We start from the raw sequence: 288,358 nt of genomic DNA on the forward strand, positions 1-288,358 counted from the left end.
AAAGACAGATAATCACAAGTGTTGGTGAGGACATACAGAAATTGGAAACTTCATATATTCTGATGGTAGAATAACCAATGACCCAGCAATTCTACTCCTAGAAAAATACCCAAGAGAAATGAAAACATATCCACACAAAAACGTATACATGAGTGTTTATAACAGCATTATTTAGAATGGCCAGAAGTGGAAACAACTCAAATGTCTATCAACTGATGAATGTATTAAACAAAATGTGGATATCCATACAGTGGAATATTATTTGGCAATAGAAAGGAATGAAGTACTGATAAATATATGCTACATGTATGAACCTTGCATGCAACATGGATGAACCTTGAAAACATTATTCTAAGTGAAAGAAACCAGACTCAAAAGACCACATGTGATATGATTTCATTTGTATCAATTCCTTTCATTTGTATCATTCATTGTATCAATGTCCAGACAGTCAAATTTATGGAGATAGCAGTAGATTATGATTGTAGGGAGGAGGAGTTGGGGGAAAATGGAGAGTGACTGTTAATGGATATGGTGGGTATAGGGTTTCTTTTTTTTTTTTTTTTTTTGAGATGCAGTCTTGCTCTGTCATCTAGGTTGGAGTGCAGTTGTGTCATCTTGGCTCATTACAACCTCTGCCTCCTGGGCTCAAGTGATCCTCCCACCTCAGCCTCCAAGTATCTGGGACTACAGGCACATGCCACCACACCCAGCTAATTTTTTAATTTTTTTTGTAGAGATGGGGTTTCTCTGTGTTGCCCAGGCTTGTCTTGAAATCCTGGTCTCAAGTGATCCACCCGCCTTGGCCTCCCAAAGTGCTGGGACTACAGGCGTGTGCCACTGCACCCTGCCAGTGTGGGGTTTCTTTTGGTGATGATGAAAATGTTCTAAAATTGCAATAACAGCTGCACAATTCTGTAAATATACTGAGTCATCAAATCATGTAATTTAAGTGGGTGAATTTTATGGCATGTAAATTATATCTCAACAAAGTTGTTACAAAATAGATGACAGCATAAGTTGCAATATTAGTGTCTGATAAAAGAGATTTCAGGGTAAAAAGTGTAAGTGCTAAAAGGTGCAAGCCAACAAAAAATATGTAACAGTCCTGAAATGTATGTATCTAACAACAGAGCTTTTAAATTACTGACAGAGTGAAGAATAAATGAATAAAAATAAAATTCTTGCTTTAATTAAAATTCCTTAAACGGTGAACAGTAAAATAAAATTATTGCTTTAATTAAAATTCCTTAGATAGTAAAAAAAGTTCATAAAATTCTTGCTTTAATAAACTACAGATAGTTCCCACCTTAGGATGATTTGACTTATGTTGTTTCAACTTTATGATGCTATGAAACCATTCTGTTTTTCACTTTCAGTATAGTATTCAATAAACTTCATGAGATAGCCAACACTTTATTATAAAATGGGTTTGTGTTAGATGATTTTGTCCAACTCATGTGAGTGTTCTGGGATGTTTAAGGTAGGCTACACTAAGCTATAATGTTTAGTAGGCTAAAGGTATCGAATGCATTTTCAACTTAGGGATATTTTCAACTTACAATGGGTGTACCAGGACATAATCCCATCATAAGTCAAGAAACATAGTATATTTAAGGCAAAAACTGAAATAAAAGGAAAAGCAAACAACTCTGCTCTCACCGTGAGAGGTATTTTAATTTTTCTTGGAATTAACTTATCAAGTAGACAAAGATAATTATCCAGAGAATTCACAAACTTGATATCTTTTAGCTCTGTAGTCCCAGCTACTCCAGAGACTGAGGGGGGAGGATCCCATGAGCCCAGGAGTTTCAGGCTGGAGTGAGCTATGATCACACTTCAGCCTGGGCAACCAAGCAGGATCCTGTCTCCAAAAAAAAACGAAAAGATAAGAAGTGCATACCCAACAAACAAAAAATATGCATTTTGCACAAAAGTTTTTGGAATGATCACAAAAGTTAAGCAAGTTTTAAGCCAAAACATAACAAATTTCAAAAAGCAAAATCCATACAGGCCACATTCCTTAATCGAAATTCAATAAATTAGAAATTTGTAACAAAATCCTATCTACTTAAAAACTTTAAAACTTCCTTTTAAATAAATAACTTTTTTTGTTAAAAATAGGGTGAATATACTTTCCAGTTCACCTAGGACAGCCTCAGTTAGCACTTATTTTCCTGACATAACACATATACTGTCATGCACTGCAAAATGATATTTTAGCCAATGAAGACCTGTATATACAACAGTGGTCCCATAAGATTACAATACTGCATTTTTACTGTGTCTTTTCTGTGTTTAGATACACAAATACCATTATATTATAATTGCCTACAGTATTCTGTACAGTAATATGCTGTATAGGTTTGTAACCTAGGAGCAATAGGCTATACCATATACCTACCCTAGGTGTGTAGTACGCACCACCTAGGTTTGTGTAAGTACACTCTGTGATGGTCACACGTGATGAAATCTCCTAATGGCAAATTTCTCAGAACAACACATTTCCTGTAGTTAAGTGATACATAACTGTATTTTGCTCTCCAAAGTGTCCCAATTTGGATGATAAGTTACACGGTGACCCCAATAAAGAATTATCCAGAACTGAAGTTGGAATCTACTTAGAAAGTAATGCCAAAAACTAATGACCAAAAAAATCGTGTGGGAGTACAGTCCAAGAGGTTCTCAGAGGAAATTTTGTAGCCTTTAATGCATAAATTAGAAAACAAGATTAAAAATAAACTGAACATATAACTCAAGAATGTGAACAAATGAAAAAGAAAGCAGAAGTAAGGAAGGAATGAAAGCAGAAGTTAATGAAATAGAAAACAAATCAAACAGTAGATTTTACCAACAAAATTAAAAGTTGATTCTTAGGAAAAAACAAAACAAAAAACATGGCCAGGTGCAGTGGCTCATGCCTGTAATCCCAACACTTTGGGAGGTTGAGGAGGGAGGATTGCTTGAGCCCAGGAGTTTGAGGCCAGTCTGGGCAACATAGTGAGACCCTGTCTCTACCAAAAATTAAAAAAAAAAAATAGCCAAGTGTGGCGGCACACACCTGTAGTCCCAGCTACTGGGGAGGCTGAGGTGGGAGGATCACTTGAGCCCCGAAGTTCAAGGCTGCAGGAACTACAATCGAGCCACTGCACTCCAGTCTGGGCAATAGCAAGATCAAAAAAGAAAGAAAGAGGGAAAGGGGGAGGAAGGGAGGGAGGGAGGAGGAGGAGGGGAAAGAAAGAGAGAGAGACAGAAAGGGAAGAAAGGAAAGAAGGAAGGAAGGAAGGGAGGGAGGGAGGGATGGAGGAAGAAAGGAAGGAAGGAGGGAGGGAGGGAAGGAAGGAAGGAGGGAAAAGAGGGAGGGAAGGAAAGAGAGAAAGAAAAAGAAAGGAAGAAAGAAGGAAGGAAGGAAAGAAAGAAAGAAAAGGAAAGGAAAGGAAGAAAGATTGACTTATTTCTCATCTATCAGTCAAGAGATACAAGAAATAACTCACAAGAAAAAGATAACTAAGGTATGGATGACCTTTTAAAAAGGTAGATAAGATAGAAGATTTTCCAAAAAAAAAATTAATTACCAGGCTGACTTAAGGAGGGGGAGAACATCTAATTTGTAGAAGAAATTGAAAAGGTAGTCAGATAGTTTCCTGTAAAAAAGACACCTACCCAGGTGATTTTATGAGCCAGTTCCATGTAATGCAAAGAATTCCAGAACATGGGAAGAGAAGGTTTTACCATTTGTTCTTGGAAGCTAGGATACTATGACATCAAAGCCAGACCATGCTGCTTGCACTCAACGGGAAACTGTAGGTCAGTCCCACTTCTGAGCATAGATTTTAAAATCTCAGTAAAGTACTAGAAAATAAAAACCAGTAGTGCATTAAAAATAATATTATAGTTCAGTGGATAGTGGTGATAGTTGTGTAACATTGTGAATGTACTCAATGCCACAGAATAGTCACTTAAAAATTGTTAAAATGGTAAATTTCATGTATATTTTACCAAAATAAAAAATTTAATATTTTGGGTGGAAATTTTCTTTACTAATCCTCTTGTTTCTGCATATCTTTTGAGCAAAGGCTCTGGCAGTTTTTCCTAGACTGTCTTTTCCAGGATATTTGTACAGCAAACAGTTTTAGGAAAAAGATAATGTCATCCCCAAGCAGGGAGAAGGTTTGTTTGCTGTCTCCTCCCAGGGTAAAGTTGGGGCAGGTTTGCCTGCAGCCCCTTGTAGAAAGAAGGCTGAGTTTTCCTAAGTTCCAGTTCTTTAGCTTGTGATGTAAACTCGCTACATAGGCAGCATTCATCTAGGCTGACTTGCATTGTCCCTGTGGGATTTGGGGACATGAGGAACTGGTGCAAAACTCATGCTACCTGCTGTGCAGTAGCAAGGAACTTTGTCTCTGACCCAGAAATCTTGTGTCTTCTGCTAGCATTCAGGAAACTGTGCATTCAGTAAACTACCTTGCTAGCTGAATGCTAGCATTCAGGAAACTACCTTGCTAGTTTGCAAGCAGGGTAGAATCTCAGATAGTTCTTTATCATTTGGGCAAGAAGGATAGGCTGCTGACAGAGCACTTGCTACTGAGAAGAGAAAGGATAAGGTCAGGGGATGTGGGAAGATTGTGCAGGATCTGGTAGTGAGTGCTATTGCCCAAGCGTTGGGTGAGGGGGAAGAAATAGGAATCCCCGACTGTCCTACCTGTTAATGAATATTTAGAGGCTGAGCAATGAGAGGAAGGATTGAAACAAGCTGCCTCATGGTGCTGTCCTCCTCAGACAGGGTAAGGAGGGGACGTTATCATTACAATGGGCGGCAAGCCCTGTGGCTCCAGTCAAAAGACAATATGGCTGTGTCAAGGGGTTTCCAAAGTGGAAATAAATGGTGACAACAGTAAGGATATGAAATTTGGGGTTTGTTTGGTTGAGTCTGGACCATTAACCATTGCCAGCCACTTGAAATTAAAAGTAAACACAGGCTGGACATGGTGGCTCGCACCTGTAATCCAAACACTTTGAGAGGCCGAGGTGAGTGGATCCCTTGAGCCCTGGAATTCGAGACCATCCTGGGCAACATGGCAAAACCCCATCTCTTCAAATAATAATAATAATAATGCACACATTAGCTGGGTGTGGTAGCATGCACCTGTAGCCCCAACTACTTGGGAGCCCGAGATGGGAGGATCGCTTAAGCCTGGGAGGTTGGGGTTGCAGTGAGCCAAGATCGCACCACTCACTGCATTCCAGCCTGGGGGACAGAGTGAGACCTTGTCTCAAAAAAAAAGTAAACACAAAGCTTTGCTTACCAGGGAGGAGCTACCTTCTCCCACTGCGCCAGAAAATCTCTCCCTCCTTCTCATTCCTGAGTTTAGGAAAGTCCTGCTACTTTAAGGAACCAAATGATTGGGTCTATGTCTCCCTGTCCCCAAGGAGGGCATACACACTGTATGAATATACTGAGGTACTTCAAGGAGGGGAGAGACTCACATTTCTCTGGCTGTTTTGGATTCAGGCAACCAAGTTGCCATCCTACCGTGTCCAGTGGTACTCAGATTTAACTCATGAGATGTGGGTAGGGTTTGAGGTGGGGTAAGGGAGCTAATGTGACCTTATGGGGAGGACCTTTTGGATTAATTCATTGTATTGTTGTTGCTTGTACATCTGAACATATAGTAGGAATTGATGTGTTATATACTTATATTTCACATCCCATAAGTGCCAGAGAGGGTTTCCCAAGCAGGGAAGAGATAAAGCAGAGATGTGCTAGTGAGACAAACTCCCTGCCATTTGTCACCAGCATGTGATCATGAGTGCCTCTACCCTCTGATTTAAATTTTTTTCCATATAGATGATGTCTTGTTGGTTGGCAAGTCAGAAGCCTCAGTCTCAGGCCAGGCGCAGCTCACACCTGTAATCCCAGCACTTTGGGAGCCTGAGGTGGGAGAATCACTTGAGGCCAGGAGTTTGAGACCAGCCTGGGCAACATAACGAGACCTCATCTCAATAAAAAAATGTAAAAAATTAGCCAGGCATGGTGGTATGAGCCTGTAGTCTTAGCTACTCAGGAGGCTGAAGCGGGAGGATTGCTTAAGCTCAGGAGTTCGAGGCTGCACTGAGCTATGATTGGGCTCTAACGTGTGCAACAGAGTGAGACCCTCTTTTTTTGAGACAGAGTCTTGCTTTGTTGCACACAGTGGAGTGCAATGGCAGAGTCTTGGCTCACTGCAACCTCCACTCCTAGGTTCAAGCAATTCTTATGCTTCAGTCTCCCGAGCAGCTGGGACCACAGGCGCACACCACCATGCCTGGCTAATTTTTGTATTTTTTAGTAGAGACAGGGTTTCACCATTTTGGTCAGGCTGGTCTCGAACCCTTGATCTCAAGTGATCTGCCCTCCCTGGCCTTTCAAAGTGCTGGGATTACAGGAGTGAGCCACTGCACCCGGCTAAGACCCTGTCTCTTAAAAAAATAAAATAAAATAAGCCTGTCTCAGTGCCCCTGGCTGGGTTGTTGCCATACCTACACCAGCAGAGGTGGCTGGTAAACCCCAACAATATTCAGAGGGTTGCTTGCCTAGTTAAGTTTCTTGGGATAATGTAGCAGAATCATGATGCCTCTGACACCCAGGAAACAGTATTGGGGAGACCTTTATCTCTGGGCCCCCAACACCAAAAAGGAGGCTGAGCTCCCTATTGGACTTTGTTGGAGACAGTATGTGTCTCACTTGGGCATTCTATTTGGTCCTTTATATCAGCTAACCCACAAATCAGCATTTTTTGAGCAGGGCCCAAACCAGTAGCAACGAATGCTCTCTTTGTCCCCTAGAGCCTGCATTGCAGTCTGGCGACAAATCATATGGTCTGCCTGAGGCAAGAAACTGCAGTGGCTGGCAATCTGACCTGCTGCCGTATCTGTCATCCCTGTCCACGTGCTATGAAAACAAACTCATGTGGGGGCGGCTGCTCTTGAACCATTTTGCTGTACCTATTGCTGTCAATGGCAGCCCCCAAACATGGACTCCACCTTGTCCATGCACAGACACACAGACTAGCACAGCGTTTTTTCAATCTGATGGATACAAATTCATATGCATCTCCTCCTCTCTGCTGAGCAGCTTTGGGTGGTGCCATGTGTGACTATCAAGGCTGCAACTACTCAGTGACATAGTCCATGTGTCTTTGTCTTTTTTTTTTTTTTGAGATGGAGTTTCACTCTTGTCACCCAGGCTGGAATGCAGTGACGCGACCTTGGCTCACTGCAACCTCTGCCTCCTGGTTCAAGCGATTCTCCTGCCTCAGCCTCCTGAGTAGGTGGAATGAGAAGTGTGTACCACCATGCCTGGCTAATTTTTGTATATTTAGTAGAGATGGGGTTTCACCATATTGGTCAGGTTGGTCTCAAACCCCTGATCTCAGGTGATCCAACTGCCTTGGCCTCCCAAAGTGCTGGGATTACAGGTGTGAGCCACCACACCTGGATAGTCCATGTCTTAACCAGCCCATGATCCACAAAACCCAAACTGGAGTGACTGGGGACCTTTTGGGTTATATATTTGTATGTGGGGGAGACGGAGCCATGGACTCTCTCCACTGTGAATGAGTGCTGCTTTCTGGCTCATCTATTGTCTGCCTGTCAATGGCATCCAAGATTCTCAGATCAGTCTGAACTGCATGCGTCATGATGGGTAACAGATTGGCTTTAGGCTACGTTCTGGATGAATAAAATAACACCCTCTGCTCTTACCATGGTAGGTATTCACAGTTGGCTATATCTAGACTCCTGGGAGGCATGAATGAGGCTAATACTGCTAGCTGGCCTCTTCCTGCTGCTTGGAATCCTATTGATATTCACCTTAATTAAATATTATATGAGACAAATTGAACAGGTTTGGTCCTAGCCTGTTGTTTGGATTAAATAGGTGTTGAAGTCTTATCCTTGATGCTGGAGGTGTAGCCAGGTGGGAGGTGATTGGCTCATGGGGGCAAAGTTGTCATGAATGGTTTAGCACCATTTACCCTTTGGTTCTGTATAGTGAGTGAATTCTCATGAGATGTGGCTGTTTAAAAGTGTGTAGCACCTCTCTGCTCTCTCTGTCCTGCTCCTGCCATGTAAGGGGCCTGTTCCCGCTTTGCCTTCCACCATGAGTAAAAGCTTCCTGAAGCTTCCTCAGAAGCAGATGCCAGTGCCATGCTTCCTGTACAGCCAGCAGAACTGTGGCCAATCAAACCTCTTTTCTTCACAAATTACCCCCTCAGGGATTTCTTTATAGCAGTGCGAGAACAGACTAATACAATGGTGGTACGATTTACTTAGCTGTTTACTGTGACTTTGGGTTAAGTGGAGATATTGAACAGGTACTGATATGGTTTTGCTGTGTCCCCCACTCAAATCTTCTTTCGAATTGTAATCCCCATGTATGGAGGGAGGGACCTGGTGGAGGTGATTGGATCATGAGGGCAGATTTCCCCCTTGCTGTTCTCATAATGGTGAGTTCTCACAAGCTGATGCTTTGAGTGTGTGGTACTGCCCTCTTTGTGCTCGTGCTCTCTCTCTCTCTCTCTGCTGCCACCATGTGAGATGTGCCTTGCTTCCCCTTCACCTTCCGCCATGATTGTAAGTTTCCTGAGGCCTCCCCAGCCATGTGGAACTGCAAGTCAATTAAACCTCCTTTCTTTATAAACTACCCAGTCTTAGGTAGTATCTTTATAGCAATGTGAGAAACAACTAATGCAGGTACTTAGATATATGTGCCTAGAATTCAGAAAAAAAAGGCAGAAACTGAAGAGATAAATTCTGAAGTTAACAAGAGAGTAAGTAGAGATGAACTAAGACCCTAGGATACTCCTACATTTAAAAGTTGAGAAGATATTTCACAATCATGTGAGTAAGCCTAACACTATTGCACTGTACAATTAAAAATGGGTAAAATGATAATTTGTATGGTATGTTTACCACAAAAAAAAACCTCATCAAATGAAAAAAAAAAAAGTCAGGAAATGTTGGTAAATACAATAAAAGAAACTGAAAAACCAGTAAGAAGAACCAGGATGGTTTGGTACTGGGGAGGCAAAATGAAGAATATGGTATTTTTTGTTTTTGTTTTTGTTTTGAGACAGAGTCTTGCTCTGTCTTGCCCAGGCTGGAGTGCAGTGGCACCATCTCAGCTCACTTGTGGCCTCTGTCTCCTGGATTCAAGCAATTCTCCTGTCTCAGCCTCCCGAATAGCTGGGACTGCAAGCGTGTGCCACCGCACCCAGCTAATTTTGTATTTTTAGTAGAGATGGGGTTTTACCATGTTGGCCAGGCTGGTCTCGAACTCCTGACCTCAGGTGATCCACCTGCCTCGGATTCCCAATGTGCTGAGATTACAGGTGTGAGCCACCACACCCGGCCATTTTTTGTTTGTTAGTTTTTGTTTTTTTGAGACAGGGTTTTGCTTTTGGCACCCAGGCTGGAGTGCAATGGTGCGACCTCAGCTCACTGCAACCTCCACCTCCCAGGTTCAAGCAATTCTCCTGCCTCAGCCTCCCGAGTAGCTGGGATTACAGGCGCCTGCCACCACACCTGGCTACTTTTTGTGTTCTTAGTAGAGACGGGGTTTCACAATGTTGGCTAGGCTGGTCTAGAACGCCTGACCTCAGGTGATCCGCCTGCTTTGGCCTCCCAAAGTGTTGGTATTACAGGTGTAAGCCACCACGCCTGGCTAAAGAAAATCTTTTTTAAAGAATGGAAAAATCAGTATGTCAAATGCTGCTGAGAAATGGAGTAAACAGAAGACTGATGGTGATCCATCAGATTTGACAACATGAGGACTGTTTCACTGGACTAATGGGAATTTAAGCATGACTGGAGTAGTTCAAGAAAGGTGGGTGTTAAGGGGGAGATGACATGAGTTAGATAACTCTTTTCTGGGAATTTTTGCTATAAAGGGTAAAAAAATGGAATGGTAGGGCCTGGGAAGGTTTTAAAATGGGAGATTAAAAATGGGAGGTATATATGCAAGTGAGAACAAGCCAACAGAGCAAAAATGACTCAGGAATGTGGGTTTTTTTTTTTTTAATTTGAGACAGGGTATCTCACTCTGTGTTCAGGCTAGAGTGCAGTAGCACAATCACAGCTCACTGCAGCCTCAACTTCCTGGGCTCAAGTGGTGCTCCCACGTCAGCCTCCCAAATAGCTGGGGCTACAGGTGAACGCCATCATGCCCAGCTAATTTTTTTTAAATTTTCTGGATGAGGTCTCCCTATGTTGCCGAGGCTGGTCTCGAACTCCTGGGCTCAAGTGATCCTCCTGCCTCAGCCTCCCAAAGTGCTGGAATTATAGGCTGAGCCACCATACCTGACAGAAGTCTTCCCAGTAGAAGAGATGGCTACTGATCACAACTAGACAGAATGGCTAAAGGGTAGAGATCGTTCATGTCCTAATAGGAAGAAAGAAAATTAGTTGGATAGAGAACACGTTGATAGATTTGGAGAGTGAGAAATTTCTTTTCTATTGTTTCCCTTGTCTCATAGAAAAAAAAGAAACAAAGTGAGAGAAGGATAGAAGGTCTGAATAAGGAGGAGAATACCTGTTGGGGAGAGGTTAAGTGTGAATTGACCAGAACAGTGTATAAGGATTGCCACACAGTGCTGCCGGCCTTTGATTTTCAGGGCCATAAATTTAAAGTAAAAAGAGTCAGTAGGTATAGATGCAAGCAGCTGGATGTTTTTCAGATCAGAAGGACAAGAATTTAGGGGATGTGAAAGGACAATGATGTCTATGCTAAAGAAAGTGAGGGTGATGGGCTGGGAGTGGTGGCTCACACCTGTAATCCCAGCACTTTGGGAGGCCGACACGGGTGGATCATGAGGTCAAGAGATTGAGACCATCCTGGCCAACATGGTGAAACCCCATCTCTACTAAAAATACAAAAATTAGCTGGGTGTGGTGGTGCCCATCTGTAGTTCCCAGCTACTCGGGAGGCTGAGGCAGAAGAATCGCTTGAACCCAGGAGATGTGAGGCTGCAGTGAGCCGAGATCATGCCACTGCACTCCAGCCTGGCAACAGAGTGACACCCCGTCTCTAAATAAATAAATAAACAAACATTAAAAAAAAGAAAGTGAGGGTGATGAAATTATAGAAAAGTGATAGATGATAGAATCAATTGTCTAAAGAACCTAGTGGAGTCAAAGAATTGTTGGTATATTCATAATCAAAACAGTAACCTAGAAAGAGGGGTGAGTAGGATGCTAGAAATTGGGACTGTGGAGGTGACGACAAGATCTAAAGCAGTGTTCTTCAAAACTATATGTTAAGTCCCATTAGTGGGTCATGAAATCAATTTGATGGATCAGTCTCTTATATTAACATTATTAACCCTGCTGAACATAACAGTCTTCTAGGGGACCTTAAAAACACACAAACAAACAAAACCACCATCACGTCATTCTCAGTCACATGGAAGGAACTGGAGGACATTGTTAATTAAGTGAAATAAGTGAGAAACAGAAAGTTAAACACTGCATGTTCTCACTCGTATGTATAAGCTAAAAAAAAGATCTCACAGAAGTAAAAAGTAGAATAGAGGATACTAGAGGCTGGGAAGGATAGGGGGAAGGGAGCAATAGGGAGACATTTGCTAAAGGATACAAAATTATAGCTAGATAGGAAGAAGTTCCTAGTATTCTCTACCACTGCAGGGTGACTATAGTTAATATATGGCTTCAAATGTCTAGGAAGAGGATACTGAATGTTCTCAACACAAAATGATAAATGAGATGATGGATATGCTAATTACAATGATTAAATCACAATACATTACATGTATTGAAACATCACTACATACCTCATAAATATGTACATTATATGTCAATTTTTTTAAGTTTAAAAATTTTTAAAAGACCATACTTCAATTGCAGAATTTCTGATATATTTGGTCTGGTGTAGGGGTTCAGACATCAGTTTTTCATTAAAATTCTCCAGATAACTACAATGTGCAGGTATAGTCAATAACCATTGGCCCAAGAAGATACTGATATAAAAAGGCTGATAATAGAACTAATGGTAGAAAGGTAGTAAGCCACTTGCTAAAGTCTCCTAGGAATTAGGGAGAGAAGTATGAGATCACTTGTATGATGAATTACAATAAGGTACGGCAACAGGTGTCATAGTCTAATGGGAGTCAATGTGCTCAACAAAGAGCATTTGCAAGTGAGAAGAGCGTATATTCATATGCACACACGTTTAACCATTTTGTGGATGGATAACAAAAATAAACTTTGGCTTCATTTCTTATTATTTTGAACTAAATGGAAATAAAAGTCAGTTATGAAAGGTGCCTGGCACCTATGTTCAGGGATTTGTCCATATCCCATCATGATAAAGTTTGATTTGAATAAACTTTACTTAAGTTTAGAATTAAGAGTATCCCTAATATAAAATTATAAAAACCTTATTTGTAAGAAAGAGAAAATAAATAGGCTAGAAAGTTTATTGGCAAATCTAGGTCAAGCTCCATAATTTAAAATTATTTAAAACAAAATCAAAAACATCTATAAAAGGTCAGAACATTCAGTATTTTAAGATAAAACTGTTTTTCAAAACAATATCATGGTTATGAAAACGTTTGGCAGGCTATACATTTTTAAATTATAGAAAACATTAAAAATAAAATATCTAACAAAATATGTCTTGCTGTCGCTTTTGGGGAAAAGGTGGGGACAAATATTTTTTATTTTATTTACATATATTTATTAAAAGATTTCCATATGGTATTGCAAACAGTCCCATGTCTCTTGTATTTTGCTATAATATATGAATTCACACAAAGGAGATGGGATACATAAAATTACAAAGGTGGTAGAAAAGCAAACCAGCCCACATCCTAATACACACTAAAAAGGGCACAATTCAGATATATAAGCCATATTAGTTTTAGAAAAAGAGCACTGCCCACCCCCAGGTATACACACACACACACACACACACACACACACACTTCACTTTATTAAACCACAAGAGGAAACAAAATATATCATAAGTAACTGATCATTCACTTTCCTATGTTAGTTTTTATGTTTTTCAATCATAATGAAATATATTAAGAACAGATTTTCTTCACGATTGATTTTTGTATCTGATATTCTTTTTTGTACTTCTGTTGTTTCATTAACATAGGTATACACCCAAATTCTTTAAAATTACAACTTTGAAAAGTAATTGTAAAAAGCTGTTTTCCGTGTATATTACACAGTTCGGCGTTAAAAATGGCATTTTGGGGAACTGGTAAATTATAACACACAGGCTTAGAAGAAAAAGAGTGGTATCACTGAATGTATATTGGAATTTAACAAAACGTTTTACTGTATTTACCCCATATACTTTTCTTTTTTTTTTTTCTGAGACAGAGTGTTACTCTGTCACCCAGGCTGGAGTGCAATGGCATGATCTTGGCTCACCGCAGCCTCCACCTCCCGGGTTCAAGCAATTCTCCTGCCTCAGCCTCCCAAGTAGCTGGGATTACAGGTGCCCACCACCAAGCCCAGATAATTTTTGTATTTTTAGTAGAGATGGGGTTTCACCACATTGCTCAGGGTGGTCTCAAACTCCTGACCTTAGGAAATCCACTCGCCTCGGCCTCCCAAAGTGCTGGGATTACAGGCGTGAGCCACTGCACCCGGCCTACCCCATATACTTTTATACACCGAGGAATTTTATTTCCTAGAAAAATGTCCCAAATTTCTGTTCTATTGTTTTATACAAAACTCTGCATATAGCTTTTAGTTTGCTTTTGATAGAATTTGTGTTACATAGAGTCCATATGATGATAGTTAACATTTTACATAATATATAAATGTATCTTTCTCATCATAGTTCTTCTAGATGGCAATAACACATTATATATGGTAGTTATTTTACCAAGACCTCTGCTATTATAAGAAGACTAGACCTGAATATATTCCCCTTGACAACAGACAGTAGATCTATGAATAATTTTAAGAAGAAAAAGTTAAGCATGACAGCATAGCATCAAAGTTGATAATTCTTTGTGAATACATTAAGATATGGTCTAAACATAGGCATGACAACTAAAAACAAGTACTGTAAGAATATTTACATACATATATCATGGCTTATTAATAAACAGATTATTAAAAAATAATGTGAATACATTATATTAATTCACAGTATAAACATACTTTTAGTAATTTAATTCATGAATAATAAAAATATAGATACATTAGGCACTATTAATACATATTCTTGTTCTGTCATATATATGAAAATATACATATAGATATAGTTCTTTTAAACCAAACTTTTTAACATATTCACTGATTTAAATAAAAGTTGACAGAGGTAGAATTTGTGTCCATGTTCATGATTTTCAGCAACAAGTACTTCAAATATTTCATTACTGTTCTGTTCTTTTAAAAATCCACATAGGAACTCATTGAAAGCCATTATTCTGAAAGGGAGGAAATTGAAAGGGGGGTTAAGAGAAAAATGATAAAGTTATTAACATATTCATAAAAAAACTGAAATTCAATAATGTTATAAATGAAATTATAGAATCTAATAAAACTCTGTGCCCCAAATCCTGTTATATTTAAGAAGTACTGTTCTACTTCTTAAAGTTCAAGTACTGTTTTATTCATTGTACTTTATTTATTTATTTATTTAATTTTTTTTTATTTATTTAGAGATAGGGTCTTGCCGTGTTGCCCAGGCTGGAGTGCAGTGGCGTGATCATAGCTCACTGCAGTCTTGATCTCCCGTACTCAAGTGATCCTTCTGCCTCAGCCTCCAGGCAGGTGCACATCACCATGCCTGGCTCATTTTTTTGGTATTTAGTATAGATGAGGTCTTATGATGTTGTTTAGGCTAGTCTCAGACTCCTGAGCTCAAGTGATCCTCTCACTTTGGCCTCCCAAAATGCTGGGATTACAGGTGTGAGCTACCCTGCCTGGCTTATACTTTCGTTTAAAAAAGTGATTTTTGTTTCATTATCTATATATCTCTGTATTTTATGTTTCCTCAGTGAGTCTGTGTGATACTGCATTATAACAAGAAACACAGGCTGGGTGCAGTGGCTCATGCCTGTAATCCCGGCACTTTGGAAGGCTGAGGCAGGAGGATCGCTTGAACCCAGGAGTTCAGGACCAGTCTGGACAACATAGTGAGACCCAGTATCTATAAAAAAATACAAAAATTAGCTGGGTATGGTGGCACACACCTGTAGTCCCAGCTACTCAGGAGGCCAAGGTGGGAGACTGCTTGAGCCCAGGAGTTCAAGGCTACAGTGAACTCTGATGGCACACTGCACCTCTCCAGTCTGGGCAACAGAGCGAGACCATGAGACCTTGTCTCTAAAACAAAACAAAACAAAACACACACACAGAAATATGGTCATATGTTCCATAATGATATTTTGGTCAATGACAGACTGCATAAAAGACTGTGGTCCCATATGATTATAACAGAACTGAAAATTTCCTATTGCTTAGTATTTACTATGCTATGCTTTTAATCATTATTTTAAAGTGTACTCTTACTCATTAAAAAATAAATATTGACTATAAAGCAGCCTCAGGCAGGTCCTTCAGGAAGTATTCCGGAAGAAGGCACTGTTATCACAGGAGATGGCAGCTCCGTAAATGTTATTGTCCCTGAATACCTTTCAGTGGGGCACCATGTAGAGGCAGGAGACAGTGATATTGATGATCCTGACTCTATGTGGGCCTAGGATAATGTGTGTGTTTGTGTCATTGCTTTTAGAAAAACACTTTAAAAAGTAAAACAAAAGTTTATAAAGGAAAAAAGTTACAGTAAGCTAAGGTTAATTTATTATTGGAGAAAATTAAAACAATAAATTTATTGTAGCTAAGTATACAGTGTTTATAAAGTCTATAGCAGTGAACAGGAATGTCCTAGGCCTTCACGTTCACTCACCACTCACTCACTGACTCACCCAACTTCCAGTCCTGCAAGCTCCATTTGTGGTAAGTCTCCTATATAGGTGTACCATTTGTTATCTTTTAAACTGTATTTTTACTGTATGTTTTCTCTGTTTAGATGCACAAATACCATTGTGTTACAACTGCCTACAGTATTCAGTACAGTAACATGCTGTACAGATTTATCGCCTAGGAGCAAGAGGCTATACCATATAGCCTGGGTATGCAGTAGGCTATATACCATCTAGGTTTGTGTAAGTACATTCATTCTATGACATTTGCACAATATCACGTAAAACAAATTTCTCAGAACATATCCCCTGTTGTTAAGCAATGCATGACTGTATATATTGGGTCTCTGCCCCTGGTTCTTGGCCCACAGCTCCTTGTAATCTCCAGAGTGATAATTTTGTCTTTTGCAAGGTAATGAGATGACTGGTGGCTAGAGGCCACTAAATAGCTTCAGGATGGGAGCTGATCACCACAAAGACCAATGCATGATTAGAGAATTGGGCCACTGGCCCCAGACCTCAACCTCCAAAAAGAGGAGAGGGGCTGAAGGTTGAATTGATCATGAATGGCTAATGATTTAACCGATCATACCTACTTAGTGATACCTGCATAAAACCTCCAAAAACTGGGTTCAGGAACCTTTCAGATAGCTGAACACTTGGCGATGCTTACAGGGTGGCGCGCCTTGAGAGGGCACAGAAGCTTTGAGCTACTTTCCTGATAATTTGCCCTATGCATCCCTTCCACTTGCCTGTTAATCTGTATCCTTTATAATAGCCTTTTCAATAAGCAGGTAAATGTAGAATGTTTCCCTGAGTTCTGTGAGCTGCTCTAGCAAATTAATAGAATGTGATGAGGGGGCTGTGGAAACCTCTTCAGTCAGAAGCACAGATCACAACCTGGGACTTGCTATTGGCATCTGAAGTCGACGGGAAGGGATTTGTGGGACTGGGCTCTTGATCTGTGGGATCTGACACTATCTCCAGGCAGATAATGTCAGAATTGAGTTAAATGTTAAAATTGAGATCAATTGGTGTCTGCTGGAGAATACGGTGTCTGAAGTGGTATGCTGAGTGGTGTATGAGAATCGGAAAAACACTTTTGTAGGCTTTTCCTATCTCAAATAGCATGCATTAGATATGATAGTCAAAAAACAAATAATAAAAGTTGGATTGTCTATTTTAACTATCAGAGAGACACTAATCTGAGATGCCATTTTATAGTTGAGCAATTCATTTTTTTTTTTTTTGAGCAATTCATTTCTGAGTGCTTGGGGAAATCCCTTAAAATTAGTTTTGGTGACAATATTTAGAAAATACGAGGGGAAATGGATTAGTAAATAACAATCTCATTAATATACCTCAAAAATTAATTGTAAATTATTACAAAGTTATAAATTATGAGTTTGTTGATGATTATAAAAGCTTTCTAATCTGCATGTACTAGAATTATTGTAATTAAAAAATGGAAAATAACAAGTGTTGGTGACGATGTGGAGAACAGGAACCCTCGTGCATTGCTGGTGGAAATATAAAATGGTGCAGCACGTGGAAAACAGTTTGGCAGTCCCTCAAAAAGTTTAACAGAATTACCATATGACCCACCAATTCTAGTCTCAGGTATATACTAAAAGATTTGAAAACAAGGACTAAAACAGATACTTGTACACCAATGCTCAGAGCAGCATTACTCACAATAACCATATGATAGAAACAACCCAGGTGTCTTCAACTGACAAAAGGATTTTTTAAATGTGGTATATCCTACAATATGGATGAACCTGGAAAATATTATTCTAAGTGAAATAAGCCAGATACAAAAGAATACATGTATGATTTCACTTATATGAAAATGTAAAATAGGCAAATTCATAGAGACCAGAAAAGTAGATCTGAAGTTACTAGGAGCTGGGAAGGTTAAGGTCTGGGGATTGGAGAGTGATTGTTTAATGCGTACAGAATTTCTGTTTGGGGAGATAAAAAAAATCTTAGAATTAGATAGTGGTGATGGGTGTGGTGGCGTGCCTGTAGTCCCAGCTACTCAGGAGGCTGAGGTGGGAGGATTGCTTGAGCTCAGGAGAGTTTGAGGTTTCAGTGAGCTATGACCATGCCACATCCTTCCAGCCTGGGTGACAGAGTGAGACCCTGGCTCTAAAAACAAAACAAAACAAAAACGCAGTGTCTAATTCATCACAGTTTCAGGGACTGCAGGAATCTATGTTCCATATCAGTGGTTCTTAAAGTGCAGTCTGGGGATCCCTGAGAATCCCCAATACTTTCAGAGACTCTACAAGGTCAAGCCTATTTTCATAAAACCAAGGAATTATTTGCCTTTCACTCTTATTTTCTTACAGGTCTACAGTTGAGTTTTCCAGAGCTACATGATGTCAAGAGACAGGCAGTAAATATTTTAGATTTGTGGGACATGGGGTCTGTCAAAACTACTCAACTCTGCCACTGTAGTAAAGCAGTCTTAGACAATCTGTTAACAAATGGGTGTGGCTGTGCTCCAATAAAGCTTAATTTACACAAATAGGCAGTGGTATGGATTTGGCTTGCAGATCCTAGTTTACCAACCAACCCCTGATCTAAACTTCAGCTGTGAATCAAACATGAGAAAATGTCTGTGTCACACTCTCACAAGCCTTTGTAACAAGAAGGTGAACCACCATCTGATCACATGAAAATAACACAGCAATTCAAGAAGGACACAGTGACTACAGTGAACACTGAGAAGTGGTCCTCAAAGTGAAAGAGAAAAATAAATGCCTTAATCAAACACAAAAGCAGAAGCAGAGCAATCAGGAATCATTTAAACCAAGGCCCTACAAACTTGAGGGCATCAGTATGTCAAAGAATAGCACATAACTAATGTTCACAATGAGGATTCTGAGTCAGAGGAAATGTTTAATTATCTTCTATATATTTCTATCAAAAGAGGCAAAGAAATGTATCAATTTAAACAAGACTGGCATAACTATTTCTGTCAATGAGTATGCATTTTCCACAGTCACTACCTGTCAAAGCCTGGGTCTGACTCATGTTTCTTTCCCATTCATTCCCATCTCCAGTGAATCAGCACATCCCTTTGATCCTTCCTCAGTCAAATGCATCCTGGCACTTTACAACTACTTTGGAAAACAGTTTACCATATCTCCTAGAGCTTGAACATACACATATCCAGTGATCCATCAATTTCACTTCTAAGTATAACCATAGCACTATTTGTAATAGCCCAAACTGGAAACTGCCAAGTGCTTATGAACAGAAGGAGGAGTAATTGGATTGTAGTAAGTTTCCATAATGGCATTCCATACACAGCAACAAGAGTGAACAATCTACAAGTACACACAACAATATGGATGGATCTCACAAATGTACTGTTGAGAAAAAGAAGACAGGAACATGATTTCATTTATAAAATGTCTAAAAGCAAAAAGAAATCTACACTTTTAACAGTCAGGACAGTTACTTTTAGACCAGGGCTTATGACTGACGCCAAAGAGAGGTTAGTTTTGTTATGTTTTGTTTTGTTTTTTTGAGATGGGGTTTTGCTTTGTTGTCCAGACTGGATTTGAACTGGGCTCAAGCAGTCCTGCAACCTCAGTCTCCTGTGCCAGGCTTTATATTTTATTTTTTTGGATGGAGTCTCACTCTGTCACCCAAGCTGGAGTGCAGTGGCGCGATCTGGGCTCACTGCCACTTCTGCCTCCTGGGTTCAAGCAATTCTCCGGCCTCCGCATCCCAAGTAGCTAGGACTACAGGTGCGTGTCACCATGCCCAGCTAATTTTTCTGTTTTTAGTAGAGACGGGGTTTCACCATGTTGGCCAGGCTGGTCTTGAACTCCTGACCTCAAGTGATCCACCCGCCTCGGCCTCCCAAAGTGCTGGGATTACAGAGGTGTGAGCCACCGTGCCTGGCCTATTTTGTTTTTTTGATTTTCATGCAGGTTACCTGGATGTGTTCAATTTGTTCATTGAAAAAATTCATTGAACTATGTATCTATGATATGGTACCTTTCTGTATATATATCATAGTTTACTTTAAAAATTATGTCCTAGCTTTCAATGTTATTATACTAATCCTGAACTATTATACTGCTCATTTCATACCACTTACTGGTCTCTCTACCTCTAGTTCCTATCCTTTCCAATATGGTTCAAACACAGTTGTGAAATTAATCTACCAGAAACAGTTCTTTCATCTTGACCCTTCCCTTGTACCCATCCTATACACAGGAGGACTGACCTTCACATTCCCTTTGACTTACAGAATAAAGTCTACAATCTCTAATTTAGCTTCACATTCAATATAACACTCCATATATCCCACTCTACCTTCCAAACCTCTCTCCCTCATTATTCCCCCACAGCCTGCCCTTCCTGCCAGGTTACTACTGTGCCATGTGTACTACTGTTTCTATGCTTTGTCTACATTTTTACTACCTATTATTTGTAGCCTGAATTTAGCCCTTCATCAAATAATATCCTGTGATAGCTCACATTGTCATTTAACGTTATGCTGTAGATGTCTTCTCTTTTTAAATTCAGGTATAATTTATATACGATAAAATGCATGGACCAGCCTGTAGTCCCAGCTACTCAAGAGGCTGAGGTGGGAGGACTGCTTGAGCCCAGGAGTTTGAGGCCAGCCCAGGCAAGATAGTGAGAACCCTTTTTTTTTTTTTGGAGATAGCTGCTTGCTTTGTCATGCAGACTGGACTGTAATAGTGCAATCACAGTTCACTGCAGCCTCAACCTTCCGGGCTCAAGCCATCCCCCTGCCTCAGTATCCTCCCCTACCTCCCCAGCAGCTGGTACCTGGGACTACAGGTGTGTGCCACCATGCCTGGCTAATTTTTGTATTTTTTGTAGAGGTGGAGGTCTCACTGTGTTGCCCAGGCTTGTCTCAAACTCCTAGCCTTAGGTGATCCTCCAGCCTCAGCCTCCCCAAAGTGCTGGAATAACAGGTGTGGGCCACTGTGTCTGGCCGAGACCCCATCTCTTAAAAAAAAAAAGCATACACTGTAAATGGTCAGTTTTATGAATTTTTACAATTGTATATACCCACATAACTACTATCACCAAGATATAGAACTTTTCCATTATTCCAGGAAGTTCTCCTGAACGCCTTACCAGGCAATCTCCCCTTTTCTGATGCAGAAAACTACTTTCTGAATTTTTACAACCACAGATTAGTTTTGCCTGTCCTTGGTGTTACATACATACCTTTCTGATAATTACACATTTATATGTTCAGGAGAATGTGAAGGAGACCTCAGAGTGGAACTAAGGGGTGGTGTAGCAAGACCATGTCGACGCATCTCTTGGATTGCTCGTTCTCTGTTAGTAAAGATCAAACAAGAGAGATATATTCAAGCACCAGGAAAAATCAAAAAGTGGCAAACAAATATAAGAGTTATTAGCTAATTTGTAATAAATTACTTAGTATTACTATTAAATTTAAATCCTATGTCTTTGTACAATTTTTAAGTAGTGGATAAAATATTTCAATTAAAAAATTAAATATATATATATAGTGAGGAGCATTTTGCTTCTAAGGTATTATTTTAATGACCTAATTGCTTTGAACAATCTCTTATAGTGCATATTCTTTGAATGGAAATCTTTTATCCGCTACTTAAAAATCATACAAAGACATAGGATTTAAATTTAATAGTAATACTGATATACTAATTATACTAATTATATATATACTAATATACTATATACTATACCATATAACTAATACTAATATACTAATTATATAATATATAATATATGTAACATATATATTATAAAATATACAATATATAACATACAATATGTAAAACATATATTATAAATATATAACATACAATATATTATATAATATTTATAATTGCTTTGAACTATCTTATAGTACATTTTAATTAAAATCTTTTATCCACTACTTATAATGTATATTATATATTATATTACATTATATATCATATATTATATAATATAAATACTATATATTATATATGTCTATATATGTATTATATAATGCATTATATATTATGTAATATATAAATATACTATATATAATACAATATACTATATATAATACAATATACTATATATAATATAGTATATACTATATATTATATACTATATATGATATACTATATATTATATATAATATATAGTATATAATATATTATGTGATATATATTATATTAGTATATTATATATACTATATTTATTATATATTATATATTACTATATTATGTTATATTAATTATAATACATATTATATATAGTGAAAATAAATAGGATACCAACTGAACACACAGATAGACACACACAAAAACTAGATGACGAGATGTTAAACTCAAAAAGGCTAATGGTGACTATGGAGGGTAGAACTTACAGATAAATTTAATTTTCTTCTTTATACTTAAAAAAATTATAACAAACCTGTTTAATGTGTTCTTAAAAATTAAATGCCCACATGCTAGACCCTTCTGTGGGATTTGGTTCTAGTAACCACCCTTAGCTTGCATGACACTACATCTTCTGGTTCTCTTTCTACCTAGATGATCTCTCCTTAGCTCTGTTACTGGATCCTTTTCTCCTGCCTATACTTTGATGTTCCCCATTAGGTTTACTAATTCTCTCTTTTTTTTTTTTGTGACAGGGACTTGCTCTATCGCCCAGACTCAAGTGCAGTGGTACAATCATAGCTCAAACTCCTGGGCTCAAGCGATCCTCCCACCTCATCCTCCTGAGGAGCTGGGACTACAGGTGCACACTTTCATGGCCAGCTAATTTTTAAAATGTTTTTAGAGATAGGGGTCATACTATGTTGCCCAGGCTGGTCTTGAACTCCTGGCCTCAAGCGATCCTCCTGCCTCAGCCTCCTGAGGAGCTGGGACTACAGCTGTGCATCTTCATGCCCAGCTAATTTTTAGAATGTTTTTAGAGATAGGGGTCACACTATATTGCCCAGGCTGGTCTTAAATTCCTGGCCTCAAGTGATCCTCCTGCCTCAGCCTCCCAAAGTGCTGGGATTACAGGCATGAACCACCATGCCAGGCCTACCATATCGTCTTGCACATATATCTAGCCCTCTTCCGTCTTCCTGTCTCAAAACTCCCAAAAGTCAGATTGGAAAGAATCCTATTTTCTCTATCATGCTTCCTTCCCTGTGTCTGGGTATGTCCCCACCAAGAATGGGGATTATGTTGCCATCTCCTTTGTGGGCTATTCATAGTCTCTGGCCTAGACTCTTAAAGAACTTGAGTTCTTCAGTACCTGAGATTTCTAATTAGTTCAGTGCTTCTCAAGATTTCTTCAGTACTATTCTCCCAAAGGAACTTTTCTAGACTTTTTCCTCCCCAGATTATCCCTCCATCCCATGAAATTTTAATACACTGCTTATGTCCTGTGGCCCTTTGGAGGGACATAAACCATTCTACTAACTTATACAACCTAAAATTTTTTTGCTACCTCTATCCCCTACCCCCAAGAAACAATTTTTTCCCTTGGAGGATGGTGGGTAATACTGCACCGATGAGAATGTATGATGTAGGTGGATAGTAAAGAGCAAGAAAGACATGGTCATGAGGCTCAAGGTTTCGTTGAGGCAAGGAACAAGGGGAGGAACTGTGGGGAAGTCTATAAGCCTGGGCAATAGAGAGCTTGATTTAGGACTTTTGATTTGCAGAGAATTTAAGTTATCCTTAAGAAATGGAAATCATTATATATGTACAGTTTAGTACATTCAGAAACTAGATCTTCTAAATTACAAGAAATTATCAATCCTGCTTTCATGTCACTGCTGCTACCTACGGCTTACTTTTTTGTTGGTTTGTTTGTTTTTTGAGACAGGGTTTCACTGTTACTCAGGCTGGAGGGCAGTGGCACAATCACAGCTCATTGCAGCCTCAACCTCCTGAGCTCAATCAATCCTCCCACTTCGGCTTCCTGAGTAGCTGGGACTACAGGCACCCATCACCATGCCCCAGCTAATTTTCAAAAAATTTTTTGTAGAGATGGTGTTTTGCCATGTTGCTCACGCTGATTTCAAACTCGTGGGCTCAAGTAAATCCACCTGCCTTGGCCTCCCAAAGTGCTGGGATTGCAGGCATGAGCCACCAACCCAGGCCTTTATGAAATCGTAAATATTGATTTCATAGCAAATTGTCGCTATACTTCAAATAGCACATCACTACAAAGTTTTGACGTAAATAGGTAAGAATAACTCAAAAACTGATCTAACAAGCAATTTGGCCACTAATTGAGAATGAAATCTCAGGAATGCAGATGTCTATGGTATTAATATAGTAGGAAAGAGTAATGGAAGACAAGTAACTTGGCAACTGATTTTCAAGTTAGACTTCCATTTAAAGCAGGTCTCATTCCGGGTTTGTAACACCTGGGGATTAAATTTTTCAACGTAAAGCAAATGAACCAAAATATGAGTGAATATGAAAATTACCAAGCTGTAGGGAATACATTGAAGAGGTTAAGGGTACAGGTTTTAGAATTAAAATCTGTTTGGTTTCCTACCACTTACTATTTATGTGATCTCAGTTTCCTATAATGTAGGCATAATAATAGATTGTTGGTGGGATTCATCAGACACTTATATAGTGTCTGGTCCACATTTGTTAACTGCTGTTACTATCTTCAAATCATTACCTTTATGATGATTTGTATGTGGAACATCCTACTTGAACCATACATTTTGGAGCTCTTATAGGGACTGTTGTTGCTACTCTTTGAAATACTTTTGGGCTCTAATTTTGTCCTGCGGAATGCTATAGGAAATATTTATCCAATACTTCCTATTTTACGTTATTTTTCAGATTATTAAACAATTTTATTCAATAAATATTTATATAGCATCCGCTATGTAATACTTGCTATTTTAGTTACTGTAGAGCTATTATCTTCCCCCATACTTGTTGCCTTTTTTAAAAGGAAGAATTACCAAAGAAATGTACTTTATGTATTAGCTTTTTAAAAAGCTTGTTATTTGTAAGCCATATTAAATACTTTCTGAAGTACAATAGAGAACACATAAAAACATTGTCAAATGTAAAAAAAAATTGTCTCACCGTTCGTATCTTTCAGTTGAGATCTGCCTTTTCAGAGCATCATAATCTGTTTGTAACTGTGCCACTTTAGCTCGAAGCATGGTGTTTTCCCGGCTTTGACTAGTTCTTAAAAACAAATTAAAAAATCAAGAAATAAACGTTCTGTTTTGTAGAGTCAGGTGCTGTGGGTTTTTTAAATTAATAAAGAGAAGATCAAGCAAGACCTTTCAACAAGAATTCTCTAAACTTCTAGAGCTTTTATCACATTTTCTTTTTCATTCATTTAGTTTATTTATGAAACATTTACTGAACATCTATTATGTGCTAAGCACTAAAGCAATGCTAGGGATACAAATTTGAACGAGACATAAATGGTAACACCAAGATGTAAAGTGTCTTCATTGGCTCTTTCTTGACTCTTGCCTTGGAAAGAGAAATATTAATATTTTTAATACCTTTCAAAAGCTCATTCTTCCATGTGTACTCTACTCTGGGTTTCCTTCCCTCTTCCTACAAATATGTCTAAATCCTTCTATTCTAAAAATATGACATAATCAGTCTCTCCCAAAGTAATCAATACACGTATGTGGGTCAAATCTCATAGCCTTTTTAGAGTCCTTTTTCCTAATCTACAGCATAAGACACAGCCACCTCTTCTTCTCCTGAGAACACTTTCTCCTTCACTGACTCCTCTGTCCATTCCTCAACTGTAGGTGCTTTCCTAATGTTTTCTCTTCACATTACTCCCACGGTACAACCTCTGTAGTGAAGATATACAGGTCTGCACCTCCCAACACGATGTTTCTCCCGAGTCAGTCCCCTAAATTTCCAAAAGCAGCAGATGTATAAGCCAAATATTTTGGTTTTGTACTATCCTTCATATGCTTTTTGTTTGTTTGTTTGGGACAGCGTCTCGCTCTGTCACCCAGGATGGAGTGCAGTGGTGCAATCTCGGCTCACTGCAACCTCCACCTCCTGGGTTCAAGTGATTCTCACGCTTCAGCCTCCTGAGTAGCTGGGACTATAGGTGTGTGCCACCACGCCTGGCTTTTTTTTTTGTATTTTTAGTATAGACAGGGTTTCACCATCTTGCCCAGGCTAGTCTCAAACTCCTGAGCTCAGGCAATCTACCCGCCTTGGCCTCCCAACGTGCTGGGATTACAGGTGTGAGCTACTGCACCTGGCCTATCTTTCATACTCTTAACCTTTCCTCCACTTCAAAAAAATCAAAAAACTATCCTTCACAAGCAATTGTCTTTGCATAAGTTGACTTAAGACACTTACAATTTGCTTTCAGAAAGGGTTAACTTCTCCTTAAGTAGCTGGATTTCTGTATCCTTCTCATGGGAGGTTAAGTGAGAATGAAATTCTTTATCTCTGTTTGTAGCCAACAATGATTCGAGGTTTTTAACTGTATGCCTCTCATTTGACAGTTGTTTTTTCAGTAGGTCTGACTCTGACTTTACATTTTCTAATTCCACCACAACCTACGTGAAAAACAAAGTAAGATTACTTCAGTACAATTTTAAACTTACTCTGAAAAAATTATTTATCTGACAATATAGCTCTGTGGAACTATTCACCTATCACTTGTTTCATTTTGGGTATGGGTTAAAGATTATGAACTGTTTCTTTAAGTATAAGAAAGACACTTTACTTTCAAAATAATCTTTGCTATTTTTTACTATGGGCTTATTTGGCTATAGGATCTACTCAAATCCTCAAATAATTTTTAGTCATGGTACCTTATCAAGAGACGGTCATTAAGATAAAACCACAAGGGCAACGAGACCCTTCTGGTTGAATATGCTTACTCTGACTACATAATCAAGCCAGTATTATAGCTTCTCAGTACTTGAAAATAAAGATACTACTAGATGAGTGAAAACTGAAAACATCCATGTTTGAAAACAAACACTAGGTTATTTAAAGTAATGCCTCCATTTGGGAAAGGTAAATTCTAGCTAAATAGACTTGTCTAATTAAGATTTAAACACCTTGAGATTTTTATCAGGAAAAATATTCTACTTCGGAAGCACTGAACTGTTCAATCCTTCATTCAAGTCTTACTTTTTTTTTTTGAGACAAGGTCTCACTCTGTTGCCCAAGCTGGAGTGCAGTGGCACAATCTCTGCTTACTGCGGCCTCGATATCCTGGGCTCAAGTGAACCTTCCCCGCCTCAGCCTCCCGAGTAGCTGGGACTATAGGCACATGCCACATGCCTGACTAATTCTTTGTATTTTTTGTAGAGACGGGGTTTTGCCATGCTATCCAGGCTGGTTTCAAACTCCTGAGCTCAAGCAATCTGCCTGACTCGACTTCCCAAAGTGTTGGGATTACAGGTGTAAGCTATCGTACCTGGCCTCAAGTCTTACTTTTAAACAGAGAAAGAATGTATTAGGATATGATGATTTATAATCAGAAAATTCATAATCTCCTAGATAGCCATCTATTCCAAAACACCACCCACTTTCATCACTACGTTTGCCTGAGAAATCTTGCACAGAATCAAGCAGTCAAATCTGGTTGTCAAAATCCTGTAGTCAAAAGTAACTACTGTAGGCTGGGCGCAGTAGCTTATGCCTGTAATCCCAGAACTTTGGGAGGCCAAGGCAGGCAGATCACGTGAGGTTGGGAGTTTGAGACCAGCCTGGCCAACATGGTGAAACCCCATCTCTACTAAAAATACAAAAATTCGCCAGGTGTGTTAGCAGATGCCTGCAATCCCAGTTACTCAGGATGCTGAGGCATCCTGAGATGCCTGAGGGAGAACTGGTTGAACCCAGGAGGCGGAAGTTGTGGTGAGTTGAGATCGCACCACTGAACTCCACCAGCCTAAGTGACAGAGCAAAACTCCATCTCAAAAAAAAAAGTAACTACTCTAAAAGGAAACAAGTGTATGTATGGTGTGGTGAATACTAAAGTAAAATAATTAGAGTAGGGCTCAATAAAACAATGTGCCAAGACAATTTCTCTTTCTTACCCTCTCAAACTCAAGGTTTTTCGAATTCAATTGCTGGGTCATAATATCTTTGCCTGAATCAAGTTTAATGCAAAGTTCTCTAAGAGATGACAAGTCATTTAATATTGTTGCTTTCTCATCTTCTTGATGTCTCAGCTCTTCTTCTAATCGAGACATGGCTTTTGCCATTGATGAGATCTGAGATTCATAAGCATGATGGGCATTTATGTGCTGAAAAAAGAAAAACAAACAAGTAAAAAGTTAAAACAACCCAATAATTTTAAGAACTTGAATTTGTACAGCCAACAATCTCACTTTAGAAAAATATAACAGCCAATTTTTGCTTATTTTAAAATACTCTCAGGAAGCTGCCTACTATTTAAAGATGACCTATTTAATGCTTAACAAAAGGAATTGTGTATAATTATTAATCATGGTAACTGAGTACCTCATGTATATATTTATATATTTGGAAATGTAAAAAAGAAAGTTATTGTATCAGAGTGTTGTGAATATGAGGGATTTTTGAGGTTGCATTAAATTTTTCCTTTAAAAATTATCTTTGTTATAATAATGCCATTTCAAGAAAAAGTAATATATATACATATCACTCCTCAACTGTCTTCAGTTAAATTCTAAATTCCAAAAATGGGGTTTACTTCAAAACTATATGCCTGGATAATTTAAATTTAACTTAAATAAATAGTAAACAACTTTAATATTTTAATAACTGAAATAATGAAAAAAATTTCAAATAATGATAAATTTTTTTTCTAGAAGAATCCACAGTTGAAATTTCTCACAATTTGAATTATGAGTAATAAATACAAACTGATATAAACTCTACTTCTAGGTTTTGGGGAGAATTCTGCATTGAAAAATAAAATTATTGCAAGAGGCTATTAAAACGGCTGGGTGGCTCACGTCTGCAACCCCAACACTCTGGGAGGCTGAAGTGGGAGGATCACTTGAGCCCAGGAGTCTGAGACCAGTCCGGGAAACATAGTGAGAACCTGTCTCTACAAAAAAATACAAAAATTAGCTGTGTGGTGGCACATGCCTATAGTCCTTGCTACTTGGGAGGCTGAGGCGGGAGATCACCTGAGCCCACGAGTTCAAGGCTGCAGTGAACTGTGGTCAAGCCATTCCACTCCAGCCTGGCCGATGGTGCAAGACCCTGACTCTTAAAAAAAAACTCCACAAATCCACACTGAAAATCTAATATTGTGCTGTGAAGATTTAATCAATTTCAAAAATTGCAGAAAAGTATTTAGATTTTTTAGTGCATTAATAAAAGCTCCCCTAAACAAATATAATACTTTAGTATTGTATTGTGAAATTGGCTTATACTTTAGTAAAAGCCAATTTCATATACCACATAAGAACATGAACAATAATAAAGAACAAAATAATTGAACATTAGTTGAGAACAGTTGCTGAAAAACTCTTTTGCAGGTTGAAAGGCACTCCTTTAATTAGTTATTATACTCTTCTTAACAGAAAAACTTTTAGAGATAGTGTATTAGTTCCCTAGGGCTGCCATAACCAACTACCACAAATTAGGTGTTTTAAAAAAACAAAAGTTCATCCTTTCACAGTTCTGGAGGCTGGAAGTCCAAAATGTGGGTGTTAGCAGGGCTGGTTCTTCCAGAGCTTCTATGGGAGAATCTGTCCCATGCCTCTCTCCTAGCTTCTGGTGGATGCTGCCAGTGCTTGGTGTTCACTGACTTGCAGACATATCACTCCAATCTCTGCCTCCACCTTCACACAGCCTTCTCTGTACGTACTGTATCTAAATTTCCCTCATCTTTGAAGGACACCCATCATTCACTGGGTTAGGGCCTGCCTTAATCCAGCACAACCTCATCTTAACTTGTTCACATTTGCAAAAACCCTGTTTCCAAATAAGGTCATGTTGACAGATACTGGGGATTAGGATTTCAACGTATCTTTCTGGTGGACACAATTCTCCTACCCTCTGATCCCCCAAAATTCATGTCCTTCCCATATACAAAACACATTCACTCCATCCTAACATTCTAGCATCAACTCTAAACCCAAAATCTCATCTAAGCATCATCTGAATCACATATGGGTGAGACTCTGAATATGGACCACACTGGGACAAAATTCTCCTCCATCTACAGACCTATGACACTGGAAAACAAGTAAACTGCTTCCAAAATAAAATGGTGGGATAGGCATACCATAGAAGTCCCACTGTAAAAGGGAGAAAATAAAAGGAATAAAGGAGTTACTAGTCCAAAGTAAGTCTGCAACCAAGCAGGCTGAATCCATTAGATTTCAAAACCCAAAAATAATCATTTGCGCCTTCATTCTCTGGTGCTCTGTTCTCTGAGCCAGCCAGGGGGGCCCCACCCTGTGTCCCACAGGGGCAGTGGCCTTGCCCTCTGAAACCAAGCAGACAGACAGTAGCTCCATCATCTGGACCTGTGATGTCTGGGCTTGTGGTGGTAGCCACAGCCCCACCAGCCTCTGAGTTGCCCTTGGTGGCCTTGCTAGTCTCTGAGCTACCCTTAAGAGTCATTCTGTCCTTTTCTTGAAGGTGAACTTGCAGCCAACTAGCTCTGTTGGTCTGTCTTCTGCTAGTAGGAACCCAGAAGTCCAACAACCTTCCTTCTTTTCATCCCATTTCTGTTCCTTTCAGTCAAAGCTGGAAATGATTCTGCTGAGATGATTGATTGGATTCATGAGTCACATATCTAATCTCTTCACCAAGAGGTTTTCTAGCCATACTCTAGAGCATACTATCTGGATAGGCTAAGAATTTTCCAAAATCATCAAGTCCTGGTTTCTTTTTTTTCCTTTTTTTTTGAGACAAGGTCTTACTTTGTCACCCAGGCTGGAGTGCAGTGGCATGATCTCGGCTCACTGCAGCCTTGACCTCCTGGGCTCAGCCCCCCAAGTAGCTGGGACTACAGCCACATGCCACCATGTTTGGCTAATTATTTGTATTTTTTGTAGAGATGGGGTTTTGCCATGTTGTCCAGGCTGGTCTCGAACTCCTGAGCGTAGTTTTTTGGTGGACACAGGTGGATTGCTTGAGCGATCTGCCTGCCCTGACCTTCCAAAGTACTAGGATTACACGTGTCAGCTACCACACCTGGCTTCATGTCTTGCTTTTTTTTTTGCTTTTCAGTTCCTTGCTCCATTTCTCTCTTTCCTCTCATATTTTACTGTAAGTAACAAGGAGAAACCAGGATGTCTCTTCCACACTTTGCTTGGAAATCTCCTCAGCTAAATATCCGAGTTCATCCCTTACAAATTCTACTTTTCTCCCAACAGTAGACTGTAACTTAGCCAAGTTCTGTCACTTTATAACAAGTAACATCTTTTCTCAACTCTGTCTGAGACATCACCAGAGGAAACATTCATATTTCTGGCAAAATCCATCCATGACAACATATGTATTCTGTAAATAATAGAAGTTTTCTTTACAGCTCTCACCTCTTCTGAGTCTTCATCACAATTGCCTTTCATGTCCGTATTTCTACCAATGATCTCTTCAAGGCAATCTGGGCTTTTTCTGTCAAGCACTTCAAAACTCTTTCAGTCTCTACTCATTATCCAACTCCAAAGTCACTTTCATATTTTCAGGTGTTTGTTGTAGCAGCAACCCACTTTCTGGTGCTATAATCTGTATTAGTTTCCTAGGGCAGCTGTAACAAATTGCCACAAATTGTGTGGCCTAAAAAAATAGAAACTATTCTCTCACAATTCGGTAAGCTGGAAGTCCAAAATTCAGGTGTTGGCAGGTTTGGTTCCTTCTGGAGATTCTGAAGCAGAATCTGTTCTTTGCCTCTCTCCTAGTTTCTGATGGCTACTGGCAGTCCTTGACACTCCTTGACTTCTACACATATCACTCTAATCTTTGCCTCCATCTTTACGTGGTGTTCTCTCCTGTGTCTTGTGTGTCCAAATATCCATTGTCCTATAAAGACATCAGTCCATTGGTCTTAGGGTCTAACCCTAATCCTCTATGACCTCATTTTAACTTGATTCCATCTGCAAAGACACTTTTTCCAAATAAGAGACTGGGGCTCAATATATCTTTTTGGAGGTTATAATTCTATCTGCTACAGATAGTCAATACTTTCTCCTGAAAGATAAAAATTATAAAACTATACAAACAAAACAAAACAAAAATGACAATAATGGCCAACTATTGTATATCAATCTAACCCAGGGTCCCTATATTTTAACTGAACTCAAATTTTTTATTATGAGATTTTTATCAGACTGTCTTTATGACAAAATCTTATTTAAATCCACATGCAAAAAAATGATGCTGGGCTTTTATCTTATATCATTTGTAAAAATTAACTCAAAATGAAACAAAGACCTGAATATATGAGCTAAAACTATAAAACTCTTATTAGAAAACATAGGAGAAAAGCTTTATGACATTGCAGTTAACAATAATTTCTTGGATATGACACCACAAGTATAGGCATCAAAGGAAAAAAAAATTGGACTTCATTTAAATTGAAAACTTCTGTACATCAAAAACTGTTGAAAAGGCAACCCACACAATGGGAGAAAATATTTGCAAATCACATATACACTAAGGTATTAATCTCCAGAATATGTAAAGAACTTCTACAACAATTTAAAACAATCTGATTAAAAAATGAACAAAGGATTTGAATAAGCATGTCTCCAAAGAAGATACACAAATCGTCAATAAACAAATGAAAAGATGCTCAACATCACTAACCATTAAGGAAATGCAAATCAGAACCACGAGATACCGCTCTATTCCCATTATGACGGCTCTTATAAAATAAAAAGTAAAAAAATTACAAGTGTTGGCAAGGATATGGAGCAACTGGAACCCTCGTGCATTGCTGGTAGAAATGTAAAATGGTGTAGCACCTATGGAAAAACCACATGGCTATTCCTCAAAAAATTAAACATAGAATTATCATATGATCCAGTAATTCCACTTCTGGGTATATACCCAAAAGAATTGAAAGCAAGCACCTGAACAGATATATTTGTATACTCATGTTCATAGCAGCATTATTCACAACAGCCAAAAGGTAGAAACAAATCAAATGTCCATTGACAGAGGAATGGCTAAACAAAAATGTGGTACATACATACAATGACATGTTATTCAGCCTTAAAAAAGGATGAAATTCTGACACATGCTACACAATATGGATGAACCTTGAGGTAAAGTAAACCTTAAGGCTAAGTGAAATCAGTCACAAAAGGACAAACATTGTGTGATTCCACTATATAAGGTATCTAGAGTAATCAAATTCATAGAGACAGAAAGCAGAATGACAAATAATGGTGATAGTTACACAACATTGTGAATGTACTAATGCCACAGAACTGTCTACTTAAAAATAGTTAAAATGGGAAATTTGATGTATGTATCTTTTACTACAAAAAAAAGTAATGGGCTTCTATGCAAATTATGAGAATGACAGAAATTTACCACTGAACTTGATTTTATCAATGTTTACGACCTCAGGTCAATAAAGTATCTTTGAGGCCGGGTGCGGTGGCTCATGCCTGTAATCCCAGCATTTTGGGAGGCTGAGGTGGGTGGATCACTCAAGGTCAGGAGTTCGAGAGCAGCCTGGCCAACATGGTGAAACCCCATCTCTACTAAAACTACAAAAAATTGGCCAGGTGTGGTGGCACACGCCTATAATCCCAGCTACTCAGGAGGCTGAGACAGAAGAATCGCTTGAACCCAGGAGGTGGGTGCAGTGAGCAAAGATCGTGCCATTGCACTCCAGCCTGGGCAACAGAGTGGGACTTCATCTCAAAAAAAATTAAGTATCTTTGAATGTTTTCTGTTTCACTAAATAACATCTTTACAAAACAAATAAATATATTACCTCTTGAATTTCTTTTTCTAATAGCTCCACTCTTTCTCGAAGATGTCTCCTCTCAGTGTCAATAGAAAGAAGTTCCAGTCGAACTGAGCTGCTTTCTCCCTCAGCTTGATGGGCTTTGACCTCCCAGTCTTCAGCACGGTTATGAAGCATCTGAAATCTGTCTAACAAATCTTGATTTTCTTTTTCCTGGTTTAATCATAATAAAATTGTTTCTAAATTAGTAATTGTCACTTACTGCAACACCTATGTCATAAACACATACACATACGCAGCATTCTGTTCTAATTTAGGAAGCATTAGATATCTGTGCAGGTACCACACTAAAATCTATGGGAAAAATAGAAAAAGGCAGTAGACAAGATCTCTACTTCAAAATGTTTAATATCTAATTGTAGAGGCACATGAAAAAGTTAAAAAAAAAAAAACCTCAGTCTTAAATCCAACCTAACTAATATTTTTCACCTTGGCAGCCATTAAGCTCTCCCATCGTGACACCTCTGTTATGTATTTATGAACTCTGCTCTTCATTTCTTCTTTTTCTTGCACTGCTGCTTCCAATTCCAATGAGATTTCCTACAAATCAGAAAATTAAAGACAATCTAAAATGAACACAACACCAAATAAATTTTATTTATATTCAAATAATTCCTTTGGAATTGGAGAATAAGATAGAGTAGGGCAAAAGGAAAACTGTTCCTAAGTGTTATTTTCACATATTTTTCCTGGCTGATCTTGTCTTTTTAAAATTTTTCAGACAGAGTCTCATTCTGTAGCCCAGACTGGAGTGCAATGGCGTGATCACAGCTCACTGCAGCCTCGACCTTCTGGGCTCAAGCAATCCTTCCACTTCAGCCCTCCGAGTAGCTGAGACCACACGCACATGTCACCATACCAGCTAATTTATTTTTTAATTTTCTGAGATGAGGTCTCACTATGATGTCCAGCCTGGTCTCAAACTCCTGGGCTCAAGCAATCCTCCCACTTTGGTCTCCGAAAGTGCTAGGATTATAGGCGTGAGCTACCATGCCTGGTCTGATACTGACTTTTTAACCAAACTTTATCACACATTTCCCATAATAGTCCTGATCATGTATCTGGCATTTACACTAAAGGCTAGCTATGGTCAGGGGTTGACATTAAAAAACATTCATATTTCATCAATATGCTTTATGCTGAATAATACGGAAAATAATTTTTTAAAAACATAAGATATTTAAAACAGTAAAATCACTGGTTTTCTCAGTACAATCTTTTAAGAAACCAGCACGAACAGAACTAACACCTTTCAGTACTTGCCATTCTAAAACATTCATTTATCTACAGGTGTATTTTGGAGCCGACAGAAGCTTGCACAAATAATGAAAACCTATCCTGAGTCTTTAAAACACAGAAACTTTGCTGTGGGAGTGATGCTGATGTCCTCACCCAGTAGGGTGACAATGATTTCTGACATACAGAATTTCATGCTCCCACCTTTAGGTTTCCTTGCAACAAAGACCAAAATGGTGAGAAGACCAGTTGCACCTATTAGACACCCTGTGATATATAGCAGCATTCTAAGCTATGTTTTGTTTTGTTTTTTGACAGAGTCTCACGCTGTTGCCCATTTTTTTTTTTTTTTAGATGGAGTCTCACTCTGTTGCCCAGGCTGGAGTGCAGTGGCACGATCTCGGCTCACTGCAACCTCCGCCTCCAGGTTCAGGTGATTCTCCTGCCTCAGCCTTCCGAGCAGCTGGGATTACAGGCATGTGCCACCAGGCCTGACTAATTTTTGTATTTTTAGTAGAGATGGGGGTTTCACAATGTTGGCCAGGCTGGTCTCGAACTCCTGACCTCAAGTGATCCACCCACCTCAGCCTCTGAAAGTGCTAAGATTACAGGTGTGAGCCACTGCGCCCGGCCTAAGCTACATTTTTTAATACCCTGATAAACACTATTGTCCTTAATGAATTATTTATGTCGCTTATTTTTATATCATTAGATTTTAGAAAAAATATTTAGAGCTTTAATATTTAGCAAACAATGGAAAGTATAAAACTATCAAAATTTATGCCTTGTGTTCATACTTGGTTTTCTCTTGCCATTGTAGCCAGGTCATCTTGCAGTCTTCTGTTTTCCTTAAAAGCGATTTCTCTAGATCTTCCTACTTCATCGAGTTCTTTGTGAGCTGCATCAAGCTGGCGCCGGAGGCTGTTTATCTCACGATCTTGATTAACCAATGTTTCTTTCAGCTGGCTGTTAAATGAGTGATGTGAAACTAATAAAGAAAACTTTTAAAAACTGTAGTTCATTTAAAAGAAAACTTATAGTCTAAGTATACTTAGAATACAAATATACTGTGATTATAAGAAATTATAACTGCTGCATTAAGAGACCTATTAATTAGGTAGAACAGGTATTTTAGAGCTCTACCAATAATTACATGCAAATGAAGTAAAAAAAAAGTTATTCCAACAGTCAAGTAAACACAGAAAACTTTCAAGTGTTAAAAGTTGAATAGCTTGGGGGCTGGGTGCAGTGGCTCACGCCTGTAATCCCAGAACTTTGGGAGGCCGAGGCGGGCAGATCATGAGGTCAGGAGATAGAGACCATCCTGGCTAACACGGTGAAACCCCGTCTCTACTAAAAATACAAAAAAAAAAAAAAATAGCCGGGTGTGGTGGCGGGCGCCTGTAGTCCAGCTACTCGGGAGGCTGAGGCAGGAAAATGGCGTGAACCCGGGAGGCAGAGCTTGCAATGAGCCGAGATCGCCCCACTGCACTCCAGCCTGGGCAACAGAGCGAGACTCCGTCTCAACAACAACAAAAAAAGTTGAATAGCTTGAGCCCAGGAGTTCGAGACCAGCCTGGGCAATATAGGGAGACGTCGTTTCTACAAAAAAATTTTTTAAAATTAGCTGAGCGTGGTGGCACACGCCTGCAGTCTCAGCTACTCAGAAGGCTGAGGTGGGAGGATCACCTGAGCCTGGGGAGGGTGAGGTTGCCGTGAGCAGAGATCTCGCCACCGCACTCCAGCCTGTGCGACAGAGTGAGACCTTGTCTCAAAAACAAACAAACAAAAAGTAAAGCATAGATTCAATTGGCAAATATTTATTAAATGTTTATAATCCCCACTATTATATAAAATGTTAAGGGTATGTAAAATAAATATAATAAGTGACTTTTTTCTTGAAGTGGCTTACAATCTGCCTAGAGAGACTATACATAAAATGTAAAATTTTGTGACAGTGCTCAAGATAGGTTTAGATGGAGAATAAATTCGAGATTGGCTACTAAAGTAATTTTAGGTTTTAATGATTAGGCTCCAAGTGGCATAATTATAGTAAAAATAAGGAACAAATAGGTATATAGGAGAATAGTTAATAAGATATAAGTGTTTAGATGTGGATGACAGAAAAGGAGAGGTTAAAGAAGATAACATTTTCAAGCTGGAGACTGAGAAAATGATGCTACCATTGACAAAAATGGGGAAATTGAAAGGGAAATTCTTCTATTGCTGCAATGCTACTGAATAGATAAAGCTGTATTCACTGAAAATCTCCTAAAAAGCTGGATGTAATTTCACTAATGACTTACTTCACAGATGATTCACACTCTGAGATCATTATCTTCATTTGAGCAACAGCTTTTTCCTATAGAAATTACAAAAACGTGTAAGATTTTAAACCAAAATGTCTTTAGCTAAATTTATGTAACTTGTGATATTCATATAGTTCAAATACGCAGCTCAATTATATAAAGTATGCCTAAAACAAAGCTCCAAGTAAACATATCTCCATGTCCCAATCATACTTCACATACTGGCATGTTTTGACCAACCCTTGAATAGTTTTCTTGAGTTTGCTTTAATGAGATCTGATAAAATCACATTCTAGAAATAGATAAAATCACATTTTGAAGATTAACATTATTTGAAAAAAATGACATTTAAACATTAGAAAATATGGCCCTAGGTCTTAGAAACTTCTACATGGCCAATAATAACTGCATATTTGGGAAACTTCTGGGTCTAAAATGGTGGTGTAGTCACAAGCTGACTTCAATCCTCACAAAGAAAACCAAAAATAAATATACAATGCTAACATTATCATCAGCACTATCCCAGGACTCAAATACGAGGACGAGTCAGTTCCTGGGCCACAGAGACATAAAAAACCTCTGAGCAGATGGTGACAGAATCGAATTTTTACACCTGTGATGCCCCTTCTCTCAATCTGCCTGGCACCAAGTACCTGGAAAATCTCCCCTAACTCATGGTTTCTACACCGGAAAAAGTGAGATTGAGGTGGACAATCAGCTTTTCTACTATCTTGGGTAATTTGGCAGGAGACCTGTTCCATGCCTCAACACACAGGAAACATCATGGATACCTGAAGGGAGACCTGTCCCTGAGGATACCCAGAGACAAAGTGGGGAGGTAGGACTACCTCCTCATCCCTGGAAACTCTTCTCTATTACTCAGCCAAAGACACCCAATCAGAGTGGTAGTTCAGTAACACCATGCTGTAGGAGGTACATTCCACAGGTCTCCTGGGCACAAACCCTTAGCTAGCCCTTCCACACTGCTGGGACATCCCCTTTGGGACCTCCCCCATCCCAGATGGGCAGAGGTCTGAGCATTCACTAAAGCCAAGGCAAACTTGGGCTTTAGCCACCATCTAGTGACAAAAAGGAGGCAGTGACCTAGGAAAAAAAGTATAATGAAATTCAATAAAGTTTGAAGAATCTCTAAGCAAATGTAACCAATGAAAACCAAAACAAGCCAGGCTGGGTGTGGTGGTTCAGGCCCGTAATCCCAGCACTTTGGGAGGCTGAGGCAGGTGGATCACCTGAGATCAGGAGTTCGAGACCAGCCTGGCCAACATGGTGAAATGCCATCTCTACTAAAAATACAAAAATTAGCCAGGTGTGGTGTTGCGTGCCTGTAATTCCAGCTACTCGGGAGGCTGAGGCAGGAGAATAGCTTGAACTCAGGAGACGGAGGTTGCAGTGAGTTGAGATGATGCCACTGCACTCCAGTCTAGGTGACAGAGCAAGACTCTGTCTCAAAAAACAAAAACAAAAACAACAACAAAAAACAAGCCAGACAGAGAAGACTGGAGTAAACAACTAATCCTTCAAAGACACAGACATACATCCGCAAGAAACAACAGCAAACAGGGGACCATGAACTCTCCAAATGGACAAAGCAAGGAACCAGTGATTGATCCTGACAAGACAGTGACACCTGAGCTCTCTGGCCAAGAATTCAAAATTGAGGTATCAAGGAAATTCAGTGATCTCCAAGATAACACAGAAAATTCAGAAATTTATCAGAAAAAAATTTTTAATATATTTTTTTGAGACAGGGTCTCATTCTGTCACCCAGGCTGGAGTGCAGTGGTGTAATCACGGCTCACTGCAGACTCAACCACCTAGGACTCAACGGACCCTCCTGCCTCAGCCTCCTATGTAGTTGGAACCACAGGTGCACATCACCACACTTGGCTCATATCAGAGAAATTTAACAAAGAGGTTGAAATAATAAAAAATGTCAAACAAATCTTAGAATTGAGAAATACATTTCCTGAGCTGAAAAATTCATTGGAGGATCTCAACAGGAGAATGGATCAAGCAAAGGCAAGAATCAGTGAGCTTGAAGACAAGCTACTTGAAATTACGCAGTCAAAAGAGAACAACAACAACAACAAAAGAATAAAAAGGAACAAAAATTGCCTACAAGATATAGAAAAATACAAAACCTAAGGATTACTGGTGTTCAAGAGGGAGTTGAGCAAGATGAAGGGGTAGAAAGCTTACTCAAAGAAATAATAACAGAACACTTTCCAAAACTTGAGAAAGATAAATTTCCTGGTGTACGAAGGTCAGAGAACAACAAAGAGATACAACCCCAAAAAGACTGCCCCAAGGCATATAATAAACTCTCCAAGGTCAAGGACAAAGATAGGATCCTAAAAGCAAGAAGAGAAAAGCAAATAACATATAAAGGAACTGCAATTCATCTAGAAACAGTCTTCTCAAAAGAAACCATACAGGCCAAGAGGAAGTAGACTATCATTTTCAAAGTACTAAAAGAAAAAAACTGCCATACAAGAATATGTTATCCAGCAAAAGTGCCCTTCAAATAAGAAGAAGATATAAAGTCCTTCCCAGATAAACAAAAGCTAAGAGAATTCACCACGAACAGGCATATCTTAAAAGAAATGCTAAGGGAGTTTTTCAATTTGAAAGAAAAAAACTAATGTGCAAAAAGAAAACATTTGAAGGTATAAAACCCACTGGTAAAATTAAATACAGAGACAAACCCAGAATACTCTGATACTGTAGTTGTGGTATACAATCCACTTATAGTTCTACTATGAAACCTAAAAATCTAATCTATCAAAAACAATAATAGCTACAGCAACCTGTTAAGAGATAGGCAATATACAAATCTGTAAATTAAGACAACCACAAGTCAAAATGCGAGGGAGATAAAGTGTAGAATTTTTTTTTAGTTATGTCTTTGTAGGTTTTTTGTTTTGTTTGTTTGTTGTTTGTTTTTTAGAGACTGGGTCTTGTTCTGTCACCCAGACTTGAAGTGTAATGGTATGATCATAGCTCATTACAGCCTTAAACTCCTGGGCTCAAGTGATCCTCCTGCCTCAGGCTCCTGAATATCTGGGACTACAGGTACCACCATGCTGAGCTAATTTTTTTATTTTTGTAGAGATGGGGTCTCACTATATTAAACTTGTGGCCTCAAGCAATCCTCTCATCTTTGTCTCCCAAAGTGTTGGGATTACAGGTGTGAGCCAACATGCCTGGTCTTCTTTGTTTTTATTGTGTGTGTGTAATCTAAGGTAAGTTGTCAGTTCTTTAAAATAACTTAGAAAGATATGTTTTGTAAGCTTCATGGTAACCACAGTGTAAAAAGCTATAAAAAGCAATTAATTAAAACATACTACCAGAGAAAATCACTTAACCATGAAGGATGACAATAAAAAGGGAAGAAAGAGAAGAGTTATAAAACAACTAGAAAAGAAGCAAAAAAAAAAAAAAGGTAGCATTAAGTCCTTACATATCAATTACAACACTGAACTAACTCCATTCTCCAATTAAAAGACTGAGTGTCTGAATGGTTAAAAATAAGACCCAACTATATACTGCCTACAGGAAATCCACTTCACCTATAAAGACACAAATAAGACTGAAAGTGAATGGATGGAAAAAGATATTCCATGCAAGCAAAAAACAGAAAGAGTAGCTTTACTTATATCAGATAAAGTAGCCTACAAGTCAAAGACTATAAAGAGACAAGAAAGGTCACTATATAGAATTATAAAGGGGTCAATACAGAAAGAGAGTATAATAATTATACATATTTATGCACCCAACACCAGGTTCCCAGGTATATAAAGCAAACATTAATAGATCTAAAAAGAGAGACAGACTGCAATACGATAATGGTAGGGGACTTCACCACCCCACTATCAGTAATGGACAGATCATGTTGACATAAAATCAACAAAGAAACATTGGAGTTAATCTATACACTAGACAAATATGCCCAACTGACATTTACAGAACATTTCACCCAACTGCTGCAGAATAAATTCCTTTTATCAGCACATGGAACGTTCTACAGAATAGACCATAGTTCATGCCACAAAACAAGTTTCAACACATTCAAGAAAGTAGAAAGCATATCAAGTATCTTTTCTGAATAAAACAGAATAAAACTAGAAATCAATAAGAGAAACGCTGGAAACTACACAAACACATGGAAATTAAACAACAGTTGCTCTCGAATGACCAATGGGTCAATGAAGAAATTAAAAAGGCAATTTAAAAAATTCTTGAAACAAATGAAAAGGGAAATATAATGTACCAAAATCTGTGAAATACAGCAAAAACAGTGCTAAGAGGGAAGTTTATAGCAATAAATGTCTGTATCAAAAAAGTTGAGGCTGAGCATGGTGGCTCATGCCTGTAATCCCAGCACTTGGGGAGGCTGAGCCAGAGGACTGCCTGAGACTAGGAGTTGGAGACCAGCCTGGGAAACATGGTAAGACACCGTCTCTACAAAAAAATTAAAAATTAGCTAGGCATTGGTAGTACACGTCTGTAGTGCCAGCTAATTGGGAGGCTGAGGTAGGAGGATTGCTTGTGCCTGAAAGGTCAAGGCTGCAATGAGCCATGATCTTGCTACTGCACTTCAGCCTGGGCAATAGAGTGAGACTCTGTCTCAAAAACAAAAAAAACAAAACAAAAAAAGATTTCAAATAAACAACCTAGTGATGACATACCTCAACTAGAAAGACTTAGAATAAACAAACTAGTGATGATGTACCTCAACCAGAAACTAGAAAGGAACTAGAAAAGCAAGAACAAACCAAACCCCAAGTTAGTAGAAGGCCAGAAAGAATAAAGATCAGAGCAAAAATAAATGGAATTGAGATGAAAATATAAAAGATCAGCCAGGCACAGTGGCTCACACCTCTAATCCCAGCACTTTGGAAGGCCGAGGCGGGCGGATCACTAGGTCAGGAGATCGAGACCATCCTGGCTAACATGGTGAAACCCCGTCTCTACTAAAAATACAAAAAGAAATTAGCCAGGTGTGGTGGTGGGCGCCTACAGTCCCAGCTACTCGGGAGGCTGAGGCAGGAGAATGGCGTGAACCTGGGAGGCGGCGTGAACCCGGGAGGCAGAGCTTGCAGTGAGCCAAGATCGTGCCACTGCACTCCACCCTGGGCGACAAAGCGAGACTCCGTCTCAAAAAAAAAGAAAATACAAAGGATCAATGAAATGAAAAGTTGGTTTTTAAAAAAGATAAACAAAAATCAACAAACCTTTAAGGTTGACTAATAAAAAAGGAGAGAAGACCCAATAAATAAAATCAGAAACAAAAAAGGGGACATAACTGTGACCACAGAAAATACAAGGAATCATGAAAGACAATTACAATCACAGGTCAACAAATTGGAAAACCTAGAAGAAATGGAGAAATTCCTGGACACTTACAAGCTACCAAGTTTGAACCATGAAGAAACAGAAAACTTCAACAAACCAATAGCATGTAATAAGATAGAAGCTGTAATAAAAAGTCTTCCACAAAAGAAAAGTCCAGGACCTAATGGCTTCACTGCTGAACTCTACTGAACATCTAAAGAACTAATACCAATTCCTGCTCAAACTCTTCAAGGAAATTGAAAAGGGTGGAATACTTTCAAATTCATTCTACAAGGCCTGCATTATCTTGATACCAAAACCAGACAAAAACACAACAAAAAAAGAAAACTACAGGCCAATATCATTGATGCAAATATATGCAAAAATCCTCAACAAAATACTAGCAAACTAAATTCAACAATATTTTTTAAATAAATTACAAAGATCATTCACCATGATCAAGTGGGATTCATCCCAAGGATGCAAGGATGGTTCAACATGCACAATCAATAAACATGATACATTAACAGAAGCAAGAAGAGAAACCATATAAATCATTTCAATAGATGCTGAAAAAGCATTCAATAAGTTGCAACATCCTGTTTTTGTAAAAACCCTCAACAAAGGGTACAGAAAGAAAATACCTCAAAATAACAAAGGCCTAACCCTAGGGCCAACATAATATTGAACGGGGAAAACTTGAAAGCCTCTCCTCTAAGATCTGGAACAAGCCAAGGATGCCCACTTTCACACTTTTATTTAACATAATCCTGGAAGTCCTGGCCAGAACAATTAGTCAAGAGAAAGAAAAAAAGAGCATCCAAATTGAAAAGAAGAAGTCAAATTAGCCTTATATGCAGACCACATGATCTTGTATTTAGAAAAACCTTAAGACTCCACTAAAAAACTGTTGGAACTGATAAGCAAATTCAGTAAGTTGCACAATACAAAATCAAGATTACAAAAATCAACAGCATTTTTATACTCCACCAGCAATCTGAAAAATAAATCAACAAAACAATTCCATTTACAATAGCTGCAAAGAATAGAAAATACCCAGGGATCAATTTAACCAAATATATGAAAGATCTACACAAGGAAAACTACAAAACACTGATGAAAGAAATAGAAGAGGCCATAAAAAAATGGAAGGATATTCCATACTCATGGATTGAAGGAATTAATGTTGTTAAAATGATAATAATACCCAAAGCAATTTACAGATTCAATGTAATCCCTATTAGAACACGATCAACATTTCTCACAGATATAGAAAAAAAAAAAATCCTCAAATAAATTGGAATCACTAAAGACCCCAAATAGCCAAAGCAATCCTGAGCAAAAAAACAAATCTGGAGATCGCACTAACTGACTTCAAAATATACCATACAGCTATCCAATCAGCATGGTATTGGTGTAAAAACAAGACACACAGACCAACAGAACATAATAGGGGACCCAGATATAAATCCACACATTTAAAGCCAACTCATTTTCAACAAGATGCCAAGAACATACAATGGGGACAGGGCAGTCTTTTCAATAAATGGTGCTGGGAAAACTGGATAACCACATACAGAATAATGAAACTGGCCCTCTGTCTCTTACCATATACAAAACTGAAATCAAAGTGGATTAAAGACTCAAATCTATGACCTGAAACTATGGAACTACTAGAAGAAAATGTTGGGGAAATGCTCTAGGACATTGGTGTGGACAAATATTGTTTGTGTAAGACTTTAAAAGCACAGGCAACAAAAGTAGAAAGAGACAAATGGGATTACATTAAGCCAAAAAGCTTCTGCACAGCAATGGAAACTATTAACAAAGTGAAGAGACAACCTACAGAATGGGAGAAAATATCTGCAAACTATCCATCTGACAAGGGATTAATAACCAGAACATACAAAGAGCCCAAACAACTCAATAGCAAAAAAACTCCAAATAATCCAATTTTAAAATGGGCAAAGATTTTCATAGACAGTTCTCAAAAGAAAATATACAGATGGCCAAAAAGCATGTGAAAAAATGCTCAACATGACTAATTATCAGAGAAATGCAAAGTAAAACCACAATGAGATATCGTCTCACCCCAGTTAGAATGCTTTTTATCAAAAAGATGGGGAATAACAGATGCTGGCAAGGATATGGAGAAACAGGAACTCTTGTACACTGTTGGTGGGAATGTAAATTAGTACAGCCACTATGGAAAACAGTGTATGAAGGTTCCTCAAAAAACTAAAACTATAACTACCATATGATCCCGCAATTCCACTATTGAGTAAATATCTGAAAGAGAGGAAATCAATATATCAAAGAAATATCTGCCCCCGGTATATATACACAGGAAATATTATTCAGCCATGAAAATGAATGAAATGCTGTCATTTGCAGCAACATGGATGGACCTGGAGGTCATGATGTTAAGTGAAACATGTCAAGCACAGACAGACAAATATCATTTGTTCTCACCCATACGTGGGTGCTAAAAAGTGGATCTCATGAAGACAGAGAGTAGACTGGTAGTTACCAGAGACCAGTAAAAGGATGAGGGAGGAGGCGTGAAGAGAGGTTGATTAATGGGCACAAATATACACTTAGAAGAAATAAGACCTGGTGTTCGAGAGATATCAATAGGGTGACTCCAGTTAACACTAATCCAGCGCACATTTCAAAACAGCTAAAAGAGAGTAATTTACACATTCCTAGCATAAAGAAAAAAATAAAGTGATAAATATCCCAATTACCCTGACTTGATTATATGAATGTCTCAAATTACCATGTGTAACCCAAAAATATGTACATCTCATATGTACCAATAAAAGTACATAAACTTTTTATTTATTTATTTATTTAGAGGCAGGGTGTTGCTCTGTCACCCAGGCTGAAGTGCAGTGGCATGATCTCAGCTCAGTGCAATCTCTGCCCCTGGGCTCAAGTGATCCTCCCACCTCAGCTTCCTGAGCAACTGGGACCACAGGTGCACACCACCACACCTAGCTAATTTTTTGTATTTTTGGTAGAGCTGGAGTCTCACCACGTGGCCCAGGCTTGTCTTGAACTCCTGAGCTCAAGCAATCCTCCCACCTCAGCCTCCCAAAGTGCTGGGATTGCAGGTGTGAGCCACCACATCCTGCCAAAAGTAAATAAACCTTTTAAAAAAGAAATGAATAAGTGAAAATACAATAATCTTTTCTGGCTAGGAGTAGTGGCTCATGCCTGTAATTCCAATTGCTGAGGTGGGGGGATTCCTTGAGCCCAAGAGATAGGGGTTGCAGTGAGCTGTGATCATGCCACTGCACTCCAGCCTGAGTGACAGAGTGAGACCCCATCTCAAAAACAAAAACAAAAAAAACTGTTCTGTTTGGATGCTGGAAAATTACAGTAAACGATCACATACTTTATTAGCTAGGTTTTCTTGCAAATTTGCAATCTTTTCTGTCTTCTCATCTACAGTCTCCTGGAGAAAGTCTTTTTCTTTATCAATAACACCAATGGTCTTTTTCATTACATGAGCCTCCTCATCCTGTGAAGTCATCTTAAGGTTTAGTTCATCTACAAATGAAAAGAAATGTTTGTTAGACAAAGTACATTAGGATTAGCAGAAACAAAATTTTAAAACATTTACCTATCTTTTCCTCCAGTATTTTAATTTGTGCTTGGGCTGATTCAAGTTCACCTCTTTTTATGGAAAGTCGGTGCTGATGGTCATCAATTGACCGCTGTAGCTGCTCATTTACTATCCTGAAGAATCAATGGACAAAAACAAATGGTATTCTTTATCTCTCATAGAAATACGTTTAAAAAATGAGATTTCTTAAAAATATTTTGATGTCTTATTTTTAAAGTTTGCTATTTTTTATTTTAAAGCTCCTCCAGTATAATCTATGGCATTATATATTATTATTTCTTGCTGTCCACTATTCTTCTCCAAAATGGTTCCATCTTCCTAAAAATAATATAGTATAAAAATCAAATTAATTGTGTGCTCTTTTCTAGAAGCTTCTTGGTAGTTTTAAAGCTCTTCTTAGTTTCCTAATGTTAACCCCCTCTCCTTTAAATCTTTTTCCAATAGTGGAGGCAAAGGAAAAATCCTGTTCTTACAGTATGACCTGGCATTTCAAAGCACTATCCATAAATCCTAACCATCTCAACCAGTGAGCTCTTTTTTTTTGTTTGTTTGAGGCAAGGTCTCCCTCTGACACACAGGCTGGAGTGCAGTGGTGAGATCTCAGCTCACTGCAACCTCCGCCTCCTGGGCTCAGGTGATCCTCCCACCTCAGCATCCCTAGAGGCTGGGACTACAGACATGGACCACCATATCTGTCTAATTTTTCTATTTTTAGTACAGACGGGGTTTTACCATGTTGCCCAGGCTGGTCTCAAACTCCTGAGCTCAAGCAATCCATCTGCCTCGGTCTCCCAAAGTGCTGGGATTACAGGTGTGAGCCACCATTCCGAGCCCTGACCTGTGAACTTTTAATATTGCTTCTTATTCTGACTTTTTGGCCGGGTAGTCAAATGGAGTGACAGAAAGCAGGGAAAGTAGGCATTTCCTGCAGATTGAAGACTTGGTTTAGGGAGCAAAAGAAAGGATGTACAGCGGCCTACATGGTTAACGACAAAGATGATTTCAGAGAAATCTGTTACTGATCAGTAGGATTATTTGTCAGAAATAACGTTCCTGGAAGGTTTAACAGTAAAAATTTGCTTTCATGTCATGCAGAGTCTTCAGAACACTTTTAGCCCTGACCTGAGACTTCACAATCCTGCCTTGCTGAAAAGACATGGCTCTCACCTCAGAGTATTTATTAGGAATTTCCATGGATTCCTTTTAGGTTTCCTTTTGAGGAATAAGACATGGAAAAAGATGCTGAGGGTAGCTTAGCTTAGAATCGCCTAAAGGGAAGGAGGTTTGAATTCCAAAACCACGAATAAGAAGGGACATCTTTATAGGAATGAAGAAGTTTTACTGGCAGTATTGAGGTATTCTGAAAGACAAAATACATGACCCTGACTGTTCTAATAGCAAGTGAATGATGATCAAGAGGTAGGGAGGAGAGTCAAGTTGGGACTGATTTATTTAGACTCGCAAAACTAAACAAAACCAAGTTAGAAAGACATTAGGTTCAAGCAATGTTACTTCCTAAAATTATGTGTGAGGTTCAGGTTCAGGTGACTGCACCGTATTCACACTATTCCTAAAAGCTAGAACTGCTGTTCCATGAGATATAACAACAGAGAGTGATACTTTGTACATATTAGCTCATTTATTCCTAGAACAGTACCATAATTAGGACGGTTCCATAATTAGAACTGTTATCCCAACTGAACACAAACAACAAAAATAACTTGTCCAAGGTCACAAAGAAAGTAAGGGCAAAGAAAATATGCAAATTAAGGCTAGTCTAACATTATAACAATGTTCTTCTACTACATCATAATGCCTTCTTTGCAGAATATAGGAAGGCCAACCTCCTCTACGTGAAAGAGAAAATGCCTGCCAGGAAGCTATACGGAGTCCTTTCAAAAACAGAATGGCCCGCAGAAACCCTAATGAAGGACACTGAGCAGCTGGCAGTGCTTGAAATTCCAGGTAGAAATGTAAAGACTGCTTTATATCTAACTTCATAAAGCAGGGTGACGTCCTAATGAAAGTGGGGTTGACAAAGGCAGGATCACATCTTTATTGATATATATACATATAAAGGAAGCCCTTAGGTGGGCCCTAAAAGTAGCTTTGTCTTTTTATATTCTAGGGTAGAAAGAGAAGAAAACAGAGACTAAATACCAGACCTTCAACGTAACTTTTCTGACCAAAGTTTTGCTAAGATAAAGGTCCTCTCAACGAAACAGTTGAGGTGTAAAAGTCATAGGAAAGAATAGTTGAGTGACTGCCATTATTAGTTGTTCATAATGGTGTTTGGAAAGGAAATTTTGAGAATCAAGTTAGGAAAAATGAACCAGTTTCTTAGCTTCGAAAATGCTATAAACGTAGCAAAGGGAAGTAACAACTTCTCATCAGAGAGTGAAGCAATAAAAATGAACTTAAGTTCTGGCTCTCCACTTAGCAGATGTGACTGGGTAGAGGTCCATCTCTTTGAGATTCAAATTCCTCAGTTATATTGTATTACATGGAGCTACACATGATCTCATTTACGGGACAAAGGTAATTATTTCCATCATGATGCAGTAAATTTTAAACAAAGACAGCATCTTAAAGGATCCTCTGTTCATAAGAAGTGTTCAAGTTCTAAAATGGAGCTAAAGCACCATCTAAGAAAGGAAAGATGGGTTTGGAATTTTAATGGCCTATTAGAAAAAAAAAAAAAAAAAAAGACAGAGACTGATGTGGTATCCCTGTTTTTATTTTAGATTTCTCCCAGGAGTCTATGGTTATAGCCTACCACTAAGAAAGATGAATAAGTATCATCTCTTGATCAGCCAGAGAGGGAAAAGAAATTAGGACTGGATTTTCTTTTAGATTTCTGGATGGGGATGATGGTTGTAACTGGTGGCCCTAGATCCCTTGACCCTTTCAATTCTAGATCCACAAACTCAGCCATCCTCACTCAGGGCTCTGGTTCCTCTTCCTGTCCTGGTAGAAAAAAAAATGTTAGGAATGCCCAGAAGACAGTTCTTAAGCATCCAGATAACTTATGAGTCTTCTTTCGCTTATCTAAAATGGTCCTCTCTTGAGCCCAGGAGCTCAAGAACAGCCTGGGCAACATTGTGAGACCCTGTCTCCACAAAAATTTTTAAAAATTAGCTGAGTGTAGTGGTGCATGCCTATAGTCCCAGCTACTCAGGAGGCTGAGGTGGGAGGACTGCTTGAGCCAGGAGGTCAAGGTTTCAATGAACCATGATTGTGCCACTGCACTCCAGCCTGACAGAGTGAGACCCTGTCTAAAAAATAAGTAAAATAAAATAAAATAGTTATCAATTACCTTAACAAATAAATACTTCTCATGGGAGACTAGTTACATTTGGTTTTCTGAATACACCTAAAGAAATCCTAGTAAAACAACTAATATATATGGGATAGACTTTATGGGTCATTTCCAGGAAAATCTGCTACAGCATCTATTTGATCCTAGATAAGAGTATACCCTCTGGTTTTGAACATACACAGATAAAGACTAAGGTGAACTGAGGACAGTCTGACAGTATTTTCAGCTGCAGGATTCTCATTGTTTAGAGCCTCATAGCTGGCAGTTGTGAGGCTTAAGGATGTTTACTAGGTGGTTGACTGAGAAAACTGAGTTGTCTAACTGGGCTAGAAACAATTTTTCCTTGAGCAGGGGTTGACAAACTACAGCCGGATGCCAATTTCTGTAAGGTCTGAGAGGTGTAAATCGTTTTTACATGTTTAAACGGTTTTTATATGTTTAAATGACTAAAAAAAAATTTCAACAGAAAAATTATTAGTGACATATGAAAATTATATGAAATCAAAATTTCAGTGTCCATACCACACTACTTCATTTTATATATTGCCTAGGGCTACTTTCAAGCTACAAGGGCAGTGTTAAGCAGGTGTGACATAAACTATATAGCCGGCACAGTCTAACAGGGTGTCCAAGCGAGATAATACAGTCACAGGTTCTTAGGTTCTGTTTCTGGTTGGGCCAGTAAAGTCTCTTCCTCATCCCTCTGTTTCACTTATTACTAGAGACAGACTAAAAACCACGGCTTCAGGCTGCTGAAAGCCTAAAACAAAACAAAACAGACAACAACAAAATACGGTGGGTTGGATAAGCTTAGTCTAAAATATTGACTCTTGTCTATTTACAAAAAAAAACAAAGACTGTTGACCTCAGCTCTAAAGACTGGCTAGCATGCTCCGGGGGACTAACCTTCCTGGGTAGACAAAAGTTCCTTTACAGCATTCTGTAGCTTTGATCTGGGGTATAAAATGCCAGATCTCATTAAATGCTGTAATTAAAGGGAGATGACAGTAATTTAACTTTTAAAACATGGTTAAAAGTGAGATTTTATATTATGTGCTCTGACAATAGACAAAGAAACTAGACAAAAGATTCTCTATTTGGACAATTAAACTATGCTTAGGTCAGGCGTGTGGCTCACACCTGTAATCCCAGCACTTTGGGAGGCCCAGGCAGATGGATCACATGAGGTCAGGTGTTTGAGACCAGCCTGGCCAACATGGTGAAACCCCTTCTCTACTAAAAATACAAAAGTTATCCGGGCATGGTGGCAGGCGCCTGTAATCCCAGCTACTCGGGAGGCTGAGGCAGGAGAATTGCTTGAACCTGGGAGGTAGAGGTTGCAGTGAGCCAAGATCGTGCCACTGAGCTCCAGCCTGGGCAACAGAGCAAGACTCCGTCTCAAAAAAAAAAAAAAAAAGATTATGCTTGATATAGAAAAGCCTGTTTGTTGGTAATAAAATGTGGTGGAAAAAGCCTGAAGCAGGAAGGGAAAAAGAAGATGGGTACCTCAGGGGGATGGAAAGGAACATATGCCTTATCTATCTGAGACAGTCTCACTCTGTCACCCAGGCTGGAGTACAGTGGCATGAGCACAGCTCACTGTAGCCTTGAACTCCTAGGCTCAAGCAATCCTCCTGCCTCAGCCTCTCGGGTAGCTAGGGATATAGGCACATGCTCCCATGCCTGGCTGACTTTTGTATTTTTTGCAGAGATAAGGTTTCACCACATTGCCCAGGCTGCTCTTGAATTCCTGGGCTCAAGTAATCCTCTCACCTTGGCCTCCCAAAGTGTTGAAATTATAGGCATAAGCCACCATGCCTGGCCCTGACTCTCAGCTTCTTAAATGTCTTCATGTCAAGGAAAAGAGAACATGATGTGATCAAAGGGGTAGCAAGAGCTCTATTAATCATACTGAAAGTGGCAAAAAGTTTAGATAATGTAGTTTTACTTCCCAAGAGTGCTGGGTATCATGGTTTGTATTTGGTTTTGCTTTAGACTTGGATTCAATGGTTTCAACTCATGGTTCTACCAATACTTACTGATATGGAGCATATGATTGATACACTTTCCTAAGAGACAAGATAAGTCATATTTTTCTGTTAGAGCAAAACAAAGTTATGAAATAATGCCATATCCCCAGGTTATACAAGGTAACCTGGTAGAAAGGTAGACAAAAATTCTCACAATGGCCCAGTGACTGAATTACTCCTAGGTGAGGGAAGAGGCTGATTGAGCTCATAAGAGAAAAGGATATTAGTAGTAGTACAAGAAATAAAACTCCAAAGGAGCTATAGGCTAGGTCATCCAAGAAACAGCACTGAGAGCTCTGCTTTCTAAGACTGGAAAAAGCCTCCTGTGAGGAAAAGAGGTGTTTCAGCCATAATCTCAAGGAAAAACAAAATGGATTACATGCTAGATCCAGTCAGCTGGACACGAAAGTGACAAGTGAAATTCTGGATGACAAGAATATGTCATGTTATCTGTACTTTAGAGCTGAATCCAGACATGAGCCAGAGGAGATACCAGTCCATTCAGCTCTCCTCTTACAGAAAAAAGCAAAGAAAAAAGCAGTATCTACTTTAGTTCTTCCTGAGGTCTAACCTATCAAAACTATCGTCAGAGAAGCAAAAGAACAAAACTGGAGATGCTCTTTATGAGTCGCTAATATAGTATTCCTTAATTAACTAGACACACCCAGTTCTTGGTCTTATTTCATTAAGTCATTAGACAATCAGAGAACCCTTATGAACTACAGTCTCAGACTTTTCTTTTCCTAATTCCTTTGATTCTCGTATTTGCTCTGTTTACTATATACTTTTGTGATTCCTAGTTTTTTGTATATTGGAACTATGTCTTTTTTCTCATCATTTACTTTTGTTCTTTGGAGTTCTGGGTGACTTTCATCAGTTTGTTTTTTCTATTTCACCAACTCAGTTTTCTGCAATATCCAATGCCATTCACTAACTTTTCAGTTTTAATTTGTTAAATCTTTTTTTTAAAGTGTCATTACTATAATCCTTTCTGATCTCAAGTTGTCACTGTTTCATGACTAAATGTTTCACAGATGTAATGTCTTGCTGACATTTGAAAATCTTTTCCTGATTCTGACTGCAAATGTAATTTAGAGAGAGGTGTTTCCTCAGATTCTTCAGAGTGGTCCCCTTATTCCGACCTTCAGTATCTTGTTACTTATTGCAGCTACTCTGACCAGAAAAAAAGCTTTGTTTGCCTTTTGTTTCCTTGAGTCTTCTGTATTCTAAATTAATTAATGACTAACCAACAACCCAATATGCTAAGGTAAATGTTCTACTTATCGTATTTCTCAGCCCCATATTAGTCATCTAAACCTTTTGATTTTATGTAAAAAGTGTTTCTTAAATTTGGTCTCTGTTCTCTAAGTTTATTACCACTGCTTCAGTCCAGATCCTCGGTCTCCTTTTTTTGCCATCAATCTCTAAGACTTGAAATCCATGTTCCATATTTCCACCAAAGTTAGCTTCCTAAAAGGAACACTATTCATATGTCTTACCTCCCTACTTAAAAACTTCTGTTTCTAAGTGAGAAAGGGTTAAAAATTGGACATAAATTCTTTGACTTTACGTTTCACTGAAAGAGGCAAGAAAGAGAAAGAAAATGGCATAGGTAGTAAACAATTCTGTAATTTTCAGTATCTTACACTATGAAATACAAATGATCTGAAGTATTTAAGAGGATTTCAAAAGGAAGAAGGTTGAAAAACTTTGCCTGCAATCATATTAATCTGTGAAATTTCTTTTAAAAAACACAGATACCCAAAACCTATCCCAGTAGATTCTCAGTGAATTAGAACCTCCCAAAATCAGCCCCTTAAATTCATACTTTTCAAAAGCTCCCAGGTGAGTCTGCTGCAAAGCCAACTTCTAAAACTACTGCACAAAGGCCCAGTCCAAAATGCCATGGTTATAAACTTTACATAACCACAAACACATTCCCAGAAACGAAATTAGAAAATTTTGAATAAACTTACCTAAGTGAGTTCACCTCTGTTTTCTGATGAGATGAGTCACCAGCCACATGGCTAAATTTTTGAGCTTGGACTTTTAATTTGTTCTCTAACGACTCTATTGTTTCTTTCATTATTAACACTTTAGACTTTAATTCATATTTTTCGCTTTCAAGCTATAATTTAAATTAAAAAACAGTAGGTATATATCTTAATACGTTAATGATATTTTTCTTAGGCACTCTTTAATAATATTTCCAGAAGAAAACTAAGAAAATACATTTATTTTTAAAAAAACTTTAGAAGTCATGTGTACAGTTTAGGTTCTAGGAGTCAGAATGGGTGTTAAATTTCTTTCTCCTCACTACCATTAAAGATACAAACAAAATATAAAAAGCACGAAGAGAAAAGAATATATCTATAACAGCAATGAAACAGGAAGGAAACCACTGGCAGAGTGAAAATTTTGGGGAATTTCTAAAACACAATAAGTAAATAGGACTGAATTGAGGGGAAAACAACACAGCACAAAACACTGTAACCCAAACACAAAGTGGGCAAGATCTATGTGAAGAAACAGTATAATTTTCCTGAAGAGCACAGAACATAACCTGACGTAATGTAAAGGCACACAATGTTTCTTGATGGGAGCACAATATTGTAAATACACTAAAATTTCCTCAAATAATAGTAAATTCAATGGGATTCCAATACAATTCTAACACAAGCTTTTTAAAAATGGGGATGGCTTAGATTTGATTCTAAATTCATTTACAAAAAAAAAAAGAGAAAAAACAGGAAAAATTTTTGGAAAAAATACAAGTATACTTGCTTTATGAGATATCAAAACAAACTATAAAGTTATTATATGGGAGGCCGCGGTGGGCATATCATGAAGTCAAGAGATGGAGACTATCCTGGCTAGCACGGTGAAACCCCATCTCTACGAAAAAATACAAAAAATTAGCTAGGCATGGTGGCACATGCCTGTAGTCCTAGCTACTTGGGAGGCCGAGGCAGGAGAATCGCTTGAACCCTGGTGACAGAGGTTGCAGTGAGCCGAGATCACGCCACTGTACTCCTGCCTGGGCAACAGAGTGAGACTCTGTCTCAAAAAAAAAAAAAAGTTATTATAATTAGAACAGTGAAGATTTCACATACAAATGCGCAAGCAAATTTATGAAAGTGAAAACAGTGAAAAATATCATGCAGAGATGTAAATTTAGAAAAGATAGCATTTTTGGGAAGTAGGAAAAGGATAAACTTAAAAAATAAGAGTAGGGGGCTGGGCGTGGTGGCTCACACCTTTAATCCTAGTACTTTGAAGGCCAATGCAAGAGGACCACTTGAGGCCAAGAGGATTGCTTGAGGCCAGGAGCTCGAGACCAGCCTGGGAAACATAGTGAGACCCTGTCTCTACAATAAAATTTTTTTTTTTAAATTAGCCGGGCATGATGGTATACCTGTAATCCTAGCTCCTAGGGAGGCTGAAGAGGTGGGAGGATTGCTTGAGCCCAGGAGTTGGAGGAGGCAGTGAGCTATGATCATACAACAGCACTCCGGCCTGGGCAATAGAGCAAGACTCTGTCTCTTTAAAATAAATAAATAAGTGTAGGGACAGTCACTGGAAAAACAACTTAGCTGGATTTCTTCTTTATTTTACATACAAAAATAAATTCTAGATGGGAAAATGACCTACATTTAAATTTTAAAACCAATAAATATTAGTAATAAATGTAAGTCTTCCAGTTAAAACTATGGACTGACCACACATATTTTATCTCCCCTCCCTCTGAAAGCATTGCTAAAATGACAGTAAAGGAATAAGAATACACAGCTCTAGAAGCGAGGTTTTTAGAAGAAAAAACTGAAACTGGTGTTTGTATATTCAAAACATATTTAAAGGCATAAGTCAGAGATATTGGAACTCTTGACAAAAATTTGCAATAGGTTCAATGAAAACCAGCTAACAAAAAGCAAAGCAAACCAAAACGAAGTCAATTACTAACAAAAGGAAAAAAATTTACAAGAAAAAAGAAGATGAATCAGTCACCACTACTCCATCACAGCACAAAAGCAGCCACAGACAATATGTAAATAAATGAGCAAAACCATGCTGCAAAAACAGACTGGAGGCTGCATTTGCCCTGGGGATCATATTTTGCTGAGCTCCATCATATCTGGTACATATCTAGAAAGGGAATTGTTGGCTCATAGGGTATGCCTTTGCTAGATAACACCAATTTTTTTGGAACAGATATGAAGTTTGCACTCCTAGGAGCTACACATATTTGCTAATATATGTTACAACTTGATAATTTCTAATGCCTTGATGTAAAATGATTTTACTGTTTTAATTTACATTTCCCCCATTATTGAGGTACAATATCTTTTATGTTTATTAGCCAATTGTAATTTCTTCCTCCATAAAGAGTTTATTCACATCTTCTGTTGAGGCTTTTTCAGGGGAGGGGGATTAAATGTGTACCAAATTGTTCTATCAGTGGCTTATCTTTTCAATTTACAGTTAAGTAGATAAACAAAGATTTTTTTTTGTCAATGTGGTCCTATTTATCAGCGTTTTCCTTTAAGGAATAAACTTATTTGTGTTTGTGTCTTGTTTAGGGGCACACATTCTGGCACCAGACACCTGCTAGCTGTGTGATCTTAGGCAAGTTTCCCCTCTGCCTCAGTTTCCTTATTTGTGAAATGAGGACAATATTAGCATTTACTTTATATGACTGTTATGAAAATTAAAATAATTGGGTATAAAATGTTGAGAAAAGTATCTGAAACATAGTGAATGCTATATAAATGACTGATATTATTATTTCTCCAAGGTCAAAAAGATCTTCTCCTGCACTTCTTTTAAAAATGTAGTAATATCTTGAACATTCAAGGCTGTAAGTAACCTTTAACTGATTTTTGGGTGTGGCATATTTGAGTTAGGATCCAATTTTTTCCTTTTAAAATATGAATAGCCAATAGTCTGAGAAACAATTAGTGAATAATCATTCCTTTTCCCACTGATCTGAGTTACCTCACAGATCAAATTCTTACATTTGTGGGTTTGCTCTCTACTGGGTTTGATCAGTCTCTCCCAATCCCTGTTGTTTTATTATGTCTTCTTCTTCTTCTTCTTTTTTTTTTTTTTTGAGACGAGTCTTGCTCTGTCACCCAGGCTGAAGTGCAGTGGCATGATCTCAGTTCACTGCAACCTCTACCTCCTGGGTTCAAGTGATTCTCCTGCCTCTGCCTCCCAAGTAGCTGGGACTACAGGCGCGTGCCACCTCACCTGGCAAATTTTCGTATTTTTAGTAGAGATGGAGTTTGACCATGTTGGCCAGGCTGGTCTTGAACTGCTAACCTCAAGTGATCCTCCTGCCTCCGGCTCCCAAAGAGCTAGGATTACAAGCGTAAGCCATCATGCCCAGCCTATTACGTATTACTATGACTCTAAAGGCTTCACATCTGGGAGGACAAGTCTAGCACCATGTTCTTCTTTAAAACTTCTATGTGATTCCTGGCTTTTTGCTTTCAAGTAAATTTTAAGATCTATTGTCAATTCTTCCCCCTCACCCGCCCCCCGACACTCTTATTGGGATTTCAGCTACAGCTACCTCAACTCTATAGATCAAGTTGGGGAAAATTTATGTTATTTTTATAACCTTTTTTATAAACCTGATATAATCCTCCACTTATTTAGGCTTTCTTTAATGACTTTCAATATGGTTGCATAATGTTTCCTATAAAGATTCTGTAAATTTATCCATAGGTAAATTGTATTATTCATGACTACTAAAATTGTATGCATTTTCTTTTTATTTATCTTGCTTGGGATTTGTCATGCTTTTGGAATTCATTTTGAATCGGGGGGTTCCTGTGTTTTCATATCTAGAAAATCATCAATCATTATCTCTTCAAATACTCTCTCTCCCACATTCTATTATGTCCTCCTTGAGTCCTAACTAAATATTAGTCTGAATATTAGATCTTCTCAGGCTATTCTCCAACATTTTAACTTTTAAAATATTTTCTTATTTCTTTGTTTCTTTCCAATGACTTCTAGTATTTTCTTCAGATACATTTTCCAGTAATTAATATTACTGCTTTTAGCTTCTGGTCAAGCTGGAGTGATAGAGACCAGATTTACTCTTCTGCCTGAAATAACTAAAAAGTTGGATTAGATATGTGAAACAATGGTTTTCAGGACAATAGGCATCAGGCAACGATGACCGGTGACCCCTGAGAGACAGGAAACAAATGTGATGAGCTTTACATTTGCTCCAACTTATTGCCTGGAGAATTTCCAAACTGTGACACAGGGAAAGGAACCGATATGGAACCCAGTGGTCTGCCCCAAGTTCAGAAGACAGGCATGACAGTCAAAGAAGGCCAAGGCAGCTAAAGTTTGCAGGACAGGTATTAGAGGAGAGGTGCAAAGAGTGAGAGCTCCACAGATCTATAAACGGTACCCTTTAAGTTTTCGGCTGAGTAGAGCTCAGCACAGAGTAAACTACCCAAGGCCAGGGAAAGAACCACGAACAAATTAGAGGGAACAATACTCAGAGCTCATGCAGGGCCAGGAAAAGTTCCTGTGCCCATCAGTCATTTGAAAACCTCATAATTCATAGGACAACAGGTAGCGTACTCAAAAGGGTTTTATCTCAGTAGTGAAAAAAAATTAGTCCAAGACTAAAGGCTACTTTGATCCCACCTAACAAAGCTTAACGGCAAGACTGAAAAGGATCAGGCTACTTCCATATAATTTAACTGCATCCCAGAACAAACCTCAATAGTATTTCATAGTAATACAAACTATCTAGCAACCAAGAAGGTAAGATTCACAATGTCTGGCATCCAATCTAAAATTAAATTACCAGGCACACAAAGATACAGGAAAATATAATCCATGATGAGGTGACACTTCAACCAACTCAGATGACAGAATTAGAAGGCAAATATATTAAAACAGTGAAGACATAGTAACAGAAGCCAGCCAAAACAAAACACATCAAAGGTTGACAAACTATTGGGTACTATGCTCACTACCTGGGTGATGGGATCAACTGTACCCCAAATCTCAGCATCACACAGTATACCCATATAACAAACTGTACATGTACCTCTGAATCTAAAATAAAAGTTGAAATTATAAAAACAGAAACATACCAAATTGTTAAAAATCCTATCTCCAGAGAGAGTAATAAAGAATGGAAGTGAATTTCTCTTTTTACTCTACGTCTGTATAATTTTTTTTTTCTTTTTTTGGAGACAGGGTCTTGCTCTGTCACCCAGACTGGAGTGCAGTGGTGTGATCACAGCTCACTGCAGCCTTGAACTCCCAGGTTCCAGTGATCCTCTTACTTCAGCCTCCCAAGTAGCTGGCACCACAGGTGCATGCCACCATGCCTGGCCAATTTGTAAATTTTTTGTAGAGATGGAGTATCACTATCTTACCCAGGCTGGTCTCAAAATCTTGGGCTCAACTGATCCACCTGCCTCACCTTGGCCTCCCAAAGTGCTGGGATTATAGGCATGAGCCACTATGCCTGGCCTATATGATTTTTTTATAACAGCAAAACAACAATAATCATAGCTAATACCTACTAAGAGCTTACAATATGCCGGGCACGCTTCTAAGTTCTTTATATGTATTAACTCATTTAATTTTCACAAAAACCCTAAGGAGTAAGTACTAGCACTATTCTTATTTACGAATAAAGAAATCAGGGAACAGAAAGGTCAAGCAACTTGCCTGCAGGTAATAGGAGGCAAAGATGGATCTGAACCCAAGTAATCAGCCTTCAGAGTACACACTCCTAACTGCTGTTATACAGCTTTTCTAGTATACTATTTTGTGATTTTTTTTTAGGAGTTGTAGTCTTGCTCTGTTGCCCAGGCTGGAGTGCAGTGGCATCATCATGGCTCACTGCAGCCTCTAATTCTTGGGGTCCAGTGATCCTCCCACCTCAGACTCCCAAGCAGCTGGGACTACAGGTGTGCACCACCATGCCCAGCTATTGTAATTGTAATTGTATAAAACAGTGTATTAGGCCAGGCGTGGTGGCTCATGCTGTAATCCCAGCACTTTGGGAGGCCGAGGTGGGCAGATCACGATGTCAGGTCAGGAGTTTGAGACCAGCCTGGCCAACACGGTGAAACCCCGTCTCTACTAAAAATACAAAAAAAATTAGCCGGGCATGGTGGCATGCAACTATAGTTACAGCTACTCAGGAGGCTGAGGCAGGAGAATCGCTTGAAGCTGGAGGTGGAGGTTGCAGTGAGCTGAGATTGTGCCACTGCACTCCAACCGGGGCAACGGAGCGAGACTCCATCTCAAAAAATAAATAAAAATAAAAATAAAATTAAAATTAAAAAATAGTGTATTAAAACGGTAATTGACATAGTTATTCATATAACACAAGATACCCCAAATCCAGTTTGATACATTACCTGATGATTAACACATGTCAAATGTTCAATAGTTTTCTCTAATTCTGATTTTCCAAAAAGACTCACTTCTTCAATATGCTGAAAAAGAATGTTAAAGAAAATGTTCATCTGTATCAGATAACAAAACAAAATCACCACAGTAAGCAATGTAAGTCTACAGTTCTATTATATTGTATTTGTCCCTTCATAAAACACAGAAATGTTTTAGAAAGAAAATCATTAGACATTTTACAAAAATGATGTTTTTGGTTTAAAAAAGGCACAATAGGTTCTCATCTTTTACACTCTCTACCTCCATGTGTGATTGTAGTAGAAGACATAGATTAGCAAGGATTCATTTATAAAGATTTATACAGATTAATCCATAATAGCACAACTATAAAAGGACAAAACCAGCAGGTTAAATAAAAAGCTCAGGAGTATGCCCTCACAAGAGGAGATGTAAGAGAAACAAAATGCAAAGGAAGACAAGATCAGAAAGACACAGGAAACACAATACTACAAGGCCATGCAAGAGATGCGAGTTTCAATAAGGGGCTGGTCAACAGTATAAACACAGGGACTATTTTTCTGGTTACATTACTTTATCCAACTTACTGCTGCTAAGTCTAGGATAAGCACTATAACTTGGTGTTCACTGAGAGTTTTTCTAGCATGGATTCATTTCCATCCTTGTTATTCATTAAAAAAGAAACAGACACATCTGATGTTCAGATTATACATTTGGTTGAAAGGGTCACTGTATTGTATGTATTTATTTAATCGCTCAACTAGTATTGAGTACATACTCTATACCAAGCACCAAGCAAGGTATCAAGAATATAGTAGTGAGTAAAGCGGATGAAGTCTCTGACAGCATAGCTACTGTAGCTTAGTAGAAAAGACAAAACCTAAATAAGAGCTCAAAATAAAATCCATGAATATTTTGCTAGGAAAAGGAACTTTATGCCAAAATATCAAAAGGGAATCTAGATTCTAGGGTTCATTTCCCATCAAAAGACATGATGTTTGGCCTGGACTTAAAGGATAAATAGGAATCAGCTAGACAAGAAGAGTGGAAGATGTGAAGGAATCTTTCAATAGTCTGTAGAAGGCTGGTGGCAAGAAAACGTCCATTAAGCCTGAAGTCTTGTGAACAGGGGAGATGAGTTTAGAGGAAAGAGGCTAGACCTTGAGGTAGGCAAAGGCCAATCACTGAAGTCCTCGAAAACAGTTAATGGATTTTAAATAGGAAGTGACATGATCAGATTTATATCTCTGAAAGATAACTCTGACTTCAGTGTGAAATATTGATTTAAGAGTGGTAAGGCTAGTACAGGGGTCAATAATACAATAATGCAGGTGAGGGAGAACAACGACCAGAACAGGATGGTAGCAGGGGAACAGAAAGAAGTAAACAAATTCAAGACAAAGTAATGTGAGCTCAGAAGCCAGATTCCTTGTAACTCATAGCTGGATGACCTTGGGCAAGTTATTTAAACTCACTGTAACTCGGAGACCTCATCTGTAAGCAGTACCTATTAAAAAAGGCTATTATAGGTCGGGCATGGTGGCTCATGCCTATAATTCTAGCACTTTGGGAGGCCAAGGTGGACCCTACCTGAGGTCAGGGGTTTGAGACCAGCTGGCCAATATGATGAAACCCTGTCTCTACTAAATCGCTTGAACTTGAGAGGCAGAGGTTGCAGTGAGCAGGACTGCCCCTCAAAAAAAAAAAAAAAAGAGGCTATTGTGAAGATTTGAAGATTCACTGAGACAACCCATGTAAAAAGCACTTAATAGAACAGAGCCTCTCACATGGGAAGGGCTTAATACATGTTAAATATTTTTCAAGAGATAGCACTGATAGGACCTGGTGATTGAGACTCAGATATGAGCTTTCAGGGAGATCTTAGTGATGGATGATGCCTGGATTTGACAACTGGTTAGATAGTGGAATAATGGGAAACTCTGGAAAAGGTTTAAGGATTGAGATTAGTTACACTTTTAAGTAAAAGATCTGTTGTAAACTCACAAAATCCTGCCTCCTACAACCCAGAAGGATTCTGATAACACAAATGTTGCTTTTTCCAAGTTTTCAGTACTACTGCATTTAAAAAATCCTATTTTTACATTCTTTGGTCATTTCAAAAGATATGGAAAAGGATAAGTCAGTAGCTTGTGCTAAAAGCTGCCATACTGCACAGAAGTTTCCCATTTGGCAATTTTAACACTTATTTTTATAAGAAAACACTTTCTGGAAAGCAGTATTCCAAAAGATTCCAATTAAAAGTATTCTTAAACTGTTATATTTAGGGTGAAACTTCAACTGAACATTGTGACATAAAGACTATGCTTATAATGTTTAAATGTTTTTATTTCTAATTTTAGCTGCTACTTTCAAAGCATTAATTCAATAATACTGATTGCAAATAAACTATGGACTCCATAATATTAGGATTTAGTACTTACAATGTGCTAATCATTGTTAAGTGCTTTATATGTATTAATATGCTTATATTTTTGGAGATTATAAAAGAAACTATAAAGTACTGACCCTAGATATGGCACCAAATGTACAAGCAACAAAAGAAAAAAATAGCTAAATTGGACTTTATCCAAATTAAAAAATTTTGTTTTTCAAAGACATCACTGAGAAAGTGAAAAAATGACCCACAGAATGGGGGAAAGTATTTGCAAATCACATATCTAATAAGGGGCTGTATGTAGAATATATAAAGAACTCTTACAACTTAATAATGAGACAACCCAATTTAAAAATCGGCAAAGAATCTGAATAAACGTTTCTCTAAAAATGGATATAAAAATGGCCAATAAGAATATGAAAAGATGCTCAACCTCATTAGCCTCAAGGCAATGCAAATCAAAGCCACAATGGAGACATTTCACACCCACCAGAATGACTATAATACAAAAGGCAGATAGTACCAAGTAATGGTGAGAGTGTGGAGAAATTAGAACTTTTATTCACTACTGGTGGGAATAAAAACAGCTTGGCTTCAATGGTTAAACACAGACTTACCATATGACCAGGAATATACCCAAGAGAAATGAAAATATATATCCAGACAAAAAGTTGTATACAAGTTCCTAGCAACATTATGGATGAATCTTGAAAACATTATGCTAATGAGAGAAGTCAGACATTTAAAAATCACATATCGAGTGATTCAATTTATATGAAATATCCAGAGCAGGAAGATCTATAGAGACACAGGTGGCTGCCTGTGGCTAAGAGGGGATGGGAGAAATGGGGAGTGACGCTAATGTGCTTCAGAGTTTCTTTTTGTGGTGATGAAAATGCTCTAAAATTGACTGTGTGATGGTTACACAAGTCTATGAATATACAGATAGTCCCTGGTTTACATTTTTGACTTTGTTATGGGTTTATCAGGAGGTAACCCCAGTATAAGTTGAGGAGCCTGTGGACTTAACAATGGCTTAAGATTTTTCAATATAAGACTTTACAATGGGTTTACTGGGGTATTAAATGCATTTTTTCCGACTTACATTTTTTACTTATGATGGGTTTATTGGAATGTAATCCAATTGTAAGTCAAAGAGCATCTATGCTAAAACCAATGAAATGGCATACTTTAAGTGGGTGAATTGTATGGTATGTGAATATCTCTGTAAAGCTGTTACAAAAACAAACAAACAAACAAAGATACTGTCTTCCCATATGAGAAACTTCCGATTAAGTTCAGGGATTGGCAAACTTTTTCTGTAAAAAAACAGTAAATATTTTAGGTTTCGTAGGTCATACTACAAAAGAAGCTAAAGATAATACATAAACAAATAAGCAAGGTAATCCAATAACATTTTATCAACAATGAAATATTCTTCTTAATCCATTCTTAGCTCACAGGCCATACATAAACAAAGTGGTCTGGATTTGGCCAATAGTAACTTCACAGGAAAATGTATATACAAAGACCTCTTTTTCTCAACAAATTACCTTTCAAAAACATGTCAATCTTCTTACCTCTAATTTTTCTCTTAAAGCTTCCTTTTCTGCCATAATTCTTCTTAAGTCAGATAACGCAAGTTCTTTTTCCTTTTCCATAAGACTAACAATATTATGGGGTGCTGTGGTTTGGGTGGATTCCTTTCTTAGGGCAGATAATTCTTCCTGAGCCTTAAAGAATGAAAAGATATAAATTAAAAAGGCACTTTAGTAAAATATATAAATAAAAAAATACTTTGGATATGTTTCCAGTTAAAAAAGGCATACTGAACACATGCTACCGTCACTCTCTTCGCAAATCCCAACAAAATGAGAGAAGGATTAAAATAGTAAGAATAATAAAACAAAAAATACAAGGGGATTGAGGGAGGCACCAGCCACAAAATGTTGGAAACTAGACAGCAGACAGACAAGCAGGAAGTAACTAGGCAGATCCAAGAAAGCTGAAATCTAAGCTAGCAATGGGGAAAGCCCAGAAGTGGATCAATTTACACTGCAGAATTCCCCCCAAAAAACTCATTAAGTGACTCTTTCAACGTGACCTTTAACTTGCATGCCTCCTCCCCTTCTCAGAATAGCAGTAGGATTTCATGGGAGATGGGTATGTGAACAAATTTAGGTGACAGACACCATGCTTTGCTCAGACTTACCTTGCCCTCTAACAACTGAGGCTTTGTTAATGGGGCCAAGCTGAATACCAATTCCCTTCTTCCTAGAGTACAGTATTTAGAGACTAAGTCCTAAATAGCCAATATATCCAAATAGTGGGTGCTACCCACTGTTTTGATAGACATTTCCCCACGTCTGAATTCCAAGCATAAATCTGGCTCAGAGTCAGGCTGAGACCTGCTTCGGGTAGTTTTAGAAAAAGAAAGACTATCTCTAACAGATCTGACACATAGATAGGCTAGAAAAGGGAAAGAATAAATATCAAAAAATAAGAGAAATTTGTGCTTTAGAAACAGAATGATAGTAGAAACTACTACTGATAATTTTAATTATGAAGAAATATCACAGGTCCATATATTATAGTAATGTGAAAGATATATACAGGCTCCATTTTAGTTAACTGGTTCTATACAATCTGTTGGCTTAATTATAATACATTTCTTACTTCATTATATAAGACACTTAGTTTATCTCTTTCTGCTGTCAATAATTTAACATTGGACTGTATATCTTCCATATATTTTTCAAATCTTTCTAGCATACGCTGAAGTTCATCTCTTTCTCTTGTGATCTGATGAATTTCTGAATTGTAATCACCCTGAAACATAATTAAAAAACAAAATATAATCATCACCACATGGCTGTCACAAGGATACTGATGATGAGATTGACTGAAAGATGCTACCAGACAAAAAGAACACAAGTGCCTTTAACGTAATTAAGGAACACAGTTTTAAAAATCTATGATGAGAGCAGATGAGAGCACTGGCAGTACCAGGGCAAATTTCCTGGCCTTCAAGTTCCCAGAAGAGACTTAGCTGCCAATGATGTGACTTGATCAGATCCCATGAGATGTTTCAACTTTTATTCTCCCAAAGTTGTTCATACTAGTGGTACTTGAAGTATAATCCCCAGACCAGAAGCATTAGCAGTATCTAAAAGCTTGTCAGACATGCAAATTTTGGAGTTTGAAGCCCAACCCAGACCTACTCAGTCAAGAAACTTCGGGGTAGGGCCAAGTAACTGTATTTTATCAAGCCCTCTAAGTGATTCTGATGCCTGGTAATTTTTTAGAGCCACTAGTTAGTTTATCTTCTCCAGAGAAGGGGCCAGCAGGGTACTTGTGTGCCTGCTCGCCCAGTACAGGTAACTGTAACAGCCTAGCACATTCCTCAGTGTTTTCTGTGATTGAATCTAAGATCAATACGCCAGGCATACCAACCCCCAACTGTCTCAGCTTCAGACCTACAGGAGGTCTTTTTATACAGTCAAATGAATGCAAATATTTCTACCAGGCAGTATATATTAAGAATATTCACTGAATAAGCAACTACTTCCAACATTTCTACAATTTAGTGCAATTTAAAAGATGCCTACAATTTAGTACAATTCAAAAGATTCACTGTCTTCATCACTATGGTAGAAAATAAAGATGAGAGCACTCTGATTCTCCCCATGCACATGTAAATAAATTTGTATGCCTTTTTCCTATTAAAAAAAAAGAAAAATAACAAATGTAGACTTGGGATCTATGGTATCTTAATGTTACAAGCACTAAATGCAGAAGTGCCAAGAAGGGATAATTTGATAATATGATACACTGAAAAGAGTCCTGGCCTATACTATGTAACATCTGTTATGCCAATACCACATACAATGTAGATTTGGTAAATGATAGATATCTGTGAGGTACCTCTCACCTGCACTTGGAAATAATTAATCTCTTGGTTAAATAAGCAAAACCGAGGCATGATGGATGGGATTAGTTATCCGAACTCTTTAAAGGACAAGATGTTTTATAGTACAAAAGGAGATTAGTGTTTTGGGACTTAACCAATGTAACTATAAACGAAGCTATGTAATCTAACCATATCTAAATTTAAAAAGTCTGGGCCAGGTGTGGTGGTTCACGTTTGTAATCCTAGCACTCTGGGAGGCCAAGGCAGGAGGACTGCTTGAGGCCAGGAATTCATGACCAGCCCGGGCAAAAGAGCAAGACCTGCCTCTGCAAAAAATTAAAAAATTAGCCAGGCATAGTGGTGCACACTTGTAGTCCTAGCTACTTGGGAGGCTGAGGGAAGAGGATTACTTCAGCCCAGGAGTTCAAGGTTACAGTGAGCTATGATTGCACTACTGCACTCCAGCCTGAGGGACAGAGTGAGACTTTCTCCCAAAGAAAAACAAAATAATCTTCCAGAAAGAGGCAGTCTGTACAGATTCTAGAAAAGGAGAGCTCAATAAATAAAGATTTGACAATCTATTTTTATTACTGTTTAGGTGTCAGCTTAAATGTCACTTTCTCGAAGGAATTCTTTCAGATTCTTCAATCTAATTTAGATCTCCTTCTATATACTCTTATAGTATTTTGAATATTTTCTGTACTTTCTTCATAAACACATTATAAATGAGGTTATAAGGTTATGTACATGATTGTGCATTTAATGTGTATCTGTACTACTAAAATTTAAGCTCCATGAGGGCCACAGTAGGAACCTGGTCTTTTTCATTACATCTTCAGTGTCTAGTATGGTACCCAGTAAAACATGAGTTTACCCAGTAAAACATGAGTTCCCTGAACATTTACTGACTGACTTCCCTAGGCAGAAACTCTACTCTTCTTTAAATATATCTGTTGTACATATTTGTTAGTGTTAATGTATAATTGTGAATAACGCCCTTTCACTACTCCACTGTCCCCTAAACACACACATGCACATGCACACACACGCGCAATGCTGAAGGCTGTAAGGGCAGGAACTGTCTTCATCTCTGTATTCTATGCCCCATTCAGAGCAGGCACTCAGTATTTATCTTCTGAACTGACCCTAGCTTTCTACCAGAACTGATGTGCTTTGAACCAGCAAATAATAAGGAAACAAACCATTCACCGGTAACTAGATGTTACACTGGGTCCTTACACAAATTATTTCATGATCAAAGGGCATAGTTTCAGTTAGACTGGAGGAATGTTTTAATGAGCTATTGTGTCGCATGGTTACCAGTTAATAATAACTATTGTATACTTCAAAATTGCTAAAAGAATAGATTTTTAACATTCTCACCACAAAAAAATAAGTTGGTGAGGAAACAGGCATGTTAATTGGTTTGACTGAATCTTTCTATAATGTATACATAGATCAAAACATCCAACTATACTCTATAAATATACATATTATTTGTCAATTAAAAATAAAACCAACAAATTAGCTCATTTAATCTTCACAAGAAGTTGTAGTCACTTTCCCCACTCTGCAAATGAGGAAAACAGGGTTCCATGAAGTTAGGTAACTTCTCCAACATCATAAAGCCAGTTTGTGGAGTTGGAACTTGTGTTAGGCTCCAATTGCAAAGCACTTCTGCCTACACCATACTCAAAACTCACAGTGGGAACCAGGGTGAATACAAGGTGAGGAGGATAGTACCCACCCTACACAGGGAATAGAGAATTGATATTAAAAAATGTCAATTTTTTTCTGAGTTATTACCATCCCAACACTGTGCCTAACAGTCTGCCATAAAGCAGGGGTTGAAAACACAGCTAGTACCAAATCCAGCTGTAGAATGATCTTTGTGGTTTACCAACAAGTGTTCCTGAACATGTTTAAAACAGCTAATTCTAGGGCGGCCACCATGGCTCACGTCTGTAATCCCAGCACTTTGGGAGGCCAAGGCAGGCAGATCACTTGAGATCAGGTGTTTGAAACCAGCCTGGGCAACATGGCAAAACCCTATCTCCACAAAAAATACAAAAAACAAAAAACAAAAAGCCAGGCATGGTAGCACGTGCCTATAGTCCCAGCTACTCAGGTACGCTAAGGTGTGAAAATGGCTTGAGCCCAGTAGGCAGATGTTGCTGTGAGACAAGATCATGCCACTGCACTCCAGCCTGGGTGACAGAGCCATATCCTGTCTCAATAAATAAAGTAAAATAAAATAGCTAATTTTAGGTGGGGAATGCACTTCCTAGTTTCCAGCACTCACAACTGTCTTATACCCCACCCATTTCATTCAGGTACTTACCTACTATCCTCTATCATGCCTGCACTTTATTATTGGGACTCTAAAATGCTCTGAACATCCTGGCTTTCTGAACTCTAGAAAATAAATTCTTTGTCTATGCCAGGTACCATTATAACTTCAAGAATGTAAATAAGTTGAAGGGGAGAAAAGTTTCATTTAATTTTACTAGTGCCTTACCAATATGTCTCACACACTTGTCTTTCAATTGTGAATCCCGCACAGAGCAAATGGATCAAATATTTTGGTTAAAAGCTCTGAGATATTTATCTCCTTAGTATTTGAAACTTAATTAAACTGATCAATCATTTTCTGGGAGATTCCTCTATAGAATAAAAATGATCAATTCAGTCACTTATTTTTCCTGAGTCCTAAGTATATACGGAACTTAAAAAAAACTCAGCAACATAAATTATTAATAACCTGTACTGCATTTTCCCACCAATTCATTCTTTTTTTTTCTTTCTATTTTTTTTTTTTTTTTTTTGTCACCCAGGCTGGAATGCAGTGACGAGATCATGGCTCACTGCAGCCTCGAACTCCTGGGCTCAAGCAATCCCCTTGCCTCAGCCTTCCTAGTAGGTGGTACAAGAGGTGCATGCCACTATGCTCAGCTAATTTTTTAATTTTTCTTTTGTAGAGATGGCATCTCACTGTGTTGACCAGACTGGTCTCGAACTCCTGGCCTCAAGTGATCCTCCTGCCTTGGCCTCCCAAAGTGCTGGAATTACAGGAGCCACCCCACCTGGCCTTATTCTTATAATAGATAACATAGCATAGTGCTTACACTGACAACTGTAAATCAAAATTCAGCCATTAGCCTATGAGGTTAAAAAATGAAGTCTAATCAGAAGACAAAACTGTTTGACAATGGACACAAGATCTTCAGGAAAAACATGACAAAATTAGTAAATTCGGCCAAGTCTGAAATCAAATGTTTTGAGTTTTAATGAGTACTCTCCACTCCCAGATTTCCCCTAATTTTACCTAGTGTGTAGATAAAGTAATGTCACATAAGCCTTCAAGACTCCTGAACTCCAAAGCTTAAAAGAAGAAAAATCTGAAGAACTCAAATGATACTCATAAAACACTAAAAATAATTAAGACCTAAAATAGAGACACATGATTTTAATCTCTCATGAATCATGGTCAACTTTAAATAATACACACATTGGGAGATGCAATTAGAAAATAACATAGAGAGAACATCTTTGGATCATCAACTTACAAATACGGTTGTAGTGGACAAACAAAACAATCTCCCCAGCACTCACTTGCCATTTCTATCTCTCTCCCATAGTACGGTTAATAGAGAAGATGCTTGGTCAGTAGAATGTGACACACCTTCCTAACTGGTCCAAGGCTGGAAATGACATGAAACCATGTTGCCTGCCATGCATACAAAGCCACTCTGCTATGAGAGAGAAAATGCAGCTGATACAGAAAGTAAATTCTAAAAAGAGAGGGAATGTCCAACAATATGAGTACTGGAAGGCCAGGTGCCACTGCACTTCTACAACTCAGCTATTCAACCTTTCCTTTAATTTCCAGTCATCTATATGTTACAGTTTGTTCTTAAGTAATTTTCCTAATTAATGTAGTGTTCCTATAGTGCAGGCCATAAAAGAAAACAAGAATCAAAATCAAGATTTTTCAAAGCAAGTACGAATAAAGTTACATTTAATATAATAATAAACCAGAAAAATTTATTCATAAAGATACTTTCTGGCCTACTCTTATAAAGGGACATTACCTTTTCTGGTGTTCTAAATATTGAACTTTTTTCACGTGCGCTATAACTTGTAGAGCAAGATCTTCGCTGTATTATATGTTGGAGTCTCTCTAGCTCTTTCTTATAATAATCTCGTTCTTCTTCTATACCTTTCAGAAATGTATCTAAACGAGAAGGTGACCTGTCTCGACGTTTTATTCCATGTTCTAGTCTCATCCTCTCAACCTCCAGAGTAAGTTGTCGTTCTGCAAATTAAAGTGGTTAACTCTTAAAATAATGTTGTATACATAATGTTGATTAGTCAAGTAAATTATATTAATAACTTTTAGAATGAAAGCTACTAGAAATCATGAACTGTTCTACATAACACCTGTAGGTACCAAATCTATTGAAGAGGTAAATATTGAGAGGAAAGAAGGGAAAAAAAAGCACAAATTAAAAGTTTAAATAAAGTCTAATAGGTCCAAGTCCCCCTGCTTTTGTCTTATCATAAGATGGGTACTATGCAGTACTACAAAATGAAGCAATAAATTACCACATAGTACTTTCCCGGGACCTGAAAATGCACTAAAAGAAAATGTATCTATAAACAATCATAACATGCACAAACTTAAAATTAAGCTTGAATTTAATACAGTATACACATATACAAAGAGAGCAAAATAACTCAAATAAACATAATTATTAGCTTTTACCATAGAAATTGCCTCTTCATGAGTCAAAAGTAATCAAATACTGGCAATTTCATATAGTTGAACCTAATTTAATTTATGTTCATTACAACTCTGAGGCATGGAATGATTTTCCTGATGTATTCTGATTTACTCTCATCTCTTCTTTCATTCATTCAACAGATATGTATTAAGCATTTACTACATGCCCAGCACCAGCTAAGGATACAGTATAAAAAGCATAGCCAAGGCTGCACAACTATTCTAATTGTAGTAGGATAAAAGCTACAAAAGGACAGTGTGCAATGCAAACTAGAGGATGAACTGGCAAATTTGCCCCAAGAAGGATTGACCAGAGAGGTAAGAACAAAGTAGGAGAGTGAGAAAGAATGGGCAACTGGATTAAATGCAGTCAAATAAGCAAATGAATGAAAAGCAGCCACTGCATTTAGCATAACAGAGGTGAATGACTTTAACAAGAGCAGTTTTGTTGAACAGATGGCAACAGAAGCCAACTGGAGTGGACTGAGGAGCTAAGGGGTAGTGGGTGATCAAGCAGAACAGCAAGTATGGCTGACCTTTCAAGACGCTGATGCTATGAAGAGAAGAAACAAGTGGCTGCATAGGAATGGGTCAAAGTTTTTGTATTGGAATGGGTGAGAGTAAGCATGTTTGAACGCCAATGGGAAAAAACAGTACAAAGATTAAAACTATGGAGAGGAGATCATTAATTTGTAAGGTTTTTAAAATTAGAGAAGTTAGGGCCCAGAGAATAGATGGAGCCACCGGCCCTTCATAAGAGGGGCATTCGTGCATTGAACAGCAAGGAACAAGATGCACACGTTTTTAATCTGAGGCCAGAAGACTGAGTGAATCCCTGCCATAGCTTCCCTTCTTTTAGGAAAACTGGAGGTAGGATAATCCACTCAGAATGAAGGTGGGAAATGGGACTCACGGGTTTATTGACAGTGCAAAACATTTTAAATATCCCCCGTGGAGAATGGAAGATCAAACGCTAAGAGAACAGTGTAAGATTTCCATACAAAGCTGAGCAGTCTGCTGAGGTTCAGGACCATCTAATTTACAGTGCTCTCAATGTGCCTGGTGCACACTCAAACAGCTGACCATGTGTAAAAGTGTAGAAGGTAAACTGTTTGGCTCATCCATGGCTGGGTATCTGGCAGGGGGATGCACCCAAAACACATGGAAACAAGAGAGTTTGAGACAGTTGAAAGATTACACTGAAATGATAGGCCACACATAGCTATCAAAAAGAAAAATAAACTTTTTTTTTTTTTTTTCAGACAGAGTTTCACTATTTTTGCCCAGGCTGGAGTACAATGGTGCGATCTCGGCTCGCTGCAACCTCCGCCTCCGGGTTCAAGCGATTCTCCTGCCTCAGCCTCCTGAGTAGCTGGGATTACAGGCACCCACCACCACGCCCAGCTAGTTTTTGTTTTCTTAGTAGAGATGGGGTTTCTCCATGTGGGTCAGGCTGGTCTTGAACTCCCGACCTCAGGTGATCCGCCTGCCTCAGCCTCCCAAAGTGCTGGGATTACAGGCGTGAGCCACCGCACCCAGCTTGTTTTAAACTTTTATACATGGTTCTAAGCACTTCAACATATTAACTCATTTAATTATCACAACAACTTTTCAGGGTAGGTGTCATCATTAGCCCCATAGATAGGGAACTGAGGCACAGAGAGCTTAAGTAACATGCTCAAGTTACACGCTAACAAGTAGAGAGGAGTTCAAACAGATTATCCACATGGGCCTAGGATAGAGACTCTTCTTAATACAGTAACTGGCTTTCTTTCACTTCCTAAGACACACAGAGTTTGATGGTACCAAGCTTCTGCACGTGCCATTTCCTCTGCATAGAAAACTAGACCCCAGATCTTCATATTGCTGGTATATTGTCATTGAGCACTTCATTCAATCTCTAGCACATCCTCCCATTCTAATTTAATACCTCTTATCAACTAAAATTAACTTCTTAATTTATGTGCCATTAGTTTGTTTCCCTAGCAAGAAAAAAGGCTCTGCAAGAGCAGGGCCCTTATGTATTTTGTTTGCCACTATACACCCCAGCACTCAAAAACAGGGCCTGGCACACACCCACACAGGAGATGATTCATAAACATCAGTCAAATTAATGAATGAATAAATTCTTTTTTTTTTTTGGAGATGGAATCTCATTCTGTCACCCAGGCTGGAGTGCAGTGGCACGATTCAGGCTCACTGCAACCTCCACCTCCCAAGTTAAAACGATTCTCTTGCCTCAGCCTCCTGAGTAGCTGGGATTACAGTCACGTGCCACCACGCCCAGTTAATTTTGTATTTTTAGTGGAGACGGGGTTTCACCATGTTAGCCAGGCTGATCTTGAACTCCCAACCTCAGATGATCCGCCTGTTTCAGCCTCCCAAAGTGCTAGGATTACATGTGTGAGCCACTGTGCCCAGCCGAATGAATTCTTATATGTTCCTGATGCCAAGTCATTTAGAACTGGTACCTGTAGAAAGTTAGCCTATTTCAATTTGTGTGTGTGTTTATGTGTGTGTATTTTAAGATAATATAACTCCATTTCCTTGAAAAGATTCTGTACTTCAATTTTCCACTATCAAAATAGCCTTCCCTTTAGTCTTACTTAATTCTATTATTAGTCTATCTCAAAGAAGGACACATTTCTATTGCAAAATATTCAAGCAGGGCTCCCTGTATAAACTAGCCAAAACATAAAAATTCTAAGGTCCTTGAGGGAGAGATTTCTACTGTATCTACAGTAACTACTATGGTTTCTGACTAATGGTAAGCACTCAACAAATATTTATTGAATGAATGAATGAATGAATGAATATCTACTAAGAAAAACAATACATCAAGAGGAAATCACAATCATTTTTTAAGCTATCAAAATTTGACATCTTACCTGTAACTGCAAAACTTTCAACTTTTTTGCTAAGTCTTTGCTTTTCTTGTTCAAGCTGATGAACAACAGTTTCTAGGTCTGATTTTACAAGGAGTTCATCACTCAGTCTCTCCTTTTCTTTCTGGCATAAGTTCAATTCCTGCAAATTTTAATACTATAATTAAGATTTCTAACAATTTTATAAAATATTATCGCACTTAAGATAGATTTTTATAAGCACATTTATATAACAGCAATTTACATATACGTGTGTGTACATATACCTAATTAGTCAAATATAAGGTTTCAATTAAACTTTATCATTTGTGGCTGAAAACACAAACATCAACAATGCTTCTTTGAGGGTGGGAGAATTATTTTCTTCTAGTTAGTTTAGCATATTGTCTTATTTTTTTCTAAATGAATATATACTTATATGATTAAAAAATTTAAAGCTTTTTCATGTTTAAGAGAGCAGTAGTAAGATAAAGTCTTCTAAGATCACCACACACAGTGTATCTATAACTATACTGGTTATTCTCTCAGCCTCATATGCACAACAAGGATAATAAGACCAGGACACTAAGGATTCACTGGCGAGGATGAATCTATGGTTATGAAGTACTTTCCATGGTATCCAACATGTCCACCACGGTAAGTACTTAAAAAATGTTAGCTATCAATATTATCATTCTTATCTTAAAAATACATAGAATCTTGCATTACTAGAAAAAATAAGAAAGGTAATAAAGTAACTACAGCAACATCTTACTGTAAGCCAACACTACTAAAACTTGGTCATAGTTCTGAGACAAGTATTATGAATCACATCCAACATTTAGTGCACATACAACTAGCAGTGAACAAACAGCAAAAATCCCTTGCTCTCATGCTTCCTTTTTAATTGACTTATGCCACCAGGACACTGCAGCTAGACTGTATAAAAAGTATACATAATGAAAGAACTTGGAAATTAGTATTTACCTTTATTTCCAATCTTACAGAAAACTCTTCCAATTCAACAGGTTATTTTTTTAAAATCCTCAATCATTTGGGTGACTACCCGGTTTCTACCTTATAAGCAAGACACTCTTTCTGCTAGTTGCAGACTATAGGACTATATGCTTTTTCTGTATGCTACATTTAGGCTTCTGTTGGGATGATTACTTCCTTTGTTATTTGAAGGCTACCAGAACAAGAAATGTGACCAGGAAAATGGTTTGTATTACCAAACAAAGCTATTAAAAGAGGACTGGGCTGGGCACAGTGGCTCATGCCTGTAGTCCTAGCACTTTAGGAGGCCGGGGCGGGAGAATCACTTGAGTCCAGGAGTTTGAGACCATCCTGGGCAACACAGTAAGACCTCATTTCTACTAAAAAAAAAAAAAAAGCTAGGCATGGTGGCACATGCCTGCAGTCTTAACCACACAGAAGGCTGAGGTGGGAGGATCACTTGAGCACCAGGGGTTCAATGCTACACGGAGCTATGATCATGCCATTACACTCCAGCCTAGGTGACAAGGCAAGCCCCTGTCTCCAAAAAATAAATAAATAAATAAATAAATAAATAAATAAATAAATAAATAAATAAAAGAGGATGGAGTGCCTTTTGTAATAATCAACAAATATTTCAAGTTAATCAACAAATATTTCAAGTAATTAACTCCTGGTTTTAATATTAGTCAACTAACAAATCATAAAGTAGTTAAAAGAATGTAAAATTTCTAGCAGCTACCTACTATACATAAAATTAAGGAATTATAAAAATATAAACTTGCATGTCCATGCAGTGGAATATTACTCAGCCATAAGAACGAATGAAGTACTCATAAATGCTACCACACGCATGAACCTTGTAAATATTATGCTTAGTAAAAGAATCCAGACACAAAATATATGATTCCCTTTATATGGAATGGCCAGAATAGATAAATCTACAGAAACAGAAAGTAGATTAGTGGTTGTCAGGAGCTGAGCAATAAAACAAAGCATACAAATTTTCTTTTCTTTTTTTTTTTTTTTAAAGATGGAGTTTCGCTCTTGTTGCCCAGGCTGGAGTGCAATGGCGTGATCTCGGCTCACTGCAACCTCTGCCTCCCAGGTTCAAGCAATTCTCCTGCCTCAGCCTCCCAAGTAGCTGGGATTACAGGCATGCACCACCACTCCCAGCTAATTTTTGTATTTTTAGTAGAGACGGGGTTTCACCATGTTGATTAGGCTGGATGGTCTCGAACTCCTGACCTCAGGTGATCCACCCACCTCAGCCTCCCATAAAAATTTTCTTACTGAAAATGCTGGCAATTCAATATGACATCAACTTACCAGCTGAAGTTTTGCCATTGTTTCTTCAAGATCCCGCATTTCAGAGAGCTTTCTTTTAATCTCTTTCTAGGAATAAAAAGCCTATTAGGTATATACTTAAAAGTCTAAGAATACTTAAGTCATATGCAAATAGATCAAGTAATTTTGCAATTACTTCACATTCCCTCTTACCAGTGAGATCTGAGGCTTTATCCCTATCAATTTCAACGAAGAGGCAAAATTGAGGCTTCTCTTTAATCTTTTGGTATCCCGAATGTTTACAGGAGCCTACTTGTAACATCTGAAGAAGGCCACTTGAGCACCTTGTAGGATCTTCCTTGGGCCTTAAATTTTGGGGTAATTCTATGGCACTGTCATTTCCTGATTTTCCTATCCTATTTGCTTTCTCCATACCTGCTTTTACCAACCTGGATCCTCTCTATACTGCAACTGAGAGAACAGAATGCCAAGATCAAAATATTATGACCCAATAGGAACATTTTGTTGAGCCAACTTGTCATTTCTGAGCATTTGCAATGGGACATGGGAAGCTGTGTTTAGCATGCTGTGTGCACAAGGATAGAAGATGCAAAAGGTGGTGGAAAAAGAGAGGGATGAGATATAGGAGTGTTGTAATGAAACTAAAACCACAAAAACAGAATTAAAACTGTACTCATTATATCCTTTTTCAAGATTGTGTTGGTGGTCTGGGGTCCTTGGAGATTCCATATGCATTTTAGAAGTTTCTTCTATTTTTGCGAAAAAAAAAAAACAAAAAAAACGCCACTGGAATTTTGATAGGGAATGCGCTGAATTTGAGTTGTATGGACACTTTAACAATATTGGGTCTTCCAATCCACGGACACGGAATGTCTTTCCATTTATTTGTGTCTTCTTTAACTTCTTTAGCAATGCTGTATAGTTTTTCAACTGTACGGGTTTTTCATCTCATTGGTTAAGTTTATTTCTAAGTATTTTATTCCTTTTGATGCTATTGCAGATGGGATTACTTTCTTAATTTCCTTCTTGGATAGTTTATTCTTAGTGTATAGAAAAACATCTGATTTTTGTGTGCTGATTTTGTATCCTGCAATTTTGCTGAATTAGTTTATTAGTTCTGGTTTCTGTGGAATGTTGAAGGCTTTCTACATATAAAATTATGCCATCTGTAAACAGAGATAATTTTATTCTTTCTTTGCAATTTGTATGCCTTTTCTTGCCTAACTGCTCTGGCTAGGACTTCCAGTACTATGTTGAGTAGCAGTGACAAGAGTGGGAATCCTTCCTTGTTCTTCATCTTAGAGGAAAAACTTCCAGTTTTTCACCACTGAGTATGATTGTTTGTTGTGGGCCTTTCACACATGGTTTTTAAAGTACTGAGGTAATTTCCTTCTATTCCACTAATTAGTAGAGGTGGCACTATATAAAATCAATTCGGTGATGCACAGCAGTGGTCTTCAAACTGGATTATACTTACTCCTGGGATAAATTGAACACTTTCCAAGTATTACATAAAACTATGGTATGCACACAGTTCTAAGGAATCAGCATCTGAATCCTTAATCTGCATATTCAGTGCTTCTTAAAAATGATCTACCTAATAACTTGTTTGTGGCCTGGCTATCATGTGAGTTCTGCATTCCTACCCTCCCTTTTATAGCTGCCTTTCTCTCAATGTTCAAAGAAGGGCATCTATCTCATTCATACCCCAATAGTGCACTGTCTCAAGATACAAAAAACTTTTAGAGTACCAGATCAAAAGATAATCTGAAATGTTGGGGCTGGCCAAAGGCTTTAAATAAGACACTATTTTCTCCCATTACAATTCATTAAGAGATGTATTTCCAATAAAATTTTACTTTTTTATTTCATAAATATCAACATTTGTGGTATATTTGTCACTTTAACCCACTGATAATTAATAATTGTAATGATGACACTATTCAGATAAAAATGTTAACACCTTGAACCTTACAGTTACAGGAAATTTTTAAAAATAAAAAATTTCTTTTTTTTCCCATCAGGCTGTCAGAATTTTTTTTAAATAAAAAAAAATTCATTCTTTTTAAATTTATTCTTTTTATTGTACAGATGTATGATAGTGTGATCATGAAAAGATTTTCAAGCATAAAACTAGTTGAAACAAGATAAAATTCTATGGAAATTTCAAGGAGAAAGGATCATTTAGATTTTACTGGCTATAATTAAAAGAACAATGAAATAGTTTTATTTTAAGATATTATATTTAAAATAGACTGGAAATATCACCCTTTCTATTTAAACTTAAAAGATGAAAAATGTTATTATAATTACCAACTTAAAAATGTGCAAGGACATACACAGTTTTAAAAACACTTTTAAAGAATTCTTGGTGGCCAGGCATGGCTGCTCATGCCTGTAATCTGAGCACTTAGGGAGGCTGAGGCAGGAGGATTGCTTAACCCAGGAGTTTGAGACCAGCCTGGGCAACATAGTGATATCCCATCTCTGCAAAAAATTAAAAAATTAGCTGGGCCTTGTGGCATGCACCTGTAGTCCCAGCTACTCAGGAGGCTGAGATGGAAGGATTGCTTGAGCCTGAGGAGGTTGAGGCTGCAGTGAGCTATGATTGTCCCACCACACTCCAGCCTGGGCAACAGAGCAAGACCATGTCTCAGAAAACACAAGCCGAGCGTGGTGGCTCACGCCTGTAATCCCAGCATTTTGGGAGGCTGAGGTGGATGGATCACCTGAGGTCAGGAGTTCGAGACCAGGCTGGCCCACATGGTGAAACCCCGTCTCTACTAAAAGTACAAAAATTAGCTGGGCATGGTGGCGGGCACCTGTAATTCCAGCTACTTGGAGGCTGAGGCAGGAGAATCACTTGAACCCAGGAGACGGGGGTTGCAGTGAGCCGAGATCACACCATTGCACTCCAGCCTGGGAGACAGAGAATTCTGTCTCAAAAAAAAAGGATTCTTGAGCAAAAATGACATAGAGGGGAAACTTCAAAAGCTCTCTCACAATGCATAGATAAAGGGGCAGAGATAAAAATCGTGAAGGAAAACAGACTAGAGTTTGGAGATCCATCCTAAGAATAGGTGTGCTTCAGAGAGACACTCAAACAACTAAAACAAATACAATCATTTACAGGGTGTAAACAACACTTCAGAAAACCCTGAATTACCAAAGCAAAAAAACAAAAACAGACACACAAAATAAACCAAAAACCTGAATGCAGATATCAAAAGGGATCAAGCTTACTGTGTGCTAGGAGAATTAATGAACACTCTCACAATCTACACATATCATTCATTACCTTTGCTTCCCCAAGCTCTTTATCAGCAGTCTCAAGCACTTCTTCTTTATGTCTTTCCAACTGCTGTGCTAACTGATCTATTTCAGTTAATTCTTGGCAGAGTTTTTCATTTTTGTTACTTAAATTAACGACTTCAGATGTCACTGTTTCCTTGGTTTCCATAAGCTCTTGTATACGCTTCTCCAGGTCTTTATTAGCTTGCTGAAGAAAGTCAACCTAAATTGGAGTTGTAATTTATGAGGTATATGAATTGGAAAATTATCCTAAACACTGACTTTCCAAATAATACTTCAAAAAACTATATTTTAAAAATTATTGAAGATTAAAACTACAGCTATTTTATATTTGCAAATTTATATTGTTATTTACAAAACTGACCATGTGCAGTGTAATCAAAGTACATATCCATTGGCTTTGATTTTCAAGCATAGAAAGGACAAGAAATTTGTGTGAACTTTTTCCCAATACAGAGTTCTATACAACAAGAATATCAAGATGATAATAGACTGTGTTGTTCAATATAGTAGCCTCTAGCAACCACATGTGGCTACTGAGCATCCGAAATGTGGCTAGTGTAAATTGAGATGTGCTATAACTGTAAAATATACACAGGATTTCAAAGATAATACAAACAAAAAAAAGGGATGTAAAAACATTACTGGTTGAAATTATAATATTTTGGACATACTGGGGTAAATATATTATTACAATTAATTTCACCTCTTTTTATTTTTTTAAATCAAGCTGCGACTAGAAAAATCTAAATTACATATATGGCTCATATCATATTTCTATGGGACAGCACTCCTCTAGAGCTACTGTTGATATTTTTTACTTACTATATTCTATTTGTAGCCCAGGCAACTCTGTCATACCAAAATTTCTAAAGTTCATGTGTCATACTGCATGGAACTCTCCTGCTCTTTCAGCCTTAGGTCAAATGCATGGCAAAGGAATCCACTAGGTAAGTAGATAAAAGCTAGGTATTTAATTTTTATATATATTTTTAAATTTTTACATTATAAAATAAATATATACTCATAAAAATTTAAAAAAAGAAAAAGAGAAAACCGTAAAGGAGAATATCCCACCACAGAAAGATAAGCTTTGTTAGTATACTTTGGTATATTCTCTTTGTTTTCTCTTTCCAAGTCCATATACACATTTTCTTAAAAGCAAATTGGCAATCATGTGCCCAGAGTTTATTCTCTTCCTTTAAATTGTTAATGTTATGGTGCATGTTAATTACTGCTTCATTAGTCTTTGAAAACATGATTTTTCAATAACTGCACCCTATTTCTGGATACTATGGTTCTATCAAATTTTTCCCATTGCAAATAATACCTCAGTGAACAACTCCTGCCACTTTTACAAACCCATAGACCATTATAAACACATAGTGTTTATTATAAACACCATTATATACACGCAGTGAAATAATTATAAAAGCCATTACCTGAATATTTAAATGAGCAATAAGCTTTTCATTGGTTTTATTTCTAGACTCCAGAGAAAGGACATCAGGGGACCGACCACCATCCAAAGCAACTGACAGTCGTTCTATCTCTCGTTCTCTTAGCTCAATCTGAAGATATAGTCATGCTGTCATTTTAAAAAATCTGGTTTTCAACCAAATGATTAACTCTGAACAAACATTTATTTGGATATATTTTCTTATGTCCCAATGTATACAAGAGATTAACATTCATATTTGTGTCCATATATTATATGCATAAATGCAGAACAAAAATAAATTACATAGAAAATGTCAACAGACACGCTGTCACTATATCTTTCATATGTATTTTTACTACATAGATTCTTCCTAACTTAATTTTTGTATTTTTTTCCCTCCTTTAAGATTTAACAATGGTTATATAAAAAGAAACTTGCTAGCAGATTACACACATGCTCAAGTACTAGAACTGAATCTCAACTACTTCAGTTCCTGGTAGAATAAATGAATGAGTGTAACACACTAAGAAAAGTAAGTTGCTACTGAACCTCAATATAAAAAAGGAAACTGGGGTGAATTTAATTATCTGTTATTTATGTAAGAATTTCGAAAGGCTCACACTTTCAAGCTTTGGCTTTTTCTTTTTCTTTCTGAGACAGAGTTTCACTCTGTCACCCAGTCTGGAGGGCAGTGGCATGATCTCGGGTCACTGCAACCTCTGCCTCCTGGGTTTGAGCAATTCTCCTGCCTCAGCCTCCTGCGTAGCTGGGACTACAGGCATGTGCCACCACGCCTGGCTAATTTTTGTATTTTTAGTAGAGATGAGGTTTTACCATGTTGGCCAGGCTGGTCTTGAACTCCTGACCTCAGGTGATCCGCCCGCCTCGGCCTCCCAAAGTGCTGGGATTATAGGCGTGAGCCACCACTCCTGGCCCAAGCTTTGGTTTTCTTAAATAAATAACCAAACATTCCAAACATACCAAAAAGCAACAAAAACATGGAATGTTTGAGACAGCAGAAATAGCTTGGTATGACTGGATGTAATGTGCATGGGATCTAGTAGATGGAGATGTCTGAAGAATTAGGACAAAACTAATTACGATTATGCTGGACTAAAGGATGAAATTGACAGGAATAAAAACAGAGGCAGGGGCAGGGAGACCTAATGCAGAAATGCATAAGAAACAATTAATAACTAAAATAAAACAGTGGTAGAGGATAGAACAGAAGAAATAAGTTTAAGAAGCACTTAGCCAGGAGAAATGACAGAACTTGGTGAGTGGTATGTGAAGGCAAGAGAAAGAGATCTAGAAAGAATACAGAATGTGTACCTGGGCAAACATTGATGCTACCAACCAAAGTAGAGAATAAAGGAGTCGAAACCAGAAGAGAAAAAGTTCAGTACAAGGCATATGAGTACAAAAAGACTACACCCAAGTGGAAATGCCCAATGTAAAGGTGGGTATATGGGTCTGGAGTTCAGCAGAGAAGTTTGAGCCAGAGAGAGATGAAGGAGTCATCAATATACAGGCAGTATTTTAAACCAAGAGAGCAGATGAGGACACTTGAAAAAGATACATAAGAGGAGAAGGGGTCAAAGACAGAATCCAAGAAAACAGTAATATTTCAGGGAGTGGACAGTTGAAAAAAAGCAAAAAAAAAAAAAAAAAGAGGCTTAAAAAAAAGAAAACTGGAAAAAAATGAAGTCATGGAAGAGTTTCAAAGAGCAATTATCAATAATATCAAATACCACAGAGTAGGTCAAGAAAACAAAGACTGTAAGTATCCTTTTGGATCTAGCAATTAATGTTACTAATGTAATTAACTAGACCTGTTCACATAGTGAGTGCAGAAGACAGACTACAATAGGTTAAGGAGTGAGCAGGAGGTGGAGAAGCAGAGACAGAAATGGAGATATCAAGTAAGACAGTCTTTGGAGAAGTCTGCATAGAGAGGGAGAAGGAATCCTCAAGAGGGGGAGGTAGTTAAAAGAGCTTTTTGGCTGGGCATAGTGGCTCACGCCTGTAATTCCAACACTTTGGGAGGCCAAGGTGAGAGGATCACAAGGTCAGGAGATCGATACCATCCTGGCTAACACAGTTAAACCCTGTCTCTACTAAAAAATACAAACAATTAGCTGGGCTGGTGGTGGGTGCCTGTAGTCCCAGCTACTCAGGAGGCCAAGGCAGGAGAATGGCATGAACCCAGGAGGGGGAGCTTGCAGTGAGCCGAGATCACGCCACTGCACTTCAGCATGGGCGACAGAGCGAGACTCTGTCTCAAAAAAAAAAAATAAGAGTTTTTTTAAAAAGGGTGTTAGCTATGACAATAGAAGTACGTCTTCACAGGATTGTTATGAAGATTAAATTAATCATTGTAAAGTGGTTATATAAGTACTTGTTAAAGAAAAAAAGAATAATTGATTAAAGTAAGGTCCTAAGGAAAAAAGAGGAAATGGGGTCAAGAGCACAGGCAACTCAGCCTTAAACAAGAAGAACAATACCCTGCCTACCAACTCTTAAGATAGCCTGAGTACAAATATGGCTAATTTTAAAGGTAGAGATAGAAAGTTGAGACAAGGTGACATTCTCAGAAGATGGATTTTTTTTTTTTTTTTTTAGACAGAGTTTTCACTCTTGTTGCCCAGGCTGGAGTGCAATGGTGTGATCTTGGCTCACCGCAACCTCCGCCTCCCGGGTTCAAGCAATTCTCCTGCCTCAGCCTCCCAAGTAGCTGGGATTACAGGAATGCGCCACCACGCCCGGCTAATTTTGTATTTTTAGTAGAGATAGGGTTTCTCCATGTTGGTCAGGCTGGTCGCCAACTCCAGACCTCAGGTGATCCGCTCGCCTCAGCCTTCCCAAGTGCTGGGATTACAGGCGTGAGCCACCGTGCCCGGCCGAAGATGGGTATTATATAAGTTGGGAAAACAGCAAAATCTGGAATATGTGCTGAGAAAGAATAAACTCAAGCAAAAAAAGACAAATAACTGATAGGCAGCAGAGTAAGCTCAACTAAGATTGCAAACCACAATAAATTGGTGGCTTTAATCAGAATAGTCGAGCTGTTTTCTCCAAACACCTCAGCCACCTCACAGAGATGGTAAGAAGTTTATGTTCATAAAGTACCTGAAAAAAATGAAAGTGTAATTATAAAATGAAAAAATGCCAATAATATTAAACTCATGTGCATATTGGATATTTTCAACATCTCTTCATGAAGTAAGTTTTTTCGTTGACATTATGATTTCCCTTTTTTTTTTTGAGACAGAGCCTCTGTCACCCAGGCTGGAGTGCAGTGGTGCAATCTCGGGTCACTGCAACCTCTGCCTCCCAGGTTCAAGAGATTCTCCTGCCTTTGCCTGCTGAGTAGCTGGGATTACAGGCACACACCACAACCTCAGCTAATTTTTGTATTTCTAGTAGAGATGGGGTTTCACCATGTTGGCCAGGATGGTCTCAAACTTCTGATCTCAAGTGATCCACCCGCCTCGGCCTCCCAAAGTGCTGCGATTACAGGCATGAGCCACCACGCCTGGTCAATTTTCTTTAACTCCATTTTTATCCAACTAATCTTCAAAACACTTTAAAGATTTAGTTATACCAACACCTAAGTTACATCTATATTTGTGTGTGCAGATCACTCAAAAAAAATGCAGTCAATGCAGAAAATGAAAAACATGTTACCCAATTTAACCTTCAGGAAGTATATTAAGAAAACAAGCCTAAAATTACCCAAATCAGAATTTAGCCAAGACATCAATAGAAATTATGAAAAGACAAAGCTTGCTATGGTTATAATATAACTCTGCATCTACTAATTCTCCTGATTCTTCAGAAAACTGTTGTATGAGGACTTGTGCTTATAGAGAAAACAAACAAAAAAAATTAGCAACACAAAAGAGTAACTTTCTAAAAGACTGGAGTTCAATATGACAAAATATATAATAAGAGTAGAAAAATCACAAAAATACAATTATAAAACATAGCACACTTAATAAAATGTCTCCTGAGATGAAAATGGTAATACGGTTATAAAATTATATTTGGGGAGATAGATGATTCAGCTAAAAGAAAAACCAAACAAAAAACTACTATTCACCTCAATGAATAGTGAAGAGAATCGAGTAAATAAGTGCTCTTCAATCCATTAATCCTCCCACCTCAGCCTCCCAAGTACCTGGGACCACAGGCACATGCCACCACACTTGGCTAATTTTTAAATTTTTTGAAGAGACAGGCTAAGTAAGTAAAGCCACCTAAGCCATTCCAGCTATTAACTCTATTAACAAACCTGATGAAAAAGAGGAAAGCTGTATAAACACTCAGTATCAGTAATTTCAAATATAACCCAATTCTATTTACAATCACAGCATACCTATCTCAATCCCTACTATGCAAGTAAATAAAAATCCTACCTGCTTGCTATAGTCTCTCACCCCACTTTCCATCATTGCTAACTTTTCTTGTAGCTGGTGGACTTCCTGTTGAAGTTCTTGAATCCTGAAAAGCACTTTAAATTAATGCCAACATACTTTTGTTAAGAAATACAAAATAAGAAACGAAGCTAGATGTGTTATTTCATAAATTCTATACTTTCAGCTTCTCAAACAGGTAGGACGTACTGTGCCAAACGGTCCCCAGATCAATATAAAATATAGTACATCATCATGGAGAGTTGGTTTGTAACAACAGATTTAAAACTGAGTAGTAAATAATTTGAAACTCAGATACACCGTGCAAGAAACACCTCACTATTGCATTTTGATCCCCAGGAAAATTCTTTGAGGTACTGCTGCCAATTCTTAGGTTTAGAAAACTGAGGTTTACTCCACAATTCACAGACTTAGTAAGTGAAATAAGAAACTAAAATGTGTTTTCTGACCCTAACCCTGTATTGTCTACTACTACTTTGAAACCCTGGAAAAAAGATCATATGTAACTACAGCAAAAAACCTATTCCTTCTGGAACTTGTTAATTCTAACAGAATCAAGATTTTGTCCAAATTACCTGAATTGTTCAGGTACATTATGACATAATTAATCCATTTTCATATTGGAAAGACAAAGCCTGAAGCCAGGTCTGCTTTTTTTTCTTTTTTGAGACAGGGCCTTCCTATGTTACCTGGGCTAGAATCCTGTGGCCCAATCACAGCTCACTGCTGCCTCAACCTCCACAGCTCCATCAATCCTCTCACCTCAGCCTCCCAAGTACCTGGGACCACAGGCACATGCCACCACACTTGGGTAATTTTTAAATTTTTTGTAGAGAGAGAGTTTTTCCACATTGCCGAAGCTGCTCTTAACTCCTGGGCTTTAAGCAATCCTCCTGCCTTGGCCTACCAAAGTGCTGGGATTACAGGCATGAACCACAGTGCTTCCAGCCCCAGGTCTGTTTTTAAAAGAGATTTTCCGTGGGGTGGAGTAAATGAGGCTGGATACGGCTTGTACCTGATGTTAACTGGAACCAACATTTTCTACTAATCTAGGTTTAGGAGAAGAGTATGTATGCAACTGCACTCATATAAATGCATGAATGACTCTGAATACAAACAAAATGTGCATATATAAATTAAACAGGACAATTAAAAAAGACTAATGTCACTTATGCAGCCCAAATAATTCCCTAAATAATACAAACACATTGTCTGAAAAGTCCTAGATTATAAGAACAAAACACTTCCCAGTTAAGGTCAAATAACTATATAAAAATATTATGTGACAACTGAGTGAAGAGATCCTAATCAGTAGCTCAAAGGGTCTTGCTCTGTGTCCCAGGCTGAAGTGCAGTGGTTCAATCTCAGCTAATTGCAACCTCTGCCTCCCAGGTTCAAGCGATCTGCCTACCTCAGCCTCCTAAGTAGTTGGGACTACAGATGCATGCCACCATGCTCAGCTAATTTTTAAATTTTTTACAGAGAAAAGGTCTCACTATATTGCCCAGGCTGGTCTTGAATTCATGGGTTCAAGCGATCCTCCTGCCTTGGCCTCCCAAAGTGCTGGGATTAACAGGCGTGATCCACTGCACCTGGTCCCAGTGCTCTTTTTTAGATTTATCTATTGAGATTAATAAAACCCCCCACATTCTCTGTATAATCTACAAAATAAAAAGCTATCTGCATGAACTATTTCCATTAGTGTATTCTACAGTTTGAAATGCTTCTCCAGCTATCACCATGGAGACTAGTGCTCATCCATTCCTTTGAGCCTCTTATAATTTTCTTAATGGTGTTTTGTGAATTTCTCATCTCATCTCTAGTACTAGACTACAAGCTTCTCAAAAACAGAAACACCATCTTCTTCATCTTTATATCCTCAGAACACTTACACAGTGCCTTGCCCAGGAGGTTTAATAACATTTCAATCAAATGGAATTTATATATGATTCAAATGTAAGGAAATATAAACACAGAGCTAGAGAAACCATTAAAAAAGGAATTTCAAATCCAGTTACAAATCTCTTCATATTTAACTGACATTTGACACAAATCTGAAGCAATAGATTCCTGCAAAAGATACCTCTTACTTGGAGATGACACAAAATGTCAAAGCAGCTCTACTTAAATAGGTTCTTGATGGCAATAATTTTTAAGCCAGTATGAACAGAAACCTTAGATATATGATCCATTTGATCAAAGTTTCAAAACAAGTAAAAACATTTTATATCAATCTGAAAGTATTTACTGAGTGCTGGTGCAAAGTTCTGTGCTAGACACTGGAGAGACAACAGTTAACAAGAAAAAAAGCCCTCCTATCAAGAAACTTACAGCTAATTGAGTGCTCAATTAACTCAAGCCAAGAAAGAATTATTTAATGCACCTGTTATCAGCCACTTGAAGGAGGTCTGCAATGTAAGGGTCATCTGGTTGAGGAACTGGATATGAACTGACTTCAGAGGGAGGAACCGGTTCATCAATTTGCATACGCTGGCGCCTGAAAGCAATACTTCTTTTCTTGCCACCTAAAAAGAATGAGTGTCTTAAAAAACTAAGAAGAAACAAAACCATGCCTTAGAATTAAATATTCCACGTTAGCCTTTCAGTTATAAAGTGTGTCTGCAGTTCATAATACATATTGACAAAATATTTTCTCCATCAATATATAAATATCCACCCTGATCTTTAACTAAACAATGCATTCCTAAAAACCTCAACAAGACATGGTTATCAAACAAGTTTTACATGCCTGCAAGCTTGGCATATACGCCCAGGCTTACTATGTTTGCCCACTAGATGGGGATAAGACTTTGGCAAGTTTAAAAGCTGAATGTGGCCAGGTATGGCGGCTCACACCTGTAATCCCAGCACTTTGGAAGGCCGAGGCGGGTGGATCACCTGAGGTTGGGAGTTCGAGACCAAGCCTGGCCAACATGGTGAAACCCCGTCTCTACTAAAAATACAAAAAAATTAGCTGGGCGTGGTAACGGGCACCTGTAATCCCAGCTACTTGGGAGGCTGAGGCAGGAGAATCTCTTGAACCTGGGAGGCGGAGGTTGTGGTGAGCCAAGATTGCACCACTGCACTCTAACCTGGGCAACAAGAGTGAAACTCCATCTCAAAAAAAAAAAAAAAAGCTGAATGTGCCTGTGGTGTTCACTACCATGAGCTCAAGAAATTATCACTAGCACAGAACTGGCAGTGAGAACTAAAATATGCGTGGTTATTAGGTAATATCAACATAAAAGATAACTGAAATTCTAAGTAGCAAAGTTAGAATGAATGGAATGTCATCTGTAATATAAAGTCATGCTATAACCTGAATTAGGAGGGAATGTTTTCTTAATCTCTACAAGTAGTAGGACTAAATTTTCTTATGGCTAGATATATCTTGTCTTGGTCAAAAATACATGGACAATTTATCTCTTTAAGGATTTTGCCAAGATTAGAAGTGTATTTGAAAAACCAGCAGATCCTTGTGAAGAACAAACATAATCCACAATTTTGTCTCATTAGAATTCTAACAAATTTTGTATACTCCTACAGAGGTAGGAGTATACAAAAGGAGTTTTAAGGATAAGAAAACTGGGCCAAAAGTATTTAAATGACCTGTTTGTTCACACACCTGAACAAAGCTAACCATTCCTTCTTTCTTTACCCCCTGGTTTTCCTCCTTGGTGGCTCCTCAGTTTCTTTCAGAAACTGTCTTCTTCCACCTGTCCCTTAAATACCAATTTCCCTCACATCTGACTCTGGGTCTCCTCTCTTCCCAGTCTACATAATCTCACTAGATAATTCTTACTACACCCATAGCTTCAATTACCATGAGACTCCAATGACTCTTAAATTTGCATCTCCACCAGGGCCCACACTTTTGAGAACACATCTACGTATCCCACTGTTTGCCAAAAATGTAGACATGAATGTCTTGTGGGTATAGCATACTCCACACATCCAAAAGTGGACTCCTGCTCTGCTTCCCACATTCTCTAACTTAAGAAATAGTATCATCCTCCACCTAACTCATTCACTCGAAAGAGAAGTCTGAGAATTCCTCTGCTTCCCAAATCTACATTTACTCACTATATTGATTATACATCTTGAATCTCTCCGGAGTCTATCCCATTCTTTCCTCAGGAAACCTGATTATCCTCTTTTTTGCCTTAATCTTCTAGTTACTTTCAAGGTTGACTCCCACTTTTCTCCGTCTCTTCTGCCTTTTGCTCACAGTCCCCGTGTCCATCTGTCTCATTTACTAAACTATCTCACGCTCCACTGAGTCTTCCCCTACCTGGCTTCACAGTTCTAATCTGTCCACTCTCAGGAGTCTCCTCTCCCCTCAACTTCAGGCACACAATAAGATGACTACACTTCGGCCTTTGTCATCACTCAGAACTCTGCTGGCTTCTAGTTCTTCAACTCCAAAATTCCATTCTGACTGCAATCTTCATAGCAAACAAATTACTTTTGGTACTCACCATGCTCTTTAATCTGTCTTGACCTAGCCTCATAATCCAGCAGCCCCCTGTTACTCACTTAATTTCATAATCTTGATCCCATGGTTCAGCTATCTTAATGATTTTGTCACTAATATTGTAGATTCTACCACCAACCCATACCTGCTGAACAATCACCAACTCTGGATGTGGCCCATCATTTCTTTTTTTTTTTGAGACAGGGTCTCACTCTATCACCCAAGCTGGAGTGCAGTGGTGCAATCTCAGCTCACTGCAACCTCCGCCTCCCAGGCTCAAGAGCAATCCTCCCACCTCAGCCTCCCAAGTAGCTGGAACTATAGGCTTGTGCCACCATGCCCAGCTAATTTTTGTATTTTTGGTAGAGGTGGGGTTTCACCACGTTCCCACACTGGTCTTGAAGCAGCCTCAAATGATCTGCCCACTTCAGCCTCCCAAAGTGCTGGGATTACAGGTGTGAGCCACTGCACCTGGACCCATCATTTCCTTTTCTTGCTCTATAACTACTAAGCACAATGCTAAAAATAGTAAAATAAACTAAGAAAGTACATAATTTCCAAATTCTTTAACGAGTATGGATTACTTTTACAACTAAAATAATAATGATAATAATAATAGAAAAAAGAATTTAAAATATTGATTAGAGAAAGCTCTGGGCATTAAAGTTAGACTAGTATCTAAGTAACTAATACTACATACATTTCTAAGCACACGTATAAATTACTACCCGGATCATTAGAAATAAATCAAGAAGTTTATGGTCTATTCAATATATATTTTCAAACACTAAAGTCTAAGCATGAAAATCCAATCCAAAGTCCTATTTTAGTCAATGGTGTTAATATCGTTAAAAGATTAGATGTGTATAATTTGTCTCGAGAAGGAATCGATTTACCTGGAGTTTGTACTACAGCATGCAAATTCTTTTCTTGAAGTTGTTGAATTCTTTCATTCTTAGCTTTGCTCTCTTTCTCCAACAGTTTGAGTTTATGAGCATATTGGTTATTCAGAAATTTCAGATCAGCTGTTTCACGTGCACATTTCTTCAATGAAGTTTTCAACTCTTAAAATGAAAAAGATTCAAAGACCATTTTAAAGATCAAGAAATCCAATGAAGTTTTTCCATTTCACAAAATACAAAAAGTCATATCAATTTAAAAGTCTCCACCTGCTTCTTATGCATGCTTTAGTTGACACTTATTCCTTCTTCTACTATTATTAACAAAACTGCAAATAACTCACTAAACACAAAAGAGAATCTTCATTTTTCAGCTACTGTATTAGCCTAACGTACATCATAGCTTTTGATCCAGTAAATTGGGTCTGAAGCTAAAGGATTATGAATTCATACCATGGATTAGATAAAGTTTCCTACTGAATATAAGAATAATTCATACAAAGATAACCATATAATTATCTTTTCCCTAGTACCTCTGAAATCATCCTATTCTACTTGACAGCTCAAAGACTGACTATAAAACAGTCAGCATGATACATGGTTTTCACCTTATTTACTACTTTTATTTTCAGTAAGGGAAAAACAAAAGTTGTTTCAAGAACATTTCTTCAAATCCAGCATTTAATATTCCCTATGGCAATTTTAATTCTAAAATTTTAATTAAATTTTTAATTCTAAAAATTTTAATATTTAATTCTAAAAATTTAATCCACATATAGTGATTATCATAGCTATATAATGCACATTTATTTTCCTTCTCAGGAACTCTTCAACATACCCTACAGTATTTCAGGGGCTATTAGCAGAAGGACTACCATATTTTCTTTTCTTTTCTTTTTTTGAAACAAGTTCTCACTATGTTGCCTAGGCTGGTCTCAAACTCCTGGGCTCAAGCAATCCTCCCACCTTAAACTCCCGAGTAGCTGGGACTATAGGCACACACCATCCAGCTGTAGGACTACTATATTTTCTAATCAATAGTTTTAAAATTAGATGTTAGCTTTTCCTTCTAAAACAAAAAGGACAAAGAAATTGCATTTTAAAAATTATCAAATTTTCACTTACCTTTAACATGTTGGTCTGAATGTTCTCTCAGTTTCATTAACTCTAGGTATAATTCATTATTTTCTCTACTCAATCTTGCATTTTCAAGTTTATAGGGTTCCAAAACAAAATCAAAATTGGCACTTTCTTTTTCAGCTTTCACAGCAGATAATTTTGATTGCCGAAGGCTCTCAGTTGTATGAACTAAGTCGCTAAAAGAACAGAAAATTTAAATACCAGGAAACATTTCATTAACTTTCTAATAACTAAAAACATATTTCTAAAGAGGCTTAAAATACAGTCATGCACCACATGATGACATTTTGGTCAACGACAGACCACATATAGGAAGGAGGGTAGTCCTGTAAGATTTATAATGGGGGCAGGTGAAAAATTCCTATTGCCTCATGAGATCCTGGCCATTGTAACACTGTAGCACAACACAATAACCTTTTCTATGTTTAGATATGTTCAGATATACAAATAGGCACCACTGTGTTAACAATTACCTACAGTATTCAGTATAGTAACATGCTATACAGGTTTGTAGCCTAGGAGCCATAGGATACAGACCACATAGCCTCGGTTTGTGGTAGGCTACACCATCTAGGTTTGTGTAAGCACACCCTATGATGCCGGTACAACGACAAAATCACCTAATGATGACATGTTTCTCAGAACGTATCCCTGTCATGAAACTATCCATGACTGTATTTGAAGACCAGTGAAGCAGACATAGAACTTAAGAGGGGGAAAAAAAAGAACTTAAGGGAAAAGTGTCTCTCCATTATATCAGAAACTCAAAAAACTGTAATTCCATTCACAGAGAAAACCCCCAGAAATGTTGACTTTGAACAGTACAGCGTGAGTGGTGGCCTTTAGAGTTCTGCCGTGTGGAAGGCCTGGATTGAGGACAGGGAAAAAACAGATAAGCTTCATGATTGAAAGACTTTCCGAAAAGCTACCCTTTTCTTTACCAAAGCATGAAGTTCAATCAGAAATGAGGTAAGTGGATTAGGGATCATACAGGTTGAAAACTGTATTTTTGTCTTTACCTGAAAAGTTTTTCTACCAAAGGTAAACACTCCACTGTCAGAGTCTGGCGGTATCCCAGCTGATCCAGTCTTTTCCTAATATTAATATACTTTCTTTCTACAGCTGTAGTCATCTTGTCTTCTAAAACAAGTTTTATTCACTTCCTAAAATTAAAGTCCTGAGACAAAAGAATGAAACATCATTATCTTATTATAGCTATGATTGTTGTTTCACAATAAGAAGAAAAAATTATTTTAATATGAAGCAATTATTTTTTGTTTTTCTTCAGGTAGGTAGCCTTCTGGAAAATTCAGATTTAAAGCCAATGCTTATGATATTCCTGTTACTGCATTAAAATAAATACTTCCTCATACAACTAAATGTAAAAGTTAAAATACTAAAGCTTCTAGGAGAAAACAAAGATTTTTCCTAAGCCTGAAGTAGGCAGAGACTTCTCAGAGAGGCCTCTTTTAAAAGCACTAAACATAAAAGATAAATTTGATAAACTGGACTTCATCAAAATTTAAAATGTCTGCTCATCAAAATACTCAATTAAAATAGAGAAGGCAAACCAAAGAATGGGAGAAAATATTCACGATATCTGACAAAGGATTTGTATAGGGAATATAAAAGGAATTCTTACAACTCAATAATAAGACAAACATCCCAATAAGAACATTAATTTGGGCTAAACTGTAATTTAGTTGTGCTAAAGACTCAAACAGACACCTCGCATAGGTGTCTGAATGGGAATGATGATATGAAATGGTGCTCAACAGTAGTCAACATGGAAATACAAATTAAAACAACAAGGTACGTTTTCTCCCAAACTAGAATGACTAAAATTACAAGGACCAACAATAGCAAATGTCGACAAAGATCTGGAGCAACTGGAATCTTCACACATTGCTGACAGGAGTGTAAAATCACTTTGGAAAAAGTCTGGCAGTTTTTTTTATAAAGTTAAACATACTTCTAGACTATAACCCTGTGATTTTATTCCCAGGTATTTATAGAAATAAGAAATATTCACAAAAAGACTCTACAAGAATGTTCACAGCTTTACTCATAGTAGCCCCAAACTGGAAACAACCTAAACCCCCATCAACAGCAGAAGGGATAAAGTATGATATATTTATACAGTGCAATACTAAGGGATAAAAGGAACTACTGATACACATCAACAGCATGGATGAATCTCAAAAACAATATTTGAGCAAAAGAAACCAGACAAATACTGTATGACTCCATTTACATGAAGTTGATGAACAAGTAAAATTAAACTATGGGGCCAGAAATTAAAACAAGAGTTGTCTGGGGAGGTGAGGCGGGCTGCAGATTGCCCGTTAAGAGTTAAGACACAACTTTTTAGGGTAATGAAAATATTACATTGATTGGGGTAGTGGTTACACAAGTGTACACATTTAGAGAATTTACTTTTCAAATAGTACACTTAAGCTCTATGCATTTCATCATGTAAATTTCATTTCAATGAAAAAAAAGACACACATAAGTACCTCTGTTCAAGTTTTTATCTTTGTCTTTTTAAATATTTATGAATATATTCCTATCAATCTGCCCTAAAATGGAGTTATCCAAAGAGCATTTCTTTTTTTTTTTAATTTTAATTGTTACCTTTTTTAGAGACAGGGTCTTGCTATGTGGCCCAGGCTGGTCTCCAACTCCTGAGCTCAAGGTATTCTCCCACCTCTACCTCCCAAAGTGCTAGGTTTACAGGTGTGAGCCAATACGCTCAGCCCAAAGATCATTTCTTTAGAAACTCTGCTCTTTTCTGACCTTTGCTAACTAACTGTAGTCATGGTACTCATATTTCTAAGCCAAATAAAAATTTTGTTTTACATCTGTTGTTCTTCACAATATATAAAAAATGCATTACATGCATGAGCATACATGTAAAAGTCGATCCTCACAGCTACCCTGTGAGGGAGAAAGACCAATGATATTATCCCTACTTAAACATGAGGACAGGCTGCCTCAAGAAAGTAACTCTTCCAAAACCACGGGGCCGCAAAGTAGGTGGGCAGTCATCAGAGACCAGGTCTCCTGAGTCTCTCCTTGGTCACTCCTTTCTGTATATCTTTCTCTTTGCTCTTGTTAACTTTTTTTGAATGGCTTCCTCATAGATTTCCTAGGTTCTTTCCACAAGAGACACCTAAGTGATGCAGGGTTTTTAGGGAAATTCCTGCAGACATCAGAAATACACCTGACAAATCCAGGTGTACTACTAGCAGGGTGTAAACTTACAGGGGGTGCACCACTTAAAACATTTCCCCTCTTTGCTACCAACTCCAGTTACCCAGAGATAATACCTCCTCACATCCTGCTTTGGAAGGGAGAGAATGAGAATGAATATGAATCAATAAATCATGGCCAGGGCCTCAATACACAGGACAGATTAAAATCCTCCCAGATAGAAACATGTTAGGCCGTCCCCACCCATGAACTGTTGTCTTTCCCCATAACCCCCATCCAAATATGGTGGCTATACTCTAAGTTTCTAGCAAAGCAACATAAAAGGTTAGGTTTGGGGGTCCCCCATACATACATGTGTAGAAGTATCCATCTACTTAACTCTGGGGGTTGGCGTCTGAAAACCAGTACATTTAATGCTGTATGTATGTGTGCACAGGGCTTAAGAAAATAAACAAGAAACCCCAAACGACAACAAAGAAACCCGTTAGCTGTGGTTATCTCACAATCCTTTCTTACTGAACTCAAAGTAGTAAAGGCTGGAAAGCAGTGGAGAGGCTTCAAAGGAGCTGGGCAAAGGTTAATTAAAGGCTGTCGTCCTACGCTTTGCGACATTTTTGTTACAAAGAGCATGGATGACTGTTACACTGAGAAGGCATTTTAATGTTTAAATCTATCCATTGGTCAACAGCAAGCCTGTCTGCACGGCCCACACAGACGCTCCTTGACAAGCCGGCCCAAGCTCTCCTCCACCCAATCTCCGGTTTGCAACTTTACCGTCGGGTGTTGACGGGAAGGGGGTGTGGGAGAGGGGTGGGTGGGAAGAGTCCCCGCGCCCCTCCCCGCCCGGTCCGACCCGGCCGGGCCTCACTTCCTCCCGCGGCCGCGCGGCCTCCCGGCAGTGCCCGAGCCCGGTCCGCGGGTACCGCCCAGAAGGCGAAGGCGCCACCACAGCCGCAGCTGGCCCCCTGGCTCCCACGTCCGGACTCACCGGCAGCTCCAGCCGCCGTTGCCTCCGCCTCCAGCCGCATTGCCCTCAGGCCTCGAGTCCCCCACTAGCTCCTTCCGTCCAGGCACGGGCTCCGGCGCTAGAGCAGTTTGAAAATGGCGCGGAGGGACGATCGGGGCCGACACGGAGGAGGCGCCGCGGTTGCCCCGGTAACGGGAGCGGCGGACGATTAGCGGCTCGCGGCGGGGACGCGCTTGGCGACGATGGCGGAGCCCCAGTGCCCGGAAATGCAACGGCACGGACAGCGCGAGGCCACGGCGCCCCCTGGAGGTCGGCGCCCGCGGCCAGCAAATGCCAAACCTCAGCTGGTGCCTGAGCTGGCATCCTCTTCCTCCTGTCGGCGGGAGGTGTGGATCACCTGCTGCGTGCGGGGAACAAACGCCGACCCAGTACCGGTCCCTGCAGCGGAGTAGCCTTCGCCTGCAAGGTGAACGCCTGCTCACCACGTAATCCCTAAACGCAGATATCACGTTGTCTCTGCAACTTTCCCTGACAACCACCCAATGCAATTAATTATCCCACAATAGTATCTCCCGCAGGCTCTCTGTAGAACCATAGAATTCATCCATCAAAATACAATCATTTGTTGATCCGTCTCTCTCTGCCGCCCCCAAATGTGAATTCCTTGAGTCAGAGACTATTCTACTCAGCAAAACATTTGTGAGTGGAATTAAATTGAAATAAACCGTTATAGTCTACTCACAGATGGAAAACACATAGTAAAATCCTAGAATTCCATTTCTCCCCTGAAAATTTCCCAGACAATCAGAGGGAGTTTCATACTTTCCTGTTTACTTTTCTCCCAAATAGGCCTTCTGAGGCAGCAGAATAGGGAAGGAAGTCAGAAGACTGACCAGCTCATACATACGGAATGCCTATCATACATACACTTAAAATTATGGCAAGCTCACGCAGGCGCACTAAGAGAGAAAAAACAAGAAAACAGATATGACAATTATAGGAAATCCCCTCCCTAGAGTTAAAGAAGTGTAGGAAGTGGGTATAAAAGAACAAAGGCTATATTAATCCAGGGCTGACACCACTTGAAGATAAGCCCGTTCCTCTCTCTGGAACATTCTTTGCTTAATAAATTTTGTGGGGTGGTTATTTGGGTGTCTCATCCAATTCTTTGTTCATAACACCAAGAACCTGGAACTCCCAACTTCCAATCTGGTAACATATTTTGGTGAGCCAGCCAGGAGGTAAGCCCAGAAGAACTGGGACTTTTTATTTTCTTTCTTTTTTGCTTCAGCTCTTTCACTTTGGTTTAAAGCTGCCTTCTGCTGGCACGGATTGGGCAGTTAAGAACGAAAAAGGCACTGGCCGCTTGAAGACTCCCATTGTTGCGGGAAAGCAGAGGACCAGAAAGACCAATGGGTGGAGCAGGAGGATTTTATTAAGGTGTGCACTGGCTCCGTGGATTTGCATCCAAAAAGCTGAGCCCCGAACAAAGACAGAGCTTGGCTTATATAGGCTAAATTACAGAAGCAGAACCAAGGCAGTAAATCACACAGTGACAGGTTTCGTAATCTATAGCATAACTGCTGAAATCTGCATAACTTGTGGCTTTGCTTAGCTGGTGGCCTTGCAGCTGTGTCAAAAGAAAAACAGGAACCTACAAATCTTTCTAAACATAGGCAAAAATAATCATAATTAATGGTCTAAGGAAAGAGAAACAGTAAAGGAATTTGTTTTTCTTAACCATTGCTCAGTGGTGTTTGGAGCTCATTCCTGGCTTCTTAGACTAGGTCACCATGACCTTCCTATAGCCTTGCTTGTTATTATCCTTAGAGTGAGTAAATGCAGTACAAAACTTTCTTTAAATTCCTGCCTCAACGTGACAGGATAACCTGATTGGGGAATGGAACAGATGGGTCCCACAGGGTACAAGATCAATCCCTGCAACAGTGAGGTGCATGTTTGTGTGGCTATAATTATTACATTGTTTGCTGCTTGTTTTTTTGTTTTTGTTTTTGTTTTTGTTTTGAGATGGAGTCTTGCTCTGTCACCCAGGCTGGAGTGCAGTGGCACGATCTCGGCTCACTGCAACCTTCACCTCCCGGGATCAAGCAATTCTCCTGCCTCAGCCTCCTGAGTAGCTGGGATTACAGGCACCCACCACCATGCCCGGCTAATTTTTGTATTTTTAGTAGAGACAGAGTTTCACCATGTTGGCCAGGCTGGTCTCGAACTCCTGACCTCAGGTGATCCTCCCACCTCGGCCTCCCGAAGTGCTGGTATTACAGGCATGAGCTACCATGCCCAGCCAGCCACCGTGCCCAGCCTTGCTGCTTGTTTTATTTTTTTTTCTTTTCTTCATTTGTGTTGGGATATCATGTTTAGACCAATTAGAGATCTCCCCCCAACCCAAAGGGCCAGGGCAATAGGTAACTGACTGTGGGGAGCCCAAGGATTAGCATCAGCCTGAAGATTAGGGCCAACCACCTGAATAATGAGAGTACCTTGCTTCTTCTGTGAGGGATCAGATCTAGATTGTTTTAGTTTAGTACATCTGGTGCTAAAAGAAAACTCCTGGTGGAGACTCTCGGATCATTGCATAAATTGCACAGTGGATCCATGGGGAAATTGCTGTGCCTGGTTTATCTCATATAGTCAGAGGGCACTCTACTATCTTATTGAGAGGCCAGTCTCTAATAACAAATTTAAATTAGGCAGTCTGCAATTCCTTGCCCTTCAAACTAGAGTTACTACAATAATTAAGGAAACCATTTGGGAAGAAACTCTTTTGGCCAGCTACAGGGATACTAGAAGCCAAAGGTTACACCCAGGAACTAAAGGGAAACTTATCATAGGTCACCAATTATGGCAGGATCCTTCTTCAAATGGCACTGGTGCCCACCTATGGCTAGAGACGTCTGGCACTCAGAGGACAGGTCCATTTGGGGGATGCCCAAATGGATCAAAATTACAGTCCAGATCCTTCAATAGGGGACACCCTTAAGGGAGACTCTAGATGTAAACTCATGAACCTATGAGACTCCTTTCATGCGCGTCCATGTGAAGAGACCACCAAACAGGCTTTGTGTGAGCAACAAGGCTGTTTATTTCACCTGGGTGCAGGCAGGCTGAGTCTGAAAAGAGAGTCATCGAAAGGAGATAGGGGTGGGGCAGTTTTATAGGATTTGGGTAGGTAAAGGAAAATTACAGTCAAAGGGGTTGTTCTCTGGTGGGCAGGAGTGGGGGTCGCAAGGTGCTCAGTGGGGGAGCTTTTTGAGCCAGGATGAGCCAGGAAAAGGACTTTCACAAGGTAATGTCATCACTTAAGACAAGGACTGGCCATTTTCACTTCTTTTGTGGTGGAATGTCATCAGTTAAGGTGGGGCAGGGTATTTTCACTTCTTTTGTGATTCTTCAGTTACTTTGGGCCATCTGGGCATATACGTGCAAGTCACAGGGGATGCGATGGCTTGGCTTGGGCTCAGAGGCCTGACAACTCCCTTCTTCTTTTCCACAGATTAGTCTTGGGAAACATTCCTTCAGTCCTATCTGACTCCCCTCTTGGCTGCATCTTCAATCATTGGAATCAATTTGACCCTGAAAACCTGTGAAAGAAATGCCTAATATTTTATTGTAACACCTTTTGGCCTCAATTTCAGCTAGGGAGTCAAGAGCAATGGCCAGTCAATGGAAGTCTCAATTATGACACCATCCTCCAATTAGAACTATTTTGTAAGAGACAAGGCAAATGGTCAGAAATACCATATATGCAAGCCTTCATGGCCCTATACCAAAAGCCTACCATTTTCAAAGCTCCCAGCACTTCTCCACAGAAAGAAACTCCTAAAACTGAGCCGAATACTGTAGATAACCCCCTCTTGCAAGGGGTACATATGTGTCAGGGTGAACAACAGCCACCTTCCTATAATCCAGGTCCAAGTGCACTTGAAGCTTCAAAAGAAGGACAAGAGTCACGGGTCCTGGCGATCCCTCCCCATACTAGCTTAGCACCATATTCAATGACACCACCTGTCCTGCTACCTCTCAGAGAGGTGGCAGGAACTGAGGGTCCCATCAGGGTACAGGTCTCCTTCTTAATAACTGATATCCAACAATGTAAGGAAAAACTGGGCAGTTACTCAGAAATTTGCTGATGGGTTCCAGACTTTGACTTTGGCTTTCAACCTTTCTTGGAGAGACATGCAATTCATTTTGGCCACCTGTTGCACACCTCTGGAAAAGGAACGAATATTTGAGGCTGCTCACCAGGACACTGATGAACATTTTGCATGTAGCCTGCAGGGCAACAGATCGGGAGCAGATACAGTCCCTACTACTGAACCCATTTGGAAATATAATACCCCCGTGAGAATGAATAATCAAACTAAATTTCTTGAGGCACCCCTGAGGGGAATGAAAAAAGGTGTAACAAAGGGAGTAAACTATGATAAGTTTAGGGAGATTACTCAGGGAAAAGAAGAGAATCCTACCATGTTTTATAGTAGACTAGAAGAAGCCTTTAAAATATATACAAACTTAGATCCTGCTTCTCCTGAAGGCAAGATATTAATGGCACAACATTTCATTAGTCACTCTACCCCAGATATTAGACATAAGCTCCAGAAGCTGCAAATGGGGCCACAGACAAAACCAGTTCCTTGACACCATCTTTATGGTGTACAACAATCATGAACTGGAGGAAGGAAAAGGGGAACAGAGTAAAAAAAAAACCCAGCAAGCCAGAATTATGGCAGCCATCATTAGTGATGCCTTGAATGCCCAAAGAGCATCCAAGGGAAACACAAAGGGCTACAAAGATAACGCTAGCAAAGACTCTTGCTTCAAGTGCAAAAAAAGATGGGCATTGGGCAAAGGACCATACTAAGCCTGCACTGGGCCCTTGCCATCAATGTGAAGGCACCAGTCATGACCGTTAGCACTGGCCAGTTGACTGCCCCTGCTCCCACCGAGGGGCTTGGTCAGTCAAAACTCTGGCAGTGTAAAAGGAGGAGTTAGATGAAGACTGAAGTGGCCTGGGGTCTTCCTCACTGTCCCTGTCCAGGAAAATCATCATTACTATTGAGGAGCCCCGGGTAGCTCTGGACATCATGGGCACCCAAATTTAGTTTATTTTTGATACAGAGGCAAATTACTCTGTCTTTATTGCTTGTGCAGGAAAACTTTCCTCCCAGTCCATGAATGTTATGGGAATGGAGGGGAAGCCAAAAATGAGATCCTTTGATCCTCCTTTAACTTGTCAATTTGAGAAGCAAATTTTCCAATAGGAGTTTCTAGTAATACCAAGCTGCCCAGTCCGCTTGTTGGGGGCAGATGTCATGGTTAAAATAGGGGAATTACTACAATATAAACACTGCCCAGCAGGATTGATGACAGTTGGGGAAATAAACAGTGTCCCAGACCCCATTAACAAACAGGTTAACCTACTAGCTTGGTATACCGGGAAACCAGGGAAAGCCAAAATGGCAAAGCCAGTCAAAATACAGCTTTAAAAGACTCCAGCTGTTTTCCAAACTGAAAGTCATATCCAATCAAGCTGGAGGCCCATAATTCAGGAATTGCTAACTCATGAACTTTTAAAGCCTTGCAATTCACCTTGCAATACTCCCATTTTATCCATCTTAAAAACTTCAGGGGATATCAGCTAGTACATGATCTCAGAATAATCAATGAAGCTGTTATCCCCATCCATCCATTGGTGGCAGATCCATACACTGTCTTGGCTCAGGTGCCACAGGATGCAAAATGGTTCTTGGTCCTAAAACTGAAAGATGCCTTCTTTTCCATTCCTCTGGCCCCAGAGTCTCAACACCATTTTGCCTTTGAATGGCAAAATCCAGATACCAAAGAAAAGCAATACACTTGGACAGTGCTTCCTCAGGGCTTTTGGGATAGCACCCATTTCTTTGCTCAAACCCTATAAAGGGATTTTTATAGGGTTTTCCATTATTATTGGAAAATGGAAGCATACTTCAATATGTAGATGACCTTCTTGTGTGTAGCCCAACCCAGGAAGCATCTGACTAAAATACTGTAAAAGTTTTGAATTTCCTGGAAGACAGGGGATATAAAACGTCAAAGAAAAATTTCAAATCGCCCTCCAATAAGTCCAATATATGGGCTATATTCTAAACCCTTGGGCCCAGCAGATATCCCCTGGTATCCCAGAGGTATAAGATATCCCAGAGGTATAAGTCATATGCAGTCTGGACCCCCTTATACCAAACAATAGCTCTGTTCCTTTTCAGGAATGGCGGGGTTCTGCAGGATATGGATACCAAATTTTGGGCTCATAGCAAAGCCCCTTTATGAAGCAACAAGGGGGCCATAAAGTGAGTTAGTAGAATGGACTCCAGAAGTGAGGAAAGCCTTTGTCAAGTTAAAACAGGCATTTGGCCAAGCCCCTATTCTTGGCATCCCAGACCTCACTAAGCCCATTTCCTTGCATGTAGCAGAAAAGAAGGGCACAGCTGCGGGGGTGCTAACCCAAAAATTGGGATCAGAACCCAGACCAACTGCTTATTTTTCCAAGAAATTGGATGTGTGAACTTGGGGTGGCCAGGCTGCCTGTAAGCAATAACAGCTACTGCTATTTTAGTGGAATAAGACACTAAAATCACCCTAGGTCAACCACTGGAAATTTTAACACCACATCAGGTGAAATCAGTCTTGGAAATAAAAGGGTATATTTGGATGATGAGGAAAAGATTAACCAAGTACCAGGCTATACTTCTAGACAATCCAGAGGTAATTCTTAAAACACCCTGAATTACCTCTATTGCTGCCCACAGGCCCAATAATTGGTCATTCATGTGAGCAGGTCATCACACATACATATGTAAGCTGACCTGATTTAAAAGATTGGCCACTCCCAGACTCAGAGAATGACTGGTTCACAGATGGCAGCAGCTTTGCATCAAATGGGAAATGCCAGGCTGGATATACAATAGTAAATGACAACACTATCACTGAAGTCCAACTGCTATCCCCAGGGCATGTCAGCACAAAAAGCTGAAATAATTGCTCTTATCTGAGTCCTGATATTGGGGAAAGGAAAAAAGCTTAATATCTGTACAGACTCCAAATATGTATTTCTTGTGGTTAAGGCTAATGCTGCAATTTGGAAAGAAAGAGGACTACTAACTAGGAACCACTCGCCCGTAGAGCATGGGCCTGAAATTCTCTAGTTGTTGGAGGCAATACATTTGCCAAAAGCCATTGCTATAATCCATTGTAGAGGGTATCAAAAGGCCTTAGCTCCTATAGCACAAGGGAACAAAAAGACAGACAGGTAAGCAAAAGCAGTGGACTTCAAGGCGCAATCTCAAAAAATCTTAGCACTGCTTCCCTTCTATGATTCCCCAGTAGAACCTGAATACACATCACAGGAGGAACGGATTATAAGGGAGCAAGGGGGACAGAAACAAGGATCTGGGTAGTATATGGGATCAAAAGTATATATCCCTCAAGCAGCCCAATGGAAGGTTATTAGAAACCCTGCACAACTGTTTCCAGATGGGGAGAGATGCCACTCTGGCCATAGCAAACAGGGTCTTTATTGGGTCTAACTTAGCCTCAGTAGTTAAGCAGGTCTGTCAAGGCTGCTTGCTGTGTGCATTTAACAATCCAGGAAACAAGATCCCTCCACTAATGGAACCAGTCCAAAGAAGGGGAACTTACCCTGGGGAAGACTGGCATTTGGACTTTACCCATGAGCCAGCTTGCAGATGATACAAGTTTTTTGCTAATACTGATAGATACCTTTACAGGCTAAGTTGAAGCTTACCCTACTAGAGCAGAAAAGGCTAACGAAGTTGTAAAAGTCCTCTTAAAATAAATAATTCCACAGTTTGAGTTATCCCAAAGCCTCCAGAGTGATAACGGCCCATCCTTTGTCTCCCAGATAACTCAAGGGGTGGCTAAGGTGCTCAGAATTAAATACTATTTACGTTCAGCATGGAGACCTTAATCCTCCAGGAAAGTAGAAAGAGCTAATCAAACTCTAAAATGGGCACTAGCTAAACTATGCCAGGAAACATCAGAAACTTTGGTCAGTTTACCACCCATACCCCTTTTGAGATTCTGTAACTCCTCAAGGGCAAAAGTAAATATGAGCCCATAGGAAATGCTGTGCAGGAGACCCTTCTTAACTAATGATCGAATAACTAATCCAGAAACAGCTGAGCTAATAAAATACCTAATTAATCTGAGAAAATTTCAACAAGCATTACAAAGGTTCAGGTACGAAAGGCTTCCCATACCAGGAACTAACCAGCAACCCAAGATTAGGTCAGGAGATAGAGTACTTGTTAAAACATGGAAAGAGGGGTCACCTGCTCAGCAGCTACAACCGAATGGAAGGGACCTTTTTCAGTTATAATAACCACCCTCTGCAGTTAACGTGTTAGGATTAAATAGTTGGATACATCTTTCCAGGGTCAAGCCTGCAATACCTAAAGCTCCAGACCTGGAACCCAAAGCTCCCATCAGTCGCTACCCTGTGAACCTGTGGAGGATCTGAAGTACCTGTTTAAAAGGCATCCAAAAGATAGGTAAATCCCTACTGACTTTGCTGGTGTGTTTGTTGCATAGTTACCGTGGAGTAAGTAATCCTAGTTATTTATATATATTTATCATTTAACTGCTTGCTTCCCCCACAATGGAACCACTTTTTATGTCCATAATCCTATTTTCACCAATATTGGGGGTCCAGCCTCAATACCAAGTGTTTAAACAGATTCAACAGTTAGCCACGCTAACTAACTTAACTTCTTGTTACATTTGTACCTCAGGATCACTATCAGCTGAAGTTTTACCATTACCGTTAGAAGATATAGTCAAGGTCAATGCCAGAGTCACTGTTGCCACCCCAGTCAGAAGTTACATATCCCAGTCCAGCTGTGGAAAGCTTATTCCTAACAGTCTTATCTCAGATCATAAGAAACAACCCAAATTTAAATTTTACAAATGCCCCAAATCCTGTAAGGGTTTTTCACAACCTAACCTCAGAAAGCCAATTCCCAATTTGTTTCACTTCCCACCAAACGAATGGGACCTTTCTGGGATCCCTAAACAATTGTTTATATGAGGTTGTCCTCAGTTGGACAAATCAAGAGAAACATTATAATTCCTCAGAAACAAAAATCAATTCATATTGGAAACTAGGAAAACAAAACCAATTCCTCCTCCTAAAGTATCCTGATCCAAGGCAACCTCAATATACAAGTAATACCAATTCTTCCAATATTTCCACTGGTTGGACCACAGTGTTAATCAACAATTCATCTTTGCCTCTAGCTCAAGCTTTGGCTTGGGGGGTCCAAAGATCATTCTTAAAATTCCACCTCGGCTTATCTTTCCACTCTAGGCTTAATGCATAACTTGCTGTGGCTGGAACACTTTTATGGGAACAACTCACTGGAACTTCCTCTAGTGACTCAGACGCACCTTTGGAACTAGCATCATGGGGATATGAAGTATCTTTGGACCCTGGGCAAGAGTTGTATTTCATATGTGGAAATTCAGGGTACATGAGTCTTCTGGGCCAATGGAAAGGGACTTACGGCATCACTGCTTTACTTCCAAGACTGTCTTATGCAAATGCTAGTACAAAATTCCCATTCCATATAAGACACAGCCATGCATTTGTAAAAAGGGCAGTTCCAGCAGTATTACATCCTTTAGCAACTGCAATAACAGGACTTTTAGGAACCACACTTGGGTCCATTTCTCTTCACTTGTCTTCACAACAAACACAGGCTTTGGCAGAAATTACAGCAGCTATCCAAGAACAATGACATATAGATTCCCAGGCAGGCATTGTCTTACAAAACAGGAGGGGGCTAGGTCTCCTCGAAGCTAAACGGAGGGGATTATGCATTTTTCGAAAAGAAGAATGTTGTTTCTATATTAACTCCTCAGGCAAGGTACTGGGACATCTGACTGAGGTAACTAATATAACCAATTTATGAACTGCACAAAACACCCTAAATTCTGTTTAAACAACTGCAAAAAGTTGGATAGCCCGTTTTACAGGACCCTTAACTGTAATTCTTCTGTTGTTCATTTTTGGCCCTTACACTGTAAATTTGCTAACCAGATTTATTTCTTCATGTTTAGAATCTATCAAGCTACAAATGGCTATATTGCCTGAAGCCCCAGACATCATCCTACAAGAAATAAGCCCAGACTTCTCAATTTCCCCCTGGATAGAGCAGGGTAAGAGTTCTGTGGTCCCCTGTTAGGTGGGGCCAACAGTCCCACTCAGCTGGAAGCAACTATAGAAGAAAGAACTTCAACCCTCAGCAACCTATTATGATTTATGGGGATCACATCTCTCAGAGGGAATTGAGGCAGGAGAATAGGGAAGGAAGTCAGAAAATCAACCCGCAGCCTGTTCTCACCAAAACAAGCATAAGGCACCATCTGATAAGGAAGCTGAAGGAATGAACCAATGCTTTCTGCAGTAAACAAATCTGGTATAACCTTTTATTATAATAAGTTACTTAAAGCCCATACATATGGAATGCATATCATACATACACTTAAAATTATGGAATGGCAAGCACATGCAGGTGCACTGAGAGAGAAAACCAACAAGAAAACTGATATGTCAATTATAGGCAACCTCCTCCCTAAAAGTTAAGTAAGAGTAGTAAGGGGGTATAAAAGAACAAAGGCTATGTTAACCCAGGGCTGATACCACTCGCGGATCAGCCCATTCTTCTCTCTGGAACATTCTTTGCTTAATACATCTTGTGGGGTCATTATTTGTGTGTCTCCTCCAATTCTTTGTTTGCAACACCAAGAACCTGGAACTCCAACTTCCAATCTGGTAACACTTCTACTCTAAAAATGTGCTTACTCTTTGTATAGCATGTAACTGCTCTATTGGTTGTACCCATTCATATATTAACGTTTCCACTTTTTATGCCTCCTCTGTTTTTCTCATGCCTTAATGAGCTGTTTTATGGAATTTCTAGGAGGCAATGAGTTGAGTTCTATAGATGACTTTTGTACATCTTGCACATGTACAATTTAACACTTTTTTGTGAACAACAGATATCTTTTTTGAAAAGAGGTAGTCATAGATTAATATCATAGCAAAATGGCTGTGCAACGGCCATCCAGTCAAGATTATTCTTTAGCTTCCCTTTGCCCCAAACACATACCAATTAGAAAATGTAAAAATAAAACCCAAAAAAGAAATGCAAAAAGGTGAGTAGGATGAAAGCCATTAGTGAGCTTTGTTCCAAGTGACATGGAAGACCAGAGTCAAGGTCACTGCTGAACTTCAAGGCCTGAGGTCAGGGTCCCTGGATGTTTTAGGCAGTTCTCACATTGCTATAAAGAAATACCTGAGACTGGGTAATTTATAAAGAAAAGAGGTTCAATTGACTTACTAGCAAACCAAATTCAACAACACATTTAAAAGATCATTACGACCAAATGGGATTTACCCCAGGGATGCAAGGATGGTTCAACATATGCAAATCAATGTGATACATCACATTAACAGAATGAAGGACAAAAACTATATGATTATTTCAGTTGATGCTGAAAAAGCATTTGATAAAATTCAATATCCCTTCATGATAAACCTCAAAGGGCCAGGCACAGTGGCTCACACCTGTAATCCCAGCACTTTGGTAGGCTGAGGTGGGCAGATTGCTTGAGCCCAAGAGTTGGAGACCAGCCTGCACAACAAGGTAAAATCCCATCTCTACAAGAAAATACAAAAGTTAGCCAGGTGTGATGGTACACACCTGTAGTCCCAGCTACTTGGGAAGCCGAGGTGGGAGGATTGCTTCAGGTCGGGAGGTCAAGGCTTCAGTGAAGAGATAGATCACGCCACTGCATTCCAGCCTGGGCAACAAAGTGAGACCCTTTCTCAAAAAAGAATCTCAAAAAACTGGGTATAGAAGGAACTACCTCTACATAATAAAAGCCACAGCTTGTATCATACTAAAAGAGAGAAAAAACCTTTCCTGTAAGATCTAGAACATGACAAGGATGCCCTCTTTCACCACTGTTGTTCAACATAGTGCTGGAAGTCTTAGCTAGAGAATTTCAGAGAAGAGAACAAAATAAAGAGCATTCAAATTGGAAATGAAGAGGTCAAATTATCCTTGTTTGCAGATGATATGATCTTATATTTGGAAAAACATAAAGACTCCACCAAAAAAGTATTAGAACTGATAAATTCAGTAAAGTTGTGCGATACAAAATCAACTTACAAAAATCAGTAGCATTTCCACATGCCAACAGTGAACAATCTAAAAAAGAATTTTAAAAGTTATCCCACTTACAATAGCTACAAATAAAATTAGATACCTAGGAATTACCTTAATTAAAGAAGTGAAAGATTGCTACAATTCAAAACTATAAAACATGTGATGAAAGAAATTGAAGAGGACACACAAAAATGGAAGGATATTCCATGTTCATGAATTGGAAGAATAAATATTGTTAAAATGTCCATAATACTTAAAGTAATCTAAAATTCAGCCCCTGATATTCAACGTGGGTCCTTTTCTATTTTCCCTAAGTGATGGCCGGTCTGAGAAATAAAGGGAAAGAGTACAAAAGAGAGAAATTTTAAAGCTGGGTGTCCAGGGGAGACATCACATGTCGGCAGTTTCCATGATGCCCCCCCCCCCCCCAGCTGCAAAACCAGCAAGTTTTTATTAGTGATTTTCAAAAGGGGAGGGAGTGTACAAGTAGGGTGTGGGTCATAGAGATCTCATGCTTCACAAGGTAATAAAATATTACAAGGCGAATGGAGGCAGGGTGAGATCACAGGACTGGGGTGAAATTAAAATTGCTAATGAAGTTTCAGGCATGCATTGTCATTGATAACATCTTATCAGGAGACAGGGTTTGAGAGCAGACAACCAGTCTGATCAAAATGTATTAGGTGGGAATTTCCTCATCCTAATAAGCCTGGGAGCGCTACGCGAGACCGGGGCTTATTTCATCCCTTATCTACAACTGTAAAAGACAGACATTCCCAGAGCAGCCATTTCAGAGACCTCCTCCTAGGAACGCATTCTCTTTCTCAGGGCTGTTCCTTGCTGAGAAAATGAATTCAGTGATATTTCTCCTATTTGCTTTTGAAAAAAGAGAAATATGGCTTTGTTCTGCCCAGCTTTCAGGCAGCCAGACCTAATGGTTGTCTCCCTTGTTCCCTGAACATTGCTGTTATCCTGTTCTTTTCTCAAGGTGCCCAGATTTCATATTATTTAAACAATTTGTGCAGTTAACGCAATCATCACAGGGTCCTGAGGCAACATACATCCTCAGCTTATGAAGATGACAGGATTAAGAGATTAAAGTAAAGACAGGCATAAGAAATCACAAGAGTATTGATTGGGGAGTGATAAATGTCCATGAAATCTTCACAATTTATGTTCAGAGATTGCAGTAAAGACAGGCATAAGAAATTATAAAAGTATTAATTTAGGGAACTAATAAATAAATGCCCATGAAATCTTCACAATTTATGTTCTTCTACCGTGGCTTCAGCCAGTCCCTCTGTTCGGGGTCCCTGAATTCCCACAACACAGATTCAATGCAATCTCTGTCAAAATATCAATAACATTCTGCACAGAAATTTTAAAAAATCCTAAAATTGATATGGAACCACAAAAGACCCAGAGTAGCCAAAGCTACCCTGAGCAAAAAGAACAAAACTGGAGGAATCACATTACTTGATTTCAGATAATACTACAGAGGTACAGTAACCAAAATGGCATAGTACTGGCATAAAAATAGACCAATGGAACAGAGCAGAGAATGCAGAAACAAATCCATACATCCAGAGTGAACTCATTTTTGACAAAGGTGCCAATAACATGAATTGGGGAAAGGACAGTCTCTTCAGTAAATGGTGCTGGGAAAACTGGATATCCATATGCAGAATGAAACTAGACCACTCTCATATACAAATCAAATCAAAATGGATTAAAGACATATCTAACTCCTCGAACTATGAAACTACTACAAGAAAACATTGGGGAAACTCTCCAGGACATTGGACTAGGCAAAGATTTCTTGAGTAATACTCCAAAAACACAGGCAACCAAAGCAAAAATATAAAATAGGTTCACATCAAGTTAAAAAGCTTCTGCACAGCAAAAGAAACCGTCAACAAAGAGGCAACCTGCAGAATGGGAGAAAATATTTGCAAACTATCATCTGACAAGGGATTAATAACAGAAACTATAAGGAGCTCAAACAACTCTAAAGGAAAAATATAATAATCCAATTTAAAAAATGAGCAAAAGATCTGAATAGACACTTCTCAAAAGATGACATACAAATGGCAGACAGGTATATGAAATTGATCATCAGAGAAATGCAAATCAAAGCTACAATGAGATATCATCTCACTCCAGTTAAAATGGTTTCTATCCAAAAGTGAGACAATAATAAATGCTGGAGAGGATATGGAGAAAAGGGACCCTCGTACACTATTGTTGGGAATGTAAATCAGTACAACCACTGTGGAGAAAAGTTTGGAGATGCCTCCAAAAACTAAAAATAGAGCTACCATATGATCTAGCAACCCCACTGCCAGGTATATTCCTAAAAGAAAGGAAATCAGTATATCAAAGAGATATCTGCACTCCTATGCTTATTGCAGCACTATTCATAGTAGCCAAGATTTGAAAGTAACCTAAATGTTCATCAGCAGATGAATGGATAAAGAAAATGTGGTACATATACACAATGGAATACTATTCAGCCATAAAAAAGAATGAGATTCTGTCATTTGCAACAACATGGATGGAACTGGAGGCCACTGTGTTAAGATAAGCCAGGCAGAGAAAGACAAACTTTGTATGTTCTCACTTATTTGTGGGAGCTAAAACTTAAAACCATTGAACTCATGGAGATAGAGAGTAGAAAGATGGTTCACTTCAAAACAAAACAAAACAAACAAAAGCAGTGAAGTATAAGAAGGACTTGATGAAAAAAAAAGGACATAACAAGCTGGCTTACTGGCTCAAAAATGGAAGGGGCAGTTTGAGGGGAATGCAAACATCCTAGAGGGGCTGAGAGAGAGCCTGTTTACAGCCAGCAACTGTTAACTGAACCTTAGCCCTACAGCTGTAGGAAATGAATTCCTTACACCAATCTGAATGAGCAGGCCCTACCCCAGATTCTCTTATCTCTAGATAAGAGCCCAGGCACTTTGATTTAGGGAGCAGAGCCCACCTAGAGAGTTCTGACCTGCAGAACTATGAGATAATACCTAAGGTTTGGGTGATTTGTTTTTGTAGCAACAGAAAAACAAATATAGCTGAGAAGTCAGGCTTGAAGAGATAACAGCTAAGAATTTTCCAGAAGTGAATCAAGGCACAAATCTTCAGATGAAAAGTTTGCACCATCTAACTAAGGAGAGCAGGTTAAACATACACAGTTATTTCAGCTCTCTCCCTCCTTCACTCCCCTAAAACTACAATAAAGGGCTTATTTATTTATTTGACAGAGTCTTGCTCTGTTGCTCAGGCTGCAGTGCAGTGGCACAATCTCTGCAACCTGCCTGCTCCTGGGCTCAAGTGATTCTTCCGCCTCAGCCTCCCGAGTAGCTGGGACCACAGGAGTGCGCCACCATGACTGGCTAACTTTTGTATTTTTTGTAGAGATGGGGTTTCACCATGTTGCCCAAGCTAGTCTCCAACTCCTGGGCTCCAGTGATTCGCCTGCCTCAGCCTCCCAAAGTGCTGGGATTACAGGCATGAGACACCACACCCGGCCAATAAAGGAATTTTTAAGGTGCTTTTTAAAAACCATCAGGACAAAGAGATTGTAGAGAAGACAATATCAATACAATTTGAGGATTGCACAGCAGAAGGACAGCTGGAAACTGACTTAGCTCTGAAAATTTTGAATCTCATCCAGCAGTGGGAAAAGCTCAGGAGCAACCTAACTACTCTGTAGAAACCTCAAAAGGCACAGGTGGCACCAGGTAGCTCTGGAAGTGGAAATGAAGTGGGGCTAAAAGCAGCAGGATTGTCTCCGGCGGAGTGTTTCCCACCGTCTTCTGCTGTAGAGAATCGTGAGCTGGTTCCATACGGTTTCACCTTAGGCATGGGTGGATGCTTTCCTTCCCCATCTTCATGACTTCTGCAGGTGCCCCCAGCAGGAAGGATCCATGGCAGGCTGAGCAAACTCTGTGGGCACAGACAGGCATTATTCATGCCGGACATCAACAAGCTCTTTTCTGGCTGCTATTAATGTGGTCTTCTCTAGGGAACAATAAGAAAGATAGATGATGACGCTCCTGGACACTGTGATAGAAATGCGTAGGCTAACTTGTCTCCCCAGACTAACCTGTCTTCCAGCAGCTCCTTGGCATTTGCTTGCTCAGGGTGTGGGGTGTGAAAGGCAGGAATTTCCTGGGCCAGAGCTGATTCCATCAGTGCATGGCCCAGCTGATTCCAACCTGACTTATGCTGATTCCATCAGTGTATCTGGTCCCTTCCCTACTTTTCCTCCTTGTATTAGTTTCCTCAAGCTGCTGCTAACAATGATCACAAATGGGCTGGGTGCAGTGGTTCATGCCTGAAATCCCAGCAGTTTGGGAGGCTGAGGTGGGAGGACTGCTTAAGCCCAAGAGTTCGAGACCAGCCTGGGCAATAAAGTAGGAACCTGTCTCTACAAAATAAAAAAGAATTAGCCAGGTGTGGTGGCACATGCCTGTAGTCCCAGCTACTCAAGAGGCTTGGGCAGGAGGACAGCTTGAGCCCAGGAGGTTGAGGCTGCAGTGAACTGTGATCAGGCCACTGCACCCCACCCTGGGACTTTAAAGTTTATCTCTAAATACCTCAGAATATCACCTCATTTGGAAATAAGGTCATTGCAGCTTTAATTTGTTAAGATGAGGTCATACTGGAGTAGAGTGGGCCCCTAATCCAATATGACTGGTGTCCTTATAAAAAGAACACCACCATGTAAAGAGATAGAGGGAAGATCATGCAAACACAGGGAGAATGTCATCTACTAGGAATGCCAAAATTGCCAGCAAACCACCAGAAGCCAGGAGAAAGGCATGGAACAGATTCTCCCTCACAGCCCTCAGAAAGAATCAACCCTGATAACACATTGATCTCAGAATGCAAGCCTCCAGAAATGTATTGTTTCACAATACATTTCTGTTGGTTAAGCCGCCCTGGCAATCTGATACATATATGCTTAAATACCCGTTAAGGCCACAGAATAAATATTTTAGGAATTCAGAAAAGAAAAAAACGCTCTGAAGACCTTCAGAGGAAGGTCTGATATGAAGACCTCAGCCTAAAACTGAGCTACTTCTCAGTTTTATGGAGTAGATAAGACTTGGAGTTGGACCTTGAAATGACTAGAACTTGGATGCATAAAGAAGAGGAAGCAAGAGATGTGGGGATGGAAGAAAGGGAGGAGAGGAGATAACAGGATGGGAAAAAATGATAGGGAAGAATGTTTTTCTCAATAATAAATACAGCCATCTGATGGGGCCAGGGACAAGCAGAATGGCATAGATAATGACAAGACTGAAAATAAAAAGTGAAGTCAGATGACTAAAGGACCCACCAAATATTAGATTTCAGAGCTTGAATTTTATCCAATATGTAATGGAGAATTATTGACCTTTTAAAGCTGGAAAATGACATGATGAAATTAGTTTGGGGGAAATATATCTGGGTAGTTGAAGGATGGAATGGTGAATAGTGACTGGTGCAGAAAACAATGTTATCTAGGACAAGAGTCAGAAGATTTTTTTAATGACATGATAAAGGTCTGAAGGAAATGTGCAAAATATTACAAAGGAAGAATGGGCAGGGCTTAGTGAGGCAAGGGCCTCTGTGAGTGGAGGGGAAGGAATCCAGATAAACATCAAGGTTTAGAGTTTCAGAGACTGAAGACCCTGAGATGGCATAATCAGGAAGCTATCTTGTTGGTGTGGCAGAGGGGCTGGAAAGGGACAGGGGACCAATAGTAAGTTTCGTTTGTGATATAAGGCACTGAAGGTGATATAACAGCAATGTCTGGGATATAGTTGGGTGTGTGCACATAATATGTAACAGAAATTAACAGAGAGAAATCAAGTTCCTTTTTCTTAGGTTTCTTCTCTGTATTTTTAAGACAGTCTGTGTATTTGGATGTTGTTTACTGTAGTCACTGATGATCCTGTTTCTCCCATTAGACTGTGAGCTCTTTAAGGGACAAAACAGCTTCTTTGTACCCATAACCCAAGCAGACTATCTGGCCTTAATAGAAGATCAGGAAATGTGAATTGAATTGAATCGCACTGCACTGAAGTAAATGAATCAAGCCTTCTGACACAAAGTCCAGTATTCTCTCCAGTATAACACAGTTGCTTCCCTGTAGTGACTAGGCCAGAGATGAATCTAAAACGTCAGTGTTACTGCCAGCTAATTCAGGGCCTTTTATTTAAGCAGCAGGGACTCAATTTCCCTATTCCATAGGTGTACGGTTTGACTGGCAACCTGATTACTTGGCAGGTAAAGAAAATGGTTACAATAGTTCCAGCCTGTCTGGAGCCTTGTAGTGGAGCCTCTGTAGTACCTTGGCTACAAAAGACACTCAAGCTGTGTAAATGATCAGATGTTATGAGAAGCTATTCTTTAGTAGCAGAGACACTGGAAAATTATATCAAGAAAGGGTCCCTTTTAAAAGCACAGCGCTGAAGCATCTTGATGATGTAGCAGTTTGTGTGTCTACAACAACAGCAGACATTTTCATTTCATAATGATAGCGCAAGGAGTTATACCTTTTAATCACTTTTTGGTGTCAGTAAGAAATAGAGGTAGAGGTTCACGACCTCTGTATGAATGAAAGACTTGATGAACACTACTATATTAAAAACAACAGGCTGGGCACGGTGCCTTAGGCATTTTGGGAAGCAAAGACAGGTAGACTGCTTGAGCCCAGGAGATCGAGACAAGCCTGGGCAACATAGAGAGATTCCTTCCCTACATAAAATAAAAAAATTATTAGGCTAGTGCAAAAGTAATTGCGGTTTTGCTATTTTAATGGCAAAAATCGCAGTTACTTTTGCACCAACCTAAAAGCTGTGTGCAGCTGCTTGGGAGGCTGAGGTGGGAGGATCACCTGAGCCTGGGGAGGTTGAGGCTACAGTGAGCCAGGATTGTGCCACTGCACTTCAGCCTGGGCAATAGAGAGCGACCCTATGTAAAAAAATAAAATCAGTAAAAATATTAGAACAACAAGCCTGCTTCACGTCAAAAGTTCTATGATCAAAAGACAAAGAATAAGCCAGGAAAATATTTGCAACTAATATTGTAAACCTAATATAGAAAGAGATCCTATAAATTGACAGTAAAATGACTAACAAATAGTAGAATAAATTAGAAAAATAATTTAACAGTAGGCACAAGTATGAAAATATAATTTGCCAAATGGCTCTTTACCATAAGAAGAGACTCAAACTCACTGGAAATAAGAGGCATATAAATGAAAACTAAGTGAGATGTGAAGGGTGAGTAGGTAGCCAAGTGAAAGAAGGATGGAGACAGACAAGAAGCTAAGAGACTAATAAACTAATCATAGCCATTGTGTATTACTGGGTTCTAGTGAGTGCTGCTTTACACAATTCATGTTTTACAAGTACCATTTCATTTAATCTCCATAATAGGCCTAAAAGTAGGAAGTATTGGTTTCACAATGTTACAGGCGGGATTAAGTAATTTACCAGAAATCATGAAGTAAATCATAGAGCCTTGACTTGAACTCAGGAAGTTAACACAATTCTGGGAATATAGCAGGCTGCCAAGAAAGGGAGCTCCACAGGACAATGACCAAATATGGAAATATTCAGACAAAGATCAATTAAACTTTGTGGAGACATAGAGTTATCAGAGTCCTAAAAGTTCAATTAGACCAACCTCCAACATAGAACACAGACTTCCTCTGCAACCTCTCCAACAGATGGCCATCCCAGCTGCCACCTAAACAAGTCCAATGACAAAAGAGAGTGCTCTACTTGTTAAAGCAGCTCATTGCATTGCTGAACGTCTTTGTTGGAAAAAGTCTTCTTTATATGAAGCTAAAATCTGTTTCTCCGTAAGTATGAGCAATTTGTTCCAAGCAATCAAAAGAAATGAATTTTTTGTCTCATGCATGTGATAACTCTTCAGAATAAATAACCCAGGTCCTTCCATTTTTGCTCACTTGACATGGTCTCCAAGCCTATCCCTTATCTGGCTAACTCCTCTGGAGTAGAAACAGTCTAGTTTCTCAGTTTTTTTATTAAAATGTATTCCCAGAAATGATTGTGTTAGATTATAGCTGAGTATTGAGATATGCTTATTTCTCTTACTATACCTGCACAGCACACTCAATGTATATCAAACAGTCTATTACTGTAATCACCCAATGGGTTCATCCTTGCTTCTTCCACTGCACAGGCAAAACCAATTCACAGAGACCAGGGCATTGCAGTAAAGAAAGAGTTTATGTAATGCAAGGCAGCTGAGTGAAGGACTAGAGTTATCACTCAAATCAGTCTCCCAGAGAACTCAGACGCTAGGATTTTTATGGAAAATTTCATGGGCAGGGGCCTAGGGAATTGGTGCTGCTGATGGGTTGGGGATAAAGTCATAGGGGTGTGGAAACAGTCCTCATGTGCTGATTCTGCCTCTGAGTGGGGGCCACAAGACCAGCTGAGTAATAATTCATGGGTCTGGGTGGGGTCAATTGGTTTCCGGAATGCTAAAGTCTGAAAAACATCTCAAAAGACCAATCTTAGGTTCTATAATAGTGATGTTATCTACAGGAGCAAACGGGGAAGTGACAAATCTTCTGACCTCTGGCTACATGACTCTTGAACAGTAAGGGATTATAGAAACTATGTCTATATTTTAGGAGAATGTAGGCCCTTCCCAAAATCCTAATCTTGTGGCCTTTCATTAGTCTTATAAAGGCAGTTTCAGCCCCTCAACAAGGAGGGAATCCGTCTTAGAGAAGGACTATTATCATCCTTGCTTCAGAGTTAAACTGTAAACTAAATTCATCGCATGGTTAGCCTGGCCTGTGCCCAGGAGTGAGTGAGTACAGCCAGCCCATGAGTCTACAAGCAAGATAGAGTCAGCCATGCTAAATTTCTCTTGCTGTCATAATCTTTGTAAGGGCAGTTTCAGCATTACATTAGCCTTTTTAGCATATGAATCACATATGCTCCAGTGAAGAACTATTACTGGAAAGGGGTCCCGATCCAAACCCCAAGAAAGGGTTCTTGGATCTCATGCAAGAAAGAATTTAGGGTGAGTCCATAGATTAAAGTGAGGCCAAGTTTATTAAGAAAGTAAAGGAATAAAAGAATGGCTACTCCGTAGGCAGAGCAGGCCCAAGGGCTGCTGGTTGCCCATTTTTCTGGTTATTTCTTGATTATATGCTAAACAAAAGGTGGATTATTCATGCCTCCCCTTTTTAAATAATACAGGGTAACTTCTTGATGTTGCTGTGGCATTTGTAAACTGTCATGACACTTGTGGGAGTGCAGCAGTGAGGACGACCAGAGGTCACTCTCGTGGTCATCTTGGTTTTGGTGGGTTTTGGCTGGCTTCTTTACTGCAACCTGTTTTATCAGCAAGGTCTTTATGACCTGTTTCTTCGCTGACCTCCTATCTCATCCTGTGACATAGATGCCTTAACCATCTGGGAATGCAGCCCAGTAGGTTTCAGCCTCATTTTACCCAGTTCCTATTTAAGATGGAGTTGCTCTTGTTCACAAACCTCTGACAGAACCATGCACAGTCTTCTTTCAATGGCTGATAGGTTTTTAATACCTGTATTTATTTATGTTATTCTGAATGCAAATATAAAGTTTCTGGAGCAGAGAACAAAGTTATTATAATTCATGTCAATAACTATCAGTTCCCTTGCCCCAACCCCCTAGAGTGATATGATGAAAGCCAGATGTCCTCTTATATGTACTAGGTTCTGTACTGCAGGAGAGAAAGCCCCCCTCAAAATTATGCATCTGAGAGCTTATATATGAGAGGGTCAGCTTTCTCTTTTCCCCTTCTGAGAAAGGGAGAGAAACCTCTGCTTTCTAGTGTACACCAATTTTGCTGGGGAAGTAAAGGGAAAGCTCTGGGCTGCTTATCTTTTGGAATGCAAATAAGTGTCTGGGGGAAGATAAGAGAAGCTTCTCCTCATTTACAGCTCTTGGGATGTTTTCTTGGTTGCAGGTTTTACCCCCTCCCACCCTGCTCCTCTGAAGTGTAAACACAGACCTCTGGGGAGACAAATCTCTCTACAGTTGTCTCATTACCTATTCAGTCATAGTCATAATTTAACTTCTAAAGCTTGTTCTTTCATCTGGACTCCAGAAAAACTTGCTCAGAAAGTCCTAACTGTGCAGAAACATGAAAATACTCACTTGTTGACTTGGGCTTGATACAGGTCTATTTCCTAGGTCCAGGCTGGCTTGCCCACTTGTTTCTTGTTTCTCTCTCTCTCAAGGGAGGAGGATCCCCAAAGAACCCACAGCAAAACAGACAGGTTTAAACACCTGGTAGGGCCAGAGGGCAGAGGCTGGGTCATAGCAGTATTGGTCAAGTGAGAGCTCTCCTGCTCTCCATCAGCAATTCAGGGAGGGGAAGAATGGAAGTGGGCATGATTAGAGTAAAGAACGTGACCGTGACCACCTCCCTTTTCTTCTCTGCTGGCAGCAGGCCCAAGCTGGAGAAGGATGAGAATATTGATCATAAGCTGTGTTTAAAGATTTGGTTATAAAATGGAACTAGATATTTTAATTACTGATTAAGGGCTTGTTTTACAACAGAGAAACCAGAAAAGTCATGGATTTTGCCTGAGTTATTATCCAGGAGCAAGGGGAAGAATTGGATGTGAGGATATAAATTTTTTTTTTTTTTTTTTTGAGACGGAGTCTTGCTCTGTTGCCCAGCTGTAGTGCAGTGGCGCAATCTCGGCTCACTGCAAGCTCCACCTCCCGGGTTCACGCCATTCTCCTGCCTCAGCCTCCCGACTAGCTGGGACTACAGGCGCCCGCCACCATGCCTGGCTAATTTTTGTATTTTTAGCAGAGATGGGGTTTCACCTTGTTAGCCAGGATGGTCTCGATCTCCTGACCTCGTGATCCGCCTGCCTCAGCCTCCCAAAGTGCTGGGTTACAGGCGTGAGCCACCGCGCCCGGCCGAGGATATAAAATTCATGTTTTGAGCCATTCTGAGTGAAACAATACTTGTGAGAGGCGTTCGAAGCAGAGCAACCCCATCTTGAACAGGGATTGAGTAAAATAAGGCTGAGACCTACTGGGCTGCATTCACAGGAGGCTGGGTATTCTAAGTCACATGGTGAGATGGGAGGTTGGCACAAGATACAGGTCACAAAGATCCTGTTGATAACAGCAGTTAGCAGTAAAGAAGCCAGCTGAATCCCACCAAAACCAAGATTGCAAGGAGAATGACCTCTGATTACCTTTACTGCTCATCATACGCTAATTAGAATGCATTAGCATGCTAAAAGACATTCTCACCAGCACCATGACAGTTTACAAATGCCATGGCAATGTTAGGAAGTCATCCCATATGGTCTAAAAAGGGGAGGAACCCTTGGTTCCAGGAATTATCCACCCCTTTCCTGGAAAACTAATGAATAATCTACCCCTTGTTTACCATATAATCAAGAAGGAACTAACAATAAGTACAAGCAGCTGAGCAGCCCATGGCGCTGCTCTGCTATGGAGTAGCCATTCTTTATTCCTTTACTTTCTTAATAAACTTGCTTTTGCTTTACTCTATGGATTTGCCTCAAATTCTTTTTTGCACGAAATCCAAGAACCCTCTCTTGGGTCTGGATTGGGACCCCTTTCCGGTAACATACTATCTAAACCTTGCACATAAATAGAGTATATTTATTTTTCTTCTTAAGGGAAAAATGCATTGGAAGAGGAATATTCTGATACACAGACAGGGCCTGTTTCACCTCTCTAACACTCCAAAATTGGATGCTAACAAACAGAACTTTCAGAAATATTCTCTACAGATACCTGAAACCTCCAAGAGGTAGTACAGATGTATTAAAATATTCAAGAAGAGTTGGATAAATCAATGGATGCTAAAGAGAGAATGGGAATGCTCTTAATTTTCCACTTGACAAAATGGGATCAACCGTGCTCCCTTGCTGCAATCCTCAGCAAATGTGCAGAGGTTTCACTGGGAAGACCAGATCCCAGGCTGGGTGCTCCATGGGTCTGATGCCATACAGCAATTACTTTTGCTGCCTAGAAGTCCCATAGTACCCTATGCTTCTTTTCATAGCATTTAATAGTCTGTATTGTCATTGATTTTTAAATTTATTTAGCAGGATTGTGAATTTAACTCACATCGCATCTCAGAAGTATGGAGACACTATATAGTCCCTTTGTTAATGAGTCCAGCCTTCTTCCTTGAATCCCACCTGCTGGTGAGGAGTAAAAACAATTAACTTTTAAATCCTTCCTGGTTTAAACTTAATCTGATCTACTCACTTAGCAATCCCTTAAGAGAGGTTAGTCTGTGTAGGAAAAGAAAAGCTCAACTGTCAGATTTCTCACCCTTTCAGCCCCAAGATGTTGACTAGGTGTTTTGTATCCAGGGAGGAATGGGGTTGCCTGACACTGAGGTCTTGGGAACAGTGTCCTCCACCTTGTTGACTTTTATGCCCCTGGTAGCTGTCAGCATGGCTGGCAATGCAGCTGATGTCTGGGGCTGGAACGGTTCCTTATCAGCTCTCTCTGACTCCCTAGGTTTCCCCTGGGTCCTCCCTGCAGGACACCTCTGACTTCTGGCTGTGACTCCAGTTTAGTCCTGGCCTACCTGGTAGTCCTTCACCCGCCTCACCTGCACTATGGATCCCCGCCAGATTCTCATAGACTTCTGGGTCATAGGGCCCCCTGTGGAAACTTTAGAAGACTCTCAAGTTAAACCTCATAACCTCCCTCTACCTGGCCATGCTGGCCCCACTAGGGTTGAGATGAGGTAGCCTGCGGTAAAGTCTCTTCTCAGAGTCTCAGATGGGGAGTTGGGGAGAACGATGCCCTTTTGTCCTTGGTGTTTCCCCCAGTCACCTCATGCACAGTCAGGACACACATCTGACTGCGTTGCTTCTTCGTCTCTGTCCCTGGCTCTGTCTGTCTCTCCTTTTCCTTCCCCCAATTCTGGGACAGAAGAGGAATGACTTCCCTCCTCCTCTTCCTCTGTAACCCATCGCCCTTCTACTTAGAGGAGTTAAACCCATGGCCCTGCTCCTCTCCTTATAACAGGAGGGTGTCTTCTCTGCAGTATGAGAGAATGCTCTGAGTTAAGTCTCCAGGCTCAGTGTGATGGTTAATTTTATGTGTTGACTTGACTGGGCTGAGGATGCCTGGATCCTGGTGAAACATTATTTCCGGGTGTGTCTGTGAGGGTGTTTCTGGAAGAGAGTAACATTTGAATAAGTAGACAAGATCCACCCTCACTAATGTGAGTGGCATCACCCAATCCGTTGAGGGCCTGAATAGAGTGAAAAGGTGGAGGAAGGGCAAATCCTCTCTCTCCTTGAGCTGGGACATTCATCTTCTTCTGCCCTTCACATTGAAGTGCCCAGTTCTGGGGCCTTCAGACTCAGACTGAATCACACCACCAGCTTTCCTGGTTCTCTAGCTTGCATATGGCAGATGGTGGGACTTCTGGGCCTCCATAATTACATGAGCCAATTCTCATATATATCTATAGTATGTAGAATATATGTGAGAAATATATTAATGTAAGTATACATATGTGAGATGTGTGTGTGTGTGTGTGTGTGTGTGTGTGTGTGTGTGTCTGTGTGTGTATCCTATTGGTTCCATTCCTCTGGAGAAACTTGATTAATACACTTGGTTTCTAATAGATAGGTGATGAAGGTTAATAAAATAATCTGAAAAGTCCTCTTCTAATACAATAGCTTGAGGCCAGGTGCGGTGGCTCATGCCTGTAATTCCAGCACTTTGGGAGGTCAAGGTGGAGGGATCACTTGAGCCCAGAAGTTCAAGACAAACCTGGGCAACTTAGTGAGACCTCATATCTACCCCTCCTCAAAAAAATTAGCTGGGCATGGTGGCACATGCCTGTAGTTCCCACTACTCAGGAGGCTGAGGATCCATTGAGCCCAGGAGGTTGAGGCTTCAGTGAGCTACTATTCTGTCACTTCACTCCAGCCTGGGTGACAGAGTGAGACCCTGTCTAAAAAAAAGAAAAAAGAAAAAAAATTATAATAGCCTGGTTTTTAAGGCTATTGTTTGGTTGCACAATTTTATTTTAAAGGTCAGAAATTGAGTGTTAATTCTGTCTCTTTGCATTACATGTAAATTACTTAGAAGAGTGACTGGGACACAGTAAGTGACAAATGTTGTTATTGTATAACAAATTACTTAATCTCCTTCTGAGGCTGGTTAGTATCTTGGGCCCACTAAGAAAAATATGTTCCAGCAAAAGCAAAAGAGAAAAATCATATTAATAATTTCTAAGATATAAACCTCATTAACATTTACATTTTACCATATTTCAAAATTATCAACTCATATATGCTTGGAGAGAAATTCAAACAATATACAAGTGTCACGATTACAAGTAAAAGCCCTTGCTTAACTTTGTGTTTTTTTTTTTTTTTTTTTTTTGAGACAGAGTCTCGCTCTGTTGCCCAGGCTGAAGTGCAGTGGTGGGATCTTGGCTCACTGCAACCTCTGCCTCCTAGGCTTAAGCGATTCTCATGCCTCAGCCTTCCGAGTAGCTGGGATTACAGGCATGCACCACCATGCCCCACTAATTTTTGTATTATTAGTAGAGATGGGGTTTCACCATGTTGACCAGGCTGGTCTTGAACTCCTGACCTAAAGTGATCAGCCTGCCTCGGCCTCCCAAAGTGCTAGGATTACAGGTGTCAGCCACCATGCTCGGCCCCTCACTTAACTTTGAACATTTTCCCTGTTCTGGCCCCCATTTTACTCTTTTCCTTAAAGATGAAGACTAAATAGTTTGGTTGAATTTTTTCACTCATCTGTCTCCTCCATTACACTATGAGTTTTTGAAGTAAGTAACCTACAGAGGTAGTTCCATAAGCCATCAATAAATGTTTGATAAATGAATAAATTATTGAATAGTTACTGGACACAATTATCAAGTAATACAGAGTAAATTAAGTATCTTTTAAAAAATATTTTATATAAACTTGCTGGGATGCCTAGTTTTTTTTTTTAGCTTTCTTGATAGGATTATATCTGATTATAATAGTTTAAATAGAACAGAGATTAAATTGTCAGGGTTTATTTTTAATTTTATTTATTTATTTTTGGGGATAGGGTCTTGCTCTGTCACCCAGGCTGGAGTGCAGTGGCACAATCGCAGCTCACTGCAGCCTTGACTTCTCCAGCTCAAGTGTTTCTCCCACCTCAGCTTCTTGAGTAGCTGGGACCACAGGCGCCTGCCGCCAAGCCCGGCTAATTAAATAATTTTTTTTTTTGGTAGAAATGAGGCCTTATTGTGCTGCCCAGGCTGGTCTTGAAATCCTGGGCTCAAGCAATCCTCCCACCTTGGCCTCCTAAAGTGCTGGGATTATAGGTGTGAGCCACTGTGCCCAGCCTATGAGGTTTTATTTACAGGTTTCTTTTAATTGCTTCCTATAAAAGTGCTTCATATATAAGTGACCTTACACTGAGTAATAGAGTGAAGATATTAGATGATGACAAGGCATTTTATCACGGCTTTCCTGTTTTCATGTGACTGATACCACAGCAGTAATGTTCAAAGCTTTCATGTCTTATTTTATTTTTGATGTGTCATAAAGCACAGCCAATACAGCCTCTGCTCTCTAATGTGATAGAGTAACATGGAATGCAGGTGGTGATTGATCAATTGGATTTGTCAATGTCTTAAAAAGTAGTAATATGATTCTTTTTTAAATTAAAGAAGACATAACTTTGACAGGCTGATTAAAATGGGGATGAGAAATGCCAATCCAGTGAATCAATTGTTGGCATAGACATAAGAAACAGGACCCAGTTTATGTCTAGTTTCCAGGACTGGTGAGCAGGGCTCTTTCCAAGGTCATTTTGGAGTATTCTAAACCAATTTCTTGGAAGGTCGGTTGAAAATAAAAGCCCGTCTTCTCTGCTTTGTCCCAAGTGGGCAGGTAGCAAATGTCTTTGCTTGGTGACCGTGCCAGGGAAGCACAGCTGAAGTCAGACAAGCCAGGGTTGGAATTGTGGCTGCAACACTTCTTAGCCATGTGACTTGGAAAACTGCTTACATGGGCAGCTGACTTCCCTTAGTGCGCTTGTTGTGAAAATTAAACCAGAGAGTACATTCTGACTGCAGTGCTTGGTACACGGTGCTCTGGGATAATCACATACGACTAACCATTTGGAAACAGGGCTCTGTTTCGAACCAGTATATGTTTGGGTTGCTACATATGGGAAGGAGCACGTCTTCACTTCCTGCTTCCACATCCAAGGTCATCTAAACCAGCTCAAAAAATCTAAACCAGCTGTCGTCCTTTTCCCCTTTGCTATCTCAGAGGTGGAGCAGGGAGGCTATGGTGTGGCAGCTACAGTGGTAGCAGTGGTGGAAGCCGTAGATTTCAGCAGTAGTGATGTCATCTTGAAGCCAAAAGTTCAGTGATGGCCCTTTGACTTCTGGCCCTCCAGCACTTCCACTGGTTTTGTAAGCACATAATTTCATGAATTATTATTATTATTATTATTATTATTATTATTATTATTGAGACAGGGTCTTTCTCTGTCAGCCAGGTTGGAGTGGAGCAGCATGATCACAGCTCACTGCAACCCTGACCTCCTGGGCTCAAGCAATCCTCCCATTTCAGCCTCCTGAGTAGCTGGTATTACAGACGGGCACCACTATGCCAGTAATTTTTTTTTTTTTTGTATTTTTAGTAGAGATGGAGTTTTGCCATGTTGCCCAGGCTGGTCTCAAACTCCTGTGCTTAAGCAATCTGCCTGCCTCGGCCTCCCAAAGTGCTGGGATTACAGGTGTGAGCCACCTTGCCTGGCCTAAATTCTTCAAATACCTAGAATGCTTTTGATTTTCTTCACTGAACTCTGACAGATACAAGTGCTCGAGGTCATTTAAATAAAATCCTGGCTTTGACCCTGGGTATCAATCTGGGTTACTACTGTTCTTTTCCTTCTTTGTTTTTTTTTTTTCTTTTTGAGATGGAGTCTCACTATGTCACCAGGCTGGAGAGCAGTGATGTGATCTCGGCTCACTGCAACCTCTGACTCCCTGGTTCAAGCGATTCTCCTGCCTCAGCCTCCTGAGTAGCTGGGATTACAGGCACATGCCACTATGCCCAGCTAATTTTTGTATTTTTAGTAGCGACGGGGTTCACCATGTTGGCCAGGATGGTCTCTGTCTCCTGACCTCATGAGCCGCCCGCCTTGGCCTCCCAAAGTGCTGTGAATACTGTTCTTTTCTTCATGATTGAGCTTCTGGGAAGATGGTTCCTTAATAACTAAAGCTTCCTATGCACCTTTGCACTTAATTCTACCACAATCAGGCTTTCTCTCTGCTACTGAAGCACTGATATGCCTTGACCAAGGTCAGCAATGACCAACCAAATGCCAATTTTAGTGGACTCTTTCCATCCTTGTCTTATTTAACCACTATTGGACACTGTGGATCACACTTTTCTTTCTGGAACGTGTTCTTCTCTTGGTCCCTGTAACACAATCTCTCCCAACTACCTCTTATATCTTTGGTCACTCTTGGCCAACCTCCATTGTGAGCTCCTTATCCTCTCTAAATTTTGGCACTCCCCAGAGTTCCAGCTTCAGAGCTCTTCTCTTCTTAGTATAATACACTGAGCAATCGAATAGACTTCTGTGATTTCTGCTACTGTACCTATGGTAACAACTCTCAAATCTCTACCCCTCTGCTGTATACAAATCCTTCATGCTCTGGGCACTGTAGACTCCCTCCTCTCTACCCTTCTGCCTCCAAATACGTTGAATTCTGAAAACGTCTTGCCAGGTGCTTTCATTCTCCCATGCCTTAACTTACATGGCTCTTTCCCCCTTCTTATTTCTCCCCCATATCCAAATTTTCCTTAACTATAAAAACACTTGCTTGTTAGACAATGTTTTCTTAGACACAATACCAAGAGCATACGTTGACAAAAGAAAAAAATAGATGAATTGGGCTCCATCAAAACTAAAATATTTTATGCTACAAACAATAACATCAAAAAAGTGAAAACCTTTTCTGCAGAATAGGAAAAATTTTCTGCAAATTATATATCTGAAGAGGGACTTAAATTCAGGATATGCTGAAGAATGATGACAACTTGATAATAAAGAGATAATCCTATTTTAAAATGGGCAAACGATTTAAATACACATTTCTCTAAAGAAGATATATAAATGGCCAAAAAGCACATCAAAAGATGCTCATCATCATTATTCTTCAGAAATGGATAAATCATCCATATGGATAAATCATAATGAAAAATGACTTCACACCTACTAAAATGGCTATAATCCAAAAGACAGGTAATAACAAGTGTTGGCAAGGATGTGGAGAAATCAAAACTCTCACACATGGCTGCTGGGAATGTAAAATAGTATAGCCACTTTGGAAAACAGTTTGGCGGTTCCACAAAAAGTTAAACATAGACTTACCATATGACCCACCAATTCTTCTCCCAGATATATACTCAGGATAAATAAAAGAGTGCTTCCACACAAAAATGTACTCAAATGTTTAGAGCAGCATAATTCACAGTAGCTAAAAGGCAAAAACAATCCAAATTTCTATCAACTGATGAATAGATGAATAAAATATATGTCCATAAAATGAAATATTATTTGGCAATAAAAGGGAGTGAAGCTCTTGATACATGCCACAACATGGATGAACCTTGAAAATATAATGTTAAGTGAAAGAAGTCAATCAGAAAAAGACTACCTATTGTATGAGTCCAGTCGTTCATACAAAATATCTAAAATAGGTGAATCTATAAAGAAAGTAGGTTTGTGGTTGCTAGGGGTTGGAGGGAAATGGACGGTGAATGCTAGTGGGTATGGGGTTTCTTTCTGGGGTAATAAAATATGTTTTGGAATTAGTGGTGATGGTTGTATAACTCTGCAAATACACTAAAAGCCATTGATTGTAAAGGTTACATTTTGCATTTAAGTTGTAATATATGTGAATTATATAGCTCAGCAAAGTTGTTTTTAAAAAATCTCAGCTGGGCACAGTGGCTCATGCCTGTAATCTCAGTACTTTGGGAAGCTGAAGTGGGAAGATCACTTGAACCCAGAAGTTTGAGACCAGCCCATCTCTAGAAAAAAAAAAAAAAAGCCAGGCATGGTGGTGTGCATCTGTAGTCCCAGCTACCCAGGAGGCTAAGGTAGGAGGATCACTTAAGCCCAGGAGGTTGAAGCTGCAGTAAGCCAAGATCATGCCACTGTACTCAGCTTTGGCAACAGAGGGAGACCCTGTCAAAATAAAAACAAAAAACAAACAAACAACAACAAAAAAACAAAAAAAAAAAACTCAGTAGCTTGCCTTTTAAGGCTCAGAATAAACACCATCCCTTCTTATTCACTCAGTTCATCCCTCAACAAATATGTGCTGCACACCTACTCTGAGCCAGGCGTCATTGTTCTAGGAAACTATTGAAAGGTGTGGCAGATGGAATTTTCCAAAGATAGCTGCCGCAGTATATATCCCATCCACATGCTCTTTTTACAAAGTGACTGACACTCTCCATTGAGAGGTAGAGTCTATGTTCCCTCAATTTGAGGTATGCAAGGGGCATATCACTTCTCTGACCAATCAAATATGGCAGAAGTGAGGTGATGTGACTTTTGCAGGTAGGTCATAATCTCTTTCTGTGTGTGTGCGTATGAGTGTGTGTGTGTGTTTCTCTCTCCTCTAACACCTTCCCTTGGAACCTAGCCACCATGCTGTAAGAAAGCCCAAAGTCTTCATAGAGAAACCATCTGGAGGGGCCTCAAGCTCCCAGCCAACAGCCAGTCCTGCAAGAGGAGTGTTCAGATGAGTTCAGTACCAACCTGAGTTGCATCAACTGAGCTTTCAGACATCATGGAGCAAAGACAAAGCCATCTCTGCTGGGCCTGAATCCTAGGCCACATAATACACAAGCAAAACAAAATGGCTGTTTTCCCCCCATTGCAGTTTGGGGTAATTTGTTACATAGCTATAATAACTGGAACAAAAGGATATAAACAAGGAAATCTGTATGATCTGTTCATATTTTAAAATGCCATTTTGGCTCCTATGAGAAGAATAGATTATATGGAGTAGCAGAAAAAAAAGTATCAAGGCTCCCTAAACTCTCCCAGCTAGAATCCATTCCTCCAACTTATTATGCATACTGCTAGAATATCACCTTTAAATTGATTATACTTATGGGCCTACATCTCTCTCAAGAATCTTAAACTTTAGAGGATAATTTTTTCTCTCTAGGAAAGCTAAAGTAGATCTTGTTTGAAAAATCCTGAAAGGCTTCCTTATGAAAAGAAATTGGCTGGGCGCGGTGGCTCATGCATGTAATCCCAGCACTTTGGGAGGCTGAGGCGGAGGGGGGGATCACTTGAGGTCAGAAGTTCGAGACCAGATGACCAACATGGTGAAACCCCGTCTCTACTAAAAATACAAAAAATTAGCCGGGCTTGGTGGTGGGCGACTGTAATCCCAGCTACTCTGGAGGCTGAGACAGGAGAATTGCTTGAACCCGGAAGGTGGTGGTTGCAGTGAACCAAGGTCACGCCATTGCAGTCCAGCCTGGGCAATAAGAGCAAAACTCCGTCTCCAAAACAAAAACAAAAACAAAAACAAAAACAAAATTGTTAAAATAGTTGCCTTCTTAGCCATGTTTGGCCAAATATAAAAGGAACAGAGGCTTTAAGATTTAAGAAAGGCAGCAAACTGATAAAAATCCATTTCTTAATCTTCAGGTGATACTGTGGCCTGGGTGAAGACATCGTATCCTCTGTGTGTAACAGTGATAAGAAGGCTTACCTCGCAGGGTTATTACAAGGCAAATGAAATAACTTTGGCACACTATTAAAGGCTTCGTGGATAATTATAGCTTCACAAAAACCTTGATGAGATTCCCTCTATCCTCAGAAAATGTATGTGTGTGTGACGGTGTAGGGGTGGGGTGGGGGTTGGATAGGAGGCAGCAAGAGAGATGGATTCCTTTCTCGTCCTTTTCTCGGACCAAGGATATTGTACAATTTCATCCATTCACCCTGGGTATTTGAGTTTGAGTTCCCAATCATTGCCAAGAAACACACCATTGATTCATTTATTTTCATTTTTAAAATTTAAATTATTTACTTATTTATTTTTGAGACAGGGTCTTGTGTTGCTCAGGCTGGAGTGCAGTGGTACAGACATGGCTTACTGCAGCTTCAACCTCCTGGACTCAAGTGATCCTCCCACCTCAGCCTCCCAAGTAGCTGGGGCTACCGGCATGCACCACAATGCCCAGGTAATTTTTAAAATGTTTTGTAGAGACAGGGGTCTCGCTACGTTGCCTAGGCTGGTCCCAAACTCCTGGGCTCAAGTAATCCTCCTGCTTTGGCTTCCCAAAGTGCTATAATTACAGGCATGAGCCACAGTGCCCGGCTCATTTCTTTTTAAAATTGAGTACATATTAGTACTGTGCTAAGCATTTTACAAGCATTATCTGATTTAATGCTTACAGTGAACCTATCATATGAGTATTAATCCTTACGTTTTACAAATAAAGAAACAGGAGCAAAGACGTTAATGGTTAACTTACCTGAATAAAATTATATAGCCAGACAGAGCCAGGATTTAAGCCCAAGTTCTCTCTGACTTAGAGCCTGAGCTATTAACTCGATGCTGTACTGCTATTGATCTTTCATAGATGCTGCCCAATGGATGGGCAACAGTAACTCAAAGATATATAACCCATTTCCTTTATAAAATCTTCCTTGATTTTATCAGACCATAGATATATCTAGCTCCTCTGAGCTATTGCAACCCCTGCTATCTGTGTCATTTGTTTGGCATCTATGATGTACTGTATTGTCTTACATAGTTTATTTATTTTGTTTATATACATGTTTTATGCTTGTATCAATTGGAGATCTTTGATTGCAAGCTACAGAAATTGGCTTCAGCTAACTTAAGTGCTTTCTACCACTCCTGCACCCTAGCATGGAAGAACATTGGGTAATTCACAGAATAAAGGAAAACAGAACCACCTGACCTTGAGGTGGGATAGAAACCAGGACAACTCTTGGGGGTCTTTATAGAATAAACTTATGGGCAGTCTCTTTTGGTATGACCACAGGAAGGATTTAACTCCAACTACCTTCATTCCACCCAGCATCATTCTGCTCAAGATTCCGATTCCTAGCAGAGAAGTAGAGTGTCCGCCTGGTCCAGTTAGTTTAGTCATATGCCCAGTCCTTGTTGAGAGTGGGACGGTGGTGGATATTCCCACCAGGATCCAGCATGATTCTACTGTGATATAGAATGAGAGACAGTTTGGTTTATTTACAGAGTAATTTGAGAGATTTTGTACTTTCTGTTGAAAAGCAATATAATTTTTCAGACAGAAAGATAAACTATGTGTATATGTCCAAAGACAAGACTAGACAGCAAGAAATTATTTAAAAGACAAGGGATTCTGAGAAGAAGCAGAAAAATCAGAATGCTTAGAATAGTGCCCTAGGGAGAGGCACATCATTCAGGCTTCATCGATAAAAGTCAGAGCCTCCTCCTCTCTTCTACTTGGAGTCCTATTCACTGTGATACATTTCATGGTTTGATCAATCTTACAGCAGATTACTCCTCCTGAATAAATAAATATGGACATGAATTTTTATGAGCCCAGAGTAGACGCACTACATTTATAGCTATCATTAATTTAAAGAAAACTTGGCTTATAAATTTCAAGGAAAGTTATCATAAGTAAATTTTAATACTACTTTAAGATTATTTTCATTCATATTAAATTTAAGGCTTCCAAGCTTTCTTAGGAAAGCATGTGGTATTTTGGATTAAATGTATTCTTCCAGCACTTTAAAATCCTTTTAGAAAGTTCTCCTGGACTAAGGGCTATAATATTGACTGGTCAATGCTGACCTTGAAGTTGTTGAAGAGCAATAGATATTGGTTTGGTTGCCACTTGGCAAAGCCTGGGGGATAAACTAAAAAGAACTGTTGGCCCACACAAACTATCCAAAGGCTAAATATCTCTCTTAAAATATGGCAAATGCCAGATATGTTAAATTCGAATGAAACAACATACAATTTCTCCCAAATAACCCTCACATTTTTCTGCACATATAATGATGTGTCACGTACAAGACACGAAAGTACCATGGCTGTGCTTCTCAAGACCCAAAAATGTTAAATAACTTGCCTAATGTTACCCAGTAAATGAGTGTAAAAGTTTGGGCAAGAATGTATTTATCCTATATAATCCATTACTCAATGAAACTTATATAGGACCCCCTAATGCTTAAAAGCAACGTCTACATAACCCTTAAAGAAATTTTAGCCCACTGTTCTAAAATTTTAAATGACTGTGCCCACACTCTACTATTTATATACACATTATTTTTACATATTTGCTGTGAATGCACACATATCATTCAGTGGTCTACATTTTTCTTTGATCCCTCAGTAGAAAACCTCCTACCTTTCCCCTCATATTGGACACAAGAAACCAAACTAATACCTCTCATTTCAAAATGCTCACCAGAGCATTTGTACATTCATCCAGTAAGGTTTTTAGTTCATCTTTTCTTCCCAAACAAGGACACAGCTTCTGTTCTCTATTAGCCCTAAAGCATGAATGGCACATCACTTTAAAACTAATGTACTGGTTCATTCAACACAGAAACAACTCATTACTACTCTTGAGTAGTAAAATCAGGCTTATAAAACCATTAATGAAACAAAATACTGTTCTAATCTACAATAGTGTGTGATGCCACATTTCACCTTCTCATTTTAATTGCAAATGGCTAGAGCCAGGCTACTGTTGAATATTCTTTTGCTTTTCCTAGAATGCTTCTAGGAAAAAAAAAACAAAAAGACAAATCACTATGCAGTTATAGGTCTCATACTTTGAGTTGTATGTGGAGATTCTAAAGTGTAATTTTTGAATAACAAGATTTTAAAGTATGATTACTATGTTTAGGAAAATCCTGAGGTAGTATGTATGTATGTATGTATGTATGAATGTATTGATTGATTGAGACAGGGTCTCACTCTGTCACCCAGGCTGGAATGCAGTGGCGTGATCACAGCTCACTGCGGCCTCCACGTCCTGGGCTCAAGCAATCCTCCACCTCAGCCTCTTGAGTAGCTGGGATTATAGGTGTGCACCACCACATCCAGCTAATTCTTTTTTATTTTTCGTAGAGACAAGTTTCCAGTATGTTGCCTAGGCTGGTCTTGAACTCTTGGGCTCAAATGATCTTCCCGCCTTAGCTTCCTAAAGTGTTGGGATTACAGGGCGAGCCACTGCTGTCAGTCAGATTCTTATTTGGCTGAAGTGGGTTGCAGATATCAGTATTTTTTAACATTTCCCCAGTGATTTTAATATGCAGCAGATTGGCACAAAATGGGCTTTATGCCAATTTTGATTCTTTACCTTAGTCTGGGCATGTTCCTGCCTTATAAAAAGCAGAGTTCTCCAGAAGGCAGAGGTTGCAGTGAGCCGAGATAGCGCCACTGCACTCCAGCCTGGGTGACAGAACGAGACTTAAAAAAAAGCAGTGTTCTATTAGCAAGGCAGAGTAGGCAGTCCCCACAGCCCACAGTGTCTAGCAGAGGGCCTTATAGAAGTAGATCTAGAAAATCCTCTTCCCAAAGACAGCATGTCTAAATTCTACAGGCAATAACGTTCGCTTAGTTCCCTTCATGAACTTAATTCAATCCACAGGCATAGGTTGAATTGATACTACTGTGTGTGCAAGATCCTGTATTGACTGCTGTGTGAAGTAAGAATTAGAGGCAGAGCACAATTTTCTTTACTTTGTGGGCCAACTTCCTGATAACAACTCCTTCACTCAGACCCTAGCATGAATATGTCTTCAACATCTAGTTACTAAGCTCTTGAAGCAAGGCAGCATATTAGGCACTGGGCTCAAGCAGGGAACAAAGTGAGCAGAGCCTCCACCCAACTGGAACTGATGATGGAGCGTATGGCTGTGCTTTAGACACTGAAGGCAGTATAAAGAAATAGGAGTTGCCATTTCATCTTTCCATGAATTAACAATGACCTGTTCACTTTTTGTCTTTTTTTTTTTTTTTCTGAGACAGGGTCCTGCTCTGTTACCCAGGCTGGAGTGCAGTGGTGCCATTTCGGCTCACTGCAACCTCCGCCTCCCGGGCTCAAGTGATCCTCTCACCTTAGCCTCCTGAGTAGTTGTGACTACAGGCGTGAGACATAATTTCTGTATTTTTTGTAGATATGGGGTTTTGCCATGTTGCCCGAGTTGGTCTTAAACTCCTGAGCTCAAAGCGATCCACCCGCCTCAGCCTCCCAAAGCGTTGGGCTTACAGGTGTGAGCCACGGCACCCAGCTCACTTTTTGTCTTTTTAAACTTAATATTTAGGCTAGGTGCTATAGCTTATGCCTGTCAGTAGGCTGGGTGCTGTGGCTTATGCCTGTCATCCCAGCACTTTGGGAGGCTGAGGTGGGAGGATCTCCTGTGGCCAGGAGTTCAAGACTAGCCTGGGCAACATGGTGAGACCTCATCTCTACAAAACATTGTTAAAAATTGCCATGTGTGGTGGGGGTGCATCTGTAGTCCCAGCTACTCAGGAGGCTAAGGTGGGAGGATCGCTTGAGACCAGGAGGTTGAGGCTGCAGTGAGCCATGGTTGTGCTACTGCACTCCAGCCTGGGAAACACAGCGAGAACTTGCCTCAAAACAAAATCCCCCAAGCCCCCAAAATGTAATATTTATTAAGTACTTACATGTGCTAGATAGATACTAGTAAACAGAACAGTCTTGATCCAAATTATATACCTTGCAATCTAAGTGTGGGAGGCAAGATACTGAGGAAATAAAGAGACAAATAAATATATTTCAAATTCAGGTAAATGCCACGAAGGAAAAGAATAGGCTCTTAGGTGGGAATTATGGGGCAACATAATTTAAATTAAAGGATGACAGGAAAAGCTGTTTAAAATTAAATGGAGACAAGTATAAAATTCAGATCAGAACATATGCCTTCAATTTAACTTCTTCACTATCCTCTCTTCTAGTCAATTAGGCAAAATATGTAACTTCTAGAAAGACCCATCATCTTGTATGAGATCCAGATACGCATGTGAAGTTGACTGAGATGCTGAATGCAGAAAAGCCGTTCTCACAAGACCATTGGGCAAGCAATATGCTCATAGGCTGCTGCTGCTTTGTCTTGCTTATTGTACTCTCCATTGCCTCCTAGAACTCCCTTTTGAAACTGCCCTGTAAACTTTATAAAATTAACCAGGGAAGGAGAGAGGGGAGAAAGGAAAATAAATCAAGTTTGCAGCATATTCAGCATTAACCATGAGGTCAGCTTGCTCTCTGGCCTGCTTCTTCATAGTTGTTTTGTGCCTAGTGTCCTAGAATCACGTAGACCCTGGATTACCATTTTCCTTAACTACTCTATAGATAACAACTTTCACACTGTGAAATGTTAGTCTTCCCTTGGAAATAGTCCTTCAGGTCCTGCACACTGATCACACTACTGACTCAGCTGGTCTGAAGGCTCCCCATGAGGAGTTGACTCACCAAAGAATGCAGTTTTCACATCCTGATGGATCCATCCCCCTTGTCTGACCCCAATTTTCCAACCCCTCACTCTCCATGATCCCCTTAAAAATTCCAGCCTGGAACTTCTCTGGGAGATGGATTTGAGGGTCTCCTCACATCTTCTTGCTCAGCACCTGCAATAATTAATTAATTTAAAAAAATAGAGACAGGATATTTCTTGCTCTGTCACCCAGGCTGGAATGCAGTGGTGCAATCACAGTTCACTGCAGCCTCAAACTCCTGGGCTCAAGTGATCCTTCTGCGTCAGCCTCCCTAGTAGCCAGGACTATAGGTGCCTACCACTATGCCCAGCTAATTTAAAAGAAAACTTTGTAGAGACGGAGTCTCACCATGTTGTCCAAGCTGGTCTCAAACTCCTGGGCTCAAGCAATCCTCCCACCTTGGCCTCCCAAAATGTGGAAATTACAGGCGTGAGCCACGTGCCCAGACACCTACAGTCATTAAACTGTGTGTGGCATCTCCGCTATCTCTGTGTAATTGGTCTGTTACTGCAGCAGGCACATGAGCCTGTTGGTCCTATAACACTTTCTCCATCTATGTTAATATATTCTTCTTCCCTGTTTCATCTATCCCACTGCCTTTTGACTTTCTTCCCCCATCCTCTCTTTTTAAAACATTTTCCATAAGTTATTGGGGTAGAGGTGGTGTCTGATTACATGAGTAAGTTCTTTACTGGTGATTTGTGAGATTTTGGTGCGCCCATCACCCGAGCAGTATACACTGCACCATGTTTTTAGTCTTTTATCCCTCACAACCCCCTCTTGCCCCCAAGTCCCCAAAGTCCATTGTATCATTCTTATGCCTTTGCATCCTCATAGCTTAACTCCCACATATCAGTGAGAACATACAATGTTTTGTTTTCCATTCCTGAGTTACTTCACTCAGAATAATAGTCTCCAATCTCATCCAGGTCACTGCAAATGCTGTTAATTCATTCCTTTTTATGGCTGACTAGTATTCCTTCATATACATATATCATATATATGAAGGATATATATCATATATATGAAGGATATATATCATATACATTCATATATATAATGTATGAAGGATATATATCATATATATTCATATATATACCATATATATGAAGGATATATATCATATATATTCATATATATATACCATATATATGAAGGATATATATATATCATATATATACCATATATATGAAGGATATATATATCATATATACATATATATGAAGGATATATATATCATATATATTCATATATATACCATATATATGAAGGATATATATATCATATATATTCATATATATACCATATATATGAAGGATATATATATCATATATATTCATATATATACCATATATATGAAGGATATATATATCATATATATTCATATATATACCATATATATGAAGGATATATATATCCTTGGTGCCTAGTGTCATTCAGAGGCACAAATGATGTAACTTTACACTTCAAAGCTTTGCAACTCCAACTGCAGGGGCTATGGAACAGCAGCATTGATGCTACTTGGGAGCTTGTAAGAAATGCAGAATCTTGGGCCACACAAAACCTATTGAATCAGAATATGCATTTCAACAAGATTCCCAGTTGTTTAATAAATACAATGAGAAACATTGAAGTAGAGGATCCCAAAGCAGATAGCCATGAGAACTAATAATCTTTGACACCATTGATATTACACATTTAACTTTCCTGGAAAAGCTATTTTTACTTTCTTAGTACTTTCTCATTTACAAATATTCTCTAAGTTATTATTTTCAACAGTTTGTTTAAAAGTTCTGTGTTCCTGTCTTGTTATCACTTCTAGCAAATAATAGTATAGATCTTTAAGGTTTATAAAACTGTAACTGATGGGAGTTTTCCACCACCTTTTAAGTAAGAGCCATATCACCTCATTACAATTAACCATTGCCTGCTAATGAAGATACCAGACAGTGTTTTGTCCTTAGAGGTGCTATATGTTTATATCTGTGTCATCCCTGATATCAATAGAGAAAAGGAAGTGTTTGGCACTTTGAGAGGGAATTTGGTGTTGTGTGGAATATCAGCTCTGTTAATACCTGGCTTGGACCTTGATCAAGCCACTAAAATCTCCTTTGGTCCTAGATCTTATCTATAAATGTCTAGGTTTCATTATCTATCAGTAAAGATATATGCATATCCACATATATGAATTTGATTTTAAATATTTAAATCAAGTGTTGAATTGATATAAAATAAGATTTATGACTGGGCATGATGGCTCACGCCTGTAACACCAGCACTTTGGGAGGCTGAGGTGGGCAGATCGCTTGAGGCCAGGAGTCTGAGACCAGCTTGGGCAACATAGCAAAACCCCTTCTTTAAAAAAAAAGAAAAAAAAAAATTCGCAGGGCATGGTGGCATGCACCTGTAGTCACAGCTACTTGGGAGGCTGAGGTGGGAGGATTGCTTGGGCCCAGGAGGTTGAGGCTGCAGCAAGTTGTGATCGTGCCACTGTACTCCAGCTTGGGTGACAGAGCGAGACCCTGTCTCAAAAAAAAAAATTATAAACTATATATAGGATATGAAGTATCAGGATACAAAAAATCTGTGTATGCACTGTCCAGTTTAAGAATATTCTAATATCCCTTTAAAATCCTGTATGTCCCTGCCAGACACCATCCCCTTCCTTTCCTGCTCCTCCAGTCACTCCAGAATTTTATCATTCTCTTCTTTAGTTTTACATTTGTAATCCCAAACCACATATTATTTAATCTTAAAGGTTTTTGAACTTTTATATTAATAGGATCATACTGCGTGTATTTTGTGATTTACTTTTTTCATCTGACATTATTTTCCTGTCATTAATGTACATTGTTTGTATAGCAGAAATTTACTTTCATTTTCACTACTGTATTGGTATTCTATTGAATGAATATATACCTCAATCTATCCATTTTACCATTATGGACATATGGGTTATTTGCAGTTTTTTTGCAGTTATTGGCAGTTTTTTGTTATTACAAACAAAAGTAGTGATGGGAACTTTCATTAGACTTCGTATTAGTTTGGTGCAAAAGTAATTGCAGTTTTTGCCATTACTTTTAATGGCAATGACTTTTGCACCAACCTAATATTAATTCATAATACATGAGTTTCTTTGTGGCAGTGGTTCTCAATCCTTAGAGTACCAGAATTAGTGGGAAGCTTTTAAAAATCATAGATGCTTGGGCCCCACTCTGGACCAATTGAAATGTAATGTCTAGGGCCCAACCACATGTATTTATAAGCACATAGGTTATTCTAATGTGTAAAGCAGGAAAGGAAGGGGAGGGTATCTGGCAGAGACATACAGGATTTTAAGATCTATTCCTTCGGGGCACACACCTAAGACTGGAATTACTGAGTCATAGGTGACACACATCTTTACTAGATAAAGTCAGATGGTTTAAGTGATTGTAGAAGCATTTGTGTTTTGATGGCTTCACATCCTTTTGAATTCACATTTCCTTGATAACAAATAAAGGTGAACACTTCATATGTTTATTAGCCATTCTGTTTCCTTCGTTTGTGAAATGCCTTTGTAAGTTTTTTGGGTTTTTTTGTTCTACGGTTTTTTTTTTTTAGACTGATTTTGGGGAGCTTAAAAATAGGCTTTGGATGCTGATTGTTTTGTGACGTGTTGCAGTTATATTCTCTTAATTTGTGGATTGTTATTTCACTTTCATCAAAAGACCATTAAGTTCTTATTTTTAATACAGTCAAATCTATTAATTTTTTCCAATTTGCAATTTTGTGTCTTTTTAAACAAAATCCTTCTCTGTCCTGAGGCAAAAAAGATATTTTCTTACACTGTCTTTGAAAAGTTCTATATAGTTTTTACCTTTCACATTTAGGTATTCAGTCCACGTGGAATTCACTTTGTGTGTGGTGTGAGACAGGTGTTCCATTTTCACCTTTTCTCTTATGGACTACCAAATGTCTCAGTACCATTTATTCCAAGTCTATCGTTTCCCCACTGACTTGCCATGCCACACGGGTAATAAAGAGTCCATTTTTTATGGTTCTGTTTCTGGGCTCTCAGTTTCATTCCACTGATCTATTTGTTTATCTTCGTACCAATAAAATGCTGCTTTAATTATAATTCTTGATAAGGAAACTCCTTCCAGCTTCCAAGGGGAGTATTGGCTATTAGTTTTTTGATCTTTCATATAAATTTTAGAATCAGCTTGTCAAGTACTACAGAAACAAAACCAAACAAAGACAGTTGTGATTTTGACTGGAACTGTGCTGAATCTTTAAACTTGAAAATAACTGCCAGCTGGTGCAGTGCCTCACACCTGTAATCCTAGTGCTTTGGGAGGCTGAGGCAGAAGGCTCACTTGAACCCAGGAGTTTGAGATCAGCCTGAGAAACATAGTGAGACCCCATTCCTACAAAAAATAAAAATTAGCCAGATGTGGTGGTGCACATCTGTAGTCTCAGCTGCTTGGGAGGCTGAGGTGGGAGGATCACTCAAGCCCAGGAGATACAGGCTGCCGTGAGCTATCATCACACCACTGCACTCCAGCCTGGGTAACAGAGCTGAGAGATCCTGTCTCTCTCAAAAAAACAAAACAAAACAAAACAAAAAGGACTGCCATTTCTACTTTAGTATATGTGTTCTTATCTGGAAACATTAAATACTTCTTCACTTATTTTGGTCTTCTTTAATATCTTTCAGTAGTTATAATTTCTCCATAAATGTCTTATACATTTTGTATTAGCTTGGGCTGCCAAACTATTTTCTCAGTTTTGGAGGCTGGAAGTCTGAGATCACGGTGCCAGCACGGTCAGGTTCTGGTGAGGGCTCTCTTCCTGGTTTGCAGACAGCTGCCTTCTCATTATGCCCTCCCATGGCAGAGGGAGAGTGAGCTCTGCTGTCTCTTCCTCTTCTTACAAGGGCATTGAGTCTATTGGATCAGGGTTCCTACTCTTCTGACCTCATTTAACCTTAATCGTCTCCTTAAAGACCCTATCTCCAAAACAGCCACATGGGGGGTTAGGGCATCAACATAAAATGTTAGTAGGGCCACAATTCAGGATATAGCACATCTTTTGTTAGAGTTAGTCCTAAATACTAAACATCTTCAATATTATTATTTTTCTTCTTCTTTTTTTTTTTTTAAGTGACAATATCTTGCTATGTTGCCCAGGATGGAGTACAGTGGCACAATCACAACTCACTCAAACTCTTGGGCTGGGGCAATCCTCCTGCCTCAGCTTCTCAAGTGGCTTAGATTATAGGCATGTGCCACCACAAAAAACTGTTTTTCTATGGAGACAGGGTCTCACTGTGTTGCCCAGACTAGTCTCAAATTCCTGGCCTCAATCAGTCCTCCCTCCTTGGCCTCCTAGAGTGCTGGAATTACAGGCATGAGCCACTGCACCCGGCTTCCTTTACTTATTATTAAACTTTTAAGTGTTTTGTGGTATAAAACTTGCAATTAATTTTTGTATATGGATTTTGTAAGAACTTGCTTTAATACAGAAGACAGCATATAATAGACCTAAAAATATTATCAAATGTCAACTTTCTTGAAAATTTATTCCACATTTATTACTAGTCACATAATCCTCAAAAATCTAAGTTCACAAATGATCATCACATGAGCCGTCTTCTCCATATACACATTTGTTAGTGTGAAAAAACAATTTTGTACAGTATTTTAGTAGTTACATGACTAGCAAGCAACAGAGAAGTAGTGAAAGCTGAAGAACTCCAAATGCATTGCTCACAGGACAACCACTCAAACACAAGCAGCTAGGCAATAAAGGAAAATTTCCCATCCAGTCATTGAGAAATGCTAAAGGCATTTTATGATGACATGAATGCTTAAGTTAGTATGCAACCTATAGGGCAAATAAAACTGCTATATAGGTTGGTAATTTTGCATTTAAATATTTGTAGTATGGTACTACCCATTTATCTAACATTTAATAATACGTAAAATTTTAAGTCTGGGTTCTCAAAACAGTTGCTTGGTATTTTGGTATAGTGTCTGGTATACTCAAATACTTCATTCAGTTATCTTTTCTTCTTTCACAAGGTTTAGTGGGACTGTGCAATGCTGGAACAATAATCCAGAATGTCCTGAATAGTGAATTCCATTGTAACCCCAGATCCAGGATAACAGCGAGCTATCAAACCTTCAAAGTGCTTATACTGGCGTATAAATTCATCTTGCATGGAGTGCCACACCACCTATTATTAAAAAAAAAAAGTCATTAGGCTATGAATGGAAATAATATGTAATCTAGTATGCAGAAATAATGCCAAGGCATATTCTAAGAATTTGGGTAGTATAGTAGCTAAGAACATGCATTCTGAAACCAGAATCCTAGTCACTTTTACCTACAAGATTTGTGACCTTCAGTACATGACATCACTGCTCTATGCCTCAAGTTCCTCATCTATAAACCAAGAAAATAAGACCTTCCTCATAATGCTGTGAGAATTAAATAAGAAATGTACATAAAGTGCTTAGAACTGCGTTTGACACAAGTAAGCACTCATGACATTTTAGCTATTATCTTATATACTCCAATATGCAACACAGATGTGGATATGCACAATTATGTATAGAACTAAGACTAGTGATTACATAAAATATAATGCTTTAATTTCATTTCGTATAACATTTAAAATTTTCTTTATCTAAAATTGTTGATGCAAAACATTGCTTGATGCCTTGGAGGAGAGCAAAATGACTCAGACCCATTATCTGCAATCATGTGATTTACAATCTAACAGTGGAGGCTAATATGTAGACAACTACCAAGACACCATGTGATACACACATTGACATAATGGCTTAAATAGATTACATTAATTGAAGTTTACTCTTTATCAGCACAGTACAAAGCACTTTATGAATATATTATAGTATTAAGTCTCATGATGACCTGGTGAGGGTGGGTATTATGATCATCTTCCCTATTTGACAGCTGAGGGAATGTATTCTTCCAAGATTTTTTCTTGTAAATCCTAAATCTCATAAATCCTAAATTCCTGCCAACTTAAGACCAATCGCTATTCCCTAAGCAGTGTTATGCTTTTTACTTTTCATCGTTTAGCTCATATTATTTCTTTCTAGAATGCTACTCCCTCCAACCCCACTTTGCCTGTTCAAGTACATCTGACTTTCAGAGGTTAAAACAAACAATGCAATATCCCTCAGGAAGTCTTCCATGATGTTGAAATCAGAATTACTCTCACTCATATCTGGGCCTTTCAGTATGGTTTATAAAGAATAATGGCCTAATTTGGGCTTTAAATCTGGCGCCACTACCCATTAGTTAAGAGAGCTTGGTCCTATTACTCCACCTCTCTAAGCTGATTTTCTTTCTTTCTTTCTTTTTTTTTTTTTTAATTGAGACACGGCCTCACTCTGTTGCCTTGGCTGGAGTGCAGTGGTAGGATCATAGTTCACTGGAGCCTCAATCTCCTGGGCTCAAGTGATCCTCCTGCCTCAGCTTCCCGAGTAGCTGGGACTACAGGCACGTGCCACCATGCCCAGCTAATTTTTTTTAATTTTTAGTAGAGACAAGGTCTTGCTATGTTGCCCAATACAGTGGCTACTGTACAAGAGAGGTATTGTTTCCACTTATCAAATAAGGAAACTAAGGCTCAGAGAGGTTAAGTAACTTCCCAAAGTCACACAGCTTAATCTGGAGCCAGATTATGAACCCATTTCTAATTCCAACCACTCAACCAACCAACCAACCAACCAACCAACCAACCAAAGAAAAACAAACTTAATGCCTCACCATAATAAAGCAGAAATATGAAATAAGCAGAAATAGCCATATATGCTTATATAAACAGTATTCCTTTCTTCCTCACAATTCATTAATCTGGTCTGTAGTCTAATGGAACTCTCCTCCTGCTCTAGATCTGTAGCATTTCTAGAAAATTATTTAAAGAAAAGCAATATATATAAGGATCTTTAAGTCAGATGGTCAAAAGAACTAAGCATACCTGAAGTAAGTTCTCTTCTTCACATAAATGTTTATCAACTTTCTTGTAGAGGTTATCTAGACCTTTTTTTACTTCCTTTCCAGGGTACTCCTTAATGACTTTACGAAGTTCTTGTTTGTTAAATGCAAGTTGGTAACTTACTTCCTCCTCCCTTATGCCCTGTGCCACGCGAGCTTCAACACCTTCAAAGAAATGCTTCAAGGAAATGAAAAGAAACAATGGCTAAGACCTGCTTTTATTATTATTTACATTAAAAAAAATCTGATTACAAAGTAGTGTATAATCACCATGCAAAAATCAGTGTGTGAAAGTATAAACAATAAAATAACAATCACTTATTAACATACTTCTGAGATGAGCATTGTTAATACTGTAGAGTTCCTTGTAATCTTTTGATGTGTGAATACATATGTGAGATTAAAATTTCATGTCCCACTTTACATTTAATATTGTTTTTTCCTAAATATAAATTTTAATGGCTGCATAATATTTCATACAATGACTGAACCACAATTATTATTCATTCCTCTAGTACTAGATATTTAACATCCCACTCCCCCTTCTTTTTTTGGACTTGGCAAATTTAGTGAGACTTTAGAAAATCTACTATAAATATATTTGTCATAATTTTTTTTTGTATATAAGTATTTACCCACCTTACTGATTAAATTTCCAGGACTATAATTACTCTGTTGAAGAGCATAACTTTAAGTATTTGAAAGATTCTTCAGTATATATACAAACTGCTTCCTAGGAAAGCCCAACCAATTTATATTTCTGTCAACAGTGTATGAGGTTGCTACTTCACTATACCATCATAAGCATTATGACAATTTAAAACAATAGTTGCCAGAGTAAAAAAAGTTTGTCATTTTATTTTATAATTTTTTGGCTATAAATAAGGTTAACCTGCTTTCGTATGTTTAGTAGTGATTCAGCCCCTTGCCCTATTTATAAATTGGGGTCTTAGTGCTTTTCTTATTGATTTTAGTAAGATCTTTTATATTAAATATACTGACTCTGTTATATTATTATAACTATTATTCCCAGGTCTTCTTTTATATATATACTTTTATTGACGGGCATAACTGTATTTGAGCACGATACAAAGAATTAATGCTGACAAACCCCATTCCCTCTCATTACTTTTTTCTAAAATTTTCTTAGTGATTATTTATTCATTAAATTATCATTCTTTGAGAAGTTATTCTTAGTGCTTTAAAAATTTTGTTTTTACATAAGCTCTTAATTGGTAGACAGGAAATACATTGTTTTTCAGTATATTTGCTTTAAATTTTGTCACTTGACCAACACCAGTAATTTCAACATATCATATACAGGTGGTGATAATCTTGTCTCTGTTTTCCATATCTCTTATTTATGTTTCAGGTCTTGTTGAACTGGCTAGCGCTTCAACAACAATGCTAAATAATAAAGGATCTAACAATATTTCTGCTTTAAATTGATTTCAGAGGGAATGTCTCTAACATTGCAGTTAAGTATCATGTAAGCTTTAGGCCTGAGACAGATCTTTTATCCAGTTAAAGGAATATTTGTCTGTTCTTCAGTTTTATAAGGAATTAGTTCTGCATTTGATTAAATGTCTTTCAAGTATTTCTTTGAATTGCTGACAGCAGATACATGTTCTTTTTGTTTTGTTTTGTTTTGAGACTGAGTCTTGCTCTGTCGCCCAGGCTGGAGTGCAGTGGTGTGATCTCCACTCATTGCAACAACCGCCTCCTGGGTTCAAGTGATTCTCCTGCCTCAGCCTCCCGAGTAGCTAGGACTACAGGCACGTGCCACCACGCCCAGTTAATTTTTTTTATATTTTTAGTAAAGACGGGGTTTCACCTTGTTAGCTAGGATGGTCTCGATCTTCTGACCTCGTGATCCGCCTGCCTTGGCCTCCCAAAGTGCTGGGATTACAGGTGTGAGTCACCGCGCTATTTTACTCTAATTTCAAGTTAAGAGCTTATAAAAGATAACTATATTGTAGACAAAGTTAGTTTAAAAGGTTCATTTAAGCTTTCACTATGTTGTAAAGTTCCCTAAAATCATCATTTCTTAACTTTAATTAACAGACTTACTCTGGGAAATGACTCAAGTAAGGAAAGAAAAAGAAGGGAAAGAAAAGTAAAAGGCAATGTAGAAAGTAATTTTTGGTTTTTCTTTTATCTTAATAATATTTTTGAAATTTCCACCTAGACATTGTAAACTTGGTCATTTATAAAGTAAGAAATGGGAAAGAGTAACGGCAAAGCCTAATCTAGGTTCATTCCCCAGCTTTGTAATTTATAAGCTATTATGATGTCAGGCAAGTTTTTTTACTTTCAGTTTCTTCATTTGTGAAATGGAGATAATATTATCTTAGCTTACACATCATTGTTTATAAGAATTAAAAGAAATAATGCATAATAGAATAATATTAGTAAAATTATCATTAAAATATAGTAGATAAATAATGTATAAAAATAATGTACAGAAAGAAGAAATAAAACATATAGCATCTAGCAGTGTCTGGCGCACTGGCAGCTTCAATAACTGAGTCCCCTGTGCACCAACACATGAGAAAATTTAAGATAAATGTCTGCAGGTTATTCATATGCAAACTTATGTGTATAGGTTCAAAAGTAGGAAAAATACTGAATGAAAATATATTTACATTTAGTTTTTCAAGAGGTTGTCCTAAAGAGTAAATGACATAAGACTGAAGGTGATCTGTGTATTTTTGTTTGGCTTCTTTTTTTTCTGCTTCTAGACATGAGATTTTCAATCGAGAAAGAGTTGCAAAAATATGGTGAAAGTTTTCCATCATAACCACATCCCTGGGGGTCTTCTGGCTTTCATTTGCTACTTTCTCCACTAAAACCAAAACAGAAAAAATAAAATAACATCTCTGAGTATGACCATATTTAGCTATAAACATTTATATTATTAATTTTTTTTCATTTGTAAGTTTAAGAATTAAGCACATTTCTGGACTTAATACAATATATTGTAATGGGAGTCTTCAGATCTACCTAATCATAATAAAAAGTCATCCTAAAACAGTCCCATGTGTATATGGAAATTCAGTATATAATAAAAGTAGCTTTTCAAATCAATGGAGAAATGATGAATTATTCAAAATGTGTTAGGACAACCGGCTGGACCATTTTAATATATGAAATTTAAGTTCCTACTTTACATCTTGCAGTCAAATTCTAAATTGCTAAATTATTTAAAATGTAAAAAGCAAACAAATAAATTAATACAATCATAAGTACTAAAGAAAATATAACTAATAGAAAAATAATAATTTTGCAATAGTGTGACCTTGCTAACAATGGCCCAAAATTTAGAAGACTGTTAAGGAGAAAGATGAATAAATTGGACATAAAATTTGAAAATTCATGTAAAGACAAGACACCATACACAAAATCAATGAAATGCAAAATAAAATAGTGAGATAATTTATAGCCTATCAGGTTGACAAAGAATAAAAAGATTGGTAATACCTAGTAATACCCAGCATTGGTACGGCTGTAATGCAACTGCTCATAGCACTAAACTGACATAAGCTTTCTGTATCACAATTTGGGAAAAGACTTGAGATACATAAATCTTTTGACCCAGTAATTCCATTTCTAGTAATTTACCCTAAAGAAATTATTTGACAAGTATACAAAGATAAATAAACTAAAAAAATCCTAAATGTTTATTAATAGAAGATTTGGTAAATGGATAATGACATATGGATGACTATGCAATTGTTAAAAATGATTATGTTTATCTATATTAACTAACTAAGAAAGATACTAAGATTATATAGAGTCCAGCAGCTTCAAAAATAGTGTGTCAGGTATGACAACACTTTTATATTAAAGAAAGCACACACACAATATGCCCATATATAGAAGAGAGGGACAGGGAATTTAAAAGTTTGGAAGAATAAAAATTTAACATTATCTCTGTACAATAAGATTAAAAATGATCTTTACTTTCTTCTTGATTTGAAAATTCTATTCACTGATTTTTGGGGATAAATAGTTATTTATGTTTCAGGTCTTGTACTGGCTAGCACTTCAATAACAATGCTAAATAATAAAGGATCTAACAATATTTCTGCTTTAAATTCATTTCAGAGGGAATATCTCTACTGTTGCAGTTAAGTATCATGTAAGCTTTAGGCCTGAGATAGATTTTTTATCCAATTAAAGGAATATCTGTCTGTTCTTAAGTTTTATAAGTTTTAGTTTATAAAGATTTATAAAGAACGAATAATGAATTCATTCATTCATTTATTATTTATTTTTAAGACAGGGTCTGGCTTTGTCATCCAGGCTAGAGTGCAGTAGCATGAACAAGGCTCACTGCAGCCTTGACCTCCTGAGCTCAAATGATTCTCCTGCCTCAGCCTCCAGTGTAGCTGAAACTCAGGGGGACACCACCATGTCTGGCTAATTTTTTAAATTTTTTTTGTACAGACAAGGCCTCACTATGATGCCCAGGCTGGTCTTGAACTCCTAGGCTCAAGCGATCCCCCAACTGGTCCTTCCAAAGTGCTGCGATTACAGGTGTGGGCCACTGTGCCTAGCCACATTACTTTAGAATCAGATAAAGCAAAGCTACTTTGAATTTTAAAAGAAAAAATCAAGGCTGGACACGGTGGCTCATGCCTGTAATCCCAGCACTTTGGGAGGCCAAGGCAGGCAGATCACTTGAGGTCAAGAGTTTGAGACAAGTCTGGCCAACATGGTGAAACCCCGTATCTATTAAAAATACAAAAATTAGCCAGGCGTGATGACGCCTGCCTATAATCCCAGCTACTTAGGAGGCTGAGGCAGCAGAATTGCTTGAACTCGGGAGGTGAAGGTTGCAGTGAGCCGAGATTATGCCACTGCACTCCAACCTGGGCAACAATTGGTGAAATGATTCCATTTTCTATCAATTTTTTAGCTTTTACAATTCCTGAATATATGCAATCAGATCATTTATTTCAGATGAAATGACATGTCCAGACTTTTCTGTAACTTAATTGTGGGATCTGACACAGGAAGAAAGTGAATTACAGTATTTCAGCACTAATTTCTCTTGTATTTTAGTACTAATTTCCTTGTACAATAGAAATGAAAAACTGAGGCCTAAATAAGTGAATTGATTTGCTTAAGGTTACACACACATCACAGCCCATCATCTCTAGAAGACCACGTGCAAATGTAATCTGGAAGTCATGTTTTTGTGTTTAAAAAACGATTTTCTACAAAAAATTAGCAGGGCATGGTAGGGTGCACCTGTAGTCCCAGCTACTTGGGAGGGTCGTTTGAGCCTGGGAGGTGGAGGTTGCAGTGAGCCAAGATCATGCCACCGCACTCCAGCCTGGGCAACAGAGTGAGGCCCATCTTAAAAAAAAAAAAAGATTTTCAATTTTGCATAGTCATAAGCCCACATAAACCCTAAAATGTAAGTGGTTCATAATGAATACAAATAGGTTTTATTTTTCAAATTCAAGAAATCTTTAATGTTAGAAAACCTAAAAAAGACTGTAAGATATACAAAATAATGAACCTATCTGCTCCCGATTTCTTAGTTACCAGAAATAAAAACAATAGCTATAACAATTCCTTAGAACATAACAAAAGCTTACCATTAACAAATACTCCTCTGATAAGTTTGGTGTATGCTTTATCCAGGTCTCCACGACGCTCAGCATTTTTGAAGATTGATTCTGCAAGTCCAGCAAATTCTTCAAATTCAGCAACAAATGGAAGAATTCCGACTTTACTCTTCTTTGAGATCTTTACTTCTTCCATTTGCCTTATTTGGTTACTCTAAAGTTAGGCAGAGAGCAAGCAAGATAAATAACCAAGCAACTTTAAAACTACATATAATCATAACAAAATATATAGATGGAGATATAGATATATACATAGATATCATAGAGGCAGGATATTATGTGGTACCTAGAACACTTTGGATGCTTACTAATTGAAGATGAATCACAACAAGGATAACTAAGAAAAACTAATTCTATAGATAATAAAACCATTTTACAATAAGTTTAAGAAAATCAAAATAATACAGATTATTTAAAACCAACTATAAGCTGGGGACGGTGGCTCATGCCTGTAATCCCAGCACTTTGGGAGGCCAAGGTGGGTGGATCGCTTGAGGCCAAGAGTTCAAGACCAGCCTGGCCATTTTCGTCTCTACAAAAAATACAAAAAAAAATTAGCTGGGTGGGGTCGTGCATGCCTGTAATCCCAGCTACTTGGGAGGCTGAGGAATGAGAATTGCTTGAACCTGGGAGGCAGAGGTTGCAGTGAGCCAAGATTGCGCCACTGCACTCCAGCCTGGGTGACAGAGCAAGACTGTCTCAAAAAATAAAATGAAACAAAACAAAATACAATCAAGGCCGTGAACTTCAAGTCTCTGTACAAAGTAAAAACAGTCAACACACATTTCTACCATTTATGAAAGATGAGTACAAGGCAATTACTGATTTTAGGTTACAGGAGAGAAGATTCCAGAGCACCTATAGGATCCCTCCGGGTAACTTCTGGTTGGTGGCCACGTGGTCAAGTTTGAGAACCACAGTCATTTCCAATTTTCATCAGTCTAAAATTTCTGTCTGGATAGACAAACTCTCTATTTTCAGAGCACAGAAACAAAGAGGGAGGATAGGCATTTCCATATGGATTTGCATTATTTAATTTTCCATATATTTATTAGTCACTTAGCCTTAGTTCCACAAACTGCTTGTGCATGATATGACAAAACGCAAAAGAAATGTTACATGCAGACAGAATCCTAGGCTCAAAACGATCCACGGATTCAATTATGGTTCTATGATTCTGAAGGGATCTAAATCTACTCAGTAGGAATGATTACACTGCCAAATACTTTTGTATTATTTCAGCTTCTACCTAACATTTCATTGTGTTGAGATTTGGGGAGTGTAACTCGAAAACCATATGACACATGGATTAGAAAAATAATTATCTCTAGGCTTCTGACATTAGTATAAGAAAACCCTAAGAGTATAGTCAGTTATTTCATATTATCTGTACTAATGTTCTACTTCATCAGTATTGGTAACTGTGAGGTGAAAAACAGATGCAGTAGAAAAGGTAGTGGTAAGATTGCAGGTACTAGAACCAGACTTTCTGGGTTTGAATACAAGATCCATAGTTTTTAACTGTGGACCTGGGGAAAGTAACTTCACCTCTCAAACAATCTACCTTATTGACGGGCTGGGTTTAAGATTAGATGACATAATGTGTGCAAAGTGCCCAGACTTGTGCCTGGTACACAGTAAGCACTCATTTATAAATGCTGTCTATTGATCTTATTGACCAGTGTTCATAAATGAGAGATAAGATCTTATCAAAAATAAGACATTATTAAAATAAGATATACAGAAGGATGACAGGCAGAAGAAACCACCCTCTTCTTTAGTGGCAAACCTATGTCCTTTATATATATATATATGCAACTTATGAGAAAATGTGAATTTATATCTTTGTCTAGATTACCTTCTCTAGTGCCATGCCTTGAGAAGTGTTCATGAAGCACTTTTTAACCTGGCCTAGCCCAATTCATACATACAAGTATAAAAAATGTAATGGATAGATGGCCGGTGTCTCTTGCCTGTAATCCCAGCACTTTGGGAGGCTGAGGCAGGCAGATCACCTGAGGTTGGGAGTTTGAGACCAGCCTGACCAACATGGAAAAACCCCATCTCTACTAAAAATACAAAACTAGCAGGGCGTGGTGGCGCATGCCTGCAATCCCAGCTACTCGGGAGGCTGAGGCAGGAGAATCACTTGAACCCAGGAGGCAGAGGTTGCGGTGAGCCGAGATTGCACTGTTGCACTCCAGCCTGGGCAACAAGAACGAGACTCCATCTCAAAAAAAAAAAAAAAAAAGTAACAGATAGTAAGAAAGTTGTCAAATTTTTTTCTATTAGGAGGAAAATGATAATTGCTCAGTTATAACAATTTATTCCTAAAATAAAATACAATTATTAAAGCTACTAAACTATTAAAATAAATTAAATAATTAAAATAATCAAATTAGTTTTCTTACTAGAATGTATTAAAAGAAGAACAATAACAATAAACCCAAATGATAGTTTCAATTGTTTCATTAAATCAATGCTGATTGACTAATAAACTGAGATGTCAGTGATTTGGTGGATTTTTTTTTTTTTTTTTGACACAGTCTTCACTCTTGTCACCCAGGCTGAAGAGCACTGGTGCAATCTTGGCTCACTGCAACCTCCACCTCACAGGTTCAAGCAATTTTCCTGCCTCAGCCTCCCGAGTAGTTGGGATTATAGGCATGTGCTACCACGCCCGGCTAATTTTTGTATTTTTAGTAGAGATGGGGTTTCGCCATGTTCTCCAGGCTGGTCTCAAACTCCTGACCTCAGGTGATCTGCCCACCTCGGCCTTCCAAAGTGCCGGCATTACAGGTGTGAGTCACTGCGTCTGGCCTCCAGTGGATCTCTTAAGCAACTGGTGCCACTATGCCACTTCCTCCAGAACTTGCCAAGATTCACAGTGTGGAATGGAAACTAGCTGGCATAGTGCCACCCAACTAACTCTGTTCATGTAGATTGTTGCCATGCCCTGCTTTGAGGGACATAAACAACAGATTCCCCAACAGAAAGCTGGAAATCCCTCGATTTAAATACATTTACCTATATTTTGCAATGACTAGGATGCTAAGGTATTTTTTTAAAAAAGAAAACTTACGATGCATTTGTCAAAGTTCCTTTTGACAGTCACCAAAACATTTCCCAATGTAGTACTTAGGAAAGAAGCAGGGTCCACATTTTGTGCAGTCCACACATGATGACTCATTTTGACTAACATATAAAGAGAGTTAAAGCTATCAATTTTGTCTCCTAATGCAATTAGGTTGTTCAGCTCTGGCTCAATGCAGCGAAATATTTTAATCATCATTTGGCGGATCATATCTTTCCTGTTCATAAAACAGACAAGAAGTATAAAATTATAACAAGCTTCAGGTGAATTCACCTTTAACTTTAATCTACTGGGTATATACAAAAGGACAAAAATACCATAATTAAATTTCAATTAAAAATGTCTAAATAGCCAGGCGTGGTGGCTCACGCCTGTAATCCCAGCACTTTGAGAGGCCAAGGTGCGCAGGTCACCTGAGGTCAGGAGTTCAAGACCAGCTTGGCCAACATGGTAAAACCCTGTCTCTACCAAAAGTACAAAAATTAGCCAGACGTGGTGGTGCATGTCTGTAATCCCAGCTACTTGGGAGGCTGAGTCAGGAGAATCGCTTGAACCCGGGAGGTGAAGTGCAGTTGCAGTGAGCTGAGATGGCGCCATTGCATTCCAGCCTGGGCAGCAGAGGGAGACTCCGTCTCAGAAAATAACAACAACAAAAAACAAATAAAAATGTCTAAATATGATTATAGTAGTTTTTGATATAAAAATATTTTACTGACGGGTTTTATCATTTGAATTAGTTTTAATTTGTAAAGCTGGGTCATGAAATGTGCTTTGTGATTTCTAAGAAATACACTACAATTCAAAGGCTTCCCCCTACCAGCAAACAACAGACTGACTTCATCTTCTGTAAGTCCTGGAGCAAGGAAGAGTTGAAGAGCCATAAAATAGGACCTATTTTAAATCAGTAAAACGTTTGATAAGACAATGGACACACATGCTGGTACTGTGAGTGCTGTCAGGCTACTGAGAAACATCTAGACCCCTCAATGAGCAGCACTCCACATTTTAAAGTTTATTTTTTCCAAAATAAACAATGATAGTAACAAAGACATACTCAGATGAAACAGGCAGTGGTGTGCCACAATTATGTTGCCGTGATAATGTTCCTCCATCCAGGTCCTCTGCTTCAGCCTGCAAAAATTATTCAGGCACTTTACATAATAAAAGACCAACAATTTGACTAGTATTTATATAGCAAAAGCCTGCTCAGTCTTAAAATTCCTAGGAAAGAATACATTATGAAAAATAATGATTTTTAAAGGTAGCATTATGATAAAGCTAGCTATATAATTTAGTATGCTGTTTAAGAATGTTCATGAGATACTCTTCTTAGGTTTTATCCAAGAACTTTTGTGGGGTGAGAAGTTGTATTTGTGTGTGCACCTGAGGGGAAGTAGGGAGGTACAGGAAGCTGAACGCAAGGTGTGGGAATGGGGGCAGCTTGACAACAACCACAAAAGTAGAAAACGTCCAAACACAACTTTCAAAAGAGAATTTAAAAAATTAAGGAAATCTCATCAATTATTCTAATAAAACTTCAGCATTAAAAAAATGCCATACAAAATTCTTACAGAAGCCAACAAATAAACAAATTTGTCACCATTACTACCATAACAATGAACACTCTAAACCATTTATCATAATCCATTTCTCATTTATGACTGCTTTTATAAGTTGGTTGTCTGTGGCATACAATTTTGAGATGATAATTTAAAAAACACTTTATTTGCACTGTTTTTAAGTTCTTCAAAATACTCAAGAAACTCTCTCATCTTATTCTCTTATATGTATGCTACCAGAAAGGCATGCTGAATAGGCACTATGATATCTACTTTACAGAAGAGGAAAGCTGGGGATCGAATAACTGGCTTAAGATCTCATGGCTAGTTAGTAACAAAGCCACAAGGAAGGCAAATCTGAGGCCTCATTTTCTTTTATTTATCATTATTGTTATTTGGTATACCAAAGTGTGTACACTCAAACATCATTTTAAAACATTATATTTGTCTTGATGACTACTAAAATGTTAAACTAGCCTTTTAAATAATGTTCTTTGCAAAGTAAACTCAGACATTCCTCCCCCCACTAATTTAGAGAATATTTAGGCTTGTAATATTCTGAAATATTAAATTAGATGCCCAAACTTCATCTGTCACTGTTTTTATCATCTTGTGGTATTACAAAAATTCCTTACATCCTAAATCCTTACATCATAAAAAAATCCTTACATGATAAATTCTTTCCTTTTCTCTTCCGATAATAAAATTGTGACCACATATTAATTAAGCTAATTATATTACAGATCATAAATACTATCCAAAATACACTGTGAGCCATACCATAGTTCCAGGCATACTTTGATGTTGCTGTAGTTTGAAAAATTTACTTATGAAGTCCTGTTCTGCGAGACATAGGGGCTCCAGTTCACTTAGTACCTGTTCAAAGATCTGAAGAAAACCAAAGTGATCCTATAATGAAAGAACTGCACCAAATGCTTAAAATAACACTCCACATTTAATTTTCTTTTCTGCATAGACCATGGATCCATAATCTCACTAATCTATGAATTTATAATCTCAATGGAATCCCAAAAACAAACTCTTCCAAGATCTACAGGACAATGGTATTAGCAAGGTATAACAAGGCCACAAAATAAACCTAAAATAAAACTCACAGTTATACACTTCACATCTGGAAAGAGGAGCACAAAGATCAACTTTTAAAACTTATTTATGGCCAGGCATGATGTCTCATGCCTGTAATCCCAGCACTTTGGGAGGCCAAAGCGGGCAGATTACTTGAGCTCAGGAGTTCGAAACCAGCCTGGCCAGCATGGTGAAACCCCATCTCCACTAAAAATACAAAAATTAGCTGGGTGTGGTGGCAGGCACCTGTAATCCCAGCTACTTGGGAGGGAGGCAGAAGAACTGCTTGAACCCAGAAGGTGGAGGTTGCAGTGAGCTGAGACTGTGCCACTGCATTCCAGCCTGGGTGACAGAGCAAGACTCCATTTCAAAAGCAAACAAACAAAAAAACTTATTTAATTTAGTACAGAGAAAGGCCAGCATCACAAAAGCTTTTATTTCCTCTTACTTTTTAGGTGCCCAAACAACTTAGATTTGAGATACAAGCATTTTATGATTTATAACAAATTTTAATAAAACTTTTATGCCATTTCATTGATAATTCACATTTTACTTGTCCTTTGACTAGTTTTTTTTTTTTTTCCCAGATTCGATTCAGTTGGAAAGTAAGACATGGTTAATGCTTAAGAGAGCCAGAAGAACCCAAATCCTTGAACACACTTAGAGCAATCACAAACTGCTGTTAGAAAAGAAAACTAATGTTAATGTTTAAGAAGTACTTGTTATTTTAGTTTACCTTATCAAATTTGGTCCTGTCGGCAACATCGAGATCAGAGGCAGACATGTTTCCCATATCCAACAGGGAAGATGACTGAGATCTGCGATTCCCTGAACTCTGAACACTGAGCTTATTTAGACTAGATGTAGATCCAGTTAATTTCCCCGAACTTCCATGAAGACCTAAGAAATAATAAAACTTTGAAAGTTGTGATCTTCACAAATAAATGATCCAAAGTATAAAGCAGGGATAGATCTTCTATCTTCTACTGGCTTGATCTTCCAGGGCTCATATTAGTTAGTGCACAAATCTTCTATAAGGGATAGGTGGTATAGTTTCCTTATCTTCCATTAACATTGGTGTCCTAATCCTGAGCATATTGAAAAAAGAAGCGAAACTACACAGATCCATAGAACGGGACTGAAAGGGACCTTAAAGAGCATATTGTCTATAATCTGCCCATTTCATAAAGTCGCCTGGTGATATCGCTAGACTAAAGTAGATGAGGGTTTCTTTTCCATTCAAAAGGACAGGAATATGGATGAAGGTCAGTGAGGACCACGTTAGCATATTAGCCAGCATGACTTTGTTATACTTCAGAAGAAAACTGCTGCATCTCAATGTTACCTCCACAATAAATCAATATATTAGGTTGAACCACATGAAACTGCCCATACTTGATCATTTTGCCTTACCAAAAAAAGTCAATTACATATGATTCAACTTAGTATGTTCCAAACTCTGAAAATGCTTTTCCAGTAAGTGAACTGATTATAGTCCTTTAAAAACTAAATAAAATGAACACAAAAAACACCCTGAAAACTCGTTATATTTAAAATACAACTGAAATGTAATACATACATCACTAATCATATTAATATGGGACATCTGTGTTTAGGTAAAATTTTGGTATCCGTCATAGCCATGAGGAAAAATGAGAACATATAGCTGGCAATAGCTCACATACACCAAGGAATTAAAGGATTTGATTTTTAGAAGAAAATGTGATATTTTTATTCAGAATTAAACATAAACGATAACTAATATATTTTAAAAACATCCTTCCTGAATATCTCTCAGTTAACTTGTACTATTTGCTAATGGTCAGAAAAAACAAATGAAGACAGAATAGGTACATTAAAGATAAACTTTGGCTTCATTATGTAAAATCCGACCATATCTATATAAGATTTTTTATAGCTTCTAAACAGCCTGAAAATAGAAGTATAATGGTTAAGTCTTTTCACAAATTTCTGACACAATGTTCTACTACTCGTCAAGTAATTTTAACTATATCATATATTTCTTGGATACAGCCATATCACTACCATCATGTTGGCTTTCTTTCACCAATACCTGGCAATTCAGAGCAATCAAAATTTTTGGTGTTACCTTTTTTCAAGACAACTAATTTCTAGACATTAAACAAACATGCATTGAGAATACCTACTAATACACTAAGCATACTCACTCTCTGTTTCCTGTTTGACAGCACTTTCTTTTCGAGGCAGTGTAGCTGTGATGGATTAGGTTGCAAGCATCAAAGACAAAGACAAGTTAATAAACTGCAATTTGCACAAACCATGCACAAGAGGAAGTTAAAGCTCTAGTTTAAAAGACACATGCAAAGAACCATGAGCATCAAGTAACAAGAAGTGCAAACACATGTTTAGTTGGTCACCTGTTTGAGAAATTATATGAGAGAAAAAAAACTTTATTTTTAATGTATTGTTTTTACTCAAATATTCAGGTAGAAATATCTACGTGTAACCCCCCTACACTTTAAATTTTTTTTTTTTTTAAGTTTATGAAGCTGGTACACTTAAATTTAAAAGACTAAATTTGCAAGTTTTGGTTTCCTGAGAAAATATAATTCAAGTAAATAAAGTGGCAATTTATTAGAATGCAGCTGCAGATTTAGATGTCAACAATCTTGTATTCCCTGAAAACTGCTGAAAGGATTCTCCACTGACTAAATAATTTTATACTATATCTAACAAAAAATTATATGAGTGGGGCTTTAAAACCACTGAAAAGTTAAAACTAATTATCAAGCTGAATTACTTAATCACTGGCTTTGTGAGTGCTCAGAATGAAAGGTATACATCATAACACTAACAATCAGATGAATGAATAAAAGGGTAAAGTTTAGGGAACAGATGTAATATAAGAATTTGAACTCTTTTTAGGTCATTAGGCATTTCTTTTATCTAAAACTTCTCTCTCTATAATATCTATTAGATCAATATGAGAGCTAATTTTGCAAAACAGTCTATACTCAAATTAGAAGTTGATGTGAAAGGTGAAGAAAGATCATAGGATGAAACAGAATGTTAAAGAATAAAACTAAAACCTAAAAATATCTTTAAAACAGCAAAAAGATGTGTCAACTGACATTATCCCTGCCAAGCTTCAAGGCAAAAATCTTGTCACATCAGTGACTGGTATATCTTCATCAGTGACAGGTATATCTTTCTAGCCTTGGCTACCTGAAGCTCAAGGGAATATGAAAAAACAAGGCTGGACATTAAAGCGGCAAACAGGGATCATGCTGGAGCTACTAGCTAGCCAATCTGAACAGTACTTTCTGGTGCCTTAAGGTGTCACTATGCTATGTTCAGCAGTGCCAGAGCAAAATCTAATTCTTTATATGGTTTCTTTTTTTTTTTTTTTTTTGAGACAGGATCTCATTAGGTTGACAAGGCTGGACCTGAACTCCTGGGCTCAAGTGATCCTCCTACCTCAGCCTGCCATATAGCTGAGATTATAGATGTGGATCATCATGCCTGACTAGTTTTCTTTCTTTAGCAGTCAATAAGGAATACAGACTTAGTAGTAGTGCCTATTAATTATAATTTGAGGTTCATAAAACAGCCTATATCACTTATCAGCAAGTGATAATACTCAGGTAAAATGTTAAATATCTTTAAATAATCCCCACTAGAATGTAAACTTCATAAAGATAGGGTCTTTGTTTACTGCTGCATTCCCAGCACTTATAACAGTGAGTTATTAGATAATAAGTAATTTATAAATATTTATTGAGTTAATCTTCCAGCCATCCCTGAATTCAGCATTGTATTCACGACTCTTTGGAATCAACAAGGTTTCTTAGTTTAGCGGAGAAACAATAATAGAATAATTTTGGCTATTTTAAAGATTTGGAATATTAAATTGGAAGGAGGGCAATGATTATGTAAATGTATGTATTAAGGGACTAAAATCTCATGCAAATGAGAAGTGATATATATATCTCAACTGTAGAAAGTAAAAATGGTGACTAAAAAAATAATTACTAAATTTCCTTTCCCTGTCATTTCATTAAATTTGTAGAATACAAAGGAAAAAAATACACTGAAATATCAATCCTGTGGGAAAAAATTCCATGCCTTTGAAAATATCAAAATAAATCTATTTAAAAAGGCAGTAACCTACACAAAGGTCTTATCACAAAGAAAAGCTACTTCCCTGGTACTTTAGCATAATTTTGAATTATTTCAGCTAAGTAGATGTTAAAGACTTGACTCAAGAGTGGCTGAAAAAGAAAGGATTCTCTATTCCCCTGATTCTCTATCACTATATTGACTATATAGTTTCTTTTTGTAAGATGCATTCATTCTGACTATTCTCACCAGCATTTATTCTTACTAGCATTTGTGACCCAGAATTTTCAGAGCAAGCAAGCAAGCAAAAAGCAAAATTAATTTAAATTTCATTTGTAATTACTTAATTTTCATTCACTGAAAAGTCATCATTCTAAAATGAGATTTCTACTTTAATTATAATTACAGATGCTCCTTGACTTACGATGGGGTTACATTTCTTGTTTTTTTTTTTTTTTTTTTTTTTGAGACAGGGTCTTGCTCTGTTGTCCAGGCTGGAGTGTAGTGGCACAATCATGGCTCACTGCAGCCTTGACCTCTCAGGCTCAAGTGATCCATGCCCCTCAGCCTCCTGAGTAGAGGGGACCACAGGTATATGTCACCATGCCTGGCTAATTTTTGATTTTTTTGTATATATGGGGTTTTGCCATGTTACCAAGGCTTGTCTCGAACTCCAGGGCTCAAGTCATCCTCCTGGCTCAGCCTCCCAAAGTGCTGGGTTTATAGGTGTGAGCCACTGCGCCAGGCTGGAGTTACATTTTGATAAACCCATTACACGTTGAAAATATTATAAACAGAAAATGCATTGAACACACTCAACTTACTGAACACCAGAGGCCTAGCCTACCTTAAACATGGTGAAAACACATTAGCCTAGAGTTGGGCAAAATCATTTAACACAAAGCCTGTTTTATAATAAAGTATTGAATATTTCATGTAATTTACTGAATACCATACTGAAAGTAAAAAACAGAATGGCTATGGGTACTTGAAGTATGGTTCGTACTGACTGCAGACTGCTTTCAAACTACTGTAAAATAAAAAAATCCTAAGTCGAACAATTATAAGCCAGGACAGTCTATAGTATGAAAAATTCACTTAAACACAATTTGAATCACTGAAAAGATATCTTTGAAAAAAATGTACACTATATCTTATTTAGAACTTCTCAAGTCATTTGCATTTAACTTGAAATTAATTTTTAAAATACTGGCTAAAAGTTGGATTTTCAAACATGAACCAATTTTTATTCTCCAAATTGTTTATTTAGTTTTTCTTCTCCTGTAGCTGATATCAAAATAATTGATACTGTAATTTTCATTTGTTTTATAGAACATTTCACAAATTAGTGTGTCATCCTTGCACAGGGACAATGCTCATCTTCTCTGTATTGTTCCAATTTTAGTATATGTGCTGCTAAAGTGAGCACAATTTTCTATGCACTCAATTGTCACAAATAACTCTCCTGTTCCTTGCTATTTAATAGACACATTTAATAGAAGATATGTGATCTTAACACTTATAAAACTACAAAAGTACCTTTTAACCTGTATTATGTTAGTTAAAAATGTTTTTAACAAGATAATTTAAGAATTTCTCAAGGAGGAAAAAATTTAGGTTTCAGGTTAATGCAATGATAACATTAAGATACTATTGTACTGAAGTTATATTCTTATTATTTCATTTATCTTAATGTGAATCTTAGACTCGATAAACTATTATGATATTGGGATTAATGACCTACTCAGGAGATAATTTTAGAAATATTTCTCTCTTACCTCCAGTTTTCATATACTGAAGGAGTTCTCTCAAAATAAAATGGTTCACTAACAAGTGGTGACAAATATACTTAATGAAAACATTAAACATGTAACTGCATTAATAATATGCTGTTTACTCAAAAAAAAAAGCATAACATATCCACAGTGAAACATTAACAGGGATATAAACACACTGCTGTTTAAGAACAATTAACCTTTAGGATGAGTTAGCATTTCTGTTTCCGAAAGCCTACTGTCCCAAGATTCTTATCAGTATCTGTAAAGTGTAGCATATTTACAGACAAATTCAAACCATTTCAAATGTCTGGACTAGTATAATCAATATATTAGTGTTGCATTTTTTTAAAAAGTGAGTTACAGAATAATTACCCATTAATGACAGTCTTCTCTGTCCTACAGAAAAGAATGGAAACATGTACTATCAGTTTTCAATCTTGTTTCTTGATTACTGAAGTTGCTTAGGGCATAGGCTCCTTTCAACAGGCAAATGCTAAACTCATTATTCTAAAGGGGAGCTATGCAGACACACTGAGGAGTACACAATGTGGCCATTTAAGGCCAGGTTTTGACTTGAATAGGCACAAAACTCCATCCAAAAGGAACTCCAGAGATGGATACATGCAAGAGCAGAATGTGGCCTCGGCAAATCACCTTCCTCATAACTTGATACTGTCACTGGCTATTCTTTCAAATAATGTTTTTGTCCATTTAAAATACTTATAAACAACAAAAATTAACATGCATCAAAGCATCTCTTTAGAAAAATAAGGTAAAATAACATGAGAATGTTTGGTGACAGTTTTATAGCCCTTTGGCAGGGGAGAAAATATTTAAACTTTCTTTTTGATTCAAAATAGCCAGTGAGAAGTAAGAAGCCAGGAACCAGTTTCATTTCTATGTGGAGAGCAATGACTTAAGAGATTAGTGACTTGCCCCCAACTGTTATAAAAAGTCTTTTAGGGAATCAGTTAAACTGAACTCCCAACATCTGTCTCTCAGTCTAGTACTTTCTCTACTTGACTGCACTTCATTTTCTCACCAACTGCTGTTCTTATGAATATATATATTTGATTACAGCATGAATACACAATCGCTGTCACAGTCACATACTGCAGAATTTTAATTAAAGAAAATTTACAGATATACATATTTGTTCTATGAAACAGTTATAAATCAAGCCAATGTTTTAGACCTCTTTTTTCATAAATTCTGCTGGATCTACCTCCACATTGCTTAAGAAGTCTTAGAATTATTTGTTATAAATAAAGCCATTTTTAATAGGAAGATAATGAACTGACATGCCTAAGCTTACCAAACTTCTTGCTTTCTTTAGTTGTGCCAGTCATCTTGATCTTTGCAACTTCAAAGAAATCTTTGATTTCTCTTTCATATAGTCGGGATAAATAATCCATGTAATTCTTAAAATAAAAGTAACATGTACTTCTTATTAATAAAACACATATAACAATTTCAGTTTTTCAATTCCCCAAGTCCTTCATGCTTGTTTTAAACTTTATAGTCCAAAACTTTGATGTATTTCACAGGATATAAAAATAGGTTACTTTCTGTCTTAAAAAACAATTGAATAGGCATCATAACATTAACAATTTACAAAAATGTGAAGTCAAACATAACCATATTTATATTTTCATTTTTCTATATTACCTTTTGCATATTTTAAATATCACTGTAATCATACTATACAGAATATCTAAATCAGAACAAACACATTTCTCCAGTCTCACATTTTAATTACAGCACAGTATTCAGTTTTGTTGGTGTAGCACCATTAAGTAAACCAATCCCCTAACACAGGACAATGAAGTGGTTTCCATGTTTTGCTATGATAGACAATGTTACAATAAGCTTTTCATCTCTAATGAACTATTTCTTTGAAATAATTTCTTAAGGATGGAATTACAGGTCAAAGTGTATGGGAATCTTAATTGCTCTTCCTCTATATTGTCATGTTGCTATAAAAACAGACCAATAATAAATAGTGTCAATGGCACTTAAGAATATTTAGTTTCACTGAGCCTCTGCCAGCTTGGGGTATTACTCCAAAATAGGTTATTTTCCATAAGAACTTCATCAGTATATCTTACAGTTTTCAAAATCAAGTAATTAATTTTCTTAAAACAGATTTGATTAATTCTCGCTTAAATAAAAACATCTATCCTTTGGCATAAAAAAATCATTTCTTCATCATCTCTACTTATTATCACACAAAAATATACTCTCCAGAAGAGTTCCTCAATAGTGGGAGACTGTATATTTTTCCAAATATGAAGTTAAATGCCACAAACAGAATTTGACTAAATTTAAATAAAGCAGAAAATAAAATTTAAATAAAGCAGAAAAGTTGTACCTAGCTATTCTTTTATCATAAAATCTAAGCTTCAACTTCCTATATTATTTCAAATTAATATGTCCATTTTTAGAACATGTTTACCTGCTTTAAAGATCAGGTATACCTTCCAAAAGGTACATGTTGTGTAAATATTTGTATATTGATTCACAGTTTACCATTGATTGTCTTAAAATATTTTATAGCTGTATTCTTATAAAATAGCATTTGGACCAAACATAATATATATAGATCCTGTCCTTTTTCAATTTGTATGCCATATACATTTTTCACATATCTCTGTAAGAACACTTAGTCAAATGGGCAATTATTTCCCATGATCTTTGTATAACTTTAAAAGCAAATATAAATTAAAATTCCTATTTCATTGGGATGTATTACTTTTTCAGTGGGACTCAAATGACTTAGATACCTTTTTTCCTGGCACTCAACAGAACTCACTGATAGGAAAGACCACAGGAAGGTTTTACTGTATCAGTGTCTCTCCAAAACTCTGTGATGCCAGCCTGGGCAACATGGCGAAACCCTGTATCTACAGAAAATGCAAAATTAGCCGGGAGTGGTGGCACATGCCTGTAGTCCCAGCTACTCAGGAGGCTGAGGCAGAAGGACTGCTTGAGCCCAGGAAGTTGAGGCTGCAGTGAGCTGTGATCACATCACTGCATTCCAGCCTGGGTGTCAGAGTGAGACCCCATCTAAAAAAACAAAAACGAAAACAAAAACAAAACAAAACACAATACAACAACAACAACAACAACAAAAACCCTATGGTAAGTTTTAAATTTTAAGATGGTACTTTTAGAATGCTAGTTCACCATCTTCTCTACTGGCTCTCTGATTTTTTTTTCCTTCCACTCACCTCAGCTTCTCTGGCTGATTAAATCTGCCTTTCCTCACAGCAACCCTTGCCTCTAGTGTTTGGCTTTCGAGTAGCAAGCAGTGGAACCTGGGCCCGCTGTAGGGTCTCCATGGTTTACTTTTTCTTTATACAATGTGAAAGGAAAATAAATCTTGGGGCCCCAAAATCACTAAGTTATAGGGAAAAGTCAAGCTGGGAACTGCTTGGGCAAATCTGCCTCCCTTTCTATTCAAAGTCATTCTTCTGCTCACTGAGATAAATGCATATCTGATTGGCTCCTTTGGAAAGGCTAATCAGAAACTCAAAGGAATGCAACCATTTGTTGCTTGTCTACCTATGATCTGGAAGCCCCCTCCCCACTTTGTTGTCCCACCTTTGCTTCGAGTTGTTTGGCCTTTCCAGACCAAACCAGTGTTCACCTTACATATACCGACTGACGTCCCATGTCTCCCTAAAATGTATAAAACAAAGCTGTGCTCGGACCACCTTGGGCACATGTCGTAAGGACCTCCTGAGGCTGTATCATGGGTGCGCATCCTTAACTTTGGCAAAATAAACTTCCTAAATTGACTGAGATCTTGTCTCAGACATTTGGGGTTCACAACAATAAGACAAATTCTACAAATGTAAAACTGAGGTGGAGAGAAGACATGTGAGTCATCTTCAAGTCAGACTGCCAATCTCAGAAGGCTATTAGGAGAGGAAAACTCCTTTCCTACCCAAGCATGGATGGACCATCTCTACTAACTGCCCTACATGTATGACCCAGAGTCGCAGACAAGGGTAGCAGTCCCGGGAGGAGAGAATCTGGGCAGTCCAAGCTACAACTATTTTCTGTATACCAAAAAATGGGGCTTTGCTTAGATTCAGGCTCAGTACAGCTAGAGGCAGTGGCTAGTGATTCTTATTCCCAAAGAATTTTGAACAAGTTTTTCCTGTTCCTGCCAAAAAGTGTGAGCTGTGTAAACCTAACCAAGTGCAAATAGCTTTCTGAATTATGATTTCTTACTAAAGAAACACTGATTTGTCTGTTTCCTTCTTTTTTCTTTCATTCCTTTCTTCTTCCTGTTTTTGACAACTCTTCAGCAACCAAATTAGATGATGAGGTAAAAATACATAATCTGTGAAAAGCTCAAATCACAGGATGACGCAACATTCCTGGGAAAAAGTCAATTTCATTTAAAAAGCTCATTAATATTGTCAATCAAAAATATACTCTGAGCAGAGAATGATTCCATAAATCATTACTGGGTTGGCTCTAATCTTGTTTCTTCACTTTAAATTACATTCATGAATACTGCATTATATATAAAGATAGGGCAATAATACTGGGAACACAATTAGGCAAAAAGCTTATTGATTACTTATTTGAATATTCACTAGGAGACAAAGCACTTGTTGGCACAAAACTCTTAAGGAAATATAATTTATGTTTAATTATTCAGAATATTAATCCTCCTAAAACTTCAAAAGGCAAAGAATTCCAGTAATGTAAATTTTTTCCTTAAGATATCTCCAAATCAGAATTCTGTTGAATGAAAACAAGACAAAACAAAATATAACACAACAGTGGAGGTGTATAATGCTTAATATACTAATTCTGAGGAACTAAAATAATCTCACCTAAAATAGCTAGCCAGACAAGAAGTATATAAGCACCTCAGGAGATTTTTTTTTTTGAAAAGCATTTTTAAAATTATAATTTAAAAATATTATTTATTTTACTAAGGTTTATATCCCTTTTCTTATTATCTCAGTTTAGAAGTGCAAGAGCCAGATTTTACTTTAAATGGGCAAAGGCACTTCAAAGAGAAAATACATGAAAACTGATACATAAAAATGTCCTACTGTCAAATATGTAAACACAAATGCATGGATAGGAATACATAATTTGCCTCCTTCTTACTATCACACTTTTCATACATCTCTACCTAACCCTTCTGCTTTCTTCTGAAGCATGACTCTAAGATACCAGATAGAAGTTGCTTTTATATTAGCAATTCCAATATTCTCATTCCACAGAGACAAAACATATCATTATTTCCAATTCTAGAACATCTTTTAGGGCCATATTGTCCATATAATTATTATTAATTATTAACACAGCTTATGCATTAGATTTCTTATTTTTAAACTTCAAATTCACAAAAACTTACAGATAAAAGATTTCAGATGTTTCTCAGAGTATTTCAGAATTTTAATAAAATGGATCTTCAGCCAGGACTATCTAGAATACTATTAGCTATTTACGTATTTGACTAGATAGGTGGGAATTCGTTAGCTCTATTTTTTAAAAAAGGGATATGATGTCCAATTCCTAAACTAAAGATCAACAGCATAAATGCCAGAAAAGGACTGTCCCTATGGCTTCCTGCTACAATGGCTATTAAATCTAAGTCAGGCCATGTCATTCCATGGCTCAAAGTCTACCATCTCCCCTCCCTACCCTGCAATGTCATGCACAGTAAAAGACAAATCTTTGCATGGTCCACAATCCCTTCCAGATCCACCCTGCCCTCACCAGGGTCTGCCCCTGGCTCACAGTGCTCCTACCACACTGGCCTCCCTGCTCTGCAAGCACAATAGGAACGCTCTGCCTTAGGGCACTTGCACTGTGCCTGGAAAGCTCTCCTCTGGAAATCCTTATCCCACGCCCTTCTCCCAGTCCTGGCATTCCCTGCTTTGTTTTCTCTAGAACACTCAGCAGCACCTTTTAACATACTATATAATTAACTTTTTTGTCTGTCTGTCTCCTCTAGAATACGTACTCTGAGAAGGCAAGTATTTGCCTGTTTCCTTCAATGCTGTATCTCTAAGTGCTTACAAGTGTTAGCACGTAATAGGTGCTCAATTCATTTACTGATTGAATATATGAATGACTTTGCTCTTCCCCAAGTGCAGAATTTTAGTCAGCAGTATATACTACTGTTCTAAACTCCAAGCCCAGCAAGTTTGGCATCAACCTGTTCCTTCTGCTGTTGGAGTCTTTATTTTGGTTTATATTCTCTGTCTATTCCCAACACCATCTTCCTGGCTCAACACTTCATTTCGTCTGAATTATTACTTTAGGTTCTTAATTAAATTTCCCTCATTTAATCTTTTCCCATGCTTGAGGAATGCTAGTAGGTCCCATAGCTCATCTTTTTCAACATAATTTCTCACTGCCCTAGAATAGGAAATTTCTGCTTTGGTCACCCTTAACCTCATTGTTCTAGGACGAGTGTATATTTTTCCCACCTTTGTCTGCACATCTCTCTCCCCATCCCTGGAATGCCCTTTCTCTTATTTCTGGTTTATTTAATTGCACTCATTATTTAAAATCAACTGAAGTCCGATATTGTCCATGAAGTTTCCCCCATGGTCTCGAGACAGAGATTTTCCTTGTCTATACTGCCACACGCTTAAAATTCATTTCCAGTTTAGTGTTTAATTTTTTGCTGATTGTTTTATGTATGATTCTTCCCAGTCAGATTTAAAGCGCATTAGAGCAGATGCTTATTAGGTAGGCCCCAGGTGCCTGGAATAGTGGAATGCTTGCTTAATAAAGAGGCACTTTGTATTTCCTTAACATAACAGATTATAAATCCACAGAGGGCAAATACCTCACTTGCAATGCTCATACTTCCTTGTTTCTATACTGTACATAAAGAAACTCAGGAAATAAGCATAGCATTTAACTAAATTGATGCTTTAGGCTACAGTATGGCTTAATATTTTTCCATACTGAAGTTTAAAATTTAGCTCTCCTTTATCCAAGTAAATAAAATGAATGTTATCACTGGTAAAGAGCACTGACTCATTTTCTGCTTTGCTAAGAATGTACTACAGTATTTTAAACTTGGGGAACTGAACACATGACCTCTTGATTCTGAAAGATAATGCTCTATTCTCAGTGAGTAAATGACGTCAAATCCATACCTTTGTCAGTCCTTCATATTTTCCATAATCTGTACTCTTTAGCCACTCCATCAGCTTGGCATATCGGAGCAAATCTCTATGAAATGGATGATGATTGGGTAAAGTCAGTTCAACAGAGTGTTGGGCAAGAGTCGAACTCTGATCATGACCCTAAAGTGAGTAAATAAGTAAATAAATGTAATCAACAGAATGTTGGGCAAGAGTCGAACTCTGATCATGACCCTAAAGTGAGTAAATAAGTAAATAAATGTAATCAACAGTACAAAGAAATGTTACAATAAAGTCTAAACAATGACCAAAATGTGGCCAAGCCAAACCAATAAGACATAGAAAAATAATTAAGAATAGAACACGGAAAAATAAAAACCAAATACTTACACAACTTTTATATCCTGTGTATATCAAATGAACATTACCACCATCAGATAATCATAAATACCCAAGAATGGCACTCTGATAAATCAACTACCCATTCCGTCTTCTAAAGGAATGAAGATGGAACGTTTTAATGAAGCTTGTCTCTCTCATACCATATTTCACAATTTACCAAGCAAATGACCTTCTTGATATAGCTTGGATTAAGAAACACAAATAGAGAAATCATTCAAAACAGTCTACATTTATGGTATTCCCATTAGAGTTTGTAATATTTAAAACAACAGATAAAAAAAGTAGAATATAAAGTCTTAGAGCTTGGAATTGGAACCTTGGTCATCTGAGTCTTACTACTGTCTTGGAGCAGATTCAAATTGAAAATACAATTTCCCAACAACAAGCAAAAGGCAAACCAAGACAGATTTATTTGATGTAATTTTCACTCAATCTAATTTGCCTAGATAGCCAGAAGTTATTTGTCAGCATTTTGTGAAAACTGTATTAAAATTACACAGACTGCTAGAGTTTTGGAGCTAGTTAACTCATTTCCTGGTAAGGTTACCTAAAGCTAATTATGAATGTGTATCATACTAGTTGGTATACATTAGCTTAATAAGCATCCTGAATTTAAAGAATTTAAATTCTTTTAAGTTAAAAGGGATTTCTTTCACCTAATTTATATACTGTACTATATACACAAAATAACCTAGTGGTTATGAATTTTAAAAAATTTTCTTTTAAATACAGACTATGCAGAAGGAAACATTTCTGGCCTAGAGGAAATGAGGAGTTCCTTGGTAACTGAGAAAGAAAGATGGGAGTATAAGACATGCCAAGTACAAAAACCCACATCATTATCCATGTCCCTTCTTCATAAATGTTTTCAAATCAGTCTGTTGGAAAGTTTTCTTCATGTGAGAATACATCCCAATTTAAAATGGAAATTAAAAAGAAAAAAGGACCCATTATACAGAAATTACATATAAAATGGCAGAAAACAACCAATATACTTCTCAGATTCATCTTACTGATATCTACTTAGGTTAACTTGGGAAACTGAACTAGAGATGGCAGAAAAATATCACAAAATGAAACTGACCAGTTCAAAATAACAAGAACTAGAACACAGGGGCAACAGAAGTTCACAGCTACCACAGATGTTATACACAAGGTATATTAATAGGTCCATAATCCCTTTCTGTAATTCTGACATCCAAAAAGCTCTGAAAACTCAGACTAAGCTTGGCACCAAAACAATTTTGATGGTAAAACGTGACCTGAACTGACATGGGCCTATTTATAGTGCTTAGAGTGACTATTCATATTTTTTGTTGCAAAAACATGTGCTTGGAGTGATTATATAATATACATTACATATACTGTATTGCTTTTCTAAAATCTGAAACATTCTAAAAACACTCCTGACCCCCAGAATTCTGGATAACGGAGCGTGGACCTATGTGGATGTTCTTTTCTGGGTGGCTACCTGAATATAAAACAATCACATCTTCCAAAAGAATCAATGAGGACTAAGAGCTAAAGTGTTGAAGAATGGAACAATTCTGTATTTTTAGAATGCCTGGGCTACCACATCTTTTCTGTAAGGGCTAACAATAAAGATGAACAAAATCAATAATATTAAGTAAAATACACAGGCATTACCATTGGACTATAATCTATTTCTATGTTGCCAAAGGTCAATATAAACATTCTATTACAGAAATGTTTTTTAACCAAGATGCCAGAAGGATAATCAGGATTCTACAGCATCACATGTATTAGATACTAGCCAGATATAGATATTATAGTTTTAGGTCTACAAATGTCTCCAAATTGTGTTTTATTTTTTAAAAATTTATTTTTGGCCGGGCGCGGTGGCTCACGCCTGTAATCCCAGCACTTTGGGAGGCCGAGGCGGGCGGATCACGAGGTCAGGAGATCGAGACCATCCTGGCTAACACAGTGAAACCCCGTCTCTACTAAAAAATACAAAAAATTAGCCGGGCGTGGTGGCGGGCGCCTGTAGTCCCAGCTACGCGGGAGGCTGAGGCAGGAGAATGGCGTGAACCCGGGAGGCGGAGCTTGCAGTGAGCCGAGATTGCGCCACTGCACTCCAGCCTGGGCGACAGAGCGAGACTCCGTCTCAAAAAAAAAAAAAAAAAAAAAAATTTATTTTTATTTTTATTAATAGAGATGGAGTCTTACTATGCTGCCCAGGTTGCCCCCAAACTCCTGGGCTCAAGTTATTGGCCCACCTCAGCCTCCCAAAGTGCTGGAATTACAGGTGTGAGCCACTGGGCCTGGCCTAAACTATGTGCCTTAATTGGTCATGTTGATTAAAGGGGAAGAATATTTGACAGACTTATATCATACAAATGTTTACCAAATAGTTTTTATTAGTAACAATGTATCATTATCCAAAACAATCTTCCTCATTAATTTTTCTCAATGATTCAAGACTCAAAATTATTGTCTATGTTCTTCTACTACTGTTTACTGAGGCGCAAATGTCAATTAACTTGTTCAAGGTAACCCAGCTAGGAGGTAGGAGAGTCAGGATTTCGAACCCAGGAAGTTTGGCTCTAGTGTCTGCACGCTTAAGCACTTTGCTATAGTGACTTTTTAAAAGAAATGATACATTGGGGTCAAAATTTTAATAAATTTTCAAGATTTGGAACTCTTTCTTTCCGTTATGGCATACTTACTTATTCTTTTCTTAAAAAAAAAATCTGAGCAAAGTTCCAACAAACCTCACAAAAACAGATCTTAATCACAAGTCTTTCTAAGCTTTTAACCAGAAATCATCAATCCGTGTTTACAAAAATGTGACATATGCTTAAGGAAACAATTTTTGTAAAAGAAATTGAATGTTGGTGGTCTGCAATACAGGTTTTATTTTATTATAGCTTGTTTCTGTATATGTATGTTGAGAGAAAAATTTCTAAACTTAAGCATATGGTAAAAAGTTCCACAACTTCAGTTTTTTCCTGGTTGTACTTTTAGTTCAGTGCATTTCAGTTTATTTTCATTTTCTCTAAGTTATGTACATAATCAGTCTCATCATGTTGCTAAAGGCAAAAGTAGATAGAATCATGAGGTCTCTGTAGAACCAAAGGGGGAAACAAAAGGCAGAGAGTAGTTATCAAAATAAATCTTTCAAAAAACAACCAAAACAATTTTTTAAAGGACATATTCTTTATGCAAATATTTCCTCAATTTCATTAGCCTTAATTTGACTGTTTTCAATATCATAATCCTAATTAGTGTAAACTGACCAGATTCTCATTCTTGATCTTTCTAGACACAGAAATCCCTAGTAAATGTAAAAATTATGGGCAAGAGCCTATAATTTCAGGGGAAGTTGAGTGTGTACGATCTGAAAGATCTAAAAGAAGCTAACTACTCTTTATGTAACATTACTCTCATATTATATTACAGTGATTATTATATTAAAATACACTTCAAGTTTCACTTAAGTATAGATAACACAGAAGTATTAATAGGAAAGTTGCATTACAGATAGCATGCTCTGGATCAGTCATTCCCAAATGCAAGATGTTTTTCCTGGCCTATAGCAATAAGAAGAAGTACAATGAAAGAAGTGAGTCCTTCATAAGGGTAAATGTATTAATTTTTAAAATCTGAAAGGAAATTCTTATTCTTTTAGTGCCAAAATGTCATTTTTAAAATGAAAAGATAATGAAAGTGGATAATAGTATTTCTTTTTAAAGGTCTTTATTTGGTAAAATAAAAAAATTGGTGATTTGGTCAGTCTCCGAATTTTATTTCTTTTAATTTTACTAATTTGTGAACTTTAAAAAGACTGAGAATCAATGCTTTGAAATTACTGTTATATTGTGAATTGATTATTTTCACTGGATTCTTCAGTACAATATTTGTAAATGTTGTAACTATACATTTGCTATAAACTGTATTGCATGGACTCGTTCAAGTCCTACCTTATCTGCAATTCCTTCCATATCTGACTCCTTAAATTCTCAATAAACTCACTTTTGATTAAACCTTTTTAGCACTTACAGTCTACAGTTCTACAATTAGCAATTTATTACATACATTGCTAATGCACATTAGTCTTAACTCCTTACAAAGAGTAAGTACATTAGTTTTAATTCCTTCTTACAAGTATCTTGAGGGTAGGAACTATTGCTTATTCTTATATATGGTAGACAGTGAGTACATAATAAGCATACAGTGAAAATTCTGTGATTGCCAAAGAGGTGTACCATATTATTTTAATCAATTTTCCCAGCTTGTCTCCCTACCAGGAATAGAAATACCCATGTTTCTCAACAATTTTGCTAGGTGACCTGATGCACTGAATGCAACACTAAGAAAATCTTTCTTATGTGTGGGATATCTTCTTCCACCTTTTTTGGCACACCCCAGGTTGTCGCAGCATTCTGGTTTTTAACATGCATCACTCACATGTAATAACACATATTAGCTTTTCAGAAATGGGAAGCATTCATCTTAAACGAAGCCATTAGTTTACAAGGCAAGAAGCAAAATCATAAATAACTGCATGTTACAACAAACAGTTAAGGGTACAGAAAAGACTATTGTTTATTGGCTGGTATTTTCAATACTATCTAACAAATGTGGATAACATAATTGTCAACAGTGTCATTTTTAAAAACTAAGGAATTGTATAGAAATAGATGTTATTGAAGTAAGTACCTAAGAAAAACATGAATTAGTATTTCCTATGTGACATCTAAGCTTACTTTTTTCTCGACACTTTTCAGTCAAGTGGAATGTTAAGGGAATCTCTCTGATTCCCCCCTACCGTGCTTTTAGTTAGGTGGTCTTCCTTTACGCTCCCACAGTCTCGCTGTCATAACATTTATCCCTCTTGAGTATATTATTTGTTTGTCTCGCTTCCCTAGACTGTGAACTACTAGAGGACAGGATTGGTCTCTCATTTATCCCAAGTCAATGTCTGGTATGTACCTCAATCACCTGGCAATACTAAATAAATGAAGGATTAATATTACTACTATTATTAAATGAAGGAGTAATATTACTATTTTTTACTAAATGAAGTGAGTGAAAAAATGACAGAAAGAAAAGCAAGCAGAATGAGATTAAATGCTTTTTTGGCCAAAATAGTCTCTACTATGGGACATTTAAAAACTGCTACGAATGTGGTTAACAGGTAGCTTAAATCAGTAAGTTATAATCTGTAAAGATTCGGCTGCTGTTAAGTTTAGCAAACTTTATAGAAAAAAAAAACAGAATCAGAGAAGCTTGAGCCAAATTTGATGTACTCACAGGAACCGAAAGAAAGTAGGACCTGTTATAGAGTTGAAGGAGGGCCTGAGTAAACTAATTGGAAATAAAATATAGTAAATACAATTGTTTTAGAATATTGCAAAGTGAAAATAAAGTAAAAATCCATTGTTTTCAGGCAGTATTTCTAGATGAACAAGATATCCCCCCAATTTTTTTTCATTCAATAACTCTAATAAAAGGGACTTTTAAAAGAGATGAAAAAATAAGAAACCTAATTTATTGTATTAGATATTAAAATGGCTTTTATTCAAATCCCTCAAAGGTACTCTTAATATTATTAATAACAATATTATTACCACACTCTTAATTATAACATCCTTTTCCATATAAAAATATAGGCAAAGCATTTATATGAAGATTAGATCAACTGAAATTTGCAGTTGAGCTACAGTCATTTTCTTAACAATTATACTATGTACTAAGTACACAGAACTTACAAAACATTTAAAACACTGAATCAAGTCCTGAGTCTCACCTCAAAATACTGAAAAATAAAACAGGTCCAATAGTAAACATCTAACAAGTTTGGACTTACTTTTATAAATAAAAATATCTAAGTAGTATATGTAATTCATATGCATAGTTATTTGATTTCTAAAATCAGAGAGCATCAGCTGAAAGGAACTAGACTGTCTACCAAAAGAGGCAGCTGAGGCCCAAAGCACATCTATGAGCAAAGAGGCTCCTATTTCAAAATCTTAAAATCAAATATGTGAAGGAATTGACTGCAACCCCAATTAAACATATTAACATTTTTGTGGAAATGTAAGGTTAAGATAATACATAAATAAGCTATAGGAACATGCTCGTTTTAATAATAAAATAAAATTACCTGTTGAACAAAAACATTGTTGAGGTGACTGGCCAGTCTCCGGGCAAAAAGCTCTCGCAAATCACTGAATCGCTGCTGTTGCTGTTTGACTGCCAGAAGCAAGTCATGGCCTGACACAGAACGACATTTTGTGACCAGTTTAATGGGTAAAAAGATTTCCTTGATGTTTAATGGAACATTAAACGTATCTAACGTTTTGAAGAACCCAAAAGTTTTATGGGTGTATTCATTTACTTGATAAAAGTTAAGCAGGAGAAAAATGGGATTTCACAGTAGTTCTCAAAGTGTGGTCTTGCCTCACCATCGCCTGGGCACTGTTAGAAATGTGGATTCTAAAATCTCAGCCCAGATCTGCTGAATCTGGGACTGGGGCCAGGCAATCTATGTTTTTAACAAGACCTCTAGGGATTCTGACAGACACTCAAGTTTTGAAATAATTGCTCTGGTCTAACCAAAGCACCTACTTTCTGCTGGGTTCTGTGGATAGTACTAAATAAAGATCATGGTGTTGACTGTAGTCATTGAGGACAATTAGAAGGAGGAACTGAAGTAAAAAAGTTCCTAGTATCAGTAGAAATAAGTTGGGAAATCAGTGAAACTTGAATAGCTAATAATGTAACCCTAAACCACTTGTCTCATGTATTTCTTGTCAAAACCTTTATAACAAGTTACAGGCTTAGTCTCAGATTCTTGGTCACATTTTTGTCATTTCTAATGAACATACCTGGTCGAAGAGCTACATTCATGCACTGCAGAAGGGCATCAGCAGCATTGGTGCAGGCCTCAATGCCTCTGGAAGAAGCAAGATCTCCTTCCTGAAGGGCCTTTATATGACCTTTGGCCAAGTCCATGTGGTTCTAGAATATATGCAAACACACCATTTGCATGTGTAATTTTGGGAAATTTACAGGCAAGATGCTATCAGTCCTATCATTAGGTCTTTGGAATTATTTTAAATCCTGTTCTCACAAGGAAATTAAAAAATGTTTACAAATGGGTTTTATATATCATCACTAGTTTTTTTTTGTTGGTAATTTATGATCATACTTACCACAAGGAACTCTATCTCAGATAGGAGTTTAACATTATTAGTGTTACTAAGATGAATTAGGTGGTTGCTTTCAGAGATCTGATCCATTTGTTCTTTTACACTTTGGAGCATTTCCTCATAACTGCTCAGTTTCAGTTCAATCTGATCTACCTCCTTTAGAGCCTCATCTAGCAATTTCATCAGGATGTTGACTTGTTTTTCAGATGCCATGATTGACTGGATGTTAGCCTACAAAGTTAAAGAGCAAAACAAACAAACAAACAAATACTTCATGTTATTTAAATGTGTAAAAGAATAAAGGTGAAATGTTGCTAAATTTCTTTGAAAGTAGCATAACAAAAATTGATATATACCTACACATCTACTTCAGTTTATCACTTTATGTTCTTCCATGTTTTACACAGTATTTCATGCAGGTACACCTGCCTCTAAATCAATGTTAGGGACCATGCCTTAGGATTTTATATTTCCACAGACTGCACAAGTAAGGTTCCAGAATGCACAAGTAAGGTGCCAGAAAGTATCATTAGTAATGGCACATTCTCATTTCTATACATTTAGGAGGCATTAGGCCATGTTATCTCTAACATTTCCTCCAATTCTACCAGCTAGAAATTTTCTTAACACCTATGTGAAACCCTAAATAAAAGCATAATCACCTATGTGATATCTTAGTTGAGAAAGCAGCAGTGGTATACCAGACTCTGAAGGATATATGAAACTAATTTATAACTGTAGTATGATGGGAACTAGTAACAGGATGTAGAAGAGCATATGGCCGATAGACAGCTCCTTCTATCATCTTTTTTCTTTTCTCTTTCAACTGTTTTTTTTTTCTTCCCCAGGCAAAGCAGTAACAAACCACCATCCCCTTATCACTATTTTCTAAATGATTCTGACTATTGATTCTGAATTCCCTGAAATAAGGAAACTGCCAAATCCAAAATTAAACTGCAAAGCAATATGCTGACTTGGAACATATACACAATATTAATTAGAACAAAAAATATAAATCACTAAGCCATATTAAGAAGGCAAGTAACATGGTACAATGAAAAACCTGGACCAGAAGTTTAAAGAATATCATTGTACAGCTGACGCTGTGGTTTCACACGTTATTTATATACTATCCACAGTAAATAAAATATAAGTGCAATACGACTTTAAGAGTCAGCAGGGTTCAGAAGCCACTGACATCTCTTAAGTAACAGAGCTGGGGTTTGAATCTGCCCAGGATTTCTTCCTTAACATCTTAAAATCATTTCTAGGCTTTGCTTTCAGTGAGCTCTGTAAACTTGCAAGCTTGGACTATTCATATAATCTCTCTGGGCCTGAGTCAGACCCCATAACTTCTGTACCTTTCATGTATACAACACTAAAATTTAAGTCTTTAAAATGTTCCTTATCCTCTGAGGGATTTCTTAAATGCTTACCTTTTCTTAAAACCAGAACAAACCCAAATGATTTTAGATTAGCATAAGAGATGCTGCGCGTTTGATTTTTTTTGTTTTGTTCTGTTTTGTTTTGAGACAGAGTGTCACTCTGTCACCCAAGCTGGAGTGCAGTGGCACGATCTCAGTTCACGGCAACCTCTGTCTTCCAGGTTCAAGTGATTCTTGTGCCTCAGCCTCCCAAGTAACTGGGACCACAGGAGCATGCCACCATGTCTGGCTAATTTTTTTTTTTTTAGTAGAGATGTGGTTTTGCCATGTTGGCCAGGCTCGTCTCGAATTCCTGACCTCAGGTGATCTGCTCGCCTCAGTCTCCAAAAGTGTTGAGATTACAGGTGTAAGCCACTGCCCCAGCAGGTGCTGTGCATTTGAGTTACACTCAAAAACTGCACACAAAACAAAAAGGTCTATTCTAAAACATTTTAGCAGAGAAGTCACAGATCTTTCTCTCTGGCTCTCCTGTTTTCACCACACTCACTCCACTCTTCCTTGGTAAATGATTCACATATTTCAGCCACATTTCTCTCTTTATACTTCATCCCTATTTTTATTTTTTTCAAACCACACACATACACACAAATGCTATTCTTTGGCACTGAACTATTCAGACATATTTCAGAGGCTGAGCGAATCAACTCCCAAGATGTTCTCTGGCCTAGTTTTTACTCCCGTCACTTCATATCAAGAACCTCCCCAAATCCAGAATCTCAGCCAACTGTCTTCATTGGCTTAACAGGAATAGTTCATCTTTTGAACAAGAACAGTAAAAGACTGATGGCAGCTGGTAATGTGCTTATAGATGAAGATGGCAATAACACACTATATAAAGGCTTAAGTGCTGAGGTAGTATAATATGAACATCATTAGCCTTCTCAATCCACTATACATCACTTATTCATAGAATTCAAGAAAGTCTTACCCCATCTAGCACCTGCAGCTCTCTGGACAATTTTTCTGCAAAGGCTTCCGCATTCGAGATTGCATATTCACAGCCTTCCATCATTATTTCGATATCCTGTTCTTCTCTTGCATTTAACTCTTGGTATTCATCTACTACTTCTTCATCACCTCCTGTCACACTCTGATTTTCTCCACTTGGAACAGATTCTTAAAGAGGTAAAAATTCAAAGTAATAGTCAAAAAAGTAGAAAAGACTATAACATAATACATATAGCTAGGTATAGTTATAAGCACAGGTCACATTTAGCAGCTGAAAAAGAGGATAGAATGATTCAAACGATATGAAAAAATCAAACTTTATTTTTATAAATAATTTCATATGTTAATGAAATAAAGTTCTAAAAAATAAATAAAAAGCATGCAGTCTAATGCACTAACTTACAAGTGTTAAAACAGGCTTTCACCACAATTTCCCAAAATACAATTAAGCTAAAATGTAAAAACAAAATACAAAAACAGGTGGAAACAAACCTAAACATTTTTTCGTACCTGATGTGGCTGTTGCTCTAACAAAACAATGACTATGAATTCAGTACACACAAAAACAATTTGCTTTCCTTTTTTTCCCAGGTGAAATTTTTCTTTTGTTACTTTTGTTACTTTCATCTTCAGTATGTATATTTTTGCCAAATACTTTTTAATTAAAATGAAAAATGCATCTATAATCCATAATTTATTTTGGTCACTAGAATATTAACTGAATTATCCATTTCTTTGCTTAAAAAAATTTCACATGCATTGATAACATTTCTAAAGATAAGTTACAGCTTTCTCAATAACTCTAAGTAAGAGCAACAACAACATGGCTGTTTGAAATTATAAAAAGTTAAACAAGCTTCATGCTTTATAACAAAAGACCAAGAGGTCAAATCTGAAATGCTTTCTAGATGTTTCAGTTCATGTTTTTTTTTTTTTTGAGGAAATACACTAGCATGTGAGCACTGTATATAAAGCTTGAGGTTAGGAGGTAAAATGAAAGAAATCATTTTTAACTCCTAAGATGTTGTTTTATCACTCTAAATAAAGTTAGCAATTTCACAGACTTAATGGGGCATGATTTAAACCACAAACTCTGGATGCTTTTAGTATTCATTATTTTATAGGAAAATGAATATTTACATTCAGCATGACCTGAAATATGTTCATTTGTCCCAGAACAAAAAGAAGACTAAAACTTTTGGTACAGGCAATTACAGGTTTTAGTATATAAGTTCTTTAGAGAGATATTACCGATCTCCTTGTCCTTTCAATGAGTCCATTTAATTCACTGTGAAAAAGTTCAACTGTCATGTGTGACAGCTTATTAGCCACTAGGGGGCAGGGACTGCCCAAATCATTCTGTACAGGTCCTTACACAAGTAGACTTAAACAAATATTTTACATGATTATAATTAACTGCTTCAGAAGTATTTTCTAATGATATGTCCTTTGAAAGCCAATAATAAATACTATCATTAATTTTATTACTATGTAGATTTTTAAAATAAATTTGTCCCAGTACATCATTTCATAAAACATACAACCAACGGTATATAACAAAGGCAACTAATAAAAACATACGGAATAGAAGAAGAAAAGGTGTTACGCACCTTCTGTAACTTTAGGCAGTTCTGGAGAGTAAAAAGTATGAAAAAAGCAGAGGAAAGTAAGCAAAGAATATTAGCTGGGTAGAAAAGTAAACAGGCTTAACTTTTTAAAATACTACCCATATCTCATTTGAACTTCACGTTAAAGTTCAAAAGACAGCCAAATCAACTACCAAGTGGAAAGATCCACAAGAAGCTAAATTTGCCGTGTTCATTTTTCTTATTCACTTTCTGATAGTGACTACAAATATATTTATCTTTCTAATTTCCCTTAGTCTTTTAAGAAACAGTACTAACTAACCCTTAGAGGAGAAACCTGGCAAACTAATCATTTCCTGGGGATTATATTTAGGTCAGTTGTAACTCATGCATGTAGCCTAGTTATGTTACACAAGGCCCAAAAGCTTTACCCAGACACTCCCTCACAGAGGATTAGTCACAAAACATGGTTAGAAAGGACAAGATTGAGGCAAGTAAAAAATCACACAAAATAACAGTTCAAGCCAGCATTTAAGGATTCAAGTCAAAGATTCTTTTTTAAAAAGCTGGTTGCAAGTAAAAGAATGAAAAAAAAGGCCAAATAAAAACTTCAATCTACTTCAACTGCTGAAAAGTCCTCTTTTACAAACCTTATTCTGCTGAGGAGCCCCATTATTTAACTTACACATTCAATTGTCAACAACAAAAACTACCAAGTTGCCACTGCTACCATTTATAATCAAAATAGTCTTACTTAATTATTGAGCTCTTAAACTGGGGTGGTAACAATTTTTTATTTGTTTTCTAACATCACTCAAAACTTAGAGACATTTATTTTTTTAATGGGAATTAAAGGCTGTGATTTCAAGGCCCATAAAACAAGTTTGTAGACATTAATGAAGCTATTCCCTGAACTCCACTAAACCAAAGCAAGAGTTACTGACGTATAGCAAGTGATTTTCAAAATGAGATCCTTAAGGATCTTCTCAGTATTCTTAAAATCGATCTCAGTTAGGGTTAATGTTTATACACATGAACATGTCTATACTCTTGTTTTATGCCCTGAAAAATTGAATGCCTTTTTTTTTTTTTAAGTTAGACAATTCATTTTCAAAAACAGTAATACTCTTCTCACTGATTTTGGTAGTATTTCTTAATAAGGCAGATCCAGGTAGGGTATGTATTTTTCTATATGACTGTCCTGAAATATACTGGTTTAAAATCATCTTACACAATAAATAACATCTGGAAATGAATAATATTTGAAGACAGAACAGCAAGCTTGTGAATCACTGAATCACTGACTCATCAGAATGTTCAACCCTGAAATGGTAAAAAAAATAAAAGCCATTCGAAGCAAATTAAACCACGATTCAAGGCATGAAAAGTTACCATAAATTTCTTGAAGGTCATTCCCTCAACACACTCAATTACCAAGATGTTGGGGACTAGTGTTGGTGAGATGGCAACCCTGGGGATTCCTACATAAGACCAGCACTACTGATGGCTGACATATGTGACTTGTTTCTGCCAGTGCCAAGCATCAAGCCTAAAATCAGCAGCAGGCTCACTAATTACTAAGTGCTATCTTACAATGTTTATATCTTTAGGAAAGAAATTTTAAAAGTAGAGAAAATCTCATGTTTTCACTAATTAATGGTAGAGTTTTTGTCTTGTAACACAAAATGATGCATAGTAACATTCCTGAAGATATACTGATCAAAAATATTCTAATAATCTTCATGTCTAAGGATTTTATACTGGTAACATAATAATAGCTAATATTTACTGAGCACTTACTATGTACCTGGCACTGTTCTTACTATGTTCATATATTAAGTAATTTAATCCTCATAACAACCCTATGAGGTAGATACTATTATTATCTCTAGTTCTGAGATAAGGGAAACTGAAACAGAGAGAGTAAGTATCAATGCAAAGTCATATAGCTAGTTAGTGGCAAAGCCAGGATTTGAACCCAAGAAGTCTGACTTCAGAGCTATGTTCTTAACCACTACATCTACCCTCTGTACAAAAATACTGCTACAAGGATATTTATCCCAGAGCTGTTTAAAAGAAGCAAAGATTGGAAAACTAAAAAATAAATGATTAGTTAAATAAACATGGTATATCCATATAATGGAATACTATGGTGCTACTGAAAATAATGTTGGGGTAAGTATTCAATAACATGAAAAATGTTCATGATACATTATATGAAAAAGTATGTTAGAAAACATGGTGTAAATTTCTTTATCTTAAAAAGGTGTTTATGCATAGCAAAAAGACTAGACGAATATCTAACAAAGTGCTAACAGTAGTTATTGCTGAAGAATAAGTGGTTTTTATTTATTTATCATAATGTATTAATATTCTACAATAAACAAGCATAATTTCTGCAATAAGAAAAATTATTTTAAAGTTCTTTTACGATAAGATAATTCAGTATTCTAATTAATTTGAATGATGTCAAATTATATATTCACTTAAAGATATAATTGATTTTACATATACATTTTTATTTAACTTTACCTTCCAAAAGCTGTGAGCTAACATTGACAAAATCAATTTTCTTCCGGAGATATCGCTGATTCAATTTCCAAATGCATGAAATAAATGCATTCTTTTCAGCAGTGCTGCTGGCAACCCATTTATATATTTTTTCAAAGTGTAAATCAAATTCAGGATTTTCCTAAAATAAAAATATACAAAAGATATTATTTTTGATCACATCCTTTTACATTGTTAATGTAAAATCTGCATAGGAATTTATGCTGTTTTTGGAAAATGAAGGGTATTAAAAATCAGCTAAGCAACTGGAAAGGAAGAGTTTGGAGAATTCAATTTATAGCAAAAAGTTTACCACCCCAAAGAAGCTGGATGAAAAAACAACATACTGTTGTGGTCATTTTCTTCCTATGCCCTTTAGGTCTATGAGTAGAAGTATAGGATGCATTAATGGCTTTGTGGCTTAGCTTCCTCATCAGTAAGATGACAATGGTCTCTAGCTTTGACATGGACCTAATTTTTCTTTTTAAATTGCCTATGGAGTTTTAGTTATACATTTTCTTTAATAATGTACTATTATTTGAAACTGTAATTGGACACTAACTCCCTAATAAGGACTATATCTTCTAAGTATAAAACTTGAGAAAAATGCAATGTATATCCTGGTGTACTTTCTAAGAACAAGTGAGGTGAAAAGCAGAGATTGCGCCTAATTATTTTCTATTTTGAAAATAAGGAATGATTAAAGATATCTTGAAAGCTAAAAGTGCTGCTAGGTCTCAAAGTTCTTTATTTTTTTGAGACAGGGTCTCACTTTGTTGCCAAGGCTACAATGCAGTGGTGCAATCATGGTTCACTGCAGCCTCCACCTCCTGGGCTCAGGCAATCCTCCCAACCTCAGCCTCCTGAGTAGCTGGGGACACGGACACATACCAGCATGCCTAATTTTTAAAATGTTCTTGTAGAGACAAGATCTCCCCATGTTATCCAGTTGATCCTCCTGCTTCGGCCTCCCAAAGTGCTGGAATTACAGGCGTGAGCCCTGTTCCTGGCCTAACGTTCTTTCATGTGATAAAGAAGCTCAACTAATCTGAGAGAATTACACTATACTTTCTACAAGTCTCTTAAGCCACATTACAGCAATAATCCACATCAGGCTAATATTTCTCCCTTGAATGAATAGAACTACTTGACTATTATATAAAAAAACAGGCTGGGCTTGGTAGCTCACGCCTGTAATCCTAGCACTTTGGGAGGCCGAGGTGGGTAGATTGCTTGAACCCAGGAATTTGAGACCGGCCTGGGCAACATGGCAAAACACTTCTCTACAAAAAACACAAAAATTACCCGGGTGTAGTGGCATGTACGTGTAGTCCCAGCTACTCGGGAGGCTAAGGTGGGAGGACGGCTTGAGCCTGGAAGGTGGAGGCTGCAGTGAGCCAAGATTGTGAAACCGCACTCCAGCCTGGGTGACAGAGTGAGACCCTATCTCAAAACAAACAAGCAAACAAACAAACAAACTTATGGATGTATACTTCACATCCAAGGAATTAAAAAATAGGCTCAAATATTCTTAATGTTCTACAGGGTAAAAGAATAATAATATATTTGATTCATTTAAAGTGTTATTTGGGGGAAATGTAAATACATTAAAGTAAGGGAAGTTATATCAGACTTTCACTGTGAAGAACTGGAGTATCTCAGGAATCAGGACTTGACCTTTGGTACAACAATCATATTACAGCAGCATGGAACTACTAATTAGTTCAATTTATAGCTTAATAAACAGAATTGAAGCGTCAAAAATTTAAAACCTGCATTTACAATGAAAAGGTAATTGCATTATTACTTACAAAAAAATACAACAAGAGTATTGGCAACTAATATGAAACTTGATGGGAAATAATCTCTTCCCTGGGAATATTTCCCATAATACCATAAAAGAAGCTGAGTGCTCCAGTGGCAACACTCACAAATCAATGTGTGATACTAAATGGCTAATGTTAAGTTATGTATAAAAATTTTATGTTTTATATCCATATATAGCGTACACACACCAAGGTGCCTACATAAAATGCAAAAAAAAAAAAAAATCCATTAAGCAAGTCGGCAAGAGGCATCAGCTGTGAGAATGCATTCAAATAAGCATTCGGCAATGTTACTGAATTATGCAAGTCAACAGGGTTACGAAGTGCAAAACTACTGAAGGGAAAAATGTTTTTTAATAAAGGTGCAGTTTTAAAAACCCTTAAAGTGTTTTGTCTTAACAGAAAACAACCAGAAAAGTTTCCACTCTTGATCCCTCCCCATGGTAATAAAAATTACTTATAAAAGTTTTTTTGTGTGTGTGTGTGGAGACAGAGTCTCACTCTGTTGCCCAGGCTGGAGTGCAGTGGCGCAATCTCGGCTCACTGCAACCTCTGCCTCTCAGGTTGAAGCAATTCTCTTGCCTCAGCCTCCCAAGTAGCTGGGACTACAGGCGCGTGCCGCCACGCCCGGCTAATTTTTTGTATTTTAGTAGAGACAGGGTTTCACCGTGTTACCCAGGCTGGTCTTGAACTCCTGAGCTCAGGCAATCCACCAGCCTCGGCCTCCCAAAGTGTTAGGATTACAGGTGTGAGCCACCACGCCTGGCCTAAATTATTTTTAAACATCCCATTATAATTTTCTTTCCAATCTCCATCTTTCTAAATTTCTGTCAAATCCTGTTTCTACATTTCATATTTTTCTAAGCATTGGGTGCTCCTTATGGATAAAACAAAGGGCCAGTAAGCCTAGAATACTTAAAGAAAAGGCATGATTTACATTTGGAAGAAATCTGAATTATACAGATATAGAGGGCTCTCCTCAAATTGTTCTTACTTCATTTTTTTTTTTGCACCCAACTCAACTACCTGTCATTTTGTCCAGATTTTTGATCCTTGGAGGTTTGTACCAAAGTAAGGGTAAAATCAGAATTTTATTTTATCAGATTGCTTTACACAGGCAGTTTTTTTGTTTTTTGTTGTTTTTACTTTGTGCCTTTTTAGTAAATGTATGAGATTTGCAGAGTCAAAGAGCACCTGTAGTTTCACTAGTATAAGCCTTGCTATTATGTTTGTCCCATCGACATACAAGTAGTTGTGGTACAAAGTATTCCCTTGTGCTATGGAGGTGTGTTAGGGCTGCAGAGAAAGATGAAGGGCAGAGTGAGAGAGGGCCAGGGGGAGGAAGCACCTAATTTAATCAAAGGAGGCCAACTTGACTGCTTTGAAAAAAGGGTATTGCTGTGAAAAGCTTTGAACTGTCAGGAACATAGGTGGTCCTTTAATGTGATTATCACATTAATCACCTTTCTTGGAGTTTGAGTGTGGTTTATCTATAACGTGTAAGTTTATATCTTCATAGATCTTATTATTTACATTCCTTAAAATAAGGTTATGTAACCCGCTATCATTTCTTTTTTTTTTTTTTTGATCCACAAACATCAAAGCCATGGTGGCCTCAAAAGGCCAGTCTGGCTGCCCCAGCTGGTGATTCTATGTTTACTCATGAAGACTAAGGAAGGATCACTTTGGTTATATGATTTTGATTAAACAAACAAACAAACAAGCAAAAAAAACTCATGACACACCACTTTAAAATCCATACTATGTATAGATTTTATACAAATTATACTTAATCTAAACACAGAAATGTATACAGTCAAGGTAATTTTGCTCTAGTTTATGTAGCTTGTGCACAAACATAATTATAGCTTAAAAAAAGCAAAAAAATAAGAAAACAAACATATATATTAATTTGTTTTTAGATCATTTTAGAATACGTAATACCATGTTATAAAATGAAAGATGCTTTCTGAACACAGGTCAAAGAACTGAGAAAAACCTACTTTGATAGCATCTTTGGCATCTACCACAGCAAGATCTCGAAGGGCCCATGCAATCTGCCTTTTGTAGAAATCTCCCTTATCGGATTTCTTGACTTTGACCACCTTAACCTGCACAGGGCGTTCAGTTGTCACTGTTGAGTAAAACGCACACTTTTATTAGAAATATTACCCCTTTCACTCATTCTTCATTCACTCATTGCAAGTATAGCTTTCAGGTGCCTAGTAGCTGATACTAAAAGAGGTGTAATACTTTGCAACAAGTGCTATGACTGAGGAAAGCACAGAATCCTAATAGAAGCATCTAAGTCAGACTAGAAGATCAGAGGAGATTCCTTGAAAAATAAAGGAATGATATATTAACAATAAATTAATTCAGACCAGTTTTAAAGAAAAGTATGAGGTAAAAATCTAAAGAATGATTGACATAAGTAAAGTCTGCGAGGCTTGAAAGAGCAAAATACCACTTCAAAGAGCAACAATATATTTATATATAAAGTTCCTACTATGTTGCCCAGGCTGGTCTTAATTAAACTCCTGGGCTCCAGCGATCTGCCCACCTCAGCTTCCCCAAGTGCTGGAATTACAGGCATGAGCCACTGCTCCTGGCCTAAGAATTTCTTTATAGCAATGCAAGAATGGCCTAATACAAATACATTACGATTGAGTGAGGTCATTCTAAAAAGTCAATTTATCATTTGGAAAACCAAGTACAATTATATACTACACTAACAAGGAAGAAAATTTTATGATAATATCAATGATATGAAAAAGCAGTTGATAAAATTCAACTCCCATTCATGATTTTTTTAAAAAGTGTAAGAAACCAGGAATAGAAGGGAACTTACTTAACACTGTAAAGTATAGCTATAAAAATCCTACACCAAATACCATGCTTAAAAATGAAGTCATTCTCCTTGAGATGGGGACTGTATTGATAGTCCTAACTAGGAAACTAAACCAACAAAAATAAAAGATATAAAAACTATAAAGGAAGGAAGAAAAATATCACTACTTTCAAAAAGTCTACAAATAATTAGAATTAATAAGAAAGTTTGGCAAGATTGATAGACATCCATATAAAACACCAACAATTCATTGTAGAATTCTAACAATATATGATTTTAAAATGTATTAATGTTAATAAGCGCTTTCATGACTATCAAATAAAATCTAAGAATAAACCAATACCCAGGAGCAAATCCAAGAATATACATGCCAAACCTTTAGAGAAAATGATGAAACTTATAAAGTTAAAAAACACCTAGATAAATAGAGAACTGTACCATGTTCATGGACACAAAGATTCAATACAATAAAAATGCAAGTTCTCTCCAAATTGAACTATAGGTTCAAAACAATTCCAATCAAAATCCCAACAAAGTCTGAAACTCAACAAGTTGTTTCTAAAATTTAGGTGGAATAAAGAACAAAAACAAAATAAAAATAACATATAAGATGACAACCAGAATGCTCACACACACCATGACAGATGTCAACACAGGTGAACTAAGACTAAACTGTAAAAGGCAAAATTATAAAACTTTTAGAATTTAGGAAAATATTTTTATGACTGCACAAAAGATACAGGGAAGGATCTTTTAAGACACCAAAAGGGAAAGCCATAAAGGATTAATTAATTTTATTTAGTTTAAATTATAAATTTCATTAAAAGGCATCATAAAAAGTGAAAAGACAAGCCACTAACTGGGATGCATACAACCAACAAAAGGTTGATACCCAGATTATAGAAAGAACTTGTACAAATCAGTAAAAGGACAAGCAACACAACAGAAAAATGAGTAAAAGGCTTAAACGGTAAATTTCATACACAACAGAATGAAATGACTAAGAAATTCATGAGAAGATGCTCAATCTCATCATTATAGGGAAATATAATTTAAAACCACAATGAGATACTATTTCACTGCCACCAGATTGGCAACAATTAACAGCCTGTCAAAGCCAAGTGTTAACTAGGAATGTGTTGACCCAACAATTTTTCCAATTACAGAGACAATGAGGATATTCAAAACAAAGAGGAAATATCTTCTAAATAATAAAAGGATACAAAACAAGTACTCTTTCTTACTAAATACCCACCTGTGGCACATAAAAAACAGTTCTTTTTCTTTTTTCCTGCTTTGCAGACATTCACAATGCTCAGCAGGCGTTCATCATTTGGTGTAAAAATGTCTCTTTGTAATGCATGCTTGATTGCTGTCATCTTTCCTCAGCTGAAAAATGTGGAGTATAGATATTAAGCTCACCCTCAACATCATTCCATCTTATACTTCTGAATTTATGATTTGAAAATAATTTTTGGTTAACAAGCCTAGGAAAAATGATTTAATATATGAATACACCTATATCACAAAAATACAAAGCTGTAAGTTTGGAAATAAAATTAGAGAACCAGTGTTATCAAACTCTAAAATGTTTGGAAATGCTCACCAAGTATACACACACACACAAGATTTAAGAAAAAAATCTTCGACCCACTGCTCAATCTTTTAATATAGTTTTCTACATAAAGAACCCTTACAACAATAAAAAGACAAATAACCCCATTAAAAATTGAATAAAAGACCTGAACAGACATTTTTCCAAAGATATACAAATGGCCAATAAGCATATGAAAACATGCTTAACATCACTGGCCACTAGGGAAATGCAAATCAAAACCACAATGAGGTATCAACCACTTTACACCCATGAGGGTGGTTAAAATAAAAACGATAGAAAATAACAAGTGTTGGTGAAGATGAGAGGAAACAGAACTCTCATACATTGCTGGTGGGATTGTAAAATGGTGCAGCCACTTTGGAAAACAGCTTGGTGACTCCTCATAAAGTGAAACATGGGCTACCTTATAATCCAACAATTCCACTCCCAGGAGAACTGAAAACATATGTCCACACAAAAATTTGTACATGAATGTTCATGGTAGCACTATTTGCAATAGCCAAAAAATGGAAATAACAGAAATGTCCATCAAATGATATATAAACAAAATGTGGTATATCCATACAATGGATTATTATCCGGCTGCAAAAAAAACAAAGGGCCGGGCGCGGGCGGTGGCTCACGCTTGTAATCCCAGCACTTTGGGAGGCCGAGGCGGGCGGATCAAGAGGTCAGGAGATCGAGACCACGGTGAAACCCCGTCTCTACTAAAAATACAAAAAAATTAGCCGGGCATGGTGGTGGGTGCCTGTAGTACCAGCTACTGGGAGAGGCTGAGGCAGGAGAATGGCATGAACTCGGGAGGCGGAGCTTGCAGTGAGCCGAGACTGCGCCACTGCACTACAGCCTGGGAGACAGAGCCAGACTCTGTCGCAAAAAAAAAAAAAAAAAAAAAAAAAGGAAATGAAGTAATGAAACATGCTAAAATATTGATGAATCTTGAAAAGATTATGCTAAGTGAAAGGAGTCAGCCACAAAAGACCATGTATTGTATGATTCCATTTATATAAAATATCCAGAGTAGGAAAATCCATAGATACAGAAATATAAGTGGTTTTCGGGAGCTGGAAGGGAAGGTGGAAAGGAGGATTGACTGTTAATGGGTATGGAGTTTCTTTTTTGGGATGATGACAATGTCTTTCAACTAGGTAGTAATGATGGTTATACAACCTTGTGAATATGCCAAAAACCACTCAATTATACAATTGAAAAGGGTAAATTTTATGATACATAATCTCAATAAAACTGTTATAAAAATAGGTTTCCACTTATCTCCTTTTTCTTATCTAACTCAGCATCTTTTCAAACATCAACTTAAAATAACTTTAAATCTCTATTTTATTTTTCATATACATATTTGTGTGGATATGTATTATAATTTTTCAATGCAAATGTGTAGTATTTCATACATGTGAGCTTGCCTAGGACACTAACTTCTAAAACACTATTTCTTTCTATGGGAAAATGAAGAAATCACGATTTTTAAATAAATGATTTACAACGTATTTTTATAGCACAATGACTATTTTGTAAACCAAGTCTTTCCAATATTTTACTCAATCTGTAAAACTTCTATCTCTGCTCCAATTCCAAAAATTGCTTTTCTCATAAAATTCACATCTTCCCACTTCCACTTCATCTCAGCCTCTAGTCTTCTGACATTGCCCTTCTTTCTGTTCTCTTAATCTGGCCTCTCCAAGTTTACTTCTTTTCCAACCTAGCCTGGAGACAGTGCTCATTTCCCTATACCTAAACTATCCCCTACAATTATTTCACCCTGTTTGTAGACCAGCTGATCTTGTTTTTATCAATCTCCATAAACTGTATTATTTTCTTCACTTCTCTTGGACTACCAGATGCCACTTTCAAAAGCCACATATCCACGCTCATTGCGTGCATTACAAATATCTACATCCAGTGAAAGTTAGACTTTCAATGCTGCTCGGCAATTAATCCCTCATTTGATGATTCCTTTTTCCATTCCCCATGACTATTGTTGTAAATCCTTATTACTCTCCTTCAGTTTCCAGGTCTAGCGGTTAGCCTCCTCCCTCTCTGCAAATGACTTAACAATCTACCTTGCAGAGGATATAAAAGCCATGAAATACAGTTTTCCCCAATTGCTTGCTTCTCCGTCTCTCCACACCTTCACCCAACCTATCCTCCTTTTGGCCTATTATAGAGTGTCCATGCTGCTAATCCCTTAATATGTTGTAGGGCCCAGACACTATGTTATATTTCTTCCTAAGCCCAAGCCACAATGGCACTGGCCAGTTTACTTTTCTATCTCTGGGCTTTTGTTCATGCAATCTTCTTTTCGCAGAATTCTCTTCTCCCTAGGAAATTACAATTCATCCCTCAAGATTGTGCTAAAATGTCATCTTTTCTGTAAAGTAGCCCCCTCCCTGCCGCCGCCCCACGCAAGGAGTAATTTCTACCTCTCTAACGCTTCCCCTCTACTTCATAAATACGGCATTTATGAATTGTATTTTCTAGCTAGCTGTATTTTATCCCCTATTAAAAGTAGGACCATGTCTTAATCATCTTTGTATTCCTAGAACTTGGCAAACTAGGCATTTAACAAATGCTTAAATTCACTAACATGACAGCTATAGCTCCTCCAAGATTCCCCTTTCCTAACTTTCACATCTATAAGCAAATGTCCAGGTTCAAAACCTACCATATTTGCTTCCCTATTCCCTTATCAACATGAAATCTGCTACCACATTCTGCGATTTCCCCCCATCTACACGTAATTTATTCCTCTCTTTTCGCACTGCAAATATACTGACCCAGGTTCATATCAACTTTACTTAACCCTACAAAATCTGGTTATCTCTTGCAAAGTCCCACAACCCTGAACAACAAGATAATTTTAAAAGACAGTTTGTATCACATCACGCTTTTACTCAACGTTTTCCTAATGTTCTCAAAAACATTCCACTCCAAACACTCTGTTCATTTTGGACATCAAATCTTCACTTTGGTACTTTCCATGTAAGGAATATCATCTCCGCCCCATCCAAACCCTAATTACACTTCATGGTTTACATGAAGTTGATTCAATGAACTTCTTAATCCAAAGTGATCTCTCCTCTAAATTTCTACAGCACTTACTGCATTTGCCGTCTAATGGGCTCATTAAATCATAAGCTTCTCTATCTCAAGAATTCTCTTAAAGAAGGGAGGGATGTTCATCATAGTTTTGTGTTTAGTGGATACTTAAATATCTATTAAGGTAATTAGAACTGAATAGTAAAAACTGCTCAAATGAATAATAGGGACCAACGTTTACCACATACTCCTTCTCTGGCTAAAAGCAACTGAGTGTACAGTTAAGTGGCAAAACAAGACAGGATTGGGCATACCTCATAAAGGAGTTAGCCATAATGAAAAGCAGTATGTGACTCTTCATTCATTCAGCAAATACTCATGCTTATTAGGTGGCAGACACTATTCTAGGTTACACTGGTCAACATGACAGATATGTTTATGAAGACCTGAAGCCGGGTGTTTCTATGGCATTTACATCCTAAGAGTCGAGTGATTAACTCTTCAGTCTTTACGGTACTTTTCTGAAAGTCAGTAAATAAATCCCTAGAGGTCCTCTAAAATTATTCTCCAGGTCTGAGAACCCATGTCTGACCACGTTCCAAAGGCAGCCAGCCACTGCTTACTCTGTACTGGTTGTTTCCTTCAGCTCAGTTGGACCACCACACTGTGTGACAAATAGCCGGTCAGTGTGAGTGCCCGTGTGCATTGGGCCCTGTATGCTGCTGAGATATATTAGTGCATGAAGCATTGTCATCTAGAAGATAAAACTGTGCAAGGAAATAGAGAAATACACTTAAGAGATTTGGCGGGGGGTGGGGGGGGAGTTGGGGTTGGGGGGCCGGGATGTGAATTTGGACAAAGAGGAAGGCACAGTCACGCTCTCCTCTCCTGGTCCACGCCAAAGAGCTTACGATCAGGGTCATTTTGCACAAACAAAATCTGGTTCCGATGGGCGGAACCGTAATGGGGCGCGTGAGGACTGCCCTCCCAGCTCCGCATTCTCCTAGACCCGAGGACAAGGGGCTGGAGAATGCTCTGACCAAACTTCGTCTTACCGGGACAAACGGGGAAAGGAAGGTCAGAAGGAGCGGTGCCCGACCCCAGGCGTGGAGACAGCAGCCGGACTGAGGAGCCGCCTTAGACCCTGGTGCCTGTCAGCTCGTCTGTCCGCCGCCGCCGGGACTACCGGGCAGCCGCGGCCGAAGGCTTACCGCAAGGCCGGACTGAGCCTGGCTGTGCCGAGGCGGGTCTTCCAAAACGGAGACCGGATGGGGGCCACTAGGATACGCCCCTCAATAAAGCGTTGAACGGGAAGCGGCCGTTCCCCCAACACTTCCTACATCCGGGCACGTGACAAACTCCGCGCCGGAAGTTGACCGCGTAGAGAAGGAAGAAGAAGCGATAGGAGAAAAAGGGAGCGGCCAATAGATTCGGAGGGGCGGGGCGCCAACCGACGGGCGTGGCCAGGCGGAACAAGGCCTCATTGGAGGGGCGTGTCAGGGAAGGGCAGGGGCGGGGCCTTTGTGGCACAGAAACTGACTTGGGAGTTGGGGATTAAGAGTTACTTATTCAGATATTTGCAGCAATTCATTTAAGAAGAAATTCGATTAAATGTTTTCTTTTTTCATACGTAAAGCTCTATTAACTCTAGATCTTTGCTACTTAAACTTTGGAGAGCTTAAATGAGTTAAATCAGAATCTCTGCGGGTGGGACCCAGACATCAGTACTTTTAATATCTTCCCAGATGATTCTCATATGCAGCTAAGGTCAAGAACCATTGTCCTCATGACCTTGATACTCAAAGTGCGGTCCGTGAATCAGCTGCTTGGGGATCATCTGGGGGCTTTTTAGGAAATGCAGCCTCTCTGGATCACTTCAGATCTACTGAATTAGAATCTGCATCTTAGCAAGATGATGCTTATGCATATTTAAGTTTAGGATGCATAAATGATGCCAATGTTGCTGGTTGCGAGGTAGGTGTTTTATTTATTCAATATTCCTGGCACCTTTTTTTTAATGCTAGGCACTTTGATTCCAGGTACAGAGGTGATTCAGGCATGAATCTTAACCTAAAGGAGTTCACAGTGTGGTAGGACTAGACAAGGTGTAGGTACAAATATATATAAAATAGGACACAAAATAAGTGACCAAAGAGAGGTACAGATCAGATAAATGTGCTAGAAATTTAAATGAGCAAACAGTAGTTAGAATACTTTTCACTTTCATCAAATGACTTCCCTTTTAAGAGCGGGATCTGGTTATATCTTTACAAAGACCCTTTCCTGCTTGGCGCCGGAATGCTTACTGTGGACACTCTATGGCAACTGCATGTGTTTTTTGGTCTTATTATCTTTCTTTTATTTACCTGTATGTTTATAGTCCTCCTCAAAGTTGGGAAATGAATTGCATTTTAGAAGCCTAGATCTCTTTTTTGAACCTCAAGATTTGTGTATATACTGCCCATCGCCTGACATTTCCACTTGGATGTCTTATAGACACCTCAAACTTGTGTGTCCAAAAATTAAATTATCCTCTCTCCTCTTGGATTCCCTGCAAAGTGACACTTATATGCAATAGTTTATTTGGAAATTTGATCCCAGGGAGCAAAATGAGGGAAGAGGAAGAAGACAAAACAAAAAGGGAGATGCAGTATAAGAATGTGTTACTGAATTGGTCATCACCATATTTGAATGTTTTCTCAGTCCCTTAGGACCTTCTAAGAAGCTTTATGAAATGAGTCTTAGAACTGTCCATTAAAGGAAAGAACGGAGGAAGCATTTGTATGTCGGCTCCTGTCCTCTTTGATCGAAGGTTAATGCCCTTGGGCATTAACTACTTCACACTTACAAATCGCACAGTTATGAATGCCAAGCTGACTCCCACATCAGAGACATGCTGGGGCAGGAAGTGAGAGGAGAGGTGCTGGTATTTCGCACTTGTTCAAAGGTCATCAAACCTGCTCCGAGCAGGTTGCTGCAGCAGTGGTTAGAATAATAGGCTGAAGGGATTTGAAGTCATGGCCTAAGTTGCACAGAAGGACATAGAAGGTGTCCATACCTTGCAGCACTCTGATCTGCCTGTGCTCTCTGTTATGTTCAGTCCTTCACAGAGGTCTCTTCAAGGTGATGGCCAGCCACAATCTCAGCAAAGCCTTAATATAAGAGAGTTAATAGAATAAGCTTCAGTTTTTACTGCTGCACCAATGTCAGGACCATACTTGTATTAACTCCCTCTTCCACTACCCATTCTAATTTTCCCTCACCATTGACCAGCACATCAGCTGGTCTAGGTTGTTTCTCTGGTGAAATGACCCCCACCTTCAGCCTTTGTTTTCCTTTCTCTGGTTAAGCCATGATTGCTGTAATTACCTGTTCAAATTATCCCTGGGTACAGAAACACCTAGTAAGCCCCAGCGAATTACTTGGATTCCAAATTCCTCCATAGTGCTATTGTGGAGCAACAATCCTAGATCCTTTTGCTAATCACAGTTGATTACTCCCACAAGCATAGTAACTCCTTTCTTTGCCAGCTTGTCCACTTCCGTAAGAAACACAAGGTAACTAAGTAAAAGTTTGAAGTGCAATGAATTCCATAGTGTTTATCCTGGTGGCAGCATTCCCCACTCAACCCCTGAAGAACCAATTATTGCAATCTAGCAAATACTAATTTTTTTTTTTTTTTGAGACAGAGTCTCGCTCTGTCACCCAGGCTGGAGTACACTTACATGATCTCAGCTCACTGCAACCTCCTACCTCCTGGGTTCAAGCAATTCTCATGCCTCAGTCTGCATGGCTTACTACCATGTTGCTTCCAAGTCTTTGCTCAAATGTTACCTCACTGAGGCCTTCCAAGAGAACCCTATGTAAAATAGTTCCCCAACCACCCTCCTCCCAGTATTTTTTATCTTCCTTTTTTACTTTTGTTCTTCATGGTTCTTGCTACATTTTGACATATTGTATATGTTGTTTGTTCATTTGCTGTTTCTCTAGAATGAAGTTTTATGAAAGCAAAGATTTTTATCTGTTTTTTTCACTGATGTATCTCTGATTCCTGGAACTCAGAATAATATCTAACAATTACATAGCACTTATTATGTGCTATGTACTATTCTAAGCATTTTACATGTATTAATTAACTTAATCATCACAACTACCCTGTGAGGAAGGAATCTTTATTATCCTCATTTTAAAACCAGAAAACTGAGGAACAAATTGTCTAGTCCTAGGACACATGGTATACCATGGTAGTCTCTCAATGAATATCTTTATGTCATCACAGCCCACTGCATAAAGTAGACTTAAGAAGCAACATGAAATAATGAAAAGTATATCGTTACTGGAATTGACACGGGAGTGGGGCAGGGAAGTGCTGGGAAGGGAAGGATGTGGGCCCTGGCTAGGGCTCCACCACTGGGCCTGTGCCCATGGACCTAGGTGAGGACGGGCACTCCTGCCTTCCTGCCCAAATGTTGCATTTTCCAAGACCACCCTGGCCTGCCACACCCCTGCCTTGTGCCTGTAAAAACCCTGAGACCCTAGCAGGCAGAGACACAAGCAGCTGGATGTTGAGAAGAACATATTGGCGGAAGAACACACAAGCAGCTGGACGTGCATAGAAGCATGCCAGGGGAAGAGCACACAACAGATGCAGGCAGGCCATCAACAGGCAGGCCATCCACCGGCAGAATGATGCAGATTTTGGCCCCAGGTGGTCAGGGGAGATCTGGGCTGCCGAGCAGCCGGACTCCAGGGAAAAACCACCTTCCCACTCCATCTCCCTTCTGGCTTCTCCATCTGCTGAGAGCTACTTCCACTCAATAAAATCTTGCACTCATTCTCCAAGCCCTCACGTGGGATCCGATTCTTCCGGTTACACCAAGGCAAGAAACCTCAGGACACAGAAAGCCCTCTCCTTGCAATTAGGCAGGTGGTCTAATTGAGCTAGCTAACACAAGCCATCCGGATGACTAAACTAAAACAGCACCCTGTAACAAACGCTGAGCAGGGCTTCAGGAGCTGTAAACGTTCACCCCTATACGCTGCCGTGGAGTCCGAGCCCCACAACCTGCCCTTCTGCATGCTCCCCCTAGAGGTTTGAGCAGTGGGGCACTGAAGAAGTGAGTGACACCCCCATCGCATGCCCTGCAATGGGGATAAGGGAATTTTCCTGTTTCGGAATCACACAGACCAGGGGTTCAAATCTGGTCTTTACCCTTTACTGAGTCAGTGACCACAGGGCAAGTTACTTAACTCTTCAGAGCCTCAATTTTCTCATCTGTAAATAAAAAATAGTAATCCCATCTTGGGCATGTTTGCTAAGACGTTTCTTGTAAAGCACTTGTCTCATTGCTTGGCACACAGTATAAGCATTCAATAAATGATAGCTGTTATTACATGCAGATTGGTTTAGTAGATTAAATTGGGCAGATTTACCTACTTGAAAAACATGTAATAGTCACCCAAGGAGGTTCTGCCCAAGGAGGTTCTGAGGTCCCGCTTCCTTTACATAGAAAGAAGGCTGTATATATTAACATGTATCACATATGAGGGAATCTCTTACTTACATAGCATGAAATAACGTTTCCATTGTTAGTAAGCTCCAAGGGAAAAGTCTCTTCTAAATGGTGAAGAGTAGTAAATATTGATGATTTATAGAAGTTAATTGTTTCCTCAGAGAAATCGCTCTTGTTACTGTGCACCAGTAAAGCAGAGGCCTGAAGATTGTAAAGACTTCATGTTCTTCTCAAGACCTGAATCCATTCTGCACCTTTTGAAGGGGGAGGGAGACCATCCTTTTCCTCAGCTTGAACCCCTGAAGGAGGAAGGGCAAAAGTGCCCCACTCCCTCTAGGGCTGTCTCTGATGACGCACCCATCGGTGGTAGCTCCACTGGCTTTGAGGACATTGTTTAGTGAGAAAACTCATAGATTTCATGGAAGTGGACTTTCATATTTCATATTTGGATGCCTCTTTTACTGGCATCCAAACTGTCTTTTGATATCAGTCTGATTAATTTTAATTTGGGTATAAGGCTAAGGGATCTTCAAATGTTTAAAATGTTCAAATGTTTAAAATCATGTAGATTTATATAATTTCAATTTGAAATGTGACATTTTAAACATTTGACATTTATTATGACACTTACTTTGATTTTTCTCTTCTCTGTTTCTTAGCATTGTTTTCTTATAATTTAATGATGCATGTTCCTGTCTAAGAAAGGAAGAACTTTTTCTCAGAGATGTAGGACTATTAGTATCAACACAAAGAACACCAAGTAAATCTTTGTGGGGGTGGGGGGTGGACAATGAGAGTTATAGTGCTGCACTTCCCAGATTCTTTATTTTCTTTTTCGTTCTGTTTTTTCTGGAGACAGTCTTGCTCTGTCACCCAGGCTGGAGTGCAATGGCGTTAGCTCACTGCAATCTCTGCCTCCCAGGTTCAAGCGATTCTTCTGCCTCAGCCTCCTAAGTAGCTGGGACTACAAGCACGTGCCACCATGCCTGGCTGATCTTTTGTATTTTTAGTAGAGATGGGGTTTAGTAGAGATGGGGTTTTGCCATGTTGCCCAGGCTGGTCTCGAACTCCAGGGCTCAAGTGATCTGCCCACCTCGGCCCAGATTCTTTATTCTCTAAATATCTTTAACAACTGCAGCAAGGAAGAAATGTCTCTACTGTTAAATACATAAAGCAATTGGTATTTGTTTTAGGTTTTGTTAGAAATAGATGTAAATATCCCCACGTGATACTTTCCATTTCTTTGTAGCTTTATGGGAGGAAGTCAGGGAGTCACTAAATGAGGATGGTAATTACCTGTATCAATATTAATTAAGTAAATATTATAAATAAATATTAGATAGTAGATGCACATTTGACATCATTATTGGAAAGTAATATAATGTGACATACAAATAAATATAAGGAAGGCAAAGATTGGCTTGCAGAATCACATTGCGTCTCAATGCTTTTCTTATGCAGCTGCCTTATTTAATATACATATTGTAGAGTGATATTACAATAAAGGGCAGTCATTACGAATGCACAGTGCTGAACTCCGTATACACATTCTAGGAGATTCTCTCAGAAGTGCAGAGATCATCTCTTTTTTTAAATTTTTTCATTTATTATTATTATTATACTTTAAGTTTTAGGGTACATGTGCACAATGTGCAGGTTAGTTACATATGTATACATGTGCCATGCTGGTGTGCTGCACCCACTAACTCGTCATTTAACACTAGGTATATCTCCTAATGCTATCCCTCCCCCCTCCCCCCACCCCACAACAGTCCACAGAGTGTGATGTTCCCCTTCCTGTGTCCATGTCTTCTCATTGTTCAATTCCCATCTATGAGTGAGAACATGCAGTGTTTGGTTTTTTGTCCTTGCGATAGTTTACTGAGAATGATGATTTCCAATTTCATCCGTGTCCCTACAAAGGACATGAACTCAACATTTTGTATGGCTGCATAGTATTCCATGGTGTATATATGCCACATTTTCTTAATCCAGTCTATCACTGTTGGACATTTGGGTTGGTTCCAAGTCTTTGCTATTGGGAATAGTGCCGCAATAAACATACGTGTGCATGTGTCTTTATAGCAGCATGATTTATAGTCCTTTGGGTATATACCCAGTAATGGGATGGCTGGATCAAATGGTATTTCTAGTTCTAGATCCTTGAGGAATCACCACACTGACTTCCACAATGGTTGAACTAGTTTACAGTCCCACCAACAGTGTAAAAGTGTTCCTATTTCTCCACATCCTCTCCAGCACCTGTTGTTTCCTGACTTTTTAATGATCGCCATTCTAACTGCTGTGAGATGGTATCTCATTGTGGTTTTGATTTGCATTTCTCTGATGGCCAGTGATGATGAGCATTTTTTCATGTGTTTTTTGGCTGCATCAATGTCTTCTTTTGAGAAGTGTCTGTTCATGTCCTTCACCCACTTTTTGATGGGGTTGTTTGTTTTTTTCTTGTAAATTTGTTTGAGTTCATTGTAGATTCTGGATATTAGCCCTTTGTCAGATGAATAGGTTGTGAAAATTTTCTCCCATTTTGTAGGTTGCCTGTTCACTCTGATGGTAGTTTCTTTTGCTATGCAGAAGCTCTTTAGTTTAATTAGATCCCATTTGTCAATTTTGGCTTTTGTTGCCATTGCTTTTGGTGTTTTAGACATGAAGTCCTTGCCCATGCCTATGTCCTGAATGGTAATGCCTAGGTTTTCTTCTAGGGTTTTTATGGTTTTAGGTCTAACGTTTAAGTCTTTAATCCATCATGAATTAATTTTTGTATATGGTGTAAGGAAGGGATCCAGTTTCAGCTTTCTACATATGGCTAGCCAGTTTTCCCAGCACCATTTATTAAATAGGGAATCTTTCCCCATTGCTTATTTTTCTCAGGTTTGTCAAAGATCAGATAGTTGTAGATATGTGGCGTTATTTATGAGGGCTCTGTTCTGTTCCACTGATCTATATCTCTGTTTTGGTACCAGTACCATGCTGTTTTGATTACTGTAGCCTTGTAGTACAGTTTGAAGTCAGGTAGTGTGATGCCTCCAGCTTTGTTCTTTTGGCTTAGGATTGACTTGGTGATGCGGGCTCTTTTTTGGTTCCATATGATCTTTAAAGTAGTTTTTTCCAATTTTGTGAAGAAAGTCATTGGTAGCTTGATGGGGATGGCATTGAATCTATAAATTACCTTGGGCAGTATGGCAATTTTCACGATATTGATTCTTCCTACCCATGAGCATGGAATGTTCTTCCATTTGTTTGTATCCTCTTTTATTTCATTGAGCAGTGGTTTGTAGTTCTCCTTGAAGAGGTCCTTCACCTCCCTTGTAAGTTGGATTCCTAGGTATTTTTTTCTCTTTGAAGCAATTGTGAATGGGAGTTCACTCATGATTTGGCTCTCTGTTTGTCTGTTATTGGTGTATAAGAATGCTTGTGATTTTTGTACATTGATTTTGTATCCTGAGACTTTGCTGAAGTTGCTTATCAGCTTAAGGAGATTTTGGGCTGAGGCAATGGGGTTTTCTAGATATACAATCATGTCATCTGCAAACAGGGACAATTTGACTTCCTCTTTTCCTAATGGAATACCCTTTATTTCCTTCTCCTGCCTCATTGCCCTGGCCAGAATTTCCAACACTATGTTAAATAGGAGTGGTGAGAGAGGGCATCCCTGTCTTGTGCCAGTTTTCAAAGGGAATGCTTCCAGTTTTTGCCCATTCACTATGATATTGGCTGTGGATTTGTCATAAATAGCTCTTATTATTTTGAGACACGTCCCATCAATACCTAATTTATTGAGAGTTTTTAGCATGAAGGGCTGTTGAATTTTGTCAAAGGCCTTTTCCGCATCTATTGAGATAATCATGTGGTTTTTGTCGTTGGTTCTGTTTATACGCTGGATTACATTTATTGATTTGCATATATTGAACCAGCCTTGCATCCCAGGGATGAAGCCCACTTGATCATGGTGGATAAGCTTTTTGATGTGCTGCTGGATTCGGTTTGCCAGTATTTTATTGAGGATTTTTGCATCAATGTTCATCAAGGATATTGGTCTAAAATTCTCTTTTTTGGTTGTGTCTCTGCCCGGCTTTGGTATCAGGATGATGCTGGCCTCATAAAATGAGTTATGGAGGATTCCCTCTTTTTCTATTGATTGGAATAGTTTGAGAAGGAATGGTACCAGTTCCTCCTTGTACCTCTGGTAGAATTCGGCTGTGAATCCATCTGGTCCTGGACTCTTTTTGGTTGGTAAGCTATTGATTATTGCCACAATTTCAGAGCCTGTTATTGGTCTATTAAGAGATTCAACTTTTTCCTGGTTTAGTCTTGGGAGGGTGTATGTGTCGAGGAATGTATCCATTTCTTCTAGATTTTCTAGTTTATTTGCGTAGAGGTGTTTGTAGTATTCTCTGATGGTAGTTTGTATTTCTGTGGGATCGGTGATGATATGCCCTTTATCATTTTTTATTGTGTCTATTTGATTCTTCTCTCTTTTCTTCTTTATTAGTCTTGCTAGCGGTCTATCAATTTTGTTGATCCTTTCAAAAAACCAGCTCCTGGATTCATTGATTTTTTGAAGGGTTTTTTGTGTCTCTATTTCCTTCAGTTCTGCTCTGCTTTTAGTTATTTCTTGCCTTCTGCTAGCTTTTGAATGTGTTTGCTCTTGCTTTTCTAGTTCTTTTAATTGTGATGTTAGGGTGTCAATTTTGGATCTTTCCTGCTTTCTCTTGTGGGCATTTAGGGCTATAAATTTCCCTCTACACACTGCTTTGAATGTGTCCCAGAGATTCTGGTATGTTGTGTCTTTGTTCTCATTGGTTTCAAAGAACATCTTGATTTCTGCCTTCATTTCGTTATGCACCCAGGAGTCATTCAGGAGCAGGTTGTTCAGTTTCCATGTAGTTGAGCGGTTTTGAGTGAGTTTCTTAATCCTGAGTTCTAGTTTGACTGCACTGTGGTCTGACAGACAGTTTGTTATAATTTCTGTTCTTTTACATTTGCTGAGGAGAGCTTTACTTCCAACTATGTGGTCAATTTTGGAATAGGTGTGGTGCGGTGCTGAAAAGAATGTATATTCTGTTGATTTGGGGTGGAGAGTTCTGTAGATGTCTATTAGGTCTGCTTGGTGCAGAGCTGAGTTCAATTCCTGGATATCCTTGTTAACTTTCTGTCTCGTTGATCTGTCTAATGTTGGCAGTGGGGTGTTAAAGTCTCCCATTATTATTGTGTGGGAGTCTAAGTCTCTTTGTAGGTCACTCAGGACTTGCTTTATGAATCTGGGTGCTCCTGTATTGGGTGCATATATATTTAGGATAGTTAGCTCTTCTTGTTGAATCGATCCCTTTACCATTATGTAATGGCCTTCTTTGTCTCTTTTGATCTTTGTTGGTTTAAAGTCTGTTTTATCAGAGACCAGGATTGCAACCCCTGCCTTTTTTTGTTTTCCATTTGCTTGGTAGATCTTCCTCCATCCTTTTATTTTGAGCCTATGTGTGTCTCTGCACATGAGATGGGTTTCCTGAATACAGCACACTGATGGGTCTTGACTCTTTATCCAATTTGCCAGTCTGTGTCTTTTAATTGGAGCATTTAGTCCATTGGCATTTAAAGTTAATATTGTTATGTGTGAATCTGATCCTGTCATTTTGATGTTAGCTGGTTATTTTGCTCGCTAGTTGATTCAGTTTCTTCCTAGCCTCGATGGTCTTTACAATTTGGCATGATTTTGCAGCTGCTGGTACCGGTTGTTCCTTTCCATGTTTAGTGCTTCCTTCAGGAGCTCTTGTAGGGCAGGCCTGGTGGTGACAAAATCTCTCAGCATTTGCTTGTCTATAAAGGATTTTATTTCTCCTTCACTTATGAAGCTTAGTTTGGCTGGATATGAAATTCTGGGTTGAAAATTCTTTTCTTTAAGAATGTTGAATATTGGCCCCCACTCTCTTCTGGCTTGTAGAGTTTCTGCTGAGAGATCCGCTGTTAGTCTGATAGGCTTCCCTTTGTAGGTAACCTGACCTTTCTCTCCAGCTGCCCTTAACATTTTTTCCTTCATTTCAACTTTGGTGAATCTGACAATTATGTGTCTTGGAGTTGCTCTTCTCGAGGAGTATCTTTGTGGCATTCTCTGTATTTCCTGAATTTGAATGTTGGCCTGCCTTGCTAGATTGGGGAAGTTCTCCTGGATAATATCCTGCAGAGTGTTTTCCAACTTGGTTCCATTCTCCCCGTCACTTTCAGGTACACCAATCAGACGTAGATTTGGTCTTTTCATATAGTCCCATATTTCTTGGAGGCTTTGTTCGTTTCTTTTTATTCTTTTTTCTCTAAACTTCCCTTCTCACTTCATTTCATTCATTTCATCTTCCATCACTGATACCCTTTCTTTCAGTTGATCACATCAGCTCCTGAGGCTTCTGCATTCTTCACGTAGTTCTCGAGCCTTGGCTCTCAGCTCCATCAGCTCCTTTAAGCACTTCTCTGTATTGGTTATTCTAGCTATACCTTTGTCTAAATTTTTTTCAAAGTTTTCAACTTCTTTGCCTTTGGTTTGAATTTCCTCCTGTAGCTCGGAGTAGTTTGATTGTCTGAAGGCTTCTTCTCTCAACTCATCAAAGTCATTCTCCGTCCAGCTTTGTTCCGTTGCTGGTGAGGAACTGCATTCCTTTGGAGGAGGAGAGGCACTCTGCTTTTTAGACTTTCTAGTTTTTCTGCTCTGTTTTTTCCCCATCTTTGTGGTTTTATCTACTTTTGGTCTTTGATGATGGTGACGTACAGATGGGTTTTTGGTGTGGATGTCCTTTCTGTTTGTTAGTTTTCCTTCTAACAGACAGGACCCTCAGCTGCAGGTCTGTTGGAGTTTGCTAGAGGTCCGCTCCAGACCCTGTTTGCCTGGGTAACAGCAGCGGTGGCTGCAGAACAGCTGATTTTCGTGAACCGCGAATGCTGCTGTCTGATCGTTCCTCTGGAAGTTTTGTCTCAGAGGAGTACCTGGCCGTGTGAGGTGTCAGTCTGCCCCTACTGGGGGGTGCCTCCCAGTTAGGCTGCTCGGGGGTCAGGGGTCAGGAACCCACTTGAGGAGGCAGTCTGCTCGTTCTCAGATCTCCAGCTGCATGCTGGGAGAACCACTGCTCTCTTCCAAGCTTTCAGACAGGGACATTTAAGTCTGCAGAGGTTACTGCTGTCTTTTTGTTTGTCTGTGCCCTGCCCCCCAGAGGTGGAGCCTACAGAGGCAGGCAGGCCTCCTTGAGCTGTGGTGGGCTCCACCCAGTTGGAGCTTCCTGGCTGCTTTGTTTACCTAAGCAAGCGTGGGCAATGGCGGGCCCCCCTCCCCCAGCCTCGCTGCTGCCTTGCAGTTTGATCTCAAACTGCTGTGCTAGCAATCAGCAAGACTCCGTGGGCATAGGACCCTCCGAGCCAGGTGCGGGATATAATCTCCTGGTTCGCCGTTTTTTAGCCCGTCAGAAAAGCGCAGTATTAGGGTGGGAGTGACCCGATTTTCCAGGTGCCGTCTGTCACCCCTTTCTTTGACTAGGAAAGGGAACTCCCTGACACCTTGCGCTTCCCGAGTGAGGCAATGCCTCACCCTGCTTTGGCTCAGGCACAGTGCGCTGCACCCACTGTCCTGTGCCCACTGTCTGGCACTCCCTAGTGAGATGAACCTGGTACCACAGATGGAAATGCAGAAATCACCCGTCTTCTGTGTCGCTCACACTGGGAGCTGTAGACCAGAGCTGTTCCTATTCAGCCATCTTGGCTGCTTCCCCTTTATAAAAATTATATGTCAAAAATTAAATACGTATGTCTTGAGTGCCTCCCGTATATAATCCAAAGGTGAATGAGATACTATCTTTATTCTCTTTATAAAGACATCACTCTAATATAGGAAGTGGTCACTTTTGTTAATCACAGTCTGAACTTTTCCCCTAAGAAGCAAACACATGAACTATATGGATAGGTTTTTATTCACTGGAGAGGGCAGTGAAAGACTTGGCGTAGGATATATGAGATTTTTTTTTTAGCACATCATCATTTTCACTCCCTGCTTTGATCAAAAGTTGTTTTTACCTCTTGCACTCTTTGTTAATTCTCAACAATATGGACAATTCTCAACACAACTAGATACTAGATGACTTGTTTTCAGGGAATAAGATTAAACTAACTCATTTTTCCACATTTTGATGCTGTCTATAAAATGATGGCCTTTATATTTTAGCTCCTTCATACGAAATAAACTTGAATAGATCTTTACTTTTTTATTTTGAAAAAAAAAATAAAGGCCTTACAGAACAACTGCAAAGATAGTACAGAGAACTCCTACACACACACTTGTCACCCAGCTTCCCCCACAGCTAACATCTCACATAACCATGGTACAATGATCAAAACTAAGAAATTAACCTCAGTATAATACCACTAACTAAATTATAGACCTTATCAGATTTCACCAGCTTCTTCACCCATATATTTTTTTTCTGCTTCAGGATCCAATCTAGCAATCTACATTGTACATCGTTTTCATGTCTCCTTAAACTTCCTTCCAATCTGTTCATCAGGGTTATGGACTGAATTGTGTTTCCTCACCTCCAATTCACACGTTGAAGTCTTACCCTCCAATGCCTCAGAATGTGACCTTAATTGGAGATAGGGTCTTTATACAGGTAATCAAGTTAAAATGAGGTCAATAGAGTGGTAATCTAATACTAATCCAATATGACTGGTATCCTCATAAAAAGGGAAATTTGTACAAAGACATAAAGGAAGATGATGTGAAGACAAAGAGATGATGGCCATCTACAAGTCCAAGAGCGAGGCCAGGAACAGATCCTTCCCTCACAGTTCTCACAAGGAACGAGCCCTGCAGCCCCTTAATTTTGGGCTTCTGAACTCCAGAGCTGTGAGACAAGAAATTTCTGTCATTTAGGTCACTTGATTTGTGATAGTTGGTTATGGCAGCCCTAGCAAACAAATACACTCAGTTCTTCCTTGTCTTTCCTGAACTTGACACTTTCGAAGAGTGGTAGCTTGTAGAATGTCCCTGAATTTGGGTATGCCTGATATTGTCTCATGGCTAGACCAGGGTTATGGATTTGGGAGGAATATCAGAGGTGATGTGCCTTTCTTAGTGCCTCATATCCGGTGGCATGTAATATTGTTATGTCCCCATACTGGAATGTTATCCTTGACCCCTGGTTAAGATGATGTCTAGCAGATGTCTACTATTGCAAACTTACTTTTTTTTTATTTTTAGTCAACAAATATGTTAGGGGAGACACTTTGAGGCTATTAAAACATTCCATCTCTACCTAAACTTTTACCCACTAATTTAAACATTAATTTGTTGGTCACGTCTGCAGCAATTACTCCCATGTTTATTTATTTATTTATTTAAGAGACAGAGTCTCACTCTGTTGCCCAGGCTGGAGTGCAGTGGTGCCATCATAGCTCACTGCACCCTCCACTTCCTGGGCTCCTGCCTCAGCCTCCTGAGTAATGGGGATTACATGAGCATGTCACTGTGCCTGGCTAATTTTTAATTTTTTTCTAGAGTCAAGGTCTTGCCACATTGCCTGGGCTGGTCTTGAATTTCCTGGGTCTCAAGCAGTCTTCCCACCGTGGCTTCCCAAAGCACTGGCCAAAATTGTATATATTTATGGGGTACAACATGATATTTTGAAATATGTATACATTGTACAATGGGTAAATCAAGCTAAATCTATTCTCTTAAGCAATTTTCAAGTAAACAATATGTAATTATTAACAGTAGTTACCATAATATATAATACAATAGATCTCTTGAACTTGTTTCACCTGTCTAACTAACATTTTATATCCTTTGAACAGTATCTCCATAATCCCTCTAACCCTCCCAACCCCCTAGCCGCTGGTAACCACTACTCTACTCACCTATGAAATCTACTTTTTTGGATTCCACATGTAAATGAGATCATATTGTATTTGTCTTTCTGGACCTGGCTTATTTCACTTCATATAATGTCTTCCAGGGTTATTCATGTTGTCACAAATGACAAGATTTTCTTCTTTTTAAAGACCACTTTTTCTCTTTTTAATAGCCTTAGATATAATTATAGATTATAGATCTAGGTTATATAATTATGTAGATACTGATATAATTCACATATCATACAAATTTACCATGTAAGGTGTACAGTTCAGTGGTTTTTGGCTTATTACATTTTTTTTTAAACTTGTGGTTATATATAACATTAAATTTGCTATTTTACCATTTTAAATGTACAATTCAGTGAGTGGGATTAATTACATTCACAAGATTGTATAACCATCACCATTTTCAAAACTGTTTCATCACCCCAAACAGAAACTGATAAGGAATAACTCTGTAACAGATAAGCAATAACTCTCCATTCTTCTGTCCTCCCAGTTCCTGTAAATCTTTAATCTACTTCTGTCTCTGAATTTGCCTATTCTAGATATTTCATATAAGGAGAGTTATACAATATATATCCTGTTGTGTCTGGCTTATTTTACCTAGAATAATGTTTTCAAGGTTCATTCATACTGTAGCACATATCAGAACTTCATTTCTTTTTAAGGCAGAATAATATTCCATTGTTTGGCTGTACCACTTTTTTTGTCTATTCATTCATTTTTGATGGACACTTGAGTCGTTTCCACCTTTTGGCTGTTGTAAATAATGCCACAGTGTACACTGATGTACAGATATCTATTCAAGTCCCTGTTTCCATTTTGTGTGTGTGTGTATATATACCTAGGAGTGGAACTGTTGGGTCATATGTTAATTCTCTGTTTAGCTATTGGAGACACTGCCAAACTCTTTTCCATAGTGGCTGCACCATTTTACATTCCCACCAGCAATGTATGATGGTTCCAATTCTCCACACTCTTGCCAATACTTACTCCCTCCCACCCCTGCCATTTTTAAAACGATAGTCATTGTTAGTGGCATCTAAGTGGTATTGTCAGTGCTATGGTATCTCTTTGTGGTTTTGATTTGCGTTTTTCTCTTGACTAATGATATTAAACATCTTTTCCTGTGCTTATTGGCCATTTGTCTATCTTCTTTGCAGAAATGTCTATTCAAGCTCTTGCCCATTTTTAAATTGCTTTGCTTGTCTTTTTGTTATTGAGCTGTAGAATATATTTATATAGTTTGGATATTAAAGCTTTATAAAATATATGATTTGTAAATATTCTCTCCCATTTTGTAGGTTTATTTTTTACTTTTTGATAATGTCCTTTGATGCAAAAAGGTTTTAATTTTAATAAAGTCCAATTTATCTCTTTTTTTTTGCTCATGCTTTTGATGTCACAAAAACCCATTGCCCATTTACCTCTATGTTTTGTTCTTGTTTTATGTTTTTAGTTAATTTTTGTATATGGTGTGAGGTAGGGGTCCAGCTTAATTCTTTTATATGTAGATATACAGTCATCCCAGGACAATTTGTTGAAGAGATTATTCTTTCCTTTTTGAATGGACTTGGCACCCTTGTCAAAAATTAGTTGACCATAAATGTGTGAGTTTATTTCTGAACTCTCAATTCTATTCCACTGGTTTATAGGTTTTTCCTTATATAGGTATCACACTGTTTTGATTACTATAGCTTTAATAATAAGTTTTGAAATCAAGAAGTGTGAGTTCTCCAACTTTGTACTTCTTTTTCTTGTACTTCTTTTTCTTTATCTACTTGAGACCCCTTGAAATTCCATATGAATTTTGAGGATCAACTTTTCCATTTCTGCAACAAAGGCTGTTGGAAATTTCATAGTAATTGCATTGAATCTGCTGATCACTTTTGGTAGTATTGACATCTTGATGATATTAAGTCTTCTTATCCATGAACACAAGGTGTTTTTCCACATACTTAGATCTTTTATGGTTTTTCTTCACACTCTTTAGGAGAATACTAATTTAGTCAAAACCACCCAGTTCCTACCAAAGTTACCAAGGATCACATCGGCAAGAAGTCTTCAATGTTGAATGATTACATTAAAATGCATTTAACTGCAATTCACAAAGCACTACTTTATTTTTATTTAAATTATAATAATCACTGATGAAGGAAAAACAAAATTATGACAATCAATATTTACTTGGGAAACCATTTTCATAGGTCACTGATGAAGGAATGTGGTACACAGCTTCAGAGTGGCAAGGGACATAGGGACAAGCACACAAGATTGAAAGCATAAAAGCATATTCTCATAAGGACCAAACAATCCTTATTGTTGGAGGACCAAATGGAATCATCGTTAATGTATGTAGAATCAAAGTTCACGATCTGTAAGTCCTTTTTAAGATATGCATGATTCAGCTTATTTACAGTTCGAGCAAAGGCATATTTAGAAGCACAGCTATATGCTTCCAAACTGTACACTTTCTTGAAGTGCAGATCAAAAAATGGATTGTCCTGGAAGAGAATGAGAGACATGATTTAGTTGGTAGCCAAGAAAGTAGTTAGGTTAGCTGGATTCTCTCATATTCTCTTGGATATGTTTATTGATTGTAAAGTATCAGTATCAAACATATTTCTAAAATCTACAAATGGGCTTTCCAAAGCTACCTACTTCAAAGTAATTGCTTCTAAAAATCAACAATAAGAAAGGTTATTTTTGAAGCATCTATGTTTTTTCAATTATACAAATAAAATGTGCCTCAGACTGTGCGGTTATTAAGTCTTCTCAATGTAATGAATTGGAGAGGATGAGTAGGGAATAAATAAATAAAGCAGAGAATAAACTCACAGACTTCTGGAAAACAGAAAAGGTTTCTCTCCCTTTTTAGTAGGAGGTTGGTTCCTTGTGCTATTTCAAGGTAGAAGGAAGAAATACATGATAGCTAGCCATTGGCATGCTACAGATCACCAATTTGCTGTCTTTGAAGTTTACAGCAAGGAATTACTTTTGAAGGTAATAGCAAGGATGATGGAATCATTCAACTGAAACTGACAAATTTACTAAAGACTGCCTCTAGGTTCTTACTATATCTGTAGCAGAAATGTTTCAAGAAAAAGTGGAAACCAAACCTGATCTAGGTCCTACATGTTAAAATAATAATTGTTACTGTTAATAGCAGTAACAATGATGCCTTGCATTTAAAAAGTTTACAAAGTGCTTTCACATTCATTATCTGCCTAACTCCTAACTCTTCTTTAAGACAGATATTTTGCATTATTTATCATCATGTTCTTAGTACTTATGCATGATGACTACTAATTTCTCAACAAATGTGTGTTGAACTGACCTGAAGTAGTCCTAAGAAAGGAGAAGTGGAGGCAAACATTGCCCTAAATAACAAATAGGCAGAGGACTCAACCAAACAGGAGTATTAATAATTCACCAGCATGTAGTATGTAACATCATATACAGGCAACTTACATATTTGCAATTTGTTTTTTAAATAGGAAAATTCTTGCAGGAGGCAGGAAATAGAGGATGAATTTTAAAGTTAGACAACATTTTGATTGTTCCACGGGCAAAATGCTTATCTGATCTGACTCTCATTTTTCTCCTTATTTTAGATAGTGCTGCTGTGAAATTTACATGCGAATAATCATGTAAACGAGCATGGAGCTTAATAAATTATAGTTCCTAGAGATTGTGATATTACCATTTAAAAAGTTAAAAACAAAACATAATCATGCTTTTACTTCTGCACAGCAAAAGAAATAATCAGCAGAGTAAACAGACAACCCACAAAGTGGGAGAAAATCTTTGCAATGTATACATCCAAGAAAGGACTAATATCCAGAATCTACAAGGAACTCAAACAAGTCATCAAGAAAAAAACAAACAATTTGATCAAAAAGTGGGCTAAGGACATGAATAGGCAATTCTTAAAAGAAGATATACAAATGGCCAACAAACATGAAAAAATGCTCAATATCACTAATGATCAGAGAAATGCAAATAAAAACCACTATGCAATACCACCTTACTCCTGCAAGAATGATCATAATCAAAAAATCAAAAAATAGTAGATGTTGGCATGGATGTGGTGAAAAGGGAACACTTTTACACTGCTGGTGGGAATGTAAACTAGCACAACCACTATGGAAAAGAAGGAGGAGATTCCTTAAAGAACTAAAAGTAGAACTACCATTTGATCCAGCAATCCAACTCCTGGGTTTCTACCCAGATGGAAAGAAGTCATTATATTAAAAAGATACTTATACATGCATGTTTATAGTAGCACAATTTGCAATTGCAAAAATATGGAACCAGCCCAAATGCCCATCAACCAACAAGTGGATAAAGAAATAATAATATATATAACATATATTATGATTTATATAATATATATATCATGGAATACTACTCAGCCATAAAAAGGAATGAAATAATGTCATTTACAGCAACCTGGATGGAATTGGAGACCATTATTCTAAGAGAAGTAACTCAGGAATGGAAAACCAAACATCATATATTCTCACTCATAAGTGGGAGTTAAGTTATGTGTATGCAAAAGCATAAGAATGACACAATGGACTTTGGGGACTCAAGGAAAGGGTAGGATGAGCAGTGAGGGATAAAAGACTACACATTGGGTACAGTTACACTGCTTGGGTGATGGGTGCATCAAAATCTCAGAAATCACCACTAAATAACTTACTCATGTAACCAGACACCACCTGCTTCTCAAAAACCTATTGAAATAAAAAGATATAAATAAAATAAAAATTAAAAAACCATAATCATACTTAAAAAAAATGTATAAAGGTGGTGTGGTTTTTAAGCGCAGCACTTTTATAGTCACATTCACAATTTTTTTTTTTTTTCTGGCGCTCATAACTACAGCTTGAAAGACAGTTCTGCCAAGAATCTCCATAAAGGGAAAGCACATCCATTGCATCACCAGATACCAATCATGCTCCTTAGGGAGTTTTCTCTTGCAAACATTTGCTCCTCATCAGGTAGAAAATACCCCTCATGCCTTTGAGATAATTGCAAAAGAGTAATATTTTCCTTTAGCGTAATAATTGGAGCCTGAGTATGTATGCACATAGGATACAAATCTGCCTGCCTCTTTCTCTCTCTCTTTTGATAGAATGCTAGAACTAAAAGGGATCTCAGGAATCATTTATTGATATGTTTTTAGCTGGGATAACACAGTAGTTTCCAGAGATATGAAGTCCAGGTCACACATTCAGTTATTGGCAGAGCCAGGACAAAACCCAAGATCTCAATCAGCACAAGCTCAATTTTTGCTACATCATCCTGTCTCCTGTTGCACCAGTCTCCAAATCCCCAGTCATTTTGATTTCTGCTTTATAAATTGACTTCAATTTCAATTCCATTCCATTTTAAAGTTGACAACTTTTTGGCTCAAAATTGCTCTCTATAAAACTGTATCATTGGTATTGATATGTAAATGTAATACACATAATAATGTAAATTATTACATTTATTGTAAATTAAATGCGATCATGTAAATGTAAAAAATGTAATAAATGCTGACCCCCAAGGATTTGATTTCAAAAAAGAGAAGTAGAAATTCCCAGGTCAGGGTATTTTTACTTCATCTATAGAAAATAAATCTTGCAAGAACTACTTTTTAGATATTATGGTTTTTCTTCTGGCAATTGAATATTTTAGGTCTTAAAGTGATGAGAAAACCAGAGATACTCAACCTATATTTTGTATCTTGTTCACTATGAAAGATAATAATCTTCAAATTGGAAAGGGAAAAGGGAAGAATCAACAATGTTGGGATGGAATTAAAGGCCATGAAAAGTGAGGAAAAAATAGAGCACAGTTAGCTGATTTGAAATGAATCTAAATTGACAGTCCTGGTGAATATAATCCTGGGCATTGAGCAAACTTGTAAAAATCAATGATAACATCGGTAATATTTGAGAGCTGGAGAAAAAAGACAAGAAAAATGGGTCAAAGATTGGTGGGGATAGTTAATTTGTGGGGCTAGTTCCTGAAACTACAGATTAGTGAACTTGACCTGCACTTCTGATCAAATTAAATGCAGTATTATAGAAATTTGACAAGTACAGAAAAATATAAAACAGAAAATAATAATTAAAAAATTTGTAATCTTATCACAGAGGTAACTTATTATAAGTACTGGTTTGTTTTACATATACACGTATATACGTATATACATATACTGACATATTTTTTGTAAAAACATTAAGATTCATATTTCAATAACATGACAAACTAAATATGCAAAATTGATGTAATATTTTAGAAAAGTTTTATATTTAGCTGATTTTTAGAAAACTTGTTAAGTGGCTGAACAATTGTGTTCTGAGATATTCTTTTGGAAGCATATTTTATAATGGCCGTATAATATTCTATCATATAAATATGTAATAATATATTTAACCATTTCCTAAGCATCAAACATTTAGGTAGAACATATTGTCAAAAAGGTGTTACATGAATATTTAGGAAACACAGCAATGAAATCCAGCATTCTCTTGCCAAGAAGTCATGTCAAACACACCAACTTTTTTAAAAAGGTTTTTAAGTTGAAAAGTCCAGGTAATAGCAGATAGTATATGTTGATTTTAGTAAATGACAAATTTTAGACATTCAGATTAGATGAATAATTAAGGCAGAGATAAGTGCTTTTGGCTAATTCTCTATTGTATCCTCAGAGCCTAGTGGGGCCTGGTATACAATAAATTCTCAATAAATGAATGAAGGAATAAATGAATATATGAATTTGTAGAGGCTTTCAACAACCAATCCAAAGAAGGCAAATTAATAGATTTCTGGGTAAAGTCTAGCTCTACCACTTAATAGCTATGTCACCTTGGGCAAGTCAATCTCTTTAAGTCTCATTTTCTTCATCTGTAAAATGGAATAATAGAATCTAATTCAAGAGGTTTTATGGTGATTATGTAAAAATATACATGAAAGGAGCTTAGCTTGGTTTCTGGCACCTCATAAGAGTTTACTGAATATTGTTGGTAGCAAGTAACAGTACTACTAGCAGTAGTAATGGTAACCATCAATGATCTAGAGGTACATACTTGGCCCTGCCTGCCTCATCAATTTTATTATTGACTTGGATGAAGTCCTAAATGTTGTGCTCATTAAATCTGAATCATACTATAGTGATATTAAAAAATAACGATATTAGAAGATTTTAAAGGTTGGAACAATAGGCCAAATGAAGACTATGGCATTTATTAAGATTAAGAATAAATGAACTTAAAGTTCTAATTCATTCAACAATAACACTACAAAGACTTATTGAGTGCCTATCATCTATCAGCCTATGATAAAGGATGAAAACCATGGTCCTAATTTTTAAGGAGCTTTCCGTCTAGAGGGAATTCAGAATAACCCAACAATTGCAGTTTGTAGGATTATGGTTATAATACATTTCCACCCATGCCATAATGAGTGTATGAGGGCAGAGAGTCAATAGGACTTTACTCAATGGGAAATCTGGGTAACAGTTAAAGGTAATTGGGCATTTGAAGCCTCAGGAGCCAGTACTTGAGCGTTGTGGAGGTAGAAAGTTCAGGGGGAAGGGTTCTCCATCAACAGCAGAGTTCAAAAACAGACTGTGAAAATCACTTGTCAGGGGTCAAGTGGGGAGATTGTAGTATTTACTCTTTCTCCACTTTCAACTCTAAGATTATAGGATTTCCATCCTTCTAGAGGATAAAGTGGGCTTGCTGATGTTAAAATTTGAAGATGAGGGAAGAAATCCCCTAAATTTATAGACGAAATTGTGGTGGGGAGAAAGTGATGGTAGAAGCATCATATATTTGGAAAAGTGGCATTTAAATTTTCAGGATTGACTGGTAGATTGTGTTTAACCTGTTAAATGGCCCTTGGGAAAGGTGCTTTTAAATTTAATAGACAAAATTCCACTTGAAACTCATAAAAACAGAATCAAAAAACCAGTACATCATCCCAGTAGATTAAACTATGCCACTTAAGAACAATACAATGTCATCTTAACACTTAGTACATGCCAAGAATATATGAAGCAGGATATTGAACATAAAGATCTCCAGCATATTGATTCCACATCTCTTTATAAAATGTAACACTTACAGTATCTGCTTCTTTTCCATCAATCATCTGCAGATCGTTCAAAGACCACTTTTTTGTTACTTCATATTTTTCATCTAAACCTATTCTGTAGTGTTTCACCATGATTATTTTTACTTCTTCCTTTTTGGTCACTGTAGGACAGAAAAATACTTAGTTTACATAAATTCTTAGAAGCTAATAAATTATTCAAGTCATACTTTTTGGTATTTATGTATCCCCTTTTAATAAAATGACCTCGAACCTACATTATAGCTGCGCCTCAATTGTGAGTCCTGATGTATCTGAATCTTCACAGTATGCCCCCAAATTTGCTCAACGTATTAACTTTATTTTTGCTACAGTTGTGGTTACATACTGCCACAGTAATGTCTGTTAAATAGAACATTGAGCTATGTGCTTTGAGCTCTGAGCATTGTGGTAGAGAATAGGGTTCATCTTGGGGCAGGAAATAAGAGGCTTAGCCTTAGCATACAGTCAGTGCCAAGTGTTTATCAGAACAGGTTGGAATTTTAATTTATGACAATATAAGAAAGTGAGGTCATGGAAGTAAACAGTACTGCTTTACAGCAACACAGTGTTGAAGAGTAAGTGACCAAGCAAATACCGCAGTAACTGTGGGCACTTGCCTTTAAATTCACTCTGAGACTTACAATGTAGAAATGCTTGCATCACAGCTATTGTTAACCCGCTTGGTATTGCTTGAGATTGTAATCCTCTCAAGTGTGTCTCTCAAATTCTAGTATTCAAAATGTGCTATTTGCACAAAAGCTTTTAGTACTATACTTTGAAAGATATGGGAAAATTTTTGCTTATTTTGTGGGAACAAAATGAGGGAAATGCTTTTTTTGTCTTAAAATCATTTGGTCTTATATACACACATCAGAAGAATCAATATTTGAGCATAGAGCTCTTAAGTTGAAAATTATCAATGAGTTATTATAATAAAGGAGTATTTACTGAGTATTTGCTACTTGCATGATAGAACTGTAATAGATGCCACAGGGGATACAAGTAAAAGACATGGTCCCTGCCCTCTAAAAATTTATGGTTTCACTGGGGAGACAAGGCTAACACACATGTCACATACAATAACATATTATAAAGTGGTGGCAGGTGGGGATCGAATGCCTAAGATTTCCCTTCAAGATGAGTAATGTTACTTAGAGAGTTGCAAGGTGGTTCTGTCTTCTAAGAATGACTGTGGAATTTTTTCTCGGGGTGGGGAAGACTCTCCCTTGGTTCTGGAAAGCATCACTTTGACATGCTCTCCTAGCGCTGTAGACATGAAACAATATATCGCAGTATAATCATAGTGAAAGATAAGTAATGTGAAGCAGACTACATGTTCAATAGGAGTTCTGAGAAGGGAAAGGATCGGAGTAGTTAAGGCAGGAATTACAAATGAAATAGAATTTGCGATGGGGCTTAAATTTTGAAAAGACAGGGGTCATACTGCAGACATTTCTAGGTGAAGGGCAGCATGTGGAAATGCATCAGCAATAGAAGTTAACGTCACCAGGTAGAATCAAAGAAAGTGGACTGCATGGGTTGGTTGATGTTAAGACATGTGGGCAGTAGGATTCACTAGGTACAGAAGGTTGTGAAAATGTTTTGAAAGACTCTGGATTTGAAATGCAACAGAAACCACTTTGGACCTGTGTCTGAAGTCTCTTTTCTGGATGGAGTGATGTGAGGCTGACCTATTATAGTAAGGGCTCTAGAATTGGGTCTAGCAAAGGGAGCATCCATTGCCTGATGGTGCCAGTGATACTGAAATCAAGACAGCCAGTTGAGCTGAGAGTTGATGACAGAGCTCAGTCCTCGGGAGAAGGGAGTGGGAGCAGTCTGACAAATCTCAGAAGAAGGCACTGTGTCGGGTGTTCAGCAAAAGCTCTTATAGCAATACCTGTTCGTTGAGTCTCCCTCCTTTGGTAGCAAAAGACTAATAAAATGGTACTCTATTAAAGAAGAATTTTTCTGGCAGCAGTTATGTACAGGATACATGGAAGAAGAAATGAAAGAGGAACTGGAGGACCCTGGAAAATGCAATGCAGCTTAATGAGTTCTGGCACTGGACATTCTGGAGTTAAATCATGACACCACCTCTTAACAGTGTGGTCTAAGTAAATGATTTAATCTCTAGAGAGATTAAACCTCACTTTTCTTATGTTGTAAAATAGACATCAGAATGATACAGATTCATAGGGTGTAAAGACTAAAGTAGACAAAATATATAAAGAACTTAGGATAGTGCCTGGTTTACAGTAACTGTTAAAAATGTTTTGTTTTGTTTTGTTTGTTTTAAGAGGCTGTTGTAGTAACCTGGGCATGGGATGTGGGTCATGGATAAAGAAGTGGAAAATCCAAGTAAGATTTTAAATAGCACTGGATGGAAACAACGCTGGATGAAAACCAAACACTGAATACAAACCCAAATAGGAAAGTAGAGAGGGTGAGTTGGTTGGGTGGAAAAATGAGTTTTGTTTTTGACACACAGTTGAAGTAGCCACAAATTATCTCAAAAGAGAATGAGATGGAAGTTTTGTAGTTTAGGAATGGAGATACTTGGGTTTCTTGGTGTGGAAAGGTTTCCAAGGCCAGTTTTTTGTTGTTGTCGTTTGTTTGTTTGTTTGTTTTTCATTTTGAAAGAGGGTCTCACTCTACCCAAGCTGGAGTACAGTGGCATGATCATGGCTCACTGCAGCCTCAACCTCCTGGGCTCAAGCATACTTCCACGTCAGCCTCCTGAGTAGCTGGGACTACAGGTATGCACCACTATGCCTGGCTAATTTTTTAAATCTTTTTTGTAGAGACGGGTCTCACTGTATTACCCAGTGATAGTGATAGTGGTCTCAAACTCCTGGCCTCAAGCCATGCTCCTGCCTCGGCCTCTCAAAATGTTGGGATTATAGGTAAGAGTCACCATGCCTGGCCCCCAAACCATATTTGTAGAGAAAAGAGCTGAGGAAAGAGGTGAGAGAAAGTGGGAAGAAAAATAGATGCCAGGAAAGATGTCTGAGAAGGGGTCTGAGAGACAGGCCCAGCTGTGTAATGCTATGGGAATCAACAGGATGGTGAAGTTTAAAGGTTTGGAGACAATCCCATGAAGTTCCTTTATTAGGTAAGGCAGAGTTCAGCCCTAGCACTGAATCTGACTTGGAAGAAGATCGTGAATTTCCTCCATGAGGGCAGTTTCTCCAGAACGCTGAGGGCAGAAGACAACTTGCAGAGGACTCCTTCACGCACTAACACTATTTGAGTGCACATTATGTGCCAGCCTCAAGGTTAGGTAGGATTTACAAAGGTAATAGGAAGGAAGACTAAAGGCTATGATGGAGATCACATATTCCAGGAGTTTGGAAGAGAAGGGATTATACATTTTGGAGGCAGAGGGAGTGACTAAGGCACATCTTCTGGAGAGGACCTCAAGCAGAAGATCTTAGCTTGGGATCAATGAGCTAGTTTAGAGTCTGTGATCCCTCTGACAGTGTACCAAAGTTGGTGGGCTTCTGCCCACCTATCCTTCTCTAGCACTAAAAAGGTTCCATCTCCACTGGTGTAGATGTTAGTCTTGGGAAGACGAAAGGATTAAAAGTGAAGCTGTTAGGCAGAGGTGGTGAAGTGGAGGCACACTTGAATCTGTCATGCTTACTAAGGACAAGAGCTTGGAGACATTTTCCTCCACCAGGAGGCAGTTGTATGCCCAGAAAGAAGCTGTACCCCAGAACCAAAGGACTATGTTCTTGCTCCAGCTAGCTGTCTCACATGGTGCTTAGGGGGTGGGAGAGAATGGGGTTGGGGAGATATGAAAAATGTAATTTTCACAGAGCAAATTCCACTGCCTCATCTACATGTTATGAAAAGCATGTTATGGTCATTTGTAGGCCATGCATTCATCTCATTAAATTGATAAATATTTGAGTGCCCTTTTTGTACCAAGCACTGTGTTAGGAATTGAAAACATTAAATCTCATAAGGCATCATTCCTGCTGTCACTGAGACTGTAGGGAGTGGGGTCTTCAGAAAGAAAACCTGTGCTCACAGTTCTGCAAATAAGAAATAGATAAAGTAATTGAGGAACGTGGAGGAAGGATGTCTTCATCCAAGTGGGGGTCTGGGAGAGCTTCCTGAGAGAGGTAACCTGAGTTGTAAAGGGCAGTAGAAGTTAGCAGAATGAAGATGGGTAAAGGTAGTTCTAGAAAAGCATTCACACAAAGGCATGAAATACTTGACACTTTTAAGTCATTAAAAGCATCTGGTATTGCTGGCATGAGGTGTGAGGGTGGACAGGTGGCAGGGAACAAGTTAGGCAAGACTAGTTCCTGAGGGGTCTAGAATACCAGGCTGAGAAGATCAAAGGTTATTCTGAAAGCCATGCATTTCTCTGTATAAGAGAGAGAAGTTGTCACTGAAGGATTTAAAGTGAATGGACAGACTGAGATTTTAAGGTTCAGAAACTTATTTTGTGATCTTCCGTAAAGGATAGGTTGGAGGTGGGGAATGGAGAGAAGAGACGTGAAGAAGGTGAGTCCTACGAGTCATCACATTTTCTTACATTAATGGTCACTGTCCCATTAACACCAAACTAAGAAAGTAAAAGAGCATTCTTTAAAAGTTAACCTTTTGACAAAACAGTTTCCTTTTAGCTAAAGAGTCTCCAAGAATTGTCTTTAGCCACAAGCCAAAGAAGTCTACTTAGCCTGGAGTCAACCCAATCCCTAATTTCCACACTTGAGCTTTGCTGCCAGCTAAAATTAAATGGCCGTATCCACATTAATGCAGTGGCAAAGTGGAAACCTATCACATTGTCTTAAAACAGAAATGTGTTTATATAATCAAAATGTTAGAGAGTTGTTTTCAGTAACAGCAGAGTTTCCATTATCAAACTATGATTTAGTGAGTATATCTATAGACTCAGGGAATTTCAGAGTTACTCTGTTCCAGTTTTAATTTTAGTCAGCATTTTCAGAATTATAATTTGAACTTCATGCCAATCATTTATTTTCACTTTAAATTTTAAAATAAACTTTGTCATTAATAAATGCCTCTATTACCATGGTAAAATAGTCACTATTATTCATGAGGCTAAATGGAAGAAACATTGCCCGATTGATCCAATATAATTTGGCAGAATAGAAGAAAACAGTAGCTCACAAGTAAGTTGCACAGAATGCTTTAAAGAAACAACTCTTCTTTTACATCCTATTGTTATACAATTGTTTTCATCATTTAAGTTAAATAATGGAGAGAAATTACTATGAGATATTGAAGAAAAGCAGCATCAGTGAAATGTTACAACATATATGGTGCTGTCTTGGGTCACTGAGAAGACTACCATTACTTTCATTAAAAGAGTAATTTTCTTTTTTTCTTTTCTTTTCTTTTTTTTTTTTTTTTTTGAGATGGAGTTTCGCTCTTGTCGCCCAGGCTGGAGTGCAACAGCACAATCTCGACTCACTGCAACCTCCGCCTCCTGGGTTCAAGCAATTCTCCTGCCTCAGCCTCCTGAGTAGCTGGGATTACAGGCGCCTACCACCACGCCCAACTAATTTTTGTATTTTTAGTAGAGACAGAGTTTCACCATGTTGGCCAGGCTCGTCTCAAACTCCTGACCTCAGGTGATCTGGATGCTCACCTCGGCCTCCCAAAGTGCTGGGATTAGAAGTGTGAGCCACCATGCCTGGCCAAAAGAGTAATTTTCAAATAATATTTTTCTTTAGAAATATTTTTTAAAATCAAATTTTGGGCTACACTGAGTGTCTTTAAAATGAAAAAGATTGGTTATAAGCAAGTAAGGACATGAGTTGCTGATGTTTTTACAGAATGGGAGATAGAATGAAAGAGAAGAAAAGTGATTTTGTGGGAATAGAAGCACCAAGAGAGAAGGGACATCCAATGAGGCATATGCAAGGTTTGGCTTTATGAGCTCCAATCTAGCATTTCTCAGTGTCCCTACTAAAAGTAATATTGCATAGTAATTTGGCACAAGTGGACCTGGATTTAAAGCCTCCATTAGTCACCTATCAGCTGATTATCTTGGGCAAGTAATTTAGCTACTGTATGCTTCAATTTTATCATGCCTAGATGTAGCAAATAAGATAAAATATGTGAAGGACTTACCATAGTGCCGGGCAAATGTGTTAAGAAAAGCATCTACTCTTACTGGTTAGAAGCAATATGGTAAAGTCGAAAAAAACTTGGGTTTTAGAATTAGATTTATGACCTGTGGGCCTTGGACTAGATACTTAACTTCTTGTGACCTATGGTTTCCTCATCTGTAAAACAGGAATTTTATCTATCACATAAACTGGTTGTGAAGATTAAAAGGAATAAAGCATATAAATGGTACTAAATGGACTTGTGCCTGGCACTCAGCAGGCATGCCTTACAGCTATCCCTTTTATTGCATCATCAATAATGCCATGCTAATGATGAAAAATTTTAAATACTTCCCCCCTTCAAAGCTCTGAAATCAAGCTCCTATTCATTCTACAAATGATGCAAATGGCTTGGAGTTTAGAATTGGCAGATCATCTTGATTTCCACATTTAGGTCTCCAAGGTAATAGATTAGCCACTGGGAAAATCTGTCTCGTAAGTTACTGACTGACGATGGTGATGTGGGTTGTTCATTTTAGAGATAATGATAATATCCCCACTCTAAAATCCAAGCTACCGGCCCTTTTAGAACTAAATGCTGTCACAATAAACACAAGGTAACAAGAGGACTCAAATGGGAGCTTCATCATTTCCATATTGTAAACTTCACCTACAATTACCCTGATTTGGAGAGTCAGAATATTTTATTTAAATTCCTGCATAGGGCTGGGTGTGGTAGCTCATGCTTGTAATCCCAGCACTTTGGGAGGCTGAGGCAGAATGGCTTGATGCCAGGAGTTCGAGACCAGCCTGGGCAATATAGCGAGACCCCATCTCTACAAAAAACACTAATAAATTAGCCAGGCATAGTGGCACATGACTGTAGTCCCAGCTACTCAGGAGGCTGAGGTGGGAGAATCACCTGAGCCCCAGAGGTTGAGGCTGCAGTGAGCCAAGGTCAGGCCACTGCACTCCAGCCTGGGTGTCAAAGTGAGACCTTGCCTCGAAAAATTAAATTAAATTAAATTTAAATAATTCCTCCATAGACACATTTAGTGATATTCCACAAATGCATTTTGTGTGTGTGTGTGTGTGTGTGTGTGTGTGTGTGTGTGTGTGTGAGAGACTTGAAAAAAATATAGAGAGAGTCTTGAACAAAAATAATAAAGTGTTTTTTTCTACCTTTAGAAGACAAAGAGCAAGAATTTTAAAGTATAAAATCTACTTTAATATTCAAGGTCTGTTCCCCATTTGACAATTGTGATTGTAATTAATTGTTACAATCAGTAACAATTAGTAAGTTTTGTGAATTTTATGATATATGTATTTTATTTTTTAATAAAATGTATCTCTTGGAAATCAATCCTATATTTCTTCTTTTCATTATTTTTTAACATAGAGAATAATAAACACCATCAAATTAGAATTTCTTCAAGTGTGTTCTCTTTTTGAGCACAAGATTTCTGTGTTGTCGCAGAACCAAATCTATTCATGTTTATTAAAGGAAGTATTATAGGTCATAAAAGGGAAGATATTAAATTATTACGTAGCAAAACAACCTTGACAGGAGAATCCTTGAACCCAGGAGGCGGAGATTGCAGTGAGCCAAAATCGTGCCACTGCACTCCAGCCTGGGTGACAGAGCAAGACTCCGTCTCAAACAAACAAACAAACAAACAAACAAACAAAAACAGCCTTGAGTAAAACTGCAACTTGAAAAATGAAAAAGAATATACACATAAACTATGTTTGGCTCTATAATCAGAACATATGCATAGCTGTTTGGATATATTTTGGCCTGCATAATTGTTATTCTACTACTGCTAATAACATCTTTAATTATATGAAAATTTTTTAAAACATTAGTCCACGTTTAATTCTTCAAAACACTATGTATTAGGATAGTTTGTTCTCAATTCACAGCTGAAAAATTAAACTAACCTCTTCCAGACAATACTATCATCTCCTGAAATGACAACTTAAAGAAAGAAATTCTTTAGATTGTGCTCTCTGTTGTTAAGATATTGGGAATTCACAAATGTAGCAGCAGTGGTCCCAAATGAAGTCTTTCAAATTGTTTTTAGCAACCTCCTTTTCTCATTAACTCATTCTTATTTAACAATCTTATTGTTAACATTCTTATTGTAAATGATTATTAGATTCTTTGATTCACAGAGAAGTTCTGGTATGGCTTAAAAAAACAATATGTATAGAGAATTTATGCATATTATTTTTATAATTCCAGCAAATGCCATTTATTTTCAGATTAATATCTAGGAATGGAAGATGTTTTTCTAGAAGTATGAGAATACTGAAAAATAGTCAACATCTGAATATACATATAATTTTACATTAACATAATACACAATATATCAATTTTTTATTTTATATTAAATATACACACATATGTTTACTATTTTGTTTTTACTATAAATATGTATTTATAGTATATACATATATACACATATATTTCAGCATATTTTTAATGATAAATTATTTTTTCTGTATATCTGAAAATTATAACCTTAATTTAATTCCATTTATTTAGAATACAGTGTATCACATTTGGTTTTATCCTAGTAAGAATTTAACAGAGGAGCACTGTGGGCAGATATAAGTGTTTTTATTTCTGTTTCAGAGATGTCACCATTGAGGCCAAAGAGCCTACTTATCTTGCCCCAGATTTCACAGCTGGTGGGTGGCAAAGCAGCACCAGGTTTCACACCAAGTTTGCCTGATTCCAAGTGTGTGAAGGTCTGTTCCACTATGCCCTGTTACTTTCCATGCAGTTTTGGCTAATGCTTTAATATGCTATGTCAAGTCCTTCAGCATTTCTTTAATTCATGTGCACTCTCATCATTGCACATGTGACTTATTCCTTTCTAGTGCCAGCACATAATGGAGCTCCTCCCTGCTTCATAAGAAGATGCTACTTTTAACTTCCAGTGATAATGTTCTAGGTAGGGGACGCTAGTTCCAGGGAGAAATGACCATGCACACCCTAAGGTGGGAGTGGGCTGCGGTCCCAGGAAATCCCCCATGTACATCCTAGCAAACCAGAAAGGGAAATTGAGTTTTTGACATCTAATTTTGACATCAACCAGGTAAATATCAAGATTTAACAGTAAGTCATAATCCTTTGGCTGCAAGACCCCTGCAAAAGAGAGACTCTGGTCCTATAAAGAGAAAGCTTAACCATATTTAAACATATTTTCATTAATTGAAAAAATACATGATGGAATTTGACTACACTGGACTCGCAAGTCTCACAAATTTAGAAGCGCTAGATTGTAGGGAATAAAGAGGAAATCATAACGTGACTCTACTCCCTGAAGGTGGCCATCGTTCAAAGTATGGAGTTTCACATCTCAACAATTACGATGTGATCTCTTTGATTCATTACCAACGGAAATTGTCTGAGTCAAGCATGGTCAAAGGCAAGACTATTCAAGCAACACGCTGACTTATTTTAAATTACTGTTCCAGCAAAATGTATTTTTAATTGCCATAAAAAGGTGTTACATTTGGAGAAAGTGCTCTCAAATTGATGATGTGATATAGAAGAGAGTCGTGAAAAGTTGGTGAACTGACATGGCTTATAAAGTTAACTTGTATCTAGAATAGCACAATATTGTCTTCTCTTCCTCATCTCTGAGATCTTGTTTTTTCCTTGTTTCTTACATGACAGAATTATTGAATTATTTCCAAACATTTAAATCTAGGAGACTTTTTTTTCATGTCAGATAGAACAAGTCTAGTTAATTACATAATTTGGAGGGAGAAACTAAGATATATTTGGTAAGTTAGATATATAAATTATTGTGATTATTTAATTTTTCATGTTTTTCTTTAAAAATATGTGTATACTAATGTTACCAATGAGAAATCAGCTTTATAAAGTGGAAATTACAACAAATACAAAATTATTACATTTTAATGTTGGAATAAGCATCTTCTCTAATATATTCAGTAAAAATATTTTAAGATACAGTGATTTGATGGCTAGGATACAATATAGTTTCTTACTTATATTGTTTTTAATTGACTTTTTAAAATACTTAATTTCTTTCTTTTTCCTGGGCCAATTAATTTTTTTTGTGTCGCTAGAATACCCTCTACACTTTGTAGTTATATAGCAAAATATGCTAAAGTGTCAGATAAATATTTCTAATGTTATTATTGGGTAAATATTACTATATTTATTAGAAATGACAGAATTCTAAAAATTCTTGGCATGTTCTTTTAAAGACATTCTACTTCCCTTACAGCACTCCCTCCTGACAACTTTGAAAGGCCTTCTAAGTCAATTACCAGAAAGGGAATTATAAGAAGTTGTTTTCTGAAAATAGGTGTGTTCCTTAGATAGGCAAGTCCACAATGAACACAAAGTTTCTAAGCTCTTTTCTCCTAAATGCCTGAAAAGTATTAAAAGGCATGGACCAAGAAAAGGGAATACTGTATATTCTGTTCAATAATGGCATGAGCACTCCTGTCTAAATTCAGCACAGAAATCACAGGTTAGGCAAATCATAATTAAGTGCAAAAGCCTGTTCCTAGCTTGGACAATTTTTATGAATTTTGGAAACATGAGGGTAAAAATCTTTATTTTAGTTAAACAGTTTGGAGGACATCCTCTTATCCTTAAAGTTCCATTTTCATGAACTAGTTTCACCATTAAGGTACTGTTTCTGTGAGCACACTTCCTATAAGAGAAAGAAGTTTTAAAGTATAATTTCTGTCTTCAAATAAACCACAAGAAGTCTAAAGCCCTCAGAAGAAAATCTAAGGCTTTGTTTTTTTCCTAGGATGAAAAGGGAGAATGCCAGTGTTCCAGACGAGTTGCAAATGGTGCTGTATAACTCAATTCTCCAATGTATTTAAAAGTATACAGAGAGCTCTCTGTTGCATTTTTAAAAATGAGCTCTTGCACAATAAAATTGCATGCCATGCAAATGAATTAAACAAACGATTGGAGACAAAATAATCAAATCAGGAGAAGGACACATCAGTTTCATTTCTCCACAATTAACCAAAGTATTCTAATACAATGTTTTTTTCTTTCATTTTTAACACTCTAAAAAATTCTGTAGAACCTAAATTCTTAAACCTGGCATAGTTAAGTTCTTATCAGAAGAAGGTACACGTGCTATATAGGAAAATAAATACAAAAAAAAAATTCCCTCTATCATCCAAGCATCTTTGGGTGACTTGCTTTTTGAAATGATAACAGAAGGAACAGATTACCTGACACACAGAGGTAATACCTGTCCTGGACGGAGAACTCTATTTCAATAAACTCGTACAGATTCTGCGAGAGTGGCTTAAACAGTTTCTTCTCCAAGTCCTCCTTTACCAATGATGACATTTCCTCCAGTTCCACTTGGCCTGATGTCTTGGCTCAAGCTCACTCTTTCCTCTCCTTTTGCTCCCTAGATTTCTCGTTTGGGTTTGCAGCTCCTTGGTGAGTCCTGCCCACCTCTCAGCCCTCCCTCTCTTAACTTCTCATTCCTAGCCAGAGCCCAGATTCCCGAGAGCACTCAGCGCGGTCAGACCCCCTCACTGCGGTATCTGCCCAGTGGCAGCAGCGGCGGCGGCAGCCAAAATACAGCAGCCTCACTAGCCCCACCGTCAGTCTTCCGCGACCAGCCTCAAGCAGGCTGCTCTCTGGAGCTCCTCTGTGGCTTGCTGGTAGGGAAACATATTTACGACCACCGACTGATACTCATAGATCTACTTGTGGAGTCCCCTGGCTATTCCAGTCTTGGTAGCCTCTTCCCCTTTCACAACACTATGCAAAGACCAAGATTTCAGCTTGATGCCATTATATAAATCAGCTGTCTGGCTCTATTGATTGGGATCATCTTCCATTAAGAACTTTGCTATCATCGGCAAGAGAAAAGACATTTGTGCTTGCTCCTAACACTTCCAACAAGTCTCTTTCCCTCCCTTCCTTCGCCTCCTGATCTTTGCTTCCATGACAGTCTGCACCAATTCCTGGGTCTAAATTATTTTTAAAATGGAAATTTTTAATGGGCTCAATTTAATACTATTTATGCCTCCACTCACAAAAATGTATTAGCCACCTACTAGGGTAAAGCATAGAAATTAGGAGGGTGAATTTCTTAGCCTCAAGGAACTTCTAATCTAATAGAGATTAATACACCAAACAGTTATCATAAATGTGTAAGAGTGATAAAGGCACAAAGGAGAAGGAAACACGGAACAGAAAAGGCATTTATACCTGAAAGGTATTGGAGAAAGTGCTATGAGAGAAGATCTGGAGCTTGAAGAATGACAGAAAAGTAGAGAGGTGGAAGAGAAGCATGCGCCAGTCCAGGGAGCCAAAAAACCATGAGGGCTGTGCTATGGTATGAATGGGCCCCCTCCAAAACTCAGGTGTTGTCAATGTGATAGTATTGAGAGGTGGGGCCCTTAAAAAGTGAGTAGGCCATGAGGGCTACTCCATCCTGAATAGGACTAAGGCCCTTATAAAAGAGCCTTCACGCAGGTTTGGCTGACTTGCGCTTCTGCCTTCTGGTATGTGAAGACACAACATTCTTCCCATCCGGAGGAGGCAGCCCTCACCAGATAGCTGAACCTGCCAGTGCCTTGATCTTGGACTTGCCAGCCTGGAGAACTGTAAGAAATACATTTCTGTTTCTTATAAATGACCCAGTCTGTGGTATTTTGTAATAGTGGCACAGATGGACTAAGACCGGATATTTAGAAGGACAGGAAATAGCCCAGCTTTTCTGAGTTGTAGGGTATGTGAAGGTAAAAGATTAGCCTGGAAAGATAGATTGGGGCCAGATCATGAAGGGCCTTAAATACCAGCTAAGCCTTTGGACTTTATTCTACAGAAGTAGAGGGCCAGTTAAGGTTATTGACATTCATTCTTTCATTCATTTATTCCTTCAACAGACATTTATTAAGAATTGACTATGTACCAGGCTCTTTTCTAAGAACTGGTGATATGGCAATGAAAAAATAGGCCAATTCCTTGCTTTATGGAGCTCAATGGGGTAGATAGAAAATGAAGAAATAAAGCAGTCATACATCCAGGGTGCACTCAGCTGCAAGTAACAGAATATATGACATAAAGACATAAATAATCTCATGTAATAGAAGGTCTGCAGGTAGGCAGTCCCAAGAGTTAGCTCAGGACTCATAGATAAAGATCCCAAATGCTTTCCATTCTTCTGATCTACCTTCCTCAGATGTTGGCTTTTTTGTCCTGAGGCTGTGTGGTTCAGATCCAAAGACAGAAAGTAGGAGAGGTGGCTCTTTTATGTTTCTTTTCATGAGGAAGAAAAATCTTTTTCAAAAACCATCAAGCAGACTTTCCTTTACATCTCAGTGGCCATAAATGGATCATATGGCATCCCTAGGAAAGCAAGTACAGTCATATGCTGCATAACAAGATTTCAGTCAACAATAGACTGCATACAGGATGGTGATCCCATCATCTCATAATGAAGCTGAAAAATTCCTATGACCCAGTGACATCATAGCCCCCACGATGTCAACCCAATACCTTTTCTATGTTTAGATATGTTTAGCTACACAAATACTTACCATGTGCTACAACTGCCCACACTATTCAGTACGGTACATGCTGCACAGGTTTGTAGCCTAGAAGCCATAGGCTGTACCATATAGCCCACCTAGGTATGTAGTAGACTATGCCATCTAGGTTTGTGTAAGTACTCTCTATTGTGTGGGCACAGTGATAAAATTGCCTAATAGTGCATTTCTCAGAGGATATCCCCATCATTAAGTGATGCATAATGGTATTTGTCTTTTTTGACTGCTATCATGGGAGGTGGGATTTTCTAACAAAGAAGAAAGGGATGGGAATAGCTATGAGCAGATAACCAACAGTGTCTACCGTGGCTGCTCTAAAGAAAAACTTGACATGCCTGTAGCTAGGCTGAATTGTGGAGTCCTGGGTGAGACATTTGCCTTTCTGAGCCTCAGTTTCCTCATCTGAAGAATATTCTCTAGGATCTTTTCTGACCTTTAATATCCTCCTATTTTGTTTTTGATTCTGGGAATCTATGAAAACAATTTGAGCAAGGTGACCAAAGGACTAGTGTATTAGTCCATTCTCATCTTGCTATAAAGAAATACCTGAGACTGGGTAATTTACAAAGAAAAGAGGTTTAATCAACTCACAGTTACACAGGCTGTACAGGAAGCATGGTTGGGGAGGCCTCAGGAAACTTACAATCATAGCAGAAAGTGAAGAGGAAGGATCCACAGTGTTACATGGCTGGAGCAGGAGGAAGAGAGAGAAGGAGGAAGTACAACACACTTTTAAACAACCGGATCTCATGAGAACTCACTATCGTGAGAATAGCAAGGGTGAAATCCGCCCCCATGATCCAATCACTTCCCACCAGGTCCCTCCTCCTTCATTAGGGATTACAGTTCAACATGAGATTTGGGTCGGAACACAAATCTAAACCATATCAAGTAGCACTATGTTTGGATATGGAAATGGGGAAAGGAGGATGAATATAAGATACATCTGATAATAAAATCAGTAAGCAGTGGCACACAATTGAATGTGAAAGATGGAAAGTGGAGTCAATATGTCACAACGGCTTTCTACATCCACCTAGGGAATGAGTAAATGGCCTCCCATGATAGGAGATATGTTTTTGAGGAGAAATTATTTTTCAGATTTTACACTTAAAAAAGTATTTCCAGCCGGGCACAGTGGCTAATGCCTATAATCCCAGCACTTTGGGAGGCTGAGGCAGGTAGATCACGAGGTCAGGAGATTGAGGCCATCAGGATGAAACCCCATCTCTACTAAAAATACAAAAAATTAGCCGGGCGTGGTGGCATGTGCCTGTAGTCCTAGCTACTTGGGAGGCTGAGGCAGGAGAATCGTTTGAACCTGGGAGGTGGAGGTTGCCGTGAGCTGAGATCGCACCACTGCACTCCAGTGTGGGTGACAGAGCAAAAGAAAAAAAGTATTTCCTATGTGTTTTCATCTTCATATGGAGAAAAAAATCATATGACTCAGGAACTCATCAACAATATTGTTACTGAAATTGTAATTAGATAATTATTTTCATGATTCTTTTTATCATGTTTTGTTACCTGCTAGACTACAAGTTTCATGAGGTGAGAAACCATGCTTTTTCTCTTACTACATATCCAAGATATGTGGGCTGTAGTGATTTACATATAATGGGCATTCTTGCATTCATTTATTCATTTATTTGTTAATGTTTACTAAAGAACAAATAAGTAAATCAAAAAGTCTTGTAATGACTTTTTGGAAATACTTTGCATAGCTGATTTGGTAGTGCTATATCCTTACAGATAGAGGGGAATTGGTCTTAATTTGTGAGAGTCTCAGATGTACTTCTGGAGAAACTACTGCAACTTTCTCTTTAGGTTCTTAAGAAAAGAATGTGTATGTATTCCAGTATTGTCTTAAGTAACATTGAAATCAGAAGTTCAGGAACTGACCTAGTGACTTTGTAGTTCCAAAATGAAATGTGTGCCATCAAGTAAGTATGTTCAGAAACTATATGCCATTGGTTTGAATATTCTTATATCGATTTGTTTGACAGTTGTATTAGTCCATTTTCACACTGCTATAAAGAACTATCTGAGACAGGGTAATTTACAAAGAAAAGAGGTTTAATTGACTCAGTTCTGCGTGGCTGGGGAGGCCTCACAAAACTTACAATCACAGTGAAAGGCAAAGGGGAAGCAAGGCACATCTTACATGGTGAGAGAAAGACTGAGAGAGAGAGAGAGCACAACAAGGGGGAGGTGCTACACACTTTTAAACAATCAGGTCTTGTGAGAACTCTATCATGATACAGCACTAGGGAGATAGTGCTAAATCATTAGAAACCATCCCCATGATCCAATCACCTCCCACTAGGCCCCACCTTCAACACATGGGGATTACAACTTTACATGAGATTTGGTGGAGGCACAGACCCAAACCATAAGAGTCAAAGGGAAAAGTAAAAAAGTCATGTTAAAATGCTAATAAATGTTTTTCTTAAGGTTCTCAATAATTCTACAATCTATCAAAACATTACCTAAGTTAAATAATTCAAAGGATTCAACTTTAAAAGTAGTACAAAAGATAATTCACTAAAAGTGAAAAAAGGAAAATTTTTAGAGACGTTGATTTCTTTGTTGAGAGGAATAAAATATCAGATCTTTGAAAACTAACATCAAAACAAGAGGTTATTGAAAAGTAACAAATATATCCAAAAAAGTTCAGTAAGATGTTTAATAGAGCTATTAAAATATTTTTTCCTCACAGCTAAAGATTATTCTAGTCTGTAAATTTATTTTCTGAAATGCAATAGAATTGTCAGTGGGGATAAAGAGGAAACTGTGGCAAAATGGTATGTTTCTGGAAAGACTCATTTTAAGAACCCCAATGTCCCCCAAGTGTATTTCCTAAAAGAAAGGACTTTTTAATACCTATTGTTGCACTAGTGAGGCTCAGCTAGTTCACCATCTGATTAAGTGATGAAGCATGGCTGGGGAGGCCTCAGTTTATATGGATGTAGCCCTGATGGTATAGAGGAAGACTAGATACTTAGAAGAAAAGACCTTCTTGCATATAAGATCTATAGATTAAACTTTGAGTTAATTGAGAAACTGAAGCCTAGGTTCTAAAATATCCACAATTAAAGGGGTTAACTATCATTTCTAAGTCTAAAAATAGTCCAGACCTATTTTATCCTTATTAATTTTGTTTTCAGAGAGAAAGAATACTTTTAATTTTCAGTTTTGGAATCTTGCATTAATCACTTCCCAATCTAGTCTTTAAAATTTTCACATTTTTTGCAACCATAGAATTATTTATTTGCTTAAGAAATCTGGAAGTCCGCTATCTGTACATAAGTAATAGGATCATCATATGAGCAAATGATAATAGGAATCCCCTTTGCACATTCACAAATTACTCGAATAATAGGTCTGTACAGAGTTCATAGCTAAGGTAGTTAATTGCTCTTCTGGAATTACAGAGTTGGCCTTGTTGGGAGTTTGCTAAACCAAAGTTCTTCTCAGGGCTGCTCTTCAGGTGCATAAGGACATAGTAGAAAACACTATGCAAATAAGGGCTGGGCCCCAACTTCCGTGTCTTCTTTTAGGCCCACATTCCAAAGTCTTTTTGGCTTAGGCGGTTATGTATGGCCTCACATCACTAAGTCCTTGAGTGACCTCTAGGACAGGAGGAGAAATACTATTTACCAGCACTGTCAATGACAGGCTCTGTGTGTTGGCCTCTAAAATATACATTGTTCCATTTAATCTTCCAACAAAGCTAAGACGTAGATATCATTGTCCTCATTTTATCTATGAGGAAACAGTTTTCTTTTTAAAATTATTATTACTATTATTTTCAGTAGGTTTTTGAGGAACAGGTGGTGTTTGGTTACATGAATAAGTTCTTTGGTGATGATGTTTGAGATTTTGATGCACCCATCACCTGAGCAGTGTATGCGGTACTGTACCCAATGTGTAGTCTTTTATCCCTCACTCCCCTCCCATCATTTCCCTGAGTCCCTGAAGTCCATTGTCTCATTTTTATGCCTTTGCATCATCATAGCTTAGCTCCCACTTATGAGGGAGAACATACGATGTTTGGTTTTCCATGCCTTCGTTACTTCACTTAGAATAATGGTCTCCAATTCCATCCAGGTTGCCGCAAATGACATTATTTCATTCCTTTATATAGCTGAGTAGTATTCCATGGTATATATATACCATTATTTCTTTCTCCAATCATTCATTGATGAACATTTAGGCTGGTTCCATATTTTTGCAATTGCCAATTGTGCTGCTATAAACATGCATGCCCAAGAGTCTTTTTCATATAATGACTTCTTTCCCTCTGGGTAGAAACCCAGGAGTGGGATTGCTGGATGAAATGGTGGTTCTACTTTTAATTGTTAAAGGACTCTCCACACTGTTTTCCATAGTGGTTGTACTAGTTTACATTCACACCAGCAGTGTAAAAGTGTTCCCCTTTCACCACATCCACACCAACATCTATTATTTTTTGATTTTTTGATTATGGCCATTCTTTCAGGAGTAAGGTGGTATTGCACTGTGGTTTTGATTTGCATTTCCCTGGTCATTAGTGATGTTGAGCATTTTTTCATATGTTTGTTGGTCATTTGTATATCTTCTTTTCAGAATCGTCTATTCATGTCCTTAGCCCACTTTTTAATGGGATTGTTTGCTTTTTTCTTGCTGATTTGTTTGAGTTTCTTGTAGATTCTGGATATTAGTCCTTTGACGGATGTATAGATTGTGAAGATTTTCTCCTACTCTGTGGGTTGTCTTGAGGAAACAGAGCTTTCTATGGCAACATGGTAGCCCTCCTTAAAGCCCGACAAGGAAAATAATACATCTCTGATCCACATTTGTTGCTTCCACCCTTGGTAATAATGTCTTAAGTAACATTGAAATCACAAGCTCAGGAATTAAAGCTAACTATTATTAAATCAATGTTTAGTAATAAAACATTGCTGTAACTAAAACTTCTTTATTAATAGAGTCCTGAACTTGATATCTTTTTATGTGTGATTACATACGAGATTGGAAAATGCCAGTTCTGTATTGTATTGCTTAAATTTATTTGTAGGAATCAAGACAGTATTGTTATCCAAATATTTAATCTTCTATTACATACAAACATTCTATTATTGTATCATATGAGTTTTACTTAATCTCATACTTCTTTGGTGACTATAGTTTAGGAACGTTTTGTGAGTGTGTGTATATGCATGTGAGTGCCTGTCTGTGCACACTATGATGATTTAAGGTGGGTTTCAAGTGGGTATACTTTGTGAGGTGTTTTCTCTTGTTTCCGTTTGGTTATGGATATTTGTAATCCCACAACTTGATTGTAAGAGTTAATAAAGAACCAGCCCTATCTGTGAAAGGAAAAGAAATATAGTTGCTTCTTTTTGTGACCACTCTTGCCTGACATTGTAGTATTCACTGATGAGGATTTGAGATGCCTGATACCTCAGACATCAGTTTATCACTAATATTGCAGAATGTGTCATAGTAGTAAGGCCTCAGAGGCTCATAGTCAGTGCCAGAGTCCTCATTATGGGTTTCTCTGACTCAGCCAGAGCTGGAGTACATCTCTTGCTCAGAATGTTCTGGTGTGATTTTAAAACATTGGTTTTACAGAGGCAGTTTCCTTTTAAATGAAAAAAATAAAAGAAATCCTAAAAGTACTTCATGAGAAAAAAACCACATTCTTCTGAAAAAATATATACACAAATAGATTTTCAGGAAGATTGTGTTTTCATGCAAGTCTGTGAATATTTAAATAAAGCTTATAAAGAAAAGATTTGTATTTTCCTCCATATTCTATAGGATAATACCAATAACAAGTTTTTTGTTTTTTGGTTCTATGAAATATGATTTATGTTTATGAAGAGGCTACTTCAATATCATAAGGTAATGAAAAAAGAATAAAACTATTCCTATAGGATGTCCTGTTTTGTGGGTGCCAACATATATATAGCAGTTAGATGTTTTTAAAATAAGCTTTTTCCTAATTTTGGAGATAAGGGGATTTCAAATTAGCAAATGGAGTGAAAATTATATTACTTGATATCCAACTAATAATAACCAATTCATCATCATAATAGCTATAACAACCAATTCATAATGATCCTTACAGTCATATAGTGCTAACTACTTGCCAGATACTGTTCTAAGAGCTTTACAGATGTTATTTTATTTAATCTTTTAAACAGTCCCATGAAATAGGTATTATTGTTCAAATTTTGCATATGAGGAAACTTAGACACAAGTTACCAGTTATATCTTGTCCAATGTCACATTTTACTAGAGCTGATTTGAATGCGGGCAGTGTTATGCTACAGTTTGTGCTCTTAACTACTATATCTACTGGTTTGTTCCAATTTGACCATAAGTAGTAGTTAAAAATTTGCTAAAAAAATTTGTACACATTGGTGGGGTATGGTGGCTCACGCCTGTAATCCCAGCACTTTGAGAGGCCGAGGTGGGCGGATCATGAGGTCAGGAGATCAAGACCATCTGGGCTAACACAGTGAAATCCTATCTCTACTAAAAATACAAAAAAAAAAAAAATTAGCCGGGCATGGTGATGGGCACCTGCAGTCCCAGCTACTCGAGAGGCTGAGGCAGGAGAATGGCGTGAACCCGGGAGGTGGAGCTGGCAGTGAGCCGAGATCGCACCACTGCACTCCAGCCTGGGCAACAGAGCAAGACTCCATCTCAAAAAAACTGTACACATTGGGCAAAGATTTCATGATGAAAACATCAAAAGCAGTTGCAACAAAAGCAAAAACTGACAAACTGGATCTAATTAAACTAAAGAGCTCCTGCAAGGAAAAGAAGCTATCATCAGAGACAACCTACAGAATGGGAGAAAATTTTTGTAATCTATTCATCTGACGAAGGTCAAATATCCAGAATCTACAAGGAATTTAAACAAATTTACAAGAAAAAAACAAACAACCCCATTAAAAAGTGGGCAAAGGACGTGAACAGACACTTCTCAAAAGAAGACATACATGCTACCAACAGACATATGAAAAAAAGCTCAATATCACTGATCATTAGAGAAATGCAAATCAAAACCACAATGAGATACCACCTCACACCAGTCAGAATGGCTATTAGTAAAAAGTCAAAAAACAACAGATGCTGGCAAGGTTGTGGGGAAAAAGGAATGCTTTTACACTGTTGGTTGAAGTGTAAATTAGTTCAACCATTGTGGAAGACAGTGTAGTGATTCCTCAAAGACCTAGAGGGAGAAATGCCATTTGACCCAGCAATTCCATTACTGGGTATATATCCAGAGAGATATAAATCATTCTATTATAAAGATACATGCATGTGTATGTTCACTGCAGCACTATTCACAATAGTAAAGACATGGAATCAACGTAAATGCCCATTAATGATAGACTGGATAAAGAAAATATGGTACATATACACTGTGGAATACTATGCATCCATAAAAACGAATGAGATCATGTTCTTTGCAGGGACATGGATGTAGCTGGAAGCCATTATCTTCAGCAAACTAACACAGGAACAGTAAACCAAACACCGCATGTTCTCACTTAAAAGTGGGAGCTGAATGATGAGAACACATGGACACATGCAGGGAAACAACCCACACTGGGGCCTTTCAGAGGTGGGGGGTTGGGCGGAGCATCAGGAAGAATCGCTAATGGGTGCTTGGCTTTTTACCTAGGTGATGGGATGATCTGTGCAGCAAACCACCATGACACATGTTTACCTATGTAACAAACGTGCACAACCTGCATATGTACCCCTGAACTTAAACATTGAAGAAAAGAAAAAAAGTTGTCAAAAAATTGTACACATATTTCTCTGCACATCTTAATCATTAAATAAAGGTATGATTTTCTTTTCCTTTTTTTTTTTCTTTTTGAGACGGAGTCTCACTTTGTCACTCAGGCTGGAGTGCAATGGCGTGATTTTGTCTCACTGCAACCTCTGCCTCCTGAGTTCAAGCGATTCTTCTGCCTCAACCTCCCGAGTAATTGGGACTACAGGCGCGTGCCACCACGCCCAGCTAATTTTTGTATTTTTAGTAGAGACAGGGTTTCACCATATTGGCCAGGCTGGTCTCGAACTCCTGACCTCATGATCTGCCCGCCTCCGCCTCCCAAAGTGCTGGGATTACAGGCATGAGCCACCATGCCTGGCCAAGTTACCATTTTCTTATCTTAACCTTTTATTTGACTGTCTTTTCTTTCATTTTTAGATCATTCCTGCTCTCTTTCTTTCTCCCTTCCTTCCTCTCTCCCTCCCTCCCTCCCTCTCTCTCTCTCTCTCTTTCTCTCTTTCTTTCTTTCACAGGGTTTCACTCTGTTGCCTGATTGTGGCTCACTGCAGCCTTGACCTTCCTGGAATCAGGTGATCCTCCCACCTCAGCCTCCAGAGTAGCTGGGAATATAGACACATGCTACCACACCTGGCTAATTTTTGTGTTTTTGTGTAGAGATGGGGTTTTGCCATGTTGCCCAGGCTGGTCTTGAACTCTTAGGCTCAAGTGATCCTCCTGCCTCGGCCTCCCAAAGTGCTAGGATTATAGGCATGAGTTTCCATGCCCAGCCAGACCTTTCAATTTTGCCTACATGCACAAAGATGCCAGGAGTTCAGAACTGATAAGGATGCACTCTTCTCATAATAACCATCGTTTAAATGAAAGAATGAACACAGTTTCATTGGTCTTAAAGGAAGGCTTTAATTTTCCCTTTCTTATACTAACAACCTCAAATAGAGCCAGACATTTTAAGGTCAACATATAATATACAAGGATATCTAATGTTTTCCTCTGCCTAGCATTCTTCCTTTTTTCTGGTAGAAGAATCCATCTTTTCTATGAAGAAGCCATTCCACGTGTAGAGGTGGAGCTGTTCCTCCTGCCCCTTGCTTATGCATGAATCTGGCCTGGACTTAGCTAATCAGAGTCCTCCTTCCCCTAGTCACAGTGATTGGTTCAGGGCTGTGTATATGACCCAAGCAGGACTGTGCCTAACTTACCGTCTCCCAGCTTCAAACCCATCCTTCTTTTCCTTGCTTTGGGATCTTGGAACTGAGCCCTGTCAACATTTCTCCTGTGCTTGCTAGTGGAATGTTAAACTGCACCAATCGAGAACAATGGGGTGTCCCTGCAAGGCAAGAGCAGCAGAAGAATCTTCCTTTCCAGGTCCTGGTCCTACATTATTATTATATATATGTATATAATATGTTGCATATTAAATATATAACATTATTGTTCTTATTAATTTGGGTGGGAGCCCAGGGGCTGCACCAGGGAGCTCTAGTTGTATCCTCAGGCCATGTGCTCCCCATCTGCAAACACTTTTCAGCAGCCGTGCTCAGCCACACCCTTAGGCAGCAGTGGGCTGCTTCAACAGACAAGTTGCAGTCTGTCCACACCCTCCTTCAATTGCAAGCTGCTTCTATAGACTGGCTGTGGTCTGTGACCTATGGCAAATTGACTTACCACCAGCAGGCTTCTGGCTCCTGCATTAGCCACATCATTTTCAAAGAGGTCTCAGCCTCATCCTTCAACAGGAGAGGGCTCCTTTAGTTCTTGGTTCCTTTATTGTTAATTCATCCTGAGCCTACAATTAGTAGCTGCTCTTTTGTACCTGCTATTTCTGGACTCAATAGCGTCCTTGTGTGTGTGTGGTGTTTTGGTCACTTATTTTAAAAAGTTGCAGGGGATGTTAACTTTTACTGAACCATCTTCTACTGCTCTGGTTAAAAATTGTTTTGTTAAATTTTTCCTGTTCAGATAACCAATGTGGTTTCTGTGTCTAGAATGGATCCTGACTGATATAAATGTCCTCTGAAATTTTATACAGGTTCTGTGAAAAAAATGATGATCTTTATCTTCTTACTGGATTGAGAGCTGTAAGTATAAGGTAAACAGAAGCTGCTTGATGCCATTGTCCCCAGTGACAGAGAGGGAGGCTATTTTCAGTTAAAAAAAGAGAAAAAGATGAGGTCATGCACAGAGAGAGAAATAGATGTGAGGTAAATGAGGATGGAGAGAATTCTGATGTCATCATTTGACCCCTTGGATCCAGCCATGCCTGAAGATAGCTCTCCAGTCATATAAACCAATACATTCTTTTTCTTAAGTAAGTTTGGGTTGGATTTCTGCCTCTCAAAGTTGAAAGAATACTAATTATGATATAAAGTAGCCTTGCCACAAAGAAAATAACCACTCATTCACCTTTCATTTTCTGTTTTAAAAGTACCTTTAATTTTTAAAAGGATTGCTTTTTTAGCTTTATGCATAACCTACTGAAGGCTGTCTGTCAGCCCTCCTTCACTGAAGGGGTGTTGGGGCGGTGCATCGACGTGTCCATGACAGTGGTAACTTGCTTTGTCTAAGGAATCAGAGAGGGCCTCCCTAAGAAAGTGACCACCCAGCTGAGAACTGAAGGATGAGTTGTCAAACTCTAACAGAGTTAAAGAGTCAAAGAGGGGATTTATTAATTTGATCATCCAACCAACACTCATGTGCAAAGTATTATGGTGGATGCTAGGGATACAAAGCAGAATACGCTCCCCTATTTTAAGGAGGCTGTATTAACTATGTCTTGTATTTTCTGTAATCTGATGCTTGGACATCTGGGGCCTTGCTGACCCTGAAGCGATGTCCCCTCCCAGAGTTTGTTAATTTCTAGAGCTAGTAAATACCTCACCTGAAAGTATAACTTTCAGCTGCAAACCAACCAATCCAGATCCCATACCCCTTCTACCTTCTTTATCTCATATTCCTGGCCATCTGCCCCAATCACTCCAGAGCCAAGTGCTAGACAATTAGACCAGTCTCTATGCTCCAGAGCCTGCTGAAATTATTCAAACTAGCCAATCCTAAACCTGGTTACCCTGTGTCATCTCTTCCTGCCTGTGGAAATCGTAATAAAAGCTCTTGCCCACAATTTCCCCCTATCTCTGCCTCCTGACCAACCCTGGTGCTTCCCTGTGTCTCCCCTGACTCCATTGTGAGACATGGTATGCCCCTTCCTCCCTTCTTCCTGGGATCTGTGAGTAAAACGAAGCCATCTTTTCACTGGCAATAGTCTCCCAATCTGTTGGCCTTATGGAACCTCAAATTTTCTATCAATACACTATATTTTAAGACAGACCATACCAAGGAAACTTTAAAACTTTTTCATAGTCTCAACTAATCAAAAGCTTCTTGAAAACAGACCACACGTCTGCCTTATCCATTACTATATCCTCAACAGTAACTCATTTGTTATTATAATTGCCCCATATGGATTTTTGAGCACTGTTCATCTAGTATCACTTATATTCATTTTTTCTTTCTAATTTCCACTAACTCCACTCCACTTCAGGATTTTTTTTTTTTTTCTAAGATGTAGTCTTGCTCTGTTTCCCAAGCTGGAATACAGTGGTACAATCTTGGCTCACCATGACCTCAAACTCATGGGCTCAAGTGATCCTCCTGCCTCAGCCTTCTGAATAGCTAGGACTACAGAGGTGCATGCCACCATGCCCGGCTAATTAAAAAAAAAATTATAGAGAAAGGGTCTCTCTATATTGCCCAGGCTCATCTTGAACTGCTGGCCTCAAGTGATCCTCCTGCCTCAGCCTTCTGAATAGCTAGGACTACAGAGGTGCATGCCACCATGCCCGGCTAATTAAAAAAAAAATTATAGAGAAAGGGTCTCTCTATATTGCCCAGGCTCATCTTGAACTGCTGGCCTCAAGTGATCCTCCTGCCTCAGCCTTCTGAATAGCTAGGACTACAGAGGTGCATGCCACCATGCCCGGCTAATTAAAAAAAAAATTATAGAGAAAGGGTCTCTCTATATTGCCCAGGCTCATCTTGAACTGCTGGCCTCAAGTGATCCTCCCACCTCAGCCTCCCAAAGCACTGGGATTACACATATGAGCCACCATGCCTGGCCTCTACGCTTTCATGAAGCTCGTTTTTTTAGTTACTCCTTTTGCCTTTCCTTCATTAAGTTTGTGTCCATAGTCTGTTCAAATGACACCAGATCTACAAAGCCTCTCCTGACCCTCTCAACTCAGTGTACGTCCTCTGTTTCTTTAACTGATTAGTTTCATCTCCTTATTGTACACTCTGCCTCCTGTTCTAGTTATCTGCACCCTTGTCTTAGTGCTGTACAGACTGTAATCTCTTTGAATAAAGGAATCATACTTTAGACATCACTGTATTCTTAGCTCCTAGCACAGTGCCTGACAGATAGTGTTTCATAACTGTTGAACACATAAAGAACTAATGAATTGTAAACTTCTTTAGGGCAGGGACTGTATTTTACTTTTCTTTCTTTTTTTTCTTTTTTTTTTTGCAGAGTCTCGCTCTGTTGCCCAGGCTGGAGTGCAGTGGCATCATCTTAGCTCACTGAAACCTCCACCTCTGGGGTTCAAGCGATTCTTGTGCCTCAGCCTCCTGAGTAGCTGGGATTACAGGCACGTGCCACCATGCTCAGCTAATTTTTTGTATTTTTAGTAGAGATGGGGTTTTGCCATGTTGTCTAGGCTAGTCTCGAACTCCTGGCCTCAAGTGATCTGCCCGCCTCAGCCTCCCAAAGTGCTGGGCTTATTACAGGCATGAACCACCATGCCCGACCTGTAGTTTACTTTTCTATCTAAATCCTCGGATACCTACCACACATCTTGCCTATGGATGATGAATAAATAGTGAATTGAATAAGCCTATAAAGGAGGCAGAGTAAGTAGTATTAATAACTTCATTTGAAATAAAGAAACTGAGGTTCAGAGAAGTTAGTGCTTTTCCCAAGGGCACCAAGTTAATATGAAATGGCAGAGATGGGATTAGAACCCAAGTACTTTGCTACCTACTCCAGAGTATTTCCCACTCCCCATCATTACAAAAATAGCTAGCCTAGCTGAGTGATTCCTATGTGGTAGGAAGATAACGATGTCATTGAGAAGTCTGTCACAGGGCAAGATCTTGCTCTCCATTATATATACGTTTTTGAAATCCTCTCCATTTCCATGAGACTATCGTGACCTTTATTGACAACAGATACTTGAATCTGTCTCCAGTATTGATTTAATAAAAGGTGAAGACAGAATATCATTGTTGTGTAAGATGAAACATTGGCAGGTGTGAGGAATTTAGCATTATTTTCTTGAGGATGTCACATTGTAAATTGATCTGAATCTGTTTGTTTTCCCAGAACTTTTACTGGCTGGGTTTATTCCACACATACCTTCCCCCAGCTTTGGCAATATCTCACGAGCTATTGATAAATTATTAAACTCTGATGCAAATTCAAGTGCCAGGATTAACCATAAGATGGTATATTTGTTTTGTTAGGGTCTAGTCAAGAAGGAGAAAACACAATAGTTATTTTGACTTAGAAAATTTCATATGAATAATTGTTGACTAGGTAAAAGACAAAAGAAGAACTCTGTATCATGGAAGTGGCAACAGCAGGAAGTGACTCTACCACCCCTAGGACTGAGGAAACAAAGAAAAGAGGTTGAAATGATGAAAACTTACAAATTTAGAGTAGGGACCCATGGAGTTGAAACTCAGGTCTCTGAGGAGGAGGTCTGTTCAGCTGAACTGGCGTTTCTGAGTTCAGAGGAGGGGGCCTGGGGACTGGGACCCTAACCTCTAAGGAGGGACCTTCGGCCAGTTAGTGCTGTACGTTTCTGATGAGAATGTTATGAAGGTGGGTTCTATAAATGCTGAAAAACTGTAAACTGAATTTAGCTGCTGCTACAGAAAGGCACAGCCCCTGCAGGGTGGAGAAGAATTGCTGGGATATTGCTTACTGGAGCAGGAAGATAGAGAGGAACAAGAAGCCCATAGGAAGCAGACAGCCCCTTCTTCCTCTTCCAGCCTTGCAAGTCTTCCATGGAGCCCCCATTGGCAAGGCTAAAGACAAGCCAGTTGACAAAGCTGAAATGTGGTTGGCAGAGCCCTAGCAACAGCATCACCAAGCCAGGTATAGGATATGTTTGAAGCCGAGAGACAATAGCTTAGCAATGACCACAGAAGAAGGTTTTGCTCTGTCCTCTCCATGGGCTGGGGTTTCCGCAGCTTCCCTGACAGTATTACAGTGTTACAATAGCTAAGAGAGTAGATTCTGGAGTCAGTTTGACTGGATTTGAATCCTGGCTTTGCCCCTTTCAAGTTGAGTGAGCTTGGGCAAGTCACTGAACCTTCCTGTGCTACCTTGTCTTAGCTTCCTTAGTTATAAAATGTAGATAATAATATTACGTATCTTACAGTTTGTGGCAAGGACTACATAAGTTAACTCTTGTAAAGCATTTAAAGTAGTGCTTACTGTAGAAAATGCTCAGTAGATAGTAGCAGTTATAACCTGACCAGAGGTGCCCATACCAGATGCCTGATTGCCTGAGTCCTGCCCAGGTCCCCTTCATAGCTGGACACCCAGAGCCATGTGCTACTAGCTCAACTTCCAGGGCTGCCAGCTCCTTTCCAAAGTCTTTCTTCCTCCCCATCTGTGAAACCTCTTCCCTCCCCCAGAATCAGAGTGGGTAGCAACGCCTCGCTTTCAAAGGGGAGGGAGCACCTGGCCCTCAGCATTGAATTTAAGAGCAAACCAAAGATTCCACACTCTAAGTTAATTGCCTAGATATTCTAGATATCCTAGAAGAATATACACATCCATGACCTCTCCTCACTTGAGGACCTCCTCTCCTAGGTCCAAAAATATCTGCTGAGAGCTGAAGTGTTTGAAAATGGAGGAAAGAAATGAAGATCAATGATGAGTATTACAGTTCCCTTGACCTCTTCCATGCCAACCTCTGTGTGTCCCTTCTCCTCCTTGCCAGGACTCAGGAGATCTCAGAAAAGAATGCTCACCCACCACAATTGCCAACTGAGTTTGTGAAAGGATTTTTTTTTTTGAGAGAGAGTCTCACTCTGTCACCCAGGCTGGAGTGCAGTAGTGTGATCTTGGCTCACTGTAACCTCCGCCTTCTGGGTTCAAGTGATTCTCTTGCCTAAGCCACCCAAGTAGCTTGGATTACAGGTGGCCGCCACCACACCCAGCTAATTTTTGTATTTTTAGTTGAGACGGGGTTTCACCATGTTGGCCAGGCTGGTCTTGAACTCCTGACCTCAAGTGATCCACCTGCCTTGGCCTCCCAAAGTGCTGGGATTATAGTCATGAGCCACTGTGGCCAGCCAAAGATATTTTTAATTTGAGTTTTATTCCTCCAAAACTCACTCATTGCTTTGAAGCTTTTGTGATAGGAATAGGGTAAAGGGTTCTTGCCATTGTTTTATTGGGGAGTGCAACCCCAGGGTAGCAAGAGTGAGGGGCCATAAGGAGAGAGTTGTAGAATGTTACTGCACTGGAAAAAGCTTCAAAAGAAAATGCAGCTGATATTTTGGTTACAAGGATGTCTCCCGATAGGCTATATGAAACCATTATGCCTTGAAGCTGTCCATGGAAAAGTCATGGGAAAGAAATGAAATGAAAGAAACTTATATGTTGGTTCCTTCCTGTCTTATGTCTCTCATTGGTCAAAGTTTGCCCAATTTTTGTCGTGTTATTTGACTGCTTGGGACAGCTGATGGGAAATCCACATCCCGTGCTGCACAGCACAGGGCCTCAGAGAGTCTGTAACCTGGATTTGATGCGGGAGCAGTTGTGGCTGCTCCCATGTGGGGCCCAAGGGAGCCCATGCAGCCTCTGGCCTCCCCCCATAGAATGAACAGATATCCTGCAGTGTTGGGCAGAGAGGCAATGGTGGCAGTGGCCAGGGCTTTCTGCTGAGCAAGTGGCAGGAGGCAGATGGCAAGAGCTAATCTGAGGATGTGCATAAATTGAGTCTGATATTATAGACAGTAATAGATAAGGAGTAAATCAGAGATTGGAAGTGTGATGAAAGTAATTAGGGAAATGGAAAGTTCCAGAAGGATATATCTGGAATATGGATTTATAGAGCATGGGCAATAGAAGACTCTGTTGACACATGGAACCAGAATGTGGCGGAGGCAGCTCTGCCCCAGGAAGCAGGGGACCTGGTCCCAGTTGCCCACCTTCCCTTAGCTGTGGGATGTCTTGGATTTGTCTCTTCATCTCTCTGAGCCGGTTTCCTTATTTAAGAAATGGATGCGAATCAATGCTAACTTTTTCAGCTCTGAGATATATGTTTCAGAGAGACAATTTTGCAGGAGTAATTTACATGTAGTCTTTTCAAATTTTGCTATATAAAAATGAGAAATTATAGCCAAGAGCATCCCTACACAGAAACTTATTTTTAACTTAAAATATGCATCAGTGGGTCCCAAGATAAGCTTTTGCTCTGGGCAGCCAACCAATCTCAATTCTAGGCCTGCCTCTGTTAGCAGCCAGCCATATGACCACATGTAAATGAGCTAACATCTACCTCTAGACTTTAGCAAAGCACAGGCTCTGGACTCCAATCACCTTGGCTACAGTCCAAGTGTAAGCACTGACCAGCTATGTGACCTTGAGTACGTTACTTGACCTGTTTGATCTTCTTTTTAATATCTTAATATGGGGTAATAACAGTACCTATTTAGAGGGGCTGCTGTGAGTAAATGCATATGAAATATCCCACATAAATATACATTCAAATATCCATTAGCATTTCCTTTACTGTGAAAAGAGGTAGGTAGGCCCATGGATCTATCCCTAAGCCCCATTTCAGCTGTAACTTTCCATGATTCCATGCTCTGATTCATTACTTATTACAGATGCTTAAAGATCACTTATTATGTGTGTAGTGCTGTACTACCTTGCCCTCAAGAAGCACACAACCTGGTTGAAACAGTCACATGAGATGAGAAACCATACAGAGTAATCTACACTATTTTGATAAGGGATGATATCTTAAAAGCATAATAGATCTTATTTAGAGTTTTCACACGGATAACTTATCAAGCACATTATTCTGGGAAAAGGCACTTTGTCAGTGTTGGAGGATATGCTTATGACAGGTCCTCACAGTTCTTTAAAAAATATTTCATAGATGTGCATTAGTATATGTTCAACTGATAACTAATGGAGTATTGTTGGAAGCGCTGTGCAAATAAGGGCTTCATTGTAAAGTCTGAAGCATGGTAAATTATATATCATTCCTTAGTCTAAATGCTCTTTATAATGATATCATATTTCTAATGGAAAAAATTAACATTAAAATTAGTATTAGACTAGTGACTTGAGTTGAATAGAACTGACAATGCTTTTTGTTGTCATAAAGGTGACCATGCGTAGCTCTTTGGACTCAGTACAAAAATATCCCACCCAAGAAATAAAGGACTGGCCAGGTGTGGTGGCTCATGCCTGCAATCCCAGCACTTTGGGAGGCCAAGGTAGGCAGATCATTTGAGGTCAGGAGTTTGAGACCAGCCTGACCAACATGGTGAAACCCCATTTCTGCTAAAAATACAAAAATTAGCCAGGCGTGGTGGTGCATGCCTGTAATCCCAGCTACTCAGGAGGCTGAGGCAGGAGAATCGCTTGAATCCGGGAGGCAGAGGTTGCAGTGAGCCAAGACCACGCTATTGCACTCCAGCCTGGGCAACAGAGCAAGAATCTGTCTCAAAAAAAAAAGAAATAAAGAACAGTATCTTATTCAGCAATAGCAAAGTCTCTCCAACTATTTAGGGAGCAACTCTAAATATAGGACCCCAAAGCCTATTCAATTTTAAGTATGAAGATAGAGAAAAAAGTCAGGAAAAGTATATTATTTCAAAAGCATATTTGGATTAGAAAAAATGTCATTAGGTATTAATGAATAATGCTAGGTAAAAATGGAAAAATCTGCAGTATTATTAGGCATTTAATAAAACATTAAGAAACGTAATTTAATAAGGTTTAAGCCAGGACGCCCAGAAAAGTTTATTTTAGGGTACTAAGAAAAATGCTATCATAGACTACAATGTGTTGTGGTGGTAAGATGCTGAACTTTGATTTAGAACATATTGGTTCAAGTCTTTATTCTGCCACTTGCTGTTTTAGATTACTTTGGCCAAAGGTCCTACTCTCCCCATGAAATTGAGGGAACTAAAAATATCTCGTTTATTTTATTTATTTATTTTTGAGACAGGGTCTCTCTGTGTTGCTCAGACTGGAGTGCAGTGGCACCATCACTGCTCACTGCAGCCTCAACCTCTTCAGGCTCAGGTGATCCTCTCACTTCAGCCTCCCTATTAGTTGGGAGTACAGGTGCATGCCACCACACCCGGCTAATTTTATATTTTTTGTAGAGACAGAGTTTTGCTATGTTGCCCAGGCTGGTCTCAAACTCCTGGGCTCAAGCAATCCACCCACCTCGGCCTCCCAAAGCGCTGGGATTACAGGCATGAGCCATCGCGCTCAGCCTTCAAGTTCATTATTAGTGTTACTTGTTCATCATGCTCAGTCTTCAAGTTCATTATTAGTGTTATTTGTAAAACTGTTACCACGGTTTTACATGCACATAATTTAAAGAGATAAATAGTTTTACAAAGCTTCTTTGAAAAACATTAGCCCTTCCTCTGACAGTTTCCCATCCTTGGAAGAAACCACTTCCAACTCTGAGTTATTTCTTTTAATATTTGCCTCTATATCACTTAAGTTAATGCTTAAAGTGCCAGTTTTTTTACTGTGGTAAAATATACATAAGATTTACCATTTTAAGTGTGTAACTCCATGGAATTAAGCACATTCACATTGTCATGCAACCATCACCACTATCCATCTCAATGTTTTCATCATCCCAAACTGAAACCCTGTACCCACTAAACAATATCTCCTCACTAACCCCTGCTCCCAGCCCCTAGCAGCCACTGTTATACTTTCTGTCTCTATGTATTTAACTACTCCAGGTACCTCATATAAGTGGAATCATACATTAGTCTCTTTGTGACTGGCTTATTTCACTTGGTGTAATGTCTTCGAAGTTTATCCATGTGGTAGCCTGTGTGAGGATTTCTTTTTTAAGGCTGAATAAATTCCATTATATGTATATGTCACATTTTGTTTATCCATCTGTGAGTGGAAATTTGGGTTACTTCTACATTTTGACTATTGTGAATAAAGCTACTATGAACACGAGTGTACAAATATCTATTTGAGTTTCTGCTTTCAATTCTTTTGAGAATATACCCAAAAGTGGAATTGCCAGATCATATAGTAATTATGTTTAATTTATTGAGGAACTGCCATACTATTTTCCACAGTGGTTGCACCATTTTACATTCCTACCCACAGTGCACAAGGGTTCCAGCTTCCCCACGATCTTTCCAACACTTGTTACTTTCTGTTTTTTTTTTAAAGGAGTGCTTTATGAATTTGTGTGTCATCCTTGGAACAGGCTATGCTAATCTTCTCTGTATCATTCAAATTTAATATATACACTGCCAAAGCAGAACTCTATGTATTTTTGGTTTCTACTTTTGGAAGACTTTCTTAACTTTATCTTCCAACTCTTCTATTGAGTTTTTATTTATACTATTATACATGTGATTTCCAAGAACTTTTGATTTCCAGAATATTTCTTTTTTAAAGAGAACATCTTACTATTGTCTTATGAATAAAATAACTTTTCCTACTTGTCTGAATACATTAATTATAGTTGTTTAAGGACTTATTCTTCCTACAGAGGTCTCTATTTCCTTAATTTGCTTTTCCCCTTTATTCCTTTGTTTTAGTTTCTTTCATGCCATAGCTTTCCCTCAGATATCTGGTGATCTTTGGCCACTTGCTCATATTTAAGAGCTCTAAGCTTGTTGACTGTGGGATTCCTGGAGGGTGATTTGCCAGGGCCATTTTGTGGGTATCCTTAATATATATTAATTAGGAGTGCTCATGTTTCCTAGAGAAGTATTTTTACATTTCCTGCTTAAAATGCACAGCGCTGGCTCTCTTCATTCTGGAGCTGAAGAAGAGAGACCGGAAGGGAAGGGGTGTCTTCCCAACATTCGGCATGTCAATGTTCCGTTAATATGACTGGGTTCAGCATAATACTCCCTCAACTGTGCCTAATAACTCCTAGTCCAGAAACTCTTTTTTCTATCTAAAGTGAGTAAACCTCCAGTGTTTGGATGGGGTGTTAGAGAGGCATTTGATTTGCTACACTGAGTGACATGAGTGATCAGAAGTTCTAATCGCTTCTTTTTTTTTTATTATTATACTTTAAGTTTTAGGGTACATGTGCACATTGTGCAGGTTAGTTACATATGTATACATGTGCCATGCTGGTGCGCTGCACCCACTATCTCGTCATCTAGCGTTAGGTATATCTCCCAATGCTATCCCTCCCCCCTCCCCCCACCCCACAACAGTCCCCAGAGTGTGATATTCCCCTTCCTGTGTCCATGTGATCTCATTGTTCAATTCCCACCTACGAGTGAGAATATGCAGTGTTTGGTTTTTTGTTCTTGCGATAGTTTACTGAGAATGATGATTTCCAATTTCATCCATGTCCCTACAAAGGACATGAACTCATCATTTTGTATGGCTGCATAGTATTCCATGGTGTATATGTGCCACATTTTCTTAATCCAGTCTATCATTGTTGGACATTTGGGTTGGTTCCAAGTCTTTGCTATTGGGAATAGTGCCGCAATAAACATATGTGTGCATGTGTCTTTATAGCAGCATGATTTATAGTCCTTTGGGTATATACCCAGTAATGGGATGGCTGGGTCAAATGGTATTTCTAATTCTAGATCCCTGAGGAATCGCCACACTGACTTCCACAATGGTTGAACTAGTTTACAGTCCCACCAACAGTGTAAAAGTGTTCCTATTTCTCCACATCCTCTCCAGCACCTGTTGTTTCCTGACTTTTTAATGATTGCCATTCTAACTGCTGTGAGATGGTATCTCATTGTGGTTTTGATTTGCATTTCTCTGATGGCCGGTGATGATGAGCATTTTTTCATGTGTTTTTTGGCTGCATCAATGTCTTCTTTTGAGAAGTGTCTGTTCATGTCCTTTGCCCACTTTTTGATGGGGTTGTTTGTTTTTTTCTTGTAAATTTGTTTGAGTTCATTGTAGATTCTGGATATTAGCCCTTTGTCAGATGAGTAGGTTGCAAAAATTTTCTCCCATTTTGTAGGTTGCCTGTTCACTCTGATGGTAGTTTCTTTTGCTGTGCAGAAGCTCTTTAGTTTAATTAGATCCCATTTGTCAATTTTGGCTTTTGTTGCCATTGCTTTTGGTGTTTTAGACATGAAGTCCTTGCCCATGCCTATGTCCTGAATGGTAATGCCTAGGTTTTCTTCTAGGATTTTTATGGTTTTAGGTCTAACGTTTAAGTCTTTAATCCATCTTGAATTGATTTTTGTATAAGGTGTAAGGAAGGGATCCAGTTTCAGCTTTCTACATATGGCTAGCCAGTTTTCCCAGCACCATTTATTAAATAGGGAATCCTTTCCCCATTGCTTGTTTTTGTCATGTTTGTCAAAGATCAGATAGTTGTAGATATGCGGCGTTATTTCTGAGGGCTCTGTTCTGTTCCATTGATCTATATCTCTGTTTTGGTACCAGTACCATGCTGTTTTGGTTACTGTAGCCTTGTAGTAGAGTTTGAAGTCAGGTAGTGTGATGCCTCCAGCTTTGTTCTTTTGGCTTAGGATTGACTTGGCGATGCGGGCTCTTTTTTGGTTCCATATGAACTTTAAAGTAGTTTTTTCCAATTCTGTGAAGAAAGTCATTGGTAGCTTGATGGGGATGGCATTGAATCTGTAAATTACCTTGCGCAGTATGGCAATTTTCACAATATTGATTCTTCCTACCCATGAGCATGGAATGTTCTTCCATTTGTTTGTATCCTCTTTTATTTCCCTGAGCAGTGGTTTGTAGTTCTCCTTGAAGAGGTCCTTCACATCCCTTGTAAGTTGGATTCCTAGGAATTTTATTCTCTTTGAAGCAATTGTGAATGGGAGTTCACTCATGATTTGGCTCTCTGTTTGTCTGTTATTGGTGTATAAGAATGCTTGTGATTTTTGTACATTGATTTTGTATCCTGAGACTTTGCTGAAGTTGCTTATCAGCTTAAGGAGATTTTGGGCTGAGACAATGGGGTTTTCTAGATATACAATCATGTCGTCTGCAAACAGGGACAATTTGACTTCCTCTTTTCCTAATTGAATACCCTTTATTTCCTTCTCCTGCCTAATTGCCCTGGCCAGAACTTCCAACACTATGTTAAATAGGAGTGGTGAGAGAGGGCATCCCTGTCTTGTGCCAGTTTTCAAAGGGAATGCTTCCAGTTTTTGCCCATTCAGTATGATATTGGCTGTGGGTTTGTCATAGATAGCTCTTATTATTTTGAAATACGTCCCATCAATACCTAATTTATTGAGAGTTTTTAGCATGAAGGATTGTTGAATTTTGTCAAAGGCTTTTTCTGCATCTATTGAGATAATCATGTGGTTTTTGTCTTTGGCTCTGTTTATATGCTGGATTACATTTATTGATTTGCATATATTGAACCAGCCTTGCATCCCAGGGATGAAGCCCACTTGAACATGGTGGATAAGCTTTTTGATGTGCTGCTGGATTCGTTTTGCCAGTATTTTATTGAGGATTTTTGCATCAATGTTCATCAAGGATATTGGTCTAAAATTCTCTTTTTTGGTTGTGTCTCTGCCTGGCTTTGGTATCAGAATGATGCTGGCTTCATAAAATGAGTTAGGGAGGATTCCCTCTTTTGCTATTGACTGGAATACTTTCAGAAGGAATGGTACCAGTTCCTCCTTGTACCTCTGGTAGAATTCGGCTGTGAATCCATCTGGTCCTGGACTCTTTTTGGTTGGTAAGCTATTGATTATTGCCACAATTTCATATCCTGTTATTGGTCTGTTCAGATATTCAACTTCTTCCTGGTTTAGTCTTGGGAGAGTGTATGTGTCGAGGAATTTATCCATTTCTTCTAGATTTTCTAGTTTATTTGCGTAGAGGTGTTTGTAGTATTCTCTGATGGTAGTTTGTATTTCTGTGGGATCGGTGGTGATATCCTCTTTATCATTTTTTATTGCGTCTATTTGAATCTTCTCTTTTTTTTTCTTTATTAGTCTTGCTAGCGGTCTATCAATTTTGTTGATCCTTTCAAAAAACCAGCTCCTGGATTCATTAATTTTTTGAAGGGTTTTTTGTGTCTCTATTTCCTTCCGTTCTGCTCTGATTTTAGTTATTTCTTGCCTTCTGCTAGCTTTTGAATGTGTTTGCTCTTGCTTTTCTAGTTCTTTTACTTGTGATGTTAGCGTGGCAATTTTGGATCTTTCCTGCTTTCTCTTGTGGGCATTTAGTGCTATAAATTTCCCTCTACACACTGCTTTGAATGTGTCCCAGAGATTCTGGTATGTTGTGTCTTTGTTCTCATTGGTTTCAAAGAACATCTTTATTTCTGCCTTCATTTCGTTATGTACCCGGTAGTCATTCAGGAGCAGGTTGTTCAGTTTCCATGTAGTTGAGTGGTTTTGAGTGAGATTCTTAATCCTGAGTTCTACTTTGATTGCACTGTGGTCTGAGAGATAGTTTGTTATAATTTCTGTTCTTTTACATTTGCTGAGGAGAGCTTTACTTCCAAGTATGTGGTCAATTCTGGAATAGGTGTGGTGTGGTGCTGAAAAGAATGTATATTCTGTTGATTTGGGGTGGAGAGTTCTGTAGATGTCTATTAGGTTTGCTTGGTGCAGAGCTGAGTTCAATTCCTGGGTATCCTTGTTGACTTTCTGTCTTGTTGATCTTTCTAACGTTTACAGTGGGGTGTTAAAGTCTCCCATTATTAATGTGTGGGAGTCTAAGTCTCTTTGTAGGTCACTCAGGACTTGCTTTATGAATCTGGGTGCTCCTGTATTGGGTGCATATATATTTAGGATAGTTAGCTCTTCTTGTTGAATTGATCCCTTTACCATTATGTAATGGCCTTCTTTGTCTCTTTTGATCTTTGTTGGTTTAAAGTCTGTTTTATCAGAGACTAGGATTGCAACCCCTGCCTTTTTTTGTTTTCCATTTGCTTGGTAGATCTTCCTCCATCCTTTTATTTTGAGCCTATGTGTGTCTCTGCACATGAGATGGGTTTCCTGAATACAGCACACTGATGGGTCTTGACTCTTTATCCAATTTGCCAGTCTGTGTCTTTTAATTGGAGCATTTAGTCCATTGACATTTAAAGTTAATATTGTTATGTGTGAATTTGATCCTGTCATTATGATGTTAGCTGGTTATTTTGCTCATCAGTTGATGCAGTTTCTTCTTAGTCTCGATGGTCTTTACATTTTGGCATGATTTTGCAGCTGCTGGTACCGGTTGTTCCTTTCCATGTTTAGCGCTTCCTTCAGGAGCTCTTTTAGGGCAGGGCTGGTGGTGACAAAATCTCTCAGCATTTGCTTGTCTGTAAAGTATTTAATTTCTCCTTCACTTATGAAGCTTAGTTTGGCTGGATATGAAACTCTGGGTTGAAAATTCTTTTCTTTAAGAATGTTGAATATTGGCCCCCACTCTCTTCTAGCTTGTAGAGTTTCTGCCGAGAGATCCGCTGTTAGTCTGATGGGCTTCCATTTGAGGGTAACCCGACTTTTCTCTCCAGCTGCCCTTAACATTTTTTCCTTCATTTCAAGTTTGGTGAATCTGACAATTATGTGTCTTGGAGTTGCTCTTCTCGAGGAGTATCTTTGTGGCGTTCTCTGTATTTCCTGAATCTGAACGTTGGCCTGCCTTTCTAGATTGGGGAAGTTCTCCTGGATAATATCCTGCAGAGTGTTTTCCAACTTGGTTCCATTCTCCCCATCACTTTCAGGTACACCAATCAGATGTAGATTTGGTCTTTTCACATAGTCCCATATTTCTTGGAGGCTTTGCTCATTTCTTTTTATTCTTTTTTCTCTAAACTTCCCTTCTCACTTCATTTCATTCATTTCATCTTCCATTGCTGATACCCTTTCTTCCAGTTGATCGCATCAGCTCCTGAGGCTTCTGCATTCTTCACGTAGTTCTCGAGCCTTGGTTTTCAGCTCCATCAGCTCCTTTAAGCATTTCTCTGTATTGGTTATTCTAGTTATACATTCTTCTAAATTTTTTTCAAAGTTTTCAACTTCTTTGCCTTTGGTTTGAATGTCCTCCCGTAGCTCAGAGTAATTTGATCGTCTGAAGCCTTCTTCTCTCAGCTCGTCAAAGTCATTCTCCATCCAGCTTTGTTCCGTTGCTGGTGAGGAACTGCGTTCCTTTGGAGGAGGAGAGGCGCTCTGCTTTTTAGAGTTTCCAGGTTTTCTGTTCTGTTTTTTCCCCATCTTTGTGGTTTTATCTACTTTTGGTCTATGATGATGGTGATGTACAGATGGGTTTTTGGTGTGGATGTCCTTTCTGTTTGTTAGTTTTCCTTCTAACAGACAGGACCCTCAGCTGCAGGTCTGTTGGAATACCCTGCCGTGTGAGGTGTCAGTGTGCCCCTGCTGGGGGGTGCCTCCCAGTTAGGCTGCTCGGGGGTCAGGGGTCAGGGACCCACTTGAGGAGGCAGTCTGCCCGTTCTCAGATCTCCAGCTGTGTGCTGGGAGAACCACTGCTCTCTTCAAAGCTGTCAGACAGGGACATTTAAGTCTGCAGAAGTTACTGCTGTCTTTTTGTTTGTCTGTGCCCTGCCCCCAGAGGTGGAGCCTACAGAGGCAGGCAGGCCTCCTTGAGCTGTGGTGGGCTCCACCCAGTTGGAGCTTCCTGGCTGCTTTGTTTACCTAAGCAAGCCTGGGCAATGGCGGGTGCCCCTCCCCCAGCCTCGCTGCTGCCTTGCAGTTTGATCTCAGACTGCTGTGCTAGCAATCAGCCAGACTCCGTGGGCATAGGACCCTCCAAGCCAGGTGCGGGATATAATCTCGTGGTGCACCGTTTTTTAAGCCTGTCGGAAAAGCGCAGTATTCGGGTGGGAGTGACCCGATTTTCCAGGTGCTGTCCGTCACCCCTTTCTTTGACTTGGAAAGGGAACTAACTCCCTGACCCCTTGCGCTTCCCAAGTGAGGCAATGCCTCGCCCTGCTTCGGCTCGCACACGGTGCACGCACCCACTGACCTGCGCCCACTGTCTGGCACTCCCTAGTGAGATGAACCTGGTACCTCAGATGGAAATGCAGAAATCACCCGTCTTCTGCGTCGCTCACGCTGGGAGTTGTAGACCGGAGCTGTTCCTATTCGGCCATCTTGGCTCCTCTCCAATCGCTTCTTAAACTAACCAATCCAATTCTTCAATGGCCCTAGTTTTGTCCCTACTTTCAGAGCTACCTGGTGCTGCCTATTCCAGAGACGTCCTGGATTCTGTAGTGAAACGGGGTTGCTTTTTAGCTTTCTCCTGCAGGTTTAGGATTGAGGTCTAAATCAGCTGTCTGAGTAAGTTTCCTTTCATCCACTGTTTTCCAGCTTTCAGTTTTGTTGCGATGTTTCCTCTCCCATACTTATCTTATGTGTTTTACAACCACCTTTTTTTACTATCATTTTTGTGGAATTTGGAGGTAGTGAAAGTAAGTATGTATGTGTTCAATCTTCTCCTTTTCTCCAGAATGCTATATATTTTCTAGTTCTAATAATCTGTTAGTCTAAGATGTGTATGATAAATTGTAAACAAACAAACAAAAAACAACCGACCAAACAAACAAAACCCTAATCTTAATTATCTAAGGCTATGTTATACAAGATACAGATTTTCCTGATTCCTGGAGCCTGTCTTATTATACTAGCTGTTCACTTGCTTAGTTATATCACTATCATAGTAGATGGTGGCAGAAAGTGTGGTAAAATTCCTAACAATTTGTTTTACGACTTATCATTTCTGGTAAAAAAAATGCTAAAGGAAAATGTCAATGATCTTGGATACAAGTGAGGGTTTGCTGTTTTAAGTTATTTATGGTCCCTTAGCCCTAAGATAGTTTCAAATATTTTAATGTTTTAAAATCACATTTTTTTCAACAAATAATAAGAAAGGAACATATCATTTCAAAATGCTATATTTTGTTCAAAATACTTTCATGCTATTCTTTGATTATACTGGTGGCATGAAGCATGTTCAGATAGATAAATAGGCACGAAACAGACCAGTCAAATAACCTCTGTGAATATATACAACTAATATGAATCTTTTTGGGGTTAGGAAAAATTATAGTCTTCTTCTTCATCTGTCTCTAGTTGGTGTGATAAGAGCTGTCCACTCCCTTGGGAGGAGCCCAGTCTGGGAGGAGCTTTAGGGCAGAAGGGTTACCACTGGTAACTACTATCTACTGAGCATTTACCTGCCTGGCTACCTGCAAAATGCTTTACACACATTGTCTCATTAATTTTCATTATGATCCTCTTTCTTTACAGATAGGAAACTGAGATGCAGCCAGCCAGGTTAAGAAACTTGTTGAAGTGCACATAACTTGTAAATGCAAGACCTGGATTTAGATCCCAGCTCTCTCTGAGTTGAAAGCTCAGGCTCTTTCCAAATGCAGCTTCCTTTTGGGCACAGGTCAGCAGCTTAGTTTAGTGGTGAAATGGAGGAAAAAGTAATTACAATACTGTGTGATAAGGGCTGGTGGGGTTATAAGAACTTGCAGGCGGGGAATCTGAGAAGCTACCTGCAGGAAATAATCTAATCAGAGATCTGATGGAGCAGAAGGAGCTTGTCAGGGAAGAAAGGACTGAAGGGTGTTTCAGGCTCAGTGATCAAAGGGACATTCCTGTACCTTGCAGAAATTGGAGCAATTTAACCACAAGTGCCATTGGGAAGGAGGGATGGCAGGAGGTGGAGAGAGTAAAAAGAGGCAAGAAGCAGGTGGAAGGGGTGGAGGTGATGAAGTGAACTAGAAGGAGCCTTAAAATCTAATGAGGGGGTTAGGACTATCCTCTGGTCAATGGGGAATCATTTAAGGGGTTTTAGCAAAGGAGTGACGTGTACAAATTTGTATTTTATAAAGATCATTGTGGTAGCCACAGAGAGAATGAATTTGAGAGCCACTAGAATGGGGGAGGAATAAAAAATGATTCCTGGGTCTCTGTCTTGGACAAGTGGACAAGTTGGTGCCATTCACTGAGACAGGGAACAGCCTCTGGTTGGGGGCGGGAAGTCTATTATAGTATCTAGGGGAGTGATCTAATTGATCAGAGCTGTCAATCTAAAATAATAAGACAGATCAGAATCGAATTTAAAGAGAGTTTTTTCAAGTGCAAAGTGTGAGAATGGACCACCTGGAAACACCAACTCCAAAGGAATGGAGTAAGCATTCACAAGTAGGGAAGTTAAGGTTTCATTTCTATTGGCAGAGACAGAGGTGTTTTTAGCAGGATTGCAACATTATTCATACAACATTGGCAAATAGTTACAGCAATATGATTAGTTATGGGAATGTTCTTTTTTGGGAAAGGTACATATAACACTTTTTTAAAATAGAGGGTCTAACAGTCCTGAGTTTTCTCTCATCTGGTCTAAGCAAAGCAGGACAACAAGAGAGAAGTTAATCTGTAACAAGGGTCATGAATTAAGAAGGCAGGAGATTTTTGTCCCTGATGCTGTTTAATTCTCACTAGTCATTGTAGAGAACAAGAAAATGAGTTAATCTATAATCTGAGAACAGAAGTTGTAACCATATGTGACTCAGATCAGCCATATCTTTGTCAAGGCTTAAAGTGTTTTTGGGGGTTCCAACAGTTTTAAAATTTTATTTATTTTTACTGAGCTGATTTTGCATAAGAAAAATCAGTGTAAGTTTGGCCAGGCATGGTGGCTCACGCCTGTAATCCCAGCACTTTGGGAGGCCAAGGTGGGCGGAGCACCAGGTCAGGAATTCAAGACCAGCCTAACCAACATGGTGAAACCCCGTCTCTACTAAAAATACAAAAATTAGCTGGGCGTGGTGGCACACACCTGTAATCCCAGCTACTCAGGAGGTTGAGGCAGGAGAATCGCTTGAACCCGGGAGGTGGAGGTTGCAGTGAGCCGAGATCATGCCACTGCACTCCATCCTGGACGACAGAGCAAGACTCCGTCTCCAAAACAAAACAAAACAAAACAAAAATCAATGTATGTTTAAGACTAGATAGTTCTTAAATTCGTGATCATTATTTATATCAGACTCAGAATCAGCTTAAATCTTGAGATTTGGGCATCCTTATACCCATCCTTCTATCCTTCCCCAGTTAGAAAAAAAATCTTGATTGTGTTCATAACTTTTTTTAAAAAAATTAAGCTGAATTATAAAGGCAACAGTGGCTTTCACAGATTTACTGTTTTAGATTAGTTTCCTTATAAACCACATATTTTAGGTAAGTCTAATAAAATCATGTATATTTTCATGTATTTCTGGCATAATTCCATTCTGAGGTCTTTCTAATGGAACAAAAACGTGAAAATTATAGAAAACATTACATTTCTTAATGACCAGTTCATTACATGGCTGTTGCTCATGGCATTGTAACTACTTATAGATGACTAAAGCATATTTAGCTTCACTTCCCAGGAAATCTAAAGCAACCGGGCCTATTCTGTTGATCCACCAACAGAGCAATGACTTATGAATCAACCTAACAGAAGGAACTGTTCTAGGGCCTCTTGAGCCATCAGTGCGGTTTATTCTACAGCCCAAGGAGAGACCTCTGCTTTTACCGCCCAGTTGTCTAACGTTCTGCAAACGGCTTTTTATGCACCAGGCCTCTCTGTTTTCTCCAGGAGGGCCCAGATGCAGGTTACACGGTCTCTCGGTAAAGGAGTTTGACCCGGGCGAAGGTCTGCGATCCTCCTTCGCACCTCGGCTTGTGCGGGGTCAACGTGGATCGCAGCTAGAAGGCGTGTCCTAGACCCAGACGCAGAGCGCGCCGCGGGGTCTAGCGTCAATAACTTGAATTTAGAAAGAAGCACCTGTGTACCTAATAGCGGCTTCTCAAACTTGCACCCAAGGCAATGCTACCCCTAGGGTCTCTCTTGTCCCGCTACGTTTATTTAAAAGCCATGCAGTCTTTTAAGAATGAAAGAAGATGTTATATTTTACCTCCTCAGTTTATCCTTATTAATTTCATATAAAACAAAAGTTCAAATCCCCCACCTCCACATAGGCATGATCGGTTCCAGCTGGAGCGCCACCGCTAGCGCCCGTCCCTCTTCCCCATCCCCAGATCACTGTGGGGTGTGGGGTGGGGGGCTCCACTCGGATGAGCCGGTGTGGAAGAGAAAAATCCAAAGGGTCGCTCGGAGAGGCCGGGCCGGGGGTGTGTCCTCCCCGGACCCCGCCTCCCAGGATGGAGAGGGCCCGCAGCATACCCGGGGAGTGCGAGGCCGAAGCGCGTGGATGGCCATGGCCCTGGCCCCAAGCCCTGCGGGCTCCCTGAGGCCGCGCCCGCCCGGGGCGAGGGGAAGGCTGCGACCGGTCGCCGGGGTGCTGGTGCACGTCTGTGGACTGACCCTGTGCGGGAAAAGGTAACATCTACCCAGGTGCCAGCCTGCAGCAGCCAGGGCTCTCCCCGTCTCCCGCGGTGGGGCTGGTTGCGATTAGTGAACCGAAGCTGAACCTGCCATCGCAGCGAGGCGACTGCGAATCGCTGGAATCGCTGCCTTCCCTCTCCCGAGAGCCGTGCCCACTCGCCACTGACCCATCCCACCTTCTCTAGTCAGGTGTGGGTCAGAGATGCCAGTTTGTTTCCCCAAACTAAAAGAACTGGAGGAAGCGTCTGAAGTTTTTCATATTTGCCTCTGGAGGGTGCAAGAATCAGAGAACTGGCCGCTGGGACTTTGATTTGAAGTGTTGCTTCAAGTATAACTTTGTGCAAAATTATACTTGGGTATAACTTTGTGGGGACATTGTTGCCTGAGGGAAACTCTGGTTTCATGATTGGGGTCTGGAGGCTTAGGAAAGAGGGGGTTTTATTTTTCTTTGTTTTTCCTACCACAGACTAGAAGAAGAATCTGCCTATTGAGGGTCTCCACACAAGTAAAAAGCAGCCAATGATGAAATAGCACCTATCCTACTCTTTAAAGAGAAACAGACAAAAGGCTACCCCTGTTTAAATATTTTTTATTTTTATTTTTTTTTAAGAGATAGCGCCAAGTACAGCGGTGCAATCATAGCTCACTGCAGCCTCTAACTGCTGGGCTCAAGCAGTCCTCTCATGTTGCTGGAATTACAGGCATGAGCCACCTGGCCTGGCTCTACACTTGTTTGATTTTGAGCTTGGAGAAATGTCAGATTAAATGGATATGTGCATATATCTATTTAGGCAGTCACCTAGATGTGGAGTCTTTAGGTTACCCTTAAGTTCAATATTGAGACAAAAAATTTCACTCCTGGGTGTCCAGATGTATAAACCACCTGGATAGCACTTGAGCAACGAGACACCTGGTGCGGGCATCCCTGAGGACAGGATAACAGCAACAACAATAAAATTTATAACAGTTATTGATCATTATGTGCTATGCATAACTTTAAGTAAATTGCATATACAGTTTAATATAAAGTACTATTCTGAGTGCTTTGTTATTTTATTTAGTTTTGGCAAGCATATGAAGCAGCTGCTCTCATAAGCCCCATTTTACAGATGAGGAAACTGAAATACAGAGTTAAGTAACTTTTCTAAGATTATATGATGTCTTAGTCCATTTTATGTTGCTATAACAGAATACCTGAGACTGGGTAATTTATGAAGAAAGAGGTTTATATTGCTCACAGTTCTGCAGGCTGGGAAGTTCAAAGGCATGGCCCTGGCTTCTGGTGAGGGCTTTCATGCTGCATCATAACATGGCAGAGAAGGTCAAAGGGGCAGTGGACAAATGCAAACAGAGACAAAACACGAGGGACATCCTGGCTTTATAACAACCCACTCTGTCAAGAACTAATCCATTCTTGCGAGAACTAATACAGCCTTGGCAGAGTGAGCACTTCCTTACTACCACAAGAAGGGCAGCAAGCCACTCTTACGGATCCAACTTCATGATCCAAACACCTCCTACTAGGCCTCACCTCCTAACACTGTCACACTGGGGATCAAATTTCAACATGAGTTTAGTGAGGACAAATCATATCCCCATTTTCCAGGTGCTACGAGCATAGGTTGCCAACAGCTCACAGCTGCACCCTGTCTCAAGAATTGTCCTTGCTGATGGAAGCTGCCTGCTGGGACATGCCCAGGAGGTTACACCTCAAGACTTTCAGGTGTGGTCAATAGCTAAAGGATGACTGACCAGGGGGTACATAGAGCCAATCTTGCTGCCTTATAGGGAACATCTTTGTGGTGTGAGTGATTTTTTCCCCTGCTCCCTGTGGGATCAGGCTGGGGCTGGACTGCAGCTGGCCCTGCATCTTTGCCTGGCTGCTTTCATTTCCTGTCCTGCTTGTGGCACTTCCTGAGAGTTCTCACTCAAGAGCCTCAAATCACTTGCACAAGAATTCTCCTCTCAGGCGCTGCTTCTATGAAACCTGACCTAAGACAATGACTCTACTATACTGGGTGGTGAAGGTTTTCAGAGTTTTATTCTTTATTCACTAGAGATATTTCTTTATATGGAAAGACAACCAACCAATCCAATGGTTTCAAATGTATATCAGACGACTTTCTCTTCTGATGAGCACCTTGAGATATATTGTGGAAGGTATGCTGCCAAAATATTGTTTTGTGTGTGTAAAGCAGATGATAGAATAAGTTCCCTTTGAGATGCTGTTTGCCAAGAGAGTCCCTGTTCCTACCAGGGACTCAGATAGCTAGAGTGGGTTATACATAAGTATTTCATCATTCATTTCTTGTTTGATGAAATTGATTATGAGAAGGAAACATGTTAATGCTGTTTTTTAACAGCTTTATGAAAGTATAGTTGACATATGTAAAGTGTACATTTTGATACATATATATATATATATGTGTATATATACCCATAAACCATCACACAATCAAAATAATGAAAGTACCCATTACTCCCAAAAGTTATTGTAATAACTCCCATACTGGCCCCAAGCAACCACTGATATGCTTTTTGTTATGGTAACAATAGATTGAAAAAGACCTTAGAGATCATTAGCCTTTGTTACCAAGTAGTTCAGCATGTGGAGATTTCCATGGAATAAGACCAGGAGGGAAGTTGAAGTAACTGGGACTAGGCTGATATCTGCTCACTGGGAAAGGGGATGGATACAAAGAGGAACTTGGTGATAACAGGACACAGATTCCAAAGCATGTGGCAACTTCGGATTGGGTTCAGGTAAACTTTAAGATTGGGGTAGACTGGGGTTTTGCAGGTCCTTTAAAGGAGGTCCTTAGGGAATGATGCCATCCTTGAACTGCACAACCAAAATAAAAACATACAGACAGAACCCCCAACCCAAACCCAGAACTTCAAGGTTGGCAGTGGAAAAGGACTTTCCTGGTAGGTGGGGCAGCTGATTTCTGTCCTTCAAATCCTCTTGGCTCTCTTAGGATCACTCCTGGCGATGGGAGACATACCATCATTCCGTGGTGGGCAGGTCTATGCAAAATGACCCTCAGAGTCCAAGGAAGCAGAGAGGCCAAAGAAAGAGGTTGACAAATCCAGTTTCTCAGAAAGAAACATTTAACAGGGACTTATGAATAGAAGCATGTCTGTGCCTCAGGTGGCATAAGACAAGATGGTGGATTACCCACTCTTAACCCCATTACCCCCCAGACCTTAGGGAAGGAATGTGTAGAACAATTACAGTTGATCCCTCAGGGAAAGGCAGGAATGCTATGTGAGTCTACCTAAGGGCAGGATTTATGGTCAAGATTGTTTTGATCTAAGGGGATGTAATTTCACAAGGAATGGTAAATCAAATAGAAATCTTAGAGGCATTCCCAGAACTGGGGTTAATAAGTCAACATGGTGGATTAGCATCCAAAATGGAGTTGTTTAGCTTCCACACCTTCTCATTTTAACCTTAACTCTAGCTCAAGTTTGCTACCTCGTAGTCCAACTCAGACAAGACTAGAATGTCCTGAGGCACTGCTAAAAGCTCTGGCAACAACATCAGGGAGATAACACAGTGACAGCCACAGATTTAGACAATCTGGCATGTATAACATAGGTTTCTTATCTTCAGGTTTGTAGTTCTCCTCAGCTTCTACTCTGTCTCTCATGCCTGGAAGATCCCTTCACTGACTGCCAAAGTCCACACCAAGCACAATTCATGGGATTTCCCTTTCTCCTTTTTATTCTCACTTTCTTGTTCCTTTCTGCAGGATTATTAGGGCATAACATCCAACCTGATAATTAGCTTCATAATCTAGCCCTGATCTCACTGCTCTAGACCATTGCTGTCCAATACAAATACAATGCAGGTCATAAACATGAGCCACATACATAATTTTAAATTTTTTAGTAGCCACATTAAAAAAAAGGGAAAAGAGAAACAGGTAAAGTTATTTTGAATGATATGTTTTCAACCTAATATCTCAAAAACGTGGTTGTTACAGGTAGTTAGACAGGCATGCGTGGGGCAGGAGAGGGCTCTTCTCCCCAGCCCACTAGGGATGTCAGGTGATGGTTCAACAATTATCACACTGCCTCTCGAAAAATGATAATTTGGCAACTGGGCACCAGGGTGCCAAGGAGAGACAATCTCCTGATGATCCACAGCTGTTAATATTAAAGTGTTAATTGAATGCAGATGCCAGGGAGAAGGAACTTCCTGGGCATGCTCCTTAAGAGACACAATGGCGAAGTATGACCTTTTGGGGACACTCCACTGGAAAAGGGAAGAAAGGCTCAGATGGGCATGTATACAACTTCCTAAACACATTGCACATGCCCCCTTCCCAAGGGTAAGGGGGGCACTGAGCGTGCTGGCAGCCCACCCTAAGGGAGGAATGAATCATGGGAAAGAGGTGGGCCTATAAACTCCTATGATCACGGTTAAATGGGGCCCTTGACCTTGGCGCCCACTTGGGTCTCTTCCAAGCATACTTTCCTTTCTTTCCTGTTCTAAAGCCTTTTAAATAAACTTCCACTCCTGCTCTGAAACTTGCCTCGGTCTCTTTTTCTGTCTTATGCCCCTCAGTCAAATACCTTCTTCTGAGGAGGCAAGAATTGAGGTAGCTGCAGACATGTACGGATTTGGCACTGATAGCTTCCACCAGTAACAATGATACCTTCCACTAGTAACTCAGATATTGTCTACCAGTAGCAATGGTCATTTCAACAAGTTATCTATGTAAAAATTGATGAGATATTTTACATTCTTTTTTCATATTAAGTCTTCAAAATGCAGTGGGTATATTTTACATTTACAGCACATCTCAGTTTATATTAACTGCTTTTCCATATTGGGCAGCACAACTCTTAGACATAATATGATAGCCTTGGATCTAAAATTTACTAAGTGTTCTTGGGGAAAAGAGGAAGAACATGAGTTTTGCTTTGGACACAGTGAGTTTGGGGTATTGTTTAGCATCCCTGTGGATGGAGACAACAGACCATTGGAATGCACAACAAAGCATCTTCCAACTTCCTGTGTCAGAGCAACACATCACCTCCTCGGCAGTTAATTGACAATTTCACCTTGTTTTTTGAATCCATGATTTATCTCAATGTTAGCTTGTTTTTGTGCAGATTTTCTCCATCAAGTAGGTACTTATATATATTTTTTTCTATGTGTTTATATTTTAAATTTATATCATCTTTAGGTACATTGAAAAGAGTCACACAGAAGAGTGGGCACTTTTTTACTTGAATATGAAGAATCATTCAGTGAATGGACCATTATTTAGCATGAACAATTTTTCCAAATATAACTTGGTTAGTATTTTTTATTTACATCCTAATCTAGTTTTAAGGATAGCAAAATCTCTAATATATTAAAATGTTTTTGTAATGATAAAATGCTGAATGGTAATAAGATATCACATTTGGAAAAGTTTTTAAAGGGATAACAAGGCTCAGTATTTTAAGGACATGGTAAAATGGATACACTCATTCGCTGATGGTGAGAATGTAAATTCCTACAGGGATTTGGAGGGCGATTTAAAAATATGTATTAAAGTTCAAAAAGCCCATACCATTTTTTTTCTGCAATTCCAATTTTAGAAATTTACTTCATGAGGACAGTTGGATAAGTTCACAGATTTGTATGTTTAAGGATGTTCATCTTACTGTTTATAGTTTTTAAGAAGGAAACAATTTATATTTCAACAATGATTTATAGGGTACCTACCCCTACTGGGCACTGTAGTAGGTACTGGGCTATAAAAATTAACTAGAGATAGATGATCCCTGTCCTCACATACCTTACAGTTTAGGAAAGAAGAAAGTCAACTAAACATTAATTGAATGTGGTGCTGGTGGTATAGACTGTGGTTGGAGCACATAAGATGGGTGTTGAACCTTGACTTGGAGAGGCAGTGAAGGCTTCTTAGATGAACTGATATTTAAACTGGATGCTGAGCAGTGACTGGGTTAAATATATTTTGATGTATCATGTAATGGAATAAGATGCAGCTATTAGAAATAACAATATACACATGGGAAAAAATCAATATACCATTGAGGAAAAAAAATCAGGCTACAAAACAACAGTACAATTTTATTTCTATAAAATTATGTTTCTATATTTCTACAGATGTATATATATGTGTGTGTGTGTGAATATATATTCATACTAACATACATATACATATATAAACATCTCCCTTTCTCCATCTCTCCCACTCTATAGACACACACACAGACAAAGACACAGAGAATCAGAGAGATCTAGAATGCATCACAATCTAACAGTCATTATGGTTGGTAGAATTTCAACAAATTTTCACTTTTGAAATGTAAATGTATTATTTTTATAAATCAGAAAAAATTGTAGCTATTTTTAAAATTTTTAAGTAAAAGTAATACAGGTTTAGTGTAGGAAACTTGGATATTATAGAAAGGTTATCGAGAACAAAATAAAAATGGCTAAAAAATTCTATTTCCTAAATGACAGATGATTAATTTTAACATTTTGGTATATTTTCCTCCATTTTTTTCTATGCACATGAATGTATTAGCTATTTTCATAGTTACATGTTTTTGTAGACTAGTTTGAAATTTAACACACTTAATGTTAAAATAATGCAAGCTTATATATGTGCATTCCATCACAGATTAAAACTTAATTCTGAAAATTTCAGTTGATTATGCTTAATATAGTTAAATTCCTTGATATATGTATTTGGGGAATATACTGACATCAAATAAAACAATTTACTTTCCTCTGTTATTTTTATTTGGTACAGGCACATTGCTATTTATTACATCAATAATAATTTTCTGCTGCTTGCTGGCATTCATTTGAGTAGATTGGATTCATTAGGATTAGACTAGGTAAAATTTCATTTTTCATGAGCTCATGCGAATGGTATTAGATCCTATTAGAACAATTCCAGCTATGATAGGAGTGTTAATTTGCTTCACACTTTATGATGTATTGATAATTCCCTGTGTAGGCAAGCTGTATAGGATTACGTGTTGTGTCATCTTTGCTATATTTTTTTGATAGGCTATATGGTACTGCTGTCCTTCATTCCCTTTTTACAAATAGCTACAAAAAACCAGAAGGATTAAGTCAGAATATTGCCTGTATGTCATTCATAGAAATATTAAATAACCAGGAGAGTTTTTTTTCTTTTTTCTTTTTCCTTTTTTTCTTTTTTTTTTTTAATTATACTTTAAGTTTTAGGGTACATGTGCACATTGTGCAGGTTAGTTACATATGTATACATGTGCCATGCTGGTGCGCTGCACCCACTAACTCGTCATCTAGCATTAGGTATATCTCCCAATGCTATCCCTCCCCCCTCCCCCCACCCCACAACAGTCACCAGAGTGTGATATTCCCCTTCCTGTGTCCATGTGATCTCATTGTTCAATTCCCATCTATGAGTGAGAATATGCAGTGTTTGGTTTTTTTGTTCTTGCGATAGTTTACTGAGAATGATCATTTCCAATTTCATCCATGTCCCTACAAAGGACATGAACTCATCATTTTGTGTGGCTGCATAGTATTCCATGGTGTATATGTGCCACATTTTCTTAATCCAGTCGATCATTGTTGGACATTTGGGTTGGTTCCAAGTCTTTGCTATTGTGAATAATGCCGCAATAAACATACGTGTGCATGTGTCTTTATAGCAGCAAGATTTATAGTCCTTTGGGTATACACCCAGTAATGGGATGGCTGGGTCAAATGGTATTTCTAGTTCTAGATCCCTGAGGAATCGCCACACTGACTTCCACAATGGTTGAACTAGTTTACAGTCCCACCAACAGTGTAAAAGTGTTCCTATTTCTCCACATCCTCTCCAGCACCTGTTGTTTCCTGACTTTTTAATGATTGCCATTCTAACTGGTGTGAGATGGTATCTCATTGTGGTTTTGATTTGCATTTCTCTGATGGCCAGTGATGATGAGCATTTTTTCATGTGTTTTTTGGCTGCATCAATGTCTTCTTTTGAGAAGTGTCTGTTCATGTCCTTTGCCCACTTTTTGATGGGGTTGTTTGTTTTTTTCTTGTAAATTTGTTTGAGTTCATTGTAGATTCTGGATATTAGCCCTTGTCAGATGAGTAGGTTGCGAAAATTTTCTCCCATTTTGTAGGTTGCCTGTTCACTCTGATGGTAGTTTCTTTTGCTGTGCAGAAGCTCTTTAGTTTAATTAGATCCCATTTGTCAATTTTGACTTTTGTTGCCATTGCTGTTGGTGTTTTGGACATGAAGTCCTTGCCCATGCCTATGTCCTGAATGGTGATGCCTAGGTTTTCTTCTAGGGTTTTTATGGTTTTAGGTCTAACGTTTAAGTCTTTAATCCATCTTGAATTGATTTTTGTATAAGGTGTAAGGAAGGGATCCAGTTTCAGCTTTCTACACATGGCTAGCCAGTTTTCCCAGCACCATTTATTAAATAGGGAATCGTTTCCCCATTGCTTGTTTTTGTCAGGTTTGTCAAAGATTAGATAGTTGTAGATATGCAGCGTTATTTCTGAGGGCTCTGTTCTGTTCCATTGATCTATATCTCTGTTTTGGTACCAGTACCATGCTGTTTTGGTTACTGTAGCCTTGTAGTAGAGTTTGAAGTCAGGTAGTGTGATGCCTCCAGCTTTGTTCTTTTGGCTTAGGATTGACTTGGCGATGCGGGCTCTTTTTTGGTTCCATATGAACTTCAAAGTAGTTTTTTCCAATTCTGTGAAGAAAGTCATTGGTAGCTTGATGGGGATGGCATTGAATCTGTAAATTACCTTGGGCAGTATGGCAATTTTCACGATATTGATTCTTCCTACCCATGAGCATGGAATGTTCTTCCATTTGTTTGTATCCTCTTTTATCTCCCTGATCAGTGGTTTGTAGTTCTCCTTGAAGAGGTCCTTCACATCCCTTGTAAGTTGGATTCCTAGGAATTTTATTCTCTTTGAAGCAATTGTGAATGGGAGTTCACTCATGATTTGGCTCTCTGTTTGTCTGTTATTGGTGTATAAGAATGCTTGTGATTTTTGTACATTGATTTTGTATCCTGAGACTTTGCTGAAGTTGCTTATCAGCTTAAGGAGATTTTGGGCTGAGACAATGGGGTTTTCTAGATATACAATCATGTCGTCTGCAAACAGGGACAATTTGACTTCCTCTTTTCCTAATTGAATACCCTTTATTTCCTTCTCCTGCCTGATTGCCCTGGCCAGAACTTCCAACACTATGTTGAATAGGAGTGGTGAGAGAGGGCATCCCTGTCTTGTGCCAGTTTTCAAAGGGAATGCTTCCAGTTTTTGCCCATTCAATAAGATATTGGCTGTGGGTTTGTCATAGATAGCTCTTATTATTTTGAAATACGTCCCATCAATACCTAATTTATTGAGAGTTTTTAGCATGAAGGATTGTTGAATTTTGTCAAAGGCTTTTTCTGCATCTATTGAGATAATCATGTGGTTTTTGTCTTTGGCTCTGTTTATATGCTGGATTACATTTATTGATTTGCGTATATTGAACCAGCCTTGCATCCCAGGGATGAAGCCCACTTGATCATGGTGGATAAGCTTTTTGATGTGCTGCTGGATTCGGTTTGCCAGTATTTTATTGAGGATTTTTGCATCAATGTTCATCAAGGATATTGGTCTAAAATTCTTTTTTGGTTGTGTCTCTGCCCGGCTTTGGTATCAGGATGATGCTGGCCTCATAAAATGAGTTAGGGAGGATTCCCTCTTTTTCTATTGATTGGAGTAGTTTCAGAAGGAATGCTACCAATTCCTCCTTGTACCTCTGATAGAATTCGGCTGTGAATCCATCTGGTCCTGGACTCTTTTTGGTTGGGAAACTATTGATTATTGCCACAATTTCAGCTCCTGTTATTGGTCTATTCAGAGATTCAACTTCTTCCTGGTTTAGTCTTGGGAGGGTGTATGTGTCAAGGAATTTATCCATTTCTTCTAGATTTTCTAGTTTATTTGCGTAGAGGTGTTTGTAGTATTCTCTGATGGTAGTTTGTATTTCTGTGGGATCGGTGGTGATATCCCCTTTATCATTTTTTATTGCGTCTATTTGATTCTTCTCTCTTTTTTTCTTTATTAGTCTTGCTAGCGGTCTATCAATTTTGTTGATCCTTTCAAAAAACCAGCTCCTGGATTCATTAATTTTTTGAAGGGATTTTTATGTCTCTATTTCCTTCAGTTCTGCTCTGATTTTAGTTATTTCTTGCCTTCTGCTAGCTTTTGAATGTGTTTGCTCTTGCTTTTCTAGTTCTTTTACTTGTGATGTTAGCGTGGCAATTTTGGATCTTTCCTGCTTTCTCTTGTGGGCATTTAGTGCTATAAATTTCCCTCTACACACTGCTTTGAATGTGTCTCAGAGATTCTGGTATGTTGTGTCTTTGTTCTCATTGGTTTCAAAGAACATCTTTATTTCTGCCTTCATTTCGTTATGTATCCAGTAGTCATTCAGGAGCAGGTTGTTCAGTTTCCATGTAGTTGAGCGGTTTTGAGTGAGATTCTTAATCCTGAGTTCTAGTTTGATTGCACTGTGGTCTGAGAGATAATTCGTTATAATTTCTGTTCTTTTACATTTGCTGAGGAGTGCTTTACTTCCAAGTATGTGGTCAGTTTTGGAATAGGTGTGGTGTGGTGCTGAAAAAAATGTATATTCTGTTGATTTGGGGTGGAGAGTTCTGTAGATGTCTATTAGGTCTGCTTGGTGCAGAGCTGAGTTCAATTCCTGGGTATCCTTGTTGACTTTCTGTCTTGTTGATCTGTCTAATGTTGACAGTGGGGTGTTAAAGTCTCCCATTATTAATGTGTGGGAGTCTAAGTCTCTTTGTAGGTCACTCAGGACTTGCTTTATGAATCTGGGTGCTCCTGTATTGGGTGCATATATATTTAGGATAGTTAGCTCTTCTTGTTGAATCGATCCCTTTACCATTATGTAATGGCCTTCTTTGTCTCTTTTGATCTTTGTTGGTTTAAAGTCTGTTTTATCAGAGACTAGGATTGCAACCCCTGCCTTTTTTTGTTTTCCATTTGCTCGGTAGATCTTCCTCCATCCTTTTATTTTGAGCCTATGTGTGTCTCTGCACATGAGATGGGTTTCCTGAATACAGCACACTGATGGGTCTTGACTCTTTATCCAATTTGCCAGTCTGTGTCTTTTAATTGGAGCATTTAGTCCATTGGCATTTAAAGTTAATATTGTTATGTTTGAATTTGATCCTGTCATTATGATGTTAGCTGGTTATTTTGATCGTTGGTTGATGCAGTTTCTTCTTAGTCTCGATGGTCTTTACAATTTGGCATGATTTTGCAGTAGCTGGTACCGGTTGTTCCTTTCCATGTTTAGCGCTTCCTTCAGGCGCTCTTTTAGGGCAGGCCTGGTGGTAACAAAATCTCTCAGCATTTGCTTGTCTGTAAAGTATTTAATTTCTCCTTCACTTATGAAGCTTAGTTTGGCTGGATATGAAATTCTGGGTTGAAAATTCTTTTCTTTAAGAATGTTGAATATTGGCCCCCACTCTCTTCTAGCTTGTAGAGTTTCTGCCGAGAGATCCGCTGTTAGTCTGATGGGCTTCCCTTTGAGGGTAACCCGACCTTTCTCTCTGGCTGCCCTTAGCATTTTTTCCTTCATTTCAAGTTTGGTGAATCTGACAATTATGTGTCTTGGAGTTGCTCTTCTTGAGGAGTATCTCTGTGGCATTCTCTGTATTTCCTGAGTCTGAACGTTGGCTTGCCTTGCTAGATTGGGGAAGTTCTCCTGGATAATATCCTGCAGAGTGTTTTCCAACTTGGTTCCATTCTCCCCATCGCTTTCAGGTACACCAATCAGATGTAGATTTGGTCTTTTCACATAGTCCCATATTTCTTGGAGGCTTTGCTCATTTCTTTTTGTTCTTTTTTCTCTAAACTTCCCTTCTCACTTCATTTCATTCATTTCATCTTCCATCGCTGATACCCTTTCTTCCAGTTGATCGCATCAGCTCCTGAGGCTTCTGCATTCTTCACGTAGTTCTCGAGCCTTGGTTTTCAGCTCCATCAGCTCCTTTAAGCACTTCTCTGTGTTGGTTATTCTAGTTATACATTCTTCTAAATTTTTTTCAGTTTTCAACTTCTTTGCCTTTGGTTTGAATGTCCTCCCGTAGCTCAGAGTAATTTGATCGTCTGAAGCCTTCTTCTCTCAGCTCGTCAAAGTCATTCTCCATCCAGCTTTGTTCCGTTGCTGGTGAGGAACTGCGTTCCTTTGGAGGAGGAGAGGCGCTCTGCGTTTTAGAGTTTCCAGTTTTTCTGTTCTGTTTTTTCCCCATCTTTGTGGTTTTATCTACTTTTGGTCTTTGATGATGGTGATGTACAGATGGGTTTTTGGTGTGGATGTCCTTTCTGTTTGTTAGTTTTCCTTCTAACAGACAGGACCCTCAGCTGCAGGTCTGTTGGAATACCCTGCCGTGTGAGGTGTCAGTGTGCCCCTGCTGGGGGGTGCCTCCCAGTTAGGCTGCTCGGGGGTCAGGGGTCAGGGACCCACTTGAGGAGGCAGTCTGCCCGTTCTCAGATCTCCAGCTGTGTGCTGGGAGAACCACTGCTCTCTTCAAAGCTGTCAGACAGGGACATTTAAGTCTGCAGAAGTTACTGCTGTCTTTTTGTTTGTCTGTGCCCTGCCCCCAGAGGTGGAGCCTACAGAGGCAGGCAGGCCTCCTTGAGCTGTGGTGGGCTCCACCCAGTTGGAGCTTCCTGGCTGCTTTGTTTACCTAAGCAAGCCTGGGCAATGGCAGGCGCCCCTCCCCCAGCCTAGCTGAGGCCTTGCAGTTTGATCTCAGACTGCTGTGCTAGCAATCAGTGAGACTCCGTGGGCGTAGGACCCTTCGAGCCAGTTGCGGGATATAATGTCGTGGTGCGCCGTTTTTTAAGCCGGTCCGAAAAGCACAGTATTCGGGTGGGAGTGACCCGATTTTCCAGGTGCGTCCGTCACCCCTTTCTTTGACTCAGAAAGGGAACTCCCTGACCCCTTGCGCTTCCCAAGTGAGGCAATGCCTCGCCCTGCTTCGGCTCGCGCACGGTGCGCGCACCCACTGACCTGCGCCCACTGTCTGGCACTCCCTAGTGAGATGAACCCGGTACCTCAGATGGAAATGCAGAAATCACCCGTCTTCTGCGTCGCTCACGCTGGGAGCTATAGACGGGAGCTGTTCCTACTCGGCCATCTTGGCTCCTCCCCCGAGTTTTTTTTCTTATACAGGAAACCAGAAAATGGAAACTGCCTTCATGAGTTAATTAATACATATAAAGTGCTTGGAATAGTGTCTGACATACTAAATGCTCAATAAATTATTATTATTTTTACTATTAAGAACAAACAGTTATCAGAATAGGTCAAGGAGTACCTTAGATCTGTATTCAGATTTTTAAAATGTATTTTTATTCTTTTGAGATGGAGTCTCTATCTGTTGTCCAGGCAGGGGTGCAATGGTGTAATTTCAGCTCACTGCAACCTCCATTTCCTGGGTTCAAGTGATTCTCCCACTACAGCCTCCTGAGTAGCTGGGATTACAGGTACCCACCACCATGCCCGGCTAATTTTTGTATTTTTTCAGAGACAGGGTTTCACCATGTTGGCCAGGCTGGTCTTGAACTCCTGACCTCAGGTAATCCATCCACCTTGGCCTCCCAAAGTGCTGGGATTACAGGCGTGAGCCACCATGCCTGGCCTGTATTCAGATTTTTATCATTACATATGTGATGTGAAGAATAGCAAGATATAGCATGGAAATAATTTTTTATGTTGATACTGAAGACCTGGAATAAATAGTAAAAGATAATGCATAATTGGGATAAATAAACACAACTGAACTGAGTTGTGTTTCACCTTATGTCATAGCCCTTAGTTGGTAATACTATTTTCAAACTGAATTCCCTAGATAAAAAGAAAATGGCTACTATTGACCCTTTTTTATAGGTACATGAAATCTGTTTGGTGAATGTGAACCCTATTTGACTTAGTTGATCTGAAATTAAGCTATATTCATAGGGTAAATCATAATCATAACTCAAGAAATAGCATTTCATTATGCAAACAACTCTCAATTTATTATAATGGGCCTATTGTCTTAGTTATAATTAAACTTGTCTGTCTATAACATGACCAGTGAATTCCGTGCTTGGTGCTTCAATTGTTTTAAGTAAATCTGTTTCTTAAAGTCATTTCAACAAAATGTATGTGCAAAATTAAACGTAACACCTCATGTTCCACAGGCGATAAATCCTTTCCAAGTTTTTAGAAGTTGTGTCCATGGGACAAGTGAGATGCATTCAATGTAAATACACTTTGTTTTATAGAGCAAAGATTTTGAAAAGCTGAAGACATTGTTGTTCATTCAACCTAATCTAAGAAGCCAAGAAAATCTCAGAGAGGTTAAAAAAAAAGAGATGTTTTTCTGATATATGATTATTCCAATACTATCCAATTATGCTTTTATTTTATTATTTTAAGCAAATACAGGCTAGCACTATGTATTAGTGCATTTTCACACTGCTAAAAAGAAATACCTGAGACCGGGTAATTTATAAAGGAAAGAGTTTAATTGACTCACAGTTCTGCATGGCTAGGGAGGCCTCAGGAACTTATAATCATGGCAGAAGGTGTAGGGGAAGCAGGCACCTTCTTTACAAGGTGGCAGGTGAGAGACGTGCAAGCAGGGGAAATGCCAAACACTTATACAACCGTCAGATCTCTTGAGAACTCACTCCTCTCACGAGAACAGCATGGGGGAACTGCCCCCATGATCCAATCACCTCCCTCCCTTGACATGGGGGGATTACAATTCAAGATGAGATTTGGGTCAGGAAACAGAGACAAACCATATCACACTATAAAAAACATCATGTCAAATTATTTTTCTTACATTTCTACTCTCTTAATCCTTCCTTTAGTTTTAGTGTTTTAGAAAACAAAATGGCATTAAATAAAGGTGGTTGGGATATTTCTATTTTCTTTGGTCTAATGAAGCAGTTCTTTCCTTTCATGTATTTTGTACACTGATTAAAGAAATCTTGATCCTTGAGTTCCTAATATGTGTATTTTTTTGTGGAATGTGTTTGAGATAGATAATTAATTTTGAATATAAATTAATGTATTTAACAACTGATCAAAAGTACTGATTAATAGGAAGATATGTCTTTAATTTTAAAAAGAGAGAGATAAATGAACTATTAATGAATGACTTTTGTTCAGGGGGCAAATGCCTTTGAAAACACAGGGTTCGTGGGGCAGCAATGATTAGGAACTAGTACATTTCACTAGCAGACTTCAGTGATCCATTACATAGATAGAGATTTCTGTCCCTAAAATATTAGGTGAACCTTTTCTGCTTCTGTGAAAATTTTTATATGCTTGGGTAAATTGGATTTACAGTTGTTTTTTAGCTTCTAAAGGATGTGTACTACGTTTTGTAAACCAGCTATAAAGTAAAAAGCAGTATTGATTTTTAAACATCTTAAGATATAAAGCATTTCAGAATATCCTAAGAATAAAGTGCTGTATTACAAGTATTTTCATCATCTTTTGGCACCAGACATTTCTAAAAGTCAGTGTTTTCTGTGCTTATGACATTACCTTTAATTCACTGACATCCTTTTAGCCCAGAGGGATCTAACACTAGTAAATATCAAAGCCATATAAATTCTTGTTACTATGAGCTGAAATTCGTGTGTGGGCATAGGCAGACTTCAATTTAACAGTGAATTTGCAACTTGGAAAAAGGAGTATAAATAAACATGATTTAAATTCAGTTCATCTTTCTTAGAGAATCTATTTTAAATAACAAATTGTAATCCTGAAGATGTAAAAATAGACACTATATTTACCCGTCTTTATGAATTATGTGCATGTTTTGAGGTTGATAGCTTTCTTGTATATGCATAAATGAATTAAGATGACATTAAATTACCAAGCACTTCTAATTTACAGGAAAAGATCACCAGAAAAGGCTTTCCAGGGTAGGAAGAAGTGCTGGGGGTGAGGATGCTGATGATGGGGTAGGAGTGGGGACTTTCACAGTCAAGAGCCAAGGGCAGGGTATCTGTCTTACACAGTAGTGCACTAGTTCCTAATCATTGCTGCCCCACGAACCCTATGTTTTCAAAGGTTTTTGCCTCCTGAACAAAAGTCATTCATTAATAGTCCATTTATCTCCCTCTTTTGAAAATTTAAGACATATCTTCCTATCAGCACTTTTGATCAGTTATTTTTTATAAATAAAAATACAATAAAAATAACCCATATTTCCATACTGAGTGGATGTGATTCCAGCTGAAGCAAATACAATTTACATATTATTCTGGGTGGTTTTATCACAGGTAAATAAATGATCTCATTATACATTTGGAAATATTCAAAATTCAAAATCCCACTTAATCCCAATCCCCTTTTACTTCTTCAAGGAGCTCCAGAGGTGATAGGTTGGAAATCCCTGTTCTGGATGTTGTCAAAAAGATACTGGCAGGGATGGAAAGTTTGTATTTAATCAGGTAAGAGTAGTTGTCAGTTCAGGGAATAAAATTTCTGTCAGCCAGAGGGTTTCCTCTGCATTGTCCTTAAGGTAGATGCTTACATCAATGCCGCATGCATTTTCAGTAAGAAGAGGTCAGGAGATCGAGACAATCCTGGCTAATACGGTGCAATCTCATCTCTACTAAATAAAAAAAATTAGCCGGGCGTTGTGGTGGGCACCTGTAGTCCCAGCTACTCGGGAGGCTGAGGCAGGAGAATGGCATGAACCTGGGAGGTGGAGCTTGCAGTGAGCCGAGATAGCGCCACTGCACTCCAGCCTGGGTGACAGAGCGAGACTCTGTCATCAAAAAATAAAAAATAAAAAAAAAAAGAAGAAAGGACAGAGCTGAACATTACTGCAGTTGACCCTTTAACAACGTAGGGGTTAGGGGTGTCAACTCCCTGTGCAGCTGAAAATCCACATACAACTTTTGACTCCCCCAAAACTACTAATAGCCTACTGTCGACCATAAACCTTACCAATAACATAGTTGATTAGCACATATTTTGTATGTTATATGTACTCTTATATGTACATGTATGTTGTATGTAATGTGTATTCTTATGCATATGTTACAGTGTATTCTTACCACAGAGTAAGCTAGAGAAAAGAAAATGTTATTGAGAAAATCATAAGGAAGAGAAAATATGTTTACCATTCATCAAGTGGAAGTGGATCATCATAAAGGTCTTCATGCTTGTTGTCATCACGTTGAGTAGGCTGAGGAGGAGGGGATGAGGAGGGGCTGGTCTTGTTTTCTCAGGAGTGGCTGAGGCAAAAGAAAATCCATGTGTAAGTGTACCCACACCATTCAAACTCGTGTTGTTTAGGGATCAACTGTACATTCTTTATGCTTTTCTCACCTTTCTACAAAGTACCGATTATCACCAATTTCCATCTGTCCATCTGTTTTGTTTCAGCTTAGCCATCCCAAACATCCAAATTACCCACCAGGGCTAAACTACGTCCATGATGCAGGGATAGCAGGAGAAAGGGGTTGAATTGGAAGCTGAATCTCCCTAGTCCACTGCAGGGCCTGCAGCTGGGTGGATTGAAATAGGGCCAGCTGGCAGAGCAACAACCGAGAACACTCCCCTAGCCAATTTCCTGGTAGACTTTAGTTTGGGAAACTTGAACACAAATTACCCTGGTGAGTAGTAATAAGGAGTAAGTGGTTACTGCTGAGTTGTTTTAATTTTCAACTTCAGTCACCAGGGTTTGAAACCCTTCCACTCCAAGTTGCTGAGTATAACCCTTGTATTCAGCTGAGGCTAAACAAATTTTAAACTCTTTATTTTGATAATTTTAGGCTTACAGAAGACTTGCAAAGATAGTACAGACAGTCCCCATATACCTTTTACCTGGCTTCCCATAATGTTAATATCTCACATAGCCACGGTACAATAATCAAAATTAAGAAATTAAGATGAGCTCAACAAATGGACTAAATTACAGACTATTTAGATTTCCCCAGTATTTCCGCTCATGTCTTTCTCCTGTTCCAGGATTCAGGTTAGGATACTGCACTCCTTAATCTCCTTCAATCTATGACAGTTCCTCAGTTTTTCTTTGTCATTCATGACCTTGACACTTTAGAAGAGCAGTGGTTGGATATTTTGTAGAGCGTCTTTCAGTTTGGTTTTGTCTGATGTTTTCTCATGATTAGACTGAGGTTATGGACTTTGGGTGCTGAATGTCACTATGTGTTATTACTAGTGATGTTGGGCTTGATCACTTGGTTAAGGTACTGCCTGCCATTTCCCCTTTCCATACTTTGTCCTTTGGAAGTGAGTTACGAAGTCCAGGCCCTGGAGTTAAGTCCAATCCAGGGGTATTAAGCTTCACTTCCTGGAGGGAGAGTGTTTAAGGATTTGTAGACGTGTTAAAACTACCACAGTTATTAATATATATTTGATGGCAGATATTTTGAAGCAACGTGAATGCCCTGATCCTCTTTAAAGTTTTGCTCACTAATTTTAGCATTTGTCAGTGGGTCTTGCCTGCTGCAGTTATAACTGTGGCACCCTAACGGTGACATTCTATTTTCCACATTTCTTCTCCATGTATTAATTGGAATTATTCTGTCAGGGAAAATCCCTTCCTCCCTCCCTCCCTCCCTTCTTTGCTTCCTTCCTTCCTTCCTTCTTTCCTCTCTCTTCCCTCCCTATCTTCTTTTCTTCCTCTCCTTCCCTTCCTCTCTCCCTCCCTCCTCCTCTTTTCTTCTTTCTGTTGTATATAGACTCATGGATATTTATTGATTTATGGATAGTTATTTTACTTTTTGGGTTATGATTCATTACTGTTCTTGTTTATTGTATTGCTCAAATTATTAGGAGCTGTCTCATCTTTTTGCATCTTTTCAGCACTAACTTACCTCTGTCGTTGAAAGATGAACCTCTTCTATTTCCCATGTTCCAGCCCAAGAACCACCCGTTTCTTTAAGAAACATGGTTCCTTTTATCGGAGAATGGCATTTAGAACCAAAATCTGGCGCCTAGGATTCCCCATTGCCTCTAGATGGTCATTGCTTATAGCCCCTCTCAGCTTTTAGAGCTAGCAAATGATTGTGTGTATACCAATCCATGTGTCTATATTTATTTCTGTATATCCATCTGTATACATATTAAATAAACATTAGTTCGTAATGATATCTCTAACTCTAGTCCATTAGCACAGGGATTGTTCTAGAATCCTCCTTTAGCCTGTTTGTAATTTATTTCTCCCACAGATACAAACCTAGCTGTCGTTTTCTATAATTTCTTTGTTTGTTCAACTTTAGTTCTACAGGTCTTGACAAATACACAGTCGTGTATTCACCATAATGGTTATGTACAGAACTGTTTCATTGTCCCCCAAATTCCTTTGTAGTGCTGACCTCATTTTCTGACCTGCTAGGCAACAATTTCCTGCACTGGCTACTAGATTTAAAAACACTTGAAATTTTAGGGTACTTAAAACCTCAAGTAATAGCTTCTACCTGTTATGAGCATATCTTAAGATTTTTTTATTGTGGTAAAATATGTATAATGTAAATATGCCATTCCAACCATTTTAAGTTTACAATTCAGTGGGATTAATTACACATACAACACCATTGTGCAGCAATCACCACTATCTGTTTCCAAATCTTTTCTGTCACCCCATGCAGAAATTCTGTGACCATTAAGTAATAACTCTCCATTACCCACTTCCCCCAACCCCTGATAGATTCTAATTGACTTTCTGTCTCTATGAATTTGCCTATTCTAGATATATAAGGGGAATCTTACAATAGCTTTTCTTTTGTGGCTGGCTTATTTAACTTAGCATGATGTTTTCAGGGTTCATCCATGTTGTAGCATGTATTATAACTTCATTCTTTTTAATGCCTGCATAATATTCCACAGTATGTGCATAGTAAATTTTGTTTATCCATTTATCTGTTGATGGACATTTGGATTGTTTCCACCTTTTGGGTATGGTGAATAATGCTTCAGGGAACATTGGTGTACAAATGTCTGTTTGAGTAAGTGTTTTTAGTTCTTTTGGGTATATACTTAGGAGTGGAATTGATGAGTCATATAATCAATTACTTTTTTGAGTTACTGCTAAACTGTTTTCCACAGCAGCTACACCATATTACATTCCCACCAGCAATGCCCACAGATTCCAATTTCTCCACATTCTTGCTAACACTTGTTATTTTTCTTTTCTTTTTATTATGGCCATTGTAGTAGGTGTGAAGTGGTATCTCATTGTGATTTTGATTTGCATTTCCTAAATGACTAATGATGTTGAGCAATTGTTCTAATACCTATTGACCGTTTGTATATCTTTGGAGAAATATCTATTCAAGTTCTTTGCCCATTTTTAAATTGGGTTGTTTGCCTTATTGTTATTAAATTGTAAGTGTTCCTTACATATTCTGGATATGATCAGATATATGATTTGCAAATATTTTCTCCCATCTTGTTGTCTTTTTACCTTCTTGAGGAAGTCCTTTGATGCAAAAAGTAGTTTGATGAAGTCCAGTTTATTTTTTCTTTTAATGTTTGTGCTCTTGGTGTCATAGCTAAGAATCTGTTATAAAATCCAAGATCATAAAGACTTGTTTTCTGCTTTAATGGTTTTAACTCTTCTATTTAGATCATCGATCCACTCTGAGTTAATCTTTTGTCTATTTTTTAAAATAAAATTTATTGTGTATATTCAAGGTATACCACATGATGTTATAAGGTCCATATATAGTAAAAAGGTTACGATAGGCCAGGCTTGGCAGCTCACGCCTGTAATACCAGCACTATGGGAGGCTGAGGCAGGAAGATCGCTTGAGGCCAGGAATTAGAGACTAGCCTAGGTAACATAGTGAAGCCCCATCTGTAAAAAAAAAAAAAAAGCCAAAATTAGCTGGATGTGATGGCACACACCTGTAGTCCCAGCTACTCAGGAGGCTGAGGTGGGAGGATCACTTGAACTCAGAAGTTCAAGGCTACAGTGTGCTATGGTCACTCCACTGCACTCCAGCCTAGATGACAGAATGAAACCCTGTCTAAAAAAAAAAAAAAAAAGTTACTATAGTGAAGCAAATTAACATATTCATCATCTCTCATAGTTACCTATTCTTTTTTGTTTTAGTAGCAAGAGCAGCTAAAACCTACTCGTTTAGCATGAAACCCATACATAGTACAATTTTATTAACTATAGTTTTCATGCTGTACATTAGAGCTCTAGATTTGTTCATCCTACACACCTCCTACTTTGTGTCCTCTGACCTACATCTCCCCATTTCCTCCCCTGGATCCCCATACCCCTAGTAACCACTGTTTTATTCTATGTCTCTGTATTTTTGATATTTTTAGGATTCCACATATAAATGAGATCATGCAATATTTTTATTTCTGTGTCTGGCTTATTTTACTTAGCATAATGTCCTCCAGGCTCATCCATGTTGTGGCAAATGGCAAGATTTCATTATTTTTTAGAGCTGAATAATATTCCATTACACACACACACACACATGCACACACTCACACACCACAGTTTCTTTATCCATTTGTCTGTCAAGGGACATTTAAGTTGTTTCCATATCTTGGCTATTGTGGATAATGCTACAATGAACATGTCATATCATATCATATCGTATCATATCATATCATATCACAGTTCCTTTATCTATTCATTCATCAGTGGATACTTAGATTGTTTCCATATCTTGGCTACTGTGAATAATGCTACAATGAACATGGGATTGCGGATATCTTTAGAGGGTGGTGATTTCACTTTCTTTAGGTATAGACCCAGAAGAGGGATTGCTGGGTCATATAGTAGTTCTATTTTAAATTTCTTTAGGTGCTTCCACACTGTTTTCCACAATGGCTGTACCAGTCTACATCCCCACCAACAATGTACAAGAGTTTCGTTTTCTCCACACCCTCACCAACATTTGCTATCTTTTGACTTGTTGATAATAGCCATGTGTGAGTTGGTATCTCATAGTGGTTTTGATTTGTATTTCCCTGATGATTAATAATGTTGAGCACATTTTCATATACCTGTTGGCCATATTTATGTCTTCTTTGGAGAAATGAGAACTTTTGCCCATTTAAAAAATCAGGTTATTTGTTTTTTCACTATTGAGTTGTATGAGTTCATTAAATTTTGGATAGTAACCCCTACCAGATATATGGTTTACAAATACTTTTTCCTAATTTATAAGCTCCTGTTTCATTTTGTGGATGGTTTCCTTTGCTGTGCAGAAGCTTTTTAGTTTGATGTAATCCCATTAATTTATTTTTGCTTTTGTGGCCCGAGCTTTTGGTGTGATATCCAAAAAATAATTGCAAAGACCAATGTCCAGGAGGCTTTCCTCTATGTTCTCTTCTAGAAGTCTTATGGTTTCTGATCTTATATACAGGTCTTTTATCCATTTTGAGTTGATTTTTGTGTATAGTATTAGAGTCCAGTTTCATTATTTTGCATGTGGAAATACAAATTTCCAAGCACTATTCGTTGACAAGACCAATCTTTTATTATTGTGTCCTCCTAGTGTGCTTGTCAAAATTTAGTTGACCATATATATGTTTGGATTTTTTTCTGTGCTCTCTATTGTATTCCACTGGTCTATGGGTCTGTTTTTATGCCAGTACCATACTGTTTTAATTACTATAACTTTGTAATATAATTATAAAGCAGAAGTGTCATGCCTCCAACTTTGTTTTTCTTTCTCAAAATTGTTTCAGCTATTTGGGGTCTTTTATGGTTCAGTAAAAGTTTTAGGATTTTTTAAAAATTTCTGTGAAGAATGTCATTGGGATTTTGATAGGGACTGCATTAAATCTGTATATTGCTTTGGGTAATACAGACATTTAAACAATAGTAATTATTCCAGTCCATAAGCACAAGATATCTTTCCATTTATTTGTGTTTTCATCACTTTCTTTCATCAGTGTTTTATAGTTTTCAGTGTACAGATCTTTCACCTATTGGTTAAATTTATTCCTAAGTGTTTTAATTTTTTAACACTATCATAAATTGGATAACTTTCTTGATTTCTTTTTCATTTATGTTGTTATTTGTGTATAAAAATGCTACTGATTTTTGCATGTTGATTTTGTGTCCTGCAACTTTACTGAATTCATTTATTAGTTGTAACAGTTTTTTGGTGGGCTTCTTAAACAAATAGAATCGTGTCATCTGCAGATGGAGATAATTTGACTTCTTCCTTTCTGGTTTGGATGCCTTTCATTTCACTTTTTTTTCTTTTTCTTTGTCTAATTGCTCTTGCTAGTACTTCCAGCACTATGTTGAATAGAAGTGGCAAGAGTGGCCATCCTTGCCTTGTACTGGATCTTAGTGAAAAAGCTTTTAGTTCTCCCTCACTGATTTTAATGTTAGCTGTGAGTTTTTAAAAAATGGCAATTATTACATTGAGAAACTTTCCTTTTATATCTAAACTTTTGAGAGTTTTTATCAAGAAAGGATGTTGGAGTTTTTCTGAGTCATTTGAGATGATCATTGGTTATCTTTTATTCTGTTAATGTGATGTGTCACATTTATTGGTTTGCATATGTTAAACCAGTCTTGCATGTCGGGGATAAATCCTACTTGATTATGATGTATAATCTTTTTGATGTTTGTTAGTTTTGGTTTACTAATATTTTATTGAGGATTTTTACATCATTGTTAATCAGAGAAATTGGCCTGTAGTTTTCTTTTCTTACGATGATGTATTTGTCTGGCTTAGGTATTGGGGTGATGCTGGTCTCATAAAATGTATTTGAAAGTATTTCCTCTAGCATTGTTCTTCAAAAAAGCTTAAGAAGTATTGGTATTAACTCTTTGAATTTTTGGAAGAATTCATCTGTGAAGCCATCTAGTCCTGGACTTTTCTTTTGGGGGAGGTTTTAAAATTACTCCATCAATCTAATTATTTGTTATTGGTCTGTCCAGGCTTTCTATTTCAATCTTGGTAGGTTATATTTTTCTAGGGTTTTTTCCATTTCCTCTAGATTGCCTAATTTGTTTGCATAAAAATGTTCATAATAGTTCCTTATAATCATTTTTACCGTAGAGGTATCTGTTGTTATTTCTTCACTTTAATTTTTGATTTAATTTATTTGAATATTCTCTTTTTTTTCCTTAGATAGACTAGCCAAGGTTTTGCCAATTTTATCTTTTCAAGAAACCAACTCTTAATCAGTTCTTTCTACAGTTTTTCTGTTCTCTATTTGATTTATTTCTGTTCTGATTGGTATTATTTGTTTCCTTATGCTAACTTTATGTTTAGTTTATTTCTCTTCTTCTTAGTCCTTGAGGCATAATATTAAACTATTTATTGGAGAGATTTCTTCTTTTTTAATGTAGGCATTTACTAGTATAAACTTTCCTTTTAGAACTGACTTTGATGCATCCCATGGGTCTTGGTATATTGTGTTTCCATTGTCATTCATCTCAACCTATTTTTACATTTTCCTTTTGATTCCTTCTTGACCCATTTGTTTTTCAGGAGTATGTTGCTTAATTTCCATGTGTTTGTAACTTTTCTAAGATTCCTCCTGTTATTGACTTTTAGTTTGATACCCTTGTGATCTGAAATGATACTAGATACCATTGCAATAATTTGTTAAGACTTGTTTTGTAGCCTAACTTATAGTCTATCCTGTGTAATGTTCCATGTGCCCTACAGAAGAATGTGTATTTTGCTGCTGTTGGATGGAATATTGTGTGTATGTCTATTAGGTCCATTTGGTCAAAACTGTTCATTTAAGTCCAGTATTTCCATTTTAATTTGCTGTCTGGTTGATCTATCAATTGTTGAAAGTAGAGTATTGAAGTCTCTGACTATTATTGTATTGCTATCTATTTCTCTCTTCAGGTCCATTAATATTTGATTTATGTATTTAGGTGCTCCAATGTTGAATACATATGTATTTACAACGGTTGTGTCCTCTTGATGAATTGACCCCTTTATCATTAAATAATGACCTTCATTGTCTCTTGCGACAGTGTTTGACTTGAAGTCTATTTTATCAGATATAAGTATAGCTACCACTGCTGTCTTTGGGTTACTATTTGCATAGAATATCATCCTCTATCCTTTCACTTTCACCTGTGCATGTCCTTAATGTTTAGGTGGGTCTTTTGCAGGGAGCATACAGTTGGTTCTTGCTTTTTTTTTTTTTTTTTTTTAAATCTCGTCAGGCACTCTATCTTTTGATTAGAGAATTTAATCTATTTACATTCAAGCGTATTATTTACTGGTAAGGACTTACTACTGCTATTTTGTTATTTATGTTCTGGTTGTTTTGTAGCTCCTTTGTTTCTTTCTTCCTTTCTTGTTGTCCATCTTTGTGATTTGATGATTTTTCTTTAAGGCTAAACTTTGGCTCCTTTATCTTTATCATTTGAATATGTACCGTAGATTTTTGTTTTGTGGTTTCCATGAGGCTTCCATAAAACCTTTTAAAGTTATAGTCTACTATTTTAAGCTGATAACAACTTAACTTCTGTCACATACAAAAAATCTAGACTTTTTGGCCGGGCGCGGTGGCTCACGCCTGTAATCCCAGCACTTTGGGAGGCCGAGGCGGGCGGATCACAAGGTCAGGAGATCGAGATCATCCCGGCTAACACGGTGAAACGCCGTCTCTACTAAAAATACAAAAAATTAGCCGGGCGTGATGGCGGGCGCCTGTAATCCCAGCTACTCGGGAGGCTGAGGCAGGAGAATGGCATGAACCCGGGAGGCGGAGCTTGCAGTGAGCCGAGATTGCACCACCGCACTCCAGCCTGGGCGACAGAGCGAGACTCCGTCTAAAAAAAAAGAAATCTAGACTTTTTTACCCTTCCCCCTGCAATTTTGTGTTTTTGATGCCACAACTTATATCTTTGTAAACTGTATATTTCTTAACAACTTATTATTCAGTTGTTAATTTTAACAACTTCAGTTTTAATTTTAATTTTTTTTTTTTTTTGGAGACAGAGTCTCGCTCTGTCACCCAGGCTGGAGTGCAGTGGCATGATCTCAGCTGACTGCAACCTCTGCCTCTCATGTTCAAGTGATTCTTGTGCCTCAGTCTCCCAAGTAGCCAGGACTACAGGCATCTGCCACCATGCCCAGCTAATTTTTGTAGTTTTTAGCAGAGACGGGGTTTCACCATGTTGGCCAGGCTGGTCTCAAACTTCTGAGCTCAGGCAATCTGCCTGCCTTAGCCTACCAAAGTGCTAGCATTATAGGTGTGAGCCACCATGCCTGGCTACTTTAGTTATTATTTAATCATATTTACTTTTAACCTTCATACTAGAGATGTGTATGATTTACATACCACCATTACAGTATTCTGGATTTGACTATGTATTAACCTCTACCAGTGAGTGTTATACTTTCATATATATTCATGAAAGTAATTGTCATCCTTTGTTTCTGCTTAAATAACTCCTTTAAGACTGTTCCTTCTTAAAAATAGCAGGCAGATGCAATGTTAATACATTTTAAAACCTAATACTTTGGAAGAGGAAAAAAAGGCATGTTTAAATCTCACCTCTAATGTCTTCCAATGAAGGACTCCTGAACACCATCAGATTTTATTTTTCTGGTCCTTGGCTTATCCTGTTTTGCTGGGCAAGCTAGGTTCTGAAAGACTCCTTACCAATTTCTTCATGGAGGTAGGTGGCCTAGCATCACGGAAGTTCAGAGTGCTCCTTACTGGATCTGATGTCTCCTTCCCTTCCATAGGAGAAGTTTTGCTTTATTAGGATCATATCAAATTCTCATGAATCTCTATATAGAAGATTTTACTTCCTGGCATCTATCACATAAAAAATGACTAGACCTTGGAGAACACATACAAACTATTCTTGTTTTGGTTTCAGAAACACTGAAGGAATTTGAGATAATAGCAAAGCATTATAATAATTTTCCTTTAGCCTTTCTATAAGGTATTATTTTTTTATTTTCTTTATTTTCTTTTGAAGATTCAACTATGGCTGAGGAAGAATAGGTCATTTTTCAGTTTGCCAAGTACAGTGCAACTCCAACTTTGCCAGACTGCAATCTATCAAGAGTAAGTAACACGAAAATGTTCCATTTAGGTCTTGGCAGTCCTCTAAGAAAGACAGTGGCAGGTAGTGAATAGAGTTTAACAAAACTTCAAAGACAAAAGACACATTACAAATAAATATTGACCAAAAAGTATGTAATAATTTGGGGTTTGTTCTTTGAACTCTGTAACATAATGGTGAGTTTTCAAACCAGCCTGAAGGAAAGTAGGATTGAAACTAGAATGATGGGCCGGGCATACTGGCTCATGCCTCTAATCCCAGCAGTTTGGGATGCTGAGGCAGGAGGATTGTTTGTGTGCAGGGGTTCAAGACCAGCCTAGACAAGATGGTGAAACTCCATCCCTACAAAAAATACAAAAATTATTCAGGTGTGGTGGTGCGTCCATGTAGTTCTAGCTGCTACGGAGGCTGGGGTGGATCACTTGAGCCTGGGAGATTGAGGCTACAGTGAGCCAAGATAGCATTACTGCACTCCAGCCTGAGTGATGGAGTGAGGACCTATAAAAAAATTAAAAGAGGGAAAGAAATAAGAAGGAAAGAAGGAAAGAAAGAGAGAAAGGAAGGAAGGAGGGAAGGAAGGAAAGAAGGAAAGAAGGAAGGAAGGAAGAAGGAAGGAAGATAGGATAATGATCAAACAATATAAGCAAAGTACCAAAACAATAAAAAAGTTATTAGACTGCTATAACAATCCACTTATTTATCTAGAATGTGAAAAAACATGCAAAACGTGTTAGGTGAAGACCTTACATTTTATGATAAATAAAATACAGTTAACATTTGTAATTTCAGGTTGTCTCAAATATTTTTAACAGATTCTAATAATTTTATAGTTTTTCACAGTGTAAACACCATCATCTCAATGTAGAATACAAACAAAACAAAGGAGAAAACAAACTGAAAGCTACCTTTCTGAGCCTACCTTTTCTTTTTAATGTATAATGATTTAGATTCTGACAATTAGATAGCTCTTCATGATATTTTCACTTGAAATCAATATATGTGGGGAAAAAGGAAGGACATGGGGCATCAATTTTTCTGGTGCAGATATTGGCAAAAATCATGCGATTCTTTGGTCAGATGTGGTGCCCCCCGCCCCTGGCCCCCTTCCTAAGGTGGAGACGTTGTGGTTCTGAGTTCTGCCCAGCATCTTCACCAGAGTTGTTGCTGGAAGTTTGGACTAGAAACCATTTTACGAATCTTTCCAAAGATTCTGTAAGTGACCTGCTACCTGCAGTAAATCCTTTTGTTCTTAAACTAATCAGAGTGAATTCTGTTGTCTGAAATTCAGAAATCTCTAAGATAAAATCTGTTGAGTATGTGACTCTTTTGGAAAAAGTTTAATAGTGTGGCATTAACATGAAGTCTCATTTAAAAAATTGTGGATATCCAAAAGTTTTAGTGGAGAGTTACTTTCATTAAGCATTAGTTCTTTCAATAAAAATTAACATTGATATTCATTCAAATCTAATGTTTTAAATGGAGAATAAAAACAAAAAATAAATCAATATATCTATAAGTAGTTAGTGTTCACAGGCTTTTCTTATATTTCAGTATAAAATTTACATATAGTCATGTGTTGCTTAACGATGGGGATATGTTTTCAGAAATGTGTCGTTAGGTGATTTTACCATTGTGCAAACATCGTGGAGTGGACTTACACAAACCTGGATGGTATAGCCTACCACATCCCTAGGTTATATGGTGTAGCCTATTGCTTCCAGGCTGTAAGACTGTATAGCATGTTACTGTACTGAATACTGTAGGCAATTATAACACAATGTTATTATTTGTGTATCTAAACATATCGAAACATAGAAAAGATACAGTAAAAATAGAGTATAAAAGATTAAAAATGGCACACCTGTATAGGGCACTTACTATGAATGAGCTTACAGAACTGGAAGTTGCTCTGGGTGAGTCTCTGAATGAGTAGTGAGTGACTGTGAAGGCCTAGGACATTACTGTACACTGCTTTAAACTTTATAAACACTTTAAACTTAGGCTACATTACATTTATTTAAATTTGTTTCTTTCTTTATATTTTTTAGAGATGGGATCTTGTGGTGTTGCCCAGGCCAAAGAGCAATGGCAGTAGCTTGCTTCAGCCTCGAACTCCTGGACCCAAGGCATCTTCCCATCTCAGCCTCTTGAGTTGCTAGGACTTCAGGCACATACCACCACACTCAGCTAGGGTTTTTGTTGTTGTTGTTGTTGTTGTTGTTGTTTTCTTTCTTTCTTTTTTTGAGACAAGGTCTTGCTGTGTTGCCCAGGCTGGTCTAGAACTTCTGGCAATCCTCCCACCTCAGCCTCCTGAGTAGCTGGGATGATAGGCATGAGCCACTGTGCCAGACTCTTTCTTCAATAATAAATTACCCTTAGCTTGCTGTAACATTTTTACTTTATACACTTTTAAATTTTTAAGCTTTTAAGCTCTTTTGTAATAATGCTTAGCTTAAAATACAAATACTTGTACAACTGTACAAACTTATTTTCTTTCTTTCTGTTCCTTTGTATAAGCTTTTTTTCTATTTAATTTTTTAAAAACTTTTTGAACTCTTTTGTTAAGAATGAAGAAAAAAACATGCACATTAGCCTAGGCCTATACGGGGTCAGAATCATCAATATCACTGTCTTCC

General features: G+C 38.4%; 3 protein-coding genes, 1 long non-coding RNA gene, 1 other non-coding gene and 1 pseudogene across 20 annotated transcripts; 1 reads left to right on the top strand and 5 right to left on the bottom strand.

Annotated features, from left to right (window-relative positions):
• Positions 1-12,706: 12,706 nt before the first annotated feature.
• Positions 12,707-96,626, bottom strand: CEP135 (centrosomal protein 135). 3 transcript variants are annotated; one of them, XM_019026093.4, is made up of 26 exons: positions 96,345-96,605; positions 93,163-93,320; positions 92,129-92,319; positions 91,001-91,168; positions 88,014-88,155; positions 85,613-85,697; positions 81,196-81,324; positions 79,740-79,955; positions 76,463-76,528; positions 74,162-74,300; positions 70,582-70,805; positions 65,257-65,409; positions 64,161-64,313; positions 60,176-60,253; positions 53,744-53,895; positions 46,416-46,531; positions 46,188-46,342; positions 37,430-37,485; positions 35,921-36,089; positions 34,317-34,427; positions 33,855-34,040; positions 27,997-28,206; positions 26,297-26,499; positions 25,034-25,138; positions 21,177-21,290; positions 12,707-14,447 (listed from the first exon to the last, which is right to left on the bottom strand). In XM_019026093.4, exons 2-25 carry the CDS (start codon positions 93,273-93,275, stop codon positions 21,188-21,190), a joined length of 3,423 nt encoding a protein of 1,140 aa, XP_018881638.1. In that variant the 5' UTR covers positions 93,276-93,320; positions 96,345-96,605; the 3' UTR covers positions 12,707-14,447; positions 21,177-21,187. The 3 variants fall into 3 exon arrangements, with proteins under 3 accessions (XP_018881638.1, XP_055241025.1, XP_063561349.1); XM_055385050.2 differs by lacking the exon at positions 81,196-81,324 and having other exon boundaries at positions 96,345-96,626; XM_063705279.1 differs by lacking the exons at positions 85,613-85,697; positions 88,014-88,155; positions 91,001-91,168; ... (1 more) ...; positions 93,163-93,320; positions 96,345-96,605 and adding an exon at positions 81,815-83,881.
• Positions 96,566-143,608, top strand: LOC129533134 (uncharacterized). Of its 2 annotated transcripts, none has more exons than XR_008679176.2 (4): positions 96,566-97,564; positions 104,775-104,890; positions 106,458-106,556; positions 143,252-143,608. It is a non-coding gene; the product is annotated as an uncharacterized lncRNA (long non-coding RNA). The 2 variants fall into 2 exon arrangements; XR_010133383.1 differs by lacking the exon at positions 143,252-143,608 and adding an exon at positions 129,732-129,862.
• Positions 140,722-192,456, bottom strand: EXOC1 (exocyst complex component 1). Of its 13 annotated transcripts, none has more exons than XM_019025822.4 (21): positions 192,089-192,396; positions 187,617-187,750; positions 185,517-185,647; positions 181,670-181,829; positions 179,162-179,182; positions 177,532-177,719; positions 175,162-175,389; positions 174,835-174,967; positions 174,111-174,220; positions 173,258-173,311; positions 167,591-167,740; positions 161,758-161,863; positions 156,753-156,797; positions 155,300-155,463; positions 154,258-154,365; positions 152,973-153,049; positions 151,907-152,135; positions 148,795-148,978; positions 145,831-146,030; positions 143,169-143,363; positions 140,722-141,392 (listed from the first exon to the last, which is right to left on the bottom strand). In XM_019025822.4, exons 2-21 carry the CDS (start codon positions 187,738-187,740, stop codon positions 141,240-141,242), a joined length of 2,760 nt encoding a protein of 919 aa, XP_018881367.1. In that variant the 5' UTR covers positions 187,741-187,750; positions 192,089-192,396; the 3' UTR covers positions 140,722-141,239. The 13 variants fall into 13 exon arrangements, with proteins under 13 accessions (XP_018881367.1, XP_018881368.1, XP_018881369.1 ...); XM_019025823.4 differs by having other exon boundaries at positions 192,245-192,394; XM_019025824.4 differs by lacking the exon at positions 179,162-179,182 and having other exon boundaries at positions 192,089-192,395.
• LOC115934380 (U6 spliceosomal RNA) lies at positions 159,987-160,093 on the bottom strand. Its single transcript, XR_004070193.1, has one exon. It is a non-coding gene; the product is annotated as a U6 spliceosomal RNA (small nuclear RNA).
• A 16,092-nt stretch (positions 192,457-208,548) lies between the features above and the next one.
• Positions 208,549-226,274, bottom strand: EXOC1L (exocyst complex component 1 like). Its single transcript, XM_004038714.4, has 3 exons — positions 225,916-226,274; positions 214,574-214,704; positions 208,549-208,953 (listed from the first exon to the last, which is right to left on the bottom strand). The coding sequence occupies exons 1-3, from the start codon at positions 226,034-226,036 to the stop codon at positions 208,687-208,689; spliced, it is 519 nt and encodes a 172-aa protein (XP_004038762.1). The 5' UTR covers positions 226,037-226,274; the 3' UTR covers positions 208,549-208,686.
• Positions 226,275-247,521: 21,247 nt separating this feature from the next.
• On the bottom strand, positions 247,522-247,620 carry LOC115934425 (uncharacterized; annotated as a pseudogene).
• Positions 247,621-288,358: the final 40,738 nt, after the last annotated feature.

This window comes from Gorilla gorilla, chromosome 3 (assembly GCF_029281585.2).
Source record: "Gorilla gorilla gorilla isolate KB3781 chromosome 3, NHGRI_mGorGor1-v2.1_pri, whole genome shotgun sequence".
In the NCBI taxonomy this organism is placed as follows: Eukaryota; Metazoa; Chordata; class Mammalia; order Primates; family Hominidae; genus Gorilla; species Gorilla gorilla.

Excerpts from the sequence above, each read along its gene's own strand:
- CEP135 (XM_019026093.4), bottom strand. The coding sequence starts at position 93,275 with ATGACTACAGCTGTAGAAAGAAAGTATATTAATATTAGGAAAAGACTG. Across the intron at positions 76,529-79,739 it reads AAGAGCTTGGGGAAGCAAAG|AAAGAGATTAAAAGAAAGCT; the intron begins GTAATGAATGAT and ends TTTTATTCCTAG. Across the intron at positions 46,343-46,415 it reads AATACTGGAGGAAAAGATAG|ATGAACTAAACCTTAAGATG; the intron begins GTAAATGTTTTA and ends TTTCATTTGTAG.
- EXOC1 (XM_019025822.4), bottom strand. The coding sequence starts at position 187,740 with ATGACAGCAATCAAGCATGCATTACAAAGAGACATTTTTACACCAAAT. Across the intron at positions 181,830-185,516 it reads ATGCCAAAGATGCTATCAAA|GAAAATCCTGAATTTGATTT; the intron begins GTAGGTTTTTCT and ends TTTTTATTTTAG. Across the intron at positions 143,364-145,830 it reads AACCTCTTGAAAAACTAAAT|CATTTCTTTGAAGGTGTTGA; the intron begins GTAAATATATTT and ends ATTTCCTTGAAG.
- EXOC1L (XM_004038714.4), bottom strand. The coding sequence starts at position 226,036 with ATGTCATCATTGGTAAAGGAGGACTTGGAGAAGAAACTGTTTAAGCCA. Across the intron at positions 214,705-225,915 it reads GTATTACCTCTGTGTGTCAG|TGACCAAAAAGGAAGAAGTA; the intron begins GTAATCTGTTCC and ends TCTGTCCTACAG. Across the intron at positions 208,954-214,573 it reads ATGGAAAAGAAGCAGATACT|GACAATCCATTTTTTGATCT; the intron begins GTAAGTGTTACA and ends ATTCTCTTCCAG.